This window comes from Thamnophis elegans, chromosome 15 (genome assembly GCF_009769535.1).
Source record: "Thamnophis elegans isolate rThaEle1 chromosome 15, rThaEle1.pri, whole genome shotgun sequence".
In the NCBI taxonomy this organism is placed as follows: Eukaryota; Metazoa; Chordata; class Lepidosauria; order Squamata; family Colubridae; genus Thamnophis; species Thamnophis elegans.
The window spans coordinates 46,076,436-46,305,984 of NC_045555.1; the positions used below are offsets into that span (position 1 = coordinate 46,076,436).

At 42.6% G+C, this 229,549-nt stretch overlaps 5 protein-coding genes across 7 annotated transcripts in view; 2 read left to right on the forward strand and 3 right to left on the reverse strand.

The window, feature by feature from the left end:
* The window catches only part of PDE6C (phosphodiesterase 6C), a 47,536-nt gene extending 30,274 nt beyond the window's left edge, over positions 1 to 17,262 (reverse strand). Inside the window, exons 1-4 of the mRNA XM_032231971.1 lie at positions 16,783 to 17,262; positions 3,382 to 3,534; positions 1,714 to 1,803; positions 229 to 369 (exon numbers count right to left, since the gene is read on the reverse strand). Of these exons, the coding sequence (XP_032087862.1) occupies positions 229 to 369; positions 1,714 to 1,803; positions 3,382 to 3,534; positions 16,783 to 17,262 (864 nt within the window). The remainder of the gene's footprint in view (positions 1 to 228; positions 370 to 1,713; positions 1,804 to 3,381; positions 3,535 to 16,782) is intronic.
* Positions 17,263 to 26,781: 9,519 nt separating this feature from the next.
* Positions 26,782 to 37,978, forward strand: RBP4 (retinol binding protein 4). Of its 2 annotated transcripts, none has more exons than XM_032231991.1 (6): positions 26,782 to 26,892; positions 27,156 to 27,305; positions 30,783 to 30,919; positions 31,804 to 31,910; positions 34,993 to 35,205; positions 37,670 to 37,978. In XM_032231991.1, the coding sequence occupies exons 2-6, from the start codon at positions 27,171 to 27,173 to the stop codon at positions 37,681 to 37,683; spliced, it is 606 nt and encodes a 201-aa protein (XP_032087882.1). In that variant the 5' UTR covers positions 26,782 to 26,892; positions 27,156 to 27,170; the 3' UTR covers positions 37,684 to 37,978. The 2 variants fall into 2 exon arrangements, with proteins under 2 accessions (XP_032087882.1, XP_032087881.1); XM_032231990.1 differs by lacking the exon at positions 26,782 to 26,892 and adding an exon at positions 26,938 to 27,066.
* Positions 37,979 to 40,656: 2,678 nt separating this feature from the next.
* Positions 40,657 to 50,025, reverse strand: FFAR4 (free fatty acid receptor 4). Its single transcript, XM_032231985.1, has 3 exons — positions 49,498 to 50,025; positions 42,160 to 42,288; positions 40,657 to 41,172 (listed from the first exon to the last, which is right to left on the reverse strand). The coding sequence occupies exons 1-3, from the start codon at positions 50,023 to 50,025 to the stop codon at positions 40,765 to 40,767; spliced, it is 1,065 nt and encodes a 354-aa protein (XP_032087876.1). The 3' UTR covers positions 40,657 to 40,764.
* Positions 50,026 to 62,868: 12,843 nt separating this feature from the next.
* CEP55 (centrosomal protein 55) lies at positions 62,869 to 85,194 on the reverse strand. 2 transcript variants are annotated; one of them, XM_032231982.1, is made up of 9 exons: positions 85,009 to 85,194; positions 83,261 to 83,474; positions 80,621 to 80,905; positions 77,946 to 78,011; positions 69,694 to 69,835; positions 68,101 to 68,405; positions 66,991 to 67,062; positions 64,987 to 65,112; positions 62,869 to 63,711 (listed from the first exon to the last, which is right to left on the reverse strand). In XM_032231982.1, the coding sequence occupies exons 2-9, from the start codon at positions 83,417 to 83,419 to the stop codon at positions 63,502 to 63,504; spliced, it is 1,365 nt and encodes a 454-aa protein (XP_032087873.1). In that variant the 5' UTR covers positions 83,420 to 83,474; positions 85,009 to 85,194; the 3' UTR covers positions 62,869 to 63,501. The 2 variants fall into 2 exon arrangements, with proteins under 2 accessions (XP_032087873.1, XP_032087872.1); XM_032231981.1 differs by having other exon boundaries at positions 62,869 to 63,723.
* Positions 85,195 to 91,869: 6,675 nt separating this feature from the next.
* Positions 91,870 to 214,195, forward strand: MYOF (myoferlin). The gene is made up of 54 exons (XM_032231969.1): positions 91,870 to 92,049; positions 101,691 to 101,746; positions 103,739 to 103,830; positions 120,741 to 120,849; positions 121,373 to 121,463; positions 128,000 to 128,163; positions 130,781 to 130,909; positions 134,925 to 134,990; positions 135,076 to 135,126; positions 136,181 to 136,211; positions 137,578 to 137,693; positions 140,959 to 141,085; positions 142,514 to 142,617; positions 143,737 to 143,805; positions 144,497 to 144,540; positions 146,859 to 146,941; positions 148,778 to 148,816; positions 150,637 to 150,761; positions 152,774 to 152,890; positions 153,739 to 153,916; positions 155,285 to 155,409; positions 156,549 to 156,655; positions 160,810 to 161,002; positions 161,729 to 161,884; positions 164,096 to 164,227; positions 170,013 to 170,176; positions 172,422 to 172,536; positions 173,133 to 173,238; positions 174,233 to 174,375; positions 174,502 to 174,675; positions 175,649 to 175,757; positions 177,015 to 177,092; positions 177,939 to 178,120; positions 178,206 to 178,364; positions 178,474 to 178,572; positions 179,775 to 179,936; positions 182,039 to 182,204; positions 184,092 to 184,168; positions 191,222 to 191,233; positions 192,355 to 192,453; positions 193,741 to 193,866; positions 194,194 to 194,349; positions 195,362 to 195,453; positions 197,096 to 197,266; positions 198,675 to 198,823; positions 201,378 to 201,517; positions 202,714 to 202,802; positions 203,010 to 203,105; positions 204,156 to 204,297; positions 205,840 to 205,939; positions 206,049 to 206,242; positions 208,391 to 208,500; positions 211,255 to 211,402; positions 213,536 to 214,195. Exons 1-54 carry the CDS (start codon positions 91,962 to 91,964, stop codon positions 213,578 to 213,580), a joined length of 6,195 nt encoding a protein of 2,064 aa, XP_032087860.1. The 5' UTR covers positions 91,870 to 91,961; the 3' UTR covers positions 213,581 to 214,195.
* Positions 214,196 to 229,549: the final 15,354 nt, after the last annotated feature.

The following is a 229,549-nucleotide window of genomic DNA, read 5'->3' on the forward strand; positions in this document are numbered from 1 at the left end:
TAAGACGCACCCTGATTTTCACCCTCTTTTTTGAGGGAAAAAGGTACATCTTATACTCTGAGAAATACGGTATATTGATTGCAATAGAATTCATGTTCAAAGATCATGCTTCTCACTGTTTGGGTTTATGGCTTGATTATGATTTCTGCATGGCAAGAGGCTTTCCTTGGAAGCAAGGAATGATAAGCAGTTAAATTGTTTCCTAGCAGTAAATAAAATTGTACTGACCTTCTCTTTGGTCATATCTAGCAGACCAATGGAATATCTTTCGCAGTTTAAATGTTGTCGAACAGTGTACATGGCTTTGTGAAACTGTCGTTCGATATCTGTAAGTTCTTCAAATACTTTGTTGGCTGACCATAAAAGTATCTATTAAAGAGAAGGCAGGGTGGGATTGGGGGAAAGTATTTTAATACGTGGCTGATGAGAGATAGAAAAAAACATGATGATGCCTGTTCAAACATTTACGACATTTGTGATATTATCTGGTGAAGCCTATGACATAATAGGTTGTTTGGAACTAACATAGGTGTTCTGTCTCCCCCCCCCTTCACGGCTCTTAACAAACGCAGGCAGGCAATAGCAGTTAGACTTATATACCGCTTCATAGGGCTTTCAGCCCTCTCTAAGCGGTTTACAGAGTCAGCATATCACCCCCCACAGTCTGGGTCCTCATTTCACCCACCTCGGAAGGATGGAAGGCTGAGTCAACCTTGAGCTGGTGAGATTTGAACAGCCGAACTGCAGAACTGCAGTCAGCTGAAGTAGCCTGCAGTGCTGCATTTAACCACTGCGCCACCTCGACTCTTCAACTTAAAAGGAAGTCTTTCTTTATCAGTTCTCAGTTCAAACTGGCTTCGAGCCCAAAAAGAACATAAATACAAGTCTCCGACAAGAATGCAAAACAAAAACTCTTACAAGCACTGCACTTCTTCCACAGTCTCCACGGATCAGGTTTACATGAAACACCAAAGCACTTATCCAAGTGTAACAAGCATAAATCACGATTAATAATCAAGCAATGTCATACCAAACAAGGAACACACGAAGGAACGTTGATTCCTGCGACTAGGGCGTGGCAGCACCCGTCCTTTTATCTCCAAACTTCCTCCCACAAGCCCCAGCTGCATACTGAATCTTGTATCCCGAAAAAACTCTCAGCAGAACTGCTGAGTCACAACACATAGGTACAAATATAGGCAATGTCAGCCTCCTGTAACATACCCCCCAGTGCCCAATAAGATCGCACAGGGTGGGCCTCCTCCGGGTACCATCGACTGCACAATGTCGTCTGGTGGCTCCTCGGAAGAGGGCCTTCTCTGTAGCTGCCCCAGCCCTCTGGAACGAACTGCCCCCTGAAATCCGGACCCTCCCTACTCTCTCGGCCTTCCGTAAGTCTGTTAAGACCTGGCTGTTCCGGCAGGCCTGGGGCTGTTGATCTTGACCTTCAGCCCCGTTAAGATTGAGTGTATGTTGTGTCCTGTTTTAATTTGTTCTGTCTTATATTTTAAATTTTTAATATCTTCTTTTTTAAACTGTCTTTTGTGTAAGCCGCCCGGAGTCCTCCGGGATTTGGGCGGCATACAAATCTATTAAAATTGACAAATTGACAAAATTAACAGGTCCTCTTGACAAGAAAAAAAGATAACACCAAACTATCCATACAAAATAATCACATTTCATTGGCTATTAAAATAGATAGCAATCATTTACCTGGCTCTTTCTAAGTTCAATGTTATACAGGTACGTAACATGGCAATGTTTCACAGCAAGTGAAAGAAACCGAATGTATTTATTAAAGATCTGCAAAAAAAATAAAAGAGGACAAATTATTACAACAAGTTATTGGACGCTATCGGCATTTTCTCCACCTTGGTAACTTCGAAATATGTCAACTTCAATTCCCAGAATTCCCTAGTCAACCTGGCTGGGAGTTTCAGTCCATACATTTTTGTCAAAGCTGAGACTAAAATTTAAGCAATTACAATTCCATGAGAACGAGATAGGTGACAAATAAACTGTGTGTGAGGTCATTTAAGGTGGTTCTGACAGGTGTCGTCGGCATCTTCATATCCGGTCACATGGGCGGGAAGCCACTCCCATCCGGTCACATGGGCGGCAAGCCACTCCCACAAAGGAGGCCACACCCACAGAGTAGGTTCGAACAATTTTTGAAACCCACCACTGATGTAGAAAGAAACATTTCTATCTTGAAAAGTATTGAACAATGGCTGGCTGATGTCATAAATCATCACTTGCCACCAATATTGGTGTCCATAGTGAAATCAAAGTTAAAGATGGCAGCCATGATAGCTGGATTAAAGCCCCTTTCTTGTTTATCTGCATCACATGCCCAACAGGACTTGAATCACACGGTTAAAGACTTCCTCTTAACGTTTGGATCAAGGGTGGGTTCCAGATTCTTTTACTGCTAGTTCCCTCAGAGATGCGCTTCGGGCGTGTGCATGCTTCGCACAATAGTTTAAAAATTGCTTCTGGTCATGTGCAGAAGCAAAAAACAAGATGGCGGAGCCTATGGCGCTGCTAATAGATCCAGTTTGAATGTGCGGCCGGCCAAGTTACTACCTATTATGTCAGACTGGTCTGAACCGTTAAGAACCCACCTCTGGTTTGGATATTCCCCTGTTCCCTTTGCAGTCACTTGCGTTAGGCACGTGGCATCTACTGTGAATACTTTTAGATGAACTATACCGTGTTTCCCCGAAAATAAGACAGGGTCTTATTTTCTTTTGACCCCCGAAATAAACGCTTGGCCTTATTTTCAGGAAGGTCTTATTATATTTAAGAGCCGAGGTGGCGCAATGGTTAGAGTGCTGTACTGCAGGCCACTTCAGCTGACTGTTATCTTCAGCTCGGCGGTTCAAATCTCACCGGCTCAAAGGTTGACTCAGCCTTCCATCCTTCCGAGGTGGGTAAAATGAGGACCCGGATTGTTGTTGGGGGCAATATGCTGACTCTGTAAACCGCTTAGAGAGGGCTGAAAGCCCTATGAAGCGGTATATAAGTCTAACTGCTATTGCTATTGCTATATTTGAGGTGCAGGAGGCAGTGAGTTTAGTCATCTAATGGCTGCTGCTACATTGCAATATTTTTGGGGAAAGTCTTATTTTGGGGGGAGGGCTTATTTTAGCGCATGTGCTCAAAACCCTGATTGGGCTCATTATCTGGGGAGGTCTTATTTTCAGGGAAACAGGGTAGTACCACTTTCTGCTTAGAGGTTCTCCTCTGATGTGCATAAGAAATCCATGGAGCGAGCCCATGTTAGGCTTCAACAACCCTAAAATGTAAGATGATGTCAAGCTGCTCACCGAAAGATTAAGGAAAACCGTGTATTTTCTGGAAAAAGCAATCCATACTTACATCTTCGTCCTCTTTAGTGAACTCAGAGGCATTTTGTTTATTAAGTGCCATGAAAACGGCGAGAACTTCCTTGTTTTGCAAAATGGGAATGGTGAGCATATTGTTGGTCGTATAACCAGTTTGCTTATCCACAAAGTCGGAGAAGTGGTTATTCTGAAACAAACAGGAACAGTTAATTTATTTTTCACGTGCGAGTGAGGATAACCCTGAGGACATATTTCATCTGCAAAGAACTGAATTGTTACTGCTTGCCTCTAATACCCCTGAGAGATAAGCCTCATTTATCCGTTAACACGGAGAAGTGTAATGAGAGAATGGCACAGTTATATAATGACATCTGCAAGAGGGATATAGGGAGGTGTTCTGGCCCCCACTTAGCCTGTTCCAAAACTAAAGTCACACAAAGCTGGCCAAAAGAAAGCCTTTATCAGTCTCAGCTCACGCTGTCTGCGAGCCCAAAAATAAACATAAATAAAGTCTCTGGCAAAAAAGGTTACGCAGCAGAATGCAAAAACAAAGAGCTCTTACAGCAACACCAGGTTTACAAAAAGAAAGCAAATCACTTCTCCAAGTGCCTCTTCGAATCAGGGTTACCGAAAGCAAATCACTTATCCAAGTGCCTCTCACAATTAAACCACGACCGATGAACGACGAACCACGAACGAACGAATGAACCTTGACTTCTGCAACCAGGGCGTGGCACCATCAGTCCTTTTATCTCCAGAAGACGACACTAACGAGCCCCAGCTGCATTGTTATTCCTTGCTCCCGACTCAACTCACAGCAAACGTCTGCTGAGTCACAACAGGAGGCAAGTGATGAAACACGCAAATTGTATTGTGTGAAGTATGTGGATGACACAGCAGTGGTGAGTCTTATCCGAGATGACAATGAAGATGCTTATAGGGAAGAGGTGAAGGCTCAGTGCTGAAATAAAAGTAACCTGGTCCTAAATTAATAATAATATTAATAATAATTAATAAAACAAAAGAGACCGTTGTAGATTTTAGAAAGAGCTGGCGTACCCCACTCAGTATCAAAGATGTAACTGTAGCGGTGGTCAACAGTATTAAGTATCTTGGGGTGCACATAATTAACAACCTGAACTGGTCTCCAGATGTCATCCTTCTGCATTTCCTGCGTCGGATAAGGAGAGCACATCTTTCTCCTTCTGTCCTGGCAACTTTGTTTTACAGAGGCACAATTGAGAGCATTTTGACAAACTGCATCACTGTTTGGTTTGCGGGCAGCAGTGCTTCATATAGAAAGTCCATACAGAGAGAAGTGAGGACAGCCGAGAAGTTTATGGCAAGCTCACTCCCCTTTATTCAGGATACTGCTTATAAGCGCTAGGTGCTTAGAGCTCAAAGCATCATTAGAGACCCCCTACACACACACTTTATGCTCTATTTCTGTTGCTCCCCTCTGGGAGGAAGTTTCGAAGTATTTCTAGCAGGACTATCAGAGTCTGTAACAGGTTTCTTCCCTATGCCATCTGTCCGGTAAACTCGCAAGATTCGTGTATACATCCGAACTATAGCAATAGCAGTTAGACTTATATACCGCTTCATAGGGCTTTCAGCCCTCTCTAAGCGGTTTACAGAGTCAGCATATATCGCCCCCAACAACAATCCGGGTCCTCATTTCACCCACCTCGGAAGGATGGAAGGCTGAGTCAACCTTGAGCCGGTGAGATTTGAACAGCCGAACTGCAGAACTGCAGTCAGCTGAAGTAGCCTGCAGTGCTGCATTTAACCACTGCGCCACCTCGGCTCCAACACACTAGATTGTGTTGTTTCTCTGTGTCATATAATATATGTGTGTATATACATAATTTTGTATTTATTTATTTGTTTATTTATTTAGCTTGTCATGTTCATGTAGAGCCGAGGTGGCGCAGTGGGTAGGGTGCAGTACTACAGCCACTTCAGCTGACTGTTAGCTGCAGTTTGGCGGTTCAAATCTCACCGGCTCAGGGTTGACTCAGCCTTCCATCCTTCCGAGGTGGGTAAAATGAGGACCCGGATTGTTGTTGGGGGCAATATGCTGACTCTGTAAACCGCTTAGAGAGGGCTGAAAGCCCTATGAAGCGGTATATAAGTCTAACTCCTATTGCTATTGCTAGTGTAAAATTAGAGGTGGCGACCTTTAAGAGTTGTATGCAATGAAATTTTAATTTTTAATGTATGCCAATTAATGTACGTTCAAAGTGACAATAAAGTTATTCTATTGTCTTGTCTTCTATTCTTGCAACAAAAGCTCTGTCATGTACATGCCATATTTGCAGGTGGTATCGCAACCCAAGCGTGAAAGGGATGCTCTCCTAATGTGACAGCCTCTTTCGTCATTTTTGCAGGGTACCCTAATTAGTTCCAGTCCAGGTTTTCTCCAAATGTCTTCCAAATGATAACTTCGCTTTGGATTTGAAAGCAAAGAAATAAATCGAATTACCCAGGTATGCTCACTTAGTGCATTCCAACAATGTGTCTTCTCCTAAAATCACACTGCAGGTGTGTAAGGCAGTTGCTACATGATCCCTCCAGAGCCGGGATCATGTAGCGGAGGTGGCGCAGTGGTTAGAGTGCAGCACTGCAGGCTACTTCAGCTGACTGCTAGTTCTGCAGTTCGGCTGTTCAAATCTCACCGGCTCAGGGTTGACTCAGCCTTCCATCCTTCCGAGGTGGGTGAAATGAGGACCCGGATTGTTGTTGGGGGCAATATCCTGACTCTGTAAACTGCTTAGAGAGGGCCGAAAGCCCTATGAAGCGGTGTATAAGTCTAACTGCTATTGCTATTGCTATTATTGTTCTTTTCGCCCTTTACAGAGTCATCTGAATCAGATTCATACTACCTAGGATTAGTAAATATCATGCATGTATATTTTTCTTCATTCATGAGTCACAGGGTTGGGTTCCTGCCAGTTCTAAACTCTTCTGTAGAAGAGGTTCCACAAATCTAATGTGCCGTTTAGAACCGGTTCCAGCTCCCTCCTACTGCCCGTCCGCACCATGCTTGCCCCGCCCGCTGCTCACTGATTAGTTGACTCACCAATCGCCCACCTCTAAGGGTCCTATCAAAACCTTAAAGTCTTAAAGCTGTCAAGTTTGAACATCCCTGGGGTTTTTTCTAAAGGGTTAGGGTCTTGTAACTCGACTGCTTTAAGACTTGCACACTTCAATGCCAGAGTTAACTGAACCAACACGACTGGAGGAGGAATTCTGGGAGTTGAAGTCCACAAGTCTTAAAGCTGTCAAATCTGAACACCCCTGGGAGCTTTTTTCCCTAAAGGGTTAGGGGTGCGAGGATCTTGTAACTCGACAGCTTTAAGACTTGCGTGCTTCAAATGCCAGAGTTCCTGAGCCAACATGACTGGAGGAGGAATTCTGGGAGTTGAAGTCCACAAGTCTTAAAGCTGTCAAGTCTGAACACCCCTGGGAGCTTTTTTTCCTAAAGGGTTAGGGGTGCGAGGGTCTTGTAACTCGACAGCTTTAAGACTTGCGTGCTTCAAATGCCAGAGTTCCTGAGCCAACATTTTGGTTGCTAAGCAAGCGCGTTGTTAAGTGAGCTTCACCACATTTTACAAGTTGGCCACGCCCACCCAGTCACATGACTACCAAGCCACTCCCACTCGGTCACATGGCTGGCAAGTCACTCCCATCCAGTCACATGGCCAGCAAGCCATTCCCACAAAGCAGGCCACATCTACAGAAGAAGTTCTAAAAAATTTTGATACCCACTACTGATGAGTAGATATCCTTGTCCACCCAGATTCAATCAATGCAGCTCATTTGTTACATCAAATGTAATGAAGTTTTGTGCATCAGCAGAGAAGATACATCAAATCTTGATTGGTCAATAACCCGTTTTTGTCACTACAATTCATTGACATTTTATATATTATTGCTTTGTTGATATTAAAAATTTTAGGTACTTTTACTTCGTTGTAATTGTGGAAGTTATCACATGCAATATAATGTTAATGTTTACATTCTAATTGTGTATAGGCTGCTACACCCTGGATCTCACTTATAGATGTCAATTGGGGTTGTTTTACAAATGAATGTTAACTCTGTCTTAAATTTTATTTTGTTTATTATCTGCGCTGGTCTTTGGCGACAATAAATTGAAAATTGAAATCGATCCCAAGGAAAGATGCAGCTACTAAGAGTTGCAAATGGGGCCCACCCAAACACTCTGCCCCCCACACCCTCTTCATTACATCAGCTGTTACATTCAGATCAGTGGTGGGTTTCAAAAACTTTTTGAACCTACTCTGTGGGTGTGGCCTCCTTTGTGGGAGTGGCTTGCCGGCCATGTGACCTGGTGGGAGTGGCTTGCCGGCCATGTGTTTTCTCTCTTTCTCTTTCTCTTTCTCTTTCTCTTTCTCTTTCTCTTTCTCTTTCTCTTTCTCTTTCTCTTTCTCTTTCTCTTTCTCTTTCTCTCTCTCTCTCTCTCTCTCTCTCTCTCCCTCCCTCCCAGGCAGTTCAGTTTTGGTGTGCAACACTCTGAACTCTTGACGCATCAATAAAGCTGTTTCTCTCGTCCCTTCGTGGTCTCGAGTCCTGGTCTTTCGTAAGTAGATTGCTAAACCAAACCGCAATCTGCTGCTACAAAGCCACTTCAAGATCCCCCACCCCAGTTCCATGAGACCTTCCCCACTCCGAGGCTGGATAAAAAAGCCAGATCTTCTGGGAAATGAGGAATGAGGCTGATCTCCCTTCAGGGTTGAGAAGGTTCCATGAGACAACAGAGAGGTTTCCCCTCCTTGGTCCTTGTCGGAGCTGATGGGACAATACTTTGTCTTGTAATTGGGAAGATATAATCCTTCAAATAACCTGGCCCCATGCCATGAAGAGCTTGAATTGGACCCAGAAGCAGACTGACAACTAGGCTGACAACTAGAATGTCCAGAATGCAGCCGCGAGAGCGATATTCGGTGTACCGAGATACACCCATATTACACCTATCCTCCGCGAGCTCCACTGGCTGCCAATTGTTCTCCGGACGCAATTCAAGGTGTTGGTTATTACCTTTAAAGCCCTACATGGCTCAGGATCAGTGTATTTGCGAGACCGCCTACTGCCACATACCTCCCAACGGCCGATAAGATCCCACAGGGTGGGCCTCCTTAGGACGCCGTCAGCCAGACAGTGTTGGCTGGCGGGGCCTTGGAGGAGAGCCTTCTCTGTGGCTGCTCCGACCCTGTGGAATCAGCTGCCCCCAGAGGTCTGGACCTCACCCACCCTCATGGCCTTCAGAAAAGCTGTTAAGACCTGGCTGTTCCGGCAGGCCTGGGGCTGTTGACCTTATTATGTAGGGTCCAGCCCCGATCAGAACGTATGCGTGTTGGGGAATTTTAATCTTTATTTTTATTTTGTTTGTTTTTCTTTTCTTGTTCTGTGTAAGCCGCCCGTAGTCCTCCGGGATTGGGTGGCCTATAAATCTAATAAATTAATTTAAATTAAATTAACTAATGCATCTTGCGGAGCTGAGACATAACATGTGCTGTTTTAGCACAAGTAACTGCCCATCCTACTGTTTTTTGCACCAGCTGAAGCTTCCAGTTAATCTTTAAGGGCAGCCCTGTGTAAAGCGCATTTCTGTAATCCAATCAGGAGGTGACTAGGGCATTAGTAACTGTGAGCAGAGATCCACGATCCAGGAATGGGTGGAACTGGTACGCAATGCAAAGTTGTGCAAAGGCCTTTCTAAGCGCCAAGACGGCCATCTGCAGTCCTGAGTCTAGGAGGCCCACAGATTGTGCACTGGGTCTGTGATACTTCACCCCACGGTGACAGACAAGGTCACCCAACAGCTTCACATAAATGTTGAATAAGGTTTAAGGTTCATTGGATGTATATGCCGCCCTTCTCCCAAGGACTCAGGGCAGCGTACAACATAAAAGAAAACACCTATTACAAAAATTAAAAGGGACATTAAATAAAGTATCCAAAAAAACCCAATTGATATTTACAATAAAATTTTAAAAATTAAATTAAAATTAACAACCAAATTAATCCTGTATTTTATTCTATTCAGGCCAGGCTGGCTTGCTGGAAAAGCCAACTTTTTAGGGTGCGTCGGAAGGACCAGAGGTCGTGGATTATACGAAGCTCCGGGGGCAGCTCATTCCAGAGGGAAGGGGCTCCCACAGAGAAGGCTCTCCCCCTGGGGGTCTCTAGCCGACACTGTCTGCCCGATGGCACCCTGAGGAGGCCAACTCTGTGGGATCGCACTGGACGATGGGAAGCTACCGGTGGCAGTAGGTGGTTTCACAGGTACCCTGGGCCTAAGCCATGGAGCACTTTAAAGATCATAATTAGTACCTTGAATCGCACCCAGAAGACAACCGGCAACCAGTGCAGGCCGCCTAAAAGGGGTGTAACATGGGAGCACCTAGGTGCCCCCATGATAACCCGTGCAGCCACATTCTGGACCAGATGAAGCCTCCGGGTGCTCTTCAAGGGCAGCCCCATGTAGAGAGCGTTACAGTAGTCCAGGCAAGAAAGGACAAGGGCATGAGTGACTGTGTACAGAGCATCCCGATCTAGAAAGGGGCGCAACTGATGTACCAGGCGAACCTGATAAAAGGCCCCCCTGGTCACGGCCGTCAGGTGTTCTTCTAAACTAAGCCGCGTATCCAGGAGGACTCCCAGATTGCGGGCCCTCTCTGAGGGGGGTAAAGTTTCTCCCCCTATCATCAAAGATGGAACAAGATGCACAAATCGGAGTGACGGAAACCACAGCCACTCAGTCTTGGAGGGATTGAACTTGAGCCTGTTCCTCCCCATCCAGATCCGCACAGCGTCCAGGCATCAGGACATCACATTGAGGGCATCGTTTGGGTGGTTTGGGGTAGAGATGAAAAGTTGGGTATCATCAGCATATTGATGATACCGTACCCCAAAACCATGGATGATCTCTCCCAGCGGTTTCATATACATGTTGAACAGGAGGGGTGAGAGAACTGACCCCTGGGGCACCCCATAAGTGACGCACCTCGGGGTCGATCCCTGTCCTCCAGTCAACATGAACTGCGACCGATCCGACAGGTAGGAGGAGAACCACCGCAAAACAGTGCCCCCCACTCCCAAACCACCAAGTTGTTGCAGTAGGATACCATGGTTGATGGTATCGAAAGCCGCTGAGAGGTCTAATAGGACCAGGACAGAGGAGCAGCCCCTGTCCTGGGCCCACCAGAGATCATCAACCAATGCAACCAATGCCGTCTCCATGCTGTACCCAGGCCTGAAATCCGACTGAAACAGATCCAGGTAGGCAGCTTCATCCAGGTACTGAGGAATCTGACTTGCTAGCACACTCTCGACAACCTTCGCTACAAAGCGAAGATTGGAGACCGGGCGATAGTTGGCTAAAGAAGCTGGGTCCAGGGAAGGCGTCTTAAGGAGGGGCCTCACCACCACCTCCTTCAAGGCGGTGGGAAGAACCCTTCTCTCAATGAAGTGTTGGTAATCGCCTGGAGCCAGCCTCGTGTCACCTCCTGGGAAGCCGAAACAAACCAAGAGGGACACGGGTCCAGCACACAAGTGGCAGCACCATAATCCTGTCCATGCTCTCGGGGGTCACAGGGTCCAACTCATCCCAGATAGTCTCCACAAGATTCATCCCCGTCGACTCGCCCGAATCTACCCAGTCAGAGTCCAAGCCTGTCCGAATCGGAGTGATTTTATAAGAGCAGGGAATAAGAGCAGGGACTCTGCATCATCTCACATATTTGGTTCTCGGACAGGATCTCTCCTCCTTAAATACACCCCAACTGGATCCAACAACAACACAGTGCCACCTACCCACAATCCCCTGAGACAATCAAGAAGGATGCTATGTTACGCGCTCTACATGGGGCTACCCTTGAAAAGCGTTCGGAGACTGCAGCTAGTCCAGAATGGGGCCGCGCGAGCGATATTGGGTGCACCGAGGTACACCCACATTACACCTGTCCTCCGCGAGCTGCACTGGCTACCAATTGGTCTCCAGACGCAATTCAAGGTGTTGGTTATTACCTTTAAAGCCCTACATGGCTTAGGGCCAGCGTACCTTCGTGACCGCCTACTGCCACATACCTCCCAGCGGCCAGTGAGATCCCACAGGGTGGGCCTCCTTCAGATGCTGTCAGCCAGACAATGTCGGCTGGCGGCTCCCCGGAGGAGGGCCTTCTCTGTGGCTGCTCTGACCCTTTGGAATGAGCTACCCCCAGAGATCCGGACCTCACCCACTCTCATGGCTTTCAGGAAAGCTGTAAAAACCTGGCTATTCTGGCAGGCCTGGGGCTGTTGACCTCACTGTTGAGGTCCAGCACCGATCAGATCGAGTGCATGTGTGGTGATTTTAAATGTGTGGCGCAGTGGTTAGGGTGCAGTACTGCAGGCCACTTCAGCTGACTGTTATCTGCAGTTCAGCGGTTCAAATCTCACCGGCTCAAGGTTGACTCAGCCTTCCATCCTTCCGAGGTGGGTGAAATGAGGACCCGGATTGTTGTTGGGGGCGATATGCTGACTCTGTAAACCACTTAGAGTGGGCTGAAAGCCTATGAAGCGGTATATAAGTCTAACTGCTATTGCTATTGCTATTTGTTATTATTTCTTTTTTTTTCCTCTTTGCTTTGTAAGCCGCCCGGAGTCCTTCGGGATTGGGCGGCCTATAAATTTTATAAATAAATAAATAGATAGATAGATAGATAGATAGATAGATAGATAGATAGATAGATAGATAGATAAATGCCCAGCATAGTGGAACCCAGTGATGACTTCCTTAGGAGAGGGCAAACCAAGTCAACCAAAGGTAAAGGAACAACTGTCATTCAAGTCAGAGTTCACCACTAGGGAGTCCACTCGTGTGACAACCCACCGGCTGCTCTAACAAGCCAGGAGGTGCATGCATATACAAAACAGTCCCAAGAACCCTGTCAATTTCCTCAGGCCCAAGAGGTTCAAAATAATCACAAATAACAAGGCAAGGCTCCTCTCCAGGCATCTTCTCTGGACCCACAACAAGGCTGGAGTCCACAAAAATTAAGCAACTTTGTCCAATAGACGCTGAACAAATTACCCTGCACATCTCTGCCAGTGTGACCCGACAAAAGCGCGCATGACAAAAGTGCGCCGACAAAACCGCATCGCTAAAACCGTGACATAATCAACGCGGCGACAACAGCGCGGCGACAACAGCGCGGCGACAGAAGGGCGATTTAAGGTAAGGGTTAGGGTTAGGGTTAGGGTTAGGGTTAGGTTTAGGGTTAGGTTTATGGTTAGGTTTAGGGTTAGATTTAGGGTTAGGGTTAGGTTTAGGGTTAGGTTTAGGGTTAGATTTAGGGTTAGGGTTAGGTTTAGGGTTAGGTTTATGGTTAGGTTTAGGGTTAGATTTAGGGTTAGGGTTAGGTTTAGGGTTAGGGTTAGGGTTACGTTTAGGGTTAGGGTTAGCGTTAGCGTTACATTTAGTGTTAGGTTTAGGGTTAGGTTTAGGTTTAGGTTTACAGTGCGCTTCTGTCGCCGTGCTGTTGTCGGCGCGATTCAGCACTCATTCTTCGGCGCGGTTTAGAACTCACGGTTTTGTCACGGCGGTTTAGTCAGGCACGGTTTTGTCCTTCGCCCTTTTGTCGGTGAACCCTCTGCAAGAAGTTATCTGAGCCCATCCTTCCCCACATGACACGTTCCCCATAAACAAGGCCAGAGGATGCATCCACAGTCCATGGATGCAAAAAGCATGCAGAAGCCTTGATGCTTTGCTACCCTTAACATCACAAGGTAGGCCTTAATAGCAGCTCTAACCCATGTTTGGTCAAGTTCAGCCTTTGTTGAGCACCAGTGTTACTCTAGGTATCTCTTCTCGTCTTTCCATCTCCCTCAGCTCATCCATGAACCCGCAGGTGGCGGGATCCACAAGAGGGGAGAAATTGCATGGGTGCGATTTCCAGAGGTGGGTTGCTCCCGGTTGGGCCTGGTTCAGCCGAACCGGTAGTGGCAGCTGCGGGAGGCTCCGCCTACCTGCCTGGATGCTTCTGCGCATGCACGAGCATGAGCGAACGGATAGTAAACCAGTTAGCAACCCACCACTGGAGCGATCCCGTCAAAAGCCTTGGCAGCCCCCCTATTCCAGGTGGCAACCAAGGCCTCAGGTGCACTGTGTAGCAACTAGCACAGGGTGTCAAACTCAGGGTCCATGAGAGAGAGAGAGAGAGAGAGAGGGAGGGCGGGCAGGAGGAAAAGAGAGAGAGAGAGGGAGAGAGAGGGAGGGAGGGAGAGAAGTATTGTTGACAACATCAGGAAGAAGGAGTATGAGAAACTGGAGAAGTACCATGGCCTGAAAGAAGCACTAAAGAGGATGTGGACAATAAAAGTGGTCCCAGTGGTGACTCTAAAGTAGGAGAGTCTCTCCCAACAGATCCAGGAGCAAATCAGATCTCTGCGTCCAGAAGACTGCAGTGCTAAAAAATAGCTAAGATATTGCGCAGAAGTCTCAAACTTCCATTTCCATTTCCATTTCCATTTATTGAATTTATAGACCGCCCAATCCCGGAGGACTCCGGGTGGCTTACAGGAACAAGAAATATTAAAAAGGATTAAAACAAATAAGACACAACAAATTAAAAGAAACACAACATGCACCCAGTCTAAGCGGGGCTGGACCTCAATCCAGAGGTCAACAGCCCCAGGCCTGCCGGAAAAGCCAGGTTTTGATAGCTTTACGGAAGGCCATGAGAGTGGGTAGGGTCCGGATCTCTGGGGGTAGCTCATTCCATAGGGTCGGATCGGCAACAGAGAAGGCCCTACTCCGAGGCGTCGCCAGCCGGCATTGTCCAGCTGATGGCACCTGGAGAAGGCCCATCCTGTGCGATCTTATCGGTCTTAGGGAGGTATGCGGCAGAAGACGGTCTCGTAGATATCCGGATCCTAAGCCATGTAGGGCTTTAAAGGTGATAACCAGCTTCCCACACTTTGGTAGAAGGCCTGAGACCGAGGAAGACACATGCCACCTATAGAGATTATGTAATCAGAGATTAGTTGTTTCCCTCCTACTGACTAATAGGAACACCAGAGAACATCATCCAATCAATGTTTTTTCTCCAAGCTACCCATTGGTTTTAGAATATGTCCTCTCCCCCTACTTCCAGAAAAAGTGGGGACGGAGTTAAATGCCTGGTGCCCCTGCTGTATTTTTAATAGTTAATACAAGTAGTCCTCAATTTACAACAGTACATTCAGGGACCGTTCAAGGTTACAACGGCACTGAAAAAAGGGACTTATGCCCATTTTTCCGCACTTACGACTGTTGCCGCATCCCCAGGGTCGCGTGATTTACATTCGGCTGTCTGACAACTGACTCACATTTATGACGGTTGCACCGTCCCTGTGTCACGTGATCATCTTTTGCAACCTTCTGCCAAGCAGAGTCGGGGGGGGGGGGAACCAGGTTTCAATTAACAACCATGTTACTGATTTTACAACTGCAGTTATTCACTTGACAAATGCAGCAAGAAATGTTGTAAAATGGGGCAAAATTCACTTAGCAAACTTTTCACTTAGCAACATAAACTTTGGGCTCATAAGTTGAGGACTACCTGTAGCGTAATCATCGTGGATACAAGAAAAATATGAAAATGCTCTGTGCGTAACCAAAAAAACACATCTTTCTTTGAAATGGATGCATATGAATTACACAGAGATTCTTTTTTTTAAAAAGCCTAAAAGTTATTTCAACCAAGCAGTTCTTAATAAAATTTATTTCCAATGATGATGCTGATTAAGAGCGTATATTTTCAGAATTCCCTTATGTGAACGAGAGAGCGTTGACTGACGAATGAAATAGGACATTATTGGTATGAATAGTGGTGGTATCAAAATTATAACAAAATCATAATAGTGAAACAATTCAGAAGTGCAGGATTATTCCAACAGGGAGGGAATCATATCAAAAGGAAGAGATCAGTAATTGGGTGCTAATATTGAATTTAAAAATGTCTGAAAAATTACATTCAAAATCTGTATTCAGGGCTGGATATTCAGACAGAGGTGATACTATAATAGCTTACATTAGTTACTAACTCTTGTTAGAATCAAACAATCCAACTCTTCACACCTACTTCAAGAGATACACACTTTCTGTAGAAGAATATGCAAAATGCAATCAAAATACATAGGAAATGCCTCCAAAGTGATGTTCTTTAAATTAGAAGATATAGAAACAGAATAGAAAAATCTCCCTGTATCAATGAAAAATTACGTGCAACTGCTTTTTAAGACAAAAAATATATATAAAAATAGTAGGCTGCATCAAATTGACAGATTAATTCTATCGAGGATTAGTTTTAGGTATAAAAGGGTCAGATTGATTGTGAGTTTATAAGTGGTATGAAGTGCATCCATAAGAAGGGAGGGAAAAGGAAAGGAAAAGATGTCAGGATGTAAAATTCTACAATAAATTTCTTCCAAATTTATTGCAGATTTACAGTACAAAAATCAAAACCACTGCATTCATTTTGGCTGCCTCTCAGGATGATTCCCAGAAAGCAGATCATATTCTAGATCCTTGTTTAATGTTTCTTATTTATTTCACTCTGTTTCCCCAAGAGAAAATTCTTAATGAATTATGCCCCGGTTCAGAAATAATATCAGGAAACATAACCACACAGGCAAGAATTAGATTAATTGAGCCATAAGCCTATTGGGATTCAATCAATCTTTATTATGGTCACAGACTAGAAGTGGTTCCATGGTGGTTTGTTTTAGTCAAATATTCTCTCTGCAGCACAAAAATCAAACCCAGGTGCTACCTGGGAAATATCAAGCGATATTTGATGCATTGCCTGTTGCTATCAACAAGGGAGCTTGGTGGATAATCCTTTCAATTCATAAAGTAGATTACAGGAGCATAAACCAAGGAGATCAAGAACAATCTTACCTCATTGGACTTAAGATGGTACTTCTAATATTCATGATCTAGGGAATTCCCTCAAACTAAAATAGGGAGACCATCTCAAATGATTTAAAAAAAAATCCAACATCTCTGTGTGTTATTTAATTAAATACTAATTTCAGTCCAGTTTGAAGTAAGGAGGAACACTAATTAGGAGTTTAGATCTCAACAATCTCAGATACGGATTTGCTTTAGAAATAACAGTCCTTCTTCTGTCTCTAGTTTAAATAATGCTCTAAAACAATCTCAGCATCTAAGATGCTGAAGAATATGAATTGTTAAATAGTTTCCTATGTGGGGAAAAAATATATATTTACGTTCTGCCAGCCATTTCAGAGACTTGGCACATTTAAGAAGTCTCCGTAGTTCTATAGCCCCCTAATTTCTTTTTTAAAAAATGTCTTTTTACACAAGTCCGGAATATAAAATGACGTTATCAATTCTCCAAACTCAAAAGAAACTCCTACTCACCTTCTTTACATCTGGAACATTAAATGATTTCTTGGTATGAGCAGTCCAGCCTACTATCCCGATGTCCAGAGGAAAAACGATCTCTTTATCCGGGTGCACCAAATTGTCTTCATAACTGGAAGTAGGGGTGACATCGAAGAGCCTGCTCCCTAACTCTGGGGTCCCATTACGGGAACGGCAGATAAACATGCTACACCTGTCGGCTGCTATTAACTGTGCCAACCTCTGCAGGACTTTATGTGAGATCTTTTCCATGGCAGCTTCGTCGTCCTGGATTTCGGATAGCAACTCCAAAAGTATCTCACATTCTTCTACCTTGGTCATCTCCTGGAAGGAGATTCCTTCCTTCAAATTCTCGGTGTTGACTCTGAAGAGGTTCGTTAATGCTTCCGGGCGAAGTCTTTTATCGTAAAACTCCTTGGCAAATTGCGGGTTGTTGTCCAAATATTTTTCAACATCTTCCTTGTTGATCTCACCCATCCTGCTTGGCTTCTCTTTGGCAGGTTGTTGTTGTTGCTTGTTGTTGTTGTTATTGTTGTTGTTTTACTCTTGCATCCCCACCAAAACCCAGCAAAAGTCTGATTTTGCTTCTAATAGGAAAAGGGCATGTTGTTCATTATATCTCCAGCAACTGTAGACTCCAGATTTGTTCTGAGGGCTTTCCAACCTTCTAAAACCCTTGAAGTATGACAGCAGTCCAGTAGCTTATGCCTTCTTAACTGAAGGATCCAGTGACTGCTAATTAAAGAGATGTCAGGACACTAAATCCTTCAGCACTCTTAATTTGCCTATTCTAAATCAGACATTTAGCGTGATAAACCAATCTCGCTGTTGCTACATCACGCACAGTGTAGAAAACATACCTATAAGGCTGTACGTGTATATTTTCCCTGGCTTTCGCGTGCTCTTTCTTGTCATTAATTTCCCCGCGGAGGATTTGCAAAGGCAATCTTTTGCTTCCTGGAGATCTGCATTCACATGTGTTGACCCTTTTCAGTGTAAATGATTCATCGATCTCGGATAGATAAAGCAAGCTAGGATGCTTTTAAAGGATTGATGCTGCTTTCTTCGTGGAAGAACGTATGTAGGGCTAAAAAGCATAGCACGGAATTCATATACCAAATAAGAGAGCCAGTTTGTATAATGGTTAGGCTACAAGGTGGAAGGTCCTGAGTTCTAGTTCCACCTTGGGTAGGAAGCCAGCTAGATGTCCTTGTGCCAGTCCCCCTCTCTTAACCCTGGGAAGAAAACAAACCATTTTTGAAAAACTTTGGCAAAAGAACTGCAGGAAGCAGTGCAGTCAGGAATCAATGCCGGTGTTTTCACAGTAGACTGTTGTGGCCCGGCAGGAGCCGTTGGAGCTGCCACCAGACTCCGACAGCGAGGGGCCCAATGAGTCGGCCCTGGAGGATGTGGAGGACCCTGGACAGGGTTCTGACTCCAAGCAGGGTGCAGAGAGATTGGTTGGCCACCAGGTGGCGCCTGAGCCTTGGATCCATGGGGAGGAGACAAGAGTGAGTGATCCAGAAACCACCTGTGAGTTGTTCCAGGATGCACGCCGTCGAAGGGCTACTCGGTGTCAAGAACAACTACGTAATTACAGGAGGTAATTACACTCAGCTGATGGTCATTAAGCTCCTCTCCCAGACAATAAAAGAGACTGCTTGTGCCACACCCTAGTCAACGTTAGGGACTAATGAGAAACAAACTTGGCAGGCTGGATTGCTGCCAGAGTTTGTTTGCATTGCTGCCAAGGTTTGTAGGACTTGCTGCCAGAGTGCTTATCTCTTTGTTGATTTGGCTTTCAGCCACCGAGAGTCTGGACTTATTAAAAAACATTCTCATTTACGTTTGTCTCGGCTTTCGTTCCTGGACGGAGGAGAGGGGTCAGAACAGTAGACTATTAAAAAGTATTAAAACAGTGAACCTTCAGTACTTGTAATTCTTTCACAGGAGAAAACAGACTAAGCAAAATGGCTGGATACACTGGATTGTTCAACTCTTTTCTTTCCCTTGTTTCTATTCCATTTGGTGATCAGCGTTCAGTTATGAGTTTTGGTAGAAAAGAAACCGAAAGACCAAGGAGAAAGAACTGGACTGTTGGATTGGTGAAACATTAGACGTTAAAAATAATAATAACAATCACAGGATGAGCCCCTTTTTTGTTTGTGTGTTAACAAGTTCACTGAAATTTCATTTCACTTCAATTTTCACTGAAACCTAAGTTTAATTAATTAATTAATTAATTAATTAATTTGTTTATCTATTTATTTATTTATTTCTACGATTTATAGGCCGCCCAATCCCGGAGGACTCCGGGGGGCTTACAGCGAAGGGGGGGAAAAAGTAATAAAAAATGAAAATAAAAACAGGTTAAAATCAACACACATCCATTCGTTACGATCGGGGCTGGACCTCAACAATGAGGTCAACAGCCCCAGGCCTGCCGGAATAGCCAGGTTTTAACAGCTTTCCTGAAGGCCATGAGAGTGGGTAGGGTCCGGATCTCTGGGGGTAGCTCGTTCCAAAGGGTCGGAGCAGCCACAGAGAAGGCTCTCCTCCGGGGAGCCGCCAGCCGACATTGTCTGGCTGACGGCATCTGAAGGAGGCCCAATCTGTGGGATCTCACCGGCCGCTGGTGTCAGCACTCCTCCATTGAATAATTAGGAAAGAAAACCACGAGACTCCATTGATAGAAATCAAGTGTACTTTTACTAATTATAAATGATCAGAAGCATAGCAAAGCGAAGACTGATTATTTAGGCGCGAAAGCAAATGATATATAGAATAACCCATTCCCCACCCCCCTGGCATCCCAGTTACAGTCCAATCATAATTCTCCCAAGTGTCAGGTGTGAGATAACTTCGAAAGGCATCACCAAGATGGAATGTCGGTGCCGTTGGCCTTGGCGGGAAACCTCCTCCGCATGCGCATTAAGACAGGCAGCAGAAACTCTAGAACCTTCCTCCAGCACAATTAATAATCCCCTCCCAAATACCATGCCCCCCCCTCCCCGTTTCAATGGCAGCCGAAGCAGCAGCAAAGCAGAGGCTGACAGCTGGGAGGAATGTGGAATGTCTCTTTTCTCCTTTGTTTTCACAGTAGGCTATTAAAACTATCAAAACAGTGAACCTTCAGTGCTTGTCATTCTTTCACAGGAGAAAACAAATGAAAGTTTTAAATCCAGGTGAAATTGGCTAAGAGCTCTGTTGATTTTCACTTTCTAACACATGGGACAGGAAGGAGAATGCAGTAAAACATGTTTGGTTTTGTTGTGGCTTGTGACCATGCCACTGATGAAACACATCACAGGGGATGTGCCAAGTAGAAGCGTCAGCAGACGAGGGCTGACGTAAAGGCTTATCAGTGAAAGCCTCGTGTCCTCAAAGACCCATACATGAAAAGAAATGGAATCGGTAGTTGCCTTCCCAGAATAGCGGGAAGGTTAAAGAGCAGAATCCCAGGCTATCCCCGAGGGTCAAAACACAGGAAGGGGCTGAAATCTGGAAAGAGGTTTTTTAAGCTGACTTCATTTCCAGCCTATTTACGCAAGGGAGTCAAAAGCTGCTTAAGGCCACGGTGGAAAAAGCCTTAAGAGTTGTGCATGTTTGCGGAGATCTAAGTCTCTTAGAATTTAATAAAACCAATTTCAAATATGTGTTTGTTTATTTTCATGCACAGCTGTACAGCCTTTTGCCCAAGACAACGCGTGTTTATTCAACTCTCAGGGTAGGAGAGTTAAGGAAACATCTTCACACTTCTGTATTTTTCATTTTTCAGCCAAACCACCACCACCCAAAATAAGAAAACAAATCTTTGCAATCTATTAAAAAAGGGTAAATTATCCATAAATTACAGCAATGAAAATTACAAATTTCATTGCATACATAAATTACATATCCATAAATTACAGCAAGGAAAATTACAAATTTCATTGCATACATGATGTGCAATGACAATAAAGTCTATACTACTATACTAAAATAAATAACCAGATTAAGTGAATATCAGTAGTGAAGAATGATTTTATTAACATGGTATAATAAGAGGAATAATAGCAGTTCATTCTCGTTTTCCCCCCGATCTGTTTATTCAGTTAATTCCAAAAAGCTCCAAAAAGCACGTTTGCCAAAATAATCATCTTCCAAATGTGTCCCTTTATCTCTTCATAACTTTCTTACTAAAAATAATAATAATGATAGCAGTTTATTCTTAAGCAGAAGGTGGAGATTTATATGTTTGATTCTGTTTTCATGTGAGACTTTTAGGCACAATTCCTCACCACCAACCACCATCATCATGATTAAATTTGAATTTTTTAAAAAAGTGATGAACTAAATAGATTTTGTTCTGATTTTTCAGGCAATTTTGGCACAGCCAAAGCTTGTTATTTTAATACGTAAGTTACTTTTTGCTTTTGATGTTTGCGGTTACTATAGCAAATGCAACTATTTATGGAATGATTCTTAGTGATGCCTCGGCCCTGAGCTTCTGTAGTACGTGGATAGTCTAAGAAGGATAAAAGATGATTATTCAAATAGCTTCAAGTGCCAGGGAAATGCCAAAGGTATTTATGAGATTCTACTTGCTCATCCAGTATTTACATTTAAATACTGTAACCATAGCGATAGCAACTCGTTCTCCTACTTATCCCCAATGGCTAAGGTTTTTTTTTAAAAAAAAGAAAGACAAAAAACCCTGTTTTTTTTTTTCATGTTATCAGTTCAACCTTTGACAAGATATTTAAGGTTAATTTGATCAACCGAGAAGGGCTGAATGTTTCATTCACTGCTTTTTCAGCATCCAGCAAGTTTGAAAAGGAAAAGTTTCTTAACGTTTCCTTTTGCATTTTATGCTGTATGGATGCTTATATTTTGAACAAGGAAAAGGTCCAGTTTTTTTAAGGAATGATATCAATCCAGATCCATTGAAAAAGGATCTTTGATTACCATTTAAAAGCTGATCAACTAGATCAACTTCAAATATAATTTTATTTCTGATAAAATTTGCAGTGACTGTCAGTTTTTGCCAGATGGCAATACTTAGGTAGGAAAATTTGAAATTGTGGCATAAACTCCATAGTTTAGTGGAATTATGGTGCTGTATCATATGGGTTTTTAAAAAATAAAAACCCATATGATACAGTTTTTTTAAGGAATGATATCAATCCAGAGCATTGAAAAAGGATCTTTGATTACCATTTAAAAGCTGATCAACTAGATCAACTTCAAATATAATTTTATTTCTGATAAAATTTGCAGTGACTGTCAGTTTTTGACAGATGGCAATACTTAGGTAGGAAAATTTGAAATTGTGGCATAAACTCCATAGTTTAGTGGAATTATGGTGCTATATCATATGGGTTTTTTAAAAATAAAGCAGTGAGAAAATTTCCATAGTTAAACACATAGTTAAATTGCCTTTTAATGACTACAGACCCGATATACAGTCCTTGCTTCATGGTGATAATTAGGGCTAGAATTTATGTCATTACAATCATGCGTCAGGGTGCAGGAATGGATGAAACTTCAAGGACCAATTATAAGGAAAAGCTGTCATAATTTTGAATGAACAAAGTTTAAGTTTAAGTTTAATAAACTTATATGCCGCCCAATCCCGAAGGACTCCGGGCGGCTTACATAAAAGACAATTTAAGAAGTACTAAAAGTTTAAAAAGTAGAAGACAAAATAGGTTAAAACACAACACACACTCAACCGTGGTGGGGCTGGACCTCATTCAAGAGGTCAACAGCCCCAGGCCTGCCAGAAAAGCCAGGTCTTAATAGACTTTTTGAAGGCCGTGAGAGTGGGGAGGGTCCGGATCTCTGGGGGTAGATTGTTCCATAGGGCCGGAGCAGCTACAGAGAAGGCCCTCCCCCGAGGAGCCGCCAAACGACATTGTCAAGTTGACGGCACCCGGAGAAGATCCACCCTGTGAGATCTTATTGGATGCTGGGAGGTATGTGGCAGGAGACGGTCCTGTAGATATCCAGGCCTTAAGCCATGTAGGGCTTTAAAGGTTCAGAGACCGATCGGGAGCCAGTGCAGCTCGCGGAGGATAGGTGTAACATGGGTGTATCTAGGTACACCCAATATCGCTCGCGCAGCTGCATTCTAATCAAAGTGATTGTTAACCAATGGCTATCTGTATAAAACCCCACATATCAGAAGTCAAGTTGCTTCTGTAAGAAGTTTTCTCCTGTAGAAGAAGAAAAAAATAGCTTTGGACTTTATACATGGTCCTTCACTCCATCTGAAAACTAATGGTTCACTTGGTGGTGAGCTTAATATGATTTCCTTCATGTTGAGTGAGCATACAGTTTGAACACAACCACTGAGAACACTCAATAATAGCTAAAATGGCTTAAAATGAGGAATGCGTAAAGACACGTTGGCTTGCTCGAGAAACCGTGGTTAAAACAAATCATGGCATCGCCTGCCGAATAAGTCAATCATAAAGAGTTCTGACATGTTTCTCAAGTAATTAAATGGGCTTTCCTCTTGATTCTGATACTGTTTTTTAAACTTATTTGATTTGACTAATTCATAATTTAATAAACTTATATGCCGTCCAATCCCGTAGGACTAAAAATATTGATCCGAGCAACAATGTGTTTCCTCTCCAGGTCCAGAGTTTAGGCTTTTTAATGAAAGAAAGAGGAATTGATTAACTATAGAATCTGGATATTTTTCTTTCCAACATTGTTACTGGAATTGTCATTCCATGGAAATATGGGGCCTCGTCTAGTCTCAGCTTTCTGTGCGCTGTTCAGCTGAGGCTACCTCTTTAAAAAATATTTAACAGGCTCTTTTAAATGATTACGGACATGTTGAAACTTCAGAATAAATATTGACTGTGAGGAAATGCCAATGGTTTGAAAAGGAAGGGGGAAAAAACCACCTTTTTATATAATAATGAAAGAAACCTATCAACAAGACAGGGAAGGGGGTGTGTGGAAAATTCTAAAGACTTTGATTTGCTGATCTCGGTTACCACCTTCTATATTTGACACTTGATATTTTAATATCCTTCTTGTTGACTAAAACCCAAATCAGTATTCTGAATGCACCTCGATAACAATGGATGCCATCTTGAAAGTGCGGCATATGAAGAGCTGGTAACATTCAGGGCCGGATTTCCCTATAGGCTAACTAGGCTTCAGCCTAGGGCCTCAAGATCAAGAGGGGCCTCCATTCAAATTGTTAGCAAAATTAAAATTACACTATTCTAAAAACAGTGAACACTAAAACACTGAACCGAAAACAAGGAGAAATTCTATGCATATGACTAATAAACAAACATAAAAATGTATTGGTTAAGATCGTTCCAGTGCCGCGGCAGTTGGTGAGCCCGCCCACGTTCCCGGCACCGGCGGTCGGGCGAGAGACGCGGCTGCTCCCAGTAGCCGCCCCGTTGAAGCGGAGCCCACCAGCGGCCAGGCAGGTGAGGGCGAGGGGGCCGAGCCGGGCAGCTGAGCGCAGCAGGGGAGGCGGCTGGCCTCGCTGCCTTTGCCGCAGAGCAGAGCCGCCCTCCGTCGGGAGGCCAGCTCTATATATTGATATATATTGATATATATCACAGTAATGATGTATTTTATTGTCTCTCATGTAATTTACAAACTTAAAAATGGGAGGTGAAAGGGCCTCATAAGTGGAATAGCCTAGGGCCTCTTTTCATCTAAATCCGGCCCTGGTAACATGGCATTCATCTCATACCGTATGTAATAAAATCTTCACGGAACGATATCATTCATTGTAAACACTTAGGGGTCTTTTTTGTATGTGTTATCATATGTTTTAAGGGCTGCTGCTGGACGACCTCTCAGATGACTGGAGGTAACCTCAGTATATCAAATTAGGAAAGATTCGTACACAATCAGGTGCAATGACTGTTGTTTTGTTCAAAAAAGAGACCTCATTTGTTCTTAAGCGAGCCCTTCCTTACTGACCTCAACATTTTACTTGCCATAGGAAGAGGTATGTGTAAGAGGCATTAGGCAAAGGTAAAGGTTTAGGTTTAGGTTTATTTAGCTTGTATGCCGCCCTACTCCCGAGAGACTCAGGGCGACTAACAATAAGAAAGGGAAGGGGGTACAAAAATAAAAACAACAATTAAAAATTCAGCAACAGTCGTAACATCGGATGGGACTGGATAATTCAACAGCCCCAGGCCTGCCGGAACAGCCAGGTCTTAGTGGCTTTGCGGAAGGCCGGGAGGGTAGTAAGGGTCCGGATCTCAACGGGGAGATCGTTCCATAGGGCCGGAGCAGCCACAGAGAAGGCTCTCCCCCAGGGAGTTGCCAGCCGACATTGACCGGCAGATGGAATCCGGAGGAGGCCTAGTGTGTGGGATCTAATAGGTCGTTGGGAGGTGAATGGCAGGAGGCGGTCTCTCAGGTAACCAGGTCCGATACCATGTAGGGCTTTAAAAGTAACGACTAGCACCTTGAAGCGTGTCCGGAGACCAACGGGAAGCCAGTGCAGCTCAGGTTCCCCTCGCACATATGTGCTATTCGTTTCTGGTTTTAGGGGGTGGTTCTCATCTCCGTTTCTAAGCCGAAGAGCCAACGCTGTCCGAACACGTCTCCGTGGTCTTGTGACCGGCATGGCTAAATGGCAAAGGCGCACAGAACATGTTACCTTCCCACCAAGGTGGTTCCTATTTTTCTACTTGTATATTTACATACTTTTGAACTGCTAGGTTGGAAGAAGCTGGGACAAGTAGCGGGAGCTCACTCCATTACGCGGCACTAGGGATTTGAACCGCTGAACTGCTGACCTTTCTGATTGACAAGCTTAGCCACTGAGCCACTGTGTCCCCTGTAGGAGGCATAGAACATGGGCAAAAGCTGTGTATGTTTTGCTGATGGCTTCTTAGCATTAGATTATACTTGCTACTCAGATACCAATACATAACCCTAACCCTAACCCTAACCCTAAACCTAAACCTAATCCTAAACCTAATCCTAAATCTAACCCTAAATCTAACCCTAACCCTAACCCTAACCCTAACCCTAACCCTAACCCTAACCCTAACCCTAACCCTAACCCTAACCCTAACCCTAACCCTAAACCTAACCCTAACCCTAAACCTAACCCTAACCCTAAACCTAAACCTAATCCTAAACCTAATCCTAAATCTAACCCTAAATCTAACCCTAACCCTAACCCTAACCCTAACCCTAACCCTAACCCTAACCCTAACCCTAACCCTAACCCTAACCCTAACCCTAACCCTAACCCTAACCCTAACCCTAACCCTTACCTTAGCTTAAATTGTGTTTCTGTCGGCGCGCTGTTTTCGGCGCACTGTTGTGGGCGCATTGATGACGTTGCGGTTTTCACGCTGCGCTTTTGTCGGCGCGCTTTTGTCCTGCGCGCATTTGTCGGGTCACGTTTCACATTCACGTGTAAGACACTTTTTCTCCCTTTTAAAACCAAGATAACTAAGCTGGCCTATGGAGGAAAGACAACTCAACCACCATATTGTCATACAATGGATGCTATTCCATTGTAAAAAAAAATACCAGAGAGGCGCTAAGGATCGATGGCAATGTTAAATGAACGAGAATCCTTTTTGCCTTAGTGATGAGATGATGAGGTGTTTCTAACCATGTCCAGATGAGCATGGAAACAAGGACAGTTCTCAGAGACACCTGCGGCCATCAAGCTCTCTTCTGAACCATAACCAGAGCTTGCTCTGATTTAACTTTGATAAATATCGTGTGAATCCTGCTTTCTTGACGTGGCTTTTACTCAGGCGGTGTTACATAAAGCGGAGACACCACTTTTGGTCCAGAATCCAGGGAAGAATATGTGCTCTACCCCCCCCCCTCTATCTAGCCAGTGATTGGGGATCAAAGATCAATGCTGTTTGCTTTCCCCGGCGTCCTGCGACAGAGGTTGGGCAAGATCTTTGTTAGGAGAGTTTGGCCAGCAGCTGGAATTAATCTAACACCTGGTCTCTGCTTGCCTCCCCCTCCCACTTCTATTGCCTGGGCTTACAAAAGAACTGTCCCACCAACCCAAGGAGCTTTTAAAGCTCGTGTCCTCTTCCTGTTTGCTTCAGAACTTAGCCGCCTGGGTCTGCATTTCTCTTCCACAGACAAGTAACTCCTTTAATTATTTGAGCCCCTTTCTCTGGTGACTTATGATATTCAGAAGAAGACCTCAAAAAGCCCCAGTACTGCCCTGATTCAGAAAGACCCTTTTGGAGGGATTCTAGTGCCCTATTTAAGAAGCTTCATAAGACCTCCCATTTCATCTGCCACATGCCTAAAAAAGTCTGTTCTTCATCCTTTCTTTAGGTTTTTCGGGATAGTCTTCCTTTTTTCCCCCCCATGTTATGATTGGTGTTTGATTTTTATTGCAGGCACAGAGGAGCAAGATGTCTTTCAGGTGTCCAACTCCTGCTTGGTTGATGCTGGTGGGATTCCTGGCGTTGTTGGATAGCAGATGTGAAGCTCAGCGGGATTGCCGAGTGACCAGCTTTACGGTTCAGGAAAACTTTGATAAATATCGGGTAAGTATCCTGCCCATATCTTTTCCTTCTTCTAGGTATTCTAAGTTTGCTCCCTTACAGCCCATCCCTGCAATTTTTTTTCTGCTGTTCCCCACTTTTCAAAATGTTCCCCCAGTTACCTGAAATAATCTGAGATGGCTTCTAGGGTGCCTGTACAGTAATGATAGCTAGTCTAGAGAAAAGAAGGATTAGGAGGGACATGATACCAAGTATTCCAGTATTTGAGGGGCTGCCACAAAGAAGAGTGGGTCAAAATATTTTACAAAGCGCCAGAGAGCAGGACAATGGATGGAAATAATTCAAGGAGAGAAGCAACTTGGAATTAAGGAGAAACTTCCTAACAGTGAGGACAGTTAACCAGCGGAACAGAAATTGCTTTCAGAAATTATGGGTGCTTCATCACTGGAAGTTTTTAAGAAGAGGCTGGACAATTTGTCTGAAATTGTATAGGGTCTCCTGCTTGAGCAAGGGGTTGGACTAAAAGACCTCCAAGATTCCCCTCCATCTCTAATCCGAACCGAACTGAACTGGTCTCTTCCAAGTCGCCATCTTTTTTATATCGCCTTCAGTTTCTTCCCTAAAATCTACCTTGTCGCCTTAATTTTCATGCCCTACACCAGGACTGGGAAACCCATGAATGTTGCCGAAATACAATTTTGTGCAGTCTGAAACCCTTTAGACGGACATAGACTCTCTATCCTGGAATTCCTAAATATACCCCAGATATGTTTCTTTTTTTCATCTATTGCTTCTTTGGTTGCCAAACAGGACAGGAACTGTCCAATCTTCTACACTATAAAATGTTGTGTGTTCTATTGCTGCTAAATGGATAAGAGTGTTAACATTGCATGAAGCTAATTCATGGTTATCACTCTTCACAGCAGAGAAAGGCAGTTAGCTGTGTTCGTTGCTCAGCAAACTGTTCCAGCCCCCCCATTTATTTTCGGAAATAAATTTCAAAGGGTGTCAATTCTCTTAGAGAAATCTTTTTTTGTGTGAATGGCCTTACATGTGTTTACATTTCAAATGACATCCGTAACTTGGTTTTTACCAGAAGTTCCTCCTTGGAATTATTGTTGTTCAAAGACAGCTGATGTATGTAGATATTTCACCTGTAGGTAAACTCCAAGTGAGTCATCTTCTGTTATAAAAGCTAGATTTCAAGTTTTCTTATTGACAGACTGAGACGGGGTTTTTTTTTGATGGGGGAAAGAGAATTGGCTCCATTTCATCATCCAAATCCTTTCTGTGTAATTTCCACAAGGCTGAGTTAATCTGATCCAATTTATCTCTGCTTTACCCATGTTAGAGATGAAAGCTTTCTAGATCACTTTGTATTTTATTATTTGTATTGTATTTTATTATTTGTATGCCGCCCTTCTCTGGGAGGACTCAGGGCGGCGAACAATTCAAGGGAATTGAATTGAATTCAAAGGATAGCAATTATTTTTGATACTGATTTTAATTTTGGCTTGACTTTGACGATTTTTTACTCTTACATTTTGTAATGGGCCTTTTTCGGTGCTGTAAACTGTCTTGAGCATTGTATAAAAGGCGGGATGAAACCTAACAAATAAGTAAAAAATAAAATAGAGAGACAAGTTACTTTAGACGCAAAAGAACACATTCCATGAAATATAAGGCACGCATCTTTACGACTCATAGGCTACAGTCATAAAATATTTTAGACTTCCTTTTGTAAGATTGCAGAAAATCCTTCAACTATAATTTTTTCTGAGAAAGAAAAATCTGACTTTGGAGGTTTTTTTTACTGGTAGGCAACTTTCAATATCACTTTTCCTGGTGAGTAAGGAACTCAAAACTTAAGATATGTAAGGAAAAGGTATGGATATACAGGATCTAGTGTTTTCCTTTGACTATTGACTCATCATCAGTGGATAATTTGCGTCACCCTGGAATGATATATATTTGTACCTTTCCATTGGTTTCATAATAACATAAGAGCTATCTGGTAAATAAAACAAAGGTTAATTATTAAGTTTGGCATAGTTATTGTATATAGTCTACCGCTCTTCAAAAGAATGGAATGGAATGGAATGGAATGGAAGGGGAGAGGAGAGGAGAGAATTATTTATTAGCCAAGTGTTATTGGACACCAAGGAATTTGTCTCTGGTGCATAAGCTCTTAGGTACATACAACAACAAAGTGATATATCATAGATCATAGTTACAATCAATCAGAAGATACAACAAGCGATAAATCACAGATACCAATAGGAGAAGGTAGTAGGAAAGATGAGAAGATGAGAAAGATAAGATTTAAGATTTAAGATTTAGTTTATTTGTACGCCGCCCTTCTCCGGGAGGGACTCAGGGCGGCAAACAACTCAAAAGGGGAAAAGGGGATACAAGAACAATACACGTAATTAAAATACACAAGAGTCATACAGCCATACAAGTCGAGAGGGGAGGGGAACTCATCAACCCGAGGCCTGCCGGCACAGCCAGGTTTTGACGGCTTTCCGGAAGGCCTGGAGAGAGGTGAGGGTCCGGATCTCCGCGGGGAGTTTATAAGATGATGAGAAGGATGATGTCCTACTGCGCGGGTAAATATCTTTAGGCTTATAATCAAAATTTGTACACCTGTCCTCAGAAGTCCCAAGATATGGCTTTTAAGTGGCACCCACCAAACTTAATACGGAATAATTATTTTAAGCAACATTTGCTGAGAATCGAGGTTCGTTTAGTTCCCCTCAAAATGTTTTAGGGTTTCGTGAAGTTCATTCTTGCATAGCCGTATTTTTGGAATTTCATTTTTGTTGCAAATGTTAATGACAGATGAACATGGCTGCAATTGAAACTTTCTTCGTTGACATTTCATTTCCTCCTATTGACCTATTCCTTTCTTTGTTTTAAGATATTTTAGACTGTGTTTGTTAAAAAGCTATACCGTGTACGGGCTCTGGGAAGTCGGGGGGAGGGAAGGGAGGTGGGGTTTTAGGGGGAGGGGGGAAATATAATATGTGTTAGATTTTAAAGTACATGATTGCACTGGTATACTGTGGCTCTTTAATGTTAGGGTAAAAATAGGACAAGCTGAACATATTGATAGACAATAGAAATACACCGAAGGGAGGAGTAGAGCGAAAGAAGAAAGAGGGGTAGAGAGGGTGGGAGAGAGGATTGGAGGCAGGAGGAGAAGGAAGGGAGGGAAAGTAGTGGGAGAGAGGAGTGATAGAGCGGGAGGGGAAGTAGGGAAGTAGAGGGGAATGTTGGAAGGAAGAATGAAAGTTGGAGGGAGGTGAAAGAGGGTGTATGGTGGGTCAAGGTGGTATATTAGGTTTGTATCTTGGGGGGTATTGTCGACAAGAGGGAGGGCTGTGTTTATTGTTCAATGTTATATGCCCCAGTTATGCACAGTATACATGTGATTGTATGGAATGAATTGGAAATAAACATATTTAAACGAAAAAGAAAGGTCAGCTAAGGACTTTTTTCCCCCTCTCTTTTTGGCAGTACGCTGGCAATTGGTATGCCATAGCCAAGAAAGACCCTGAAGGATTGTTTCTTCAGGATAACGTGGTGGCCAGCTTTACTGTGGATGAGGATGATAAGATGACTGCCACCGCGAGAGGCCGGGTCGTGCTTTTCGAGTGAGTCTTGAGATCCAGCTTCCTTCACAGAAGGTCCAAGCAGTGGTGGGATTCAAAAATTGTTCGAACCTACTCTGTGGGTGTGGCCTCCTTTGTGGGAGTGGCTTGCCACCCCATGTGACCGGATGGGAGTGGCTTGCCGCCCATGTGACCGGATATGAAGATGCCGACGACACTTGTCAGAACCACCTTAAATGACCTCACGCACAGCACTGGCATGCATAAGAATAGGATGTAAACTTCTTTTTTAAAAGGCATCTTTGGTTTGCGTTAAAACAACTTCAACACACGCAATGTTCTGATTGCACCACAAACGCAGTAGTCATCCTTACCTTTCACAGAGGCACTGAGTTTTATAAATAGGAGCATGAGAGTGTAGAATAATCATATCCAAGGACCAGGGGTGGGTTTCAAAAATGTTTGGAAGCTCTTCTGTAGGTGTGGCCTGCTTTCCGGGTCCACTGGTGGAACCTCTTCTAACCGGTTCGGTAGATTTGACGAACCGGTTCTACCGAATAGGTGCGAACTGGTAGGAACCCACCTCTGGGTCCAACCCTATCTTAGATAGGTTTCAGAATTTATTACTATTGCAATAAAGAAGAACAAGGCCAGAAACTATCCAATGGTGAGGGTGGTGGTAGTTTCCATCTTATGCCAAAAATCATATCTGGCTTTGATTATTATACACTTTGCCTTATGTTGGAAAGTTCAACACAAGAAGAAAAATGGTTATTTCTCAAGTCAGAAAACGATGTGATCCAGCCTGTTATAGTTTTTCGCCCCTCTTCTTACTTGCTCACATTCTTCTATTCCTTACTGGTAGCTAGCACAAGTAGCTACAGATTTATAACTATGACCTTAAATCCATCTCTTCCTCTTTTCAGTACCTGGAACATGTGCGCTGATATGGTGGGCACCTTCACCGAGACAGAGGACCCTGCCAAGTTTAAAATGAAATATTGGGGTGTGGCCTCGTACCTCCAGAAAGGAAGTGAGTATATCAGGAGGAGAGCTAGGTTACTCAGGGCCCTGGCTACTTTTGACTTCCCAAAGCCAGAATTCAATAAATCTGGAAATTACCGGATTGGGAGAGAAGGTTATATATATCTAGTCTTTTTTTTTTTTTTACTTTGTGAAGAGATGTCGGTCAAATCTCAAAACATTACGTAGAGTAAATGAAAGCAGAAGAAAATCTCCCACGCTTGCCCACTGAAGCTCCAGCTATATTTAAGGAAATTGCTCAGAATAGACTGTCATAATTACCATCGGAACGATTTTGTTACTGAAAATCTGGTTTTAGCTATCCCTTGAAATCTTCAAAAAAAAGGCAGATGGAGCTTTTTTAAGGGTCTTTTTCATCCCCTTTTTAGGCTAGCACAGACTAACTTGCAGAAATCATCCAATATTACTGGAAAGGCTATTTGGCTCCAGGGGTTTTCCCCCCACCTCCACCTTCAACAGATATTCAACCTTTGGCCTGCCACGAAATCACAACAGGCTAAGGACTCGGGAGTCCAAAGGCTGGGTGTGCTTGTCTGGGTCATGTTAAACACTACATCTGGCACATCCCTTCCATTGTATCTTATCAACAACTGGCTCCACTCTTTTAGAAAGGAAGCAGTTAAGAAGCCCTTAAACCCTCCTCGAGTTATTTGATAACTTTAAAGATAACGTACTCCTAATGTTGATTCCTGTGCAAATTTCAGGACTTTTTGTCACTTAAGCCTGGCCAGTTCACGGATGTTAAACCTTTGGCTTCTTCAGCACCAAAATACCATTCGCAACACCATTTCTGAGAACCTTTCTCACGATTGCGTTCACCAATTTGACTTGCCATTTGCCTCTGGAATAATGTTTTTCAATCGGGTTTCTAAGTCATAATTTTTATGCATAAAGATGTACGCGAGCTACCGAGTTACCTGTGTATTCAAACATTTCAGAATCAGTTTTAAATAATTGGCACTTTCAAAAAGAAAGATAAATCTCATCTCTGATCAATTTCAGTACCTGAACGGCAATACCTTTCACACGGTTAAGTAGATGCCTACAAAACAGGCTTTGTTCACAAAGAAATAAGATGTGAAATCACTTTTAAAGTGAGTAACGGTAGGTCAATATGTTTAGTTTACTTTATTGTCATTGCACCTCGTACAACAGTGCTGGGTTTCAAAAAATGTTGGAACCTCTTCTGTAGGTGTGGCCTGCTTTCCGGGTCCACTGGTGGAACCTCTTCTAACCGGTTCGGTAGATTTGACGAAGCGGTTCTACCGAATAGGTGCGAACTGGGAGGAACCCACCTCTGTTGTACAACGAAACTAAATACCGTCTTCAGTGTACATCATAACTATACAAATAAAACACAAACACACATCCTTCACACTCTATGTGATTGAATTGAAAACCCGATATTGCATTAATGTTGCACTATATCGTAGAATTCAGCCGAGGTGGCGCAGTGGTTAGGGTGCAGTACTGCAGGCCACTTCAGCTGACTGTTATCTGCAGTTCAGCGGTTCTAATCTCACCGGCTCAGGGTTGACTCAGCCTTCCATCCTTCTGAGGTGGGTGAAATGAGGACCCAGATTGTTGTTGGGGGCGATATGCTGACTCTGTAAACCGCTTAGAGAGGGCTGAAAGCCCTATGAAGCGGTATATAAGTCTAACTGCTATTGCTATTGCTAAAATAGTTACTGCTCTGGGATAGAAGCTGTTTTTCAGCCTATTTGTCCTTGTTTTTATTATCCTGTACCGTCTGCCAGATGGTAATAGTTCAAAAAAAAACAAGGATGCCCAGGATGAGATGGATCTTTAAGAATGTTTTGAACTTTCTTAAGGAAGCGGGGGCTATAAAGCTCTTCCAAAGAGGGGAGAGGGCAACCAATGATCCTCTGGGCAATGGCGCTAACCCTCTGGAGCGCTGTTGTATCTGCCACTGTGCAATTGACAAACCATACACAGGGGCAGTAAGTTAAAATACTCTCTATGGTGCAGCGGTAGAAGGTCACCCGCAGTTTTTCGTTCAGTTGTTGTTTCCTGAGATGTCCCAGGTAGTATAATCTCTGCTGGGCCCTTTTGACTAGGGCTACAATGTGAACTCCCCAGGTTAGGTCCTCTTTTATGATAATACCCAGAAACTTAAAACTGGCCACTTGCTCCACTCAGTCTCCATTGATAGCAATAGCAATAGCAGTTAGACTTATATACCGCTTCATAGGGCTTTCAGCCCTCTCTAAGCGGTTTACAGAGTCAGCATATCGCCCCCACAGTCTGGGTCCTCATTTCACCCACCTCGGAAGGATGGAAGGCTGAGTCAACCTTGACCCGGTGAGATTAGAACCGCCGAACTGCAGATAGCAGTCAGCTGAAGTGGCCTGCAGTACTGCACCCTAACCACTGCGCCACCTCGGCTCTTATCTCTCTCTCTCTCTCTCTCTCTCTCTCTCTCTCTCTCTCTCTCTCTCTCTCTCTCTATCTATCTATCTATCTATCTATCTATCTCTATCTATCTATCTATCATCCATCCATGCATTATATCTGTTTATCATCTATCTATCTATCTATCTATCTATCTATCTATCTATCTATCTATCTATCTATCTATCTAGCAATAGCAATAGCAATAGCAATAGCAATAGCAGTTAGACTTATATACCACTTCATAGGGCTTTCAGCCCTCTCTAAGCGGTTTACAGAGTCAGCATATCGCCCCCAACAACAATCCGGGTCCTCATTTCACCCACCTCGGAAGGATGGAAGGCTGAGTCAACCTTGAGCCGGCGAGATTAGAACCGCTGAACTGCAGATAACAGTCAGCTGAAGTGGCCTGCAGTGCTGCACCCCTAACCACTGTGCCACCTCGGCTCAAGGGCTGGATTTCTGATCTATTCCTTCTATAGTCCACTAGATCACAATATGTGATCCTGAACTAAGGGGCTTTGCGGAATAAAAAAATGCAGGCAGTCCTCACTTTACAACTTGCGATTTGTTTAGCGAGCGTTCAAAGTTATGGGGAGAAAAGGTGATTTACACCCAGGTAAAGTGATAACTGATTTTTTCATGATGCTTTATCCTAGATGATGATCACTGGGTCGTGGCCACGGATTATGATACGTATGCTCTGCACTACTCTTGTCGTAATGTTACTGAAGATGGGACTTGCGGTGATAGCTACTCGTTCTTGTTTTCCCGGACCCCAGATGGCCTAACGCCAGAAGCACAAAGAATTGTCAGGCAAAAGCAGGTGGAAATCTGCTTAGACAAACAGTACAGGCGCATTGTACACGATGGTAAGGAATATTTTATTAGGACTTTACAGGAAATCTGGCCCAGGATGGGATAGATTGGGAACAAGAAAGCTACTAGTTCCAGGGCAGTTAGAATTCTTAGTGGCGCACAGATGCCACAATCACCTTAAGAGCCTTGATAAAAACAGGAGCTCTCTTCCGGAGAGATTGTGGAAGAAAATAGCTCTATGAGTGAAAGATTATGTTATCTCTTGGAATGGGCAAAATGTAAGTTCCTAACACATTTGTCTAGATCAGTGTTTCTCAATCGTGGCACGACAAAACCGCGCTCGACTAAAGCGCGCCCGATTAAACCGCGTCGCTGACGTCATCAACAAGGCGACAACAGCGAGCGCGGAGAAAGAAGGGCGCTTTAAATAGCGCTTTGAAAGCAAGCCGATTCAAGTTAAGGTAAGGGTTAGCTTTAGGGTTAGCTTTAGGGTTAGGTTTAGGGTTAGGTTTAGGGTTAGGTTAAGGGTTAGGTTAAGGGTTAGGGTTAGGTTAAGGGTTAGGTTTAGGGTTAGGTTTAGGGTTAGGTTTAGGGTTAGGTTAAGGGTTAGGGTTAGGGTTAGGATTAGGTTTAGGGGGGTTAGGTTTAGGGGTTAATTTTAGGTTTAGCGTTTACAACGTGCTTCTGTCTCCGCGCTGTTGTCGCCCTGTGATGACGTCAGCTACGCGGTTTCGTCAAGCGCGCTTTAGTCGAACACGGTTTTGTGGTGGAACCCTTCTCAATCACAAGGAGAGATTCAGCCTAGAAATAAGGAGGAATTTTCTGATCGTGTGAACAATCAACCAATGGAACAGAAGTTGCCTTCAGTAGTTGTGGGAGCTTCATCACTGGAAGCTTTCCAGAAGAGATTAGACTGGTATTTGTCAGAAATGGTTTAGAGCCTCCCGCTTAGGCCGGAGGGTTGGACTAGAAGACCTACAAGGTCCTTTCCAACTCTGCTAATCTGTTAAATCTCACCCAACCTTTGAGCTGCAGAGAGTTCAACTCCCAGAATTCTCCAGGAAACATCTTAAAGTTGTGAGGTTGACAAATACCGGTCTGGTATTCCATCATATACCTTAAGACTAGCTTTCACCATCTAATTGTTGGGGCTATTACGCTTAGAATTTCTAACCAGTATGACCCAATGGCTGGGAAATTTGTAAGTCAAAGACGGAGGTGAGTTGCTCCGGGGCGAACCGGTAATGGCGGCAGCATGAGGCTCCACCCACCTGTCTGGATGCTTCTGCACATGCGCAGAAGTGTTGCGAGTGAGCGCCAGCGTGCATGTAAGCATGAGCGAACCAGTAGCACTGAGATTTGAAACCCACCTCTGGTCTAAGACATCTGTTACATATGCTTCAAGTTATATTCATAATATACCAGGGTATTATACCTAATACCCTGTTTCCCTGAAAATAAGACCTCCCCAGATAATAAGCCCGATCGGGCTTTTGAGTGCATGCATGCCCTCCCCCACAAAATATCCCCCCCCTGAAAATATTGCAACACAGCAGCAGCCATGAGGTGACCATGCTCACCGCCTCTTGCACCTCAAAAATAATAAGACCTCCCTGAAAATAAGGCCAAGAGCTTATTTTGGGGGGCAAAGGAAAATAAGACTCTGTCTGTTTTCGGGGAAACACAGTACGCGGTGCAATCAGATTTGAGGAGTGAATTATACTAGAAAAAAACTTAAAAACCTATTTATCCACCCAGAATGCCACTGTTTTTCACACTGGATTCCAGTTAGCTGCCTACGTCAAATCTACCTAGGCCAGAATCTCAGGGGACCAAGGAGAGATATTGGAAGGCAAATTAGGCATGAGAAGACTCATGAAAGGAATAAAAGAAATGTGGCCATGAGTTAAACATTGGGTACTTTTGATAAATGATGGAACTGAAAAAGAAAAGGAGGCCCAAAGGAATTTCTGCTCTTTCATATTAATTCATTGTTATCTACCAGTTTTTCTCAGATATGATTCATAGTTCCCTCTCCAGTTCTTTTGCAAACGGAGGCAATCTGACTTCTTAATTTAAATCTGGACGATTCTCTCTTTTTGCTAGGAAATCTCTTTTGCTAGGATATCCACAAAATATCTGTTTTTCCATTTTGAAATTTTATGTCTTTCCCCCCCACTTCAGAGTACCTAGGCTCAGTTAACCTTGTAGCAGCTGTCATGATATCCATTCACACAATATTGCCTATCCTGCAAAAAGCTTCAATGTGTTACTCACGGAGGGTTTCTCTATATCAGTATTTCTCAGACTTGTCAACTTTAAGACATATGTATTATTCTTTTGAGACATCAAGGGTGAAATTAAATAGACCTTCATACTCTAATTTTTTGTAGGCTGGTTCGTACCATCTACTAGCTGTCGAACCTTACTATACCATATTAAGTCAAATCAGTTCGCTTTATTTTGTAATGCGTTCTGGGGATTTTAGCAGATTTACTTTTCCTTTTTCTTTCTTAGGATTCTGCGACTAAAGATAACATACTCTACGGAAAGCAGAAAAAGCATTTTCTCAATAGTTAAAAGCTTTTAAAATGTACTGTTTTGAGACAGGTCCTTAATTTCAATTCAATTCATTCATGGGATTCATTTGGATTTTAAGAATACTTATCTAAATTACAGACAAGTAATTTATCATTTATCCTTCCACCAGTTAATAAACTGAAATCAGTGTAATAGGACCACGGTTGTGTTGTGAATGTGTATTTATGCATTTGGGGTACGTTGCCTTTACAGTGTTTAAAAAATTATAAATCCAAATTGTCGGCGCGCATTGTGTGTTGTGTCTCTTCTCATTCTACAAATCTTACTGTGCTGGCATAACTTCACCTCATGGATAGTGAAAGTATACCCTCATCGTGATCAATTGAAAAACTTTTCTTGAGGAAGTTGAAGCTGTAACATAAAATATTATTGCAATTTGTGCAAATGTTGCATCTTTCTGCAAGACACATACCTATTTTTCTTCAAAGTATGCTAAATTTTATATGAACATGATTGGTTTAGTATCCTTTGAGCTACAATAGAGTGTTCGAAGACTTCAGTTAGTCCAGAATGCAGCCGCGCGAGTGATTGTGGGTGCACCCAGATACACCCACGCAGGGGTGGGTTTCTCACCCCATTCCAACCGGTTCGGTTGGAACGGGGCCGGCGGCGTCCTCGTGCACGTGTGCAGTGCATGCATGCGTACTAGCGTCTGTGCGATGCTCCAGCTGCTCCTGGAGGATCGCGCAGGCGCTGTATGCATCCTGCGCATGCGTGGAAGCGCAGAACTCGTCAAAACCGGGTAAGGAGCGCAGGCGAGCGGGCGGGCCCTTCGCCATTCCCGGAAGTTACTTACTTCTGGGTTCGCTGACCAACCGGTTCGCGGGGACCGCCGCAAACCGGTTGAAACCCACCCCTGCACCCACGTCACACCTATCCTCCGCGAGCTGCACTGGCTACCCATTAGTCTCCGGACCCGCTTCAAGGTGCTGGTCGTTACTTATAAAGCCCTACATGGCATCGGACCTGGCTACCTGAGAGACCGCCTCCTGCCGATTACCTCCCTCAGACCGATTAGATCTCACAGGTTAGGTCTCCTCCGGATTCCATCTGCTGGCCAATGTCGGCTGGCGACCCCCCAGGGGAGAGCCTTCTCTGTTGCAGCTCCAGCCCTCTGGAATGATCTCCCTGTCGAGATCCGGACCCTTACTACCCTCCCGGCCTTCCGCAAAGCCACCAAGTCCTGGCTGCTCCAGCAGGCTGGGGGGCCTGTGAAACATCCAGCCCCACGGAAATTCTGAATGTTGCGTCTTTTTTAAAGTGTTGTCTTTGTCTATTTATCCCCCTTCCCTTGTTTATTGTGAGCCGCCCGGAGTCCTTCGGGAGTGGGCAGCATACAAGACAAATAAATAAATAGATAGATAGATGATAGATAGATAGATAGATAGATAGATAGATAGATAGATAGATAGATAGATAGATAGATAGATAGGAATCTCCCACGCACTGAGTCAGTTGCTGGACCAAAGAAATTGGTTTTTAGATTTTTTTAATGCTGCCTCTATGATTATCATTTTAATATAAAGATCTCAAAGTAGTGAACGTACAAAATACTCTTTCTTCCTCCTACTTCCCCCACACAGCTACCCCGTGAGGTGTGTTGGGCAGAGGGAGAATAAAGACTAAGCAGCAAAGTCTAATGGGACAGAGGAATTGGATTTTAAACTGGGAATTTCAAATGAATATTCATAGGACCAAACCGATCTGTTTATTATTATAAGAGGGAAGCTGCTAGCAAAATACACATGTATAATTTTAAGTCAGGGACAATTAATCACTTCTTTCTACTGGTGGAGGTTTTTCACAGCCGGTGTGTCAATCAAATGATATGTTTGGGGGCTGAAAGGTCGTGGTTTACGTTTCTGATATCTTGAGCTGAGGTGGCGCAGTGGTTAGGGTGCAGTACTGCAGGCCACTTCAGCTGACTGTTATCTGCAGTTCGGCGGTTCTAATCTCACCAGCTCAAGGTTGACTCAGCCTTCCATCCTTCTGAGGTGGGTGAAATGAGGACCCAGATTGTTGGGGGCGATATGCTGACTCTGTAAACCGCATAGAGTGGGCTGAAAGCCCTATGAAGCGGTATATAAGTCTAACTGCTACTGCTATTGCTATTGCTATTTACTGGCAATAGTGGCTGGCATCTTCACAGGCAGAAAAATCCCATTGGAGGGTAAATGGACTTAGAGTTTGAGATAAGCCACCATGAAGTTGAACAAAAAAAATGGACATCACCTGCTATTGCTATTGCTATTGCTAATTGGGGAATTCTAGGCGTTGTAATCCATAGAATCTAAAGTTATCAAGGATGACAAACACCATTGAAAAGGATAACTGGCATGTTAAAGTACAGTCCTACTTAAGTGGTGAAAACTCCCTTTTTCCAGTATACATCAGTGGTGGGTTGCAGGTGGTACGCTCCGGTACGTGCGAACCAGTGCCTGCCTGGAGCACCCAGTACCATTCCGGTGCGGTGCTTCAGAGGGCCCACCTGCCCACCCGAGCTCCTTACCTGTATTTGAGCTCTTCAGCGCTTCTGTGCACAGAGCGCATGGTGCCTGCACAACGCTCCGCCAAGCAGCTGGAGCATCGTGGAGGCTCGCAGAGGCGTCGTAAGAGTTAAGAATGCATGTGCGCATTGCCCGTGTGTGCTGCGTGCATTCATGTGGTGGACGCCGGGCCTTGTTACAACCGTACCAGTTGCAACAGGATCCGGAACTCACCACTGGTGTACGCTCACTCTTAGGAAGCCAAGAGTTCTGTGTGAACCTGTTCTTAGGTCATGGATATAATTTTAAGATCCTAAAGAAATCATTATTTTAGTTAGTTTAGGATGGTATAGTACGGAGATGCTCCCAGCTAAACTGTTTTAATGCATGTTTATTGCTATCAGATTTATTCATCCGTGCTTCTTACCAAGGTAAGCAAAACCATCTGTACAAATTGTTTTCCCAACTGCTTACTCCAGTTCTTAAAAACTCTTGACCTTCTTCTCACGAGGAATACCACGCGGTTTATCTGGTGATAACGGATACTGTGAAATCTCTCCCGTTCTGCTGCTTCGCAGACGTCTCCACTGTAGTCTCTTTTTTCCCAAGGGGGTTTTGGCAACAGAAAAAAATTTGCCTCCAGCCATGTCTAAACTGGACCAGATTGTACAAAACCGGGTTGACGATTGAATTGGAAAATGTAAACGCCATTATCCAGAAGAAAAAGAACGATGCAATGTTCACGTCCGGTTGGAACTTCTGGACCAGAATGAGGAGAATGGTGATGATGATGGGGCTCCACATGACGAAGAAGGAAATCATGAGGAGGAACAGAGTCCGGAATAATTTGAAATCTTGCTTGGAAATGCGAATGTGGTGCCCCTCCGAGTAGGCCATGCCCACCTGGAGGCGTCTCCTCGAGGCCTTGGCGATCTGCAATTGAAACACAGTAGAAAGTTGAGCCTTGAGAATTACCTTTCTTCTCTTTGAAAAGGTTTCAAAAATAGGATTTCTTAATGTTTTAACAACTATATACAGGTACATTATGACAGTTCATTCAGTGACCATTCAAAGTTATAACGGCCCTGAAGAAAAACTCACTTATGACCACTTTTCACACTGTAGGTGGGTGAGGCAACATTCAGTGCATAAGACGCACCCAAATTTTCACCCTCTTTTAAGGGGAAAAAGGTGTGTCTTATACTCCGAAAAATACAGTTGTCAACTTGCAACCATAATTGGGGCTAAGTTAAGTGAGTTGTGCCTGATTGAATGATCATTTTTGTCCCAGTTCTGTCACACAATCACTGCAGTTGTTAAGCGGATCGTGCTGCCATTAAGTAAACCTGGCTTTATATTTTTAAAAAAACAAACCCCACTTGGAGCCATTTGTTAAAAGAAGCAGCTTTGGCTGCAACAACCTTCTTTAAGCTGCTCTCTCCATGGAACAGATCCCTGGTTGGACTAGAAGATCTCCAAGGTCCCTTCCAACTCTGTTATTCTATTATTGGGCTTAGATGGGGGTCTGATTCATCAGGGCAATGCTTATGTTCTTATGTTTTAACAATAAACGTTACTGAGATGCTTAAGAATATTTTAAAAAGTCAGTCGTGCGTTTCTTATCGCATTATCAACTTCCTTCGGTGAATAAATGCTAAAATTTTGATTTTGATTTTATTATATTTACATGCCGCCCTTTTCCCCCGAAGGGGACTCAGGGCGGCTCACAATTCAAATCAGGGAAGGGGGGGTACAGACAGAAAATGAAAGACGAAACATAACAAATGAAAATCCGGTATATATTCTTGTGGTCTGTAAAATTGAAATTCCATTTGACATATACCCACTGTCTGCATTTTAACAGCTGGCACCTCTTAGCATCATTTAAAAAAAAAAAAGAAGCAAAACTATGGAAAATACCTGTAAAATCTTTGAATAACTAATTACAATGACCAATCCTGGCACAAGGAAGATGACAGTGGCAAAGGAGACATCCCAAGCGATTTCTACTTTAATTCCGGGCCAATCCAAGGTGCAGATATACATTTCCTGTAAGGAAAGAACAAAACTTACGTTAAGCACTTCTTTGGATTTTCAACACAGCCTTTTAGAAAAATCTATCTCACTCTTCCGTGTGACATAATCACTCACCAAATACAAGCTACAAAATAGCTAATGATTACATGATTTATTACGGTAAATAATAGTGTGTATCCAAATAAAGGTATGGGAAAAATTAAACCAAAGTTTCGCATCAGTGAAACTGAATAGCTTGACAAACATTAGAAGTTATGAGCTCAATCTGGCTACGTTAATAACAGCTGTAGGTTAGAAGTGAAAGATAGTACTTATTCCCTGATGATCACAGGTAGTCCTCAACTTACAACCACAAAAATGAGCTCGAAATGTATGTCGTTATGTGAGAAATTAAATAAGCTTGCCTCCTTTTATGATTTTTCTCTCTAGTGAATCACTGCAGTTCTTAAATTAGTAACCTGGTTGTTAAGTAAATCTGGTTTCCCCATTGCTTGTCAGAAGGTCGCAAAAAAGGATGACTCCGCGGACACTGCAACCGTCATAAATGTGAATCAGCTATCAAGTTTCCGAATCTAAGCCACCGGACCAGTGGTGGGTTTCAATTTTTTTTAGAACCTCTTCTGTAGGTGTGGCCTGCTTTGTGGGAGTGGTTTGCTGGCCTTGTGACTGAGTGGGAGTGGCTTGCCAGACGTGTGACCAAGAGGGAGTGGCTTGGCAGTCATGTGACCAAGTGGGGGTGGCTTGGCAGTCATGTGACTGAGTGGGCATGGCCAACTTGTAAAATGTGGTGAAGCTCACTTAACAACACTCTTGCTTAGCAACCAAAATGTTGGCTCAGAAACTCTGGCATTTGAAGCACGCAAGTCTTAAAGCTGTCAAGTTACAAGACCCTTGCACCCCTAACCCTTTAGAGAGAAAAAAAACCCAGGGGTGTTCGAACTTGACAGCTTTAAGACTTGTGGACTTCAACTCCCAGAATTCCTCCTCCAGTCACATTGGCTCAGGAACTCTGGCATTTGAAGCGTGCAAGTCTTAAAGCTGTCAAGTTACAAGACCCTTGCACCCCTAACACTTTAGAAAAAAAAACCCAGGGGTGTTCGAACTTGACAGCTTTAAGACTTGTGGACTTCAACTCCCAGAATTCCTCCTCCAGTCATGTTGGCTCAGGAACTCTGGCATTTGAAGTGTGCAAGTCTTAAAGCTGCCAAGTTACAAGATCCTTGCACCCCTAGCCCTTTAGAAAAAAACTCCAAGGGGTGTTCAAACTTGACAGCTTTAAGACTTGTGGACTTCAACTCCCAGAATTCCTCCTCCAATCATGTTGGCTCAGGAACTCTGGCATTTGAAGCGTGCAAGTCTTAAAGCTGTCAAGTTACAAGACCCTTGCACCCCTAACCCTTTAGAAAAAAAAAACCCCAGGGGTGTTCAAAGTTGACAGCTTTAAGACTTGTGGACTTCAACTCCCAGAATTCCTCCTCTCGCTCTTCATCTTGATGTTGTGCGGACGGGCGGGGGGAGGGAGCTGAAACCGGTTCTAAACGGCACTGTAGATTTGTGGAACCTCTTCTATAGAAGAGGTTAGAACTGGCATGAACCCACCCCTGCACCGGACCATGGGGATGCCGCAAAGGTCATAAGCGTGAAAAAATGAATATAAGTCACTTTTTTCAGTGCTGTTCTAACTTTGAACGGTCATTGAATGAACTGCTATAAATCGAGGACTATCTGTATTGTTCCCTGTTTCATCTTATGGTCTACACAACTTGTAGTTGTATAGGGAAGCCTATTTCCTTAGGAAAGTACATCAAATCTTCAAAAAGAACAAGGCTACCGTAATCTGGCAGCAAACCTCGAGACGGCCACTTGGGGGCGGCAAAGAGAAACAGAAAACTCAGTGGTCCCCAACCTTTATGACTTGGCCCGCCACTTGCAGAAGTCGAACTGCATGAGTGTTGACATACGCCAATCAGCCCCTCAACGCAACCCTCTTCCAGACAGGCCATGGCCTGGTTGTGGGCTGCTGTCTGGGGTTTGGAGACCCCTGCTCTAACACTTTGTTGCCGTTGAATGATTTCTCATCTCATTTTTGCATGCTAGCTATGATATAGCTAGCCGAGGTGGCGCAGTGGTTAAATGCAGCACTGCAGGCCACTTCAGCTGACTGTTATCTGCAGTTCAGCCCGGCTCAAGGTTGACTCAGCCTTCCATCCTTCCGAGGTGGGTAAAATGAGGACCCGGATTGTTGTTGGGGGCGGATATGCTGACTCTGTAAACCACTTAGAGAGGGCGGAAAGCCCTATGAAGCGGTATATAAGTCTAACTGCTAACTGCTATATAACAGGCAGGCCTATTGCTCAAGCACAGGAAAGCAAAGACTTTTATAACATCTGAAATTATACATTGATCATAACACGTACATTTCTGCACATTTTTCTATATGCCATATTGCCTTATAATTGCCTCCCGCCGCCGCTACTACTGGTTTGGCCCAGAGGTGGGTTCCTACCAGTTCGCACCTATTCGGAAGAACTGTTTCGTCAAATCTACCGAACCGGTTAGAAGAGGTTCCACCAGTGGACCCGGAAAGCAGGCCACACCTACAGAAGAGGTTCCAAAAATTTTTGAAACCCACCACTGGTCCTTGGATATGATTATTCTACACTATCATGCTCCTATTTATAAAACTCAGTGCCTCTGTGGAAGGTAAGGATGACTACTGCGTTTGTGGTGCAATCAGAACATTGCGTGTGTTGAAGTTGTTTTAACGCAAACCGAAGATGCCTTTTAAAAAACAAGTTGACATCCTATTCTGATGCATGCCAGTGCTGTGTGTGAGGTCATTTAAGGTGGTTCTGACAAGTGTCGTCGGCATCTTCATATGGGCGGCAAGCCACTCCCATCCAGTCACATGGGGTGTCAAGCCACTCCCACAAATGAGGCCACACCCACAGAGTAGGTTCGAACAATTTTCGAAACCCAGTTTCTGAGCCAACATTTCGGTTGCTAAGCAAGAGCGTTGTTAAGTGCGTTTCACCACATTTCACAAGTTGGCCACGCGCACCCCGTCACGTGGCTGACAAGCCACTCCCACCAGGTCACATGTCCAGCAAGCCACTCCCACAAAGCCGGCCACACCTACAGAAGAGGTTCTAAAAAAAAATTGAAACCCACCACTGATCCAGAGAGACGATTTCTGACCGGCCTTAAACCTCTATGCAAAACTGAGTGGGAGATGGTTACATTAAACTAATCAGGACTGGATCGAGATAGATTCTGAATGGGAGCTCACCAAGAAATCAATGAACTTCCGGTTTCCAGCACTCACATGCGCCCCAGCTAGCTAGTCTTCCAGTTACTGGCACACATGCGCAGGTGACAATCAGCTGGCCGGTGTGTATGCTCACGTGTGCATGCACGCCAGAAACCCGAGAGAGGAATGGGTGATGCCCCCGCGTGCCAGGCAACATGGCTCCATGTGCCACTTTAGGCACGCGTGTCACAGGTTCCCCAACACCTGGTTTGATGGGAGCTCACTCAACATAAAACCACGAGATTCAGAGGCTGGAGAATGTCTCTCTCCATCCTTGTTTTTCTTTTTTGTAAACTTTATCCTTCTTTTAAAGATATTTTGCATAACCCACCATATTTTTTATCCAAAACGCCTTAACCTTTTGGCAAGTCCATCATATATGAAAATATGTAGCATCGAGAGAACCACACCTCCAACGTTTAGGCTGTACATTCGGATACATAGAAGCCAGATGTTCTATAGATGGCATTTAGATCCTAAAAAGCATCCTGCTTTTCTTGAGGAAATGCTCATCTTCATGATCTTTATGAATCTTCCCAAACTTTGCTCTGGACAACGTATTCAGTCTTCCCTCCAGTTTTATTCTATACCTCAATTATTAAGTGAGAGAGAGAGAGTTCCTTCCTTCTCTGTTTTGGTTTGCTCACTCGTTGCAAGATACTTCAAGGCGCTTTGCATAACTCAATATCCCTAAATCAAAGCCTACGTAATCTCTTTGATACGCCTACACTCCGTACTCCGTGTACCGGGTAGTAGGCAGCTAACGTCAGTTGTACTTAGGGGTGAACGAAGCCCAGCTCTCCAATTTGCGATGCCACCTTTTTATTTCACTTTTTGGGCCAGTAGGTAATATTTTGCTTGGATCTGAACAAGAAACAGTCAAGAGGGGATTTGTTCCCTGTGGATGAATCTCCTCAACTGTCACACTTCTATCTGTCATAGATCTTTCCTTCATTTATTTGTAATCGCTTGAAAATCATTAACCCCATCATGATAACGAAGGCATTTATGATTTGAATCATTCTTTAACTGCTCTTCAGCCAACACATCAAAAGCAGATTATGATCAGAACAATAAAATGCAAATAAGTATAAAGAAACAAAAACTGTAACACGGCAGCGGATAAAAGCGGATAAAAGCACGCAAACACACATGGCAAAAAGCTTTGTCATATGAAAGCTCTTTAATCCGCTCCAAAAATGAAAGCAAAGTCAATCTCAGGTGACTTTCCAGATGACTTCCCTCTTGTTCCAGTTGCCATCAATTCATGGTCCCAGTATCTCATCCTTACAAATTTTTCAAAGTATTTAAAATTAATAATCTCATCAATCCTTCCAAACAAATACAGTTGAGTATGGAGCTAAGTAATTGGCTTTGTTTTACAGCAGGATCTGAATGGAGAACAGCTTACAATTTTGACCTCTATGCTGCAGATCTTTTAATATTTATTTCTTTATTTATTTATTAGACTTGTATACCGCTTCATAGGGCTTTCAGCCCTCTCTAAGCGGTTTACAGATTTTTTAGCAAATTGAGTCAGCAAATTGCCCCCACAGTCCGGGTCCTCATTTCACCCACCTCGGAAGGATGGAAGGCTGAGTCGACCTTGAGCCGGTGAGATTTGAACCGCTGAACTGCAGATCAGTCAGCTAAAGTGGCCTGCAGTACTGCACCCTAACCACTGCGCCACCTCGGCTCATATATATTTCAGGGGAAGCACAATTGAAATAGATGATGGATGGATGGATGGATGGATGGATGGATGGATGGATGGATGGATGGGTAGATAGATAGATAGATAGATAGATAGATAGATAGATAGATAGATAGATAGATAGATAGATAGATAGATGATAGATAGATAGATAGATAGATAGATAGATAGATAGATAGATAGATAGATAGATAGATAGATAGCAGACAGAAAGATAGATGTACATCAGGAGTGTCAAACTTCAGCTGACTGCAGTTCTGCAGTTTGGCGGTTCAAATCTCACTGGCTCAGGGTTGACTCAGCCTTCCATCCTTCCGAGGTGGGTGAAATGAGGACCCAGACTGTGGGGGCGATATGCTGACTCTGTAAACCGCTTAGAGAGGGCTGAAAGCCCCATGAAGCGGTATATAAGTCTAACGGCTATTGCTATTGCTATTCCTACGTGACAGGGGGTTGGACTAGAAGACCTCCATGGTCCCTTCCAACTCTCTTTATCTGTTAAATGTAATTAAGTGGTGCTTGCTGACTAATGAGAGCCGAGGTGGCGCAGTGGTTAGAGTGCAGTACTCCAGGCCACTTCAGCTGACTGCTATCTGCAGTTCAGCGGTTCTAATCTCACCGGCTCAGGGTTGACTCAGCCTTCCATCCTTCCGAGGTGGGTAAAATGAGGACCCGGATTGTTGTTGGGGGCGATATGCTGACCCTGTAAACCGCTTAGAGAGGGCTGAAAGCCCTATGAAGCGGTATATAAGTCTAACTGCTATTGCTATTCCTACTTGTGGAGAACTGATGTGGAGAAATGAAGGAGAGCAGCACTATTGAAGCTGAGAAGATAACTAGAGAAAAATTAGAAAGAAAGAAAACTTCCAACAATGGAAGTTTTCAAGAAGAGCTTGGACAAGAGCTTGGAAGAGCTTGTCTGAAATGGTATAGGCCAGGGTTTCCTACGTGAGCAAGGGGTTGGACTAGAAGACCTCCATGGTCCCTTCCAACTCTCTTTATCTGTTAAATGTAAGTAAGTGGTGCTTGCTGACTAATGAGAGCCGAGGTGGCGCAGTGGTTAGGGTGCAGTACTGCAGGCCACTTCAGCTGACTGCTATCTGCAGTTCAGCGGTTCAAATCTCACCGGCTCAAGGTTGACTCAGCCTTCCATCCCTCCGAGGTGGGTGAAATGAGGACCCAGACTGTGGGGGCGATATGCTGACTCTGTAAACCGCTTAGAGAGGGCTGAAAGCCCCATGAAGCGGTATATAAGTCTAACTGCTATTGCTATTCCTATGTGACAGGGGGTTGGACTAGAAGACCTCCATGGTCCCTTCCAACTCTCTTTCTCTGTTAAATGTTAAGTAAGTGGTGCTTAGGACATGGGTATTAAAGTTTCTCCTTCTCCTCTCTCCCCTTACCACTCCTCCTTGTAGACCTAATCTTCCTCCTTCACCCTCTCTGCTATCCCTCTCTTCCTATCTTTCTTCTCTCCTCTGCTTCCCACTCTTCTACATCATGTCTTCCCTCCATCCTTTTCTACTCTACTTCCCCTTCCTTTCTCCTTCTCCTCTCTCCCCTTACCACTCCTCCTTATACACCTCATCTTCCCCCTTCACCCTCTCTCCTGTCCCTCTCTTCCTATCTTTCTTCTCTCCTCTGATTCCCACTCTTCTACATCATGTCTTCCCTCCATCCTTTTCTACTCTACTTCCCCTTCTTTTCTCCTTCTCCTCTCTCCCCTTACCACTCCTCCTTATACACCTCATCTTCCCCCCCTCACCCTCTCTCCTGTCCCCCTCTTCCTATCTTTCTTCTCTCCTCTGCTTCCCACTCTTCTACATCCTGTCTTCCCTCCATCCTTTTCTACTCTACTTCCCCTTCTTTTCTCCTTCTCCTCTCTCCCCTTACCACTCCTCCTTATACACCTCATCTTCCCCCCCTCACCCTCTCTCCTGTCCCTCTCTTCCTATCTTTCTTCTCTCCTCTGCTTCCCACTCTTCTACATCATGTCTTCCCTCCATCATTTTCTACTCTACTTCCCCTTCCTTTCTCCTTCTCCTCTCTCCCCTTACCACTCCTCCTTATACACCTCATCTTCCCCCCCTCACCCTCTCTCCTGTCCCTCTCTTCCTATCTTTCTTCTCTATCTTTTCATTTCTTGCCCCATTGGGGGTCCTATGGCTCCCCCCCCCACCTACCAGGATCAACTCACCTGGCCCCTGGTGGGCAGCGGCTTGACGCTGAAGTAGTAGCTGAGCGGGAGGGTAGCCAGAGCTGCCACGGCCCAGATGGACAGGAGGCAGGTGACCACCCTCCGTCCTTTCCAGGGCTTGGAGGGTTTGAGCCGGACGATGCTGACCACCCGCTCCAGGCTGACGGCGGCCAGGGAGAGGATGGTGACGCTGCCACTCAGGCTCAAGAGGAAGAAGAGCAGGTGGCAGACGGCCTCGCCCAGCGTCCAGCTCCCGGTCCAGCGCACCACCGCGATGACCGGGATGGCACTGATGAAGAGCAGGTCCGCGCAGAAGAGGTTGAGCACCAGGCAGCTGGCAGCGCCCGGCCGGCCCTTGCGGCGCAGCACCAGCCGGATGGCACCCGCGTTGGCCACCGAAGCCAGGGCGAAGATCGACGCCAGCACCACCGTCTCCACCACGCTCAGCCCCAGGTGGACGCTCTCATCCTTGAAGTCCGAAAAGAAGGGGAAGAACGTGTCGTTCCCGACAGCCCCGGCTCCGGGCATGGAGAGCCAAGCGCCCGGGGCATCAGGGGGACCAGCTGGGCGGAGGGGCAGCAGTTTTGGGTCCAGGAACCCCCCCTCTGCTCCCCCCGACCGGCCGCCTCCTTCCTTCCAAGCGAGCTCGGGGTAGATGGCGCACCTGGGCGCACCTGGGCGCACCTGGGCTCACCTGGGGAGGCGGAGGAGCGCTTAACCGGCCTGTCCCGCCGCAGGGAGGGGAAAGCGAGGACTTTACGAGGAGTAGTAAGGGGCGCGTTGGCAAGTCCTTGGCAGGTCCTCCTCCTCCTCCTCTTCCTCCCCCGATAGGACTTGGGAACCGAGAAGCGAAAATGCGTCCTCACCCACAGCCCGAAAGCAAAAGGGGGACCCGAGGGGAGAAGTTTGTGGAAGTAGTAAGAGTCTGCTCGCTCGCGTAGGGAGGGAAAAAAAGGAAGGGAGTTGTTTTACAATGCTTGGTAGGAGAGAGAGAGAACCTGCCCTGCGACCAAGTGAGGATTCAGGGCTACGAAGTGACAGAACCCCGAGGAAACTTTAGAAGAGGGGAAACGACAGAGGGATACAAGTAGTCTTAACTGGCTTTTAGAATGAGCAAGAGAGTAATTCCTGATTGATTGATTGATTGATTAGCAATAGCAGTTAGACTTATATACCGCTTCATAGGGCTTTCAGCCATCTCTAAGCTGTTTACAGAGTCAGCATATCACCCCCAACAATCCGATAGATAGATAGATAGATAGATAGATAGATAGATAGATAGCAATAGCAATAGCAATAGCAATAGCAATAGCAATAGCAATAGCAGTTAGACTTATATACCGCTTCATAGGGCTTTCAGCCCTCTCTAAGCTGTTTACAGAGTCAGCATATCGCCCCCAACAATCCAATAGATAGATAGATAGATAGATAGATAGATAGTCAGATAGATAGATAGATAGCAATAGCAATAGCAATAGCAATAGCAGTTAGACTTATATACCGCTTCATAGGACTTTCAGCCCTCTCTAAGCGGTTTACAGAGTCAGCATATCGCCCCCAACAACAATCCAGGTCCTCATTTCACCCACCTTGGAAGGATGGAAGGCTGAGTCAACCTTGAGCCGGTGAGATTAGAACCGCTGTCAGCTGAAGTGGCCTGCAGTACTGAACCCTAACCACTGCGCCACCTCAGCTCCTCAATTGATTGATTGACTGGTTGGTTGATTGATTAATGGTATATGCTGCCCACCTCCTCTTTAACCATTCTATGTAAAGTTTAGGGCTGCAACACAAAGGCAAAGATTAAGAGACGAGAAACATCAGTGGTATGTACATCAATTAATGTGCCAAAAATATTGTTCTATGAGAGCAATAGCAGTTAGACTTATATACCGCTTCATAGGGCTTTCAGCCCTCTCTAAGCGGTTTACAGAGTCAGCAAATCGCCCCCACAGTCTGGGTCCTCATTTCACCCACCTCGGAAGGATGGAAGGCTGAGTCAACCTTGAGCCGGTGAGATTTGAACCGCCGAACTGCAGATAACAGTCAGATGAAGTGGCCTGCAGTACTGAACCCTAACCACTGCGCCACCTCGGCTCTCTGTCTATCAATCTATCAATCTATCAATCTATCTACCAATCTATCTATCTACCTATCTACCTATCATCTATTTATCATCTATTTATCATCTATCTATCTATCTATCTATCTATCTATCTATCTATCTATCTATCTATCTATCTATCTATCATCTATCTATCATCTATCTATCTATCTATCACCTATCTATTGATCAATCTATCGATCTATCAATCTATGATCTATCTATGTATCTCTACCTACCTACCTACATCTCTCTCTCTCTTTTTCTACCTATCATCTATCTAGCAATAGCAATAGCAGTTAGACTTATATACCGCTTCATAGGGCTTTCAGCCCTCTCTAAGCGGTTTACAGAGTCAGCATATCGCCCCCAACAACAATCCGGGTCCTCATTTCACCCACCTCGGAAGGATGGAAGGCTGAGTCAACCTTGAGCCGGTGAGATTAGAACCGCTGAACTGCAGATAACAGTCAGCTGAAGTGGCCTGCAGTGCTGCACCCTAACCACTGTGCCACCTCGGCTCTTGTATGATGTGCTCGCCTCTTGAATTGAGGATGACAGGATTAGTCCTAGATTTACAACAATACGTCTAGTGACTGTTGAAAGTTACAATATAATACAGCAGTGAAAAAAGTGTGACACGACCATTTTTCAAACCGACAACCTTTGAGGCCTCCCCGTGATCAAAATTCAGATGCTTGGCAATTGCTTCATATTTATGACACTTGTGGTATCCCAAGGTCATGTGATCGATCCCCTTTTGTGACCTGTTGACAAACAAAATCAATGCGGAAGACAGATCTGTCTTAGCAACTGTGTTACTGGCTTAACTGCAATGATTCGCTTAACGACCGTGACAAGAAAGGTCGCGAAATGGGGCAAAACTCACGTAACAAATGTTTCGCTTAACAACCTAAATTTTGGGCTCAGTTGTGGCCGTAGGCCAAGGACTTACCTGTATCCTCAATTCTGCTTAGAAAGGAACATAATTTAGCTCACAGTGGGATTTAAGTCTTCGGCAAGAATGCAGAAAATTCATCTACAACAACTTACCGCAGCCAACTTGCCGCGGGACAATTCTGCATGGGACAAGAGTTACCCTAATATACTTTCTCTTTAAATATATTTTAAATTGTATTTGTTAAAGATTTATACCTTGTATTGGTTCTGGGAAGCGGGGGGGGGAAGGTTGGGGGGGAGGGGGGGAGGGAGCGGAGTGTACTAAGTTGGAGGAGGAGTGTTGGACTTTAAGGTATTATGATTGTACATGTATACTGCTATTTCTTCTTTTTTATGTATATTGAAATGGAATTATAAATACCATCAACACAAAAGGGAGTTTGCTCAGAAGCTGAAATACACCAAGTGAATGAGAGGAAGAGTGGGAAGCAGAGGAGAGAAGAAAGATAGGAAGAGAGGGACAGGAGAGAGGGTGAGGGGGAAGATGAGGTGTATAAGGAGGAGTGGTAAGGGGTGAGAGGAGAAGGAGAAAGGAAGGGGAAGTAGAGTAGAAAAGGATGGAGGGAAGACATGATGTAGAAGAGTGGAAAGCAGAGGAGAGAAGAAAGATAGGAAGAGGGGGACAGGAGAGAGGGTGAGGGGGAAGATGAGGTGTATAAGGAGGAGTGGTAAGGGGTGAGAGGAGAAGGAGAAAGGAAGGGGAAGAAGAGTAGAAAAGGATGGAGGGAAGACATGATGTAGAAGAGTGGAAAGCAGAGGAGAGAAGAAAGATAGGAAGAGGGGGACAGGAGAGAGGGTGAGGGGGAAGATGAGGTGTATAAGGAGGAGTGGTAAGGGGTGAGAGGAGAAGGAGAAAGGAAGGGGAAGAAGAGTAGAAAAGGATGGAGGGAAGACAGGATGTAGAAGAGTGGGAAGCAGAGGAGAGAAGAAAGATAGGAAGAGAGGGATAGGAGAGAGGGTGAAGGGGGAAGATGAGGTCTATAAGGAGGAGTGGTAAGGGGTGAGAGGAGAAGGAGAAAGGAAGGGGAAGAAGAGTAGAAAAGGATGGAGGGAAGATAGGATGTAGAAGAGTGGGAAGCAGAGGAGAGAAGAAAGATAGGAAGAGAGGGATAGGAGAGAGGGTGAAGGGGGAAGATGAGGTGTACAAGGAAGAGTGGTAAGGGGAGAGAGGAGAAGGGGAAAGGAAGGGGAAGAAGAGTAGAAAATGATGGAGGGAAGAAAGGATGTAGAAAGGGGGAGCAGAGAGGGGGAATAAAGTGTCGGATAAGGTATAAATATGGTGTCTGGAGAGCAGAAGAGCCAATAACTGTTTTTTTTTCCCTTTGGTAGTTGATGGTAAGATGAATGTGACGAAGCCCAGAGGAGCAGCCAGCTGCTACACATATGCACACTTTTCTGGGTTCCAGTGTTCTGGCCCGTGCACGCACTCCAGTTTCAGCACTCGGTTCCAAACAGGTTAACTATCACTGTCTGAGGCAGTTTAAAATGTTCAAATGAGATTCAAATCATTGAACGTTCTACGTTCACGAAAATTACTCGAGTTCAAAAAGCAAACAAGGGATTTTTCTACATGCTGACATGTAGAAATTGGTCTGTTTGTATGATTGTCAAACCCGCAAAATGTTTCTCTCTCTTATATTGCAGGTCCATTTATCCTAGTATCATTTACAAGAAAGAATAAACTAGAGAAACGGAAATTAGTTTCGTATCCTAAAGAGTTACTCTGTTCTGGGGATTGGAATTGCATTTTTATTGAACCCAACCCTGGGTGATTAAACTTCCACTCTGTGTGTCTTTTATCGTAATGGGTTGACATAATTTTCGCCATCTAAACAAGTTGTACTGTATTGTACTGTTTAATGTTTGCAAAGAGGCTGCATTTGTGTTGATTTTTAGTCACCAGCTAAGAGCTTACTCAGAAAGTGGTTAAGATTAAAAGTTAGTTTCAGGAAAGAGGAAATGAAACATGACCTTTTAAATATTGGAATAATAGCGAAATAGAAACAGTCTCGGCAAACTAATATTGTCTAACATCTTTTTTCTTTCTTTTTTATTGAAAATTTTAGGGGGGGAAAAAACTTTTACAAATGTTTGCCTCCCTCCCCTCCCCTCCCCTCCACACCCACCCACCCCCAACCTCCCCCACCCCTGACTTCCCAGAACCAACCAATTTTATCAAATTGAAATTGAAATTCCAGGTTGCTTCACTCTTTGGGTAATGAAACTTTTGCAAGGAAATAACCCAAGTTCAGAGAACACCAAGGACCCCCCATTTGAGCCGAATGGTTGCCTGTCAAAGCTTTTGCTTTCCCTATCTAATTTGTAGAGTAAGAACTCATGGGAAAGAAGGAAGTGGCCCTAACAGAGGTGGGTTCCAACCAGTTCGCACCTATTTGGTAGAACCAGTTCGTCAAATCTACCGAACTGGTTAGAAGAGGTTCTACCAGTGGACCCAGAAAGCAGGCCACACCTACAGAAGAGCTTCCAAAATTTTTTGAAACCCACCACTGGTGGGTGTGTAATGTCCCGCAATTATCTACACATTAATAATGATCTAGTAATATTTCCTTATACATTTTAGGGACCTTTCCTTACATAATTGGTGTTTTCTTTCATACTTTTGGATTTCTAATTTCTGTTTCCGTTAGTCGGCAATTGCTAAAACTAATCCCACGTGAAAAAGTATTCAAAGCCTTCTTGATTTTAATTGTCAATTTATTTATTCCTGCACACTGTAATATTTATTCATTTACATAGCTCTGTTTTTCCACTGTTGTGCAAACACAATTCCAGCAGCTGCTAACATGGGTAAAATTAAATATATATTATACTCCCTTTCAAATAGCCAACAAAATATTTCTGGTTTTAATTCCATATCTTGCTTTACGATTGCTTCTAACCACTAACTTCTGAATAGCTACTTGGACCGACCTAAGTACTAATTCATAATTTCATATCCGGTCACATGGGTGGCAAGCCACTCCCAACCAGTCACATGGACAGCAAGCCACTCCCATCCGGTCACATGGGTGGCAAGCCACTCCCACAAAGGAGGCCACACCCAGAGAGTAGGTTCCAACAATTTTTGAAACCCACCACTGGGCCCTAATTAATTATAAGCCTGCATCCCCCAATAATTTGCCAATCAAACAGAAAACGGAGGGGTGGGTGGCGAGATTCTCATCTCAGTTTTAACATTTTTCTGGAAACGTATCTTTTTATCCATTGGTTCTTCGAGTGTTCTTGAAGCCTTGAAAACAGGTTGTTCTCACATTTATATTCTTTACTGATGAGTGTTGACATATATCATCTTTAAATATTTGTGAAGTTCCATGGGCATTATTATTAATTTTTTATGAGAAGTTGGAGAGAAGTTTTCAGGTGCTCTCAGGCGGCCAGCTACAGTCAAGGGATGGTTTATCGCATTTCTTGCACCAGGCTACGTATTCCTGTATTTGTCGATTGCAAATAAAAACAGGCTGGCTCAGTTCTTTTTGTTACATGAAGGCAAACAAGGTTTTATACAGAGAAGCAGATGGATTGCAGTTGACATGGTGACTGGGGTAGGCTGGCGGTGTTTGAAAATAGTTGCACAGGAATAAGAAGTTCAGTCCCACAAGGTGCAAAATAATTCTGCCACCTCCTACAGTTACTTGATGGAAACTATATTTTTCTTCAACCCACACTTTGATGGAAATATGTGAAGTTCAACCAAAAGACTGGAAGCCTGCATACTCCTGTGATTAATAATTTGTTCACAGAGCTGGTTTTGATTTATCAAATTATAAAACATTAATTACAGTCTGCCTTAGGCAGGCTTAATTTATATTTCTAAAAAAAACAACAGGTGTTTCAACTACAGTAAGTTTAACAAGAAGAAGTCACTTCCCCTCCTATCATATATTTCTTCAAAGTCCTTGCATTGTTTTCTTGTTGAAGAGGTAAGGAATATCTTACCTTTGAAGCCTAACTGTTGATGATTTTAAGGATTTGGGTATAACTAAATTCTTCAAGGACACGTTTTAATAATTCCCTGTGTGGGTGAGGGTAAAACATTAACGACTATAAACTGGTTCAACTCGATTTAAGCTGGGATCTGTAATGGATAATGCTGATGGGCGGAATGTTCCAATAGAGAGATGCATTCAATTAGGTATTTTTTTAAAAGTAATGAGCAATAAATTTATGAGACTCAGTTGTCCAGTCAAGCTGAATCGACAATTACTTGCAGAATGTCTTTAGTATTATGAGAGATACATTTACCTTGATCTTACTGTTAAGGATTAAGTGATTCCCCACTCCGCTGTATTTTTGTTCTAAAATGTATATGCCTAAAGTAGACACGTCCTCAGCATATCTTACCTCTGTGAAAATAGAGTCATATTGAAATCGTGCATTGAAAAAAAGGCTTTTTTGCCCCTGAAAAGTGTTCGGAGACTACAATTAGTCCAGAATGCAGCCGCGCGAGCGATACTGGGTGTACCTAGGTACACCCGCATTACACCTATCCTCCGCGAGCTGCACTGGCTCCCTATTGGTCTCCGAGCACGATTCAAGGTGCTGGTTATCACCTTTAAAGCCCTACATGGCTTAGGACCCGGATATCTTCGAGACCGTCTTCTGCCGCATACCTCCCTAAGACCGATAAGATCCCACATGATAGGCCTTCTCCGGGTGCCATCAATGCCGGCTGGCGACGCCTCGGAGTAGGGCCTTCTCTGTTGCCGCTCCGGCCCTATGGAATGAGCTACCCCCAGAGATCCAGACCCTACCCACCGAAAAGCTATTAAGACCTGGCTATTCCGGCAGGCCTGGGGCTGTTGACCTCTGGATTGAGGTCCAGCCCCGCTTAGACTGGGTGCATGTTGTGTCTTTTTAAATTTGTCGTGTTTTATCTGTTTTTAATTTCTTTTAATTTCTGTTGCTGTAAGCCGCCCGGAGTCTTCCGGGATTGGGCGGCCTATAAATTTAATAAACAGTTTAACAGCTTTGTTGGCCTCAGGAAAGATATTCAAGTATGCAGGCCTCCTGTGATGGATGAAGGGAAACTGCCTAAAGGAATTTCACAACTGACGAAATTGTTGATCAAGTGACTATCCAACTCATTTCAGAAAGAAACCTGCGAGAGGATTCTGAAAAGGGGCTATATTATCAGGCAACCTAATGGAAGAGTGAATAGCTGCTTCAGCCAGAATACTTGGAAGGGCTTTAGAGAGAGAACAGAAGAACTCTCTTCGCAATCGCCTGGAAGCTAATGATGCTGCTTAAGGACAAGCAAAAGATTTTCTCAGAGCCTATTTTATAATCAGAGGGACTACCTTTTAAAACTCTCGCCCATTTTTGTATGCTTCAAAATACTGGACGTAAACTGGGATTTGAAAGAGACGCCTATAACAATAGAAAAAGAAAGGAAGGGAAGATGGAAGGAAAGGAGGGGGAGGAAGGAAGTAGAGAATGGAGGGACGAAGGAAGGGAAAGGAGTGGAGGGTGGAAGAGAGAGAAAGAGAAGGAGAGAGAGTAGGAGAGGAAGAAGAAATGTGGAGGAGAGGTAGGGGAAGAAGAAAGAGGTAAGGAGAGGTGGGTGGAAGGGAGAGAAAGAAAAGGAGGGGAGGGAGGAAGAGAGAAAAAGAGAAGGAGAGAGGGTAGGAAGGATAAGAAAGAGGGTAGGAGTAGGGGAGAGGTAAGGGAAGGAAGAAGGGGAAGGAAGTAGAGAAGGAAGGGAGGGAGAAAAGAAAGAGAAAATAAGGTGGTGTCATAGCAGGTGCGAAGGATGGTAAACAAAGCATTCCAAACTATACCTTATAACCTTTTAAATGGAATAATAATAATAATAATATAAGAATGGCAAAGAAAAAGAATAACCATGTGAATGTATACCTATAACTGTATGTAAGAGAATAAATGACAGTAAAAATATAAAGCACGATATAGGTAAATAATATTTGGTCATAAGTAGCTAAGTATAAATAAATAAAGAATTGTACATAAAAATGGATAACGAATAAGTTATTCATAACTCAGCGTTACCATGAATGCTGAATAGTAAACAAAACAAGGTTTCTACCTTTTCTTCCGAAATTGCCTGGTCCTCTTTCCCTCCCCTTCCCCAACTAAAAAGCCCCTTGAAAGATTCTGTCCTGAATATCTAGTGTAGGAAACCTACCTAGAAAAAAAATAACAAACTTTTTGGACTTCTCCGCTGCTGAGAAGTTCACAAATAATCAATGTGGTCTTGCTTCTCCAGTCCATTTCCCGAATACCTTGCCCATTTTGATCTTGCGTGCACAATTGTACCTTCTTCGCTTTCCAGGAGGACCTGTCTCTCTTCCCCGCCATCATATGATTAATCGCCTGCTGGCAATGGCAACGCTTCTTTGCCTATCAAAACCTACTACAGCACGGGAACAGAGTTCACCAGAAACATCCTCTTCCCATTCAGAATGTTTAGCAGAGAAATAGGATCTATTGGATCACCATGGATCAAATTTACACCTTCTCCAAATCAGCCTTCTTGCCCTGGAATTGTGGGCATACATAAGCGCACCAGTGTGCCTAACATCCTATCGTCCCAATTTATTTGTACCCATTTCCTGCGTTCTTATTCATGCTTATTCTTATTCCTGTTATCTTGTACGTGAGTGACCAACTAAATAAATAAAATAAAAATAAATCTAGGAAGGGAAATTTAAATTCGGACTATCCTCAGCGATGCCTGAAACAATTGGTCCACTAATGGGAGGAGATGGCAGACGGATAACAGGCAGTAGAGAGAAAACAGAACTACTTAATTCATGCTTTGCATCTGAACTCATGCCAAAAGAAAACACTACTTCAACTTACCAAAAACAGGACCATCAATGACAGGTTAGGAATGCAAATTAAAATATGCAAAAATAAGATAAGAGAACATCTATCTGTCCTGGATGGATTCAAATTTACTAGGTTCGGATGGACTATGTCCCGGCGTTCAGAAGGAACTGGCAGAAGTGATAAAATTGAAATATATCTTTCGGGAGAATTGGAAGAGAGATGTAGTTCCCATTGTCAAAAAGGGAGGGGGAGAAGGAGGGGGAAACAGATCCAGAAAATTACAGAGCAATCAGCTCTAACATTAATTCCCTGGGAAGAACCAGGAAAAGATAATCAAGCAACAAGTTTGTGAACACCTAGAAGCAAACAAAGTTATAACCAGAAGCCAACATGGGTTTGTCAAAAACACATCATGCAAAAAAAAAAAAAATGATAGGCGGCAGCAACAGAATAGACCCAGATCCCAGGAGAAAAAAAATCCATTGTGAGAATAGCCTCACTTATGGGAAATTTCTTTTGTAGCTTCAAGAGCTTTTGGGTGAAACGATACAGGGTTTCCTGCCCGAGCAGGGGGCTGGACTAGACGACCTCCAAGGTCCCTTCCAACTCTTGTTATTCTGCTATTCTATCTTACTTCCCTCTCCAACACGGGTGTTTTTTAAAAACAGATTGGACAAGCATTTGTCCGAAATGCTATAGGGTTTCCTGCCTGAACAGGGGGTTGGACTAGAACCAATGTCCCTTCCAGCTGTTATTCTATATAACAGCATGTTACAAGAGGCAACCGAAGATAAGTCTTAAAAGTTTCAGAGAAAGCTATGCAAGATTTTCGCGGCTGAAACAAATTTTTTTGTTTTGTTTTCCTCCCCAAAAGTTAGGTGCGTCTTATAGTCCGGAGTGTTTTATGGAGCAAAAAATACAGTATTTATCGTTGTAGGGCACCTATTGTCTATCTTTATGATACATTAATTTCAGTTCTTGGCCCTGGAAATCTTTCCCCCTACATTGGGGAATAATGTGGTGGAATTTAGAGAAAATATATTATCCATAGCAGATGATCAATATGGAACACAGTAGTTTCAGGTGTGATCCTGACTGGTTCAGTTATTCTGTAGCCCAGAGAGGACTAAGCGTGACCCGTCAAAAGCGCGAACGTCATAAGCGCGCCGACAACACCGCGGCACTAAAACCGCGATTTCAAAAGCGCGCTGACAACAGCACGCCGACAGAAGCGCGATTTCATTTAAGATAAGATTTAGTTAGGTTTAGGGCTAGGTTTAGGGTTACGTTACAGCGCGCTTGTCGGCGCGCTTCTGTCGGCGCGCTTTAGGGCTAATTAGTCGCTAATTCATCGCGCAGTTTTGTCACCGCGGTTTAGTCAGGCGCGCTTTTGCTGTGCGCGCATTTGTGGTGGAACCGGACTAAGACCCAAGGCTACTTTCCCCTTTTCATTTTATCCATATCTACCTGACAATTCAGCAGCTTTCCACAAAACGTGAATAATTGTAAGTAATCCTCAACTTCCAACTGTTCAGTTCCGATGGACTTACCTGGGGGCTACTTCCGGTCTGGATTCGAAGTCCGATGGTCAGATCCCACTGCAGCCCTATGATCAAACTTTGGGGTTTCAACTGGGTTATATTTACGGCCACCTGGGGTGCCACACAGACACAGAGCTGCATTTTACGACACCTTTGCAGAAAACCAACATTTATGTCCAGTTTTTGGGAAAACCGCACTCATAGGGATCTAAAATATCACCTCTAATTTCTTGATTACGGATCTGGACCCAACCCAAGACTTCTTTCCGACATCCCCTTGAAAGCAACGGAAATCTTTTCCTGTATTTTAATTTCCATCACGGCTGCATGATCTTTTAAAGCATCATTTAATACTTTTTGCAATAGTTCTTGAGTCAAAGGTTCCCCAACAAGAGGGGGGGGCAGCAATGACTGTAATTTAGTTGTCGGAGCAGGTGAACTCCCTGCGCTCTTCGAGGTGATAGGTGGTTTAATTTGCTTAGAAGCCATTTCCTCAGTAAATTTTATCTTACACCCAATTAATAAATCCAGGCAAGCCGCTTGTTCAGTTATTACTCTGTAGTTTGCTAATAAATCACTGCTGATTTAATGATAGCAATAGCAGTTAGACTTATATACCGCTTCATAGGGCTTTCAGCCCTCTCTAAGCGGTTTACAGAGTCAGCATATCGCCCCCAACAATCCGGGTCCTCATTTTACCCACCTCGGAAGGATGGAAGGCTGAGTCAACCTTGAGCCGGTGAGATTTGAACCGCCGAACTGCAGCTGAGCAGTCAGCTGAAGTGGCTGCAGTACTGTACTCTAACCACTGCGCCACCTCGGCTCATGATCTTTAAATTATCTTGAGCTCTATAATAGTTTGAGCTCTGTGAAAGTCTGTAACATCACAGCACAACCCCGCCTACAAAACTCTTCGGCAGCCATCTTTGTCTTTCTGCCACATAGTTACTTAGAAGGATTTTTTAGAAGAACGGAGTTAAAGTCTAATACATACAATTGGAAGTTCTCCGGTATTTGTCTGCCTGTGTTGGATTCAGGTACAAATCAATCGTTGAGCAACGGGTGGACGTATGCCTTCCTTCTGCAAAAAGGGCAGAAAAAAATCCCGGGCGCGGAGTTCACTGGGTTGTAGGGAGGCTCACACCTTCCACACCCCAGATTTATCTCCTGGGGGAGGTTAGTGGGGCACTTCCCAAGCCCAGCTTCTCACCCCTCCTTCTTTGCCCGAAGGAGAGGTAATCAATCTGTCAAACAGCTGATGGATGCTGTTTAGACAGCTTAACGCAGCCTCGGGGGCTGGAGCTGCTAAAAAAGAAACAGCTCCTTCGGGCAACGCCGAGGTGGCGCAGTGGTTAGGGTGCAGTACTGCAGGCCACTTCAGCTGACTGTTATCTGCAGTTCAGCGGTTCAAATCTCACCGGCTCAAGGTTGACTCAGCCTTCCATCCTTCCGAGGTGGGTGAAATGAGGACCCAGACTGTGGGGGCAATTTGCTGACTCAATTTGCTAAAAATCTGTAAACCGCTTAGAGAGGGCTGAAAGCCCTATGAAGCGGTATACGTCTAATAAATAAATAAATAAATAAATAAAACCGAAAGCCACCACAGTCTTGATGGACAGACAGGCTGTCATTACAGTGTGGTGCCTGTGATTTTGGTAGCAGTAATTCCTTTCAGATCGATGTGAAATATCTGTATTCGTGGTTAGAAAACACTGTTCTTATCTAGTTTAGTGGTAGCTTTATAAGCCATCAAGACAGAGTGTCTCCTAAAGGAGATACAATTCAATCAAATTCTGGGCCCCCTGACTAGAAGCTCAAATCACATTGAAGAAACAGCACGGTAGAAATTAACAAACAGAAGAACAGCACAGGAGATACCGTAAATTCAAGAGGGAATAAAAAGAAATTACATGTACAGCTATTCTTGGCATTTTAAAAAAAGACATATGTTCAGGATTGGTGGCATAGCCTAGTTCCATTTTATTAAAAGCATTTTCCTTATACAGGTTCCCTGATAAGTTATATCCCTAAGCTTTCAGCTCGGGGATGACAAGTGCAAATGAGAACACTGTTCTGGATGCAATAGTCAAGACGCGCCCCAATGTTCTGAATTTGGGACTTGCTTTCTTTCTGCAAAGAAGATTTCCGCGGCAATTAGAAGTCGGGGTACGTGATATTTTGTTTTCCCATTACACCCACGTTCCTTCATGTGGCCTACATGTTCACAACTCACTGGATATCTGCAAATGTTAAGAGAGTCTCGGCAAACCGAAATGTCAAAAATGGATTTCTGGAGGCAAGGCAAAGAATTATATGTTAATCCGGTAAAGTAAAAACGGCAGTAAATGAACATTTGCATAACCTTCTTGCCCAAAAGTGCAAATACAATCAGTAGTTCCGAACTGAAGACACCATGCGCAGAGTTGTTTACTGCCCGGTCCTTCGTGATCATATTAAATTACAGCTCAAAATGTTTTGGTTGAAAAAACGAACTGTAGTCCTTTAGCATCTTCACGAGTTGTTTTTAAAAAGTTATTATTTTCTGTTAAATTGCGTGGTGTGTATTGAGCTACAGGCTTACTCTAGGACTTAAGCAGTACAGAAATCAACGTGAGCTAATAATTCCCTATGCTGGCTTGTAGGATATTGGATTTTACATTTCGGACACTCCAGGAAACTTTCATCCAGGAGGCTGATACGTTTTGGTGAAGGACGTTTGTCTTGTATCATCAGCTTGTCTTCGAAAGCAACCTGGAAGTTGTCTACGTCTTCTACACATCCGCCACGTTCTGGAAGCTTCTGGAAAAAAAACTGTTGCATTTAAATATGACAGTATATCATTTATAATGTGTGCCAGTGGAATTTCTTTTAGGGGCGGGGGGTCAAATATCTAAATATAATTGAATTTAAAAAAGGATATCTGACTGGAATGTAACAGAATCTAGTGATGTGTAAAGGGAAAAAAAGACATTAATGTTTTATATCAGAAGTCTCTCTGACTGTCTTGATATTATCTACCATGTTTCTAAATTCCCCACCAGATGCTGTTTTAAAACCAAAGGCAAAAATTCTCAAGAGGAGAACGACATGGGATTTTCCCATGTATTTTACCAGGAAATGTACATAAGGCAGACCAGGGGTGGGTTGCTAATCCGGTTCCAACCGGATCGGTTGGAACGGGGCTGGTGGCGTCCTCGTGCACGTGCGCAGTTCACGCATGCGTCTTAGCGCCTGCGCGATGCTCCAGCTGCTCACGGAGACTCGCGCAGGCGCTGTATGTGCCATCCAGCTGCTCGCGGAGAATCGCGCAGGCGCTGTATGTGCCATGCGCCTGCGTGGAAGCGCAGAAACCTTCAAAGACCGGTAAGGAGCGCGGGCGGGCGGGCAGGCCCTTCGCCGTTCCCGGAAGTTACTTACTTCCGGGTTCGCCGACCAATCGGTTCGCGGGGACCGCCGTGAACCGGTTGAAACCCACCCCTGAGGAAGACTCAAAAAAGTAAGTGCCCTCCTAAACATACCCATGCGCTCCAAATTTATTGGCGATGTCCATTTTTCTGTCCGAATTTATGGTGGCCTAACGCTAACCCTAAGTGGATTTTCCTACCAATGGGATTTTCCCATGGTTTTACCAGGGAATGTAGCATCAAATAGTCAGAAGCTGCAACAGAGTGTGTGAAATTGGCAAATAAAATACAAATTCATCATACTTGCAGTTCAGTATAGATGCTATACATGGAAAATGGAAATGATGTCTTAGGGCTGTGCAGGTCTAGATTTGAAGAGCAAAATGTACTTCAGAGTCACATTCAGCCTTTCCCCAAGACTGAACAGATATCATATCTCAGAAAAAGACTCATTTGGGTTAGTGTTCCTGAGAGATGTTAGAAGCACATGTACACCTTCTGTAAATCTTTCTATTCCTTTATTTTCACCTTCCCCTTTCCCCATGCATCCATCCAATTTATTGGCTGCCCATTTTACCACAGGGTAACTCTTATTTTGCCTTTCATGCTAGATCTCTGCATAGCTCCAGTAAAGATTCAGTCTTTAATTAACCCACCAATAAATACTTACTGAGGGCTCAAGACGAGTAATTTGGTCTCTTGCCTTCCGCAGTTCCTTAAGGACTTTGTTCAACTGGATTTGCAGGTTCTGGCGATCTAGTTTTTCATTCTCAAAGTCGGATGTGCATGCCTGGATCTAGAAGAAGAGAACTGGATGAAAAATGAAATGATTTCCTGTTTTTCCCCCCCCATAACTGATAATTACACGTTCCATTTAAATATCTGTCTATACACAAAATATCATATTTTTCAGAGTATAAGACGCACCTTCCCCCCCCTAAAAGAGAGTGAAAATTTGCATGTTTCTTATACACCAAATGTAGCCCCGCCCACCCACCGGCCCCCACCCTTTGGCCTATGCCTCCCAGCAATTTACCCCCTTGCAGCAAATGGGAAAATGGGGCGTGCAGGGGCGAAAATAGGCAATCCCTGCAGCCTGAAACAGCTGAAACAAACTTGAGATTAGCCGCCCCCTTGAGAAAATGTTTGATGAGGGGAGAATGGGAGTGTGTGATTCCCCCCCCCCCCACGACAGTGGCCAAGGCGGCTACCTGTCGGTGTAGGGTGTTATGGGAGAGGCCGCCCTCTAAGTCCTTCTGCAGGAACTCAAAAACAATAGGAACGGTGGCCCTGGCGGGGTTGAAGCCCAGTGGGGTGCACCATTTAATGAACACCGTCCAGGTGGAATTATAGATCCTGGTGGTGGAAGTACGTCTTGAGGCCTCAATAGTTTCTATGACTTTGGAGGAGAAGTTTGCCTTCCTCAGGAGGCGCCGCTCAAGTGCCAGGCGGTCAAGTGGAGCCACTGGGGCTCCGGGTGGATCAGGACCCCCTGGCACAAGACGATTTCCTCCCGAGGAATTCTCCATGGTTGGGACACTGAAAGCTGTACTAGGTCCGCAAACCACGGTCTCCTGGGCCAATAGGGGGCCAGCCTGATGACGTGGGCGCTCTCTGTCACTATCTTCCTGATGGTCCCCGGGATGAGGGGAATGGGAGGGAAGGCATAAAGGAGACCCGGAGGCCATCTACTCCTGAGGGCATCTGTGCCCTCCACGGTTCGTCTCTGGAATCGGGAGAAGAACCTCGGCAGTTGCGAGTTGTTGGAGTGGCAAACAAGTCCACTTGCGGGGTGCCGAATTTCAGGCATATCTTCTGGAACAGCTCGGGAAGAGGTTGCCACTCGCCATTGTCGAGAGTCGCCTGGCTCACCCAGTCCGCCTGATGAGTGGACTCCCCCGATATGTGCTCCACCACCAGTGATGACAGATGCCTCTCCGCCCAGCAGCCGATCTTCAGAGCTTCCAACCAAAGGGCCCGGGAGTGCGTACCCCCCTTGGCAGTTTATGTGGGCCTTTGTGGCGACATTGTCTGTCAGAAGGAGGATGTGCTGCCCCTCTAGATGTTGTCTGAAGTGTCGAAGGGCACGTTGCGCCACCTTCAGCTCCAGCCGATTGATATTGTGGCGGAGGTCCGAGGCAGTCCGAGGCCGCGGCCTCTTTGCACAAGGAACGGCGCGGCCAGGGTCAGAAAGGTAGCGAGGCGCGCCAGAGGATCAGGAGCTTTCGTGCACTTTAGCTGGGCGGCGTCAGCAAGCCTCCTCGCCGGATCGTTCATGCTTTTGCCATCGGATTTAAACTTTTCTTCCTGTGGTGCATTATGGGCCGCTTGGCTAGCTCCCAAGGCTGCCTTTTGGGGCCCGTCACCCGCACGGGCCCGTGGATATGATCAGGGCTCCTGGCCCGCGAGAGGGAGGGAAACTGCCCACGGGGCTCTCCCAAACCGCGCAAGACAGAGACCGTCCTTTGGCCGCAGCCACACAATTTAGAATTTAAATATCCAATTGGCCAAATCGTACAATTAAGTTGAACGACTAAATATCAGATATAAAACTGGGAGCCAACGGAAAGGAATAAGGTTAAGGAATTCCTCTCAGTCTAATGGACCAATCAGGCTGTGTCAATACCCGCGCGTAACCCCTCCTTCGACTCCACTGGAAAACAAAATTTCGTACCTGCTCTTCCAAAGCTGCTATTCTTGTCTGTTCTTCTTGCTGTTTTAACAAAGACTTGTGAAGCACTTCAACCTGTAAAATATGAACAGATTATGTGACAATCAATACATGAAAAGCTTTGTATATAATTTATTATCATTATCCTTTCTTTGTTTAACTATATCCTATATCATAACATTTTTCCCCTATTAGTTAAAACTTAACTGTGTCTATGTTGTGCTTCTTTTTAACTTTGTTGTGTCTTATTGTTTTAATTCTTTTTTAAATATTTTTCATTTCTGTAAGCCGCCCGGAGTCCTTCGGGATTGGGCGGCCTAGAAATTCAATAAACGAAATTTTTAAACTGTCTTTAGATAGACACAAACAACTACGGTAACCCCAACCCGAACCTTCCACCACCCAAATGGAGTGGAACCTACAATACCCTGAATTCCCAACCCGCGGGATGAGTTTGGGAAGCCTGTGGGAGGCCCTCACAACAGTCACTCGTGCCCTTGTGACCTCTAGGCTGGAGTACTGCAATGTGCTCTACATGGGGCTGCCCTTGAAGAGTATTTGGCGATTGTGGGTGCACCTTGTTTCACCCACGTAACACCTATCCTCCGTGAGCTGTACTGGCTGCCTGTTGTTCTCCGGGTGCGCTTCAAGGTGCTCCTTGTCACCTACAAAGCCCTGCATGGTATTGGATCTGGGTACTTGAGAGACCGCCTCCTGCCAATTACCTCCACTAGACCGATAAGATCGCATCGATTAGGCCTCCTCCAAATTCCATCAGCCAGCCAGTGTAGACTGGCAACTACCCGGAGGAGGGCCTTCTCTGTGGCTGCTCCGACCCTCTGGAACGAACTCCCCGTGGAGATTCGGACCTTCACCACCCTCCAGACCTTCCGCGCCGCCCTTAAAATCTGGCTGTCCCGGCTGGCCTGGGGTTAAAGACTCTAACCCCTACTCGAATTGTATGAATGTTGTGTTCTTAAATGATGTAGTGTCTTTATGTTGTAAATTGTTTGTCCTTTCCCCCCCCCCTTTTGAACTGTGAGCCGCCCTGAGTCCCCCCAGGGAAAATGGCGGCATACAAATAAAAAGGCATCTAGGCAACAGCAGAAAGACCTGAATTGAGAGGGTTTGTGCACGCTTCCGTTCTTCATCCAGCTTTCTCCTGGTGGCTTCATGTTCGTGCGTAACTCTTTGCAAGACCTGCCCCTTGAGCTGGTTTTCATCCTGAAGAGCCTTGATATCCGTTTGCTTCTGCAGCTTGAGGAGGCCTTCTGCGTTCACCGCCTGTTGCTTAATTTCATCGTACTTCCTTTGCAGATCGTTAAGGTTAGCGTGTAGCTGGGAGACTATTCGCCTTTCCGCTTCCAGGTTCCTTTCTGCTGCGGCCAACACCTGTTCGTAATATCTCTGCTTGTCTCCTTTCGTGAATTCCGCCAGAGGGAGAAGGGGACGCGGAGGAGAACAAAAGGGACATGAATATGCAAATGTGAAAATACGAAGGCAAACAGCATACTGGACTTTAGATGTAAGAACTGAATTACGGCATCATAGTATCTCACATATTTGGCGTCTCCTCATAAAGTCCAGAAATCATAATAGCAATAGCAATAGCAATAGCAGTTAGACTTATATACCGCTTCATAGGGCTTTCAGCCCTCTCTAAGCGGTTTACAGAGTCAGCATATTGCCCCCAACAACAATCCAGGTCCTCATTTCACCCACCTCTGAAGGATGGAAGGCTGAGTCAACCTTGAGCCTGGTAAGATTTGAACCGCCAAACTGCAGCTAACAGTCAGCTGAAGTGGCCTGCAGTACTGCACTCTAACCACTGCGCCACTCGGCTCTAATCACAGTAGATCAGGGCTGTCAAGGCCCACAGGTTGCTTAAATATCAAAGGACTGGGCCGCCATGTCTCTGTCAGCCAAAACAGGCCATTGAGGTGGGGGGGGGGGGGCATGCGGCTCCAACGTGGCATGTTTTCAGCCTCCCCGGTCTCCTGCAGCACTCCTCCGGTCCAAAATGGGCTGCATGAAGGCCAAGAATGGCCCCTGCACTGGCCCGTTTTATTTATTTATATTTATTTATTAATTAGACTTATATACCGCTTCACAGGGCTTTCAGCCCTCTCTAAGCGGTTTACAGAGTCAGCATATCGCCCCCACAGTCTGGGTCCTCATTTCACCCACCTCGGAAGGATGGAAGGCTGAGTCAACCTTGAGCCGGTGAGATTTGAACCGCCGAACTGCAGACAGCAGTCAGCTGAAGTGGCCTGCAGTACTGCACCCTAACCACTGCGCCGCCTCGGCTCAGCTATTCAGGCACAGAACAAATAGCTAATAGCAGAATTTCCAAAAGCAAACTAAGTGTGAACCTTGTTATCAAGAGGCCTTGCCCGCATCTCTGAACTATGGAAGTCGTTCTCAGGAATATTGTAAACTCAGTTGAAACGATGTCCATTTTTCAATCAAGATCTAAAAAAGCAAGTTTTATATGCCAGACCAAATCGACAAAATTGGGAGTCTGGGATCTAAAGAATGACTGGAATGTATTTTCTCTCCCACTCTCCCTCCTAAAAAAGTAAGAGTGGCACAAAAAACAGTTTTTAGAAGAGCTCTTCTTACAGCTGCAAGGTTTTGAACAATATAAGGAAATCTGACCAATATAAGTTTATTTTTTTTTTATGCTACGAAGTTTGGAGACCATACCTTCTGCCCTAGCTTCTTTTGCTTGCTCTTGGATGAAAGTTTTTAGCTGCTGTTCCAGGTCAAAAATCCTTGCTAAGAGGTTCTGAACATAAGCTTCCCGTTGCTGGTCATATATTATCCACTGCTGGTTTTTCTCCAAAGCCTATAAAGAGATTTGAAAATGAGTGAGACGTCGATGAGAAACACAACAGCTATTAGTTTCATCTCCCTTTTCTGTAAATCAAATATATCAAACACTGTTGTGCTGGGATGCACGCTCCAGCAATGTGGATAAAGCCAGGGCAAAATCCAAAACTGATGTTATTTCATTCAAATTAAATGTGGGAATTATTGACCATGGCTTAAACTAAGATTGCACCCCTAGTATGGTCCATTGCAAGCATAGCTCATGTCCTATTAGATTGCACCGGATATAATAAGATCCTTCTCTTCGATATATATATATATATATACACACAAAGGCAAATACCACTCACTCATCAGGAAATCTCCAGAACCGTAAAGCCTACAAACTTGAAATGTGGCATGTATGTTCCTTATGGCTTCTAGGTGCTTGCTAAGAAAGCGTTTTTCGAAATGACCATCCGATCATCAGTATTTCTTAGACAGTAATTAACACGCTCTGATGCTAAGAAGTTCTACTCTCCCTCCCCACTTGAAAAGAACTCTGTTCCAACTGCTGGTTGCCTCACATTCTGTTACCTCAGTTCAAACTGGCAGGCGTTCCACTCCTTCCCTCAGGAGCAGTCTGTGGCTCCGTACAGTACTTAACATTGGTCCTCTTTTGCACGACTCCTACTATTAACACGGCATTTCAGTAGAATACTGGTAGTCCTCAACTTAACAACCACAATGAAATCTCAAATTTATATTGCTGAGACAGACACTTGTTAAGTGAGTTTTATCCAATTTTACGACTTTTCTTACCACAGTTGTTAAGTGAATCATTGCAGATGTTAAGTTAGTAGCAATAGCAACAGCAGTTAGACTTATATACCGCTTCATAGGGCTTTCAGCCCTCTCTAAGCGGTTTACAGAATCAGCATATTGCCCCCAACAACAATCCGGGTCCTCATTTCACCCACCTCGGAAGGATGGAAGGCTAAGTCAACCTTTGAGCCGGTGAGATTTGAACCGCCGAACTGCAGTCAGCTGAAGTAGCCTGCAGTGCTGCATTTAACCACTGCGCCACCTCGGCTCTTAGTAACACGGATTTTAAGTGAATCTGGCCATTGATTTTGCTTGTCAGCTTGCAAAAGATAATCACACGACCTCTGGGACCTTACAACCGTCGTAAAGATGAATCAGTGGCCGAAGCAGCTGAATTTTGGCCATGTGACCATTGGAATGCTGCGACGGTCACCAGTGTGAAATAAAGGCTGTAAGTCCCTTTTTTCAGTGCTGTTGTCAATGGTCACTAAATGAACTGTTGTAAGTCGAGGACAACCTATACAGCAGAAGCAAACACTAAACCAGTGAAAATTCTCTCTATTTTTTCTTCATTCTCCGCACACACTGCTGTTGGAAATGATTATACACTGATGTGGTTCAATGTACAGTGATCGGCGGTTCACTAAAGCGCGCCCGATTAAAGCGCGTCGCTGACGTCATCAGCAGCGTGACAACAGCGACCGCTGAGAAAAAAGGGCGCTTTAAAAAGCGCTCTGAAAGCAAGCCGATTCACGTTAAGGTAAGGGTTAGGTTTAGGGTTAGGTTTAGGTTTAGCGTTAGGTTAAGGGTTAGGTTTAGGGTTAGGTTTAGGGTTAGGTTAAGGGTTAGGTTTAGGGTTAGGTTTCGGGGGGGGTTAGGTTTAGGGGTTAATTTTAGCTTTAGCGCTCACAGCGTGCTTTTTTCGTCGCGCTGTGATGACGTCAGGTAGGCGGTTTCGTCGAGCGTGCTTTAGTCGAACGCGGTTTTGTGGTGGAACCACAGTGATAGCTAGCCACAACAGTGTTTGAAAACCTCTTTCAAACATAACTTGAAAAGAAACGGGTTAAATTAGACAATACGTGTAAGATTTGGATGTTATTTACCTTAATTTTTAACGGAACCCAATAGAAGGAAAAAGGCAATTCTTTGCATCCACTTAAAAGTGAATTCTAGATTAAATCAACAAGATTTCAGGCAGCCATGTGATGATACCCCAGTACATTTGTTACACATTGTTCCTCGGCTTGCTCAAACTATGAGTCAGATAAAAGTAGGACAGTGGCAATGAGCTTGAAGAATTAGAACAAACTCATTTATCACAGCTTCCAAATCGTGCTTGCTTAAGTGCAGGCCACATTGAGAATCAAACTTGCTCTATCACATGCCAAACCTTTTCTGATGCAACTATTCTAGCACCTTTGAGATGGACTGTGTAGCTAGGAAAGTACAGTCATACACATGTACGAGAGTTGTTAGTGAAATAAAGTATAAATTAGGAAGGAAGGGTGCTAAAAACAAGGCTAGCAAAAGAATAGAAGTAAAAAAAGAGAGATGGCTTGAGAGAGAGAAAAAAAGAAACATTTAAAACGTTGAAAAGCGTTTGGAGACTGCAGCTAGTCCAGAATGCAGCCGCGCGAGCGATATTGGGTGCACCGAGGTACACCCGCGTTACACCTGTCCTCCGCGAGCTGCACTGGCTACCAATTGGTCTCCGGACGCAAATCAAGGTGTTGGTTATTACCTTTAAAGTCCTACATGGCTTAGGGCCAGCGTACCTTCGTGACCACCTACTGCCACATACCTCCCAGCGGCCGGTAAGATCCCACAGGGTGGGCCTCCTTCAGATGCCGTCAGCCAGACAATGTCGGCTGGCGGGCCCCCGGAGGAGAGCCTTCTCTGTGGCTGCTCCGACCCTTTGGAATCAGCTACCCCCAGAGATCCGGACCTTGCCCACTCTCATGGCCTTCAGGAAAGCTGTAAAAACTTGGCTGTTCTGGCAGGCCTGGGGCTGTTGACCTCACTGTTGAGGTCCAACCCCGATTAGAATGAATGTATGTGGCATTGTGATTTTAAACTTTTTTTCTCTCTTTTTTGTAAGCCGCCCGGAGTCCTTCGGGATTGGGCGGCACATAAATTTTGATAATAAATAATAATAAATAAATAATAATAATAATAAATAACTAATGCCACCTCTGGCTGACCCCAGAGTCACGTGGGAATGGAGATTTTGCAGTATCCTTTTCCTGCCACCCGCACCAAGCCACGCCCACAGAACCAGTAGTAAAAAAAAATTGAATTTCACCACTGGGCGGGATACAAATAAATAAATATAACTATGGTCTTTTTATTTTCTTCTCTTTTTTTCTCTCTTTTTTTTGTAAGTCGCCCGGAGTCCTTCAGGATTTGATAATAAATAAATAATAAATAAATAAATAAAATAAGCCGCCATTGCTTATTTTGGTCACAAAAGCCTTCTCCCTCTACCCCCCACCCCCACCGAAGAATGACCTATTGCTAGAGATTACAGGTAGTTCTTGATTGTTGAACCATGGTTCAAATTTACAAGAATCTTGCAAAAAGTGATTTGCTACCTATGCTCGCATTTGTGACCATTGAACCACCCCGCAGTCACATGATCACAATCTTGGTGTTGGGCAACCAACTCGTATTTCTGATCACGCAATGTCCAAACAAAAATCTGGTTAGAGAATTCTGGGTGTTGAAGTCCACAAGGGTTAAAGCTGCCAAGGTCGGACTCCCCTGCTTTAAAGTCTCCCCCAGAATTAGGGCTTCCAATACAATGTTAAGGTTGCCCTCCAAATATACTTAGCCCTGTGAAGCTGAGAAGTGTTTTTATATCTTCCCAAGATATACAGCTTAATGTTTAAAGAGTTTATAATTTTTAGTTCCTTCACACATAAAATTTAAGGCCAAAGTACACAATGAATTCAATATGCAGCTTCCTCCCGTATTGCATTTTTTGTAGCATAAGAGTGTGGCAGCTGATTTGGTAGAAGGGAATGTATTATTTCTATGGTGACAATGGAATTTTTTAACATTACTCATTTCATGCATGGACTGTGTGACTTTTTGTCCATAAATAATTAACTCTATCTATCTATCTATCTATCTATCTATCTATCTATCTATCTATCTATCTATCTAGCTATCTATCTATCTATCATCTATCTATCTATCATCTATCTATCTATCTATCTATCTATCTATCTATCATCTATCTATCTATCTATCAATCAATCTATCTATCATCTATCTATCTCTCTATCATCTATCTATCATCTATCTATCTATCTATCTATCTATCTATCTATCTATCTATCATCTACCTACCTACTCTATCTATCTATCTATCTATCTATCATCTATCTCTCTATCTATCAATCAATCAATCTATCTATCATCTATCTATCTCTCTATCATCTATCTATCATCTATCTATCTATCATCTATCATCTATCTATCTATCTATCTATCTATCTATCTATCTATCTATCTATCTATCTATCTAATCTATCTATCTATCTAATCTATCTATCTATCTATCATCTATCTATCTATCTATCATCTATCTATCTATCATCTATCAATCATCTATCTATCTATCTATCTATCTATCATCTATCAATCTATCTATCATCTATCTATCTATCTATCATCTATCAATCATCTATCATCTATCTATCTATTTATCTATCTATCTATCTATCTATCTAACTATCTATCTATCTATCTATCTATCTATCTATCATCTATCTATCTATCTATCTATCTATCTATCTATCTATCATCTATCAATCATCTATCATCTATCTATCTATCTATCTATCTATCTATCTATCTATCTATCTATCTATTTTTCTATCATCTATCTATCTATCATCTATCTATCTATCTATCTATCATCTATCTATCTATCTATCTATCTATCTATCTATCTATCATCTATCAATCATCTATCTATCTATCTATCTATCTATCTATCTATCTATCTATCTATCTATCTATCTATCTATCTATCTATCTATCTACCTACCTACCTACCTACCTACCTACCTACCTACCTACCTACCTACCTACCTACCTACTCTATCTATCTATCTATCTATCTATCTATCTATCTATCTATCTATCTATCTATCTATCTATCTATCTATCATCTATCTAGAGCCGAGATGGCACAGTGGTTAGAGTGCTGTACTGCAGCCACTTCAGCTGACTGTTATCTGCAGTTCGGTGGTTCAAAGACCCTGACAAAAATTCCTTACTCCTTTACAGATAAAATTTTATGATAACATGCAGATCAAACCATTATTCAATGTTTAAACTTTATTTGAATCCATATGGAAGGCCTTCAATAGCTCAACAAAAGTGTTTCTTTATACAGACATCGTTTGTATTATGCTAAAGTAGTTTTTGAATTTAAGAATGGTTTTCTTGAGATAGAAAGGTTACTTATTAGTGGAATTTAAGGCACTTTCTTTATAGCTCAGAATACTATTTTCACGGGCCTCTTTATATTTTCCCTCAAATGAAAAACAACAACAACAGAGATGTAGATGAGATAACAATATTTAGGAGATGTAATCTAACAATGTTATAGGCTTTCAGCCCCTGGCTTGTTTGAAGTAATCGTATTGAACTACACCGCATTTTTGTTTAATCATCCATTCTTAATTGTTACTGGAACTGGATGTGCCATTTCATAGCAAAAGTGGCCAAGGCATAGAAAGAAAGCCCACGTTAAGCTTTCAACATGGTTTCACCCTCTTTTCTGGCTAAGCATGGGGAATGAAATGTTGGCTGCCTGCCATACCTTCAATTTGCTTGCTTTACTCAGAAAAGCAGAGAAATATTATAAAGCTTCAAATGCAGGTCAGGTGCACAGATGTTAACTGCTGACCAGATGCTCTCTGTGTGACTCAACTATAGCAGCGGCTAATTAAGTGGGGGAGGCATCACATCAGGGTTGCGCCTACAGGCAAGTACGCAAATAGTTGAATGGATAAATTACAATTTAATTGATTTATTGCTGTTTGGATGAGATAAGTTGCTGCTCTTTGAATGGATGCCTCCCAAAACATTGAGGATAAAAATATAATTTATTCATGATACTGGAGGAGACCCATGTTACCCTACCGTAGCAAAAAATAAGGAGTCTGGCTATACCTTTTCAGACTAAGGCATTTTAAGTTTAAGTTTTATTTTGTTTATATGCCGCCCTATTCCCAAAAAGGGACTCAGGGCGGCGAACAACTTAAACGGGAAAGGGAAACATACAAGTACAAAATAGACATTTAAAATGACCAACAACCACACCTGTCGAGAGGGGAAGGGACTCATCAACCCCAGTAAATTTTACTGATAAGTAAAGTATGAGTATATACAGTATAATGTCGAGATTACAAAGGTATGGCATAAACCAGCTAGTTATTAGCTTTTGTTGCATAGCATTTTATAATTACCGTATTTTTTTGGAGTATAAGACGCACCTGAAAATATGGGTGCGTCTTATACACCGAATGTAGCACCGCTCACCCACCGGCCTCCACCCATTGGCCTCTGCCTCGCAGCAATTTACCTCCTTGCAGCAAATGGAGGGCCAGCATACCTGCGAGACCGCCTACTGCCACATTCCTCCCAGCGGCCGGTGAGATCCCAGATTGGGCCTCCTTCAGATGCCGTCAGCCAGACAGTGTCAGCTGGCGGGCCCCCGGAGGAGAGCCTTCTCTGTGGCTGCCCCGACCCTTTGGAATGAGCTACCCGCAGAAATCCGGACCTCGCCCACTCTCATGGCCTTCAGAAAAGCTGTCAAAACCTGGCTATTCCGGCAGGCCTGGGGCTGTTGGCCTCATTGTTGAGGTCCAGCCCCGATCAAAACGAACGGATGTGTGTTGATTTTAACCTGTTTCATCTCATTTTTTACTATTTCTTTCCCCCCCCCCCCCTCGTTGTAAGCCGCCCGGAGTCCTCCGGGATTGGACGGCCTATAAATCGTATAAATAAAATAAAATAAAATAAATAAATAAATAAAATGGGGCTTGGAGAGGCAGCAATTGGGAGGCTGGTGCTGAAATTGAAAGTGAAATTTACAGTTTGCAGCACCGAGGCAAATTGCTGGGAAGCAAATTTTTCCCCCTTCTGATCAGGTTAAACTGAAACAGGCTGTTTGTTGCAAGGCGGTAAGTCAATAACTATAAATGCCTATGGAATGTTCCAATTATTAGACTTATTTTTTAAAGACTGCTTTATTATTATTCTAGACAACTTCAAATGAAGAAGCTTTTTTAAAATAAATGCTTGATCTGAAGAGGCCGAGTGCTATTGCATCTTCTTTTAAATAGGAGAGATTAACGAATACTTCCAGCAAGCCACATCAATTTTAACACCATCTGTACAAGTATTGCCTGAAATGTAACACCACAAAGAGTGTATATCTTCTGTACTGTTCGCTGTTTGGTGCAAGGAGGCAAATTGCTGGGAGGCAGAGGCAGATTTTCCCCCCACCCTTGTTTTCCTCTCCAAAAGCTAGGTGCGTCGTATACTTCGGAGCATCTTATACTCTGAAAAATACGGTAGCTCACTTTCATGCAGTCCATTCAATTCCTGCCTCCTCCCTGAATGAAGAAACTGAATCCAGATTTAAATCCATCTCAGCACAATATCTGAACGGGTGCAATACACTATTTTACAGGGTAATATAATCATGTGCAAGTAGTACTTGGTTAACAACCACTCCTTCGACAACCTTTTAAAGTTTTATTAGGGTGATGTTACAAGTACAGTGAATAGCAATAGCAATAGCAGTTCGACTTATATACCGCTTCATAGGGCTTTCAGCCCTCTCTAAGCGGTTTACAGAGTCAGCATATATTGCCCCCAACAACAATCCGGGTCCTCATTTCACCCACCTCGGAAGGATGAGTCAACCTTGAGCCGGTGAGATTTGAACCGCCGAACTGCAGATAGCAGTCAGCTGAAGTGGCCTGCAGTGCTGCACCCTAACCACTGCGCCACCTCGGCTCTTCCAATGGTACTTCCAATTATTCCTCAACCTCTGGTTGTTCCCAGTATTCCCACGATTGTGGGGAGCTACAGATCTGATTGCTTACTAAAAAAAAAAAAATGAAAATTTGATCCTAATCTCCTTACTACAGTCACATTCACATATACTCTTTGTTGGGAAACAAGCGACAATTGGCTCCAAACAGGCTAATATAGGATAATTCTACATTATCTGTGTTTACGTAATGTTATTTTATGCCTTAAATAAAATATATAATGTATTTGATAAAATGCCTTACATCTTTCAGTTGAATTTCAACTTCATGTATGTTGACTGGTGTTCCAGCAAAGTGCACAGCCTTTTCCTGTTAAAATATAGAATCGTGAAACAGTTCAATTCCATTAACTGAGAGCTGATGTCTGCGTGTTGAAGGTAGGAGCAAGTACTGGTACGTTATGCCTTGAAAGCACTGGGTTTCTGTAATTTTTCAAACCGCTGAAACATTCAAGATTCTATATATCATATTTCTACTAAATATTTCCTTCAGCAGAATAAAAGATCTTGGCAAAATTTAAAAAATACTAATCCGGATGGAACCTGGTTATATTTAGATGAGGGACCACCAAACAATCCTCTGGCTCACATCTTGGGAGGGAGGAATAGCAATAGCAATAGCAGTTAGACTTATATACCGCTTCATAGGGCTTTCAGCCCTCTCTAAGCGGTTTACAGAGTCAGCAAATCGCCCCCACAGTCTGGGTCCTCATTTCACCCACCTCGGAAGGATGGAAGGCTGAGTCAACCTTGAGCCGGTGAGATTTGAACCGCTGAACTGTAGATAACAGCCAGCTGAAGTGGCCTGCAGTACTGCACCCTAACCACTGCGCCACCTCGGCTCAAGCAGAAGGCAATGTCAAACTGTTTCCATACCAATACCAACATGGTCTTTTCTATGTTATCATCAGTAGTTGAATTGACTCAAAGGAGATGCTTTCATAAATTCCAGAACAGAATCTAATGCGCTGCCTAAAATAGCAAAATTTCATGTATTTGGCAAAAGATGACAGAAATTCTAAAAGTCTTTGGATAAGTGTCAGATAACCTGGATTAGAATCTATTATTTTAAAACATTGCATCAGAGGTGGGTTCCTACCAGTTCGCACCTATTCGGTAGAACCGGTTCGTCAAATCTACCGAACCGGTTAGAGGAGGTTCCACCAGTGGACCCGGAAAGCAGGCCACACCTACAGAAGAGGCTCCAAACTTTTTTGAAACCCACCACTGGTCCTTGGATATGATTATTCTACACTACCATGCTCATATTTATAAAACTCAGTGCCTCTGGGAAAGGTAAGGATGACTACTGCGTTTGTGGCGCAATCAGAACATTGCGTGTGTTGAAGTTGTTTTAACACAAACCAAAGATGCCTTTTAAAAAACAAGTTTACATCCTATTCTTATGCATGCCCAGCGCTGTGTGTGGGGTAATTTAAGGTGGTTCTGACAAGTGTCGTCGGCATCTTCATATCCAGTCACATGGGCGGAAAGCCACTCCCATCCGGTCACATGGGGTGGCAAGCCACTCCCACAAAGGAGGCCACACCCACAGAGCAGGTTCGAACAATTTTTGAAACCCACCACTGCATTGTATATTACAGCTTCAGGGTAAAAGAATAATATGTCTCTAACCTATGTAGCCAGCATGTATATATTTGAGTTTAATTGTGCTTATTGTTTTGCATAATGGCTGATATGTTTCAATTAGCCAATATCTATAAACATCCTTCCTGATTTGGACAAGCACCTGACTTACCACTGTGGCGTTTTGGTATTTTAATTTTCAGACTCCATAGGATTGATACTCTACTGCCATCTACTTTCAAGAAGAGGTAGTTTTCTAATCCTTTCCTATAATGTCTTTTAGCTAATCAGTGGAATCAAATTTATAATCTGTTCATCTTGACTTTTAACAGAGGAATGTCCACAAGTTTCTAATCCGAGTGTACATAAAAATAAAAATAATCTATGTCCATTTTTCATCTATCCTTACAGTTGACTTAATTACACAGAGTTAACTTTTCCACGTGGCTCAAATCCTATGGAAACCTGGTCTCCCATTGGAAATAACAAGAAACCAGGGTGAAATAGCATCATACATACATCCTACAAGTCAGGGAATAGAACCAGGTCTTTAAGACTCTCCGGGACATCATCGGGCCGAGTGTCATCCAATCTCAGGGGGAACCTCATCCCAAAGGACAGGCACTATGACACAGAACTCACATTTCTCTATCTTCTTCCGACTATCAAGCAGTGTTGTGATAGATAGCATTGCTTGATATACAGAACCTAGAGTATATCAACCCTGTCGGATCAAGCCATACAGATTGATATGATGGGAGATTGGGCAGCCCCTCAAAAAATCAGGCTCTAGGCAACAAAGGACTTCATAGGTCAAAACCAGTATCTTGAATTACCGTAATTTTCGGAGTATAAGACGTACCTTCCCCCCCGCCCCCCCCCAAAAAGAGGGTTAAAACCTGGTTGCGTCTTATACTCCAAATGTTGCATCAGCCATACATGAGGGGAAAGGGAGGGAGTTGGTGCGGTGGTGGCAATGGATAGCAATAGCAGTTCGACTTATATACCGCTTCATAGGGCTTTCAGCCCTCTCTAAGCGGTTTACAGAGTCAGCATATCGCCCCCAACAACAATTGTACATAAAAATGGATAACGAATAAGGAGATTATGAAGGCAAGATAGAAATGTATAGAAGGGAAAACACTAACTGCAAAGAAACCGATTCGGAACTGCTGTATGATATACGATGGAACTTATTGTTTTTAAGTCATGTGTTTGTTTTTGTTGATGTGCTTATGTGTTTAATAAAAAAAATTATGACCAAATAACCTCCTCATAGCATGACGAGGAAAAGAGTTAGGTAACATTGCACACACCTTTTTATAAACTCACCTGGGTGATCTGGACATTACTGGCTCTGCTTTCAAGATCTGCGCATCTTGCAGAAACTGCAGATATGTGATTTTTCTGCCATTCCACCTCTTCCGAGAGCGAATTTAGTAGCTGTTCCCGCTTAGCCACTTCTTTGGTTCTCTCTTCCAGCTGACCTTGCAGAGAAGCAACATCTGTATTTTTGCTTCGACTCCTTAACTCATCTTTCAGGACCTGGATTTCTTGATCTTTCTCTCCAAGTTTATTTTTATATTCTTCTATTTCTGTTTCAAGGGCAAGTATTTTCTGCATGAAGTACAAGCAAGATTAGATTAGATTAAATGAATTTATAGGCCGCCCAATCCCGAAGGACTCCAGGCAGCTTACAACAAATACATTTTAAAAAGTAAAAAGTTAAAAAACAAGGAAACACAGATTAAAAGAAGCACATCATACACCTAGTCTAATCGGGGCTGGACCTCGGTCATGAGGTCAACAGCCCCAGGCCTGCTGAAATATCCAGGTTTTAATAGCCTTTCGGAAGGCCATGAGAGTGGGTAGGGTCAGGATCTCTGGGGGTAGTTCGTTCCAGAGGGTCAGAGTGGCTACAGAGAAGGCCCTCCCCCGGGGAGCCGCCAGACGACATTGTCTGGCTGACGGCACCCAGAGAAGGCCCTCCCTGTGCGATCTTATCGGTCGTTGGGAAGTATGTGGCAGAAGACGGTCTCGCAGATATCCGGGTCCTAGGCCATGTAGGGCTTTAAAGGTAATGACCAGCACCTTGAATCGCGCTCGGAGACCGATAGGGAGCCAGTGCAGCTCGCGGAGGATAGGTGTGATGTGGGTGTACCTTGGTACACCCAATATCGCTCACGCGGCAAGCAAGCATTTAACAAGAAAAAGAGGTCAGTTTCCAAACTATAAATTCCCGATTGAGTACAAATGGCTAATCATGCTGGCAATCAAATGGCTATTAATCTATTGGAGAATAAAGATAGCAAAATTAGGGTTATGGCACAGGATTTGGAATATGATTGTACTATTCTGCCTAGAAATAGTACACCACCCTCCAGACCTTCCGCATAGCCCTTAAAACCTGGCTGTCCCGACAGGCCTGGGGCTAAAGACCTCACCGTACCCGAATAGTATGAATGTTGTGTTTTTTTTTTTAATGAAGTACTGTCCTATATGTAACTTGGTTTGTCCCCCCCTCCTTCTGAATTGTGAGCCGCCCTGAGTCCCCCCAGGGAAAAGGGCGGCATACAAATATTAATAAATATCAAATACCAAATACCAAATAGCCCATTTAATTGTAGGAACTCTCTGATTAAAATGTCCACATTTTACCAAAATATGTTTAGTATGCCAAAGCGTAGACAAAAAAAAACTCCCCAAAGAACTAAAACAAGACAAAAAAAAGGCAGCAGCTAAATTCAATTCTTATGAAATTAAGGATTTAATGTTAATATGAAAGAGAAACAAAAAATAGAAGAGCCTCTACCACTTTAACTAACAAAAAAAAAAAAAAAGGAATCTCAACACGACTCCAATATAAATAAGCGATATATACACAAACAGCTCAGATGATGCATTATCAACTGTCAGGTATTTACAAATTAAATTGTAATTTAAATAGTTCAAAACAGTTCAACTATTTAAATTACAATAGTTCATATAGGCTTTCAAATACACAGGCTTTATGAGAAGCGTAGAAGGAAGGGTAACTAAACCTTTGGAAAAAATACATAAAATCAGCCATTTCTTTTCTGAAATAGATAGAAACAAATCATTTTGAAAAGTTACTGTGGTATGTTATAAAACCATTGGTCATAAAAGCAACAATGGAAGAACCACCCCTGCTTCATATGCACTAGACTAGAACAAAAGGAACGAATACATGGATGAATAAAGCAAAAATTTAGCATTTCTTAGGAAAGACTAACTTGCAATCCCATTGCCAGATGTGGCTGTGGTTGCAGAAATCTAGAGGCAATGCTAACAGGCTCCACAAAGAAAAATCAGGGGTATCTATTCCTCCTGGTAAGACATCACGTTACAGTTAGGCAGAGTTTGGCCATGGCATGACAAAACCGCGCTCGACTAAGCCGCGCCCCGATTAAACCGCGTCGCTGATGTCATCAACAGGGCGACAACAGCGAGCGCGGAGAAAGAAGGGCGCTTTAAATAGCGCTTTGAAAGCAAGCCGATTCGAGTTAAGGTAAGGGTTAGGTTTAGGGTTAGGTTTAGGATTAGGTTAAGGATTAGGATTAGGTTTAGGTTTAGGGTTAGGTTTAGGGGGGTTAGGTTTAGGGGTTAATTTTAGGTTTAGCGTTTACAGCGTGCTTCTGTCTCCGTGCTGTTGTCGCCCTGTGATGACGTCAGCTACGCGGTTTCGTCGAGCGCCCTTTAGTCGAATGCGGTTTTGTGGTGGAACCGAGTTTGGCAGCATGGCTGGCTCAGGAATTCTGGTTTGAAGTTCACAAGTCATAAAAGGGCCATCATTCCCCACTTTTGCAGTAAGGGTTACCATCCTATTATCAATTAGTTTCTTTTGCAATTAAGATGAAAAGCGAAGCCCTTGCTTTACAAAATGCTTTGTCTCAATCTTAAATATCCACGTTTTTAATTTAGATGCAAAATGATTATTTTAATTTATATCACCTCCAGAAGCCTTTTTCTTTCTTCGGGTGTCATTTTTCTTTTCCCCTTAATGATTTCTTCCAAAGACTTCTTCAAAGCTGCATTTTCTTTCTTATACACCTGCAATTCTGACTCAGATTTGGAATCACCAGATTTGAATCCCCACTTCTTTGATGTCATATTTGAGGTTCTCCGAAAAAATCATCAGGCACTATTCAAGAAGCAGCCACTTCATCTGCAAGATTTTTTGAGGGGGAAATCCTTGTAAATTCCAAACCCACAAATAGTACAAGCCCATAGGAATTCTTTTCTAACAACTGGACTTTGCAAATGACTAGCTGTCTGCAAGGAATACAAATCCTTCCATTGAAGAGACCGGACAGTCACTTGTCGCGCTTTGGGCACTCGATGCTGAAAAGGTTAGCCATCACCGATATAGGTTCTCCTGCTTGAGCCGGGGGGTTGGACTACATGACCTCCAAGGCCCTGCTCTGTATTCCCTTCATCCTTCAAGTCACACCCACTATTGAGCATATCCAAGTCCTTTGGGGGGGGGCAATAGCAGTAGACTTAGCAGTAGACTTATATACCGCTTCATAGGCCTTTCAGGCCTCTCTAAGCGGTTTACAGAGAGTCAGCATATTGCCCCCAACAATCTGGGTCCTCATTTTACCCACCTCGGAAGGATGGAAGGCTGAGTCAACCCTGAGCCGGTGAGATTTGAACCGCTGACCTGCTGATCTAGCAGTAGCCTGCAGTGCTGCATTTAACCACTGCGCCACCTTGGCAAAGGGGGGGGTCAGAAATGGCTTTGTTCTTGCATGGTTCCATGATGTCCCAGTGGAGACACAGCCTTGGGATTTCCTAGTGGTTTCCCTTCCAGCCTTAAGAGGAAGGAGGTTCTCCTGCTCGAGCCGGGGGTTTGACTACATGACCTCCAAGGCCCCGCTCTGTATTCCCTTCATCCCCCCCACCATCTATCAGAGATGAAGAAGCTTCTTGGATGAGAAGCGAAACGTCTTCAAAGAACAAACCTCCCACCCCACCCCACCCCACCCCCCCACCCCACCCCCAACCCCCCAAACCCCCACCCCACAAACCCCCCACCCCACCCCCAAACCCCCCACTCCCCCAAACCCCCCACTCCCCCAAACCCCCACCCCACAAACCCCCCACCCCACCCATCCCACCCCACAAACCCCCCACCCCACCCCCCGCCCCCCCAAACCCCCCACCCGCCCCCCCAAACCCCGCCCCCCCAAACCCCCCACCCGCCCCCCCAAACCCCCCACCCCACCCCCAAACCCCCAAACCCCCACCCCACAAACCCCCCACCCCACCCCCAAACCCCCCACTCCCCCAAACCCCCCACTCCCCCAAACCCCCACCCCACAAACCCCCCACCCCACCCATCCCACCCCACAAAGCCCCCACCCCACCCCCCGCCCCCCCCAAACCCCCCACCCGCCCCCCCAAACCCCGCCCCCCCCAAACCCCCCACCCGCCCCCCCAAACCCCCCACCCAACCCCCAAACCCCGCCCACCCAAACCCCCCACCCCGCCCCCCCAAACCCCGCCCCCCCAAACCCCCCCACCCCACCCCCCAAACCCCCCCACTTCCCCCAAACCCCCCACCCCACCCCCCAAAAAAGTCCCCCCTGGGGCCTTCACGACCCTGCAAGGCCTGAGAATCTCCATAAACGGACATCGCTGAGGGGCCATCACCGCTTCCAAGGCGGGCCCTCCCTTCCTTCCCACCCCGTACAGACCTCAGCGGAGCCTCTGGGAGCGCTAGGTGGACCACACAGCCGGGCGGAGGCGGGGCGCTTTTCAGATGGCAAGGCGGCGACCGACGACAGCGCCGCGCCCACCCCTTCCACGGGAGGGAAGGGCGCGAGGGGGGCGGCCCGGCGAGCAGGAAGCAACGGCGGAAACCGCTCCCGGCTTCCAACCGAACGCGGCTTCCGACAGTTTGAATCCAGCGGCTGCGTTGTGTGACGTCACTTCCGCCCCGGGTTGCCGGGATACCAGAAGCCGCGCGGCTCCGAAAGGCGGAACTTGGCGGCTTCGTGACGTCACCGGCGGGTTCCCTCCCCTGACGTTCGAAGGGGAGGAGCGCTGATGAAAGGGACGAAGGCGGGGGGCGGGGCAGGGGGCGGGGCTGGATTTTGCAAAAAACGGGATACTTTAATGACGGTTTTATTTTCTAACCAGCGATTTTTGCACAAATGCCTGGAGATGTTCCTTACTGTCAAAATGGAGCAATTAGGATTTAGCAGGCTGCATAAAATAAGACTACAGAGTCACTTATTTGAAATAGTATAGATTCTCCTGCTTGGGCAGCGGGGTTGGACTAGACAGCCTCAAAGGTCCCTTCCAAATTTCTATTCTATTCTTTCCTATTCCTATTCCTATTGCACTCTACTTATGTATTCATCAGACATTTCTAGGAAACCAGCCTAGCACGGGTAGCATGAAAAGTAGCTGAATATTTGGAACTGTGGAATTTCCAAATATTTTTATTATATGCCTGAGTGTCTGTCTCTGGATTTAGACCCCCCCCCAGAATGCTTTAATGGTGGTTTTATTTACTAACCAGCTATTTTTGCACAAATGCCTGGAGATGTTTCTTGCTGTCAAAATTAAGCCATTAGGATTTAGCAGGCTGCATAAAATAAGACTATAGAGTCACTTATTTGAAATAGTATAGATTCTCCTGCTTGAGCAGCGGGGTTAGACTAGACAGCCTCAAAGGTCCCTTCCAAATTTCTATTCTATTCTTTCCTATTCCTATTCCTACTGCACTCTACCCTACTTATGTATTCATCCGACATATCTAGGAAACCAGCCTAGCACGGGTAGCATGAAAAGTAGCTGAACTGTTTGGAACTGTGGAATTTCCAAATATTTTTATTTCATGCCTGGGTGTCTGTCTGTGGATTTAGACCCCTCTCCCCAAATGCTTTAATGACGGTTTTATTTTCTAACCAGCGATTTTTGCACAAATGCCTGGAGATGTTTCTTACTGTCAAAATCGAGCAATTAGGATTTAGCAGGCTGCATAAAATAAGACTGCAGAGTCACTTATTTGAAATAGTATAGATTCTCCTGCTTGAGCAGCGGGGTTGGACTAGACAGCCTCAAAGGTCCCTTCCAAATTTCTATTCTATTCTATTCTTTCCTTTTCCTATTCCTACTGCACTCTACTCGACTTATGCATTCATCAGACGTATCTAGGAAACCAGCGATTTTTGCACAAATGCCTGGAGATGTTTCTTGCTGTCAAAATCGAGCCATTAGGATTTAGCAGGCTGCATAAAATAAGAGTACAGAGTCACTTATTTGAAATAGTATAGATTCTCCTGCTTGAGCAGCGGGGTTGGACTAGACAGCCTCAAAGGTCCCTTCCAAATGTCTATTCTATTCTTTCCTATTCCTACTGCACTCTACTCTACTTATGTATTCATCGGACATATCTAGGAAACCAGCCTAGCACAGGTAGCATGAAAAGTAGCTGAACTGTTTGGAACTGTGGAATTTCCAAATATTTTTATTTCGTGCTTGGGTGTCTGTCTCTGGATTTAGACCCCCCTCCCCAGAATGCTTTAATGACGGTTTTATTTTTTAACCAGCGATTTTTGCACAAATGCCTGGAGATGTTTCTTATTGTCAAAATCGAGCGATTAGGGTTTAGCAGGCTGTATAAAATAAGAGTACAGAGTCACTTATTTGAAATAGTATAGATTCTCCTGCTTGAGCAACGGGGTTGGACTAGACAGCCTCAAAGGTCCCTTCCAAATTTCTATTCTATTCTTTCCTATTCCTATTGCACTCTACTCTACTTATGCATTCATCAGACGTATCTAGGAAACCAGCGATTTTTGCACAAATGCCTGGAGATGTTTCTTACTGTCAAAATTGAGCAATTAGGATTTAGCAGGCTGCATAAAATAAGACTACAGAGTCACTTATTTGAAATGGTATAGATTCTCCTGCTTGAGCAGCGGGGTTGGACTAGACAGCCTCAAAGGTCCCTTCCAAATTTCTATTCTATTCTTTCCTATTTCTATTGCACTCTACTTATGTATTCAACGGACGTATCTAGGAAACCAGCCTAGCACGGGTAGCATGAAAAGTAGCTGAACTGTTTGGAACTGTGGAATTTCCAAATATTTTTATTTCATGAGTGGGTCTGTGGATTTAGACCCCCCAGAATGCTTTAATGACGGTTTTATTTTCTAACTTTTGCATAAATACCTGGAGATAACTTGTTTCCCCACCAAGGCTGGTCATTGAGCAGATATTACCACCCACTACCATCAATAATCCAGTAATTGATACAACTCAATAATCATTTGCTGATCTTTAGAAATCACAGTTCTGTCCCACATGGCAAAATTCCTGGGCTCACTGCCACTAACTCTCAATAGATTTGGATAGAAATGTATTCAAAATATTATTATCTGTGGGTGATCTGCAGTTTGATTCACATCTTAAGATTCTGCCAGCTCTGCAGGCCGCTGGCAAACCACAACACTAACATGCATGAATCCAGAAATTGTAGGTTATAGGTCATAGATTACGGTTTAATGTCGATCCTGTCATTTGTTGCTTATTGAATGAAATGAGAATTTAAAATTATGAGTTAGCATAATGTGTGATTTTAAATAATGAAGGGCCTAGTATAGGAGAGCTTCAAGATATCTCACTCTGAATTAAGATTCCTATATATACATTGTGGTGGCGGGTTTCAAAAATTGTCCGAACCTACTCTGTGGGTGTGGCCTCCTTTGTGGGAGTGGCTTGCCGCCCATGTGACCAGGTGGGAGTGGCTTGCCGCCCATGTGAGCGGATATGAAGATGCCGACGACGCTTGTCAGAACCACCTTAAATGACCTCGCACACAGCACTGGCAGGCATAAGAATAGGATGTAAACTTGTTTTTTAAAAGGCATCTTTGGTTCAAAGCAACTTCAACACACCCAATGTTCTGATTGCACCACAAATGCAGTAGTCATCCTTCCCTTTCACAGAGGCCCTGAGTTTTATAAATAGGAGCATGATAATGTAGAATAATCATATCCAAGGACCAGTGGTGGGTTTCAAAAAGGTTTGGACCCTCTTCTGTAGGTGTGGCCTGCTTTCCGGGTCCACTGGTGGAACCTCTTCTAACCGGTTCGGTAGATTTGACGAGCCGGTTCTACCGAATAGGTGCGAACTGGTAGGAACCCACCTCTGATACATTGAGTGTATGTTGAATTCAATTCAAACCAATCAATTTTTGAGCAGGAAGATCTCTAGAAATTCGGCCTGGGCTGCAATCCTAACTCAACACTAGATGGTAGCAAAGAGATACAAACCTTGTATAACTTTATGTTGTATTAATTGTCTAGATTTTTGCAGCCTGGATGGATGGGGTAGTCATGTTTTAAATGAGCCAAGAGCCAAGGTGGCGCAGTGGTTAAATGCAGCACTGCAGGCTACTGCTAGATCAGCAGTTCAGCGGTTTAAATCCCACCGGCTCAAGGTTGACTCAGCCTTCCATCCTTCCGAGGTGGGTAAAATGAGGACCCGGATTGTTGTTGGGGGAGATATGCTGACTCTCTGTAAACCGCTTAGAGAGGCCTGAAAGGCCTATGAAGCGGTATATAAGTCTACTGCTATTGCTATTGCTATTAAATCAGTGGTAGTCAACCTGGTCCCTACCACCCACTAGTGGGCGTTCCAGTTTTCATGGTGGGCAGTAGAGGGGTTTGCTATAACTCTGCTTTATAAATTTTATAAAGTAAAGTTACTTCCCTGCTTTATAAATCACCATTACTGTGGAACCGGTGGGCGGTTAGAAAATTTTACTACTAACAGAGATACAGAAGTGGGCGGTAGGTTTAAAAAGGTTGACTAATACATAAATAATACATCACAGGTATGTTTCCCAATGCAATGCATCTCCATTGTGATAATCTTATTTGTCCCATACTGCACAAACACATACAAAAAACAGGGGAACTGGACTGTGGGAAGTTATCACCCAGCCCTCTCTCTCAGAAAAATGAAATATCCTAGGAAATATTGAAAAGGCAGAATATTTCTCTGGATGTGAAAAGAGACATGTTTTAAAAGACAGAATAGTTGCCTGTAGCTTTCTGCCCATCCCCAGCTAATGGGCCATTAAGATGGCTAGGCTAGCCCACTTTACATAATAAAGACTTCTCCACTGCAGCTGCAGGGGGAAGGAATGTTGGAACTTTACTCAACTCTCCACATGGCATCTGAGAACTCATCTATACCTGGATTCAAAACACAGCCTAGAGAGTTGTCCCTACATGACCCCATGGGAGTCTGACAACCAATCAGAATACATTTCTTACACAGGAACAGGAAACAGAGAGGTGGGACTGAACAGGGTATAAAAAGCCTAGCAAGCCCCTCCCTCAGCCCTTCTCTTCTTCTCCACCAACATTGAAGCATGTGATCCAACTTTTCTGTTCAGGGCTCAAGCCATGTGGCCCTGTCCAACAATAAACCATCTTTCCAAGCAGCCTCCATGTCTCCAGTGTCTTCTTCCCCACTTGGAGCTGAACCCAGAAGGACATTTCTTTCAACAGGACAGAAGCCAGTTCTGAGGACCAGGTCCCTTTCAACTGGTTTGACCTGGTGCACGTAGAATTGCAAAGAGTCAGAAGCACAGCCTTACGGAGATGCTCGATGATGGACTGGGTGTTGTCTCAGATCGCCTGGAGGGACCCACTCTTACTGTGGGAAATCATCTTTAAATGCACCAATCCCATCAGCCCTCTTACCCCATTCTTTACTTGCTCAGGAAATGACTGTGGTTTTGTTCTAATTTAGGAAACAATCCTTTGCAGAAGCCTCCTTGCTTCTCTTTATGGTCTCCTTCTGATCTCCTTCCCTCTTTCTTCAGAGCTAATCCACACCAATCCAAACTTATGTGATGCCTGCGTTTCTTTACTTATGTGCCTCTTTCTCTTTCTTCATCATGCCATGGTCCTTCTGATTCTTTTTGTTTTCTTACAAAGCAAATTTGAATTTCCTTTATTTGTATGCCACCCTTTTCCCTGGGGGGACAAATGTTTTTCCCCCTTTTTTTAAAAAGGAGGACAAAATAGAATTTAGTTTCGTAAATAAGTATTTATCAGACATGTATAGAAAACCAGTCCAGCACATGTAGCATGAGAAGTACTTGGACTGTTTTGGAGTTTGGTGGTGTTGAAAGAAATGTCCTTCTGGGTTCAGCTCCAAGTGGGGGAAAAGACACTGGAGACATGGAGGCTGCTTGGAAAGATGGTTTATTGTTGGACAGGGCCACATGGCTTGAGCCCTGAACAGAAAAGATGATCACCTGCTTCAATGTTGGTGGAGAAGAAGAGAAGGGCTGAAGGAGGGGCTTGCTAGGCTTTTTATAACCTGTTCAGTCCCACCTCTCTGTTTCCTGTTCCTGTGTAAGAAATGTATTCTGATTGGTTGTCGGACTCCCATGGTGCCATGCAGAGGGCTACTCTCTAGGCTGTGTTTTGAATCCAGGTATGGATGAGTTCTCAGAATGCCATGTGATCAGTTGAGTAAAGTTCCAACATTCCTTCCCCCTGCAGCTGCAGTGGAGAAGTCTTTATTATGTAAAGTGGGCTAGCCTGGCTTTCTCAATGGCCTATTGACAAAGCGGGGATGGGCAGGAAGCTACAGGCAACTATTCTGTCTTTTAAAGCATGTTTCTTTTCACATCCAGAGAAATATTCTGCCTTTTCAATATTTCCTAGGATATTTCATTTTTCTGGGAGAGGGCTGGATGATAACTTCCCACAGTGGGGAAGAGCAGAGAATTTCCAAATATGTTTATTACATGCAGAGGTGTCGGCCTGCCTGCCTGCCTTAGACCTAATCTGGAATCCTAACCACTGCCTGGGCAACTCCATGCAATTTGCAGTTTTTGGAGTTGGTTTGCTATTTTTTCTTTCTTGGACTTTGGGGACTGGCCCAAAGTCACCCAGCTGGCTTTTTAAGGCAGGATTAGAACTGGGCATTTCCTGGTTTCTAGCCTGGTGCCTCTAGGCACAACTGTTTTATACAATTGCCTTGCCTTATTCCTCAAATTCTATGAAGGATATGAGTGCCAAGACTTTTGCCGAAGGGGGGCGACCTAAGACTGTTTGCAACATTCCTGAATTGAAAAGGAGAACGACTCTCAAATCACAAAAATGAGGAAAAGAATGTACTTTTAAAGGAAACGTTCGTGCATTTTTTTTAAAAAAAATATGTCTTGGTCTGGCCATTATTTCCATAGCCACAAAAACGGGATGTATGCAATGGATTTGGATGAGTGATTCCTTAATTCAGTTAACTATTTAATGCACGTTCATATCTCTTCCTCACAATTTGCATAGAGAGCATTTCCCCTTTTGAAGCTTTGCGAATTCTTACGTTTCAATTTCAATCCATATCAGTTTTGTTATCCAATGGACAGGAATTGTGAATGATGGTGTACATTGTTTTTCTTTAGGTTTGGTAACAAACTTGGTAATTCTGCTGTGAGTTGCCTGTTGCTGTAACAGAGTCCATTCCTTCTTGTCTCCTCCTCCTCCTCCTATTCTTCCTCCTCCTCCTGGCATTTCAGTCTGGAGCCTGCCGAGTATCTCAAGTATTTTTTTTTTCTCCCTGAACTTTCTACTTTGAAAACAGCTTCTTTTTAAAGTTTAAAGTTGAGACGATGCTTCGGGTAATTGTAGAATCAGCTGCAAATATCCCAAAACATACCTTTGGGAAACCAGATCCTATTACATCAATTATTTTTAAAGGTAAGGAAAACTAACTTTAGAAGATTTCTTTTCTGTCTAACAAGGTGGCACAATTAGAACAAGATTGCAAAAAGCTTCTAAAGTGCCTAGCTTCTTTTTTCAATGATCTGGAGATGTCTTGAGGTGCCTTGACAAATATATTTCATTGTACCTACATCTAATTCACCTCCAGCTTTTTGTCACATAAATAATTTTCCTACCACAGAAGATGTCTGGTTATTAACCTGCTCTACAGGAATGCTAGCACTGATTGATTGAATGCTGGTAGGAAGTGTATGATTTGAAATATCTAAATTCGATTGACATTATTAAATATAATTTTCTACGACTTTTCTTATTTGAATTATTGGTGCATTAACCAAAAGTAAAGGACAACGTTAAAAGCAATAGGATTTGAATTGTATTTGCAAATTTTGTAGTAGGCTGTGGTTCACCATTTAGATGGATGTGTGTTGGATGTTAGAGAAATCAAATAACTTTTTGCTCAGTATGTATATATCAATTTGGAGTACAGTTTCCACTTAATACAGTTATATTACTTGGTGGTGTACTGAATAACAACACTCATTTTATTGGAAAAAGTAGGACTACCAAGACTGGACTAGAATGAGTTTTCTATCTCTCTCTACTGCCATCTAGTGGTCCTCTGGATTTCTGCTTCCCAAATTTAGTAAAGTTGCTAAAAGTGCTTAAACCTTAAAAAATGTACATGTGAAGCTTAAGTGGCATGGAGAGAAAAGCATTTCTTTTATTCTTCACTTTGTTCTGTTTTTAAAGCGATTCTTTCCTAATATGAAATCTTTACCAAATGGGGTCCGGTGAACAAGGAATAGCTTGGCTTTATTAGCCCTGATCTTTTATGATAATTAAACAGTTAACTGCACTTCTTTTATTTCAAAATTAGTCACTCAGAGCTGGTGGAATTATTGGTGCATAAATATATCAATCAATAGATAAAGATAAAATGTGGGATTTTTAATTGGTTCACCGACAAAAGGGCGAATGACAAAACCGCGCTTGACTAAACCACGGTGACAAAACCGCGTGTTCTAAAGCGCTCCGACGAATGAGCGCTGAATCGCACCAACAGCGCGGCGTCAGAAGCGTGCTGTAAAACTAAACGTAACCCTAAACATAACGCTAACCCTAACCCTAAATGTAACGCTAACCCTAACCCTAACCCTAAACGTAACGCTAAATCTAACCCTAAACGTAACGCTAAACCTAACCCTAAACCTAACCCTAAACCTAACCCTAAACCTAACCCTAAACCTAACCCTAAACCTAACCCTAAACCTAACCTTAAACCTAACCCTAAACCTAACCTTAAACCTAACCCTAAACCTAACCCTAACCCTAAACCTAAACCTAAACCTAACCCTAACCCTAACCCTAAACCTAACCCTCATCCTAACCCTAAACCTAACCCTAAGCCTAACCCTAAACCTAACCCTTACCTTAAGTTAAATCGGCTTTCTGTCGACGCGCTGTTGTAAAGCACCCTTCCGTCTCCGCGCTGTTGTCGCCGCGTTGATCACGTCGCGGTTTTAGCGACGCGGTTTAGTCAGGCGCGGTTCTGTCGTTCACCCTTTTGCCGGGTCACGCTTTTAATTTGTAAGAAGATAAAGCTTGGTGATTTGTTTTGCAACTTATTTATGAATCATTCATTTATTACCCAAGGCTGGTTTTCCAGCTTCCACTTATATTTCAAAGGGGCCACACATATTTTTTCCCCAATTGGCTTTCTGTAGCCATAATTAAGATGCTTAAAAGGCACCAATAAAAAATAATTCCGATGTTTAAATGGTGGTGTTCAATATTCTTCATCCCCTCTCTAAAGCTTCTATGCTGCTGGGCACATGGGGGGGGGGAACCCCCGAATAAAATTAGAGGGGGGTCGCATTTGGTACACCCGTTACGTGGCTGGTTTTGTTGCTTAAGTTTGAATAAGTATCTTGAAACAAAAGCTTGGAAGGGAGGTCAGGAGTTACTGTGTGATTCATACTTTTTTTCCATGGAACTTGTTAATTGAAGCCTTCAATAGAACAAACTTTAAACAAAGAAGAGGAAAAAGAACAGCCATGCTGTACTTCTATGGAGGATGGGTTATAGGCGGTGTTTAAAGACTTAGAACCAAAAGTATTTGTGAGGAGAGACATTTCCACAGAATAGAAACTGGAACAAGGGTGGGAGAATGACTTGCGCTAAAGTCTTTAGATTAGAAGCAGTGTCTTCATCCTTGTTCCATTTATTTTGGGATGTTCAGGTTGTGATGTTGCTATGTATCCAAAATACACCCACTCACAAGGGAGTAGTATCAGCAGGCCTGAAGAAATCTCTGAAGTTTGCAGAAGTACAAAGATTGCGGGACATCTTGGTGGAAGCTTAGAAAGCGTGACCTGACAAATGCGTGCACAACAAAACGCGCGCCGACAAAACCACAGCGAGGTCGAAATCGCGCCCACAACAGTGCACCGACAAAAGTGAGATTAGGGTTAAGGTAAGGGTTAGGTTTAGGGTTAGGTTTAGGGTTAGGTTTAGGTTTAGGGTTAGGGTTAGGTTTAGGGTTAGGGTTAGGTTTAGGGTTAGGTTTAGGGTTAGGGTTAGAGTTAGGTTTAGGATTAGGTTTAGGGTTAGGTTTAGGGTTAGGTTTAGGGTTAGGTTTAGGGTTAGGTTTAGGGTTAGGTTTAGGGTTAGGGTTAGGTTTAGGGTTAGGTTTAGGGTTAGGTTTAGGGTTAGGTTTAGGGTTAGGGTTAGGGTTAGGGTTAGAGTTAGGTTTAGGATTAGGTTTAGGGTTAGGTTTAGGGTTAGGGTTAGGGTTAGGGTTAGGGTTAGGGTTAGGGTTAGGGTTAGGTTAAGGGTTAGGTTTAGGGTTAGGTTTAGGGTTAGTGTTAGTGTTAGTGTTAGGGTTAGTGTTAGTGTTAGGTTAAGGGTTAGGTTTAGGGTTAGGGTTGGGGTTAGGGTTGGGGTTAGGGTTAGGGTTAGAGTTGGGGTTGGGGTTGGGGTTGGGGTTAGGGTTATTACCTTGTCTTCACGTTGTTTGTTGAATGCGCGCTGTTGTCGGTGCGCTGTTGTGGGCGCGATTTCGACCTCGCTGTTTTCTCACCACGGTTTTGTCAGCGCGGTTTTGTCGGTGAACCCTTAGAAAAAGGAAAAAAAAGACGAAATGTCCATTGTGGCATTTAAAGCTAATTGAAAATGAGTTTAGAGTTTAGAGTTTAATAACATTTATATATCGCCCAATCCTGTAGGACTCCGGGCGGCTTACAATACAGAAATAAAATTAAAATAAAATACAGGGAAAAGAAAAGATAGATTTAAAAAAAACAGCACACGATACACTCTGTTCTAAATGGGGCTGGACCGTATTTTAGAAATGACTGTCTTCAACATGTTCTAGATCCTGGTTATATATGCTAAGAGCAATCTGAAAAGAACAGTTTTTGCTGAAATACAAATCCGGTTTTTTGGCATATATTTTAAGGAACTGAATATTGTTAATGCCATGGAATAGCAGTTGAGGTCATTTCCCCACTAGGGGCTTACAGCATTATATAGTTATCCTTTCATTGTTGTGCCAAAATGAATATAATAAAGGCAGGCTTCGTATTACTTCGGTGACGGCTGAATAATACTATGAAGATGCTAACGAGGAAATCGCTGGAATAATGGAAAAGTTGGGGAGGTTGGGAGAGAATGGCAAGGGATGGAATATCCTGAATAAGATAACTATTTTCTGAACAAAACTTTTTTATTTTTCTTTAAAAAAAACACAAATATGTCATCATTTGTCAATCATTAAGACATTGAAGTACAATTTTTTGTTGTGTGTACCCCTCCCTCCCTCCACCCCCCCACCCCCCCCCTCCTCCTTCCCCCCCCCCGACTTCCCAGAACCCGTACACGGTATGGATTTTTAACTAACACAGTCTAAAATCTATTGAGAAAAAAGAAATAAAGAAATTAATGACATTCTAGATTGACCTTAGCTGCTTCTTACTGAACTGACTTTTAACAGTTTAAATCATTTCTGATCTTAAGCATAGGCTAACTGGAATTTCTTAGTCCCGTATTTATTTTGTATATAGTCAATCCATTTTTTCCAGTCTCGTTTATATCTCTCATTTGAATGATCTTTGAGATATGCCGATATTTTAGCCATTTCAGCTAAGTTTGTTACTTTCAATGTCCATTCTTGGATTGTAGGCAAGTCTTCCTTCTTCCAATATTGCGCCACCAACAGTCTTGCTGCAGTTATCAGGTGCAGAGTCAAATTGGTCTCTACCACTGTAAAGTCAGTACATATACCTAGTAAAAATAACTGAGGAATAAACTTTATCCTTCTTTTAAAAACATTTTGCATGACCCACCATATTTTTATCCAAAATGCCTTAACCTTTTGGCAGGTCCACCATATATGATAATATGAATAAGATAACTATTAATATCTCTAATAATTGTAATTGTAATTTAATAAATTTATATGCCGCCCAATCCCGTAGGACTCCGGGCGGCTTACAAAAACAAGATAAAAGATAAGAGTTAAAAATAAAAATAAAAAGAGAAAAAGAGAAACAAATTTTAAAGCAACGCACCATACACTCAAATCTCGGTGGGGCTGGACCTCGTTCATGCAGTCAACAGCCCCAGGCCTGCCGGAATAGCCAGGTTTAAGGTTGTCTTAAATTCATATATTCAAGTTCAAGTTGAGCCAATTTCAAATGTTCATTGCAAGGGATCGGTTCTCCTCCCTCCGGGGAGAAGGAGAGGATATCAGGGAAAAAGGAAATAATGCAAATCCAAAGTAAAATGAACTCAGCCATCTCACTTTTATATCTGGCCCTATCTAGTGCTTGCTTCAGCCTGACCGTCCCATTGGCTAACGTGAAGTGATGCTAGGTATGGATGGTGTCTTGAAGATAGCAATAGCAATAGCAGTTAGACTTATCTACCGCTTCATAGGGCTTTCAGCCCTCTCTAAGCGGTTTACAGAGTCAGCATATTGCCCCCAACAACAATCCGGGTCCTCATTTCACCCACCTCGGAAGGATGGAAGGCTGAGTCAACCTTTGAGCCGGTGAGATTTGAACAGCCGAACTGCTGAACTGCAGTCAGCTGAAGTAGCCTGCAGTGCTGCATTTAACCACTGCGCCACCTTGGCTCCTCAAGATCCCTTGGCACTGCTTGTAAACCCCATTGGTCCAATCTGCTGATTGGCTAACATGCAGCTGCATTAGACAATAGGTAAAGCATCCTTTTTAAAATCGTCCCAAGTGAATTGAAAGCGCTTCTTCACTTTCATACCCTTAAGATTGCTTGCTTGTAATCTGTTCCAGTGTTGGGTCTCAAAAATTGTTCGAACCTACTCTCTGGGTGTGGCCCCCTTTGTGGGAGTGGCTTGCTGCTCATGTGACTGGATGGGAGTGGCTTGCCACCCATGTGACCGGATATGAAGATGCTGACGACACTTGTCAGAACCACCTTAAATGACCTCACACACAGCACTGGGCATGCATAAGAATATGATGTAAACTTGTTTTTTAAGAGGCATCTTTGGTTTGCGTTAAAACAACTTCGACACACGCAATGTTCTGATTGCACCACAAACGCAGTAGTCATCCTTGCCTTTCCCAGAGGCACTGAGTTTTATAAATAGGAGCATGATAGTGTAGAATAATCATATCCAAGGACCAGTGGTGGGTTTTAAAAAGGTTTGGACCCTCTTCTGTAGGTGTGGCCTGCTTTCCGGGTCCACTAGTGGAACCTCTTCTAACCGGTTCGGTAGATTTGACAAACCGGTTCTACCGAATAGGTGCGAACTGGTAGGAACCCACCTCTGATCTGTTCCTACTTGTTCTTCTATTCCATTTTTCTGTGATTCATTTGAGAACATCAACTTACTTTTGGGCCCTTAATTCAGCCCTGCTCTCAATGCCCTAGCAGGTATTCTGTAAATGAGCCCAGAAAATGTTGACCTCCAGAACAGAATTTCATATTTTGTTATATTTCTATTTTTTAAACCTAGCTTCTAAAGCTTCCTTGGAAAGCAGCATTAAGCTTAAATGAAGGAATTATAAAGCAGACTTTCTATGGGGTTTTTCAATGGGAGTGTGTCCTGCCTGTCTCCCAAGGTCACTCCCACAAGCCGTTATGGAGACATAGCTCAGGCTGAGGAGCAGAGGTGGTAAATATTCAGCACGTTCTGACCAGTTCTGGAGAACCGGTAGAGGAAATTTTGAGTAGTTCAGTAAATACCACCTCTGACTGTCCCCTCCCCCATCTATTCTCTGCCTCTTGAGTCCCAGCTGATCGGGAAGAAATGGCGATTTTGCAGTAGCAATACCAATAGCAATAGCAGTTAGACTTATATACCGCTTCATAGGGCTTTCAGCCCTCTCTAAGCAGTTTACAGAGTCAGCATATCGCCCCCCACAGTCTGGGTCCTCATTTTACCCACCTTGGAAGGATGGAAGGCTGAGTCAACCCTGAGCCGGTGAGATTAGAACCGCTGAACTGCAGATAACAGTCAGCTGAAGTGGCCTGCAGTACTAACCACTGGGCCACCTCGGTTCTCTAAGAAAGAAAGAAGGAAGGAAGGAAGGAAGGAAGGAAGGAAGGAAGGAAGGAAGGAAGGAAGGAAGGAAGGAAGAAAGAAAGAAAAAGAAAGAGAACTTATGTTCACAATTGAGCCCAAAATTTTGGTTGCTAAGCAAGAACCGATTGAATTCCACCATTGGGGGGGGGGGGGCACTGAGGATCAGTTTGTAGCACCAAGAGGACTGAAAAAGTTTGGGAACCACTGGACTAGATCGATGCTTCTCAAACTCAACATCTCTAATATGGACTCCAGCTTCCAGAATTTCCCAGTCACTCATGCTTAAAAGTTCATCTTTATCTTAAAGTTGCTGAGATTGAGAAACATTGGACTAAATCATTATTAATATATTTTAGTTGTGGTAAAATAGAAGGATATTCTGATCATTTCAAAGATGGACATTTAACCTCAATAGTTTCATTGACTAAATATAGGTAAAAACTGCACGGAAAATCAGCACTTTTTAAATCAAATCCATACTTCCAATCTATAGAATCTCTAACAGAAATAAGAAATAAACCAAAATACAGTAATTTTACTCCAAGTAAGCCAGCTATTATAGCATGCATTGCACTAAAACTCTTTTAAAAAATAATGGAAGGATTTAATAGTGATTTTTTTTAAAGGATGCTTCAGATATATATTTTCCTTCTGTTCCAAATATGGCTACAGCTGCATAGCTTCCAGGAAATTCAATTGCAGAACATACTACTTCTGCTAGATATGTGTGGGAGGAGCAGAAAATTTGGTCCTTATTTAGTCCGTGTGGTGTGGAATGTGTGATTCACATTCCTGTAACAGAACTGCGACAGGAATTAACATTTTTTTAAAAAAAAAGGAGTGTGTTAGATATTAGCTCAGGCTAGCTAGACCACAAAAGATTTGCAAGTCCCGCTGAACAATATCAGCTGTAACGTTATATTTAAGCTAAAACCCTATTATAATCCCATGCAATTTTGCGATTATTTAATAGCAGTAGACTTATATACCGCTTCATAGGGCTTTCAGCCCTCTCTAAGCGGTTTACAGAGAGTCAGCATATTGCCCCCAACAACAATCCGGGTCCTCATTTTACCCACCTCGGAAGGATGGAAGGCTGAGTCAACCCTGAGCCGGTGAGATTTGAACCGCTGAACTGCTGATCTAGCAGTAGCCTGCAGGGCTGCATTTAACCACTGCGCCACCTCGGCTCTTATATTAGCATACACTGTTACAATTGAATTGGGCCCAACATTTCCCACAACTGATACTTTGACATCTCAAAGTATGAGCTTATCACATATTTTTTGAAGAGAAGTGTTAAATTTAAGTTACATTTGCATGCATTGTATATTATGCATGTATTGTATATTTAGTGAAATGCGCATAGCAATAGCAATAGCAGTTAGACTTATATACCGCTTCATAGGGCTTTCAGCCCTCTCTAAGCGGTTTTACAGAGTCAGCATATTGCCCCCAACAACAATCTGGGTCCTCATTTCACCCACCTCAGAAGGATGGAAGGCTGAGTCAACCCTGAGCCGGTGGGATTTGAACAGCCGAACTGCAGAACTGCAGTCAGCTGAAGTAGCCTGCAGTGCTGCATTTAACCACTGCGCCACCTCGGCATGCCCAAGATGGTGTCCTGTCGCGTTTGAGGAGAGCTTCGGGGAGATGATTGTCCTTCTCGGGGGTTTGCAGGGGGTACCCTATCCCATCGTTGGTTCCAGGTCCAGCTATGAGAACTTCCTGGGACCTCGGGGGTACCCTTGAGCTGCGATTTCCTGCCTCGTAGCTGGAACGTCGTGAGTGAAACGAGGCGGTTGGCAGTGAAAGGAGAATGAAGAGCGTCGGCGGCTGCTGGCGTGGGTGTGGTCAGCGTCGGCGGCGGGATGCCCGGCTTGGGGTTTCTACAGCTGCTGCTCCCCACACCATGGTGTTATCCCGATTGCTCCCCCCCTTCCTCCTTGCTTATGGACGTGATAAATTGGATCAGTGGGGAGTGGCTGAAAGCCCTATGAAGTGGTATATAAGTCTAACTGCTATTGCTATTCGGATTGTCCCCTTACCGTCCCTCTCCCGCCCCCCCTTGCCTCTTAGCACCCCCCTGAGTCATCCCACAAGATCTGCTAAGTCAAATAAATATTTTAAAACTTCTCAATTTTAATTTCTTATAGTAAATATCAATAACCTTCATCAACCAAAGCTCTTTGGGATTTTCAGTCGTTTTTAGAACTGTAGAAGTGTTCTGAGACCAAAATGTTTGAGAGCCATTGCTGTAAAAATGTCAAAGCGGAAGAGATGTTATATATTTTACAGCAGCTCTTGGATAGTGTTGCAAAAAAAAAAAATATGGGGGGGGGGAAGCATTTGGAAATGTTATAGGTCTACCCAGGTCCCTATAGTAAAGATGTGCTTTACCAATGAGTTATTATCATAGCCATGGAAAAGGTATTTTTTTATCGTAATGGAGGGTGTTTTTTTAAAGATTTTATTTTATTTTATCAATTTCATATATACATTCACAATTATATGATCTCATAACTGTTATTAATAATATGTGTTTATAACAATTTTTCCTACTGTTGACCATATACTTGAAGATTGCTTTCTTAACATCCCATAGATCCATCTTATCTTACAACGGTCCTACTTCTTCTTCCCTCCCTCCCTCTTTCCTTCCCTCGTTTCTTCTCTCCTACTCCCCTTCCTTCCCTCCCTCCTTCCCCTTCCCTCCTTCTCTCCTTCCCTCCTTCCTTCCTTTCTTTTCTCCTTCTCTCCTTCCTTTCCCCCTTCCTTTCCTTCCTTCCCCCCTTCCTTCTCTCCTACATTCCCTCCTTCCATCCCTCCTTTCTTCTCTCCTTCTCTCCTTCCTTCCCTCCTTCCTTCCCTCATTTCTTCTCTCCTTCTCTCCTTCCTTCCCTCCTTGCTTCCCTCCTTCCTACCCCCCCTTTCTTCTCTTTCTTCTCTCCTTCCTTCCTTCCTCCTCTCCTTTCCCTTCTCTCGTAATGGAGTTTTAAAAACTATTTTTTCCATACTAGTAACACGTATCACTGTTTATTTCCAGATGAGAAAAAGAAGACAAAGAAAATCGATAGCGAACTCAACCCTGTTTGGAATGAGGTAAACCTGATCTTCATGTCCCTATCATGTAGGGAAAAGCACAATGTGTGTGATAAGATTCTGTCATGACTTTGACTGTTGCAAACAAGAAGGCAGCAAGAAACACACGTGTTGTATGTTTTCTGCTCTGTTCAGAAGTAGGATTTCTTCCTGTCCTGCTAAGGTGGTAATTAGTAGCTAGCAGTCTCTGCAGCAGACTGCCAAAATGATGCCCTGTGTGCAATGAGATAATTATGCAAATACCACTGTTATATATTTACAGCCCAATGTTTGATGTAATGTACTGCATTTGCATGAGACCTCATTAAACACATCATCCTTTGCAATCTTCTGGTGGATGCTCAAAGAGGCAGTCTTTTTACAGTCAGTGACCATATTTGAGGAGTTAATTATTTTTTCAGACTTAAGGACTTCCTGGGGCATGTCAAATCAGACAGTGTTTTGTAGTCTTCTGGCCATTATTTCCGGAACAGCCAGGTCTTAACAGCTTTCCTGAAGGCCATGAGGGTGGGTGAGGTCCGGACCTCTGGGGGTAGCTGATTCCACAGAGTCGGAGCAGCCACAGAGAAGGCTCTCCTCTGGGGGCCCGCCAGCCGACACTGTCCAGCTGACGGCGTCCTAAGGAGGCCCACCCTGTGGGATCTTATCGGCCGTTGGGAGGTATGTGGCAGTAGGCGGTCTCGCAAATACGCTGGTCCTGAGCCATGTAGGGCTTTAAAGGTAATGACCAACACCTTGAATTGCATTCGGAGACCAATTGGCAGCCAGTGCAGCTCACGGAGGATAGGTGTAATATGGGTGTATCTCGGTACACCCAATATCGCTCGCGCGGCTGCATTCTGGACTAGCTGTAGTCTCCGAACGCTTTTCAAGGGTAGCCCCATGTAGAGCGCATTACAATAATCCAGCCTTGAGGTGACAAGGGTGTGAGTGACTGTTTGAAGTGTGCCCCGATCCAAGTAGGGCCGCAATTGATGCACCAGGCGAACCTGGGCAAAGGCCCCCCCTGGTCACAGCCGATAACTGCCTTGCCTAGCAACAAAATTTTGGGGCTCAATTGTATTGAGGACATTGTAAAAACATGTTTTTTAAAGAAGTGTTACATCAACAAAACATTGTCCTATATAATACTTTTCCATACAAACATAATGGAGTCTGATACATTCTAAATATTAGTTTCAGTTGTATAAATTGTAGGCTAGGCCCATGGACTAGGTATAGAAGAAAGACACTTTCCCATTGTCTAGACAATATAGGAAACTGTAATTCTTTATTCCACTGATCTCTTGCTATCTGCATATCAAATTCATTTATTGATGATGAATATTTATAAAAACTAATAATAGGGATTAATAGTTTTAAAAGATTTAAGGAGTTCTAGTTAAAGTACTTTTGGTGTCTAGTGTGGTTCGCTGGCTAATAATATTAACATTTGTTAATATTACTAAGAGATGTAGCTGTAAACTGAGTTACATTCTGATAGATGATATTTGTATCATAGCACAACAAATGTTAAAAATTCATCCTCACGTGATAACTGATATATATATATATATATATATATATATATATATATGTATATGTATATGTATATGTATATGTATATGTATATGTATATGTATATGTATATGTATATGTATATGTATATGTATATGTTTATGTTTATGTTTATGTTTATATTTATATTTATATTTATATTTATATTTATATTTATATTTATATTTATATTTATATTTATATTATTTATATTTATATTTATATTTATATTTATATTTATATTTATATTTATATTATTTATATTTATATTTATATTATTTATATTTATATTTATATTTATATTTATATTTATATTATTTATATTTATATTTATATTTATATTATTTATATTTATATTTATAATACTTATTCCTGAAATATTTTCATTTCCTACTTGTATATGTGCAGCTCTGGATTAAATCAGTGTTCATGACTATTGTAATTCTTTTCACACAGATTCTTGAATTTGATTTGAAAGGATCACCACTGGATATTTCATCATCCCTGCAGATAATTGTGAAAGATTTTGAAACTATAGGGCAGAACAAGTAGGTTATTTTATTAAAACTTTTAGTGAATTTATTTCTCAACAAACATTTCGTGTTTTTAAACTCAATGTACTACTTTTGCAATGCCGTTTGTTTATTTCATAAAGTTTAAATAATCAGATATGCTATTGTATACTTTTTTGCTTTATGATTGAAGTAAAGCTATTCCTGCGTTAACAGTGCTCAGAGATCATTCAGTTACAATTGCTCTGAATGAGTTGTACTTATGGCCAGTCCTCAAAGTTCCAGCCATCGCCTCCTCCCCCAGCCCTGTAATTGTAATCTGGGAGCTTGGCAATTAGCTTTGCACTTATAGCAATAGCAATAGCAATTAGACTTATATACCACTTCATAGGGCTTTCAGCCCTCTCTAAGCGGTTTACAGAGTCAGCATATCGCCCCCCACAGTCTGGGTCCTCATTTCACCCACCTTGGAAGGATGAAAGGCTGAGCCAACCGTGAGCCGGTGAGATTAGAACCGCTGAACTGCAGATAACAGTCAGCTGAAGTGGCCTGCAATACTGCACCCTAACCACTGCGCCACCTCGGTTCCTTCTCCTTCTCCTTCTCCTTCTCCTTCTCCTTCTCCTTCTCCTTCTCCTTCTCCTCCTCCTCCTCCTCCTCCTCCTCCTTCTACTACTACTACTACTACTACTACTACTACTACTACTACTACTACTATAGCCATCATCGGATTTGAACCGCCGAACTGCAGCTAACAGTCAGCTGAAGTGGCCTGCAGTACTGCACCCTAACCACTGCACCACCTCGGTGCACTTTTATAAATATGAGCATGATAGTGTAGAATAATCATATCCAAGGACCAGTGGTGGGTTTCAAAAACTTTTGGAGCCTCTTCTGTAGATGTGGCCTGCTTTCCGGGTCCACTGGTGGAACCTCTTCTAACCGGTTCGGTAGATTTGATGAACCGCTTCTACCGAATAGGTGCGAACTGGTAGGAACCCACCTCTGCTTCCTGCCCTCCAAAGTACTTGCCCATGAGCCCTTGCCCAGCCACACAGCACCCACATCATCCAACTGCACTCCATAGAACCCATCTATGTGGTGGTCTGCTAGCAAGCCTCCCTACCGACTTGTAACTTCCTGCTGGCTTCCCCATAACTTTGCTAGTTGCAAGCTAGCAGGAAGTTGCAAGTTACAGTTATGTGAGGTTCTCACTTAATAACCTGTTCTGACCCCCCCTCTCGTCGCCATCCAGGAACGAAAGCCACAAGCAAACGTAAATAAGAATACTTTTAATCAGTCCAGACTCTCGTTGGCTGCAAGCCCAAAATAAACAAAGAGATAAGCACTCTGACAGTAATTCTTACAAACTTAGGCAATGGAAACAAGCTCTCACAGCAAACCACTTCTCCAAGTTGGTTTCTCTGACTCGTGAACGTTGACTCCTGCAAACAGGGCGTGGCACAAACAGTCTCTTATAATCAGGAGAGGATCTTAATCAGCATCAGCTAAGCGCAATCATCTCCTACAATTACGCAGTTGTTCCTTCCGTCGAGTAGCCCTTCGACGGCGTGCCTCCTGAAACAACTCACAATTGTTTTCCTGAACACTCCCTCTGATCCAATGCTCTGCCGCCACCTGGTGGCCAACCAGTCTCTCCTCGCCCTGCTCGGAGTCGGCACCCTGTCCAGGGTCCTCCACCTCCTCCAGGGCCGACTCATAAGACCCCCTCGCTGTCGGAGTCCTGCTGGGCCACAACAATAACTTATGATCCTCGCTTAATTACTGTGCAGTGAGGACTGTGGGTTTGCTGTTGATAAGTCAGGTGACAACACATTTTATGACTGTGCCACTTAATGGAAATTTTGGTCCTACTTACTATCATTCAGTGATGTCTACCAATCAATATTTCTGAATTATTAATTCTAGCTTTGTATAAGAGATGAGACAGATAGCAAGAGCCGAGGTGGCGCAGTGGGTAGAGTGCAGTACTGCAGGCCATTTCAGCTGACTGCTAGTTTGGCAGTTTGGCGGTTCAAATCTCACCGGTTCAGGGTTGACTCAGCCTTCCATCCTTCCGAGGTGGGTAAAATGAGGACCCAGATTGTTGGGGGCGATATGCTGACTCTGTAAACCGCTTAGAGAGGGCTGAAAGCCCTATGAAGCGGTATATAAGTCTAACTGCTATTGCTAACTGCTATTTCTATCTGGAAGGTTGAGTGAACCTTGAGCTGATCATGATTGAACTCCAGACTGAGTTAGAACTGCAATATTGCATTGTAACCACTGCACCACCAGTTCATATACATTTGGCTTAGAAGAGTATTGCCAAAAAGAACCAGAATAGGAGAAACTGCTATGCTTTGAAAAAATGTCTTTAGTAATATTTGTGTCAGCACTGCAGACATATTATAAAGTATTTCTCATATTGCACCAAATGGTTTGATTTTTAGAATGCTGGTTTTAAATTCTCTGTTTTGGTTTAACAAGTAAAGAGAATTGTCCAATGAGATCGTTTATAACTGATTTAAATCAAGAATTGTCAGATTTTTACTTAAAATAGAGAAAGGCATATGCCTTGTGTAGAAATGTCAGTGAGATCCCAGAAACCTAAGGATCACAGATGGACCGAACTGAGATTTCTTCGGCTGGACAAATGGGGAGGGTATCTGGCAGGCATGTGGTGCTATTGGCAGTCTCACAAATATATGCAAGAATGTGATTTTTATTCCCATATCCCAGAATCACTTTGTGGAGGACAATTGGATTTCATGTTTGTGTCCTGGAACTTAGACAAAGATTCTATCTTAGAACTCTAAGAACTTGGAAGTCTAACTCAACATCTTGCAAAATTTATATTGTGATTCATATGTGAAGAATTTGCTCATAAGGATTAATTCAAAGTTAACAGTCTAATGTTTATTTAAGGAACCATTTCCTGCAAGCAATTTTTCCATTTTTCTTATGGTGACTTCCTCTATGCCATGTTATAAGCAAGTTTTAGTTCAGTTTTTTTCTTGTGGAAGTAAGTTATAAAATACCTTTTGTTCTGAATGAGAAAGAGGCTTCCTATATAGTTAATAAAATGCAACATCTAAGATCAGAGGTGAAGATCACTAACTGAATATGTTTAAAATATTTAAATAGTTTGCTACTAGAATCAGTAGTGTCCCACATATGTCTGCTCAGAACATCTGCAGTAAGAACAGCAGAGTGTAGGAGGTTATATAAAGATTTAAAAGATGATAATTTTAGCCTAAGAGACAGGATGAAATGAATTAATAAACTCATTAATGGCTTAATGAATCAATATTTTCTTGTCTGCTCCTCCCATCGCTAAAGCTTCATTCCATATTGTTCAAGGAGGTCTTTTTGAAGAAGCATTTGTGATAATCTAACGGAAGGGGAGAAGAAAAAAGGAGGACATTCCTTTGACTTCCTTAAATAAAGTTCCATTTTAATAGCATTTCCATCACCACCCTCCAGGCTTTCACAACAAGAGTTCGAAATTGACCAACAATCACATTCACTTCTGCCAACTTCCAAATACAATTGCAGTCCATGGTCACCCTTGTTCCTCAGCATATGAGCCGAGGTGGCACAGTGGTTAGGGTGCAGTACTACAGGCCACTTCAGCTGACTGTTATCTGCAGTTCAGCGGTTCTAATCTCACCGGCTCAAGGTTGACTCAGCCTTCCATCCTTCCGAGGTGGGTGAAATGAGGACCCAGACTGTGGGGGCGATATGCTGACTCTGTAAACCGCTTAGAGAGGGCTGAAAGCCCTATGAAGCGGTATATAAGTCTAACTGCTATCACTATTGCTATATCCAGCAAAGCAGTGGGAAAGTACACAAATGTTAACCAGTCTTCTGTCCCTGGAATACCACCAGTTTTACAATAACAAAATTTCTCTTCCCCGTTTCAACAACAACAACAATCTCTTGGTGTTTCCAACTCCCTCCCATTTTTCAATAGGTACATGTGTGTATGTTCATCTGGTGGCTTGCTAATAAAAATAAGAGGCTTTTAGGGTAGAAATAAGGGGAAATCAGTCACAAGATAAAGGTAAATAAATTAAGGTGTTTAACAATAGTGCTATTACTATTACTATTTAATGAATTTATAGGCTGCCCAATCCCGAAGGATTCCGGGCGGCTTACAACAATGCATTTAAAAAATAGAATAGCAATAGCAATAGCAATAGCAGTTAGACTTATATACCGCTTCATAGGGCTTTCAGCCCTCTCTAAGCGGTTTACAGAGTCAGCATATCGCTCCCACAGTCTGGGTCCTCATTTCACCCACCTCGGAAGGATGGAAGGCTAAGTCAACCTTGAGCTGGTGAGATTAGAACCGCTGAACTGCAGATAACAGTCAGCTGAAGTGGCCTGCAGTACTGCACCCTAACCACTGCGCCACCTCGGCTCAAAAGTTAAAAACACAGAAACATAGATTAAAAAAGTCACATCATGCACCCAGTCTAATCAGGGCTGGACCTCAGTCATGAGGTCAACAGCCCGGGGCCTGCCGGAATAGCCAGGTCTTAATAGCCTTACGGAAGGCCATGAGAGTGGGTAGGGTCCGGATCTCTGGGGGTAGTTTATTCCAAAGGGTCGGAGCGGCTACAGAGAAGGCCCTCCCCCGGATGGTTGCCAGCCGACATTGTCTGGCTGACGGCACCTGGAGAAGGCCCATCCTGTGCGATCTTATCGGTCGTTGGGAGGTATGTGGCAGAAGACGGTCTCGCAGATATCCGGGTCCTAGGCCATGTAGGGCTTCAAAGGTAATGACCAGCACCTTGAATTGTGCTCGGAGACCAATAGGAAGCCAGTGCAGCTCGCGGAGGATAGGTGTGATGTGGGTGTACCTTGGTACACACAATATCGCTCGCGTGGCTGCATTCTGGACTAGTTGTAGTCTCCGAACACTTTTCAGGGGCAGCCCCATGTAGAGTGCGCTGTGGAGTGCTTCAGATCTGATTCTAAGGAAAGGTATATTGGAGTGCCGAGAGGTGTGGACCTGATCTGTGTGCAACATCACAAGCCAAACCAACCTGTGGAAAGTCACAGGTGTCTCAATTTATATCTTCCAAAGGCTTCCTGGCAATCTTCCATTTAAAAAATATCTGAAATGGTACCCCCGTTGGTTTTGATAACTTTCCAACAAGCGGTTTCCCAAGTATGGTGCTGCAAGAGCTGAATTGTAGAGGGAGGATTAATTATGAGGAAATACATTCTGAGCAATGCGTACTTAAAGAAACAAGTTGCAGCGGCAAGATGCTGAAGAGAGGGTGTGTGAGTAAATAGCTTACTTGAACCCAGGAGCTAGGAGCAAAGATGAAACAAGAATTATCATCAGGAAGTAAATAGGACACCCAGAAGGTATGCAAACTAGCTGTAGTTTCAAACAAGCCTAATGAGATGCATCAGTTTCAGAGTTAAAGCTAAAGTGATATAAACGTGGAAGTTCCCAATTTCGGTTAGGATCCATGGTACACATTATTACCTTTAGTTCTGCTACAGATTTACCTAATGCTACCTTACCTGGGCTGCAAAGCAACGTGTAGTTGTTCCATAACTGTTTGCGGTTTTCTGCTGGTGGTCCTGAATGTTGCATTGACTAGCTGGAGATTTGGTAGCTCCAATTTTTTATTTTTATTTTGGACAATTTAAAATCAAAAGCTGCAAAAATACATTTTGGAGGCCACCTGCAGAATGTCCTGTAATGCAATGGAAGCCTGGGGGCCCGTGCTGTTTTGAAATGCTTTCACGGAGTAAAATATAGAGGAATGTTCCTGAGATCCCAAGAAAGATATACCGTATTCTTATCTGAACTCCCAAACAGGCTTAGTCTTAGCATCCAAAACTACAATTTCAGGTGGTTCTGGTTTTCATCTCAAACTGTGTGTCTGAGTAAGCTTGTGATATGCTTTTTGGTATCAGCTGTGTTTTTATTTGCGTTCTGAATAATAGTCCAGTGCTGATCATTACAAATATTGGCTCTGTTCTTTATGGCTGGGGAGTTGGCTTTCATGCCCAATGCAAATAATGAATGAATAAACAAAACCTCTTGAGCGCAGAACCATTTTAAGGAGCAATAGTTATAACAAGCGTTGCCACCTGATCAGAGGTGGAAAAGATGCATGCTGGCTGTTCCTATGATTCTAGGAGTAAATAAATATTTTCAAAATATGGGAATAAACCTTTTCACCAGTATGTTCAGCTGTTGTAACAAGCAGAGTAGTAGCTGGCGTAACATTTATCAGTTACCACCAGGGTTTCTGACAAAGAGTTAATGTGCCAGATTGCTTGAGAGTTAAAAAGCAGTTAACATAACTGGCCTGCTGTGTGGTAGAACAGATCCAGATTCATTCAGATAATTTGGGGGTCCTCCTGGATTCGCAGCTGACACTTGAACACCATGTGACCAGGGGGGGCTTTGCCCAGGTTCGCCTGGTACACCAATTGTGGCCCTACTTGGACAGGGGGGCACTTCAGACAGTCACTCAGGCCCTTGTCACCTGAAGACTCGATTATTGCAACGCACTCTACATGGGGCTACCCTTGAAAAGCATTCGGAGACTACAGCTAGTCCAGAATGCAGCCGCGCGAGCGATATTGGGTGTACCGAGATACACCTGTCCTCCGGGAGTTGCACTGGCTGCCAATTGGTCTCCAGATGCAATTCAAGGTGTTGGTTATTATCTTTAAAGCCCTACATGGCTTAGGACCAGACTATCTGCGAGACCGCCTACTGCCATACACCTCCCAACGGCCGATAAGATCCCACAGGGTGGGCCTCCTTCGGATACCATCAACCGGACAGTGTCGGCTGGCGGGCCCCCGGAGGAGAGCCTTCTCTGTGGCTGCTCCGACCCTTTGGAATCAGCTACCCCCAGAGGTCCGGACGTTACCCACTCTCATGGCCTTCAGGAAAGCCGTTAAAACCTGGCTGTTCCGGCAGGCCTGGTGCTGTTGACCTTAGTGTTAAGGTCCAGCCCCAATTAGAACGTATGTGTGTTGTGAATTTTAAATTATTTTTTATTTATTTTCCTTTTCTTTTTTCTTCTTTCATTGTAAGCCACCCAAAGTCCTCCGGGATTGGGCGGCCTATAAATTTAATAAATGAAATTTAATTTAATAAATGAAATGAGATAATAAATAACTGGTATGTACAATAATTGAATAAGTATTGCATCTGATAGTGAGGGAGCAAATTTATAGCCTGCAACACTGAATGACTAGGAATACATTTCTTGTGGCTATATACCTGATATATAGTGTGAAACCAGAACTGGATATAGCAGTTATAAATAGCAGTTAGACTTATATACTGCTTCATAGGGCTTTCAGCCCTCTCTAAGCGGTTTACAGAGTCAGCATATTGCCCCCAACAACAATCCGGGTCCTCATTTTACCCACCTCGGAAGGATGGAAGGCTGAGTCAACCTTGAGCCGGTGAGATTTGAACCGCTGAACTGCAGAACTGCAGTCAGCTGAAGTAGCCTGCAGTGCTGCATTTAACCACTGTGCCACCTCGGGTCTTCTACTAGGACCTAGGCCTATGCATCAAATCTGTCGTCTTCCAACAGTGCTGAATCAGCTACTTCCATACAACCCATAAGCCAGCAAGAATATGGTAGTTATTTTATGTTGTTCTTTCCCAGTAATTAGGTATGGAACAGTGGTGGGTTCCTACCCGTTCAGACTGGTTCGGCCAAACCGGTAGCGGTTTGGCAGCCTGGGTCGTTGGAACCTGCAGTGATCCAGGCCTGCCACGCCCCCGAACTGGTTCTCCTACGGCATCACCCTCTTGAGTTTCATTTCTGCGCATGACAATTTCCCTTGCACAAATTTATTTATTTATTTCATTTTTCAATGTTTTGCGCATGCGCCAGTGGTGAGCTGCTTATCCCGTTCCAACCGGTTTGGTTGGAACGGGGCCGGCGGCATCCTCGTGCACGCACGGAGTTCACGCATGCGTCGTAGTGCCTGCGCGATGCTCCAGCTGCTCTCTGAGAATCGCGCAGGTGCTGTATGTGCCATCCAGCTGTTCACGGAGAATCGCGCAGGCGCTATATGTGCCATGCGCCTGCGTGGAAGCGCAGAAGCCTTCAAAGACCGGTAAGGAGCGCGGGCAGGTGGGTGGGCCCTTCGCCGTTCCCGGAAGTTACTTACTTCCGGGTTCGCCAACCAACCGGTTCGCGGGGACCGCCACAAACCGGTTGAAACCCACCCCTGGCATGCGCAGGCCTATTTCAGTGCTAAATTTTTGCGCACACTGAACCGGCAATAATGCCAGCATCAACCCACCCCTGGTATGGAAGACTACTTCTCAATCTTATTTATTGATTCTTATTATTCTTATATTTGTTTTAGTGTCCTGGGAAGAAGGAGACGTATTCTTCAGAAGTATTTCCTTTTTTTTTTTTTCCTCATCCCACACAATCTTATAAAAGCCCAACCTCTACCGAAGTTCAACAATACTTAGACAGCTTGTTCTCAGACAATATGCAAGACCTTTTGGGATTAAAAAGAGCTTATTCATAGTGACTGTGGTTTAGAATTGCAGCCTGAATCACCTTTTAGTTATGTTCTGACTAATCACGCTTTCAGATAGATGGCTCTTTGTGCATTCCTCCTTTTTTTAAATAAATGCAGGAGAGGTACAAGTGGAAACTTATTATTAAATCACCTATCTATTAAGAATATACACTAAGTATTGGTGACTGAATTTGTACTCTTAAGTTTATAAATTACATAGCATGGATGTTTATAACTCTTCTCTCAAACATCTACTTACAGTATTTTCAGTGGTGGGTTTCAAAATCTTTTGGAACCTACTCTGTGGGTGTGGCCTCCTTTGTGGGAGTGGCTTGTGGCCATGTGACCTGGTGGGAGTGGCTTGCCGGCCATGTGTTCTCTCTCTCTCTCTCTCTCTCTCTCTCTCTCCTTCCTTTTGTCTCCCTGTCCCTTTTTTCTTTTTTTCTTTCATCTCTCTCTCACTTTTTCTTTCTTTTTTCTTTTTTCCCTTTTCCCCTTTCCCTTGTCTGTTGTGAGCCGCCCGGAGTCCTCCGGGAGTGGGTGGCATACAAGACAAATAAAATGAATGAAATTTTATTTTATTTTATTTTATTTATTTCTTCCTTTCTTTCTCTTTCTCTCCCTCTTTGTGTCAGTCTGTCTGTCTGTCTGTGTGTCCGTGTTTCTGTGTGTGTGTGTGTGGCAGAGGTGGGTTTAAAAAATTTTTGGGAACCTCTTCTGTAGGTGTGGCCTGCTTTCCAGGTCCACTGGTGGGACCTCTTCTAACCGGTTCGGTAGATTTGACGAACCGGTTCTACCGAATAGGTGCGAACTGGTAGGAATCCACCTCTGACTATTTTCTTTTAGCAGCCTAAAAGAAGTGTCTGATAATTTTAACAACCAGACAAGTAAATATCTAAATAATAGCAGCATGTATATGGTAGTTTTAATCAGAATGAAGTCCCTTTTAGTGAGAAAAAAAAATACAATAGGAAAGTTCTCCTTTCCTTGTCTGTCAAGGAAGGAAGGTCCCTGTCATACTTGTTATCTCTAGGCATAATTTACTGAAAAAAAATATCCCAAATAAATCTTCTGCTTGTTTGAATGACTTTTAAGCGGGATGGCCAGATGATAAGCAGGATATACCTGTTGAAATTCCTTTTGCTTATCGCTTTGGGCTTGTTTTACTTCTGGCCCCCGTTAAGTAGAAGGCCTTTAATGGGCTTTGCGCAGAAAACATTGCACAGGATAACTTTAAAGTGAATATTGTGGCTTCTATGTACCCGAATGTCCAGCCTAAATGTTGGAGGTGTGGTTCTCTCGATGCTACATATTTTCATATATGGTGGACCTGCCAAAAGGTTAAGGCATTCTGGATAAAAATATGGTGGGTTATGCAAAATATCTTTAAAAGAAGGATAAAGTTTACTCCTCAGTTATTTTTACTAGGTATATGTACTGACTTTACAGTGGTAGAGACTAACTTGATTCTGCACCTAATAACGGCGGCAAGACTGTTGGTGGCGCAATACTGGAAGAAGGAAGACTTGCCTACAATCCAAGAATGGACATTGAAAGTTACAAACTTAGCCGAGATGGCTAAAATATCGGCATATCTTAAAGATCATTCAAATGAGAGATATAAACGAGACTGGAAAAAAATGGATTGACTATATACAAAACAAATACGGGACTAAGAAATTCCAGATAGCCTATGCTTAAGATCAGGAGTGATTTAAACTGTTCAAAGTTAGTGTAGCAGGAAGAAGCTAAGATCAATGTAGAGATGTTATTAACCTCTTTTTTTATTTCTTTTTTCCCCCTCAATATATTTTAGACTGTGTTTGTTAAAAATCTATACCGTGTACGGGCTCTGGGAAGTCGGGGCGGGGAGGGAGGTGGGGTGTTGGGGGGGAGGGTGGGGGGAGGGAGGGATATATACTATGTGTTAGATTTCAATGTAATGCGACTTCACATGTATATTGTTTCTCTTTCTCTGTAAAAATAGGACAAGTTGAGTACATTGACATATAGTGGAAATACACCAAGGAGAGGAGGAGTGGGATAGAAGAAAGATGGGCAGAGAGGGACGGGAGAGAGGGTGGGAGGGAGGGAAGGTGAGAAGGAAGGGAGGGAGTGGATCGGGAGAGAGGAGTGGTAGAGGGAGAGGGGAAGTAGGGTAGAGGGGGATGATGGAGGGAAGATAGAAAGTTGGAGGGGGGTGGAAGAAAGAGGTGTATGGAGAGTGGAAGAGGTATATTGGGTTTCTATTTTGGGGGGTATTGTTGACAAGAGGAATTGCTGTGATTATTCTTTAATGTTGTATGGCCCCGGCTATGCACAGTATATATGTGAGTGTATGAAAATGACAAAATGGAAAATAAAAACATTTTTAATGGAGATAAAGTGAATATTGTGCCCTGAATGCGAACAGTGCAATGTAGGACACTGAATTTTTGCTAGTAAGCCAAATGTTGATTAAACTGGAAGCGATTCCTTTCACAGAAAGAGAAAACGGACTTTCATTTCTGTTTTTCCAGTCTTTCTTAGGGTTCGCGTTTGCTCTCAAGTTTGGTAACTGTTTCCTTGCAGCTCTGCGTTGCCAGCAAACGATTCATTGTTCTGGCATGTCTGTGATGCCATATAAAGCTGAGAAAAAATGCTGCCTCTTTTTCCTGTTTTCCGTAGGATAAGATTCTTGCAAGTCAACTTGCTTTAACTTGTAGAAGTCTTACCCTGCCTTAAGATCAAACCCGATTAAATTGTCCTTACTAAGGTTTAGGCCGTTTGGAAAAGTAGTGTCAACAATTCTTAGGTTGATGGTATAAAGTAACCACAACATGAGCAGAACTACCAGTCCACATGACTAATTGCAGAGCTGGATTTTCCCTTGTAAGGAAAACAGAAGAGTAGAGACATCTGTTTTCTGTTATATGCTAACTTTTTTCTTCGATGGCTCTGAATTAATTCAAGCTTTTAAAAGAAATATTTAAAATATTTCAGAAGTATAACTCTGGAAAATTATGTGCTGCTGCTACTGTATATTTTAGAATACTGTACATTGTCGTGCTACAGGAAATAAATCAAACCAAAGTTTATATAAAGGGATCTTATTTCACAGGTAGGAAGAGAAATAAATGTCCCCCTTTTTCCCCCCAGACGCTAAATGGTTTGGCATTGGAAATAGAAGGGAATGCCCAATGCTTCCTTTTTTAAAACAGACCTTAGAACCTAGATTTGCAGATAAGTTCTGTAACTATTTTTTTTTTGAAATATACTTTTTTTATTTTCCATTTTCATAACATATAATCACATATATGCTATTACATAGCCAGTATCCTATTGTATTAAGTAGTAATTACATCAGTTCCTCTTGCCATCAACGCCCAGGAAGATAAAAACCCATTATTAGCTCTTCTGCTCTCCATACACCTCTTTCTTCTACCTCTCTCCTACCTCCTTTCTTCCCTCCATCATCCTTTTCTACTCTACTTCCCCTTCCTTTCTCCTTCTCCTCTCTCTTCATTCCACTCCTCCTTATCCTCCTCATCTTCCCCCCTTACCCTCTCTCCTATCGATCTCTTCCCATCTTTCTTCTCTTCTCTGTTTCCCACTCTTCCTCTCTCCTATCCCTATCTTCCTATCTTTCTTCTCTCCTCTGCTTCCCACTCTTCCTCTCCTTCACTTGGTGTATTTCAGCTTCTGAGCAAACTCCATTCTATGTTGATGGTATTTATGCTTCCATATCAATATACTTAACGTTTCTTAGTTTTAAAGAAAAAATAAAAGAAGACAGTATACATGTGCAATCATATTACTTTAAAATCTAACACCCCTCGTCAAGCCTAATATACATCCCTCCCTCCCACCCACCCCCAACCCCCCCAGCCTTCCCTCCCCCGACTTCCCAGAACCCATACACGGTATAAATCTTTAACTATTGTACAGCTCTCATTACATGCATTTTTATTCTTATATTGACTCCATAATAATTGTAAGGTTTGCCTTCAGAGGTTGAGGGGTACTCCAACTCTGGAGGTTTTTAAGAAGAAATTGGACAGCCATTTGTCTGGAACAGTATAGGGTTTCCTGCATGGAAGATCTCCAAAGTCCCTTCCAACTCTGTTATTTCGTATTTTGCAATTCTAGGCAGGATACAGAGTATGATTAATCAGAATTAAAGCAACTGTCATTGTTGCAAGAAAGATTGGACGACTGTCTTTTTGTCTGATTATGGAGATGAGGATGGATTCCAGACCCCTGCAGTGATGATGTTATCTAGCTGGATAATAAAATATCAGCAAGCTCAGAGACCATCAGAAACTCCACTTTTCAACCCTGAGCTGAAGATATTCTCTTCAAGAGCCGAGGTGGCGCAGTGGTTAGGGTGCAGTACTGCAGGCCACTTCAGCTGACTGCTATCTGCCGTTCAGCGGTTCTAATCTCACCGGCTCAAGGTTGGCTCAGCCTTCCATCCTTCCGAGGTGGGTGAAATGAGGACCCGGATTGTTGTTGGGGGCGATATGCTGACTCTGTAAACTGCTTAGAGAGGGCTGAAAGCCCTATGAAGCGGTATATAAGTCTAACTGCTATTGCTATTGCTAATTGGAATGGTTGTTTTCTGCAGAATCCTGCATAATACCAACTGGCCATTTTTAGAGCACTGATTAAATCTCTTGCGATCTTATTTACATGGATTTGAAAGAGTACAAGATCTGTTTTTTAAACACTATACTTGTAAACGGCACCATTGAATACTTCACGCCAAGTGTCACCTTCTCCCTGCTGAAATAACAAGATTTTGGACATACCATCACAGGATGTGACATAATGGAAAAGCACCAAGTGATACCATGAACAGACTGGTAGGAGACTCAATTTGCTTCCCAAATGGAAATTCTGCAGAAATTAAAAAGGGGATGACTCAGAATGAGAAGAGACATTAATTTTTTTTAGACAAAAGTACTTCTTATTAAAGACTCACCTCCAATTCTTTTCTTGGTATGCCGTGAGTGAGACAGGGCAGTGTAAAAGAGCCGAGGTGGCGCAGTGGTTAGGGTGCAGTACTGCAGGCCACTTCAGATGACTGTTTTCTGCAGTTCAGCGGTTCAAATCCCACCGACTCAAGGTTGACTCAGCCTTCCATCCTTCCAAGGTGGGTAAAATGAGGACCCAGACTATGGGGGCGATATGCTGACTCTGTAAACCGCTTAGAGAGGGCTGAAAGCCCTATGAAGCGGTATATAAGTCTAACTGCTATTGCTATTGCTAAATCTGTGGTTTGATAAAACTTCTGTTGGCTTTGTTCCCATTACCATAGCAATTATGTATACTAGCTAGGTTTACACATTACACAACACTCACAATATGGTTTCCTTAATTTTAGTTCAGTGTGTTGAACACAATAATCTTAGCTTTTGTGATGTGTAAGTCACATCTTTTGGCTTAATGTACTATTGCAAATCCAATCTATTGCAATGTATTTTAATAAATCAATATTTCCTAACCTTGGTAATTAAGATGGGTGAGGTTCAACTCTTGTCCAACATGCTGGCCAGGAAACTCTGGGAATTAAACTATACCAATCTTAAAATTACCAAGGTGAAGAAAATAAATCATAGTTAAAGAAATCAAAGCTTAACATGATGTACTATCCTGGTGTCAAAACAAATGGACAATCGAAAACATTTTCAGTTAAGTATTTCTTGCATTCTGTGCCTGAAATGAATATTGTGGAGAATGAAAACTTTTTTTTCCCCATTTATAATTAATACCAGTTTACTTGAAGTGGTTTGAAGTCATCCTTTCTACAATCATTTTGCTTAAAAGTGAAAGAAAAGAAGGCGGGGGGGGGGAGGAAATGCTATTACATTACTTCTGTTAGACTTTCTTCAGAAAGGAAATGTTCAGAATAAATACTATAAGAACATTGTCTTATTTGACAGTTTCAGCAACCACACCCTTATATTTCATAACTACTAATGTACACATAAACTCCTAATTAGCCTGGCTTTGATTTTTTTTTTCCAAAGTAGGCATTCTGTTTCTGCATAAAATGAGTTTTGTAGCCAGATTAAGCTTGAAATGAATTTTATATTTACTACACTTGACTCCGGGACACTGCACCCGGAATGTGAATACTTGAGAGACCGCCTGCTGCCAATTACCTCCCAAAGACCCGTCAGATCTCACAGGGTCGGCCTCCTCTGGGTTCCGTCCACCAGCCAATGCCATCTGGCTACTACCCGGGGGAGGGCCTTCTCTGTGGCAGCTCCGGCCCTTTGGAACGAACTCCCCGCAGAGATCTGGACCCCCACCTCTCTCCAGGCCTTCCGGAAAGCCGTCAAAACCTGGCTGTGCCTGCAGGCCTGGGGTTGATGAGTTCCCCTCCCCTCTCGACTGGTATGGCTGTATGACTCTTGTGTATTTTAATTACGTGTATTGTGTTTATGTTCCCTCTCCCCCCTGAGTTGTTCGCTGCCCTGAGTCCCTCCTGGAGAAGGGCGGCATACAAATAAACACAATACAATACATTACAATGTGAATCAGCTGTCACATGTCTAAATGCAAGTCATATGACCATGGGGATGCTGCAACAGTCATAAGTGTGAAAAAGTATGTTGTAAGTCGTAAGAGCCAGGTGCAAGCATCTGGATTTTGATCACGTGACCTTTGGGGGGGTTGTGATGGTTTGTAAGTGTGAAAACCGACCATAAGTAACTTTTTCAGTGCTACTGTAGCTTCGAACAGTCACTAAACAATTGTTGTAAGTCAAGGACTATCATCTTGTAACATGGCTCAGAGGCATCCAGAGGAATGCAACAAAAGAAGGTTTGGATCATGCTGCAAACATACATGTGCTGGTTAGTTAGAATGAGAGGTGGGTTTCTGCTGGTTTACCCCGGATCGGGTGAACCGGTAGTGGCACAGCAGCGGGAGGCTCCGCCCACCCACCCAGATGCTTCTGTGCATGCGCAGAAGCATCGCGTGCACGCTCATGAGCGAACCGGTAGTAAAATAAATTGAAACCTACCACTGGTTAGAATGGCAGTGATTAGCCAGGAGGCTATTTGCCTGAAAGGATATATTTGCCTGAAATGGTATAGGGTTTCCTGCTTGAGCAAGGGATCGGACTAGAAGACCTCCAAGGTCCCTTCCAACTCTGTTATTCTGATGCAAGAGAGTCCCCCTTTGGCTAGAAGTTTTGTCTGTGGATCAGTGGTGGGTTTCAAAATTTTTTAGAACTTCTTCTGTAGGTGTGGCCTGCTTGGTGGGAGTGGCTTGCTGGCCATGTGACCGGGTGGGAGTGGCTTGCCAGCCATATGACCAAGTGGGAGTGGCTTGGCAGTCATGTGACCAGGTGGGCGTGGACACCTTGTAAAATGTGGTGAAACTCACTTAACTCTTGCTTAGCAACCAAAATGTTGGCTCAGAAACTCTGGCATTTGAAGCACGTAAGTCTTAAAGATGTCAAGTTACAAGACCCTTGCACCCCTAACTCTTTAGAAAAAAACCCCCAGAGGTATTCAAACTTGACAGCTTTAAGACTTGTGGACTTCAACTCCCAGAATTCCTCTTCCAGTCACGTTGGCTCAGGAACTCTGGCATTTGAAGCACGCAAGTCTTAAAGCTGTCAAGTTACAAGACCCTTGCACCCCTAACCCTTTAGAAAAAAAATCCCAGGGGTGTTCAAAGTTGACAGCTTTAAGACTTGTGGACTTCAACTCCCAGAATTCCTCTTCTCGCTCTTCATCTTGACGATGTGCGGACGGGCAGGGGGAGGGAGCTGGAACCGGTTCTAAACGGCACTGTAGATGTGTGGAACCTCTTCTATAGAAGAGGTTAGAACTGGAACCCACCCCTGCTGAGGATAGATACAGGATTAATCTGAAGCCTAAAATTTCAGTGCTAATATTACTGCAGTATGTAGATCTTTTGCCATTTAAAGCAGCTTTTTTCAATCTTGACAGCTTTAAGATGTGTGGACGTCAACTCCCAGGATTCTCCAGTTAGTTAGCTGGCTAGGGAATTCTGGAAGTTCAAGTCCATACATCTTAAAGTCGCCACGGTTGAAAAACACTAAAGTATCTTCCAGATACACTGATCTACAAAACCTACCAGCTTCAGTCATCGGAGGTATTGCTCATAATGCCTTAGGAGATGAGAGTTATAATCTAAGAGATTTGGAAAATGTCAGAATATTTCAGTTTTTGGAATAGTTCAGTTTTCAGTTTTAGTTTCTAGCCCATGGCCGTTGCGTTATTTGACAGCTTTGAAAATATAGCAAACCTGAGCCTATTTGTGATCAGCAGTGATTTTCCAAAATCTCAGGCCTAAGTTGGCAACTTATCAAAAGAAAGCATTCTTTTTCTTACAACACCATAAGTGTCCTCTTGATAACAGATTTCCCTCTTTCCTTACAGGCTAATTGGCACAGCATCAGTAGCACTCAAGGAACTGGTTGGCACGCAAAGTAGATCTCTTCCATACAAGCTCATTCCCCTGCTAAATGAGAAGGGACTGGAAATTGGAGTAAGTGCCCTCTTTATTTTTTTTATTATTTAGCCGAATGAAATGTTTCAAAAACATGGGGGACTTCTCTGAAGGATAAGAAGGAAAAGATCAGAGCTGGCAAGATGAACGCTTTATGAATGAACGTATTTTCGTTAAAGGGACTAACAAAAGAAAAATATACATGTCACAAAGGCAAAAGATCTATACATTGGTTTTTAGTTATTCTAATATAGCAATAGCAATAGCAGTTAGACTTATATACCGCTTCATTGGGCTCGCAGCCAGTCTGATCCGAGGACTGATAAAGTGAGTTCCTTTTAAGTTTGTCTGCCTGTCGTCTGTTAACGAGAGAGGAACGGGGGTCAGAACAGGTCACTAAGTGAATGGTTGTAAATCAAAGATTATACTGGAGGTAATAAATAGCTTCACGGAATTAAGAGAATGTTTTATATAAGCAACACAGGCATCCTGCAGGCCCATAGAACCTTCTTGAAATCATCCATTGCACCATTTGTAAGGTTTTTTTTCCCTTTTCATTTAGGCAACGATTGATTTGGTGGTAGGCTACGAGCCACCAGCTGGACCTCCAAATCCAAATGACCCAGGGGGAACTAACCCAGAGACCACTGAAGGTATGCTACAACCACTATTCCCACTCCTCCTTCCATAAGCAAAGATAAGCAATACGTTGTCCCAAGATGTTAGTTGCCTGCATTTTAGTATTATATGGAGAAGCTTTCTCTCTCTCTCTCGATCTGTGGATTGGTGTAACTTTCTCTCTCCCTCTCCTTTGACACTGCTTTGAGAAGATCAAAAACACCTTTTGGCTTTAAAACAGCACCGATGTTTCTACCTAGTTTGGGTAATGAAATTGCAAGATAACAACCAGGCGCAGGAAAACATCAAAAATAACTTTTAAAATAACTTGAGATTTCTACTGCAGCTGATCTCAAAGAAAGGGGAATTCCATTTAGCTTTAATTATAATTAAAGAAGAAAAGGTTTGAAGTTGCTTTGTTCAAGCCTTAATTTAAACTTAACCAGCATTTCCCCAAGTTTAAACGTAATTGCGGGGGGGGGGGGTGAATATCCTCAACGACACTATGGGGTAGGAACTGTAAGGGGGAATGATGGCTATGGAACAATTAACTACACTGTAGATTGGGGGGGGGGAGTTTTCAAACGCAAGGTCTGTGGGCCGGATCCGGCCCGCGGGGTGCTTAAAACTGGCCCACGGGCAATGCCGGATTTAGATGAAAAGTGGCCCTAGGCTATTCCACTTATGAGGCCCTTTCACCTCCCATTTTTAAGTTTGTAAATTACATGAGAGACAATATATATATATATCAATATCAATATATATAGCTGGCCTCCCGACGGAGGGCGGCTCTGCTCTGTGGCAAAGGCAGCGAGGCCAGCCGCCTCCCCTGCTGCGCTCAGCTGCCAGGCTCGGCCCCCTCGCCCTCACCTGCCTGGCCGCTGGTGGGCTCCGCGTCGACGGGGCGGCTACTGGGAGCGGCCGCGCCTCTCACCCGACCGCCGGTGCCGGGAACGTGGGCGGGCTCCCCAACTGCCGCGGCGCTGGAACGATCTTAACCAATACATTTGTATGTTTGTTTATTATTCATATGGGTAGAATTTCTCCTTATTTTCGGTTCCGTGTTTTAGTGTTCACTGTTTTTAGAATAGCGTGATTTTAATTTTGCTAACAATTTGAACGTCAGCCCCTCTTGATCTTGAGGCCCTAGGCTGAAGCCTAGTTAGCCTATAGGAAAATCCGGCCCTGCCCACGGGGCTGGCCTGGAAATAGCAAAGGATTGGCCCATGGTGTCTCTGGCAGCCAAAATGGGGCACAGCCCCCCCACACCCCGTTTTCAGCCTGGATGGCCTCCCGCACCGCTCTGCCAGCCAAAACATTTTCTGCAGTCTCACTCTAGGCATGATTTGTCAAATAATTGTGTTCAAGAGCACGTAGCTACCTTTGAGTCAATATTGGGACTGCTGGCAACTCCCTGCAGTTTTCTTGGTAAGGTTTTCCAGAGGTGGCTTGCCACTGCCTCCTTCCTAGGGCTGCGAGAAAGCGACTGGCTGAAAACCACCCATCTGGCTTTGTGCCCAAGGCAGAACTGGAACTCATCATCTCCCAGTTTCAAGCTTGGTGCTTTAACCACTATATCAATCTGGGGTGTCTCGAAGTCATGTAGTCCTAGATGAACAGCCAAACAGCATGTTATATTTGGTCTGTGGATTGGCGTAAAATTACACATCCCTGAATGCTGACCCCCAATTATGCTAAAGTAACAAGGCTTGCGAGCAGAGGTGGGTTCCTACCGGTTCGCACCAGTTCGGTAGAACCGGTTCGTCAAATCTACTGAACCAGTTAGAAGAAGTTCCACCAGTGGACCCGGAAAGCAGGCCACACCTACAGAAGAGGATATAAATCATGCTAACAAATATAGAGTGGGTATGCAGAGTGAAGCAGGAGGGAGCAGTTAATAAGTGCTGGCTGTAAAATTTTTGAAACCCACCACTGACACACACATACGCACACACACACAGTCTCACACAGAGAGAGCAAGAGAAAGAAAGAAAGAAAGAAAGAAAGAAAGAAAAAATGAGAGATGAAAGAAAAAAAGGAAAAAGGGACAGAGAGACAAAAGGAAGGAAGGAAGGAAGGAAGGAAGGAAGGAAAGAGAGAGAGAGAGAAAACACATGACCAGCAAGCCACTCCCACCAGGTCACATGGCCGGCAAGCCACTCCCACAAAGGAGGCCACACCCACAGAATAGTTTCAAAAAAAAATTTTGAAACCCACCACTGCTTGCGAGTGATGCTCTTCCTACAGCTTTAAGTTAAGGACTTTAACTTTTAACTTTAACTTTTAATAGATTTATATGCCGCGCAATCCCGTAGGACTCCGGGCGGCTTACAGAAAAAGTTAATATAAGAAGTTAAAATAAAGAACCCTTTAAAAAGAAACAATTTAAAAACAATGCACCATACACTCAATCTGAGTGGGGCTGGACAACTGTTACTAGATTGCCCTGGATAGCATATATAGTTGCCAGCCCTACACCACACATACTAAGGAGTATGAATGATAAACTGTGTATCTGATAAGTTATATCGGATGGATGGGAAGGCAATGCTATCAGGGCAAGCTAGTAATAGTTATACTTTACTTAAAATGGTAGGGAGAGCATCACTTGCCAGGCTTTTTACTATATATAGCAGTGTGTGTTCATTCTACAGGACATACAACAAACTGCTTTCAGCCTTCAAAACGGAATTGAAACTGAAATCATATATTTCACATTAGCACTTGCAAATATCCAACACGCCCTACCACAAGGAGTGAAATTCTAACAGGCGATCCACTGTAATGCCTTAACAGGAACTGTGTTGCCCAAATAAAAGATTTCAAATAAAAGTATTATTCCATTGATGTCACCAAGCGTTATAATACCGAAGTGGATAAGTAGCGGCGAAATTCTATATTTCAAAATCAGCTCCTCTCAAATTATTTTATTTTTTCAGATTCCCCAGAAATCAAATTATTAGAAAAAGAAAATTTGCTTCTAAAGATAATAGGAGGAAAGTGGTTATTCTAAGAGCTTTATACAGTCCCACGAAAATAGTCAAAAATAAAATTGTTCTTTTAAACAAAAAAGCCTCTTCAGGCTCCAAATGCAGATTTGTACAGTATTATTGTACCGTTAGGAATACATGTCGTTCAGTAACACATCTCTTCTTTCTAGCCTACAACTGAGATTTTGCATTGTGATTATTGTGATTTGGGTTAAAAGAATAAATTGCTTCCTTTATTTAACTCATCTGTGTTTAGTCGAAAACTAAAGAGCCAGCTTATTATTATTATTATTATTTTTTGCAATACACTTTTACTTTTCAAAGGTCACACACTAACTGGAAAAACTAGTTTTTTGTACCTTGGGGGAAGGGAGTGCTCTGCCCTTAAAGTATATTTTTCTATTGACAAAATTTTCGTTTCTCGCCTAGGGATTAAGATTAAGCATATTCAACAGGATGCCTGTAAACGAATAACATGGCTTTCACAACATAAAATGCCAAGGTTTTTTGGAGAAGCTTTAAATCATAGTAGCAACTATTTTGACCAGTTACAGCTGGAACGGGGACTTTCAGGTCTAAACTTGATTTATAGAGATATGAGGTGAAAGTTGCTGGCATTGTTTCTTTCTCCACCCAGCTCTTAAAGCAGCAAATTTGATAACCAAACTGCAGGAAATAGCAGAACTGTTTCTTTCAACCATCAATCCTACGTAACTTGGAGGGGTAACAGCGCTCACATAGAGTTTGCAAAAATCCAAATTATTACTAGATGGCAGCAAGAGAAAACTCTCGCTCTTTCTTGATATCTGTTGGTGCTTGTGAAATCCTGAAAGTAACCCGATTTAATCTTTGTGTGTGATATAACTTTTTTTTAAATAAAAATTTATTTATTTATTTATTTTCAAACATATATTGTAGAAAGTATATCAGCTGGTTACAAAAAGCTTTTGTGCATCTCTTCCACCGTCATCAAATATAATTCATATTAATTCAAATATCTTAACTCAAATGTTTACTATATTAATATCATCATACCTCCGCTTTTATTTGACTACAGTTATTTAAACATCCTTCATCCTTAAGTATACCAAGATTCAATCCATAACCACATGCTGGCATTTCATTTACTTATCTGCAAAATCCTCCATTAACATTAAGTCCTCCTATCCTGTTTTAGCTAAACATCCATAATATTTAATACCAAAGTTTTCTAATCCTCCATGTATATAATTTATTATCATTATCCTCTCTTTATTTATGATATCCTATATCATAACATTTTCCCCCTATTAGTTAAAACTTAACTGTATATAGTTTTGTTTTTTTGTTATAATTATTATTGTTATTAATAATCTTTATATATAGTCCAAAAAATATTTCTAACCTTCCCTTCTCATATCCAATTATTACTTATCATAACAGCTCAACATTGTATACATTACTATCATTATCAATGATAGTGTGATATAACTTTCGTTGAGTCTTCTATAATGTACTAGATAACCCGTGACTTGATGGGTCATTGTTAGAGGTATTTCTTTTTCCAAACAGAGAAACAGAGAAACAAAATGAAGGAGATAAGGGAGATAAGAAAAAAGTACAAGTGATTTTCCAATTTCCTATCAGCTTCCTCATTAAGTTTACTTGTGAGATGGTGACAAGAAGCATTGGAATTTTCCTTTCTCCCTTCCCTCCCTCCCGCCTTTCTGACACATCAAGTTTAGGCTTCCTGCCAACTTCTCCATTGTCTTAATAAAAACCAGGTGCCCTCAGGGGAAGTTGTACGAAGGTGTGGTGAATGACGGGGATGGTGTGACTTTGCTTGTGGAAAGCCGGCAGGGAGCATGAACTATCACAATTGAGTTTACACTTTCTGCCAGAGAGAGAGAGGGAGGGAGAGGGAGAGAGAGAGGGAGAGAGGGAGGGAGAGAGGGAGGGAGAGAGAGAGGGAGAGAGAGAGGGAGAGAGAGAAAGAGAGAATCCTTCTTTCCTTCAGCCCAACATTCTCACTGGCATCCCGGCCAGACGAGAGGGAGTGCAGAGGGTCTCCCCGAGTCTAGCGAAGCGAGTCATTCGATGGGAAACTTGCCTCTTGGAAGGAATGACCCGGCTTGGCTCCCGCTTTCGATCTGCCGCCCAATGACCAAACGGAGAAGCGAAGAGGCAGGAGAGATCAGGAGAGACGAAGCGGGAGACCAAGCTGGGTCATTCCTTCCAAGAGGCAACTTTCCCATCGAATGACTCTCTGCCCTAGACTCGAGGAGACCCTCTGTAGTCCTTCTCGTTTGGCCAGGATGCCAGCGAGAGTGTTGGGCTGAAGGAAGGAGGGATACACACGCTCGCGCTCTCCCTCTCCCCCCCTCTCTCGCAAATGGCAAATCCGAGCATCCCACGCCTTCTCCCAACCCCCACACCCCTTCTCTCAGCTACTTTCTGCCTTGTGGACCTAGAACTAATTGATGTCTCCGGGCTGGCTCTCCCCTCCTATTATCGTGGAAGGCGTCTCACAAAAACCACTGTGCGGCAGTTGGAAACTGCTGTGCGGTGTTTTGTTGCCACGTGCGCGGCCGCGCACCCGCGCAGCTTAGAGGGAACATTGCTGCTGACACAGCCTAAAACGTCCTTTAGTAACTTCAGCCGAGAAGTGATATTTTCATTATTCTCCCAATCCAAAACTTCCCAGGAAAACCATCTAGAACAATGTTTCTCAACCTAAGAAACTTTAAGAGGTGTGAACTTCAACTCCCAGAATTCCCCTACCAGCTTATTCATCTTGTGTAAGCCATGGGTAATCTTTGACTTATGACCAGTCACTTGTTTGAAGTTATGACGGACCACCCGAAAAGCTACTTATGAACCAGTTGCAAAGATATGGCCACTGTAGCACCCCTTATGACGAACTGCACGGACACTGCAGTGCCCCCACCTATCTCCCCCAACCAACCAGCCTCTCTGAATCCCTGCAGGCCTTGGGTCTGCTTCCCATGCAGCCACTCAGGGGTTTGCATGATTTGGCCTACTCCCCAGCCAGCTTCAAGGTCCAGCAGCACCCAACTTACCTTCCTGTTTTTTTATAGCTTTTGAAAGAGCCTCAGACTTAGCTTTCCTGCAGAAGCAGCTGCAAATCATTCTGCCAGCAGGTGCTATTCTCACGATCCTTGGGGAGCTTCCATTTTTTTTAAGGCAGCTCCATTTCATGATTTATCCATCTCATTTTCTTCAGCCCCGGGGATAGCACTTTCAGAGATCCATATTAGTGCCTGGATCTTTCAGGTTCATTAGCAATAGCAGTAGCAGTTAGACTTATATACCGCTTCATAGGTCTTTCAGCCCTCTCTAAGCGGTTTACAGAGTCAGCATATCGCCCACACAGTCTGGGTCCTCATTTCACCCACCTCAGAAGGATGGAAGGCTGAGTCAACCCTGAGCCGGTGAGATTAGAACCGCCGAACTGCAGATAACAGTCAGCTGAAGTGGCCTGCAGTACTGCACCCTAACCACTGCGCCACCTCGGCTCTCATTCACTCTGCGTTTTTCTTACTGTGCTTTCAAGGAGAGTAACAATTTGAAATTGTTGGTAGATGGTGAAGAAGATGGCGGCGAGGAGGGTGCGATGCCTGATGGTGAAACTGGAGTTCTCCCCCAAACTGGTCCAAGCGGTTCCCGTGAAATTCAGCTTGCTCGACGTATTACCAAAGGAAAGAAAAACCGCAGGGTGCTTTCTAATAAACCTCAAGATTTCCAGGTTGGAAAATAATGAATTTTATCAGTAATTTGTTGTTATTAGTTGTGAAGTCATGTCCGACCCATCGCAACCTCATGGACAATGATGTCCATGGGGTTTTCATGGCAAAGATACTGGAGTGGGTTGCTGTTTCCTTCTCCAGTGGATTATGTTTTGTCAGAGCTCTCTGCTATGACCTGTCTCTCATGGGTGATCCTGCGCGGCATAGCTCATAACTACTCAAGCCCCTTCGCCATGACAAGGCAGTAATCCATGAAGGGGTTATCAGTAATACGGTAATCCTAACCTGTTCTGACCCCCCTTCTTCGCTCGTTCACAGACGACAGTCAGACAGACTTAAAAGGAAATAACTTTTATCAGTCCTGGCTGCGAGCCCAAAAATAAACATAAATAATGTCTCTGGCAAAAAGGCTACGCAGCAGAATGCAAAAACAAAGAGCTAATTACAGCAACACCAGGTTTACAGAAAGAAAGCAAATCACTTCTCCAAGTGTCTCTTAGAATCAGGGTTACAGAAAGCAAATCACTTATCCAAGTGCCTCTCACAAACAAACCACGACCGATGAACAACGAACCACGAACGAACGAGTGAACATTGACTTCTGCAACCAGGGCGTGGCACCATCAGTCCTTTTATCTCCAGAAGACGACACTAACGGGCCCCAGCTGCATTGTTATTCCTGCATCCCGACTCAACTCACAGCAAACTTCTGCTGAGTCACAACATTAACCCTAATAATTTACCAGAGAGTAAGCACCAATGAAGTGTGTATTCTTACATGAAGCTTACGTCTTACATATAAGGCTTGCATTGTGGTTAGTCCCTTTTGGGCAACATATTTATTTTCTATTTAGAAATCTCTTCCACAAGCTGCTATTTAAACGTTGGAAGATTCTTTTCCCTGGTGTATCGTTTTTGGCTCCAATTCATAACAACAAAGGAGTGTATAAATAAATTTGAAAACTTAAGAATAAAGACTGGGAATACTTGTTGCATTCCAAGTAGCTTAATAATACCCACTAGGCTAAGTATGAAAAATACCAAAGCGTTAAGTCTCTAAATCAGGGATTTTTCAACTTTTTGTGACATAGATCCCTGTGGCAGTCTGGAGAATCCTACAGACCCCTTCTAAGAAAAATGTATTTCAATGCATAAAATAATTATTTTAGAATTGATCATGAGATTTATTGAAGCTCACAAATTATCTAATGGCTGTAAATTATTCGTTTATTAAATGAAAAAAAATGAGTTACTGACGATACTTTTATATTTAGAATAATATAAAAGTATTGATGAACTTTCTCCAAACTGCTCCCTCTCCTAACACGTTAAGAGTACAACTTGGAGAATGTATACTTCTGAAGGCAGTATATTGTCGAAGGCCAGTCTAAATATTCATTGTCAATTAGAGGCATTTCTTTAATTTTGGGGGGAAACTTTAAAACACAAAATGGAAGTTCTCATAATAGATGTGCTCCAGGAGAGGCTTGCCTGATCCTAAATTGTAGCCATGATAGATTTCACCACTCACACGTTATCTTTTCTAATGCCCTCTTCATATTCTTTATCATATTGTTCTGTTTTTGAGAACATTCTGAGGCTTAATTATGATTTGATGGCTCTGGTGCATGGTAGATTGTGATGTGCACCTAAGACCTTCATAACTGCAGAGATAGCCGCCCTTCTTCTTCTATGCCTGGAGATATTCCAGATATACCACGATCAGGTTCCTCATGAATATAAATTCCTCGGACGAGCTCTTTATATTCGGCTCTGTGTATTATTTGGAACTAATGAAACAGAATGTCGTTCATTATAATTTAATAACTGACAGTCTAATTTGTTTTAACGGGAAAACAGTCCAAGCACTCTGTGGGTGTGGCCTCCTTTGTGGGAGTGGCTTGCCGGCCATGTGACCTGGTGGGAGTGGCTTGCCGGCCATGTGTTCTCTCTCTCTCTCTCTTTCTCTCTCTCTCTCTCTTTCCTTCCTTTTGTCTCTCTGTCCCTTTTTCCTTTTTTTCTTTCATCTCTCTCTCACTTTTTCTTTCTTTCTTTCTTTCTTTCTTTCTTTCTTTCTTTCTTTCTTTCTTCCTTTCTTTCTCTTTCTCTCTCTGTGTGAGTCTGTCTGTCTGTCTGTCTGTCTGTCTGTCTCTCTCTCTCTCTCTCTCTGTGTTCTTGGCAATCCCAAAGAAGAAAGTGTCTTTCTTTCTTTCTTTCTTTCTTTCTTTCTCTCTCTCTCTCTCTCTCTCTCTCTCTCTCTCTCTCTCTCTCTTTCCTTCCTTTTGTCTCTCTGTCCCTTTTTCCTTTTTTCTTTCATCTCTCTCTCACTTTTTTCTTTTTTTCTTTCTTCCTTCCTTCCTTTCTTTCTCTTTCTCTTTCTCTCTCTGTGTGAGTCTGTCTCTCTCTGTGTGTGTGTGTGTGTGTATGTGTGTGTGGTGGGGTTTCAAAAAATTTTGGAACCTCTTCTGCACATGTGGCCTGCTTTCCGGGTCCACTGACGGAACCTCTTCTAACCAGTTTGGTAGATTTGACGAACCGGTTCTACTGAACCGGTGCGAACCGGTAAGAACCCACCTCTGCCCGTCTAATATATGTCATTGTATTACCTGTTACCAGATTCGTGTTAGAATCATTGAAGGACGTCAGTTGTCTGGGAATAACATAAAGCCAGTTGTAAAAGCACATGTTTGTGGCCAAACTCACAGAACAAGAATTAAAAGAGGAAACAATCCCTATTTCGATGAGGTAAGTATAATATATATATATATATATATAACAAAAGTACTGTATACTTTATAGGTTTACCTACTATATTTTTATGAAAATGGTAATTACATGCAGATAACCTTTGGAATGCCAATTTGGAAGTAACTCTTGTGAAGCTGATGCAAGGTTATCTAGTTTAGTATGATTAGTAAAATCTCGTTCAAGTCCACATATGTTTCTTCTTTTTAGCAATAGTACAAAATTGTTACTGTTCACCCCTTTAGAAATATTTTTTTTTCTTTCCTAGTCAATTCTATAGTTCTTGATGGTCAAATTAGTTATTATCCTACTAGGTTTTATTGATCAGCTAAGATTAATGAGGTGTAAGTATCTACTGTAAATAAGTATGATTAAGTCTAAGTAACAGTTTGAAGTTTGAAGTTTAATAACATTTGTATGCCGCCCAATCCCGTGGGACTCCGGGCGGCTAACAATACAATAAATCAAAAAGAAGAAAAGGAAAGGAAAGATAGATTTAAAAAAAACACATCATGCACTCCATTCTGAGTGGGGCTGGACCATATTTTGGGGTCAACAGTCCCAGGCCTGCCGGAACAGCCAGGTTTTAGTGGCTTTCCGGAAGGCCGAGAGGGTGGGAAGGGTCCGGATCTCTGCGGGGAGATCATTCCACAGGGCCGGGGCAGCTACAGAGAAAGACCTCCCCCAAGTAGTCGCCAACCGGCATTGCCCGGTCGACGGTATCCAAAGGAGGCCCAATCTGTGTGATCTTATAGGTCGTTGGGAGGTGTGTGGCAGGAGGCAGTCCCGTAGGTATCCAGGTCCCAAGCCATGTAGGGCTTTAAAGGGTGAGATCATTCGTCGGCACGGGATCAAATATCATCAATACACGGACGATACCCAGTTGTATCTGTCCGCCCCGTGCCAACTCAGCCAAGCGGTAGAAGTGATGGGCCAGTGCCTGGAGGCTGTTAGCAAACACATGACTAAAAGAAAGGCAGCTAATGGTGGAATATACTGCATATCCACTAATGAATTCAGGAACATAAGTCCATCAAAATCCATTCCCTAAACTCTGAATTGCAACCTACTATGAAAACTGACTTGAAGTCATATGAAGAAAAGTGAAGTAAACTGTGCTAGTTCATAGTTATCATTTATGCACAATATCCTCATGAGCCGGCATGTTTCTGTCAGCCCTAAAAGATAGATGAACTTGAACTCCAAAATCATGTATGCTGAAACTGCTTTTATCATAGGTTTACAGTGATAGAAACTTGCAACTCTGAATGTGTCTCCCCCCCTCCTTGCCTTTATCCTGTAGATAATTAACGAGAGTCAGGTCTAAAATGCTTCGTCAAATTCCTTTCCTGATCCAGATTTCTCTTATCTGACCATTTCCTTGGCTGTGGTTTTAATGCCTCTATTTTCTGCCTCGCCCTCAAGGTTATTCTCGCAGCTTATTTCATTACAATGTATACATAATGTGTACATTGGGCAAATAATTTGAGACTCCAGGAGCTATCCAACATCTTTACAGAGCTACTGGTGCTGGGATTGCCAGATGCTAATTGCAAAGTTTCGGGTCAAGTTCAGATAACAAAAACATTAAAAATTGTAAACTCGGCATAATTTAACAAAACCGAGGTGTCCTCCCTAAGCGTGCATCTCCAAACAGGGAAAACAGAACGTTTCCATGTACATGTGGCCCAGAGGCGGGTTCCTACCAGTTCGCACCTATTCGGTAGAACCGGTTCGTCAAACCTACCGAACGGGTTAGAAGAGGTTCCACCAGAAAGCAGGCCACACCTACAGAAGAGGTTCCAAAGATTTTTTGAAACCCACCACTGGTCCTTGGATATGATTATTCTACACTATCATGCTCCTATTTATAAAGCTCAGTGCCTCTGTGAAAGGTAAGGATGACTCCTGCGTTTGTGGCGCAATCAGAACATTGCGTGTGTTGAAGTTGTTTTAATGCAAACCAAAGATGCCTTTTAAAAAACAAGTCTACATCCTATTCTTATGCATGCCAGTGCTGTGTGTGGGGTTATTTAAGGTGGTTCTTTTTTTTTTTGAATGAATATTTTTATTTCCATTTTCATTTTCATAACACACACTCACATGTATACTATACATAGCCCGTATCATATGGTATTAAATAATAATTACATCAGTTCCTCTTGTCAACAATGCCCAGAAAAATAGAAACCCATTATAGCTCTTCTGCTCTCCATACACCTCTTTCTTCTACCACCCTCCAACTTTCTATCTTCCCTCCATCATCCTTTTCTACTCTACTTCCCCTCCCTTTCTACTGCTCCTCTCTCTACAATCCACTCCTCCTTATCCTCCTCATCTTCCCCCTTTACCCTCTCTCCTATCCTTCTCTTCCCATCTTTCTTCTCCCTTCTATTTCCCACTCCTCTTCTCCTTGGTGTTTTTCCTCTACATGTCAATATGCTTAACATATCCTAGGTTTTTTTTATTATTTTTTTAGTAATAATAGCAATGAAAATATAAGAAAAAAAAAACAGTATTCATGTGGGGTCAAATTACATTAAAATATAACACGTCTCATCAAACCTAATATATATCCCTCCCCCCCAACCCCCCACAACCTACCCCCCCTGGCTTCCCAGAACCCGTGTCGTCAGCATCTTCATATCCGGTCACATGGGCGGCAAGCCACTCCCATCCAGTCACATGGGCGGCAAGCCACTCCCACAAAGGAGGCCACACCCACAGAGTAGGTTCGAACAATTTTTGAAACCCACCACTGATGTGGCCACTCACTCTGTATTATTTCCTCACCCATATAGTATGTCTGTTTATGAATATTCATATGCAGCAGGATCTTTGGAAAAAATGTTTAGCCCATTAATTAGGACTTTTACAGAAGAATATTCCTCAACCTCCCTGTGGCATGTCATGGGGTTAGGACTGAAAGATCAGGTCCATAGATGAAGGTCCAATTAAACTGATTTATTGCTATGCATGTTTAGGTACAGGACTATTCTTAGCACCTGCTTGGAGTTAGATAAGGGCAGTGCAGTGGTGGGTTTCAAAAATTGTTCGAACCTACTCTGTGGGTATGGCCTCCTTTGTGAGAGTGGCTTGCCACCCATGTGACCGGATGGGAGTGGCTTGCCGCCCATGTTCCCGGATATAAAGATGCCGACGACACTTGTCAGAACCACCTTAAATTACCCCACACACAGCACTGGCATGCATAAGAATAGGATGTAAACTTGTTCTTTAAAAGGCATCTTTGGTTTGCGTTAAAACAACTTCAACACATGCAATGTTCTGATTGCACCACAAACGCAGGAGTCATCCTTACCTTTCACAGAGGCACTGAGTTTTATACATAGGAGCATGATAGTGTAGAGTAATCCTATCCAAGGACCAGTGGTGGGTTTCAAAAAAGTTTGGAAGCTCTCCTGAAGGTGTGGCCTGCTTTCCAGGTCCACTGGTGGAACCTCTTCTAACCGGTTCGGTAGATTTGACGAACTGGTTCTACCGAATAGGTGCGAACTGGTAGGGGCAGTGGTAAAATTCTTTTTTTTTTTTTACTATCGCTTCTGTGGTCATGGCTTGGTAGGCGTGGCCGGGGAAAGATTCTGCAAAATCTCCATTCCCCACCCCACTCCAGGGGGAAGGATATTGCAAAATCTCCATTCCCACCCCATTCCTGGGGTCAGCCAGAGGTGGTATTTGCCGGTTCTCCAAACTACTCAAAATTTCCACTACCGGTTTTCCAGAACCTATCAGAACCTGCTGAATTTCACCCCCGGATAAGGGCCAACAGAATTCAAGGAGCTTGGATTTAGTCCATTAGAGGCTTTATAGAGATTCTAGGATGATGGTTCTTTTAACTCCACCCCCCAGGTTCTTCTGTTACACAATGGAATTCAAGAGCTTAGTCACATACTGACTTCTCATTTGTTTTAATAGCGTAGCCATCAAATGCCCCTATGTTACACCCCAGTTTTTCCTGCAGATTTTGTCTAAAACTGTTTCCCCTTCCTAACAGATATTTTTCTACAACATGCACAATATGACACCTTCAGAGCTCTTTGACGAAACCATAAGCATTCGGGTAAGGCAAATGAACAATTGTCTTTATTATTGCTTTCCTTTTTGTTAAAGTTAAAGTTATAATTTATTCTTTTATTTCCTTAAAGGTTTATGATTCTTACTCTCTGCGTCCTGATAGTCTAATGGGGGAATTTAAGGTAAGCATTCTTGATGTTCCGCCATAAATTCATTTGGCGCTTATGCAACATGAAGTTAAAAGACAGAGAAGCAAAGCATGTCCTATTAAAGACATCTGTTCAAGGCAATATCTGCTTTTTTAAAATTTTGGAAATGTAAATGTGTGAATAGATGTCCTCTTGCCAGTTTACATTGAAAGAAATGGGGGAAAAATGAGTCCAAATTTTTATTTCATTTTCTTTTCTCAGGCTTAGAAATTATTTATTCAGTTCTGATAACTGTAATGTAATATCTCTGCCTGAATTAATGTGAAAATACTCTGTTGGATTTAAGAACAAGAAACAAAATCTGGGTTCAGCATTAAGCACATTGATGTGAGAAGGTTAATATCTATAACTGGTTTTGGCAACCGATTGTGTTTGTGTAGCCACCATAAAGCATTTGTCAACGTTCCAAATACCATGCAGAATTAAATCAGAGTCGAAGGCAAAACTATGCTTAAAGTTCCAATTTAATAAGACAGGCATGTTGGCATCGTGCTGTGGGATTCCAACTCTGGAAGTTACATCAGAATCCCACCCAGTTAAAAGTTCATGACCTTGTCCCCACACCCACAGTCCATCACATGGTCCAATCTCCTCCTTCCACGCTGGCGTCTCCGCCCAGCTGCTTCCGGTCAGGTGTGAAAGTGCGGAGACAACGGATGACCTTGACTTCTAGTAAAGAATGAAAAACAATACATTCCACAATCTTACTCCTTCTATTCCCCCCTCCCATCGACTACACTTAAAGAAACAGCATAATGAAATAAGAGAAAGTGTGGAGGCCAAAATTCTAAAAGGAATATAAATGCAGGCCTGACATCATTAGTTTGAGTATCGCTTACTTTTAATGTAAATATATTTTGGTTATGCCTGTTTAAATTTAGATCCTGTAGTACATGTGACAGAAGAGTCATTCAGATCTGTGACTGAAAGCAAATGAGCTTTAAAGCCACATATATAGTCTATCACATTTATTTGCTTACTCTATCATTAACTCTAAGGCAATAATATTAATATAATTCTATTGCAGATTGATGTTGGTTATGTCTATGATGAACCTGGTAAGTAACCTTCATGCAAAATATCTTAGGTTGATTGAGACTTAATAATATCTAGTAACAGATGCTTTGACTAGGATGGGGCTAATTTTAAGACTTGATCTAGCCTGTATATTCAACCACAGAAAGAAGGGATATATTTCGGTGTCACAGTTATCAGCAGGGCACTAAAATTGCAATGTATTAACTAAAAGTCTTTTTTTTAAAGAAAAAGAGATTTTATGTTCACTCATAAAAATGTACAGTATGTCAATAAAACTGCTGGTAGGGAAATCAATATCAGTCTTTCTCTTTTAACATATGGTAGAATGAGTTGCTTCGTTGTGGTACGTGTTTGAGGTATTGAATTTAATTGACTTCTAAGTTACCTGAATGATAGATATTAAGTGCCAGATACTCCGTGCCTATGACTCCTTAAGCTGCTTCTAAAGATGTGTGTACCAGTGGTGGGATTCAGCCAGTTCGCACCTTTTCAGGAGAACCGGTTGTTAACTTGCTAAGCAGTCCAGAGAACCCGTTGTTGGAAGAAATCTTATTTTGGTTTTCCCCCCACTTTACAGGCGTAATCCTGTAAGGAAGGCAGGAAGGAAACATTCTAGTGTTATTTCTAGCCTAATCTTTATTGCCCTGCTTACAGAAACTGCCTCTCTGGTTAACCCTTATTACATTGTTACAGCTAAGGCAGAGGTAGGTTCCTACCAGTTTGCACCTATTCGGTAGAACCGGTTCATCAAATCTACCGAACCGGTTAGAAGAGGTTCCACCAGTGGACCCGGAAAGCAGGCCACACCTACAGAAGAGGATATAAATCATGCTAACAAATATAGATTGGGTATGCAGAGTGAAGCAGGAGGGAGCAGTTATTAAGTGCTGGCTGTAAGAAGTCATGGCCATCAGCATCTCTGGAAGTAGTGTTGGCAAAATGAGTTAAGAATAATCAGCATGAGGTTCCTCCCCAAAAGAAAACAAGTAAATACTATGGCTACACAAATCTCCATGTTGGAAAAAATCACCTATGTTCATCGGTGGCCAAAGGTAGACAGTGGAACTCACCTCTCCTTTCTAGTTTAATCTGATCGGTGCAACATAGAACCAGCAGTCACCCAAGAGAAAATGTTGCCCTTATGTAGAAATGCGTGCCTAATGCTCTTACATATCCAAGTATGCAAGCAATCAATACAACCACATCCTTTGAAGTCAGTCCCAGCTCCAGTTTCACGTCTTCCTTTTCGCACGTCAGCAGCAGGAACAACAGAAGAAACTCTTTTTCCCACCATCACAACTTACAAAAGACTCCACTCTTTAAAAAAAAAAAGAATTCACGTGAACATGATTTGTGACTTGGCTTCGATGTTCTTTTCCTTTTCAGGCCATGCAGTCATGAGAAAATGGCTGCTTTTGAATGACCCTGAAGACAGCAATTCTAACCCGAAAGGTTATTTGAAAGTCAGCATGTTTGTTCTTGGAACAGGAGATGAGCCTCCTGTAAGTTTAGATGTGTGTGTGTGTGTGTGTGTATATATATATATATATATATATATATATATATATATATATATATATATATATATATATATATATATATATATATATATATATATATATATTATTTATTTAGTGTCACAACCCCTGGAATGCCCAAATATGGGAGGAAGCCTACTGCTTCCTTTCTCTGTCTATCGACTCGTCACAAGAGACCATCCAGACAGAAACCCAATATTTTTACTGTTGCCTTTGTTACATTTGTGTTGTATTTGTGCTGATAAATAAATAAAGGGAGACTAGTATAGATCCCTTTCAAGCTATTTAGCTCTCATCAGCTAGCCATACCCTTACTGGGATTAGAACCTGGGCTGTATTACATATTAGGCAGATGTGTTAACCACTAAGCCACAAGGTTCTCCTCCTTTATCAGCTGAGCCAGGGAAATAGGTATTACAGCTGAGCCAGGGAAATACATACCTATTTCCCTGGCTCAGCTGATAAAGGAGGAGAACCTTGTGGCTTAGTGGTTAACACATCTGCCTAAGATGTAATACAGCCCAGGTTCGAATCCCAGTAAGGGTATGGCTAGCTGATGAGAGCTAAATAGCTTGAAATAGATCTGTACTAGTCTCCCTTTATTTATTTATCAGCACAAATGCAACATATATATTATTCTTCCAATACATCTTAGATTGGATACTTCATTTTAATATCCGTGTGAGGCTTTACGTTAAATGATAGAAGACCCTCGAAGAATGAACTTGCTGACCCTTTGTTTCTTTCCCCTAGTTCTGCTTATTCCGCTACTTTCCACTCTGTCGCCGCTCAACCTCTCTTCCATGGCCTTCAACACCGCTGCCTTTTGAAGGTACATCTCCCCTTAACCTTTTTCACATTTTCATCTCTTGGGTCCAGCTTCTCCCTCCTCGTAATGCTGCTTTATCCCTGCTGTTTCCTTCGGTTGCAAAAGAACATGTGAATATTTTATGGGACTGTCAAGGAATCCCACTCTAAATCATTCTCATGTCTGGAGACAATTTTCATCAGCATTCTCTCAAAAAGGTCAACTTTTTGTGATTGAATCTGCTTAGTTAGAAATCACTGTTTAAAGAAGACAAATAACTGAGGTTATTTCCACCATTATCTCCCGCCCTCAGGAAGTTCTGTCATTGCAAACAACGTATTGGATTGTGAGCCGCCCTGAGTCCCCCCAGGGAAAAGGGCGGCATATAAATAAACTTCTATCTATATCTTTTTTTTCTTGGCATGTCAGATATATTTCCAAATAAAATACTGGATGGCAAGCACGTACTTTCCTTTTCTTAGGCAAGCAATGAAATTTAGACACATTTTTACGGCATCTAGGCATACTCTTAGAAATAAATATTTTGATTAAAAATAATTTTATTAAAAAGGGAGAAATAGCAATAGCAGTAGCAATAGCAGTTAGACTTATATACCGCTTCATAGGGCTTTCAGCCCTCTCTAAGCGGTTTACAGAGTCAGCATATTGCCCCCAACAACAATCCGGGTCCTCATTTCACCCACCTCGGAAGGATGGAAGGCTGAGTCAACCTTGAGCCGGTGAGATTTGAACAGCCGAACTGCAGAACTGCAGTGCTGCATTTAACCACTGCGCCACCTCGGTCTCTCACCTCGGGAGAAAGTAGTGTGATGGGCATCAGTGGAAATATTTCTGTGCATATTGATATCTAAGACACTTCCCAAAGTCGGCCTGTTAATGGGACATGTGGACTCCAAAATTGAAATATAGAATAATATATAATAAATAAATGCACATTGCTTATCCCTATTTGGCCTGATCTTTAAATTTTCCGAGATTAAAATGAATAAAGAATCCATTGTAGGCTGGCTGTTTTTATTTTTGGGGGACAATAATGTATTTTGCATATTTACAAAGTTAAAAACTAGTCATGTTTTAGCTTAAGTGGAGCAGCATAAACCACACTATGTACAAATTAGGATCTGGAAAATCATATTTTTCATAAATAGCGTTCACAGATAGTATTCCTATTATCAATGTCAGCCAATAAAAGGTCCTGAAGAAATGGAAAATTCCTTTAAAAGTTCAGTGTTTAAATAGGATGGAGAAACTAAATGGGAAATGCAGAATATCTTTGTAATTTCAAAGGCACTGTTAATGTGGAAATAAGCTATAAAACTTTGTTTAATCCTGACTTTTAAAAAGTTCCGTTTAAAGCAGGAATTAGATATTCTTATCCAGAACTCATTATCAAATGCCGTTATTTACAAAGTATAAACTTTGGGGGGAGACGAGAATACTGAAAGGATGACTAATTGCTCAGTGCATTTCTAGCTATCCCTATGATACTAATATATTTCCAATGATCATTAAATGCTATTGATTCTTACATAATCCCCGACCTCCGGTCCTTCTGACGTGCCCTAAAAAGTTGGCTTTTCCAGCAAGCTGGCCTGGCCTGAATAAAATAAAATACAAGATTAATTTGGTTGTTAATTTTAATTTAATTTTTAAAATTTTATTGTAAATATCAATTGGGATACTTTATTTAATGTCCCTTTTAATTTTTGTAATAGGTGTTTTCTTTAATGTTGTACGCTGCCCTGAGTCCTTGGGAGAAGGGCGGCATATACATCCAATAAACCTTAACCTTAACCTTAACCTAACCTTCTGACAAGCAGAGTAACATGGTTACTAACATGGTTGTAAAGTGAACCAGCTTCCCCATTAGGGGGAGCCAGATTCACTTAACAACCATGTTGTAACTTAACAACTGCAGTGATTCACTTAGGAGCCGAGGTGGCGCAGTGGTTAGGGTGCAGCACTGCAGGCCACTTCAGCTGACTGTTATCTGCAGTTCAGCGGTTCAAATCTCACCGGCTCAAGGTTGACTCAGCCTTCCATCCTTCCGAGGTGGGTGAAATGAGGACCCAGACTGTGGGGGGCGATATGCTGACTCAGTAAACCACTTAGAGAGGGCTGAAAGTCCTATAAAGCGGTATATAAGTCTAATAAATGAATAAATAAACAACTGTGGAAAGAAAGTTGAAAATGAGGCAAAGTTCATTTAGCAGCAGTCTTGCTTAACAACAGAAATTTTTGGATTCCGTTGTGGTCATAAATTGAGGACTACCTGAGCATATTTCCTCTAATCAGGGAAAATCATAACTTTGGAATCTTTGGGGGGTATTAGCTAGTTGAGAAGAAAAGTTGCTTTTTTAAAAAAAACAATAGAATAACATTCAAATATGTCCCCAACAGGTGGAAAATAGAGAACGGGAGAATGAGAATGATGATGTGGAAACCAACTTATTGCTCCCAGCTGGAATAGCCCTCCGATGGGTTACCTTTGTTCTTAAAATCTACAGAGCTGAAGATATTCCTCAGAGTATGTATCATGGTTATCTATTATTAACCTTGGGGGGGGGGGAATGAGTGTGTTTACTATGTTGGAAAATTGGAAAGAAATATTTGTAGATTTCTTAAACCGCTACTTCTGCTGCTGTTGCTAATGAGTGAATGGGTGAACCATTCTAAGGTACGAAGAGACAGAATTACCGAGCTTCAATATCTTGGGGGGGGGGGGGGTTCTTAAAAAGAAAAAAAACTCAGAACAACTAGTCTGCAATAAAAGGTGGAACAAAACATTGACTAGGGGCAAAGGTGGGTTCCTACCAGTTCGCACCTATTCGGTAGAACCGGTTCGTCAAATCTACCGAACCGGTTAGAAGAGGTTCCACCAGTGGACCCGGAAAGCAGGCCACACCTACAGAAGAGATTCCAAACTTTTTTGAAACCCACCACTGGTCCTTGGATATGATTATTCTACACTATCATGCTCCTATTTATAAAACTCAGTGCCTCTGTGAAAGGTAAGGACGGCTACTGCGTTTGTGGTGCAATCAGAACATTGCGTGTGTCGAAGTTGTTTTAACGCAAACCAAAGACGCCTTTTAAAAAACAACTTTACATCCTATTCTTATGCATGCCAGTGCTGTGTGTGGGGTAATTTAAGGTGGTTCTGACAAGTGTTGTCGGCATCTTCATATCCGGTCACATGGGCGGCAAGCCACTCCCATCCGGTCACATGGGGTGTCAAGCCACTCCCACAAAGGAGGCCACACCCACAGAGTAGGTTCGAACAATTTTTGAAGCCCACCACTGACTTTGGCGAAAGCAGGGAAGGGAAATCAGAACACGGTGACTGGAAAAAAAAAACAGAAAAGGAAGGGAATCAAGTAGATTAGTTGAAAACATTTGGCAAAAAGACAATGTCATTGATTTGGACAGTTAACATCAAAAGGATACCTGCCAATAGGAGTCAGGACAAAAAGGCAAAAAAGGAGAAAACAGAGAAAGCAACAGAAAGTGGAAATTCTCAATAGGTTCTTTCTTAAATTATAACGAACATTTTCAAAACTGATCAAGTGTAATGGGTAAGGACACTGCTTTAATGCTGGAGGGAAACGAAAAGAGAAAATGGAATCTTTCCTGCAACAGCTGCTAAAACATTGCAACAAGCACTGTCCACTGTAATAGTTTATTGCAGTATTTCTCAAATTTAGCAACTTTAAAAAATGTGTGGAATTGCAGAATTCCCCAGCCGCTAAGATAGCTCAGGAATTCTAGGGGTTCATACATCTTAAAGTAACCAAGATTGAGAACCAGAGATTTATTGAATTGTTTAAGCGTCTGTGGCATTTAGTGCTCAACGACGCCATTTTGCATGTTCAGAAATTTATAATCCTGGCTGCAAGTTCTGAGCAACATAAAGTCACTTCTTTCATTCTCTGTTTTTTTTAAAAAAATTGTCCAGTGGATGATGCCTTTGCACAGACTGTAAAAGAAATATTTGGAGGAGAAGCTGATAAGAAAAATCTGGTGGATCCCTTCGTGGAAGTCTGCTTTGCTGGAAAAAAGGTATTTTGTGCTAATAACTGTATTATACTATACAGCCATGGATGAGGTGCCTGAAAACCGTTCTTGTATGAATCAGTTTTCACAGAGATCAAACAACAAAAATCTATTGTGGTCTGGATAAACTTACATTTATTTAGAAATGAACAAAGTTACATTATTTTTATATTTTTAGGGAAATCATTGTATGTTGTTACCATTAGTTATATGCTAAATACATTAGAACGGAGCAGAATGTATTTCAATTAATATCTTTAACTACAAAAACATTCGTATGTAAAAATATATGTATTTTATATTGCTTGAAAAGACCTTGTCTATTAAAAGTAAGGAAAGTGACTACTTAGATGGAAGGCTGCCAGTGAAGACCAGGGCTTTGAGGTAGCAATAGCAGTTAGACTTATATACCGCTTCATAGGGCTTTCAGCCCTCTCTAAGCGGTTTACAGAGTCAGCATATTGCCCCCAACAACAATCCGGGTCCTCATTTCACCCACCTCGAAAGGATGGAAGGCTGAGTCAACCTTGAGCCGGTGAGATTTGAACAGCCGAACTGCAGAACTGCAGTCAGCTGAAGTAGCCTGCAGTACTGCATTTAACCACGGCGCCACCTCGGCTCAGGTAAACTGGGAAGTCAAAAATTATCCTGGCAAAAGGCATTGTCAGACTTGTGGCTGAGAAAAGTAACATGATAGTATCCAGAGGTGGATTTCTACCGGTTCGCACCAGTTCAGGCTAACCGGTAGTGGTCATTTTGCATGGGTCGCAGAACCGGCAGCGCCCCAGGCTGGCCATGCCCCTGAACCAGTTCCCTGGTCTCTGCTGCTGTTGCCGGCATATTTTTTATTAGGTTTCCATGGTCTTCGCACATGCTCAGAACAATTTACAGTGAGCTGCATATGCACAAGCAGTGTGTGTCGGTCGCGCACACAAGCGAAGCAAACCGGTAACAACGCCAGTAGGAACCCACCCCTGATAGTATCCATGTACACATCAGAAGTAAGGCTTAACTCATACACAGCCGATCTCCTTAGGATCTCAGATCTTTCTGGATAACAAAGAGTAAGGATTAAAAATTAGACTTGATTTGGTTTAAGTGGAAAATTGGCTTTTTCTCTGGCAGGTTTGCACCAGTATAATTGAAAAAAATGCTAACCCCGAGTGGAATCAGCTTGTTAATCTTCAAATCAAGGTTGGTTCTCTAGTATGTTATTATACTACTCGGCTTCTGTATTTGAGAAAGAAGACTGCGACTTTTTCCCCCCCTCAATATATTTTAGACTGTGTTTGTTAAAAATCTATACCATGTACGGGCTCTGGGAAGTCGGGGGTGGGGAGGGAGCTGGGGGGTTGGGGGGGAGGGTGGGGGGAGGGAGGGATATATACTAGGTTAGATTTCAATGTAATATGACTTCACATGTATACTGTTTTTCTATAATTTCTCTGTAAAAATAGGATAAGTTAAGTACATTGACATATAGTGGAAATACACCAAGGGGAGGAGTAGAGGGATAGAAGAAAGATGGGTAGAGAGGGACGGGAGAGAAGATGGGAGGGAGGGTGAGAAGGAAGGGAGGGAGGGGATCGGGACAGAGGAGTGGTAGAGAGGGAGGGGAAGTAGGGTAGAGGAGGATGATGAAGGGAAGATAGAAAGTTGGAGATGGGCAGAAGAAAGGGGTGTATGGAGAGTGGAAGAGGTATATTGGGTTTCTATTTTGGGGGGTATTGTTGACAAGAGGAATTGCTGCGATGATTGTTTAATGTTGTATGGCGTTGGCTATGCACAGGATATATGTGAGTGTATGAAAATGAAAAAATGGAAAATAAAAACCTTTAAAAGGAGAAAGAAGACTTCAATAAATAATAATAATCTTTTTTTCTAGTTTCCCTCAATGTGTGAAAAAATAAGGCTGATGGTGTATGATTGGTAAGCTCTTCCTTTTTATTCAGTCAGTCTTCCACAAAGCAACTCTTAGAATTCTGAGAACAAATGTTTTTCCATAAGCTGCACATATTTTTGCTACGTTTGCTCAAGCACCACTAATGCAAAGTGTAGCTCCATTTATCGGCTTAAAATTAACAAAACTTCTTTTCGTTCAGTCCCTGGTCAACTTTATTTATTGCATTTAAATTTATATAGCCATTCATTCCCACGTTGTGACTCAGAGCAGCAAAAACAAAATAAAAAAATCGAAATGATTACAAAACAAGAGATTGAGATTGAGATTTGTTTTATTTATATGCCGCCCTATTCCCTGCAGGGACTCAGGGTGGCGAACAACTCAAACGGGCAAGGGAACACATAAATACAAGACAAGCAGTTAAGATAGCCAACAACCACACCTGTCGAGAGGGGAAGGGAGCTCATCACCCCCAGGCCTGCCGACACAGCCAGGTTTTAACGGCTTTTTGGAAGGCCTGGAGAGAGGTGAGGGTCCGAATCTCTGCGGGGAGCTCGTTGCAAAGGGCTGGAGCTGCAACAGAGAAGGCCCTCCCCCGGGTCGTAGCCAGATGGCATTGGCTGGTGGACGGAACCCAGAGGAGGCCGACCCTGTGCGATGTAATGGGTCTTTGGGAGGTAATTGGCAGTAGGCGGTCTCTAGACCCCCAAAGCTAACAGTTAAAGTGGTTAAAAGCTTTAGCGAAAACACAGACACCCCCCCATGACAAAACCCCAGTTTTAAGAGCTTTCTGGAAGGCCAACGTGGCTGGGGCCCATCTCACTTCACAGGGAATGATGCTTCAAAGGGAGGATGCTATCGCAGGAATGGCTCTCTTCTTTCCTTGACTGACAAGGCCCAGGTCGGAACAGATCAATGTAACCAGGGAGAGGTGGCTCCTCCGATAACCTGGCCTCATGGCATTTAGGACTCTAAAGATCAAGATGGGGCTACCCCTGAAAAGCGTTCGGAGACTGCAGCTAGTCCAGAATGCAGCCGCGCGAGCGATATTGGGCGTACCGAGATACACCCATATTACACCTATCCTCCGCGAGCTGCACTGGCTCCCAATTGGTCTCCGAACGCATTACCTTTAACCTGGTTATTACCTTTAAAGCCCTACATGGCTCAGGACCAGCGTATTTGTGAGACCGCCTACTACCACATACCTCCCAACGGCCGATAAGATCGCACAGGGTGGGCCTCCTTAGGACACCGTCAGCCGGACAGTGTTGGCTAGCGGGGTCTCGGAGGAGAGCCTTCTCTGTGGCTGCTCCGACCCTGTGGAATCAGCTACCCGCAGAGGTCTGGACCTCACCCACCCTCATGGCCCTGTTAAAACCTGGCTGTTCCGGCAGGCCTGGGGCTGTTGACCTTATCATGTAGGGTCCAGCCCCGATCAGAACGTATGCGTGTTGGGGAATTTTTAAATTTTCTTATTTTATTTTGTTATTTCTTGTTCTTTGTAAGCCGCCCGGACTCCTCCGGGTTTGGGCAGCCTATAAATCTAATAAATTGAATTGAATTGAATTGATCACAATCAGCACTTTGAATTGGACCCAGAAAAAAACTGGCAACCGGCGCATTTTGTGGAATAGTGATGTGACCTGTCCAATTCTAGAAGCATGGATAACTAACTAATTACGTTGCTGCATTTTGCACCCGCTGGAGTTTCCAGATATTCTTCAAGGGCAGCCACATCATGAGCGCATTGCAGTAATCCATGCAGAAGGTGACCGGGGGCATGAATGACTGAGAATAAAGCCTTGAGTTTTTATCAGCAAATATTTTTGTGGTTAATTGTGCTTACTTCTAGTTGATAGTTCAGATTGTGGGGAGTAAGGAAGTGAGAGAAATCCCTGTTCTAAAAGAAATACTGTAGTGTAGATCAGTGGTCTCCAACCTTGGCGACTTTAAGACTTGTGGACTTCAACTCCCAGAGTTCCTCAGCCAGCTGAGGAACTCTGGGAGTTGAAGTCCACAGGTCTTAAAGTTGCCAAGGTTGGAGACCATTGGTAGATGATAGGCTCTTTTTGAAGATTGCACATTGTGCCATCTGCTGGCTACCCGTGGAAGTGAAACATTCCCACCTCCCTAAGATATTAGCTATATGACCATCTGCATTTTCTATACTGTTGTCCTGCTAACCAATATAGTTATTGTTTATATAATCGACACTCAGAATTTCATACTGTTCCTATAAGGAAATAGGACAGATAGTATAGTATTCTAAATGGGAGTGTTAGAGACACAATATTTAAAAATAATGTGTATTTAAAATGAATATTGATGGGTTTACATACAGGGATCGTCTTACAAAAAATGATGTTGTAGGCACTACGTATTTATGCCTCTACAAAATAGCTGCCTCTGGTGGAGAAGTTGAAGGTAAGCCAGTCCCTTTTCTTACAGTAGATGTTTCCTCAAAGTAACTATTACAAACTCAAGAGCAGAAAGACGATGAGCACAAAGGAGAATCAATGGTATTTCCTTAGATTATGGTGCAAGACAATCAAAGACTTGGGGAAGTTTCCTCTGGTTTATCCAGATTAAATATTAACATCTAAACTGGAGTAATCATGCTAATTACTACCATGCACGTGATGGAATTCTTTCTTTAAATAAGACTTCTTTAAATAAGAATACTACTGGTTCTCTTATCTTTTCAGAATGATATTTAACATTCTTGCCTGGCTAAATTTAGCACTTTGAACCATGTGTATTGACTTTGCTTTCAGAATTGTTATTTAGTATATGCTAAATAGCAATAGCAATAGCAGTTAGACTTATATACCGCTTCATAGGGCTTTCAGCCCTCTCTAAGCGGTTTACAGAGTCAGCATATCGCCCCCAACAACAATCCGGGTCCTCATTTCACCCACCTCGGAAGGATGGAAGGCTGAGTCAACCTTGAGCCGGTGAGATTAGAACCGCTGAACTGCAGATAGCAGTCAGCTGAAGTGGCCTGCAGTACTGCACCCTAACCACTGCGCCACCTCGGCTCTTTATTAGCAATATATCATTTCACACAGAAAGAAGCAAGATATAGTTCTAAATCAAGTCAAACAATTATTTTTAAGTGTTGTCCTTCTAGAGTTATCACGCAGGCCTTCTCCATTCTATAGAAATGGGGTTTGAAAACTCAAGGGATGGTTGGCCATATTCAAATTCAAAGATGCCAAAATATTTACGCACACACTCACACACACACATACTACCCTATGTACAATATAAAAAGAGCTGAGGTGGCGCAGTGGTTAGGGTGCAGTACTGCAGGCCACTTCAGCTGACTGTTATCTGCAGTTCAGCGGTTCTAATCTCACCGGCTCAAGGTTGACTCAGCCTTCCATCCTTCCGAGGTGGGTAAAATGAGGACCCAGACTGTGGGGGCAATATGCTGACTCTGTAAACCGCTTAGAGAGGGCTGAAAGCCCTATGAAGCGGTATATAAGTCTAACTGCTATTGCTAACTGCTATTGCTATATAAATATTGTATTGTCATTGGATCAGAGGAATACTTAACATTTTTCTTAGCTTATTCTTTTGGTTCCTATTTAGCAGGATTTGTTTTTCTTTTAATCTGAAAATTTTATTCTTGAGGAAAAGGCAGACTGATTACATATTTTATTTGTCACAGTGAATTACATTAGTCCTTCCATATAAAAATGGTAGCCATATGAAATTCAATCCCAATTCTTTCCAATTCATGGAAATAATTTGAAATCTGTTTTAAATTCTGTGTGGTTTGATGGAATGTTTCTTACTTGATAATATCTGTCATTTGCCTAAACTATTCAGAATAGAGCTAGCGGTAGTGGTTTAATCCTGTTCGTACTTTATCTCTTGTTGAAGTTAATGGGTAAGTCTTTTAAAATAAAACAATAGTAAAAAAAAAAACTTAACATAGTAGGAAATAGTACTATGACTTTTTATAGTGTTCTATGGCTACCCTTGCTAGAGACACTTTACATTTAAAAAAACGAGATAGGATTATTTTGAGATGCTCCTCACTGCCCAATTTATTGTAGTCATGACCACAAAATGTACAGTTGTATGATTATCACCATAATGATAGTGTAATTAATTTTTGTAGCTCTTGTTAAGTTCTTACGAGCTTTGATACTCCCAACTTGTTAAGATTAATCTTGAGTAAAATGTTTAATATATTTGCTGAATCTGTTGTCTTATTTGCTAAGCAATTTCTTGTCTTTTTATAAAATGCAGAGCTTTCATCTTCGGGAGCTGGGGCTTCGTCATATGAAGGTTCATAATCATATCTTGGAGTGTAATATGATTTGCTTTCTTTGGTTCCAAAGTTAATATTTTCCTTTCAAATCAAAAGAATTACCCAAATTATTGCTTAAAGTTGCATTCACGGCTGCAGCAATAAGTTCATCTTTTTGTAAATAATGTTAATCAGCTTGGCATGATTGAAAAAAAATGCTTTTGGCTTTGGCATGGCTGTATATCAGAGTTTTAGTGCAATTATTGCTTCAGTGATCCGGCTGTACAATATCTACGCTGCTAAAAGACGGTGGCTGGTTGGTGGTTTAAATCTCAGTGCTTCTCTTGGCTCAGTGAAAATACCAACACGTGAACAGTGTTAGCCATCAAAGGTGACCCAGTGTAATATTGGATAGCCCAGCCATCATATGGTATGTGGTTTTGCGGAAAATACATTGCAATGTAACTTGGAGGGAAATGACTGCAAAATAAAGAATTGCCAGGAAACCCAGTTCATCCGCCCAGCTGCTGAGACACATATCAATGAGTTTGGGGCTAAATGGGCTTTCCAGCTGTATAATCCCAGGGTCTTGGGTTTTATCTGTGGCAAGTCTATGAATAACGGAGTCCTTGTTCATAAGATAGCTAGTCAGTCATGTTTATACCACGATTTTGCTCAGTCTCTGATACTTTGCAATGGGCTTCCTCGTGTGGCTAGATGTGGCCTAGTGGCTGCCACTTCCCAACCTCAGGCATACAGTGGAATTGGCTTGAACGGTTCACCGACAAAAGGGCGAACGACAAAACCGCGCCCGACTAAACCGCGGTGACAAAACCACGTGTTCTAAAGCGCTCCGACGAATGAGCACTGAATCGCGCCGACAACAGCGCGGCGACAGAAGCACGCTCTAAACCTAAACCTAAACCTAACCCTAAACATAACGCTAACCCTAACCCTAAATGTAACCCTAACCCTAACCCCAACCCTAACCCCAACCCTAAACCTAACCCTAAACCTAACCCTAAACCTATCCCTAAACCTAACCCTAAACCTAACCCTAACCCTAACCCTAACCCTAAACCTATCCCTAAACCTAACCCTAAACCAAACCCGAAACCTAACCCTAAACCTAAACCTAACCCTTACCTTAAGTTAAATCGGCTTTCTGTCGACGCGCTGTTGTAAAGCGCCCTTCTGTCTCTGCGCTGTTGTCGCTGCGCTGTTGTCGGCGTATTGATGACGTCGCGGTTTTAGCAACACGGTTTTGTCGGCTCGCTTTTGTCATGCGCCCTTTTGTCGGGTCACGGGCTTAAACAGCTGGAATTGATCGATTGGATGGCTATATATAGATGGAAATAGTCATTAATATTTAAATTTTCTCCATGTGAATAAAAACATGTTCCTAGCTTTAGCTTTTATTGAACTTGTATGCCGCCCTATTCCCCGAGGGGACTCAGGGCAGCTAACAAACTAAATAGGGGAAAGGGGAAATACCGAAAACGAAAAGACAGACAAATACAAACAGATTAAGAACTCATCAACAGCCGCAACAATTCGAGTGGGGCTGGGAACTCATCAGCGCCAGGCCTGCCGGAACAGCCAGGTTTTAACGGCTTTGCGGAAAGCCTGAAGGGTGGCAAGGGTCCGGATCTCCACAGGGAGATTGTTCCAGAGGGCCGGAGCAGCCACAGAGAAGGCCCTCCTCCGGGTAGTTGACAAACGACACTGGGTAGTTGATGGAATCCGGAGGATTCTCATTTTACTAATGATTAATATTAACATTTTACCTTGCTGTAATTAGATTCAGTTATCACGCTGTGAGCCTTAATGTCTCCTAATCATGATGTTTACTTATTAGCAAATACTGGTGATACCGAAGTGGGCTTCCTGCCAACATTTGGACCTTGTTACCTGAATCTTTATGGAAGTCCAAGAGAATACACTGGATTTCCAGACCCATATGATGACTTAAATTATGGAAAGGTTGGTTCTTGAATATTTCTAGAGATATTTTTTTTTTGCAGTTTTGTTTCCACACAATTTGCTTCAGCTCATGAAGGTTAAGTGTTGTTGAGTGTTTTTTCCATTTAATATGGAAAGGAAACCTTATGTATTGTGCCATTTTTTCAGATATAAGTATGAAAAATGAGCAAAGGATACCTTGCAACTCTAGGCAGTATGAAAAAATGCATCTCTTGATAAAAAGACATTGTAGGATAGAATTTGATTAGTTACGTCTCTTGTTTCATCCACTTATTTTTTCCAAAGATTTCAGTTTTAAGATTGCAACGTTTGAATTGGAAAGTTATGCATTGGATATATCAGAAAGTTTCTAGTCTAATAGAATATTTGCATTATTCTTTTCCAGTGTTTTGCTGGAAGACAATATGCTGCTTATTTATTTTTACTTATTCCCATCTCAGTCAAGTGATTCTGGGTGGCAAACAATTTTGTCCATTTGTCAATTTTAATAGATTTGTATGCCGCCCAATCCCGAAGGACTCCGGGCGGCTTACATAAAAGCAGTTTAAAAATATTTAAAAAAGATTAAAACACCAGACAGAACAACTTAAAAACAAAAACACAACATGCACTCAGATTTAATGGGGCTGAAGATCAATCAAGATCAACAGCCCCAGGCCTGCCGGAACAGCCAGGTCTTAACAGACTTACGGAAGGCCGAGAGAGTGGGGAGGGTCCGGATCTCAGGGGGTAGATCGTTCCAAACAATCATAAGAGAATTTGTAAACAAAATCTCCATCACAATACAAAAATTAAAATCCAGCTAAAACATTTCAACGTTTGAACTGGAAAGTTATGCATTGGATACATCAGAAAGTTTCTAGTCTAATAGAATATTTGCATTATTCTTTTCCAGTGTTTTGCTGGAAGACAATAACGCTGCTTATTTATTTACTTATTCCCATCTCAGTCAAGTGGCAAACAATCATAAGAGAATTTGTAAACAAAATTTCCATCACAACACAAAAATTAAAATACAGTTAAAATATAGCTGGCAGCCAAGGAAATTGCAGTAATCCAGAGAGAACGACCCAAGCGATGGTGAAAAAGTCAATGTAAATATCTAAGGGCAAATATTTCAAGTGTGCATAGGAACGTGGAATATATCCTCCTATGCTAGAGAGAGAGACTCACTTATATGCACACACAATCTTGGTGCTTTGACAAGTTTCCACAAACAGCAGCTCAGGAGATAGTTACAACCCATAGCTGTTAACACCGTGACCCGTCAAAACCGCGGTCCACAAAAGCGCGCCCGATCAAAGCGCGTACGTGACGTCATCAGCAGCGCGACAAATAAAATTAAAAATAAATTAAATTAAAATTAAAATTAAATTAAAGCAAGCCGATTCACATAAAGGTAAGGGTTAGGTTTAGGGTTAGGGTTAGGGTTACGTTAAGCGTTAGGGTTAGGTTTAGGGTTAGGTTAAGGGTTAGCGTTAGGTTTAGGGTTAGGTTAAGGGTTAGGTTTAGGGTTAGGTTTAGGGTTAGGTTAAGGGTTAGGTTTAGGGTTAGGCTTAGGGTTAGGTTTAGGGTTAGGTTTGGGGGGGTTAGGTTTAGATTTACGCATTAATTTTAAGTTTACCGCTCACAGCGTGCCGTTTTCGTCACGCTGTGATGACGTCACGTACGCGCTTTCGTCGAGCACGCTTTAGTCTACCGCGGATTTGTGGTGGAACCATTAACACAACCAGGAGAAGAAAGTCATTTTTAAACAAACCAAAATTCAAGGCACTTTCAAACTTTGAAAGGCTCAAAAAAACCCTCCCATCTTACAACACCTGCTGAAATCTGTTTCCTTGGGTTCAGTAGCAAAAGCTGGAACGGCGCATTGTCAGTGTATCTTTATAAAGCAAAGAATTCTTTTACTCCGCTCTGTAGGATTCGATATGTCAATTGAAGAATACGGTGCTGTATTTGTAATGTAGAATATTGTGCTAACTGTACACTGAAGAAAACTGCTTGGGTTGTAGGAAGAAGGTGTCTCTTACAGAGGCAGAATCCTGGTTGAACTGTCTACGGTGCTCGATAGCAAGCCACACGCCAATAAAATCGAAACTATACCCAGCGATGATGTGTTAATTGTAGAGGTAAGTGGCGTTTTGTTTCTCGGTACACAACTGTCGTAGGAGGAAGCATCATCTAGCTCAGAGCTCTTCAATCTTGGCAACTTTAAGACTTGTGGACTTCAATTCTGAGAGTTGAAGTCCACAAGTCTTAAAGTTGCCACGTTTGGGACCCCTGAGCTAGCTGATCTTTCTAAAGCTTAGACACCATTAGAAAATCCCAAGGTATAAGCTTTTGTAAATTAGATTTGGACATTTTTAAAAAGAAAGTTTATGAAACCTACATGGTGCCCATTTCCCCGATAGGATAACTCTAGGCGGCTTCAGAACCTAAAGTGATAAACCTTGAATCGCACCCAGAAGACAACCGGCAACCAGTGCAGGCCGCCTAAAAGGGGTGTAACATGGGAGCACCTAGGTGCCCCCATGATAACCCGCGCAGCCGCATTCTGGACCAGTTGAAGCCTCCGGGTGCTCTTCAAGGGCAGCCCCATGTAGAGAGCGTTACAGTAGTCCAGGCGAGAAAGGACGAGGGCATGAGAGACTGTGCACAGATTTAGATTTATATACCACTTCACAGTCCTTTATAGCCCTCTCTAAGTGGTTTACATAGTCAGCATATTCTCCCCAACAATCTGGGTCCTCATTCTATGGACCTTGGAAGGATAGAAGGCTGAGTCCACCTTGAGCCGATTAGAATCAAACTCCTGGCAGCGAGCATTGAGTTAGCCTGCAATACTGCACTCTAACCACTAGGCCTAAGCAAATATGTTATCCTGCTACAGATAACAATTAATCCATTAAAACTTTAGGGTAAACGTCAGTAAACTTACTTAAATATAAGTAAACCAACGTGTTTGTTGATCCTCTAGAAATACCAGCGCAGAAGAAAATACAGTCTCTGTGCCGTGTTTCATTCTGCCACCATGTTGCAAGATATTGGGGAGCCCATCCAGTTTGAAGTTAGCATTGGCAATTATGGCAATAAATTTGACAACACCTGTAAACCATTGGCATCGACCACCCAGTACAGCCGGCCCATATTTGATGGTGAGTACTGCAGTTGGGGATCCTACCCTATTTAAAGAGGAAATATTTTTTTACATTTTGTTATATAAATCAGAGCTATGGTTAAAAAAGCAGGTAAATGTTTTGATGACACAGTTTTGGCTACCATCTTGACTTTTTTTACTCCACCCCTAAATTGTATGAAATCTCAATATCTCTCTCTATCTTCCTCTCCCTCCCTTCTCTCTCTTCCCTCTTCTCTTTCTCCCTCCCTCCCTCCCTTCCCCCTCTCCGTTTGATAACTTCATTATTTGCTTCCAATTTTTAACCTACAAAATTAGTACTAGCACTTAGATAACCTTAGCTGATCTTGAAAAGAGCTTGCAGGTCAAATTTAAATGCTTTAATTAGGCTGGTGTTTCTTTAACCCCGCATCTTAAAGATGTGTGGATTTCAACTTTTAGCTCAGGGACCAGTTATTTTGTCTCAGCCCAACATAACTTGTGGGCAGAGGTGGTATTCAGCAGGTTCTGACCAGTTCTGGAGAACCGAGAGTGGAAATTTTGAGTAGTTTGGAGAACCACTAAATACCACCTCTGATTGGCCCCACCCCAGAGGTGGGTTCCTACCAGTTCGCACCTATTCGGTAGAACCGGTTCGTCAAATCTACCGAACTGGTTGGAAGAGGTTCCACCAGTGGACCCAGAAAGCAGGCCACACCTACAGAAGAGGTTCCCAAAAAATTTTTGAAACCCACCACTGCCACACACACACACAGACAGACAGACAGACAGACTGACAGAGAGAGAGAGAGAGAGAGAAAGAAAGGAAGAAATAAATAAAGAAAAAAGAAAGAAAAAAGAAAGAAAGAAAAAGAGTGAGAGAGAGATGAAAGAAAGAAAAAGAAAAAAGGGACAGAGAGACAAAAGGAAGGAAAAGAGAGAGAGAGAGAGAAAGCAAGTAAACACATGACCTGCAAGCCACTCCCATCAGGTCACATGGCCGGCAAGCCACTCCCACAAAGGAGGCCACACCCACAGAGTAGGTTCCAAAAAATTTTGAAACCCACCACTGCCCCATTCCCATCTATTGTCTGCCTCCCAAGTCCCAGATTGGGAGGATATGGGGATTTTGTAGTAACCTTCCACCAGAATGGGGTGGGAATGGCTATTTTACGGTATCCTTCCCCTGCCACGCCCACCAAGCCATGCCACGCCCACCAAGCCACGCCCACAGAAGCGAAGTAAAAAAATTTGAATCCCACCACTGCTTGTGGGGGTTTATTCTGGGGAAAAACTTGAGAAAGAAATGCTGTGTATGTATATTACTTTGAGCTCCTTTGAGAAAAGGTGGAATATAAATCTCATGAAATAAATAAATGACTATTCATCTATCAATGTTTCATCTCAGGAAACTATTATTATTATTTACCATGGGGAAACACAAAGCCAGTAGTAACATTGACTTCCTACTGGGAGGATATAAGTCACAGATTGGATCCTTTAAACTTGATTCTTGCCATGATAGTAAAATTGGTAAGTAGCCTGGAACTATTTAAATCAATTATTATTATTAACTATTTAATGTTAATGCATGCACTATGAATTTCCAGCATTAGATTTATATATCCAGTTTCTCAGAATAGGCTGGTCATGTAGCATCTTTAGCTTTATGGGGAGTCTGTTACCTCTAAAATAACTATGCTATCCCCCAGTTAAATTATTACAATTTCACAATATATCACTATACATAAGAATGCCAAAATTCTAACAGAGATTTTGTGATATTTCAGAGTTTTCATTAGTATAAATCAGAGGTGGGTTCCTACCAGTTCGCACCTATTCGGTAGAACCGGTTCGGCAAATCTACCGAACCGGTTAGAAGAGGTTCCACCAGTGGACCCGGAAAGCAGACCACACCTACAGAAGAGGTTCCAAAATTTTTTGAAACCCACCACTGGTATAAATCATAGACATCTTGTAAGATTTCAGGCAAGGGGAAAATCATTGAAGGTCTTAAATGTTACTGACTTCTGTCCTACATAGAGATGTACACCGTGGCACGACAAAACCGCGCTCGACTAAACCGCGCCCGATTAAACCGCGTCGCTGATGTCATCAACAGGGCGACAACAGCGAGCGCGGAGAAAGAAGGGCGCTTTAAATAGCGCTTTGAAAGCAAGCCAATCCAACTTAAGGTAAGGGTTAGGTTTAGGGTTAGGTTTAGGGTTAGGTTTAGGGTTAGGTTAAGGGTTAGGGTTAGGTTTAGGGTTAGGTTAAGGGTTAGGATTAGGTTTAGCGTTAGGTTAAGGGTTAGGTTTAGGGTTAGATTAAGGGTTAGGTTTAGGGTTAGGTTTAGGGTTAGGTTAAGGGTTAGGTTTAGGGTTAGGTTTAGGATTAGGATTAGGTTTAGGGGGTTAGGTTTAGGTTTAGGGGTTAATTTTAGGTTTAGCGTTTACAACGTGCTTTTTTCTCCGCGCTGTTGTCGCGCTGTGATGATGTCAGCTACGCGGTTTCGTCAAGCGCCCTTTAGTCGAACGCGGTTTTGTGGTGGAACCGATGTACACAATGTTTGTAATAAACTTGAATAACTACGATAGATGTCTTTCCAAAGTCGTTTTGGTGAATTATAAAAATGAAGCTGGCATTGGCTATTCAATTCTTTCCCTTCCTAGCAAGAAAACCTAACAGCTTTAAAATCAGGAATACAAACAAAGATGGCAGATAATCAGTTGACAAATATACGGTTGAAGCTGATCGATGAACTTATAGAGGACCTAAGGTAAGTTGTCCTGTATCTTTCTTCTCTGTGGCTGCCTCAAAATTAAGATTGCTCGGAATTCCTGTACTTGAGAGCCAGTTTCGACTAGTGATTAAAGTGCTGGCTTAGAAACCAGAAGATTATGAATTATAATCCTGCCTTAGGCACGAAAGCCAACTGGATGACTCTGGGCCAATCATTGGAGACTGTGAGTTCCAATCCTTCTTTATACATGAAACCTGGCTACGTGATTCTGGGCCAAACAATCTGTCATGAAAAAGGACATCCCCTCAAAAATTACATTATAGGTGTCAAGAGAGGACCATTCCAATGTTGAGATACAACTGAGCACTTACTATGCTTAAGCAATGTGCTAGATATTTGGAAGCGCAACTAGATCAATGTTTCCTACCCAGACAAATGTACTACCTATATTTTCCCTTTTAAGTCAGCAAGATACTCCAAGGACAACAACTGTTCTTGAAGATATATGTAAAGAAAAATAAATCTTGGCAAACAAAATGAAGGCTTCACCCTCTCTCCCACCAAACTTTTAGATGTGAGCAGGATCAAACCCAGTTCATCTCTGCCTAATTCTATGAGGCCCAAATTGATAGCAATAGCAATAGCAGTTAGACTTATATACCGCTTCATAGGGCTTTCAGCCCTCTCTAAGCGGTTTACAGAGTCAGCATATTGCCCCCAACAACAATCCGGGTCCTCATTTTACCCACCTCGGAAGGATGGAAGGCTGAGTCAACCTCGAGCCGGTGAGATTTGAACAGCCCAACTGCAGAACTGCAGTCAGCTGAAGTAGCCTGCAGTGCTGCATTTAACCACTGCGCCACCTCGGCTCTGTGGTATCGGCTCTGTGGGAGTATCAATTTGAGTATCTCAAATTGATACTCCCTGCCTCAGACAAAGGCCCCTACGATTTCACCAAAGTATAGACCCCTTCTCACTAGCTCACAGCATAACACAAGGGCAATCCTTATTACGAGGACCCAGATTGTTGTTGGGGGCAATATGCTGACTCTGTAAACCGCTTAGAGAGGTCTGAAAGCCCTATGAAGCGGTATATAAGTCTAACTATTGCTATTACAAACTAGAGAAACTCCAACGTCCCATCCTCCATCAGCTGATGATCTCAACATTATGGAGTCGATGCTCTCTGAACCTGGTTGTTTTTGAAAACTAGACTTGGTTTCCATCTCAGTTTACAAGTTTTCAATTTGGTTGAGAACAATAAAGGATCAAGAACTCCACAGTTCGGCCCGGGGCTACAAATATCTTCTATTGCGACCTCAACGTCCAATCCTATCTCTTTTGCAATGAACTTCCTCACTTCTGCTGCCTGCTGACGGGCCTATTTTGCTTAACCGTAGTACTATCCCAGTTACTGGGACTGCCAAGAGCCGAGGTGGCGCAGTGGTTAGGGTGCAGTACTGCAGGCCACTTCAGCTGACTGTTATCTGCAGTTCAGCGGTTCTAATCTCACTGGCTCAAGGTTGACTCTCAGCCTTCCATCCTTCCAAGGTGGGTGAAATGAGGACCCAGACTGTGGGGGCGATATGCTGACTCTGTAAACCGCTTAGAGAGGGCTGAAAGCCCTATGAAGCGGTATATAAGTCTAACTGCTATTGCTATTGCCTAGATTCCCAAATTGGTCTGCAAATCCCTAGGATGTTCCATCTTGTAGCCTTCAACTTCTATAAACATGTTTGCTTCTCCATTATTTAGGAACTTTCTTGCAAAGCAGGCACCAAAAGAACTTATTAAACTTGGTTCTCCTCAGTGTTGTGCTCCTTATTCAGACTGAATGGAGAAAGACAAATACAATTCTCTCCATCCTCCTCCACCCCTCACAACCACAGCCTTATGAGTTAGGATTGTGTTCTTGTGGAGTAGACTTTATCAGATCCACAGCTCATGGCCTGTTATTCTGTACACCTGCTTTATAACTTCCTATCTGGCAAAGTACCCAGATAATTCTGACATTTTGTGTACAATGTCTGTTTATAACATTAACGTGATTTCATTTCCTTGAATGTGCCTAATTATGCAGTACTGTTCCTAAAACGAGACAAACCCAGATCACCTCATTTCGCCTCTACTTATAATTAAAACTTGCCTTATTTTATTTAGAATAGCAACTATTTATTTTGATTTTTGGTTATTGTAGAATCCTGGTCAGTGCTTGTAATAAAGATTCAAATTAATAAAGAGAGGAACTTGACTGATTCCTATTGGTTCCAAGTGGCTGTAAATATAATTGTATCCACTACTTTTTTTCTATAGAAAAGTCAATGTTCAGTTGACTCAGTTTCATGTTTAATGAATGAAGTATATAATAATAATAAATAATAAATAATGGTCTCTTGTGACGAGCCGAAGGACAGAGAGTGGAAGTGTGACCTTCCTCCCATATTTGGGCATACCGGGGGTTGTAAAAGAAATCTAATAAATATATGTATGTATGTATGTATGTATGTATGTATGTATGTATGTATGTATTTAGAGTCACAACCCCTGGTATGCCCCAAATATGGGAGGAAGTTCACTACTTCCATTCTCTGTCTATCGGCTCATCACAAGAGACCATCCAGACAGAAATCCAATATTTTTACTGTTGCCTTTGCTACATTTGTGTTGTATTTGTGCTGATAAATAAATAAAGGGAGACTAGTATAGATCTATTTCAAGCTATTTAGCTCTCGTCAGCTAGCCATACCCTTACTGGGATTCGAACCTGTGCTGTATTGCATCTTAGGCAGATGTGTTAACCACTAAGCGACAGAGTTCTTATCCTTATCAGCTGAGCCAGGGAATAGGTATGTATTTAGAGTCACAACCCCTGGTATGCCCCAAATATGGGAGGAATGTAATATATATATAGTATTATATTTATTATATTATATTATTTTATATTATATTATATTATATTATATTATATTATATTATATTATATTATATTATATTATATTAATTATATTATATTATATTATATTATATTATATTATATTATATTATATTATATTATATTATATTATATTATATTATATATATTATATTAATTATATTATATTATATTATATTATATTATATTATATTATTATATTATTATATTATATTATATTATATTATATTATATTATATTATATTATATTATATTATATTATATTATATCATATCATATCATATCATATCATATCATATCATATCATATCATATCATATCATATCATTATATTTATATATTATTATATTATATTATATTATATTATATTAATTATATTATAGTATATTATATTATATTATAGTATAGTATATTATATTATAGTATATTATAGTATATTATATATATTATTATATATATTATATTATAATATTATATTATAATATTATATTATATTTATTATATATTATATTATTATATTATATTATATTATATTATATTATATTATATTATAGTATATATAGTATATTTATTATAGTATATTATAGTATATTATATTATAGTATAGTATATTATATTTATTATATCATTATATTATATTATATTATATTATATTATATTATATTATATTATATTATATTATATTATATTATATTATATTATATTATATATATTATATTATATTATATTATATTATATTATATTATATTATATTATATTATATTATATTATATTATATTATATTATATTATATTATATTATATTATATTATATTATATTATATTATATTATATTTATTATATTATATTATATTATATTTATTATATTTATTATATTATTATAGTATAGTATAATTATATTATAATTATGATACATTTTTAAATGTTCAGTTGCCTGAGTTTCATGTTTAATGAATAAAAGATAATAATAACAATAAAAAATAATAATAGCAACAACAACAACAATAATAATAATATAGTTGAGGTTTATACACTTTTTATTTTCACATCTATGTTCATGCATTTTTATTTTGAGAATCTTCCCCAACAAAAGGAAAATGATTTTCTTCATTGTGCCAATCATAAATCCTGCTGTTTTTGAGAACAGGGGCATTACTACGTTGCATTAGTTTGTGGTGATTTTTATGGCGATTTTTACGACCTTCTAAGTATTTGCTGATTGAGATTTAATTGCTAAAAATTACTGGCATTTCCTTTCAGTAAGGAGCTGCCTCGCTTGGAAGGCAAGCAGAATGTCACCGTCCTTGACACACAGATCCTCAAATTGCGGACAAAGTCCCTCCGTCAGATTCAGGAAGCAGCAATTAGACTCAGGGATGAACCCGTGGATGTAAAGGCCATTCTGCCGGACATCGAAGATTGGCTGGACAAATTAATACAACTAACTGAAGAGGTGAATGAATTGTTAGCGATGGGGGGGGGGTTGTTTGCACACACACAAACATACACACACTCACTTACTTACTTGGGCACCCATGGGCAAAGGACAACACATGCATCATGATCCCATGACGTAAATGTCACGACTTACCAACTTATCTCAACTGCCACGATGCTGCTAACATAATGGTGTCATTTGTACATTGATGTCATGAGCCGTAAGGACATCATTTTGACGTAATTGTGGCTTATACAGACGGTGCCGCTGATGCATGCGTTTATTGTAAATGTGAGCGGCGTTTATAAATGTACAGTATACGGCGGTTTTGCCAGCTCCGCTCCAAGAGCCGAGGTGGCGCAGTGGTTAGGGTGCAGTACTGCAGTCCACTTCAGCTGACTGCTATCTGCAGTTCGGCGGTTCAAATCTCACCGGCTCAAGGTTGACTCAGCCTTCCATCCTTCCAAGGTGGGTGAAATGAGGACCCAGACTGTGGGGGCAATATTCTGACTCTGTAAACCGCTTAGAGAGGGCTGAAAGCCCTATGAAGCAGTATATAAGTCTAACTGCTATTGCTATTGCTATTTTATCTGACGTTGAAAATAGGTTGGCCTAGGAAGCACTTTCGAATGGGGCTGTTCTCTGAGGAGGCATTTCCAAGGAAGTCTACAAATATAATGTCAGATATTAGCAAGACTAATCAAGCTATTTCATTTCTCTCTTCTTCATTGTAAACAAAAGCCACAGAACAGTATGCCTGACGTGTTTATATGGATGATCCGGGGAGAGAAGCGGCTGGCCTACGCACGTGTTCCTTCTCATGAGATTTTTCATTCAACTACATGTCCTGAAGCATCTGGCAGATATTGTGGGAAAACTCGGACTGTCTTTTTAAAGGTACCATTAATTCCATGCATGCATCATCGTGGCTGGTCCGCCAGTCATTTCTAAACCAGGTTTGCCCCGGCATTTGGTGAATGCAACTTTTAAATCACTAGACATTTCCTGGTATCTTCTGTCAGTGAATTAAAGTAAATACAGCAATTTTTCTAAATCTGGTAGAAATCCAGTGCAGCTGAAGGATACAAGATTTGAGAAAACTGAAGCAAAGATTTCAGTTGGCACAATATACCAGTGACGTGCGGTGAGGTTTATGGCTGGTGAGGCAGCAATTTTTTTAGACTTGTGGACTTCAACTCCCAGAATTCCACAGCCAGGCATGCTCAGTTCCGATTTAAAGTGACAGCATTTGTTTTTCTCCTTTGCTAAATAAGTTTCCTTCTTTCTTTTTCTTCTCCCTTCCCCTCCTTCCTCCCTCTCTCCCTCCCTCCCCCCTCTCTCAAACACACACACACAAAATTGCAGCAGGATTCAGAAAAATTAGGTTTTCCTCCTTAGGAATGCGGCAGGAGAACAATGTGCCTCATCTAGTCTGACTTTTTATGATCACTCGAGCAGAGTTAAGCAAGGGTTAAAAGCCGAAAAATTCCTGACGTAGGTGAGGCACGTCGTTCTCTTGCTTCCTCCTGTAGAGGGCGCTTTTTAGAGGCTTTTTTAAGCAGTTAAGCACTAAGCAGAGTCATCCATGGTGACTCGGGCAGCAACTAGCTCAGCCTGACCTCAGCTCTTGCCTTTTTCCTTTTATATTTTTTTTTTCTTTTCATGATGACAGTGGTGAGGCCCTGCCTCCCCTGACTGCACATCCCTGCAATATACCCCTTTGTAGCGAAGTCTGTTTGCTTCAGTTAACTGTATTTTTTATTTGTTTGTTTGTTTGCATCCCGCCTTTATTATTTTTACACATAACTCAAGCCTTCCTCCTGCTATTTGCTCCACCACAGCGACCCTGTGAGGTCGGTTGGGCTGAGAAAGAATGACTGGCCCAAAGCCGCCTAGCTGGCTTTCATGGTTCAAGTGGGACTTGAATTCTTAGTTATTTCTGTAATTAACGATACGATCACTATGGAAATAGGTTGGCAATGTCCTCCAGATAACGATGGTATTTTAGCACAGTGTGAACCCCAATATTAATAAGGTGACCAGACGCCCCGCTTTTGGCGGGACAGTCACGGTTTTTCAAAATTTGTCCCGTGTCCCTTTCTTCCTTCCTTCGCCTCCCTCCCCTTTCCATCCTGTAAACTGTTCAGAGAGGGCTGTAAAAGCACCATTTACAGCCCTCTTTTTCTGTTTTTTACAGCTCAGGTGCCCCGAGGCGCCCTCCCTCTCCCCCGGTCAATGGTGTCCCGCTTTACCTATCTTAAAATCTGGTCACTTTAAGTATTAACCACCTCTATTGCCAACTCCCATTACTAAAAACTAAGATTGGGAAGGGCACTCCTCCTGTTGTTGATGGGTCTGTTAGATCATTAACCAATCTTGTATTCAATCACTCCTCTCAAGATTATTTGCTGTCATTACATTTTTCAGGGCTGATCCTTTGCACCCTAGAGGAGAAATTCAGAAAAATAGCTTAAGCAAAACTAAGCAAAACTGGCCCCTGTGTTTTTCTGTTTTTGTGTTTTGTGTTTTAATTTGTGTTTTTTAAACTCTGAAGCAGAGGTAGAAAGCCTGTGACTTCTTGTTTCCATCTCCCTGGCCAGCCTTACTGGCTGAGGCTGATAAGGGTGTCAGTCCAGCAATATTTGGAAGACCACCCCTGTTATAAAAGTCCGGAAGTAAGACTAAAACATGTTTCCAATTTCAATTCAGACGAAAACGATGTTTCACTAGTTAGGGTGCCTCAACATAACAATGCTGATCTTCAAGCTGCTTATAGCAAGGAAATATTAGCAGTGATTACAATCTCCATTCTCGGAATTCGGTTGTGGCAAAGCATTGTAGGCTGGCCATTGGGATTGGAAAAACAGGAAATAGATTAACCATCTGGCTCTCTTCGCTTCCTCTTAAGTCAAATCAAGGACAAGTTTATACTTCGAACATCTCTGTTTTTCGTTTTCTGCTTTTTTTTTTTTGGAAGTAGCCTCTGATAGAAAAAGCACAAGCTACACTGCGGGGCACAAGTCCTGGAAATCTGTACTGTATGTCTTATATTGTGATGAAGACACATTGGAAATGACTTTTCTCTCTCTTTCTTAAAACATACTCTAGTACCCACAAGACAAAAGCAACAATGTCAAAATACCAGCACAGCTGCGAATCAATTTTTGGCTCGGCTTGAGTGCAGTCGACAAAAAATTCAATAGCTTTGCAGAAGGAGCATTCAGTGTCTTTGCTGAAATGGTACGTGCCTATTCATTACTCTGTCGTTAATCTGGGACGTTGAGGTTTGGCCCTTATGCTAATATTCTGAAATCAGGCTTCAGGATTGTTTTTTCTTGTTCTTCTTTCTCAAGTCGAGTTCGAGTTTCGAGTTTCATTTTATTTATATGCCGCCCTATTCCCGGCGGGACTCAGGGCGGCGCACAAACCCAAGGAGGGGAAGGGAAAAACACAAAATGTTTGAATGTTTGAATGTTTATTTCATTTGTATGCTGCCCTTTCCCCCCGAAGGGGGACTCAGGACGGCTCACAACTCAAACCAGGGAAGGGGGATACAGACAAATTAACAACAACACAAAACAATACATAATTTAAAAACATGCAACAATCATACCATTCGAGATAGGGGCAACGGTTCTTTAGCCCCAGGCCTGTCGGAACAGCCAGGTTTTAAGGGCTTTGCGGAAGGCCTGGAGGGTGGTGAGGGTGTGAATCTCCACGGGGAGCTCGTTCCAGAGGGTCGGAGCAGCCACAGAGAAGGCCCTCCTCCGGGTAGTCGCCAGTCGACACTGGCCGGCGGATGGAATTCGGAGGAGGCCTAGTCTGTGGGATCTAATCGGTCTGGTGGAGGTAATTGGCAGCAGGCGGTCTCTCAAGTACCCAGGTCCAAAAACTACAAAAGTACAGGGCATTCAAAAACAACCAACAGCCACATGATTCGAGAGGGGAAGGGAACTCATCGACCCCAGGCCTGCCGACACAGCCAGGTTTTAACGGCTTTTCGGAAGGCCTGGAGAGAGGTGAGGGTCCGAATCTCTGCGGGGAGCTCGTTCCAAAGGGCCGGAGCAGCCACAGAGAAGGCCCTTCCCCGGGTAGTGGCCAGATGACATTGGCTGGTAGACGGAACCCGGAGGAGGCCCACTCTGTGTGATCTAATGGGTCTTTGGGAGGTAATTGGCAGCAGGCGGTCTCTCAAGTCTCCTCAGGACTTGAAAATGAAAGAAAATTTTGCTTCTGTAATGTGTTATACAGCTCCTGTTCGTTTTAGTGGAACGTGCTTGGGACACACGTACAGTGGCTTCTGCCCAAGACTAATCAAATCAATAGTGCAACTACTTGTTCAAGGGCAAATCTTAATCTTTAGCTTCATTAGTTAATAGGTCTATCACTGGTTTTGCACATTGCCATCTAAAAACATGAAAAATGTGCTGTTTTGCATTCCCCTACTTATTCTTTTGGCGGGACCGCCTCCTGCCACATACCTCCCAACGGCCGATAAGATCTCACAGGATGAGCCTTCTCCGGGTGCCGTCGACCGGACAATGCCGGCTGGCGACCCCTCGGGGAAGGGCCTTCTCTGTAGCTGCTCCAGCCCTGTGGAACGATCTACCCGCAGAGATCCGGACCCTTCCCACTCTTTCGGCCTTCCGAAAGGCCACTAAAACCTGGCTATTCCGGTAGGCCTGGGGCTGTTGACCTCATGAATGAGGTCCAGCCCCACCTAGATTGAGTGTATGGTGTGTTGCTTTTTAAATCTGTTTCTCTTTCCCTATTTTTTAACTTTTTACCTTTTTAGTCTTGTACTTTGTAAGCCGCCCGGAGTCCTTCAGGATTGGGTGGCATATAAATTCATTCAATTTGCAATTTGCAATTTACTTTTGTAATAGTTGCCTTGAGTGCCCATGAATATAAAAGTAGAAAATAAAGTGATAAACCGCAAAAGACATAACAGCTTCATAGCTTTGCACAATATAACCTTTCCCAGTATTTTTTTTTTTAATCAAAGGCCTTATTTCAAGCTGCTACAGCCCAAAGCTTGGTTATGAAGGTAGCAGGTGCTTCAGTTCAGATAGCTGCACCTGTTATGCATGGCAGGTAAATATTTTGCGGTTGGAGGCTACACTTTTGGGGGGGGGAACATGCACTAATATTACCAGGGGGACGCGGTGGCTCAGTGGCTAAGACCCTGAGCTTATGGATCAGAAAAGTCAGCAGTTCGGTGGTTCGAATCCCTAGTGCCGCGTAACGGAGTGAGCTCCCGTTACTTGTCCCAGCTTCTGCCAACCTAGCAGTTCGACAGCATGTTAAAAACGCAAGTAGAAAAATAGGAACCACCTTTGGTGGGAAGGTAAACAGCGTTCCATGCGCCTTTGGCATTTAGTCATGCCAGCCACATGACCACGGAGACGCCTTCGGACAGCGCTGGCTCTTCGGCTTTGAAACGGAGATGAGCACCGCCCCCTAGAGTCGGGGACGACTAGCACATATGCGCAAGGGGAACCTTTACCTTTACTTTTAATATCACTAGCGAGGCTGCGTCTGAAACATCAGCACGTTTTCAGAAGGATAAGCAGAATTGGTCCTGGACATAAATTCCTTTCTCCCCCAAATTAAGCAACATTTCCTATGGATTCAGAGAAAAGATCTAAAGGGACAGTTTTATAGGGCACAGAAACTTGCTATAGGGATCTGTAGGCCATATAGGTGGGTTATATTTGGATTCACTGTTGTCGTTACAGAGATTGGTGAATGTGCTCAAATCTTCATTTAGCAATAGCAATAGCAGTTAAACTTATATACCGCTTCATAGGGCTTTCAGCCCTCTCTAAGCGGTTTACAGAGTCAGCATATCGCCCCCAACAACAATCCAGGTCCTCATTTCACCCACCTCGGAAGGATGGAAGGCTGAGTCAACCTTGAGCCCGTGAGATTCGAACCGCCGAACTGCAGATAGCAGTCAGCTGAAGTGGCTGCAGTACAGCACTCTAACCACTGCGCCACCTAGGCTCTCTGTAGTGCTAAAGCCTGTCCTTAGCTAAAGCTCTACAAAGGTTCCCATGGCTTTAAACTCATTTAAACATTGCTCAATCTTTATTTGAGAGGCCAGCCAGCTCCATCCTTGCCTCCTTCCATGATCTTCATGAATTTTTAGCTAATTCCAGTAGTTTTATCTTTGAAATAGTTTTAGGGCTTCTCTTGACATTACTCACAAACCTGTGATGAACACAACGGGATCTTAGTGAAGCCCATGAATATTATTAGGAGATTTGATTTGATTTGATTTGATTTGTTTATTTATAGGCCGCCCTTTTCCCTGAGGGGACTCAGGGCGGCTTACAATCAAAAAAGGGAAGGGGAGTGTAGGACAATACCAAAAAGAGATGTGCACAAAGTAAATTAGACAGTAAAACTCAACATTCACTCAGCATTCGGGAGGGGCGAAAATAAGATTATCCCCAGGCCTGACGGGCTAGCCAGTTCTTGAGGGCTGTGCGGAAGGCCTGGACGGTGGTGAGGGTACGAATCTCCACGGGGAGATTGTTCCATAGTGTCGGAGCCGCAACAGAGAAGGCTCTCCTCCGAGTAGTCGCCAGTCGGCATTGACTGGCGGATGGGATACGGAGGAGGCCAACTCTATGCGATCTGATGGGACGCAGGGAGGTAATTGGCAGAAGGCGGTCTCTCAAATAGCCAGATCCACTACCATGGAGCGATTTATAGGTGGTGAGTAAGACCTTGAAGTGCACCCGGAGACCAACAGGTAGCCAGTGCAGCTCACGGAGGATCGGTGTTATGTGGGCGAACCGTGGTGCGCCCACGATCACTCGCGCGGCCGCATTCTGGACTAGCTGAAGTCTTCGGATGCTCTTCAAGGGCAGCCCCATGTAGAGCACATTACAGTATTCCAGCCTAGAGATCACAAGGGCTCGAGTGACTGTTGTGAAGGCCTCCCGATTCAGGTAGGGCCGCAACTGGCGCACCAGGCGAACCTGGGCAAATGCCCCCCTGGTCACAGCTGAGAGATGGTGGTCAAAAGTTAGCTGTGAATCCAGGAGGACTCCCAAGTTGCGGGCCCTTTCTGAGGGGTATAAATTTTGCCCCCCCAGCCTGAGTGATGGTATGTTGGTCAAATTTTTGGGAGGGAAACACAACAGCCACTCGGTCTTGTCTGGGTTGAGTATCAGCTTGTTTGCTCTCATCCAGTCTTTAACGGCTTCCAGTCCCCGGTTCATCACGTCCACCGCTTCATTGAGTTGGCACGGGGCGGACAGATACAACTGTGTATCGTCCGCATATTGGTGGTATTTTATCCCGTGCCTTCGGATGATCTCGCCCAGCGGTTTCATGTAAATGTTAAATAGTAGGGGGGATAGGACCGACCCCTGCGGCACCCCATAGGTTAGGGGCCTCAGGGACGATCTCTGCCCCCCCACTAACACCGACTGCGACCTGTCCGAGAGATAGGAGGAGAACCACTGCAAGACAGTGCCGCCCACCCCTATCTCCCGCAGTCGTCGCAGAAGGATACCATGGTCGATGGTATCGAAAGCCGCTGAGAGGTCCAGGAGAACTAGGATGGAAGCATGGCCTCCATCCCTAGCTCTCCAGAGATCATCAGTCAATGCGACCAAAGCGGTTTCTGTGCTGTAACCGGGTCTGAAGCCAGACTGGAAGGGGTCAAGATAGTTAGCTTCCTCCAAGGTACGCTGAAGCTGGAGAGCCACCACCTTCTCAACAACCTTCCCTACAAAGGGGAGGTTGGAGACTGGACGATAGTTATTAAGAACAGCTGGATCCAGAGACGGCTTCTTCAGGAGGGGTCTTACCACCGCTGTCTTGAGATCTTCAAACAGTTTGTAAGGTGATGAGAGAAAGTTTGGAAGAAAGGTGTGCTTTTATGTTAAAAGAAAAAAGATACGGTATATCCTCCCAACGGCCGGTGAGATCCCACAGGGTGGGCCTCCTTCAGATGCCGTCAGCCAGACAATGTCGGCTGGCGGCTCCCCGGAGGAGAGCCTTCTCTGTGGCTGCCCCGACCCTTTGGAACGAACTACCCCCAGAAATCCGGACCTTACCCACTCTCATGGCCTTCAGAAAAGCTGTCAAGACCTGGCTTTTCTGGCAGGCCTGGGGCTGTTGACCTCATTGTTGAGGTCCAGCCCCGATTGAAATGAATGTATCTGTGTTGTTTTTAACTTGTCTATTTTATTTTATTTTATTTCCCCTGCTGCCCGGAGTCCTCCGGGATTGGGCGGCCTATAAATAAAATTAAACTTGAAACTTGAAAGTTGAAGATCCTTGAGCATTGACGTATAAACCTGAACATTTTTTGGCCCGGGGAATGGGTGTAATACTTGATGTGGATATCTTTTCCGTGTGGGCAGAAAAATACCAAGATCTGTTTTTGACAACTAGGAGTTTAGATTTCATTAGGGAGAAGGATGTGACAAGATGAAGAAGAACCTGGAGACAGTGGTGAAATTCAATTTTTTTACTAGTGGTTCTGTGGGCGTGGCTTGGTGGGCGTGGCAGGAGAAGGATACGGCAAGATCTCCATTCCCACCCTACTCTGGGGCCAGCCAGAGGTGGCATTTGCCAGTTCTCCGAGCTGCTCAAAATTTCCGCTACCGGTTCTCTGAGTTACTCAAAAGTTCCGCTACCGGTTCTCTGAGTTACTCAAAAATTCCGCTACCGGTTCTCCAGAACCTGTCAGAACCTGCTGGATTTCACCCCTGCCTGGAGACTCCATGGAATTATTTGTTTATTAAATGGATGTACTACCCATCTCATCTAGATGGAGATTATGGAGTAAAGCAGGAAGTGTTTGCATAGGGTTTTCTGCTTGAAAAGGTTCCTTCCAACTCTGTTATTCTGTTCTGTCCTGGGAAAGGCTGGAGTGATGATTATAAACTGAGTATAAAGAAGTTTTTAGACATGTGCCTGACTTTTTGTTCTGATGGCTTTGGAATGCTGACAGGGAAGAGATTCGTTTTTCTAAAGTTGCATTTACTTTTTTTGGTAACAGTATGAAAACCAGGTTCTTATGTTTGGAAAGTGGGGAACCAGAGGGCTTGTTGGACGCCACAAGTTTTCGGATGTCACAGGAAAAATCAAACTGAAAAGAGAATACTTTTTGCCTCCCAAAGGATGGGAGTGGGAAGACGAGTGGTTCGTCGATCCTGAAAGAAGGTGAGATTTTGTCTTTGTTTCTCATAAAAGGGGTGGGGAACCTTATGTAATTTCCATGGGAGGAAATCTCATAAATTTAGCAGGAAGAAAGGAAGGCAGGAAAATGCTAACTCCTGCTCAAAAGCAGTTCTGTTAAGATCTCCTGCATAAACCTGTTTATGCCAAGGGGAAGGTAACATAAAGGCTTCCTTAAATTATGAATGTTGAGGAAAGGGATGACGGGTGCAAGCTTGTTTTGACACTTCTGGGGAAGCCAACAAGGGTTTATTGCATCCCTGGGAGAAATAACTATGCTATTTTAAGGGCCCCTCAAAGATTTGTTTTTTTAGTTATTTTATTTTATTTTATTTATTTTTTCTGTGTAAATATGTTTTATTTTCCATTTCATTTCGTACAATCACATGTATACTGTGCATAACCGGGGCATATAACATTGAACAATAAACACAGCCCTCCCTCTTGTCGACAATACCCCCCAAAATACAAACCCAATATACCACCTTGACCCACCATACACCCTCTTTCGCCCCCCTCCAACTTTCGTTCTTCCTTCCAACATTCCCCTCTACTTCCCTACTTCCCCTCCCCCTCTATCACTCCTCTCTCCCAATACACTCCCTCCCTTCATTCTCCTCCTCCCTCCAGTCCTCTCTCCCACCCTCTCTACCCCTCTTTCTTCTTTCCCTCTACTCCTCCCTTCGGTGTATTTCTATTGTCTATCAATATATTCAGCTATTTTTACACTAAAATTAAAGAGCCACAGTATACAAGTGCAATCATGTTACTTTAGGATCTAACACATACTATATTTCCCCCCTCCCCCCCCTCCCCCCTAAGACCCCACCTCCCTTCCCCCCCCCCCCGACTTCCCAGAGCCCGTACACGGTATAGCTTTTTAACAAACACAGTCTAAAATATATTAAAACAAAGGAGATTAAAGAAAAAGAAAAAAAAAAGAAAGTCAATAAGATCTCTACGTTGGACTCAGCTTCTTGCTATTACCCAAACTTTAAGCAAAGATTAAGATTTGTAAAGATTTGTAGAGGCAAATTTAAGTTTCAATGGGGCAGAAAAGGACCTTGTCTGAAACCCAAGTAATCTTCAGAATCTAACTTGGCTAACAGACCAGTCTTACTGAAATCTCAGCTATCAGCTGTTGTGGCCCGGCAGGAGCCGTTGGCCACCAGGTGGCGACAGAGCATTGGATCAGAGGGAGTGTTCAGGGAAACACTTGGGAGTGGTTGCAGGATGCACCCCATCGAAGGGTTACTCGACGGAAGGAACAACTGAGTACTTACAGGAGAGGATTGCGAGCAGCTGTTGCTCATTGGGATCCTCTCCTGAGTATAAAAGAGACTGCTGGAGCCACGCCCTGGTGGCAGAAGTCAACGTTCCGTTCCCGTTCTAGTGATTGTTCTTGTTCGTGTGCACAAACCGAGAGAATCCAACTTGGATAAGTGGTTTTGAGATAAGAGAAGCCGGGTTTGCATTTTGTTATGAGTTATAGGACTTTCTGCCGGAGCTAATTATCTTTGTTTATTTGGGCTTGCAGCCAACAAGAGCCGGGACTGATTAAAAGAAACCTTTTGAGTTACGTGGCTTTTGGCCAAGTTCAGAAAAATTAAAAATAGCTACAATAGCCGTGACCCGTCAAAACCGCGTTCCACAAAAGCGCGGTCGACGAAATCGCGTATGTGACGTCATCACAACGCGACGAAAAAGATCAAAAAATTGAAATAAAAATTAAATTACAGCAAGCCGATTCACATAAAGGTAACGGTTAGGTTAAGGGTTAGGGTTAGGGTTAGGTTAAGGGTTAGGGTTAGGGTTAGAGCGTTAGCGTTACGTTTAGCTTTAGGTTAAGGGTTAGCGTTAGGTTTTTCATTACGTTAAGGGTTAGGTTTAGGGTTAGGTTTAGGGTTAGGTTAAGGGTTAGGTTTAGGGTTAGGTTGGGGGGGGTTAGGGGAAGGTTTTAGCTTTATTTTTACATTTTTCGATCTTTTTCGTCACGCTGTGGTGACGTCACATACGCGCTTTCGTCGACCGCAATTTTGTCATCCGCGATTTTGTGGTAGAACCACAATAGCTTTATATTAATTAAAAATAGATCATATAAATTTTTTTAAAACCCTTGTAAAAGCCTTTTGAAAAGAACCATGCTCTCAGGTTTATACTATAGGATAGTGTCTTTTGTTGAACATCCCCTGTTACCTAATGGTTTGAAGTCTTCCTTCTGGCTCCACAGCTTGCTGACAGAAGCAGACGCTGGCCATACTGAATTCACTGATGAAGTATATCAAAATGAGAGCCGTTATCCTGGAGGAGAATGGAAGGCAGCTGAAGATCAGTATACAGATGTGGTAAGAGCTGCTTCTAATGGCTTAGCAATTTTAAGTGCGGCAGATTTTTTTCCCAGGTATGGCTGACTTAATGTGTTTGGGGTGTGTGTGTGAGAGAGAGAGAGGGAGGGAGAGAGGGAGGGAGAGAGAGAGGGAGGGAGAGGGAGAGAGAGAGAGATCGAGAGAGAGAGTGAGTGAGAGTGAGAGAGTGAGAGAGAGAGAGAGAGAGATAGAGAGAGAGAGAGAGAGAGAGAGAGAGAGAGAGAGAGAGAGAGAGAGAGAGAGAGAGAGAGAAGCCACTTGATGAGGACCTACCTGGAATTTCTAAGCAATGTCTTTCCAACCCCATAAGAGCCATGATTGTGAAGTGGTTAGAATGCAGTACTGCAGGCTAATTCGGCTGACTGCCAACTGTTCAGCGGTTCGAATCTCACCAGGCTCAAGGTTGACTCAGCCTTCCATCCTTCCGAGGCGGATGAAATGAGACCCAGATTGTTGGGGGCAATGTGGTGACTCTGTGAATCGCTTAGAGAGGGCTGTTAAAGCACTGTGAAGTGGTATATAATTCTGCTAAATGTGAACATAATTCTCAGTATGCTTCTTTCTATCTTTCAAAGAATGGAGAGAAAGCCCCTCCACCGGGTGAAATAACTTGTCCTCCTGGCTGGGTGTGGGACGATGATGCTTGGATATATGACATCAACAGAGCAGTGGATGAAAAAGGCAAGTATTAGCACTTTCAGCCTACATTCAAATGTGAGTGTAACCAATCTTATGAATTTTGGCTTATGAGAAAAGGTTGGCAAACTGTAGGCTGTGTGTTGTGGCTCAGCAGGAGCCTTTGGAGCTGCCATCAGCCTCTGACCGCGAGGGGCCCTATGACTCAGGCCTAAAGGAGGCGGAGGGCCCTGGACAGGGTTCTGACTCCGAGCAGGGCTCAGAGAGACTAGTTGGTCCCCAGGTAACGACTGAGCCTTGGATCAGTGGGGACGAGACAAGAGAGGCTGACACAGAAACACTCCTGTGAGTTGTTTCGGGATGCACGCAGGAGAAGGGCTGACCGACGTCAGGAACAATTGAGGACTCACAGGAGATGATAGCGAGCAGCTGTTGCTCGTTAGGATCTCCTCCTGCGGATAAAAGACTGATGGTGCCACGCCCTGGTGGCAGAAGTCAACGTTCCGTTTCTGTTCTAGTCAACGTTCTCCGTTCGTGTGCAACCATTGAGAAAAGCACTTGGATAAGTGAACTTGATTTATATAATCCCGTTTTCCATCAAGAAAAGCACTTGGATAAGTGACTTGATTTATATAATCCTGTTTTCCATCGAGAAAAGCACTTGGATAAGTGACTTGATTTATATAATCCTGTTTTCCATCGAGAAAAGCACTTGGATAAGTGACTTGATTTACATAATCCTGTTTTCCATCGAGAAAAGCACTTGGATAAGTGACTTGATTTATATAATCCTGTTTTGTAGCAGTTTATGAGTTAGGACTTTTGCCAGAGCATTTATTTGTGTTTATTTTTGGGCTCGCAGCCAGCAAGAGCCGGGATTGATAAAAACATTCCTTTGAACGTCCTGTTTGGCTTTCGTTTCTGAACGGACAAGGTCGGGGGTCAGAACACCTGTGAATCGTAGATTTCAGTAGCTACCCTATTGACTATGGAAGGAGAATCCTGTTTTAAGGGCCAACACATGTATTCTTCCTTTAAGGTTGGGAATATGGCATTACCATTCCTCCTGACAATAAACCAAGATCCTGGGGCGCCGCAGAAAAAATGTACCACACCCATCGAAGGCGACGGTTGGTTCGAAAACGCAGAAAAGATCCAAGCCAAACAGCCGCTGCATCCAGGGTAAGACAAAGAAATTGCAGCATCTGTGGAAAAGAACGGAGGTTGGGGGCAGCGTGTGGGAAATAGAAGTCAGAAAACGTTTTGTCAAAAAAGTATGTTCAACTGCTTGTTACGATTGTCTTTTAGGAAACCGCATCATACGAAGATCACGAAGGGTGGGAATTTGCGTCTTTGATTGGGTGGAAGTTTCACTGGAAGCAACGGAGCTCTGACACTTTCCGCCGGCGGCGCTGGAGAAGGAAAATGGCTACTTCAAATACATACGGGGCAGCCGCCATCTTTAAACTCGAAGGAGCTCTTGTACGTAGGGATAATTTGCCTTGTCTGTTCTCACTTAATGTTCCCTTTGAACACAACCTATAATTTTAAAAAAGTGCGCTTAAGTGGGAGCTAGGCAAGCAGATTAAAAAGTGGCGCTCTTGATTCTTTTCTCCCATATCACAATCCTAACCACCTTCCCTTCTGCAGGTGCTGTTTGATATAGTCAGAAAGTGTTCTAAGCAGGGCAATTATTTAGTGAGTCACACCTGATTTTACGACTGTTTTTGCTCCAGTTATTAAGAGAGTCACTGGGGTTAGGTGAATTGCACAGTCTTTAAGAAAATTGGGCTCCCCCTCTCCGCTGACTTTGCATGTAAACAGTTGGCTTGAAAAGTCACGAATAGCAATAGCAGTTAGACTTATATACCGCTTCATAGGGCTTTCAGCCCTCTCTAAGCGGTTTACAGAGTCAGCATATCGCCCCCAACAACAATCCAGATCCTCATTTTACCCACCTCGGAAGTGTATATAGTTTTGTTTTTTTATTATAATTATTATTGTTATTAATAATCTTTATATATAGTCCAAAAATATTTCTAACCTTCCCTTCTCATATCCAATTATTACTTATCATAACAACTCAACATTGTATACATTACTATCGTTATCAATTTTTATTGAACTATACCTATTACCAATGGATTTAACTAAGTTTAGCTAATTTTGAATTATACTCTTCCATCTATCAACCTGTATCTCTCCAATAACAGAACAGTCTTATATCTACTGCCATTTGTGGATCCAATTCTCCAAACATCTTTTTCAACGAGTCCATACGAAGTTCAAAAACCTTTATTTAGGAATCTTTATAACTAAGAATGGGTGGCTGTATTTTGCCTTCTCTCCTTTCCTTTCCCATTTTTATTTTCGTTTTGGGTTTTTATTGGATAAGCCTGATAACAAAAGACCATTTGGAACATTTATAAAACATTGAATAATTATTTACTCTTAGGGAGCAGATTTTAGTATGGAAGATGGAGACCACACCTCTGAGAAGCCTACAGAATCAGCAGCAAATCTGTTCGGTGCAAACACTCCACTCGTTTCTTGCAACTTTGACAGTAAGTCAGTTCAAATTGTTTATTCAAAGTGATGGGGTTCCTTGATTTTCTCACAGCTGCTTTTTTAATTGCAGTTGACATGTAGTATAAACTCAAACTGGCGAACATACCTAATACTCCTTTTACAGTCATCTGAGCCCTTTCCTGCCAAAAAAGGAGACTCTCAAAATGCAAATATTAGAGCCGAGGTGGCGCAGTGGTTAAATGCAGCACTGCAGGCTACTTCAGCTGACTGCTAGTTCTGCAGTTCGGCTGTTCAAATCTCACCGGCTCAAGGTTGACTCAGCCTTCCATCCTTCCGAGGTGGGTAAAATGAGGACCCGGATTGTTGTTGGGGGCGATATGCTGACTCTGTAAACCGCTTAGAGAGGGCTGAATGAAAGCTATATAAGTCTAACTGCTGTTGCTATTGCTAAATATGGCCCCATATTCCAAGCCAAATTGCTCTCATTGGGCAATGCACAAAAATTAATAGAGTGAAGTTAGAACAGGAAGAGGTTGACATCATTAACCATTTATCCTTTAACGTCATTCTAGTCAGTCTGTTTCTTGGATTAGTAGAACTGTATTGCACTGCTTTAACCTCTGGCACCATTTAGTTAATAATCAATTTGACCGTAGAATACAGCTGCATTCCACATTACTATTTCAAAATCGTCACTGATAGAAATTATAAAGGAAGGTTAATTTCCATTTATTTGATCAGTCAAAGACGCTAATCCAAAATGAAGGTATAGCCGATATGACCAGTCTTAAGCTTATTAAAATTGTACTACGTTTCCATTCCATTTTCGATCCTATTCATAGAAATGGTCCTAGTTCACAATTTCTTGGAACACTCTGGAATCCTACAATCCAAAGATTTTGGAGGCAGAGAATGCTTATATTAGAAAATAGCAAATGCATTAGCTGTTCTCCAATGTTTACCTAAATGCCTGTGGTTGACATACCTTACGGTTAGCAATAGCAGTTAGACTTATATACCGCTTCATAGGGCTTTCAGCCCTCTCTAAGCGGTTTACAGAGTCAGCATATCGCCCCCAACAATCTGGGTCCTCATTTTACCCACCTCGGAAGGATGGAAGGCTGAGTCAACCTTGAGCTGGTGAGATTAGAACCGCCGAACTGCAGATAACAGTCAGCTGAAGTGGCCTGCAGTACTGCACCCTAACCACTGCGCCACCTCGGCTCTTAGGCATACACATACAAAGAAAAAGATTGTTTCATTTACACTGACTTATGTTTTTGTTGTTTCAGGAGTTTTTAGTTACCACCTTCGATGTTACATCTATCAGGGAAGAAATCTTAGAGCTTTGGACAAAGACAGTTTTTCAGGTACAGAGAATAGAAGCCAGGGAATGAATTCAAAGAACGTGTGTCTCTTTCTGATGTTTTCCTAGAACAAACAAACAACTTCATAAACTTTCTAAATAAAGATAAAGGTTCCCCTCGCACTTCCCCTCGTGCTAGTCATTCCCGACCCTAGGGGGCGGTGCTCATCTCCATTTCAAAGCCGAAGAGCCAGCACTGTCCGAAGACGTCTCCGTGGTCATGTGGCTTGGCATGACTAAACACCAAAGGCTTTACCTTTACCAAAGGTGGTCCCTATTTTTCTTCTTGAATTTTTACATGCTTTCGAACTACTAGGTTGGCAGAAGCTGGGACAAGTAACGGGAGCTCACTCTGTTACCCGGCGCTAGGGATTCGAACCGGCAAACTGCCAGCCTTTCTGATCGACAAGCTCAGCATCTTAGCCACTGACCACACGGCTCACAACTTTTTAAATACTAACGTTAAAAATATGCATAACACTGCCATTACATCTCTTCCATAAGGAATCAGAGGGATAATCTTTAAATGATACTAAGTCATAGTAATTTGTACAGAAAATGATACCCCCCCCCCATTCTTCAGAGGTCCCGTATGATTTTAACGGTTTTTAAAAACATAATAGTCCTAAAACTCTATTCATTTGCCTCTATTTCTGGAAAAAAATTCAGAGAGAGAAGTAAATTACAATTTTGAAATCTTTTGGAATCATGCAATGTGGGTTACTATGACTCGGTACCAAGGTTAGGGCTACTTTTAAGATTGTTAAGCGGAGCAAAAAGAGAGTAGAAAAATGTACAAGCTTAACTCGAAATAAATCTATGTCACTATTCCCTTGCTGTACACTTTCAGATCCATATGCTCACGTTTCATTCCTTCATCGAAGCAAAACAACTGAGATTATCCATTCAACACTGAACCCAACCTGGGATCAAACTATTATATTTGATGAAATTGAAATTTACGGTGATCCGCAAACGGTAGCACAAAATCCTCCTCAGGTGGTTGTTGATCTTTTTGACAATGACCAAGTGGTAGGTATCATACCAAACTTTTAGATCTCATTTTAGTTTAGTTTAGATGTCAGATACAGGATCATTTTGGTATTTGTGATTCCAGGGCAAAGACGAATTTCTTGGAAGAACCTCTTGCTCTCCAATGGTAAAATTGAACCCAGATATTGATATCAATCCAAAACTTCTTTGGTATCCAGTTAAGAATGGAGGCAAGGCTTGTGGAGATGTTCTTTTAGCTGCTGAGCTTATACTGAATGAAAAGGTAATAAAAAAAAAACAAATTAACTTATTTTGGACTTTCCAAAATATTGATGAGATAATATCCATGTTTGGCCTCACGATAAATTATAGAAACATGTATCTTTAAACAGGGTGGCACCAATCTTCCAATTCTTCCTTCTCAACGCGCACCAAATCTATATATGGTACCTCAAGGAATTAGACCTGTTGTACAACTTACTGCAATTGAGGTATTTTGGTTATTGCTTATTTGTTATCTGAAGTGACATGTTAATAAGGCATTTGGGCATACTTGCTTACACAAGGCTAAGTGCTAGCATGAAATTTTAGTATGCTTTTAATGTGTAATAAACATCTCCCATCAATTGTTTAGGCAACTATCCCCCCCCCCGCCCACCGCCCAAATCTGGATGGTGTTTTATTTTCGTTATGCAATGTTCATCCAATGTCAGATGTGATGCCATTATTAAAAGCTTTCATGATAAATTACAAATAAACCCTTAATTCACATCCGTCCTGAACTTGATCTCAAATTAACAATTATATCTGTCTTGCATCTAAGGACTATTTTGGGCATCCAAGAACCGCCTAGGTGAACTAAAGCAGTGGTCCCCAACCTTTTTATCGCCGCAGACCAGTCAGCCTTTGATAATTTTACCGTGGCCCGCTGAGCGCGCGCAGGGGTGGGAGGGCGTTGTTCGCGACGACACATTGATTGTTTATATATCACGTGCGTACCAGCGCGGGGCTCTCTTCCCTGGAGCCTTTGCGCACGGCCCAGAAGCTTTTGCGCACGGCCCAGGAGCCTTTGCGCTGCAGCGATCATGTCCCCCGGCCGCTGCAGCGATCATGGCCCCCGGCCGCTGCGCGGCCCGGGGCCAGGTACTCCACGGCCCGGCACCGGTCCGCGGACCGGGGGTTGGGGACCACTGAACTAAAGCATATGTTTCATATGTTATGAAAATGCCGAATATTATGAAATGAATATTATGAAATGTACTTGGCTTTATGAATAAAGTAGCATTACATCCACGAGAATAGGTTATCCTGGGACATATTATAAACATCCTGGAAAAAAAGATAATGGCAAAACAAATTCATGCCAAAAAAAAACCCCTTCATTGCTAAATCCATGAAGTCCGCAGGGGTCAAGATGAAAAATGAAGGGCAAAATGAAATGTGATTTAAAATATTCATTTATTTTTAAGTAATTAAATTGAATTGTTAAATTGTCCCATGGTGACACGGTGTCCTGTGGCAAGTTGGCCATGGCGAGTTGGCCGCAGCGAGTTGGCCACAGGAAGTTGTCCCCTTCCAGCCCCCTTTCTTTTATTTTTATTTTTAATTTTTTTTACATTAATTTTGCAGCAAATTATGTTTCTATTCATAATGTGATTATTTTGGGGGTCTGTTGCTTTATTTGTTTCAATAGATCCTTGCCTGGGGATTACGGAACATGAAAAACTATCAAATGGCTTCTGTGACTTCTCCCAGTCTCATTATAGAATGTGGAGGGGTAATGGTAGAATCTGTCGTCATCAAAAACTTGAAGAAGACACCTAATTTCCCCGGATCTGTTCTCTTCATGAAAGTGGTATGATACTGCAAAGACTTCATAGCAAAGATGTATAGCACATCTTGACTACATGTTGATCGTTTAAAAAAATAGAACCGGTATATGTGTTGATACATATATTTAATTTGTAAACTATTCAGAGCAAAAATTTAAGCATTGTAAATGAATCCTATTTTTAAGTTTGCATACAGCTTCAGTTGTAGTATGGTTATATAGCAATAGCAATAGCAGTTAGACTTATATACCGCTTCATAGGGCTTTCAGCCCCCTCTAAGCGGTTTACAGAGTCAGCATATTGCCCCCAACAACAATCTGGGTCCTCATTTTACCCACCTCGAAAGGATGGAAGGCTGAGTCAACCTTGAGCCGGTGAGATTTGAACCGCCGAACTGCAGAACTGCAGTCAGCTGAAGTAGCCTGCAGTGCTGCATTTAACCACTGTGCCACCTCGGCTCTGTATCCTCATTCAGAAGTAGATGGGAAGATACGTGAGGTGGAATGTTGATTCCTATAGCACAGATATCATTATTATGGTATAAACACATATAAATGCACAGCACGAAGTGGCTACATTGTAAAATATCAAGCAGTATTCAATATACTGAGAGCCAAGGTGGCGCAGTGGTTAAATGCAGCACTGCAGGCTACTGCTAGATCAGCAGTTCAGCGGTTCAAATCTCACCGGCTCAGGGTTGACTCAGCCTTCCATCCTTCCGAGGTGGGTAAAATGAGGACCCAGATTGTTGGGGGCAATATGCTGACTCTCTGTAAACCGCTTAGAGAGGGCTGAAAGCCCTATGAAGCGGTATATAAGTCCACTGCTATTGCTATATTGCTATTGCTATAATATACCTCCCTTCCCTGCTAAACGCTTGATTGCATCCCTTGCTAAATTCATCATCTTCCACATCTCTTCCTTGAACATAAGACAGTTTTTTTGTGACCTGAAGCAAAAATCACATTCTCCCATCTGAATATATAAAGCTATATTCATTTGCTAGTTTATTTGGTCCTTAATGTTTTTCTATTCTGAATATCACGTAGCAAAGTGGATGAAAGCAATTTGTTTTTGATTTAGCCATTTTTTTCTAAGAATCAAGCTGGTCAAGAATTTAAGCGGTCTATGATTGGAGTCCCCACGTTTGTCCATTTTGACTGTAGAATGTGGATCTTAATTTTCACCAGAAAAGAAAGTTTAAATCTTTAATCTCCACACTGCACTCCCAATCCATATAAATGTCCTTTGCGGGGACACTTAGGAGATTTTTTTTAAAAAGTCAAGAAAACAGATGCAACTATATCATAAAGTTCCATCAGATTTTATATGTGTTGAATATCAGAAACAATGATTACCAAACAATTTTCCCCATAAGGGGAAAATATAGTGAATCACAAGGCAGCCAACACCAACAAGTTTTAGCTTGCGTGTTGAGTACCAAACAATGAGTACTGGGACAAAAATGGTTCCACCACAAAACCGCGGACGACAAAATCGTGGTCGACGAAAGCGCGTATGTGACGTCATCACAGCGCGACGAAAAAGATCAAAAAATGTAAAAATAAAGCGAAAACCTTACCCTAACCCCCCCAAACCTAACCCTAAACCTAACCCTAAACCTAACCCTAAACCTAACCCTTAACCTAACCCTAAACCTAACCCTAAACCTAACCCTTAACCTAACGAAAAACCTAATGCTAACCCTTAACCTAACGCTAAACGTAACACTAACACTCTAAACCTAACCCTAACCCTTAAGCTAACCCTAACCCTAACCCTAAACCTAACCCTTACCTTTATGTGAATTGGCTTGCTGTAATTTAATTTTTATTTCAATTTTTCGATCTTTTTCGTCGCGTTGTGATGACGTCACATACGCGATTTCATCGACCGCGCTTTTGTGGAACGCGGTTTTGACGGGTCACGACAAAAATTTGTGTCGAGTACCAAATTCGATGAGTTTCGAAGCAGTTGAGTATCACTATACATTTAAAAATAAATGTAGCTTCAATTATTTTGACTTTTTAACTTCTCCATCCCGGATGTTGCTGGGTTAGATGTATTTTTGTAATTGGTTTTAAATGTAGTCTATATAATATATATTTTGCTTGTTTTATACTAGTTGTTGCCCAAAGAGGAATTATACACTCCATCACTAGTTCTTAAAGTGATAGATCACAGACAGTTTGGCCGAAAACCTATCGTGGGGCAATGTACCATTGATGCGCTGGAGAGGTTTCGCTGTGATCCTTACATTACTCAAGAAGATATTGCACCACAGATGAGAGGTATAGTTATAAAATAAACACAAGATATAAAATAAACAAGTTATAAAATAAACACAAGATTGTACTTGAGAGACCGCCTACTGCCGATCACCTCCACACGACCCATTAGATCTCATCGTTTAGGCCTCCTCCGAGTTCCATCCGCTGGCCAATGCCGACTGGCCACCACGCGGAGGAGAGCCTTCTCGGTGGTAGCCCCGACCCAATGGAACGATCTCCCCGTGGAGCTTCGTACCCTCACCACCCTCCAGACCTTCCGCACAGCCCTTAGAATCTGGCTATCCCGTCAGGCCTGGGGCTAAAGATTGTAACCCGCCCGAATGGTATGAATGTTGTGTTTTAATCATGTACTGTCTTATATGTAAAAGTCTGTCCCCCCCCCTTCCTTTTGATTGTGAGCCGCCCTGAGTCCCCCCAGGGAAAAGGGCGGCATACAAATAAATAAACTAAACTAAACTAAACATTTTTTCAGTTATTGTTCTCCCAGTCTTGCTACTACTAAGATAATTGATTCACAGTAACTTTACAAAAATAAATGAAATAAATGTTTAGTTTAGTTTAGTTTAATAACATTTATATGCCGCCCGATCCCGTAGGACTCCGGGCGGCTTACAGTACAAAAATTATAATTAAAAAAAAATAAAGTAAGATACAGGGAAGCAAAATAGATATAAAATGCAACACATCATGCACTCCATTCTGAATGGGACTGGACCGTATTTCGGGGTCAACAGCCCCAGGCCTGCCGGAACAGCCAGGTTTTAATGGCTTTCCGGAAGGCCGAGAGAGTAGGAAGGGTCCGGATCTCTGCGGGTAGATCATTCCACAGGGCCGGGGCAGCTACAGAAAAAGACCTCCCCCGAGTAGTTGCCAACTGGCATCGCCCGGTCGACGGTACCCGGAGGAGGCCCAGCCTGTGGGTCATTGAGAGGTGCACATGTGCACAACTACCAGTAAATTTTGGATTTAAATACTTCCATTCTCCACCATTCAGACAGGGCTGAAGAAGCTTCTTGGATGAGACATAAAGAAGCTTCAAAGAAAAAGAAGAAGAAGAAAGTCCAGTTGCCTCTTGTTTAAGAAGTATGGACTTCAACTACCAGAATTTTGGTTGGGGAGATCTGGGAGCTGAAGTTCACTCATTTGAAAGTTGCCAAGTTTGAAAAACCGAGATACACCCATATTACACCTATCTTCCGCGAGCTGCACTGGCTGCCCATTGTTCTCCGGACGCAATTCAAGGTGTTGGTCATTACCTTTAAAGCCCTACATGGCTCAGGACCAGCGTATTTGCGAGACCGCCTACTGCCACATACCTCCCAATGGCCGATAAGATCGCACAGGGTGGGCCTCCTTAGGACGCCGTCAGCCGGACAGTGTCGGCTGGCGGGCCTCCGGAGGAGAGCCTTCTCTGTGGCTGCTCCGACCCTGTGGAATCAGCTACCCCCAGAGATCCGGACCTCGCCCACCCTCATGGCCTTCAGAAAAGCTGTTAAAACCTGGCTGTTCCGGCAGGCCTGGGGCTGTTGACCTTATTATGTAGGGTCCAGCCCCATTCAGAATGTATGCGTGTTGGAGAATTTTAATCTTCATTTTTATTTCATTTTGTTTCTTTTGCTTTCTTGTTCTGTGTAAGCTGCCCGGAGTCCTCCGGGATTGGGCGGCCTATAAATCTAATAAATTAAATTAAATTAAAAACGCTGATTTAGAAGAAGGAAGGATAGTTTCTTTCAGTTTTAATGAGCAGAAGCCCAGTTCTCTAGACTTGTCCCATCTGGTGGAAGCAAATAAAAGAGCAAAGAATTAAGAAGAAATAAAAGATGAAGTTTTGACTCCTGAATCTGGTTCTTAGTGTTTCTTGGTTTAATAGACTTGTTTTATCTGCAGTTACTATTCTAGCAGCTGCACCTCGTCAAGATGTTGTAATTGAAGTAGAAGATGGTCAACCCTTACTAGCATCACAGGTAAGCTTTTTTTTTTTTAATTTTTCTGTGGCAAGTTCATTTGTTTTTTTGGCATGCAAATCTTACCAGAAAATTGATCTGTAATAATTGTTGATAGCTAATATATTCTCTTATGTAGCCAGCATGTGTGTCAATCACTTTGTGTTTTCCCGTTGTTTTTTTGTATGTGTAAATCAGGTTTCCCTATTTGGTGCTCTTCAGATGTGTTGGATTTCTTCAGTCAGTATGATGATACTCTGATGGGGTCTTGTGGGAACTCAAGACCAACATATTTGGAGATCATCAACAATGGAGGGCTGATATTGTCTGTCTTCTTTATGGATACAGTTCCTGAATTGTCTGCCAATAATTTTAGATTATATCTGGGTTTCAAAAATTGTTTGAACCTACTCTGTGGGTGTGGCCTCCTTTGTGGGAGTGGCTTGCCGCCCATGTGACCGGATGGGAGTGGCTTGCCACGCATGTGACCAGATATGAAGATGCCGACGACACTTGTCAGAACCACCTTAAATTACCCCCCACGCAGCACTGGCATGCATAAGAATAGGATGTAAACTTGTTTTTTAAAAGGCATCTTTGGTTTGTGTTAAAACAACTTCAACACACACAATGTTCTGATTGAACCACAAACACAGTCGTCATCCTTACCTTCCACAGAGGCACTGAGTTTTATAAATAGGAGCATGAGAGTGTAGAATAATCATATCCAAGGACCAGTGGTGGGTTTCAAAACATTTTGGAACCTCTTCTGTAGGTGTGGCCTGCTTTCCGGGTCCACTGGTGGAACCTCTTCTAACCGGTTCGGTAGATTTGACGAACCGGTTCTATTGAATAGGTGCGAACTGGTAGGAACCCACCTCTGATCTGATAAATAGACTGATAAATTGAACTGGCAGTTTGAAGGCTTATCTTCTGAAATCATCATCTAAAATACATTTTAAATTTGGTTAAATTGGGGAGTACTCTCCCTGTCAGATGCCGTTGGAAAAAATGACAGCTGCTTGACAAAATGATTTGGGTGAAATGGCACAGCGTCAATTTAAAATTGACATAGCAATTCAATCTTCAAACATATTTCCGATCAGTATCATCCCTATTTCTGCAAAACAACCACTGTTTCACTACAATTAGATAGATAATTGCTGGATTATCACAGACAGATATGGGACTAACCACTGATACCAAAGGGATTGTTTTAGTTTGCGCAGCTAAATGATGAAAATATTTAATATTAGATATTTAACTCAGGATTGTCAGCATTTAAATTCAGTGATTTATTCATTTTCTCTCTGTAATTGTAGTGTTTTAATACTGTGTTACGCTGTTTTTAATAATTCCTCTGTCCATCCTATTCAATCTGTGAAAAGACAGTTAGTGACACTATACTGTTACTCCTAATTTTATTTATTTATTCATTTATTTCTTAGATTTGTTTGCCACAATTACAAATAAGAATAGAAGCTGTACCAGAATTAAGTTGTACAAGATGTAATATAATTAATTTCAGTAATGTGTGTGTTCTTACAGCTACTCCATGGCTCTATTGTGGTATTCAGCCTTTTCATTCACTATAGATTGGTCCTTGACAGTTACTTTGTGATTGTTCAAAAAAAAATGTTATTGACAACACAAATTTCCAGCCACCACCTCCTCAGAGTCACATGGCCACATGTTGTGTGCTTGGCAGTCAGCCTCCATCGCAGTGGCGGGTTTCAAAAAAATTTCGAACCTACTCTGTGGGTGTGGCCTCCTTTGTGGGAGTGGCTTGCCGGCCATGTGACCTGGTGGGAGTGGCTTGCTGGCCATGTGTTCTCTCTCTCTCTCTCTCTCTCTCTCTCTCTCTCTCTTTCCTTCCTTTTGTCTCTCTGTCCCTTTTTCCTTTTTTTCTTTCATCTCTCTCACTTTTTCTTTCTTTTTTCTTTATTTCTTTCTTCCTTTCTTTCTCTTTCTCTCTCTGTGTGAGTCTGTGTGTGTGTGTGTCAGTGGTGGGTTTCAAAAAAATTTGGAGCCTCTTCTGTAGGTGTGGCCTGCTTTCCGGGTCCACTGGTGGAACCTCTTCCAACCGGTTCGGTAGATTTGACGAACCGGCTCTACCGAACTGGTGCGAACGGGTAGGAACCTACCTCTGCTCCATTGACATCCATTTGCAGCCTCCTGCAGTCACATGACTATGATATATATCACTTGTGTCGGAACAGGGCATTTAATTCCAGTTTCTGGCAAAAAGAATCCCCTAGCACACAATGGGTTGACTTAAAGACCACGGCAGTGGCTTAACCACTGCCACGTTTGCAACTGCCACATTCACTCTTTAAAAAAAGGTTGTAAATGTGGTGTGATCACATGGTCACCTGCTTAATGACTGTCAAAACTTGTGACCATAATTGCGGGCTCATTTACAGACATAAGTCAAAGATCACTTGTAGGGCAACTAGTAGAGATTAGTCATTAATATTATAAAATATCGGGTGCTGTTTCGTTGTACATTGTTATGACTGCTACTTTTTACTGTTAACCTTACATTTCACCAGAGACCAGTGGTGGGTTTCAAAAATCTTTGGAACCTCTTCTGTAGGTGTGGCCTGCTTTCCAGGTCCACTGGTGGGACCTCTTCTAACCGGTTCGGTAGATTTGACGAACCGGTTCTACCGAATAGGTGCGAACTGGTAGGAACCCACCTCTGCCAGAGACACATTATTAGAATGATGACCCAAATCAAAGAGGTTATATTCCCTAGTTATTCTTCTGGGGTCTTGAAGCATCAAACAAGTTAAGGACATTTTTCTCTGTATTGCAAAAATCTAAGATAATTTAAAGAAAGAGCCAAATTATAGAGATAAACTCCAATATTTTCTTGGGGAATTTTTTTGGGGGAAAAACCAGACATACTTTCCTATATACTAAATCAGATGTTTGCATAAATTGCCCATGGTGTAAAAAGATGCTAAGTTCCACTCATGGCATCTCAAACTATTTTATAAGGATTCCAGGAAAGCAACTAAAAAGATTCCTACTTAAGCTTCTGTTCAGCCACTACCAGTCGGAACAATGATTCTCGTAAAGCAATTTAATAGACCAAAGTGACTTTAGAGATTAACTACAGAATGCCATGTACATACATGCTAAAATAAGGTACTATGTTTAGAATACCTGAAATAATTAAAGACAAAATATTAAGCTATAGTGCCTTATTTAAATAAAATAAGGAACACTTTAAGGTGCTTCAAAAAAGCACAAAAAATAAATAACTTATTAAACTTTGAAGGTCCATGTACATTACTAAGTTCCTTTTGGTGAGAACCAGTGGTGGGTTTCAAAAATTGTTGGAACCTACTCTGTGGGTGTGGCCTCCTTTGTGGGAGTGGCTTGCCACCCATGTGACCGGATGGGAGTGGCTTGCCGCCCATGTGACCGGATATGAAATTATGAATTAGTACTTAGGTTGGTCCAAGTAGCTATTCAGAAACTCTAGCATTGAAGCACGCAAGTCTTAAAGCTGTCGAATTACAAGACCCTTGCACCCCTAACCCTTTAGAAAGAAAAACTAGGGGTCTTCAAACCTGACAGCTTTAAGACTTGTGGACTTCAACTCCCAGAATTCCTCCTCCAGTCACGTTGGCTCAGGAACTCTGGCATTTGAAGCATGAAAGTCTTAAAGCTGTCAAGTTACAAGATCCTTGCACCCCTAACCCTTTAGCAGTGGTGGGTTTCAAAAAATTTTGGAAGCTCTTCTGTAGGTGTGGCCCGCTTTCCGGGTCCACCGGTGGAACCTCTTCTAACCGGTCCGGTAGATTTGACGAACCGGTTCTACCGAATAGGTGCGAACTGGTAGGAACCCACCTCTGGTGAGAACCATTAATATAATTGCATTATATTTTTAACAATTAGTGGCAATTGTAACGATAGGAACGTCTCTAGAGCTGCAGCTTCAGGCAAGGAAAATTGGCCAAATAATTATCATGAATGGTTATATTTTGATATATAGAATATTTTGACTGATATATAACCATCAGAACGTAGAATTAAGACGTGGAATTGGTGTGTTCAAAGTAAACACAGTATTTAAAATCAAAGGGATGTTTAAATCTAATTTCATATATTAGTTTGTTTGGAGCTGAAGCTTCCTTTAAAGATGCAACGTTCTAATTTTTACTGGAACAGAATGGAAAATAAAGACTTATTAGAACAAATGATGTGCAGATGTCAGACTAGCATGACAGTTGCAGAACATTCACGAACTGCATTCCAATTTCTAGTGCATAAGCAGTATGTCAACTGCACTCAGCAAAATGGCTTCTCCAAGCACAGTACATGTATGTATAGATGGGGGGGGGAAAATGCATGGGGATTATTCCACCTTTGATGCTTTTATCATTGAACTTTCACGCCACTTTCATTCTACACAGGGAGCTTTTGGAGAAAAATGAAAGTTCCAGTTCAAAGCAAAATTGAGAAACATTTCCATTATCACCGCTGAAAATTACACCTTACACTGAAAATGGGGGGGGAAATGCTATCACACAGATGTGCTGCCACTAACATGTGACATCCAATTGGCTTGCTAACAGTAAAACATTATGTGTGCATCCTCAGAAATGAATCGAGTGAATTCAGAGGGATAGACCCCTGTCTAAATTGGTTCCACTACAAAACCGCGTTTGACTAAAGGGCGCTCGACGAAACCGCGTAGCCGACGTCATCACAGTGCGACAACAGCGCGGAGACAGAAGCACGATGTAAACGCTAAACCTAAAATTAACCCCTAAACCTAAACCTAACCCCCCTAAACCTAATCCTAAACCTAACCCTAAACCTAATCCTTAACCTAACCCTAAACCTAACCCTAAACCTAACCCTTAACCCAATGCTAAACCTAATCCTAAACCTTAACCTAACCCTAAACCTAACCCTAACCCTTAACCTAACCCTAAACCTAACCCTAACCCTAACCCTAACCCTTAACCTAACCCTAACCCTTAACCTAACCCTAAACCTAACCCTAAACCTAACCCTTAACCTAACCCTAAACCTAACCCTTACCTTAACTTGAATCGGCTTGCTTTCGAAGCGCTATTTAAAGCGCCCTTCTTTCTCTGCGCTGGCTGTTGTCGCCCTGCTGATGAGGTCAGCAACGCGGTTTAATCGGGTGCGCTTTAGTCGAGCGGGGTTTTGTCGTGCCACAGTCTAAATTGACAAAGGGTTGTCAATCAAAATAAAATTACATTGCTTGATATGCCGGATTTTTTTTTTCTGCCATTGGAGAACAAAATTTGGAAGTGATTATTTTTGCATGCTTTCTCCAAAACCTCAAAGCACTAAGTATATAATAAATTGATGAAACAATTTTTCTTGGTCAGTGATTGCTTATGGGTCCTATCATCAACTGGTTCCTTCCTACTTAGAAATTGTAATTGTATTTTGCTGGGAAAGCCTGTTTAAAGACTTTTCCTATGAAAATAATACTTTTTTCAGGAATAATCATAGGAAACAATTTACAGAAGACCCTTCTTTTTGGTAAAATCTATAAAACTCAGCCCAGCCTTCCTCATAGGGGTTTTGAGCCGAGGTGGCGCAGTGGTTAGGGTGCAGTACTGCAGGCCACTTCAGCTGACTGTTATCTGCAGTTCGGCGGTTCTAATCTCACCGGCTCAAGGTTGACTCAGCCTTCCATCCTTCCGAGGTGGGTGAAATGAGGACCCAGACTGTGGGGGCGATATGCTGACTCTGTAAACCGCTTAGAGAGGGCTGAAAACCCTATGAAGTGGTATATAAGTCTAACTGCTATTGCTATTGCTATTGTTGCAGTGAAAAAAATGGATCTAATCTGTGTTCCCCTTAGTGCCATTTGGTTGACAGGATTATGACATACAGAGACAGAAAGCTTAAACCAGGGATGTCAAACTGAAGGCCCGGGGGCTGGATCTGGCCCACATGGCTGCCCTGGAAACAATGAAGAACTGGCCCATGGTGCTTCTGCCAGCAAAAACGGCCTCCGTTTTCACTGGCAGGGAGTTGCAGGAGGCCGTCTCAGCCAAAAACGGAGCTCGGGAGCCTGTTTTCATTGGCAGAGCACACGGGCCATCCCGGGCGTCCCCAACAGGAGTGACGTTGAGCTGGCCACACCCACCCTGGGCCTCCAAGGTCAAACATAACCCTGATGAAGCCTTCAATGAAATCGAGTTTGACACCCCTGGCTTAAACAATCATCTGTAGTGTAACGGATAATTTCTTATAAATATTTAGGGGGGAAAAAATACAAACTCATTCTTTGCTGTCATTCAATATTTCTTACATACTTGGTTTTACACATTTAAGAATCATTTAGTTTTGTTTCCAATTAAAGCTGTATAGTGTTTTTCTTAAAAGATAAACTGTCCTAGCTTATAATAACAGGGGGGGGGGGATCAAAATACAGAGAGAATATGCGTTAGATTACAAATTTCATGCAATGTTAAATAAATAGCCGTGCAATCCTATTTGGAAGTACATTCTGTCAAATTCACTGGGATATAATTGATAGAATTTTATTGTAAATTGTTTTAAAAGGTGATTGTAGGACAAAATGTAATCAGAGGAACAATTTAATGCAAGCTATTCAGAATTCCTTTGACTCATAACAACAATGTCTATGAAATTTAAGATAAATAGAATAAGATTATCATGCTCCTAACTGTAGTCCTCTTTCAGAGAAACAGATTATTGGTCCAGTCTTAATTTCTTGATGTTCCTAAACAAATCAATTAATTCTTTGATTCTTGGGCTAATCCAGAAGTGTCCTGGAGATCATTTCAAGACATGATTTCTCTTTACATTCATTTGATAAGACTGATGGAATTATAATATCTGTGGTGGATCTGAATGAACTTCACTAATTAAAGACACGGGCAATGTTCAGAGAAAAGCAAAGCACATTATCTGAAAATATATCCATAATCCAAAATCACATTTTGTCTTCTGTAACGTTGTATAAAATACAGATGCTTGGTTTGATTTTAATTGTTCTGTTTTGGTTTTTCCACACCGATCCACCCCGGGATGTGTTTCCATGAACAGCTCACTGAAAAGGTAATTGAATCGCATCTATGTAGTTTGAATTATTGATGCTCTATCTATTAATTTTAACTTGCATCAATTTAATATGCACTACTTAATTGGAAAAAAAAATCTGCCAGGGTCCCCTTTATTGGAAAAAAGAGTTTTACAGATCCAAAGGATTTAGAAGCTTCTTTGTGAAAAATAATGGAACTGAATTAATTGAACACGATCCTATAATGGTATAATGTACATATAATGTTATATTTTTCACAAAAAAAAAATGCTTCTAACCCTAACTTTAACCTTAATTCTGTACCTCTTTGAACAGGCAGACTTATATCAGTGTAAGAGGGGGGGGGGGTTGGGGTGTGGCTTAAGGAATTGTAATCTTATATGGCAGGAAAAAACTAAATTAAGGAAACTTTGTGTACAGTATAGCTAAAAATAATTATTCTAGAGATTGTTATTTCTTATTTATTTATTTATTTATTTATTTAGTTAGTTAGTTAGTTAGTTAGTTAGTTAGTTAGTTAGTTAGTTAGTTAGTTTGTATGCCGCCCACTCCCGAGAGACTCAGGGCGGCTTACAAGTAAAAAAGGGAAGGGGAAGTCATACAAAAACAAAACAACATTAAAAGATCCACACATTCACAACTTAGGGTGGGGCTGGACAAAGTCAACAGCCCCAGGTCTGCCGGAACAGCCAGGTCTTGGTTGCTTTGCGGAAGGCCGGGAGGGGAGTAAGGGTCCGGATCTTAACGGGGAGATTGTTCCATAGGGCCGGAGCAGCTACAGAGAAGGCCCTCCCCCGGGGAGTCGCCAACCGACATTGGCCGGCAGATGGAACCCAGAGGAGGCCTAGTCTGTGTGATCTTATAGGCCTCTGGGAGGTATGTGGCAGGAGGCGGTCTCTCAGGTAGACAGGTCCGATACCATGTAGGGCTTTAAAAGTAACGACTAGCACCTTGAAGCGTGTCCGGAGACCAATGGGAAGCCAGTGCAGCTCGCGGAGGATAGGTGTAACGTGGGTGTACCTAGGTACACCCACTATCGCTCGCGCGGCTGCGTTCTGGACTAACTGGAGTCTTCGAACACTCTTCAGGGGCAGCCTTTTATTCTTCCTTTTATTTTTTTTTATTTTTTATTCTTTAGGAAAAAGAAGTCGTGGACTGGTGGAGCAAATTTTATGCTTCAGTAGGTGACACTGAAAAATGTGGGCAGTACGTTCAGAAAGGATATGATACATTGAAGGTATTTATTTTATGGATGAGACTAGCATTGGCGCCTAAGCTTAAAAAAATAACAGTGTTCTCAAATTACTAGGTTTTAGATCAGTACCTTTTCTTAGCCCAATTCATCCTCTCCAAAAAAATACGCAATAGATTCCTTTTAATATCTATTATGATCATCTGTAATGTTACAATGCTGTTATTTGTTTGTTTGTATTTGGGGGGTGATACTTTTATGCTTTAAAGCAGTGACGTGCAGTCAGGGGAGGCAAGGGAGGCAGGGCCTCACCACTGTCATCATGAAAAGAAAAGGAAAATGTAAAAGGAAAAAGGCAAGAGCTGAGGTCAGGCTGAGCTAGTTGCTGCCAGAGTCACAGTGGATGACTCTGCTTAGTGCTTAACTGTTTAAAAAAGCCTCTAAAAAGCGCCCTCTACAGGAGGAGGCGGGAGAACTAGGTGCCTCATTTAGTCTGACTTTAAGATCACTCGAGCAGAGTTAAGCAAGGGTTAAAAGCCGAAAAATTCCTTATGTAGATGAGGCACGTGGTTCTCTCGCCTCCTCCTGTAGAGGGCGTTTTTTTAGAGGCTTTTTTAAACAGCTAAGCAGAGTCATCCATTGGGAAAGCAACAAAAGCAACAAAGAGGTTTTTGGCTGCTCCGGCATTATGTCTGACATAGAGGCGGGACGCGTCTTTTGCCCACTGTCAAGAAAGAGGCTTTTGGCCACTCTGGCACTATGTCTGCCTAAGAGGCGGGATGCGTCCCGCCCCTATGGCGGACACAGCGTCGGGGGGTCCGAACGCCCTGCCGCGGTGTCCGACATAGGGCGGCTTTTGCCCGCTTGCCTCACCAGCCATAAACCTCACCGCACGTCACTGCTTTCAAGTCATTGTTGACTCCTGGAGAAGTCACTGCAGTTTTCTTCACAATTTTTTTCAGAAATGGTGTGTTGTTGCTTGCTTCGAAGACTGAGGGGGTATGACTGGCCTGGTCACCTAACTAGCTTTGTAACTAAGATGAGACTAGAAATCAAAGTCTCCTGGTTTTCAGCTTGGTGCCTTAACCTGACTAGATCAAAATGTCTCTCTATGCTATTACTCGCTAATTTATTGTTTGAATAATCTGTTGTTGTTGTTTTTTACCATTTTCGAGAATTATTTCACAAATACAATTAAACATTTTCCCCACATCATTATGTTTCTTTGGAGCTGGGAATATTTTTCCCTATTTTAAATTTCTCAGCATCTGTCATCGATGTGTATACATCACAGTTCTTTTAATTGTGGCACTTCACTTTTTTTTTTGGTAGGTTTACAACTGTGAACTGGAGAATGTACCTGACTTTAGGGGTTTAACAGACTTCTGTGATACTTTCAAGTTGTATCGAGGTAAAACCGAAGAAAATGATGACCCTGCAGTTGCAGGAGAGTTTAAGGTACAATGAAAACAGCAAATACATTATATTTGCAATAGGGATACATTACAAGTACAATAAACTATATTTGCAATAGGGAAAAGTGGGATACATTGATTTTCTCTGTCCTCATAAGCCCACTGAGAATGCAGTCAAACTAAACAGTGCAATTATTCCATCTCTTGAACAGATGTGAGAAGAATAAAAAATCTGAAGCAGAGGAAAGACATGATGGGTATAAATGATTGACCTTATTTGGGCCAGTAGTAAAACTTTAACCGAGGAAAGGCTCTCTCTGTAATAAGGCTTGTTTTGGCTTATTTACTAGTGTTTTGTGTGATTTATTAGGGCTCTTTCCGGATCTACACATTTCCAGATGATCCAACCGTACCACCTCCTCCTCGGCAGTTTCGTGAGTTACCAGACAGTGGACCTCAGGAGTGTATTGTACGGATTTATGTAGTACGAGCCTTAGAGCTCCAACCTAAGGATAATAATGGACTGGTAAGTTAATATCTCCAACCAATAATACAAATTAGAGCAATGTTTCTCCGTCTCAGGAAGGTTCGGTTGTCTGGAATTCAACTCCCAGAACTCCTCAGTCAGCATTTCTGGATCCAGCATCACTGGATTAAAGCATTGTGGTGCATTAAATCTAAATAATGAGTTGGAGAGTAGTTGACAGGAATGAATAAATATACAGTCATTTGAAGTGTTCTTAAAGAACTGAGTTTCACTCAAGGTATCTGTAAAACGGCATTCATCATGATCTGTCTGATAGTATGAGTTTGTTTTGAGTTTAATAGAATTTGTATGCCGCCCACTCCCGTTGGGACTCTGGGCGGCTCACAGCAAGATTAAAAAACATTTAAAAAAAGAAAAACAATTATTAAAATAATCCACCATCCATTCAATCTAAGTGGGGCTGGATATAATCAACAGCCCCAGGCCTGCCGGAACAGCCAGGTGTTGGTCGCTTTCCAGAAGGCCGGGAGAGTGGTAAAGGTCCGGATCTGTACGGGTAGATCGTTCCACAGGGCCGGTGCCGCTACAGAGAAGGCCCTCCCTCGGGGGGGCGGCCAGCTGGCATTGTCCGGTCGACGGCACCCGGAGGAGGCCCAACCTGTGCGATCTTATTGGTCGTTGGGAGGTGAATGGCAGGAGGCGGTCTCTCAGGTAGCCAGGTCCAGTACCATGTAGGGCTTTAAAAGTAACAACTAACACCTTGAAGCGCGTCCGGAGACCAATAATGGTATGGAGGAATGAATACATTAAAGCTTCTGTATTTAATGCCCTAATGGAGTAATTAAATGCAACATAAGTACATTCCTAGCAATTAATTGAAAGACTTTGGAAACACAGCTGCCTTTCCCATTGACATTTTTGGAAATTTAAAATTTTTCTGTGACAGCTGTGAACTTAACATTTATAATGTATTTTTGATCAGTCTGGCAATGAATGTTAATATATATTTTTTTAACATTAACAACTTCTTTGTTTATTTTTTTCCGAATAGTGTGATCCTTACATTAAGCTCGGCTTAGGCAAAAAAATTGTTGAGGATAGAGATCATTACATTCCCAATACACTGAATCCAATTTTTGGCAGGTAGGTAATTAAAATGTTCCTCTTTCCCTTGTAATTAGAATTTGTGTGCAGAATACCAGCTTGGGATCTTTCTACTGTATTAAAATAGTAAAAGAAATACCGGTAATTGTGCATTTATTTTCATATTTGAAAAATATGTGTGAGAAAGAGGCTGGATGTGATATGGTTTTCTGTCCCCCCCCCCCGCCCCCCTGCCATTTCTGTTGGTTTTATCTAGAGAAGATCCTTAGTTGGTTTAAAACTCAGAGAATAATTGTGATAGAATAGAATAGTTCTCAAATGAGAAAAAGTTCCTTTGTCTTAATACTGGCAGAGATACTCTGAAACAGATAATAGATAGAGCCGAGGTGGCGCAGTGGTTAGGGTGCAGTACTGCAGGCCACTTCACCTGACTGTTATCTGCAGTTCAGCGGTTCTAATCTCACTGGCTCAAGGTTGACTCAGCCTTCCATCCTTCCGAGGTGGGTGAAATGAGGACCCGGATTATTGTTGGGGGCGATATGCTGACTCTGTAAACCGCTTAGAGAGGGCTGAAAGCCCTATGAAGCGGTATATAAGTCTAACTGCTATTGCTATAATGTGGAAGTACATTAAAAAAAGATTTTGGAAAACGAAGAAAAATTTAATCGATTTAATAGAATGATATTTTCCTTACAAATCAGGTGTATCGGCACATTCTGATAACGTAAAAAATAGTTTTTGTAGAAGCATAAACCCTCAGTCTATGGATTGGCACTGGGCCATGGCATGCAGGAAACTGGGCCACGCAAACAAGTGAAACCTCATGTAGGCAACACACAAAACGATGTCTCTTCCGGTCTGTGGAAAACCCTCTCTCCACGGAACCTGTCCCCGGTGCTCAAAAGGTTGGGGGCAATCCAATCCCTTTCCTAAGTCAGGGGTTCTTACAATTTTCCAGACAGATGGCACTTCAACCTTTGCTTATAAATGTCCAGTGGTGCAAGATCGGTATCTCCAAGAAGCAAACAGTTTTTATTGCTTAATAACTCTCATGATCAGCAAATGCCTCCTCTTTCTGAGTTTGGATCTTCTCTGTAAAACTTCAGTTCTTGTCCTGCCTTTGGACAAATATGTAGAATGAATCTTTCCTTTCAAGTACCGGTACACCAGGGGTGGGTTTCTCGCCCCGTTCCAACCGGTTCGGTTGGAACGAGGCCGGCGGCATCCTCGCGCACGCGTGCGGCGTCCTCGCGCACGCATGTGGCGCACGCATGCACGCAGCACGCGCATGCGTACTAGCGTTTGCACGATGCTCCAGCTGCTCCTGGAGGATCGCGCAGGCGCTGTATGCGTTCTGCGCATGCGTGGAAGCGCAGAATTCGTAAAAACCGGGTAAGGAGCGGACGCAGGTGTGCGGGCGCGCGCGGGCGCAGAGGGGGGCTTCGCCGTTCCCGGAAGTTACTTACTTCCGGGTTCGGTGACCAACCGGATTGCAGGGACCGGTGCGAACCGGTTGAAACCCACCCCTGCGGTACACCATCAATATTACTCTCTTGTTTGAAATAACAGCCCTTCAAACTACTCAGTTGAGTGAGCAGTGATAGTAATAATTTTAGCTTTGTTCGTCTTTTTAATAATCACTTTTCTGGAATTGAAATTGACTGTCTATTTCTGCAATCAGAATGTATGAACTGAGCTGCTTCCTGCCTCAAGAGAAGGACTTGAAAATCTCCATCTACGACTACGATCTGCTGACTCGAGATGAAAAAGTGGGCGAAACCACAATCGATCTGGAAAACAGATTCCTCTCCCGCTTTGGATCTCATTGTGGGATACCACAACAACACTGCATGTAAGTCTTTCCTATCCCAATTAGTTCTCCGTGGGTCCCCTTAGATCGGGTAAAGGCTCCAGTAACAACAGCTCTTTATTGCAAGTCAAGTGAACATCTGGCTGAAGACGGGTCGGACAGCATCCCCTTTTAAAGGGATCTGTCAGACCTCTTGACCAATGGAATTCGACCTCTGTTCCCGCCGGAACAGAGGACCTTGGTGGAAACCTTTATTGGGGGGGGGGGATATCTAACAGGTCCTGATAACGTGGCACGACAATACCGCGCTCGACTAAGCCGCGCCTGATTAAACCGCGTCGCTGACGTCATCAACAGGGCGACAACAGCGAGCGCGGAGAAAGAAGGGCGCTTTAATTAGCGCTTTGAAAGCAAGCCGATTCAAGTTAAGGTAAGGGTTAGGTTTAGGGTTAGGTTAAGGGTTAGGTTTAGGGTTAGGTTAAGGGTTAGGATTAGGTTTAGCGTTAGGTTAAGGGTTAGGTTTAGGGTTAGGTTAAGGGTTAGGTTTAGGGTTAGCTTTAGGGTTAGGTTAAGAGTTAGGGTTAGGTTTAGGGTTAGGTTAAGGGTTAGGGTTAGGGTTAGGGTTAGGTTTAGGTTTAGGGGTTAATTTTAGGTTTAGCGTTTACAGTGTGCTTCTGTCTCCGCGCTGTTGTCGCCCTGTGATGACATCAGCTACGCAGTTTCGTCGAGCGCGCTTTAGTCGAACGCGGTTTTGTGGTGGAACCCCTGATAAAACCAAATCCTGGGCTTAATCCTATGGCAAAAGCCACCTAGAATGTGATTGACTGGCATACTAATTAGTCAATTATTCAATAAATGGGAGTAATCTTTTTCTATCCATTTATCTGGATTTTTTTGTTTAGTTCTGCATTTTAATTGGACTTATTTCTTTTAAACTATAACAAAATATGGAAAGAATGTAACTTCTGGAATTCTTTCCAACTTCTTTTGGATTCTAGTAGTGTCCTCATTTTCTTTGTCAAAACAGTGTGGCATCTTTCTGTTGTCACGTTGCATTTATGTGTCTCTATGTATGTTACAGGTAGTTCTCTACTTGTCACCACCATTGAGCCCAAAATTTATATTGTTAAGTGAGACATCAGTTAAGTGAGTGTCATTTAGAAAAGCTCCCTTGTTGAAATCATGGAAAACGTTTTTAAGTAATTCCTTCTTTAAGTATCTGGAAAAATGAAATTAAAACAAACTAAAACAGTTTTTAGGAAGGATTCAAAAAAAAACCTTAATTGTCATTTTGATGATACTGCTTTTCTTTCCTTCTATCTTCCTATCTACCTTTTTTTTGCAAGGAATGGAATTTTATAACAATCGCATCTAAGAATAATCAAAGTATATACAATATGGCCGAGACTATAATGCATTTATTCCAAAATGTCTTTTGTTTCCTATAAAGATCAGGTATCAATACTTGGAGGGATCAGTTGAAGCCAACACAACTTTTGCAAAACCTTGCCAGAGTTAAAGGCCATCGTCCTCCAGTCCTTTCTGAAAATGGAAAAAGAATTAGCTATGGAGGAAGGGACTATACTTTGGAAGAATTTGGTAAATCCTTGTCTATTAACAGAGTGTTACTAATTCATATTTGTCACATTTCCATTTATCTCCATTATGCTTTTAACTGTATTAATATAGACCATAGGGTTGCATTTATGGGTAGTCCAGGGGTGGGTTTCTCGCCCCGTTCCAACCGGTTCGGTTGGAACGGGGCCGGCAGCATCCTCGTGCACGCTGGCGGCGCACGCATGCATACTAGCGTCTGCGCGATGCTCCAGCTGCTTCTGGAGGATCGCGCAGGCGCTGTATGCGTCCTGCGTATGCGTGGAAGCGCAGAACTCGTCAAAACCGGGTAAGGACCGCGGGCGGGCGGGCGCGCCCTTCGCTGTTCCCATAAGTTACTTACTTCTGGGTTCGCCAACCAACCGGTTCGCAGGGACCGCCGCGAACCGGTTGAAACCCACCCTTGGGGTAGTCCTTGTTTAGTAGTCACAAATGAGACCAGCAGTTTGGCTGTTAAGTGAAGTGTTCGTATAACCAACATCAAAGTTTCTTTTTTTTTCTTTTGTCATCAGAGGCACAAAATCCAGAAGTGATATCCAAATAAAAAATATAAATATATTCTTCTCTTTGAATAGAATAATCAAGCTAGCCATTTCTGCCTTATCTTCCTTGCTAAAGAAAGTTGCTAAACAAAGACATTGATAAGCAACTATCCATACATAAGAGGTTGTGATTTGGAATGCCAGCTCAGCAATGCTCAATGGACTTTTCTCTTGTACACTAGGAAAAAGTGAAAAAAATATGTTTCCATAAATTGTGAGGAGTCCTTGGTGCTCTCTCAGCTTCCTTGTTTTCTTGCAGACATTTTATTATCCAAACTAGTAACCAATGTATCATTATCAGTGTAAATATCACAGAGGTGGGTTCCTAGCAGTTCGCACCTAATCCCAGTTCGTCAAATCTACCGAACCGGTTAGAAGAGGTTCCACCAGTGGACCCGGAAAGCAGGCCACACCTACAGAAGAGCTTCCAAAAAATTTTGAAACCCACCACTGGTCCTTGGATATGATTATTCTACACTATCGTGCTCCTATTTGTAAAACTCAGTGCCTCTGTGAAAGGTACGGATGAATGCTGCGTTTGTGGTGCAATCAGAACATTGCGTGTGTTGAAGTTGTTTTAATGCAAACCAAAGATGCCTTTAAAAAAACCAAGTTTACACCATATTCTCATGCATGCCAGTGCTGCGTGTGAGGTAATTTGAGGTGGTTCTGATAAGTGTCGTCGGCATCTTCATATCCGGTCACATGGGCGGCAAGCCACTCCCATCCGGTCACATGGGTGGCAAGCCACTCCCACAAAGGAGGCCACACCCACAGAGTAGGTTCAAACAATTTTTGAAACCCACCACTGGAAAATGTAACCATCCTAGAGCAAGCCAAGTCCCAGAACACCAGGAAGTTTCAAGAGGCCTTGCACTCTGACAAATTAGCCATCAATAGGCGCATAGGCATTAATATCTGTATATGCAAAAGAGACAATCAACAATCCAAAAAAAAAGAAAGAACACAAAGACCCAAGCAATCCTCTCCCTCAGCAATCAACACCCAGATCAGCATAGATTAACTTCAAGATTAACATCAGACCAACAATCAAGTAAACAATACTCCAGTCAAGAAGCTGCCCAAGAAGTTAACGGTAAACAGCCCAACCGAAGAATCTGAAAGAGATTCACCAACACTGACAAGACGAGCCGAGACAAGAATGTAAACTGAGAGCAAACCACACGTTTAACTAGCATTGATGAAACCCCACTCCTTAATAGCATTGATGATATTACCTAGTTTGAGTAATGAAATGTCTGCAAGAAAACAAGCGAGCTCAGAGAGCATCAAGGACCCCACATTTCAACCCTGAGGTACAAATGTTTTCCTTTACTGGTATTATACCAAATGTGTCAACAATTTGAATCCCATGTATTTTAGATTTAAAGCACAATATGTGGCTATATTCTGAAACCAATATGTACATGTAATGGTATGTGAGGAAGACTAGGAGCCGAGGTGGCGCAGTGGTTAGGGTGCAGTACTGCAGGCCACTTCAGCTGACTGTTATCTGCAGTTCAGTGGTTCAAATCTCACCGGCTCAAGGTTGGCTCAGCCTTCCATCCTTCCGAGGTGGGTGAAATGAGGACCCGGATTGTTGTTGGGGGCGATATGCTGACTCTGTAAACCGCTTAGAGAGGGCTGAAAGCCCTATGAAGCGGTATATAAGTCTAACTGCTGTTGCTATTGCTACTTTGACAGACAGGGCAAGGAAAGGATGATTAGGCATAGCCCACAGCTGTATAATGGATGGAGAAAGAGAGATTCAAAAGAGGCCATCCCTAGCTTTCCAGGCATTTAAGGAGATAGCAGGGGATTTATACTTTCAGATTCGCAAGATTCTGTAAATGTACCCTTAGAATGAAATAGAATTATTTCACCTGATCATGTTTTCTGTCTGGTCTGTTTAGAAAGGTTGACAGCAGATGGGAATGTCTCCTTTCAATGCTCTGTGGTGAGCTTCTTGTGATTTTCATTCTTTCACTTGATTTCAGAGGTAAACAAAATATTGCACGAACACCTGGGACCTAGAGAAGAAAGGCTGGCTCTTCACATTCTCAGAACTCAGGGCTTGGTGCCGGAGCATGTCGAAACCAGAACCCTGTACAGTACTTTCCAACCCAACATTCCTCAGGTATTATCAATATTTCTCCCTTTTCTTTTTGTTTATGAGATGCAAAATCTGTGAAATAGCTAGATACAAAATGATTCCTACAATAGAGTTAGGTACTTTTCTACTCTTGCAATCTCCTTTTGTCAGTAATCTTATAGGGATATGATCATTTCTTAGGGATATTTAGGGTATTTCTAGGAAAATTATGAAACACAGCACGTAAATGAAATTAAATCCATAACAATGGATTTAAATCCATAACAATGGATTTAAAATCCATATGATTTTTCTGATGTAGCTAACTATGTGACACTTGCAGTGGTGGGTTTCAAAAATTGTTCGAACCTACTCTGTGGGTGTGGCCTACTCTGTGGGAGTGGCTTGCCGCCCATGTGACCGGATGGGAGTGGCTTGCCGCCCATGTGACCGGATGGGAGTGGCTTGCCACCCATGTGACCGGATGGGAGTGGCTTGCCGCCCATGTGACCGGATATGAAGATGCCGACGACACTTGTCAGAACCACCTTAAATTATCTCACACACAGCACTGGCATGCATAAGAATAGGATGTAAACTTGTTTTTTAAAAGGCGTCTTTGGTTTGCGTTAAAACAACTTCAACACACGCAATGTTCTGATTGCACCACAAACGCAGCAGTCATCCTTGCCTTTCACAGAGGCACTGAGTTTTATAAATAGGAGCATGATAGTGCAGAATAATCCTATCCAAGGACCAGTGGTGGGTTTCAAAAAATTTCAGAACCTCTTCTGTAGGTGTGGCCTGCTTTCCGGGTCCACTGGTGGAATCTCTTCTAACCGGTTCGGTAGATTTGACGAACCGGTTCTACCGAATAGGTGCGAACTGGTAGGAACCCACCTCTGAACGCTTGATACCACACGTTGCATTATAAGTCCACAGGACTTAAAGTCGCCACGGTTCAGAAACACTGGTCTAAAGGGCTGTTTTGCGTATGTCCTGTGAATGGTCTTCTGTTTCCCACTCTATTGCAAAATGCTTTTCAGAAACCCAGTAGTTTTAATCATAGCTTGTCCTTTGAATATAAAAGAATTAGGTGGCACATACCTGGGCATGAATTCTTAGTAGGGTTGCATCCAGGCCATGTTATCAAATTAGAATACTGATAGGTGAAGAGATAGGTTTTCTTTTCTTCTTTATTTAAAATAAAACCTGACAAGATCATTATCTTATTGATACAGGGTAAGCTTCAAATGTGGGTGGATGTTTTTCCCAAAAGCTTGGGCCCACCAGGCCCTCCTTTTAACATCACTCCTCGCAAGGCTAAAAAGTGAGTAAGATTGGCTGATGTTCGTAGCATGCTACTGTATTTCGTGGCCCCAAAATATTGATCTTTTCAGATCCTTTCAAGATAAATGAGAAGTTTGCCTTGCATTCTGTTCTCTTCTGTGGCCCTTTGTCACCATCTCTGAATTCAGATGGAGGCAAACACAAGAACTTTAAGCCATATTCATTCTTTCCATTACTTGCATTACAGATACGAACTACGGGTTATAATTTGGAACACCAAGGATGTCATCCTGGATGAGAAAAGCATCACAGGAGAAGAAATGAGTGACATCTACATAAAAGGGTAACAATGACTTTGGAAGGACTTGTTGCAAACAGGAAAGCATTGTTTAGTGTTATGGAACCTGGTCACTAAGACTTCCAATCAGTTAGAAGCATTGGAATTGAATAATCATGCAATATTAACATTCCATCATTTGGCCTATGTTAAAAACTATACATTTGCATGCACAGTTGTACAGTGTTCTTAGGTTAGAAAGATTAGTCCATTAATAGCAATAACAATAGCAGTTCGACTTATATACCGCTTCATAGGGCTTTCAGCCCTCTCTAAGCGGTTTACATAGTCAGCATATCGCCCCCACAGTCTGGGTCCTCATTTCACCCACCTCGGAAGGATGGAAGACTGAATCAACCTTGAGCCGGTGAGCTTTGAACCGCTGAACTGCAGATAACAGTCAGCTGAAGTGGCCTGCAGTACTGCACCCTAACCACTGCGCCACCTCGGCTTTAATACACTAACATTGTACACGTGCATTTCACCTAACCTATTCAACCATTGAACTATTTGACAGTATGCCAGTTGTCTTCCTCTTGTCATATATTTTCTTACTATCTTTGACCGGAAACATGGCATAGAAAGGCAATATATTGCCAATATATATTGAACCTGCATGCAGCCAGGTTTTACCAGTGGGCAGTAAGGTAAGTATTGTCATTATACACAACATAGCAATAGCAATAGCAGTTAGACTTATATACCGCTTCATAGGGCTTTCAGCCCTCTCTAAGCGGTTTACAGAGTCAGCATATTGCCCCCAACAATCTGGGTCCTCATTTCACCCACCTCGGAAGGATGGAAGGCTGAGTCAACCTTGAGCCGGTGGGATTTGAACCGCCGAACTGCAGATAACAGTCAGCTGAAGTGGCCTGCAGTACTGCACCCTAACCACTGCGCCACCTCGGCTCTTGACAACTTTCAGATGTATAAACTTCCGCTCCCCGAATTCCCCCACTACCATGGACAACTGGGAGTTGAAGTCCACACATCTGAAAGTTGCCACGGTTTCGATTGGTCACTACACAGCCCTATCTGCTTGCTTCTGCCTTACAGATGGATGCCTGGCCACGAAGACCACAAACAGAAAACGGATGTCCATTATAGATCCCTGGATGGGGAAGGGAATTTCAACTGGAGATTTATCTTTCCTTTCAATTATTTTCCGGCGGAGCAACTCTGCACAGTTTCCAAAAAGGTATAGACCCCAAGGACAACTCCCCAAATCATTAATGCGCATGATAATCAGCATTATCTAGGCTTGTATTTGTTTTAATGAAGCTGAAAACCGTTGTACACACATCCATAGGAAGAACCATGAGGGGCTTTTAGCTTCGTCCTGCTTCCCCAGTTTACTCAACCACGTCTTCATCCATAGAAGAAAAGAATTCTGACTTAATATTTTCCCCTAAGGAACGGAGAGCAAGGAAGATTGGACCTGGGTACTTGAGAGACCGCCTTCTGCCAATTACCTCCCACAGACCCGTTAGATCGCACAGGGTCGGCCTCCTCCGGGTTCCGTCTACCAGCCAATGCCATCTGGCTACTACCCGGGGGAGGGCCTTCTCTGTGGCGGCTCCGGCCCTTTGGAATGAACTCCCCGTGGAGATTCGGACCCTCACCTCTCTCCAGGCCTTCCGGAAAGCCATCAAACCTTGGCTGTGCCGGCAGGCCTGGGGTTGATGAGTTCCCCTCCGCTCTCGACTTGTATGGCCGTATGACTCTTGTGTATTTTAATTATATGTATTCTGTTTGTATCCCCTTTCCCCTTTGAGTTGTTCGCCGCCCTGAGTCCCTCCCGGAGAAGGGCGGCATACAAATAAATTAAATCTGAAATCTGAAGATGGCATACGGGAAGGGTCATTTTGAATAGGACATAGAAAAGGAAGGAGCACAGCTCTTCTCTTTGCTGTTTTTCCACTAAAGGCTTTCACCTTCCATGCCTATTTTTCTTTTAAAACAAAAACAAACATGGCCTAGGACCTGGATACCTCCGAGACCGTCTCCTGCCACATACCTCCCTTAGACCAATAAGATCGCACAGGATGGGCCTTCTCCAGGTGCCTTCAGCCAGGTTTTGATGGCTTTGCGAAAGGCCATGAGAGTGGGGAGGGCCCGGATCTCTGAGGGCAACTCATTCCATATGGCCGGAGCGGCAACAGAGAAGGCCCTACTCCTAGGCGCCGCCAACCGGCATTGTCCTGCTGAAGGCACCCGGAGAAGGCCCATCCTGTGCGATCTTATTGGTCTAAGGGAGGTATGTGGCAGGAGATGGTCTCGTAAGTACCCAGGTCCTAGGCCATGTAGGGCTTTAAAGGTGATAACCAGCACCTTGAATCGTGTTCGGAGACCAATGGGCAGCCAGTGCAGCTCGCGGAGGATAGGTGTGATGTGGGTGTACCTTGGCACACCCAGTATCGCTCGCGCGGCTGCATTCTGGACTAGTTGCAGTCTCCGAACACTTTTCAGGGGCAGCCCCAAGTAGAGAATATCAAGTGTTTAGCCAGCTTTCAGTGGTCAGGGTATCACTGGCTTCTAATGTACGTGTTACCTTGGAATGTAATGAACTGAAGCGAATCAATCTTTTTAACCTCTGTGGATTTTCTTCAGGCAGAACTGAAATGCTGCTGATAGAAAGTGGTAGGCGGGTGATGCTAAGCGCCCTTTTGCAAAAGATGAGGAGGGAAATCCATGATAAATCCCTTGCTTATTCACCTTCTGTTCTGATTCTGGCTCTTAGGAACACTTCTGGAGTCTTGACAATTCCGAATTCCGAATTCCACCCAAGCTGCTTATTCAGATATGGGATAATGATAAATTCTCTTTGGATGATTATCTGGGTATGTATGAAGTACTTCAGGAATAGGAGAAATTATGCCCTGAAGTTCTATGTGCCAAAGTATCTTGAAATAATAACGATATTCTCTTTCTCCGCCCTTTCGCTTTTAGGTTTTGTCGAACTTGATTTGCACAACACAGTGGTGCCAGCAAAAGTTCCACAAAAGTGCAATTTAGACATGATTCCAGAGCACAAGCCAATGAGCGTGATGAAGAACGTTAAAATTGCTTCACTCTTTGAACAAAAATCCATGAGGGGATGGTGGCCATGCTACCTTGAAAAAGACGGTTCCCGTATTCTGGCTGTAAGGTTCTGTTAAATACTCCTTAATTCTTGGGTTTTCATTTTGGAATAGGACAAATCGCCGTGGCCAATTTATGTCAGCTGATTTGCCTTTCGGTCAATACTCCTTAATCCTTGGCTTTTCATTTTGGAGTGAAAGAAATCACCATGGCCAACTCACCTCTGCTGACTTGCCGTGGCTAATACACCACAGGACCACTCACCATGGGACAATTCGATGAGGGATAAGTCAAGAGAGGAACAAGTGATTTGCAGTAGGTCTTGTCAGTTCACTGACAAAAGGGCGAACGACAAAACCGTGTCCGACTAAACCGCGGTGACAAAACCGCGAGTTCTAAAGCGCTCCGACGAATGAGCGCTGAATCGCGCCGACAACAGCGCGGCGACAGAAGCGTGCTGTAAAACTAAACCTAAACCTAACCCTAAACGTAATGCTAACCCTAACTCTAAACGTAACGCTAACCCTAAACGTAACGCTAAATGTAACGCTAAACCTAACCCTAAACCTAACCCTAAGCCTAACCCTAAACCTAACCCTAAACCTAACCCTAAACCTAACCCTAACCCTAAACCTAACCCTAAACCTAACCCTAACCCTAAACCTAACCCTAAACCTAACCCTAAACCTAACCCTAAACCTAACCCTTACCTTAAGTTAAATCGGCTTTCTGTTGACGCGCTGTTGTAAAGCGCCCTTCTGTCTCCGCGCTATTGTCAGCACGTTGATGACGTCGCAGTTTTAGCGCGGTTTTGTCGGCGCGGTTTTGTCGTGCGCGGTTTTGTCGGGTCACGGGTCTTGTCTTGGGTTAGGTTTGAGCCTTTTCAAGTTAGATGTCTTCAGGTTCAAAATTAAAGCAAGACAAGACCTGCTGTGACAATTCACTTGTCTCTCTCTTGAGTTATCCCACGTTAAATTGTCCCGTGCTGAGGTGAGTCAACCGTGGTGAGACGATTGGGACGAGTTGTCCTACACCCTTTCATTTTGCTCCTCAAACTTTAAATACCCTTCTTCCTCACAAGAGATTTAAATTGTTTTTGAAGGGAAGCACTGCACACAATATTTAGTAAGTAGTTAAGTAAATGACAGTTTTATACCCGAGAGCATCTTCCATAGGATTTTCATTTCATTTGTGTTGAGATTTACAATTCCAAACTATTTACATAAGCTCATCGTTAAATTTTGCTTTATAGAATCCACTCACTTCTAGTCATCCCATTTCTTCGCCTCCTCCACAATACACCCTGATGAAGGGACAGAATCCGCAAACTATTTAATAACTTCCTTGCCCTGAATATTAAAGTAGTAGAGATTGAATTGATTATGAATATAAATTCCCAGAAATACCAACATGCAGTGAAAATCAGTGCAATTAATACACACAAAGCGTATCTTTATGCCACATTCACAAAATCTGAGTGATTTTTGCTTGGTGAGTTGGGGGATTTTCCTGGGGGAGAATCTGGTTGGGGAATTCTGGGAACTAGCCCCACACATTTTAAAGATGCTGAAGTCGAGACACTTTGCACTGAATCACACTTCAGGATGAGACTGAAATACGTTCATGTATCATTGAACATCATGAATAAAGCATCACTAAGCTGCAGCACTATGAAGTTCTTGATAATGGTTCCACCACAAATCCGCGAAGCTCTTCTGCGCGGAGACATAAGCGCGAAGACTAATTCGCGCCTTTCTAAGTGCTAGGGGAAAACGCGACCCTACCGCGATGACATAATCGCGGAGGGCAAAATCGCGCATTCCCAAGCACTCAGTACCCTAAACCTAACCCTAAACCTAACCCTAAACCTAACCCTAAACCTAAACCTAACCCTAAACCTAACCCTAACGCTAAACCTAACCCTAAACCTAACCCTAACCCTAACCCTAAACCTAACCCTAACCCTAAACCTAACCCTAAACCTAACCCTAAAACAAACCCCTAAACCTAATCCTAACGCTTACCTTAATTGAAGTCGGCTTTCTGCCGCGGCGCCGTTTTAAAGCGCCCTTCTGTTGCCGCGCTGTTGTCGTGGCGGTGATGACGCGCGGTAATGACGACGCGTACTTGTCGACACGTATTTGTCGGCGCTCTTTTGCCTAGCGCGGTTTTGTCGTGCCACGCTTGATAATATTTTTATTTATTTAAAGGGTAAAGTTGAAATGACTCTGGAAATCCTTGGTGAAAAAGACATCGAGGAACGACCAGCTGGGAAAGGAAGAGATGAACCTAATATGAACCCCAAGCTAGACATGCCAAAGTAAGATATTTTTCATTTTGATTTTAGGGTTAATTTCTTGCAGATTGGCTTCCCAACAGTGGTGGGTTGCTTATCCCGTTCCAACCGAACCGGTTGGAACGGGGCTGGCGGCGTCCTCGTGCACGAGCGCAGTTCACGCATGCGTCTTAGCGCTTGCGCGATGCTCCAGCTGCTCAATGGAGAATCGCGCAGGCGCTGTATGTGCCATGAGCCTGCGTGGAAGCACAGAAGCCTTCAAAGACCAGTAAGGACCGCGGGCGGGAGGGTGGGCCCTTCGCCGTTCCCGGAAGTTACTTACAGGGTGGGGCATAACCTTTTCCTAGGGGGTCACAGCAAGATCGACAGCAGTTTACAACTTCCGCGACACCTCATTTTAAAGCCCATAAAAAACTGAATTGAATGAGCTATTAAATGTTAAATTTGCTTTAAGAATGGCTGGAAAATTCGATTCGGAAGAACAAAGGATCATTGACAGAATAAAATGCATTGCCTTTCGAGAGGCTCGCGATGCTGGAGCCAGATCTCAATTCGCCAGATCTCAATCCGGCAGAGAACATTGGGGCCATAATTAAGGATGAAGTGGAAGCTCTGATGATTCAGGAGCAAGGTCAAAATCGATATTCGGTTGAAACTTTGAGAATGAATTTGGAAACTGTGTTGAAAAATCTGGAAAATCGAACGGAACTGTTTGAAGATTTGTTGTGTTCTTATCCACCTCGTTTGAATGCTGTTCGAAGGGCTAATGGTGGTCATACTGACTATTAAATCGTGTCAATAAACTCAGTTTTTGATGGGCTTTCGAATGGTGTATGAATTATTTGTGTTGTTATTACAAGTGTTGCTGTGACCCCCTAGGAAAAGGTTATGCCCCGCCCTGTACTTCTGGGTTTGCCGACCAACCGGTTCGCGGGGACCGCCGCGAACTGGTTGAAACCCACCCCTGCTTCCCAAAATGTTTATATGAGGGTATAAAGTATTGGGGATACCTTGAAAATGTCAAGCCCATGGAAACTGAAATGTTTACATAGAAATTATTGAGTCTGTCATCTGCACCTCTATAACTGACTGGTTTGGCTCTGCAACCCGACAAGACAGACGGAGACTTCAGAGGAGAATCAGAACTGCAGAAGAAACTATTACTGTCAACCTGCCTTCCATTAAGGACCTGTGCACTGCATGAGTCAAAAAGAGGGCTGTGAAAATATCTACAGACCCCTCGCATCCTGGGCATAAATTGTTTCAACTCCTACCCTCAAAACGATACTAAAGGGCTCTGCACGCCAGAACAACTAAACACAAGGACAGTTTTCCCCCATAGCAATAGCAATAGCAGTTAGACTTAAATACCGCTTCATAGGGCTTTCAGCCCTCTCTAAGCGGTTTACAGAGTCAGCATATCGCCCCCACAGTCTGGGTCCTCATTTCACCCACCTCGGAAGGATGGAAGGCTGAGTCAACCCTGAGCCGGTGAGATTAGAACCGCTGAACTGCAGATAACAGTCAGCTGAAGTGGCCTGCAGTACTGCGCCCTAACCACTGTGCCACCTCGGCTCCTGCCACCATATGCCACGACTCTGCTAAACAACTAAACCCCACAGCACTGTCAAACTATTTAGTAAGGCTGTATTACTATTATTCTTCACATCTTTCCTAACTCCTTTTCTACTTATGACTATAACTTCACTGCTTGTATCTTTACAATTTATATTATTTTACTTAGTTCCTAGTATGATTTATGTTGATAATGTCAGGGTTCCAAGTAACATCCCCCCCCACACACAAAAGAAGACTCTGAGACTCCATTACCATGAAGGAAGAGTCTTCCCATCCACGTCGGCGCGCTTTTGCGGGCGCGCATTTGACGGGTCACGTTATTACACATTATATGCCCGTGATGGGTGGGGACAAATACGTGCATGTGCAGGGGGCAGGGGGCATGCAGGGGGAGTGTGCATGTGCAGGGGTGCAGAGGGGGGAGCAGGGGGACTGCACGTGCCTGCAGGGGTGTGGGGTGTATGCATGGGGGCCATACGTGCATTGCATTTGGGGGTTCACACACGCTTTGGGCACACGATCTGTAAAAGGTTAGCCATCACTGTTAATATGCCATTAATATCTATAGCATTCTTATCTTCAACAGTAATAGTATTCATAGTATTCATGCTGGATTCTTAAAGATAGGATTTCTGCACACACAGTCAACCTATCCTCCGCGAGCTGCACTGGCTGCCAATTGGTCTCCGGATGCAATTCAAGGTGTTGGTTATTACCCTTAAAGCCCTACATGGCTCAGGACCAGCGTATTTGCGAGACCGCCTACTGCCACATACCTCCCAACGGCCGATAAGATCCCACAGGGTAGGCCTCCTTAGGAACCGTCAGCCGGACAGTGTTGGCTGGCGGCCCCCCCCCCGGAGGAGAGCCTTCTCTGTGGCTGCTCCGACCCTGTGGAATCAGCTACCCCCAGAGGTCCGGACCTCACCCACCCTCATGGCCTTCAGGAAAGCTGTTAAAACCTGGCTGTTCCGGCAGGCCTGGGGCTGTTGACCTTATTATGTAGGGTCCAGCCCCGATCAGAACATATGTGTGTTTGAGAATTTTTAATTTTTTTTTTTTTAATTTTGTTTGTTTTTCTTTTCTTGTTCTGTGTAAGCCGCCCGGAATCTTCCGGGATTGGGCGGCCTATAAGTCTAATAAATTGAATTGAATATATGAAAGCTATGCGCCAACTGGATCTTTTTTTTCCTTCCACAGTCGACCGGACACATCTTTCCTTTGGTTCACAAATCCATGCAAGACAATGAAATTTATAGTGTGGCGGAGATTTAAGTGGGTCTTCATTGGCATTATCATCCTGCTGATCGTGCTTTTGTTTCTAGCAATCCTCCTCTATTCCTTACCGGTATGTATTTTCCGCTTGTATCTTTTTACATTCAAATTAATTAGGTTGATAATCAGGTTATACATAGGTGCACTTGACCACAGACAAACTTACTTTTTGGTTTCAACAGGCATTGATGGAAACTTAAAACGTTTTCAATTTTGCTAAGCAAAATGAATATTGTTAAACGGATTAAAATCTAAATCAATTCATTGTTGCTTTAATTGGGCAACAACACACGTTCAAAATTATATTTTTTCTTTTGTTCAATTGTCCTTCTTTCAGAGACTTCCTGGACACTGTAATGACTACTGTAATGCGCTCTACATGGGGCTGCCCCTGAAAAGTGTTCGGAGACTACAACTAGTCCAGAATGCAGCCGCGCGAGCGATACTGGGTGTTCCAAGATACACCCACATTACACCTATCCTCCGCGAGCTGCACTGGCTCCCTATCGGTCTCCGAGCGCAATTCAAGGTGCTGGTTATTACCTTTAAAGCCCTACATGGCCTAGGACCCGGATATCTACGAGACCATCTTCTGCCACATACCTCCCAACGACCGATAAGATCGCACAGGGTGGGCCTTCTCCAGGTGTCGTCAGCTGGACAATGTCAGCTGGCGGCGCCTCGGAATAGGGCCTTCTCTGTTGCTGCTCCGGCCCTATGGAATGAGCTACCCCCAGAGATCCAAACCCTACCCACTCTCATGGCCTTCCGAAAGGCTATCAAAACCTGGCTATTCCGGCAGGCCTGGGGCTGTTGACCTCATGACCAAGGTCCAGCCCCGATTAGATGGAGTGCATGATGTGGTTTATTTTTTAATTTGTTTCCTCCGTTTTTTTAACTTTGCACTTTTTTAAAATTTATTTTCTGTAAGCCGCCCGGAGTCCTTCAGGATTGGGCGGCCTATAAATTTATTAAATCCAATCAAATCACATATCCCTGCAGGGTTTTTAGTCTTTTTCCTAGAGCTAACAGTAATTAGACTATTTAGAGTTATAGTGAATAGACTAATTAGAATGTCTACGATTCTGTGGAACTATACTGATAATTCTCAACTTATGACCCAATTTTACAAGCATTTTTTTCCTATGGGTGTTAAGCAAACCCATTGTTCGCTATGGGGAGTCTTTGCTGAAAATTAGAAGTAAAGACAATCATGTGACCACAAGAAGCTCCGGATGACCGTAAATACAGACCAGTTTCTCCTGAAATACATCCACATGACCCCGAGGGGATGGCCATTGGGCTTTGGAACCAGGTTCAGTGGTGGGTTTCAAAAATTGTTCGAACCTACTCTGTGGGTGTGGCCTCCTTTGTGGGAGTGGCTTGCTGCTCATGTGACCGGATGGGAGTGGCTTGCCGTCCATGTGACCGGATATGAAGATGCCGACGACACATGTCAGAACCACCTTAAATTACCCCACACACAGCACTGGCATGCATAAGAATAGGATGTAAACTTGTTTTTTTTAAAGGCATCTTTGGTTTGCGTTAAAACAACTTCAACACACGCAATGTTCTGATTGCACCACAAACGCAGTAGTCATCCTTACCTTTCACAGAGGCACTGAGTTTTATAAATAGGAGCATGATAGTGTAGAATAATCATATCCAAGGACCAGTGGTGGGTTTCAAAAAAATTTGGGACCTCTTCTGTAGGTGTGGCCTGCTTTCCGGGTCCACTGGTGGAACCTCTTCTAACCGGTTCGGTAGATTTGACGAACCGGTTCTACCGAATAGGTGCGAACTGGTAGGAACCCACCTCTGACTAGGTTATAGGTATCTTTGGGGGGTGATCTATTGTAACTATGAACAGTCGCTAAGCTACCAGTTGTAAGTCAAAGAGTTTAACAGTAATGAAGTTAATTACTAAGAATTGTCAAGATCATATTAAAGATCACTCGCTTGCCACAATATCTATATACACTGCTCTGAAAGCAAATTAAGTGCCTCACCAAAACAAGAGCTTTTTGAACGTAAGCTGTGAAACCAAAAGGAGTCTAGATATGAAGGAGATGATTGACACAATATGCACGTTTTTCCTTTAAACTATTTTGCAATGATTTTTAGTTGAACACTTGTGAATTAAAAACCACCCATGCCTGTCTAAATGTGAAGAATTCATTATGGCTTCTTTCTATTTTTGTAGAACTACATTTCAATGAAGATTGTGAATCCTTTCTCATCTGGTTAAGGAAGACGTCTTTCTGAAAGCTTGACTTTGAAACGAGGTTATGCAACCTTTGGGCCAAATTGAACCACCACCTCTAATTATGTTTCTCCTGAGTTTTGTACCAGGAAAAAAGACCCTTTATGTGAACTCAACTGCTTTCCAAGATGTTTTGAGAAATAACAGCCGAAAGTGACTAGGACTTCTGAATTCTGACTTTGATAAGAAGATTATAAAATGAGATGTCTTTTTTTGTTCTTAAACATTTTTCTTAATATACCGTTCATTATTTTTTTTCAGTTTTACCTTCCCTATGTACTCTATTTACACTGTAATTCTATACATGTCTACTGGCAAGTAAAGTCCCTTTGAGTTTCACAGGGACTGACTTCCAGGTAAGTGGAAACTTCAAAGGTTTTTTTAATTATGAGCAATTTGAAATGGTGTCTCTTAACTTTTTTGGGGGGGCGGGGGGGAGAAACACATGCTACTTATTCTTACAAAAGAAAGGACTATAAAATGGTTCACAAGTGGCATGAGTAGGATACTATAAAAGGTCGTAATAATAGCTCTAAGCTTCATTTTGCTACAGTCCTGCCTTATACACAAAGCAATGAAATAAAGCCGAACAAATATTCAGTTTAGTTTTGTGGTCATTGTGCTTAGCAAAATATAGATTTGTTTTTATTTCCTATCATTTTCCCTCGAGTGCAGAGTCCTCTTTTTTCAAAGTATTGAATATTTGGTTGCAACAGGAATTGGCTGACCAGCTTGTCATCACCATCATGGGCTGAGAGAGAGAGAGTTACTGAATTACTTTATAATCAGGAGAGAATCTTAATGAGCATCAGCTGAGCGTAATCACCTCCTGCAATTACGTTGTTCTTGACGGCGAGTAGCCCTTCGACGGCGTGCATCCCGGAACAACTCACAGGTGTTTTCTGGATCACTAACTTGTACTATCATCAGAAGATAAATTGTCTCACGACAAAGAGTTATACCACCCCATATTCTAAAAACTCTATTAGTAAGGTAAGAGTTCTCAAAGCGCACATTTGTGGTTCATCTTACAAACAGGAATTCTAAGCATGAATGCATTTTAATGCATTTAATGTGTTTTTGTAGATCCTGGAAATTTGCTAGTCTCTCATGTCATGCCCATGATCTACCATCGTCTCCATGGCCATAGTCACAAACGTCAAAACTAGTTAACTCTTAGAGCTGAGAATCTTCACCTTTGGCTGTGTTCACATTGCAAATAAACTTAATTTCAGGCACACAAAAAAAATACCATTCCTAAATTCATAAAACATGCAGCAACTCCAATAAACCGTCTTGAGCCGAGGTGGCGCAGTGGTTAGGGTGCAGTACTGCAGGCCACTTCAGCTGACTGTTATCTGCAGTTCAGCGGTTCTAATCTCACCGGCTCAAGGTTGACTCAGCCTTCCATCCTTCCGAGGTGGGTGAAATGAGGACCCGGATTGTTATTGGGGGCGATATGCTGACTCTGTAAACCGCTTAGAGAGGGCTGAAATCCCTATGAAGCGGTATATAAATCAAATTGCTATTGCTATTGTCACTCACCATCATGGCTTGGTTGCTATCACATGCTGGACTACAATCTATCAAAGCCCACTTTAGCTTAGACAAGTGTCTTAAGGAGGACAGGTCTTTGTGTGAAGTTACCAGTTAGAAAGCACATGAGCCATTCCATACTTAATCGTCACAGAGGCAATTTGAGACAGAACTCACTTCTGCAGAGGACTCAATTCCTACCATATGTTTATACTTAGACACGAAGCATGATTAGGATGAAGAAAGTTGGATTTTACAGATGGGCCTTCTTTCTCATTGGAATGCAACTTGCCCAGTCGTTCCCAATAAGTCAAAGGCGGCTACAGAAATTAGAAAACTCTTGCCTCTTGGTGAGTCATGGCAGGGCAACCTTTGAATCTGTGTGAAGCTTATAGAAATTGCTTATTTTTCACCTTGACGGGGTATAAAAGATAATGGTCTAAATTTGTCTGAATAAACTAATGGCTGTAATTCCACGAAATCATTTCCATAATGTGGAGCGTTACATGTTAGAATGGAACAGTTTTCCTGTCAAAACATAATTGCCCTTTATTTGGGAGTGGTAAGAACCAACTTGAAAAGTATGACCTAAAAGCAATAACTCAGGGCTGGAACTAATCAGAATCCAGATGGAGTGATGGATGTGACATAATATTTTGGCAGAAACCTGCTAGGATAATAAGGGAACATTTGATCACTTCTCATTTAGCAAGGCTTCAGTCAGTGCCACGATTAAGCAAAGAATGAAAATCACAAATGGATGGCTTTTCATCCAAGAGCTGAAACGCAATAGACTTAAAAGTTCTCATTAGAAAAAAAAAACATTTCCCTTAGAGAACTTTAAAGAGTATCATTTTACGAAAATTAAAAATAGGTTGTGTGGAGACCTGGGACTTCATGTTCGCTTAGATTGCAATTCTATGGAGAGAAGGATCGGTTACTATCTTTAACAACTGCTCTTTCCACATATGATTGTGATGTGAATGAATTCTTAAATTAGTTCTTCAATCCAGTGGGGGTAAAAAGGAACTATGGGAGGATTAAATCAGAATAATAGATCCAGCATGGATAGTTGTGTGTGTGTGTGTGTCTATGTTTGTGTGTGCAAATTTCCAAAAAAGCCCCGCTCTTTCTCTGGTCTCTCCCAAACAGTAGAAGAGAATTTCCATTACTACGTTTCATTTATAATCTCTGGTATTCTTTGCTTATTCCTCTAAATGTTCACCTCGATAATAATACAAAAGACAAATAAAAACTTTTGAGCACTTGTAAAGAGTTTGGCAATTGTTTATTGAATATAACACAGAGACATGTCAATTCCAAACTCAAATTATCATTATTATTTTTTTAAGTTACTACATGAACATTTCTTTGAATTTTTCTGTTTATTGGTCTTCCTTGGCTACTCTGATGTACTTGCTCTTTTATGACAAGAAGATAAGGCCATGTAAAATGTATGGATATTAAGAGCTCCAGGTAAATAAGTAAAGAAATAATAATCACATCTGCATGAGAATTGTCTCATGCAGAGCAGAGGTGGCGCAGTGGTTAAATGCAGCACTGCAGGCTACTTCAGCTGACTGCAGTTCTGCAGTTCGGCTGTTCAAATCTCACCGGCTCAGGGTTGACTCAGCCTTCCATCCTTCCGAGGTGGGTGAAATGAGGACCCGGATTGTTGTTGGGGGCGATATGCTGACTCTGTAAACCGGTTAGAGAGGGCTGAAAGCCCTATGAAGTGGTATATAAGTCTAACTGCTATTGCTATTGCTATTGTCTTAAACACTTGTTAAATAATCAAAACTGCTTCATGCCAGGCACCAACGTTGCTGATGGAGATACGTAGATACATTTCTTAGCATATTTCCCCCCTCTTCTACATAAACACATATTTATTCATTAAAATATTTTCCAGCTTTTCTGTCAAATTCCTCACAAGAAGGAACAAATTGTTTTTAAAACAATGGGACAGCCACTGAGCATAGACTTCAGAAGCAAAAATATTAATCGAGCCAAAAGCTTTTTCTTATTACAATTATTTTTAAAATGCCCCTGTTGCTGCTTGGTCCAAAATATATCCTAGCATTTCTTCTGTCAGTCACAAGATGTCAGTATTCTCCTTTTTCAGGTCTCCACGTGCAAATCTTTCTACTTCCAAATGTTTAAGTGGAAAAGCTATGTGTAATGTTAGTCTTATTCTTTTATAGACCAGTGGGAAAATTAAGAGAGTTATGATGTAAACTTTCCAAAAGTACCCTGAAACAAAGGTGACAATTAATTTCTTTTAAATGCTAATGCAAAGAGATTTAAATGATTATGAAAAATGCTATCGAGATATAGACTCGTTAACATCTGGCAGCTTCATCTAGTTTCACCAAAGAATAACAACCTCGTCTGTCTGTAATTTTGCAAAAAGCAAAAAACCGCTTTTGCAATTCGTTGATAAGGCAGCAGAATTATTTTTGATATTTGGTATGCCACTGTTTCAGTCAGAAGATCTAAAAGGAGGGACGGAGGGAAGGAAGGAAGGAAGGTAGGTAGGTTTATGAATAAACATTACAATCTGCCTTTACTTGCCAATTGCTTTCGATGGGTTCTCTGTTCAGTCTGCTTAGGGTTAGGAAGGGTTAAGGTAGGCAATAAAAGCCATCAGATATTTTAACATGGGCCTCTATCCCTGAAAACAAGGCCACAGAATTCAATTTCTGAATATTTTATCAATCACTATTAAACTCAGCTATCGAGCTGGTATCTTCTTAAATCAGCAACTATTACCAGTCTGGGGTTATGGCTAAGGCATCCAGCTAGAAATGGAGAGACGGTGAGTTGCATGACTAGCAATGTCGAAGGAGCCGAGGTGGTTAGGGTGCAGTACTGCAGGCCACTTCAGCTGACCGCTAGCTGAAGTTCGGCGGTTCAAATCTCACCGGCTCAAGGTTGACTCAGCCTTCCATCCTTCCGAGGTGGGTAAAATGAGGACCCGGATTGTTGGGGGCGATATGCTGACTCTGTAAACCGCTTAGAGGGGGCTGAAAGCCCTATGAAGCGGTATATAAGTCTAACTGCTATTGCTAATGCTTTTTTGATGTGATCAAAAATATTTAATTAGCTTCATTTATTCACATCTTTATCTTAAATCTGGGCTACTATTATTCCCGAGAGCCAGTTTGGTGTCACGATTTAAGGTTCAAAGCTAGAAAGGAGACTAGGAGTTCTAGTCCTGCCTTATGCACAAAGGGTGACCTTGAGCCAGTCAATTTCTCTCAGCCCTAAGAAGGAGGCAATGACAAAGCATTTCTAAATAATTTTGCAGGCAGTCTCTTGAAAATTGGACATGAAAACACGCAGAGTATTTCCCCCCCCTCACTGACGCCTTATCTTTGATCGTTTTATTTACAACGGTTTTGATGCTACCCATTTTAAAGAAGCTGGCTAACCTTGATCATAAATTGGAAGGGATCTTGGATAAAGAAAACCCCATCAGAGTTTGTTGCCCAATATCCAGAAACTGCTTTCTTCCACCATAAATCTTAACTTTGAACTTCAGCACTGTATTTACTACACAAGGGCTTTTAAAGAAAAGAAAAGGACAAGATTGAAATAATATGTTAGTTTCAAGTGTGGGACCTAGAATAACCCAAGGAAATATTTAACTTGCTTTATTATTCTGGGAGTGGTTGACACCTTGAAGCAAAATGCTAATTGCTTTGGATTCTCCCTTAAATTTAAAAAAAATGCCCTGAAGCGTAGAGAATTACATTCACCCCCACCAACCCACTCTTTCCGCCCTCCCCAAAATAAAAAATCTAAAACTTATTTAGTGTTTTGGCAAAGAAATATTACTTCTTTTAAACCCTGCCTCTTCTATAACCCTGTCTCATCATAAAAACATTATGTATGAAATATTCCAACTTGCATTCATCATCTTTTCAACTTAATTTTAGTAGATTCGGGGCAAAGAGATGTGATAGTTGATACATGATATCCTGAAATTTCCCTCCAGATCTGTTTGTGGTGTCAGGATGCCAGGGACATGGCACCATTGTTGAGGGAGCCGTTTTTATCTGCCCCTCCAGTATGGTTCATATTTTTGTGTTAATAATATTTATTACTGTGGTTTTTTTCCCCAGATTTTATATTGGCAGCTGTTTCTATTTTTGTGTGTTGCTCAGAATTGCCTTTTGGTGAGATGGACAGCTATATAAATTTGATAGACAAATAAACACATAAAAAAAAACCTATTTAAAGGGCCAATACATTTTTGTTGAAAGGCTCATGAAACAAATTTAGCTTTGTCAACCAAACCTGAACAATTTGCGTTCCATTAAAATAAGAATCTTCTGCTTGGTAAATATCTATCAGCCCCATCAGCTGGCCACCGCCACCCCCAGCAGGACCTAGAACCAGCTAAATCCTTTTTTCGGTGCATTTGAATAGTCCACAATCTGCCCTCCCAACATTTTGCCATTCAAATTAACCTCCATTACAATGGAAAGAAAATAACTCTGAAAACAACTAATTTCCAAGTGTAAAAGCTTCATCAGAAAACAACGTTTTGCATGTAAATTAGGCTTCCACCTTCTGGTCCTGTTTAAGGCTGATTTGGAAACCAAGGTTTTAAGCATTCAACCCCCCCCCCCTCCCACCGCATCCCATATGGTTTTAAGCCGGGGAGGGGGGATTAAAAGGTGAGGAAAAATATATAAAAGGGAGAAACAATACAAAGCTGGGTCCAACATGGTCCCTGCAACAATTCTTTTCATAAAGCTTCAGGAGGACCACGATCTTTCACATATTTTTTGAGCCCAATTAGGATGAGGAGCTGAACAAAGAAACTCACTTGAAGCCACTTTTTTTTAATTGACAGTCACGCCTGGAATTAAATGATACCTTCAGAGGTGAAGAGGAGGTATATTTAGAAGTTACAGCAGCTCTTCACCAGTCTCTATCATCCTTTCTCCCTTCGGAGAGTATAAAAGAGTGAAATAGGCTTTTTTTTGTCCTCAGCCTTCTAGGTTTTAATCTGTCACAAATGAACCCTTTTATCTCACTCTTTTTTTAATTGTTTAAGTTTTTATTTTACACACATAAACACATCAACAAGAACAAACACATGACTTAAAGCAACATAGGAACAAGAAGTTCCATCGTATATCATACAATGCGTATCGGTTTCTTTGCAGTTAGTGTTTTCCCTTCTATACCTTTCTATCTTACATTCAGGGTCTCCTTATTCGTTATCCATTTTTATGTACAATTCTATATTTATTTATACTTAGCTATTTATAACCAAATATTGTTTATCTATAATGTGCTATATATTCTTATCTATCATTTACTGTCTTACATACAATTCTAGGTATACATTCACATGGTTATTCTTTTTCTTGGCCAATCTTATACTATTGTTATTCACTCAATTCTTTTAATGGCCTTTCAGACAGATATGTCAGGAGTGTGGGTATTAAAAAAAAGCTAAATTGATGGGTGCAACTGAACAATGCACTTTTTTTTTTAAAGCAATGGGGGCTTCGATCATGCTGCAAAAATCCATCCTTCTTGACTCTACCTTGGTGGGACACTCCCGTATGTGATACTGACTGCGTTATAATTTTATAGCAATAGCAATAGCAGTTAGACGTATATCCCGCTTCATAGGGCTTTCAGCCCTCTCTAAGCGGTTTACAGAGTCAGCATATTGCCCCCAACAACAATCCAGGTCCTCATTTTACCCACCTCGGAAGGATGGAAGACTGAGTCACCCTGAGCCGGTGAGACTTGAACCGCCGAACTGCAGATAGCAGTCAGCTGAAGTGGCCTGCAGTACTGCACTCTACCCACTGCGCCACCTCGCTTTAGTTTTCCATAATGAATAATAGGGAAAGTTCGATAGTCAATGATTTAATTGATAATGATTAATTTGATTGATAATGATTTAAACGTTTAATTACACCAGGGTATCAAAGATGCAGAGTGTCATTAAAAATAAGGATAAAACCAGCAAAGATCTCCAGCTGAGTTGGGTTCTTGATGATGTAATTTCTTGTCACCGACTTCAATCAGGTTGCTTTTAATTCCTAGTGCAGAGTTCATTTTTGGAGTTTTTCTTATGATCTCCCAATCATGTCCTGATTAACTACTACATGCTACTACCAGAGCTGGACTAAACCTGGGGAATCAATATTAGCTGGGAAGACAAATCACTCAGGAGCAGTAATATTGGAGAATTGAATGAGGAGATATGAATGTTTGTATGAAACTCAATTACTTCTTGGTGTTTATGTGTTTTCATATCACTGCTGACCCCTGGAGATTATCTGGACTAGCCCTACAGTTTTCTCGACAGAATCTTTTAAAAGTGGTTTGCCATTTCATTTTTCCCAGAGCGAATAATTGGCTCAAGAGAATAATTGGCTCAAGATCAACAAGTTAAAAAGCAGGAGTAGAACTCCCCTTCTCCTGATTATTCCTTAGCTGGTAGGTACCCATTCATGACTTCAGTGAGATGACGAATACTAACACATTGCCTCCGTAATATACATAACAGCCCCAGGACGTAGGTCAATTCACACATTTGACCTCAGATGGAGATATAACAATGGAGTAGAATCTGATCTCAGGATTAGCTAAACCAGTACTTTTCCACCTTGGCAACTTTAAGATGTGTGGACTTCAGCTCCCAGATAATTCCATTTGCCAAGGTTGAAAAATAGTGAGCTAAGCCATTATTTGCTGACTTGTTTAAAATACATAGGGGTGACCTGTCAAAAACATTTAAGGCAATAAAAGTTGCATTTGGAAGCTACAGTAAAACAAAAAAAAGTTTCAAGGGAACCTGTCTTGCAACTTTCTGTTCAACTCAGATGTTTTTATGGTGCTAATTCAATAAGAGTCTGGATGACAAGGAATGAATGAGTGATGAGAAACATGGAAAATTAACAAATTACAGGAAACAGAAAGATTCAAATGCTTATGGCAACATGCTATTTTTAATACTAACTTGCAGCTTCCAGGCATTTGGAAATATATCAAAAAGAAGATTGAAAGACTGAAGATTTGCATCGCTCTTGGGAAATATGGTATTCTGGGAAAAATAACCAGCTTAACTCATGATCATTCTTGTTCCAGGAGTTAGAACCATTTCAAAAATAATTTTTAAAGAAGAATGGGAAGGGCAATCAAACCACTTCCCAGTTAGCTTAGCTATGATTACACTGTCTCATTATCCATAACTACAAACAATGCTACTTGTTTTGGACTCTATATAACACAAATCCCACCTTTAGACCCTGTAGGAAGTTATCACCCAGCCCTCTCCCAGAAAAAATGAAATATCCTAGGAAATATTGAAAAGGCAGAATATTTCTCTGGATGTGAAAAGAAAGAAACATGTTTTAAAAGACAGAATAGTTGCCTGTAGCTTCCTGCCCATCCCCACTTTGTCAATGGGCCATTAAGAAGGCCAAGCTAGTCCACTTTACATAATAAAGACTTCTCCACTTTAGCTCCAGGGAGATGGGATTAAGGCATGATAATATTGGCCCTTTACCCAACTCACCACATGGCATCTGAGAACTCAACTAAACCTGGATTCAAAACGCAGCCTAGAGAGTTGCCCCTGCATGGGTCCATGGGAATCTGACAACCAATCAGAATGCAAGCTCAAGATCAAAGGCCAGAGAGGGCATAAAACCAGGGACTTTCAGCATCTCAGTCCTTCCTTCTCTTCTTCTCCACCAACATTGAAGCATGTGATCACCTTTTCTGTTCAGGGCTCAAGCCATGTGGTCCTGTCCACCAATAAACCATCTTTCCAAACAGCCTCCATGTCTCCAGTGTTTTTTCCCCCACTTGCAGCCGAACCCAGAAGGACATTTCTTTCAACAACCCCCTTAAATGTGAATTTTTGTTTCCACTCATCATTGTGGTTGCCAGAAAAGCAAGATGAAAGGGCAAAGAATTTACAATGCCCAAGGTGAAAGGGAGGAAGTGATGTGGGAAATGGGCTGTACATATATTTTGAAATTTTGCTTTAAAATTATCATACTGTCTCATCCCAAAATACTGTTTTTTTTCTAACCTTGTCTTCAAAATTGTAAGTCTGTTCTAAATTTTTCTAGCAGTATTTCTCAACCTTCCCAACTTTAAGATGTGTGGACTTCAGCTTCCAGGATTCACCAGCCACCATGTCTAGCTAGTGAATTCTGGGAGTTGAAGTCCACACATAGGATATAGCAATAGCAGTTAGACTTATATACCGCTTCATAGGGCTTTCAGCCCTCTCTAAGCGGTTTACAGAGTCAGCATATCCGCCCCCACAGTCTGGGTCCTCATTTCACCCACCTCGGAAGGATGGAAGGCTGAGTCAACCTTGAGCCTGTGAGATTTGAACCGCTGATGTTTTGTTGCCATGTTTTTTTCCTAAATATGGATTTCCTCCCATTTTTATTAATTGGAGGGATAAGTCTGCTCTGGTCTCTTCAAGAGAGTCATTTCTAATGGTATTTATTATCTTCTCATTTATCAAATATTTCATGGAATTAACCTGATTTCTAATTTAGTTTTGGAACTAAACTTGCCAAGCAGTTGAATTTTGATCATGTGACCATGGAGATGCTGCAATGGTCATAAGTGTGAAAAACAATCATAAGTCACTTTTTCCAGGGCCGTTGTAATTTCAAACGGTCACTATATGAAGTGTTAGTAAGTCAAGCGCTGAACTCTCTCTGTATATAGTTAACTGTTGCTGTTACTCAATAAATAGCTTTTTGCTTACCTCAGCTGCCTCACACCTCATCTGTTCCTTCGAACTTCAACAGTTACCTCCTAGTTATATGAAGTGTCTCAATTTAATCTCCTTAATCTTCCTTTTTGTTGACTGCATAGCCTCCTCTGCGCACTTCTATTTCTTCCTGTTTGCTGAATTGCTTTCTGTTTATTCGTATTTCTTTGGGTCTTCTTCTATATGGGTACAGTCATCATCATTAAACCATGTCTGTCCACAGTTTTGCAACTGAAGATCAGTTGGAAACGTTAACCCAAAATCTCCTTTATTGCCTAGTATTGATTAGGAAAAGTAGTCATTTGTTCTTTTGAGGATCATGAAATGTATGATCCTTGGGTACGATCCAGGTGTACTTATAAAAGAGATCACATCTCTGCATTTTCACTCTTGAGGTTTATCTCTGGAAACCCCCGTGAATGATATCCAGGGGGATTTCCAGGTTCCTCCTTTTAAAAGAAACCATATCCAAATGGCATTGCTTTCCAAAATTATGCCGTCTTCTATCCTGTAAGTGAGGATATGAACAGTTCCGGACCAATTGAGTGATATATCTATAATAGGGATGAATAATCCCTGGCCTTCAAGCCCTACAACATTTATTAATTCAATAGCAAACCATATTTCTAAATGTTTCCCACCAACCCTCAAAAATCCCATCTCATTAATGCAATGCACTCTACATGGGGCTACCCTTGAAAAGCGTTCGGAGACTACAGCTAGTCCAGAATGCAGCCCTCTCTAAGCGGTTTACAGAGTCAGCCATGTTACACCTGTCCTCCACGAGTTGCACTGGCTACCAATTGGTCTCCGGACACAATTCAAGGTGTTGGTTATTACCTTTAAAGCCCTACATGGCTTAGGACCAGCGTACCTGCGAGACCGCCTACTGCCACATACCTCCCACTCTAACCACTGCGCCACCTCGGCTCTTTATCTATAGACTTTTTAAAAAGGGTTTATTTGTTATTTATGTATTTATTTACTTAGTGCACAGTGAGTTTATTGAGTGTGCAGCTGTGCGCTTATAGTACTACAGCGTATGATTATTCATAGAATATAAATTCTGTAAATAAAATAAAAGGAGGCAAGGAAATAGATACTTCTGTATTTTGGTCAGTAAGGTGGACTAAGATGCATCTGAGTGAATTGCTGATTTCTCTGGCTGTTCAATTTTGAGTGGTCTCGACAAAAGAAAACTCTTCCAGCTTCTTGACTATTTTATCTTCTCTGAGCTTTCCCTGGCAGACTGTTATTGCTTGTGGTTTACGCTGTATTTGTGGCTCCCCCAGAACAACACAGCTGCCTCTTCGGAAATCATATAAGGTGATTCCCATTTATTTAAAAAAAATGATAATAAATGCATGTGATGAGACTCCAGGAAGCATCCATTTACAGGAAAGCACCTACAATTCCTTTGTTATCTATTTGCACCACTGTAATCCGTTTATCAGGATTTTGAAGACACTTGCAAAGCCAGTATATCATTAAGTGCATCATTATTCATGTAATTGCCAGAAGAAATGGACATCTCTTCAGCTGGGTGGCATGCTGGTGTGCAATTCTGTAATTCAGCGGCCCGGCAATTATTTCCTTAATTTGCAGAGAAGTGGGGGATACTACAGAGAGGAAGCGAAATAGAAAGACAGCAAGGCTGCTTGCTTTGAAAGTTAGGGAGCTAAAGGGTTTATGAATCACGTATTTATTTTGTATCCCACTTTACAAGAAGATACCAAACCAATTCTTTAACATTTTAGTGTTGGGCGGACATAAAAGAACGAGTTGCAGAGATTAATAAGACATCGACATCATGTTTATCTATGATCAATCTGAAATATTGTATTAGTACAATTACAGATGTAAATCTCAACTCCCAGCTCAGCAATTTCTCAGAGTGTGTTCACAACAATATCGAAACATTCCCACTGCATGTTCAAGTTGGCTCAAGTGGGATAGTATAAGTTTTAGATTCACCCTTTGCTACTCTCCTCCCTCAGAAAAATTGCTAAACTCATCACCCAAATCCCATAAACTCATCATCCATTTGTATTTCACCTGTAGATAACTTATAAAATTACCAGCACTGCAGGAATAATAATGTAAGGCATTAAGTAACAGATTACGAGCAGCGTTATAGTGATTGCTAACACAAAATCTAGACCTTCAAAAAAGTAAGGTCTGAATGTAAGAACTGTGCTTAACTATTGATATTAAGTGGGGTAATCAATTTATAAAAATAAATTAATATTAATAAAATGACAAAGACTAATAGACCAGTGAACTGTACTTCCTTGGAAGTTGTTAAATTCGTCCATACAGTTGTTAAAAGTGGGTGGGAGATGACATTTCCTTAGTATATTTTTGGGACTCTTGTCATTTCACTTTGCTTAGGGATAAAGCTTTTATTTTAAGCAATACCATTATTTTACTCTCAACTTCTTAGCTCAAGTAGTTTATGTTTATTAGCAACAACATGCTAGATCCATTTATAGAAAGCAATCAAAATCCACGTTCTTCATATTGTGCTGCTGTTAGATTATTTCTGTTTGGCTTCGGTTTTGTTTACAGTCTTTTTTTTAAATGCTGGTCCTTGCCCAAAATAAAGAATTGATTGATTGACTGAGTCTTAATATATGATGATAGACGCTAAAATAAAGCAGCGTAAAATAAACGAAGTGGAAGAAAAAAAATATACTAGAATGGTGAACAGGTCAAACCACCTGAGTTATGTTCTCATCTTCTCACAGATCTCATGATATAAGAGGTTTGCTGATGCCACCAGCCGGTGATTTGAAACACTAGGAATAAGAATTTAGGGTTAGATTGTTAAAGCCTAATATCAGCTCTTTCACCATGTCTAATTAAATCATATAACAGGATCAGCCACATCCTCTCAGCTTCTTTTTCTCCGCTTCCTGTAAACCAGACAGGAGCTGCTGGGGGGGGCGGGAAGAGCTATTTAGCAGGATGGGGAGATCAAAGAGTTGTTGAAGTGGTTAAGGGGTGACACTTCATTGGGGACAATTATTAGCTTCTTCCGAGCCTTCCTCCCAAGCTACAATCTATTGCTCCAAGAGCTTTCATGATTTCTCTGCTTTGTATCTCTTACTCATTCCTAACCTCTACAAAAGGGGGAAAAAAATATGGGAGGATATTTAGCTTAAAACAGTATGTGAGCTTCTTCACAACAAGGAAAGCACTTCCGATGCGATTTTCTAGGCTCCCCCTAACCTTCCCCTCCCTCAGGTAGCTTTTCAGAGAACCAAGAAGGATCCCTGAAAAGGAGAAGAATGGGAAAGCCCTTCTAGGAAGGCAAACTCTGAACGTTTTATCTTCTGAAGAACACTTTTACCCTCAGATTTCAAGCCCCACCAGAGTCCAGATCCTGTCATTTATCAGCAAACTAATCAATTGATTCAGTTGATCCAGCTTTTGATCAAAAGTGCACCAGCCGAGCAGAGAAGATGTTTGTCTCTTCTGTGGCTCATCTGCCATCACAGGAGCTGAATGAAATGAGCCAAAAACCTGTTGTTTCCAAAATTAGCTAATAGCAATAGCATAAAGGCACGCTTAAAAAAACAACAACCCCATAATACTATTTGCAAAGTATGTGATAACACTGCTGAGAATTAAAGACAAGCTGATAAAGGAAGCAAAAGGAGGGCGTCAACATTATATGAGAGATACTACGAACAAGAAGATGCAACTTCGTACAGACTTGTTTAAAAAGATGTTTGGAGAATTGGATCCACAAATGGCAGTAGATATAAGATTGTCTTGTTATTGGAGAGATACAGGTTGATAGACGGAAGAGTATAATTCAAACTTAGCTAAACTTAGTTAAATTCAGTGGTGATAGGTATAGTTAAATAAAAATTGATAATGATAGTAATGTATACAATGTTGAGCTGTTATGATAAGTAATAATTGGATATGAGGAGGGAAGGTTAGAAATATTTTTGGACTATATATAAAGATTATTAATAACAATAATAATCATAAAAAACAAAACTATATACAGTTAAATATTAACTAATAGGGGGGAAATGCTATGATATAGGATATAATTAAATAAAGAAAGGATAATGATAATAAATTATATACATGGAGGATTAGAAATCTTTGGTATTAAATATTATGGATGTTTAGCTAAAACAGGATATGAGGACTTCATGTTAATGGAGGATTTTATAAATAAATAAATGAAATGCCAGCATCTGGTTATGGATTGAATCTTGGTATGTTTGAGGATGAAGGATGTTTAAATAACTGTAGTCAAATAAAAGCGGAGGTATGATGATGTTAATATAGTAAATATTTGAGTTAAGACATTTGAATTAATATGAATTATATTTGATGACGGTGGAAGAGATGCACAAAAGCTTTTTGTAGCCAGCTGATATACTTTTTACAACGTATGTTTGTTTTGGAAATAAATAAATAAATTATTTTAAAAAAAAACATGTTGTTTTCTAAATAGCACCTAGATGTCCCAAAGCTCTGTTTTTAAAGCCTCATCAGGTTGGGCAACGGCAACTCTTCCTTCTCCTTTTGTTGATGTTGCAACTTGGGTTTTTCCAAACAAGAGGCTAGTTTCTGCTCAAATAACTCCAGTGTACAATTTTTTTTTCCATACAGCAAATAAGAGGGGGGGGGAATAAGAGGGTAGAAGCACCATAAACAAAGTTTAAAAATCCAGAGTGTACTTGGAGCCCAGCTGGTTCCCACATCTTGGATCAGGAAATACTTTTGCCGGACATTTTAGTGGCTTGGTCTGACAATGCCTCTGTGAACAAATGTATACCTGTAGGTGAGATATTGGAACAAATATCCTGTTCTCACATTGTTCCTTGTTTTTTTTCTTCATTTGATACCAGTCTGTGTTGATCAGGCGTTTTCTGTAAAATAAAATAAAATAAAAAAAGTCACAAAATCTTGTGGGCGTGCGATGTGGCCTCTTTCAAAGCACTTCATTCTATTCTGTGCCCACCTGTTATTGGATTTATTTGTTTTCCTTCAACAAGCAGCCGGTATTATACAACCACTTATAAAACATTATATCCTCACTGAGGATTGGCGGGGGGGGGGGGGAGGTGTTCTGAATTGGAGAGATACCTAATTATTGTGTTGATTAAGTGATATCCTCCAGATTTAGCTTTCCTTTCTGTAAAGATTTCTCTCCTTTTGCAATCCTTGATTGCAGTCTCTCTCCTCTCAGGATAATCCACATTACATGTCTGAATCTTAAATAAGCAAGGAAGTGATGATATACATTTGATTTACGACTCTACAAACCCACACTTAGTCAAGCAATTAGGAACGGAGCTGGAAGGGACCTTGGAGGTCTTCTAGCCCAGCCCACTGCTCAAGCAGGAGATCTTATAGTATTTCAGGGAAGCGACCGTCCAGTCGCTTCTTAAAAACCTCCAGTGATGAATCATCTACAGCTTCTGAAGGCAACTTCTGTTCCACTGGTTAATTATTCTCACTGTTAGGAAGTTTCTCCTTAGTTCCAAGTTGCTTTGCTTCTTGATTAGTTTCCATCCATTGTTTTTTTGTCCTGCTTACAGGTGCTTTGGTAAATACGTTGAGCCCATCCTCTTTGTGGCAGCCCGTCAAATATTGGAACACTGCTATCA

Coding starts and splice junctions, on each gene's coding strand:
- FFAR4 (XM_032231985.1), bottom strand. CDS start 50,025: ATGCCCGGAGCCGGGGCTGTCGGGAACGACACGTTCTTCCCCTTCTTT. Junction 42,289..49,497: donor CGCTGCCCACCAGGGGCCAG/GTGAGTTGATCC, acceptor CTTTCCTTACAG/GAAATGTATATCTGCACCTT. Junction 41,173..42,159: donor GTTATTCAAAGATTTTACAG/GTATTTTCCATA, acceptor TTTCAATTGCAG/ATCGCCAAGGCCTCGAGGAG.
- MYOF (XM_032231969.1), top strand. CDS start 91,962: ATGCTTCGGGTAATTGTAGAATCAGCTGCAAATATCCCAAAACATACC. Junction 161,885..164,095: donor CTCGGACTGTCTTTTTAAAG/GTACCATTAATT, acceptor AACATACTCTAG/TACCCACAAGACAAAAGCAA. Junction 192,454..193,740: donor AAGGATATGATACATTGAAG/GTATTTATTTTA, acceptor TTTTTTTGGTAG/GTTTACAACTGTGAACTGGA.
- CEP55 (XM_032231981.1), bottom strand. CDS start 83,419: ATGACATCAAAGAAGTGGGGATTCAAATCTGGTGATTCCAAATCTGAG. Junction 80,906..83,260: donor AAAGAAAAAGGCTTCTGGAG/GTGATATAAATT, acceptor TACTTCATGCAG/AAAATACTTGCCCTTGAAAC. Junction 69,836..77,945: donor TTGAAATTCAACTGAAAGAT/GTAAGGCATTTT, acceptor ATCTCTTTATAG/GCTTTGGAGAAAAACCAGCA.
- RBP4 (XM_032231990.1), top strand. Junction 27,306..30,782: donor AAAACTTTGATAAATATCGG/GTAAGTATCCTG, acceptor TCTTTTTGGCAG/TACGCTGGCAATTGGTATGC. Junction 30,920..31,803: donor GGCCGGGTCGTGCTTTTCGA/GTGAGTCTTGAG, acceptor TCCTCTTTTCAG/TACCTGGAACATGTGCGCTG.